At 41.3% G+C, this 287361-nt stretch overlaps 16 protein-coding genes and 1 long non-coding RNA gene across 24 annotated transcripts in view; 8 read left to right on the top strand and 9 right to left on the bottom strand.

The window, feature by feature from the left end:
* Positions 1-26851: 26851 nt before the first annotated feature.
* Positions 26852-36698, top strand: cdh15 (cadherin 15, type 1, M-cadherin (myotubule)). The gene is made up of 15 exons (XM_086196219.1): positions 26852-26990; positions 27202-27245; positions 27976-28125; positions 29644-29799; positions 30204-30348; positions 30839-31020; positions 31192-31320; positions 31956-32138; positions 32856-33100; positions 33184-33320; positions 34127-34357; positions 34441-34680; positions 34949-35097; positions 35176-35367; positions 35859-36698. The coding sequence occupies exons 1-15, from the start codon at positions 26852-26854 to the stop codon at positions 36057-36059; spliced, it is 2523 nt and encodes an 840-aa protein (XP_086052345.1). The 3' UTR covers positions 36060-36698.
* On the bottom strand, positions 35431-44685 carry spg7 (SPG7 matrix AAA peptidase subunit, paraplegin). Of its 3 annotated transcripts, none has more exons than XR_015109662.1 (18): positions 44182-44685; positions 43131-43233; positions 42965-43054; positions 42636-42877; positions 42414-42553; positions 41966-42068; positions 41761-41886; positions 41401-41563; positions 40807-40980; positions 40606-40730; positions 40419-40521; positions 40163-40273; positions 39929-40044; positions 39023-39179; positions 38481-38644; positions 38262-38339; positions 37902-38172; positions 35431-35447 (listed from the first exon to the last, which is right to left on the bottom strand). XR_015109662.1 is itself a non-coding variant. In XM_086181773.1 (17 exons), the coding sequence occupies exons 1-17, from the start codon at positions 44392-44394 to the stop codon at positions 37966-37968; spliced, it is 2415 nt and encodes an 804-aa protein (XP_086037899.1). In that variant the 5' UTR covers positions 44395-44684; the 3' UTR covers positions 37852-37965. The 3 variants fall into 3 exon arrangements, 1 of the variants encoding a protein (XP_086037899.1); XR_015109661.1 differs by lacking the exon at positions 35431-35447 and adding an exon at positions 36584-37244 and having other exon boundaries at positions 44182-44684; XM_086181773.1 differs by lacking the exon at positions 35431-35447 and having other exon boundaries at positions 37852-38172; positions 44182-44684.
* Positions 44686-47104: 2419 nt separating this feature from the next.
* Positions 47105-166788, top strand: ankrd11 (ankyrin repeat domain 11). Of its 2 annotated transcripts, none has more exons than XM_086181762.1 (14): positions 47105-47543; positions 82617-82689; positions 141091-141236; positions 143270-143402; positions 152084-152257; positions 153274-153474; positions 153567-153709; positions 153911-154058; positions 154189-158623; positions 158726-161405; positions 161621-161719; positions 162050-162193; positions 162291-162383; positions 162490-166788. In XM_086181762.1, the coding sequence occupies exons 3-14, from the start codon at positions 141150-141152 to the stop codon at positions 162673-162675; spliced, it is 8523 nt and encodes a 2840-aa protein (XP_086037888.1). In that variant the 5' UTR covers positions 47105-47543; positions 82617-82689; positions 141091-141149; the 3' UTR covers positions 162676-166788. The 2 variants fall into 2 exon arrangements, with proteins under 2 accessions (XP_086037888.1, XP_086037882.1); XM_086181756.1 differs by having other exon boundaries at positions 158723-161405.
* A 1616-nt stretch (positions 166789-168404) lies between these two features.
* slc22a31 (solute carrier family 22 member 31) lies at positions 168405-178876 on the top strand. The gene is made up of 9 exons (XM_086181732.1): positions 168405-168888; positions 171077-171180; positions 171260-171414; positions 173846-174014; positions 174766-174911; positions 175100-175208; positions 175418-175632; positions 176380-176491; positions 177375-178876. Exons 1-9 carry the CDS (start codon positions 168448-168450, stop codon positions 177814-177816), a joined length of 1893 nt encoding a protein of 630 aa, XP_086037858.1. The 5' UTR covers positions 168405-168447; the 3' UTR covers positions 177817-178876.
* Positions 178877-179062: 186 nt separating this feature from the next.
* On the bottom strand, positions 179063-184744 carry dpep1 (dipeptidase 1). Its single transcript, XM_086181745.1, has 10 exons — positions 184490-184744; positions 184149-184275; positions 183462-183594; positions 183237-183387; positions 182397-182466; positions 181943-182119; positions 181373-181457; positions 181219-181294; positions 180760-180895; positions 179063-179643 (listed from the first exon to the last, which is right to left on the bottom strand). The coding sequence occupies exons 1-10, from the start codon at positions 184606-184608 to the stop codon at positions 179458-179460; spliced, it is 1260 nt and encodes a 419-aa protein (XP_086037871.1). The 5' UTR covers positions 184609-184744; the 3' UTR covers positions 179063-179457.
* A 2693-nt stretch (positions 184745-187437) lies between these two features.
* Positions 187438-191217, top strand: sult5a1 (sulfotransferase family 5A, member 1). Of its 2 annotated transcripts, none has more exons than XM_086194403.1 (6): positions 187438-187686; positions 187869-188080; positions 188160-188286; positions 188382-188479; positions 188895-189075; positions 190851-191217. In XM_086194403.1, the coding sequence occupies exons 1-6, from the start codon at positions 187548-187550 to the stop codon at positions 190883-190885; spliced, it is 792 nt and encodes a 263-aa protein (XP_086050529.1). In that variant the 5' UTR covers positions 187438-187547; the 3' UTR covers positions 190886-191217. The 2 variants fall into 2 exon arrangements, with proteins under 2 accessions (XP_086050529.1, XP_086050520.1); XM_086194394.1 differs by having other exon boundaries at positions 190592-191217.
* Positions 191218-201948: 10731 nt separating this feature from the next.
* Positions 201949-205152, bottom strand: hp (haptoglobin). The gene is made up of 4 exons (XM_086181718.1): positions 205081-205152; positions 204718-204803; positions 203075-203340; positions 201949-202620 (listed from the first exon to the last, which is right to left on the bottom strand). Exons 1-4 carry the CDS (start codon positions 205083-205085, stop codon positions 202060-202062), a joined length of 918 nt encoding a protein of 305 aa, XP_086037844.1. The 5' UTR covers positions 205086-205152; the 3' UTR covers positions 201949-202059.
* A 5387-nt stretch (positions 205153-210539) lies between these two features.
* Positions 210540-227475, top strand: LOC147269269 (trace amine-associated receptor 13c). Its single transcript, XM_086181703.1, has 3 exons — positions 210540-210777; positions 220550-220902; positions 221469-227475. Exons 2-3 carry the CDS (start codon positions 220629-220631, stop codon positions 222374-222376), a joined length of 1182 nt encoding a protein of 393 aa, XP_086037829.1. The 5' UTR covers positions 210540-210777; positions 220550-220628; the 3' UTR covers positions 222377-227475.
* A 9012-nt stretch (positions 227476-236487) lies between these two features.
* On the bottom strand, positions 236488-245306 carry dhodh (dihydroorotate dehydrogenase). Of its 2 annotated transcripts, none has more exons than XM_086181682.1 (9): positions 245163-245296; positions 243687-243782; positions 243412-243611; positions 241304-241386; positions 240071-240258; positions 239265-239378; positions 238455-238608; positions 238218-238377; positions 236488-238095 (listed from the first exon to the last, which is right to left on the bottom strand). In XM_086181682.1, exons 1-9 carry the CDS (start codon positions 245178-245180, stop codon positions 238023-238025), a joined length of 1086 nt encoding a protein of 361 aa, XP_086037808.1. In that variant the 5' UTR covers positions 245181-245296; the 3' UTR covers positions 236488-238022. The 2 variants fall into 2 exon arrangements, with proteins under 2 accessions (XP_086037808.1, XP_086037799.1); XM_086181673.1 differs by having other exon boundaries at positions 236489-238095; positions 243687-243899; positions 245163-245306.
* Positions 243791-246636, top strand: LOC147269267 (uncharacterized). The gene is made up of 4 exons (XR_015109650.1): positions 243791-244036; positions 244115-244219; positions 245747-245840; positions 246331-246636. It is a non-coding gene; the product is annotated as an uncharacterized LOC147269267 (long non-coding RNA).
* Positions 246637-249686: 3050 nt separating this feature from the next.
* Positions 249687-259773, top strand: pkd1l3 (polycystic kidney disease 1-like 3). Its single transcript, XM_086194381.1, has 14 exons — positions 249687-249783; positions 250457-250676; positions 250861-251039; positions 251238-251468; positions 251786-251887; positions 252539-252717; positions 253176-253322; positions 253418-253620; positions 254630-254811; positions 254978-255110; positions 256477-256672; positions 256754-256976; positions 257536-257620; positions 258860-259773. The coding sequence occupies exons 1-14, from the start codon at positions 249775-249777 to the stop codon at positions 258904-258906; spliced, it is 2136 nt and encodes a 711-aa protein (XP_086050507.1). The 5' UTR covers positions 249687-249774; the 3' UTR covers positions 258907-259773.
* Positions 259774-262029: 2256 nt separating this feature from the next.
* Positions 262030-266683, bottom strand: ist1 (IST1 factor associated with ESCRT-III). Its single transcript, XM_086181658.1, has 10 exons — positions 266573-266683; positions 265911-266011; positions 265569-265749; positions 265386-265473; positions 265201-265284; positions 264997-265107; positions 264726-264905; positions 264418-264519; positions 263886-263931; positions 262030-262931 (listed from the first exon to the last, which is right to left on the bottom strand). Exons 2-10 carry the CDS (start codon positions 265996-265998, stop codon positions 262765-262767), a joined length of 1047 nt encoding a protein of 348 aa, XP_086037784.1. The 5' UTR covers positions 265999-266011; positions 266573-266683; the 3' UTR covers positions 262030-262764.
* A 1068-nt stretch (positions 266684-267751) lies between these two features.
* On the bottom strand, positions 267752-272835 carry mphosph10 (M-phase phosphoprotein 10 (U3 small nucleolar ribonucleoprotein)). The gene is made up of 11 exons (XM_086181625.1): positions 272525-272835; positions 271337-271967; positions 271072-271253; positions 270816-270975; positions 269757-269898; positions 269580-269647; positions 269319-269456; positions 269103-269213; positions 268728-268835; positions 268393-268623; positions 267752-268012 (listed from the first exon to the last, which is right to left on the bottom strand). Exons 1-11 carry the CDS (start codon positions 272608-272610, stop codon positions 267863-267865), a joined length of 2007 nt encoding a protein of 668 aa, XP_086037751.1. The 5' UTR covers positions 272611-272835; the 3' UTR covers positions 267752-267862.
* On the top strand, positions 272413-274442 carry mcee (methylmalonyl CoA epimerase). Of its 2 annotated transcripts, XM_086181637.1 has the most exons (4): positions 272413-272503; positions 272607-272736; positions 273629-273969; positions 274081-274442. In XM_086181637.1, the coding sequence occupies exons 2-4, from the start codon at positions 272709-272711 to the stop codon at positions 274231-274233; spliced, it is 522 nt and encodes a 173-aa protein (XP_086037763.1). In that variant the 5' UTR covers positions 272413-272503; positions 272607-272708; the 3' UTR covers positions 274234-274442. The 2 variants fall into 2 exon arrangements, with proteins under 2 accessions (XP_086037763.1, XP_086037772.1); XM_086181646.1 differs by lacking the exon at positions 272413-272503 and having other exon boundaries at positions 272519-272736.
* Positions 274443-275597: 1155 nt separating this feature from the next.
* Positions 275598-279307, bottom strand: LOC147269262 (ferritin, heavy subunit). Its single transcript, XM_086181611.1, has 5 exons — positions 279010-279307; positions 278072-278177; positions 277112-277258; positions 276702-276827; positions 275598-276042 (listed from the first exon to the last, which is right to left on the bottom strand). Exons 2-5 carry the CDS (start codon positions 278171-278173, stop codon positions 275884-275886), a joined length of 534 nt encoding a protein of 177 aa, XP_086037737.1. The 5' UTR covers positions 278174-278177; positions 279010-279307; the 3' UTR covers positions 275598-275883.
* Positions 279308-282154: 2847 nt separating this feature from the next.
* Positions 282155-284494, bottom strand: LOC147269261 (large ribosomal subunit protein P2-like). The gene is made up of 5 exons (XM_086194368.1): positions 284351-284494; positions 283324-283447; positions 283188-283236; positions 282523-282618; positions 282155-282282 (listed from the first exon to the last, which is right to left on the bottom strand). Exons 2-5 carry the CDS (start codon positions 283444-283446, stop codon positions 282203-282205), a joined length of 348 nt encoding a protein of 115 aa, XP_086050494.1. The 5' UTR covers position 283447; positions 284351-284494; the 3' UTR covers positions 282155-282202.
* Positions 284495-287310: 2816 nt separating this feature from the next.
* lin7c (lin-7 homolog C (C. elegans)) overlaps positions 287311-287361 on the bottom strand; it is a 7556-nt gene continuing 7505 nt past the window's right edge. For both annotated transcript variants that reach the window (XM_086181579.1, XM_086181588.1), the window contains one exon: positions 287311-287361. This exon is cut by the window's right edge. The gene's annotated coding sequence lies outside the window, so the exon portion shown is untranslated.

Below are 287361 nucleotides of genomic sequence, written 5' to 3'. Positions count from 1 at the left end.
CTCAGTCTGCTGTGCTTTAAGGCATCCTGAGTATTAATGATGTGTTCAGATGTTTTCTTAGTGAAAAATAATTTAACAAGAGATTTCTTGCCGTGGCAGATTATTAAGGATCAAATGAAGTTGATAATGAAAACTGGGGAGCACTTAGACTCCACTGCTAATATCAGCTCTTTAATATTGTAAACACGCAGGTGCTTGTCTGAAAATGACAGTTTTATAAACATTTGGATCAAATATAAAAGTGTTGGTTATTTTGTATGTACCCCAGTGTTGTAACAATTGTTTAAGATGTGTGTAACTGTGTGTGTATATGCAGCTGTGGTTACACAGGTGTGTGATGAGAGCCTGAAGGCACAACACCACAGCTGGATACCCTGCACTTCATCTCACTAACCCTCTCACTCTTCATGCTCTTCTCACCTCTCCTCCTTTCTCATCTCCATCTCTCCAGCACTTCGCCTCCTCTGCCTTCATCACGAGTCAAAACAGATTGCAGCGGCACCGGGACCAACTTGACTGTGAGACTCTGAATGAGAGCTGGCGTGCTGCCAGAATAGACAGAGTGTGCGTTAGGATATGAAAAGGAAAAAAAAGAAAATACACAGCAGGGCAGTCAGACAGATCAGAGCCTTAACAAGACTGGTGAGAGAAAGTTGATAGAGGAGAGGAGGATGAAAGAAATGAGCAGTTTGGAGCAAGTGATATGCAAAGCAACTAAAGATAAAGAGAGACGAGTGCACTGAAATACAGTCCAGATAAAAAGCTGTAATGAAGAGCCACAGAATTTGAGATGGAAAGAAACACAAGTGCAACATCTTCTCTGCTGCTACATCCTCTTTCCTGTCCACACACACATACACACTTGTCTACCCACAGTCACCAGAGACCTGATTAAGAGAGCACAGCTATCGATCTGTGGGCTGGCAGACTAGGATGGATGAGCAGGCAGGGCTGCAGGAGCACTAGAGGACAGCTTCAGTGCTCCCAAATCCCCCCGCCGCCTCACCCAACCACCCACGCCAGAGCTGGGAGTCGGCCTGGGCCACGGGCCGGGGTTGCCACGCAGAGAATCGAATTCCAAACTGGAGAGTGTAGAGCTGCAGTAATAGGAACATTCATCTGGGTGTGTTTGGGAGGTGGGGCAGGGGGGCACTCGGGACAGGTTCCAGAGCTTGCCTGGTGCACACAAGGGGAGGCCGATGTTTATTCCCTTGACTCAAGCTTGATGGAGTACTCGTGACCTTGAACTACCTCCACCTCCTCTCTCTCACACACTCTTAACTCTCCCTGCCTGTGTTTGCTGGAGCATGGTGGAAGAGGTTGTCTGCAGATGGCTGCTTATTGGGCCCCAGGGTCCTGAAGGGTGGGTTATGGGGGACACCGGTAAGATTGTTTATATCTTTTTAGACGCATGGTGAGTTTTGGCTGATTGGCAAAGGTTTAAAATCAGCAGATGATATTACAAAGAGATGAAGATCGCTCATATTGGGATGTTTTGGTGTCTGTACAGAAGCCTGTCTGCAGGCTACGATGGACACGTTAGGCCTTAACAGGAACCAGCTGGCTTCACAAACAAAGAATTGAAACAGCATTACATCTCAAAGAGAGAGATTTTTCAGTGCTTGGAGCACAGTGATTGAATGCCACTTGGTTCAATCATTGATTCATTTTCCACAATCATATCTCTGCAAACCCCTGGACGAAGGGCAAAAGGCAGCACAGCTATGTTACAGAACTAAAAGACTTGCAGGCATTCAATTAAAAGTTCTGACATACAAAGCCGTGAAGGCAACAACACAAGTATAAACAAACAAAATACAAGAAAATAGCAAAGTAGCTAGTCATTAAGAAGTGCTCATTAAAAGCAGTTAACTCCGCAATCCATCCATCCATTTTCTTCGGCTTATCCTCACGGGGGGGCTGGAGCCTATCCCAGCAGCCTTCAGGTGAGAGGCGGGGTTCACCCTGGACAGGTCACCAGTCCATCACTGGACCAACACAGAGACAGACAACCATTCACTCTCACTGTCACACCTATGGTCAATTTAGAGTATCAATCAGCCTCGTCCCCTCTTGATGTCTTTGGACTGTGGGAGGAAGCTGGAGTACCAGAGAGAACCCACACAGGAACAGGGAGAACATGGAGACTCACACAGAAAGATCCCGTGGTGGAGCCGGGGCTCGAACCTGGAACCTTCTTGCTGTGAGGCGACAGTGCTGACCACGTGCCGCCTGGTAAATTGTTAATGCTCTAATCCCTGCAAGCCTGCAACACCTCCATCCCTCCAACTTCCCTGCAAGTGCACTGAAAGGGCAGTCAGATGGCAGCAGGTAGTCGCCTTCACTCACCGTGTGTGTGAAATAAATGTCAATCAGCCTGTGATGTGAACAATGCTGCAAGAATGGGGTGTATTTTACCACAAAAAAAGAATCATTCAACTCAGCTAAGTAGCAGGAGCTGCTCAGGTTTTGGCTACAACCATACACCCAACAGTGATGCAACACATGAAACTGTGGACCTGAGAGGCCTGTGACACAAGGGTTTTCAGTCTGGTGGTTAAATTTCCACAGAGCAGTGCGGGAATGAGCCCTAAAACCTGAAGTATCTTAGTATAGTTTCACGCCTGGTTCACTCATATGAAAGTCAAACGCTTTTCAGTAAATGTATGAAATTAGGTCTGTTGTCTATACTTCAGATATTTTAATATTTTGTACTACAGCACAAAATATGTCAGTGAATACCGCACAATAAGAGTTACGAGTATTAAAAGTATCTTGCTAACAAATGGCCAAATGAGAGGTAGTGTGGATATTACAGGTCACCATGGCAGACAGAGAATCGCTAAAACCAGCTATAACTATCGCTCCTGCAGCTTTACCCTGACATGTAGAGCTGATCCTCTCCCTTCAGTAAAGAAAAAGGAGATAAGAATTGAAATCAGCGAGCTGAGAGTTACACTGATTTGTGAGGCACAGGCAGTGAAAATGTCACATTTCATATGAAGATACTCCGGTAACGTCTAATTCCTTCTGCCTCACTTAGCTGGATGTTGCATGATAAAAGCCTGACCAACCTCGCTGTTATGGACACACTAGGGATGATATTACGTTGCACAAGTTTGCTGACTTTTATACAAACACGGTTCAGAAATAGTTCTGAATTATTCTAATTTGTTATACTTATTACCCTTAAATGAGAGGGTTTGTGTTCTGTTTAGCTTGTACTACTCTGAAACTCCTCTCCATCCGTACACCTCTTAGAACTTGATAGCTGCCCATCACCAGCAGGTCCAGAACAAAGTAGTTCCTCTTCTGCAGACACTAAGTAGTCAACCTCTGAAACCCTCAGTTCACAGTAGAGCCCTTGCGCCTTACTGACCTGTTACACGTAAACAAAAACTAATGCAAACACTTTTTGCAACCCACAAAAGTCCTGCAGTTGCATGATCAAGATGACATGAATGGAGGGAGAAGTGATGGCAGGATGACAGGCGAGGGCCCGCAGCCCGGGGGACGCCCGATATATACAGTACACACACTGGTGCAAACATACAGTTGTGAATCCAGAGGCCCGCCAGGCCTGTGTGGGTGTGTAACCAATGCTTGTAGGTGGCAGGTTGTTGTTTACACGGAGCTCATGTTTATTCTAAAGCTGCTTACACTTCACTGGTTCAGCCTAAGGCTTCGTTCCTGCTGACTGTCTCTCCCTCCCTCCCTCTCTGTCTGTCTTTCTACTCTGCCTTTTTCTCGGTTGACCTTTTTCCTCTCCCTCTCTCACTCTCTTTATCCCTCTCTTTTCCTCTCAGGACTATCTATTAATTATGTTTGTCTCATTTTCTCTGATGTTTGGCTTTTTACAACAGGGAATCATTTAGATAGCTCACTTGCCACACCGCTTCTGTGTTTGTAGTTGAGCACAACCCCAAAACTTTTTGAGGAAAAAAAAAAAAAAAACAGAGAATCAATAGTGAATTATCATGCTCTAGCTCTCATAACTCGGCCCACTCAACAATGGAGAGAGACAAGGTCATGAGAGAATAAATAGCAGGCAGAGCAGCTAATGATCTATCATTCTGGACAAGCGGCTGCACCCAAGAGCGGGCCGGCTGACAAGATCATTAATAAAAGCTGCGGGGAGAGTGATCGATCGGCTTGATGGATGATCAGAGGCACAAATACTATAAAACACCTGGATGTCAAGCCTTGTCTCTTTGAAGCGAGGGAGGGGAAGGGAGGGCACCTGAAAAAAAAATCCAGAACCTAAGAAGGAATCGTGGGGGGGATCGAACCTTTGCGGTCAAAGACTTTCGGTGCTGCATGTGTGCTTTTATGCGTGCGTCTGTACATTTGTGTGTGTGTGTGTTTGATGCAGCCAGTGTGTTGGGAAGCTCAGTGTGAGAGCATCAGGGTAATTTGAGGAAGATCAGGGACTCAGCGGGGGTCGTGCTGTACAGGCTGCTGCAGCCGTCCACCGTGCTGTAACGGGAGGTGTTTATTATTGACGCCCTCCCATCACACCATTACCGAGCTCTGTGGAGGTAATCTGTGCCTCGACTACTTTCTCCCCTGTTCTATCAGTAATATCTCCCCTTTGTCATCTTCACACCCATAAACACACACACACACGCCTTACTCAGCAGTTCATCTAGATTCCTAATCTTTTCACTTAGAGGGAGAGAGTTCAGAAGGACTGTAGTCTCCTTACATGGCTGCGTGTATCAATATCTGTACATTGATCTGGCCTCGCCTCTCCTCCATTCGCTCAGATATAGATTGGTTTTTCCCAGCAGGTATCTGTGCCTAGAATCTGACTGATGGATGGAGCGTGTGAGGGAGGCTGTATTGAACCAGGGTGTAACACATGCTCTAGAATGTGTTAGAGCGCTGAGCAAATAAAAAAAAAAAAGGCTTGGGGGGGTTCTGAAGGAGGAAGAGGGGCCGAGAGGGATCTCTCCACACAGCCTACACTCAGAAGGAATCTGGCACAGATGGCTGTAATGTTTCCTTTCATTATTAATTAAAAACAGTTTTTTAGTCTTGAGAATAGTCAGAAAACAACCCACCATCACACCAAACCCTAAAAATATTAAGTGATATATAACCGAGAGAAATTGTGTTCACCTTGCTATTGTCTTTACGGATGATGAAATATTAGTAATCATAATTTCTACAGGGGGGAATATAATAGCTTTTTAAGAAGTGCTCCACACCAAGGGAACAAGTATACACAACAATGTACACATACACAATGGATTAAACAAATACCAAAGTAGAGAGAAAAACATGCAGATGAACCAAACACTTGACATAGTAAAACAAACAAACAAGCAAAGTGGACAGAAGTAAAGGCAGAAGACAATTCATAAATGAGCTAATTAGTCTTTTATTAAAATTAGTAACAAATTCAGAAGATCTGATTCAATACAGAAGAATATTCCAAAACTTAGGAGCAACAATTGCAAAAGGGCTGTGGTTTAAAACAGGACTAGACCAGATCATAGAGGTTGCCGGGTAGAATAGAGGTTCTCTAGTAATACCAGTGGATTAAACTTTTATTTTATCTAGTTGTTTCATCCATCAGGTTGGGAGCTCCACCCTCAGTAGTACTTCAGTGTCTTAAATAGTTGTACCCTTTTAACTTCCTGCAGCATTGCGCTACAGTAGAGCAGCACAAAACATGATTGTGTACTCTTGTTGTCGTCTTGACGATTGATAAATGTGATATTAAACATGTAAAATAATTGTTCATTGCTCATGCAGTTAGTTCTTCCACCACTCAATCTTTATGGGCAGTATGATTCTTTTAAAGGTATAACACACAAACAGGCAGCTGCAAATTATCATAAAGTTTGTCTGTCATGTAAAAACTAGAAAATGCTAACTTCCTTAGCATTAGCTGAGAATGCAACTCAAAATTTCAATGAAAATTTCAATTGTCCAGTCAATTTTATTCTCCAACACTCGATAATGTTCACATGCTTTGTCAGTTATGTGCTGTAACTCCAGGTTCTGAGTATACATGCAGCCCTTCTGGATCTGCTCACTAGCGCCTCTGGGGGAATACGGTGGACAAGACAAGCTCGCTTGTTCAAGTCCTAACAAATTCCTTTTGTAAGTAAAAAAATCCAATGATGTATTTTTTTGTAGTACCACGACTCTTGACTTTACTGTTCATGGATGAAAGCATAAACATAATGTCTAAACCATATAAAGCAAATAAAAAGGTGTGTGTGTGTGTGTGTGTGTGTGTGTGTGTGTGTGTGTGTGTGTGTGTGTGTGTGTGTGTGTGTGTGTGTGTGTGTATGAGTGAGAGAGAGGGGGGGAAGAGGATGTTTTTTATGTGAATGCATTTTTGTCTGGATGTGTCTGTGCTGTTGCCATCAGTGCCTGACCATAAATCAGAGGGCCTCGGGCCGTGGGATTGCCCAGCTCGTGGCTCCATGTGTAATTACAAAGCTGACATTTAAACAGCAGCAGCCATATTTCACCCTCGCCAGCGCTGGACGCAGAGTGGTCTACGGATGGAGTAAAAGTTTTCTACTTAAAAAAAAGACTAGAAAAAAATCAATAAGAGATAGAATGCATTCTAATGCCTTGTTAATGGACCCGCATATTAATTATTCAACTGTGGCCATTTTGTCTGCTCATTAAAGTGGCAGCTGAGAGGAGAAATGTGCAGCATTACTCTGCTGCTCTGCTCGGCCAGCGTTATTACCACCATCCTCTATCCACCAGACTGGATACACAATAAATGACACAGAGCAGCTTACGATAACACTGATTTGATCAGATCTGTGCCGTATCTGTAAAGTTCTGTTATGATTATACAATCTATATCCCAAATTATACTCACAGATGTATTTCATTGTACAGAAAAGTCAGATTCACCACATAATGTCAATGTGTAGTTGTAGATATTATCTTTTGAGAAAAGAGCTGTTTGTTCCAGTTGATTAATCGAATTCTATCACCCATCATGAAGAAAAAAATTGTTTTCAGTTGCTTTCTGCTCCACATTTCAAGGCATTAATGTATTAAATGAATTTGAATAAGACGGATTTCCCTTTAAAAAAAGTACTTTTTGAAAGGATTTTTGCTCACTGTGTTTGAGGTAGACGGCGCAAAGTGAGAACATCAAAATTGACCAAATAAAAATTGCTTTTTACCAAGTCTAATCCCAGGCTTGATGATCTGAGGTGAAAATATACAGCAACATTTTGAGCAAACGGAGGGCACAGATATGATGTCATCTGATCCACGTACAGTTCCTTATTGATTCCAAAATTGAACAGAATGTTCTTCGACTGTCTATCTATCGTCTTACCTCGATTAATCAAAATCTACTAACAGACAAACCATCACCGGTGATCATGTCACGTCTTTAGTGGAGGTAACTTCCAATCACTAAATCATTAACTGTAAAGCTTAATATTCATAGAGTGGAGAATTATGTTGGAAAAGGGTTTAGCATAAACATAAAATTATACATGTGTAACAATATTTTAGTGGTAATATCAGAGCTTTACCGTGGAGGTGTGCAGCCAGGTTAAGAATTGGGGTTACTACTGGCAGCGTGGGCATGTCATTAGGGAGTGGAGCTGAGGTGGGAGCTGGAGACCTGCAAAGGGAAAAAATTAAAATTCCTCTTTGGCCTGCTGTCAACCCGCGTCTGCTGACTGCTCAGAGGAGCTGCTGCGTGACAGGATTCCTAATGACACTGCAGCAGCCATTGCCACGAACTGCTCCGACTTGATTTATTTCTCCTTTTACAACATCACTACCACCACCAACCACAACTGCCCCCCCATCCCCCACCCCTTATCCCCAACATCACCATTCAAGCACTCAGTTTCTCTCTTTGTCTTCCTTTTTTTGTGCACACAAGATCCCATCTCCTCTCCAGCACCATGCCAGTGGCAGGGAACATCTGTCTCTAGGTCCCCCTGCCACACAGCGTTAAAGTCAGGATATGTCGCTCACTCCACTGGCCGGTCTGGAAAGGCCTGTGGGCAGAGCAGGGCAGCACTGGCTCGAATATGAGGGCGTCCAAGCAGAAACTTGTCCCCAGGTCCATCCTGCTTCTCTGCCTCATGCCATTTGTGTAGCACAGACAGTGATTTTGTAGGTCAGAGGGCACAAAGGCATCAAAAACAACTTAAGGCTGCTTCTGTTTGTCCTCTCTCTCTCTCTCTCTCTCTCTCTCTCTCTCTCTCTCTCTCTCTCTCTCTCTCTCTCTGTCTGTCTCTCTCTCTGTCCGTGTGTCTTTTGGGGAGCGTCTCTGATGCTTGTGTCTTTCTGTTTGACTTTGGAGGAGATGTGTACACAATCCTGCATGATTCCTGCAGCAGTGCATAGCAGTGATGTATCCCTGTGATCAGCAACTGTTTGGCTACTTTTAATCTTCTTACATTTAGACTGTTTAAATTGTCTCAGTTCAGTTATGTTCCTATTTACCTAACCAAAGTGGAATGCTATCAGAGGCAGCAGGCAGTAGTCTGCCAGTCACACAGCAGATAGCTCCTTCATGCAGCGACATCCCAGATAAGGAGGGAATGGGGGGAAAGTAGCGTTTAATCAAACAGTGGGGGATGAGTACACGCAGCCGGGTAAAGGACATTTTACTTCTACTTTCTCTGTCATCTTCTTCCTTGTTCCATCTCCTGCTTTTATCCATCTCCATTTCTATACCTGTAACTCTCCCTCCTTCCACATCATCCATCTCTCTGTCTGCCCTTTTCCTACTCCAGGTGGGGTATTTATCATCTTTATACCCGCAGCTTTGTCGGCCATGCAGTGGTCTGAGAGATGAGCTAGCCACTGACGTGCAGCCACCTCAGGAGACACAAACCAGACAGCTATTTAGTAGCTGAACAAGACACATGGCTTTTCTTTTTATTGTTTCCAAACTGCAAGGATGTGCGGGTGGGTGGGGAGAAAGAGCTTTAGGAGGCAAAGGAAGAGGAGAGAAAAGAAAAACAACAACAGATGCTCTTTTGCTGTCCAGAAAAATGCAGCAACTGTGCACAAGATGGGCCATTATCCATCTACGGTGTATCACTATGTTGTTGACAAATCAATGGCTCTGACAGTGATGACTGTGTGTTACAGCAAAGCACTCAGACTGTCTCCCTGCCTGCTATGGAGACTGCAGCAAGGGAGCACTCGGGGCAAGGGTACTTATAGCCTGAAGGAGTGTGTGTGTGTGTGTGTGTGTGTGTGTGTGTGTGTGTGTGTGTGTGTGTGTGTGTGTGTGTGTGTGTGTGTGTGTGTGTGTGTGTGTGTGTGTCAGTGTGTGTGTCAGTGTGTGACAGTCAGGGAGTATCTATTGAACACATTTGTATTAATGATGCTCGTGTGCAGGTGCGGATGTGAAAATTTAATGTGGACCGTGTTGGTTTCTGAACAAAGACAGTATGATTCCAACTTGCTGAGAGGGCAGCGCAGCAACTCAGAAAAATCAGGTGCACTCAGGAGAAAAACTCATGGAGCATCACAGGGGAAGGCAGTGTGGAGGCATTATATAGCAACTAATGACACAAAAAACAAGTGGGTGCTGATTGGACGAGAAAAAATAGGAACAGGGTGGAAGCTGACCAGGAGTGATGAACTAACAAGAAGGTGAAGACAATGAAGTGGCAGGAAGGAAAATGAGCTATAGGAATAGTCCAAATGGTACTGTGACATTCCGAAGCTACACCCCACCAACACCATCTATAACTGGCGCCGACTAAATGAGTAAAATGGTATAAGTGTATTGGTGACAATACTGTCATGGTGTGAGTGTGAATGTGCTGCAAAAGTCGGTGCATGCGGACTTTCCCTCATTCACTGAGCACGAGGAGATCACCCAGAATGAGTCCTGGTTAAAGCTGCCCTGCGCTACTGTTCTACAACCTGCAGCGCCTCTGATCATGTCATTCAGCCCAGTAATGAAACTCAAATGCAGCCTGTCACTGAATGTGCTGCAGAACAGTCATCAATTCACACACACACAAATGCACACATGCACGCACGCACGCATGCACATGCATGCACATGCATGCACCATCCAGGTCAGTGGATTTTCTGGTTAGCATGCAACATGCATGCTGATCCAGGGAGGCGCTGTGCTCTGCTGGACGTGTCTGGAGATATGATCTTTATGTGGAATGCGGAAAGTTATTGGGGGGATGGGATGTAATGAGTTACCCAAGAAACTGAGTCCAACCACTAGAAGGGAGGATGAGAGGGGATTCATTTGAGTTTGATTGACAGGCAGACTGAGGGCCCCCTGTGGCAGGTGCCAGGGGCAGGTCACTGGGGTGAAAGCACTGTTACCCATATAGATATAAACGCTTGACTGCTGTCTTTGGCAGATTGTTCAGGACACATGAGATCACTGGTTTTTATTTGTTGAACAAGAAAGAAGAGCGAGTCTCTGAGAAGGGAGATGAGTCATTGAAGCTGATGAGTTTATTCAGTTGGGTTGTCAGGCACGCTGATCCACAGAGAAACAAGAAATTCATCTGTTGTTCTTGTTCACATCACAAAGTGCTTCAAATAAAATGTTACAAGAGGTCACAGAGTGGCATAAACCACCACCAGATTCATTCAAGCTGAATGAATCTGAATGAAATTGACTGCATTACCCTCTTGAAGTGATCCTTCACTGAAAAATGTTTGCTTTTCAAGTATTCACAGATGGATGTAAAGAGGGCCCGATGTTGTTTTTCCCTCCTGCATCACTCCTTTGTCACTCCAGAATGCAGAAAGATCCAGCTCTGAGTATTTAGCTTGAAGCTAATGGAGTTCCATGGCCACTGTCCCCCACAAAAAAGGATCCCAGTTGATTCCATTAGCGTTGTCTCTGTTGCCACCATGTCATTTTAACCCTTTGCGGGCCTCCACCATGCAATGTGATCTTGAGCTCGTATTATCTGTGAGAAACCAGCACTCAGCCTTCCTGCAGTCATTTTCCTTAAGCACAGGTCACAGCTTGTATCCTTCATTACAGCGTCACCTTCATGAAAATGAACAACAACCACAAAAGTTCAAGTCATGTGAGAGTAATTCTTAATTCACTGAAGCGCTGCTGTTAATAATGCCGGGCAGGATGAGCAGCAGGCAGAGAGGACAGAGGCAGCTGAAGGGTTAAAAGCGACCACACAAGCAAGGAGACAAGTGTCGACAGCGACAGGAAAAAGACGGAGGCTGTCCATGTGCCCATGTCTCCTCTGACCCCCCGATGCCGACAAGCATATGTGGGCTGACAACATGACATTGCCAGCAAAGAGAGGGAGGGACGGACAAAGACAGAGAGAGAGAGAGAGAGAGAGAGAGAGAGAGAAAGAGAAAGGACCAGGAGCCTCGGTTGCCCACACATCCCTGACTTTGACAGCTAATGGGGGCAAATTAAGCTCACGCACGCACACAACTGTCATCCCCACCCTAAAAACCCACTCCTCCCCTACTGCAACCGCCCCTCCAGGGGTGGAGCCATCATTTCTGAAGTGAAGGGGACAGGTTTTAGGGGGAAGACCTTCTTTATTATTATTTTCTTTGAATAATTGAAAGACTCTCTCCAATTCAGTTTGCACAAATACATAAAATGTTTATAAACAATTGATGGAAATGAAGCAGTCAAACATGTTCCAGTGCTTCTCCTTAGAGACTCAGAACAACCACCCAAAACACCATGTAGGCCACTGAGAAAAGTTGTGCCCAGAAAAGCATCTATATGCTTCACACTTCATCTAGATGGGGCACGGAGGCCAAAACCAGGATCAGTTCAAAATCGGCTAATAATATTAGATATATAATATATATAATGATAATATATAATAATGATTTTATTTGAACAGCAAAATGAGCGTTACAAAGTGCTTCAGCAACAGAAGAAGGGTGAAAGATTAAAAAAAATTACAAGTTACTCTCAAAAGTAACCAATGATTACAACTGGACTGACAAGAATTCATGAAAATGGTAGTACTCCATCCATCCATCGTCATCTTCCGCTTACTAGTAAGGGTCACGGGGGGGCTGGAGCCTATCCCAGCATCTACAGGCAAGAGGCGGGGTTCACCCTGGACAGGTCACCAGTCCATCACAGGACCAACACATAGAGACAGACAACCATTCACACTCACAGTCACACCTACGGTCAATTTAGAGTATCAATCAGCCTCGTCCCCTCTTGATGTCTTTGGACTGTGGGAGGAAGCTGGAGTACCAGAGAGAACCCACACAGGAACAGGGAGAACATGCAGACTCACACAGAAAGATCCCGGGCCCGAGCCGGGACTCCAACCCGGAACCTTCTTGCTGTGAGGCCACAGTGATAACCACTGCACCACCGTGCAGTCCAACGGTAGTACTCAAATAATAAAATCAAATATTTAATCAAAAACAATGCAGTGAATTTAGGTTTTCAAACACAAATTAAAAGTGTTAATTTTCTTGACCTTCGACAGGAAAGCCACAGTTGTCGTGTTCCAGCACATTTTGATGCTCATTTTGAAGTATTGTATTAGAAAAGGTCAATGGAAATTTTTCTTTTAAAACAATGAAGTCAACTTTATTTAAAAAACAAAACAAACAATACAATTTTAGTTGACTCACTTTAGGTTGTTTTGCCCTTTAAAATAGTAAATGGGCAAAATGAACTCTTTTTTGCATAAGAACTGGTTCAGCTATGAGGCTGATTGATACTCTAAATTGACTGTAGGTGTGACTGTGAGTGTGAATGGTTGTCTGTCTCTATGTGTTGGTCCTGTGATGGACTGGTGACCTGTCCAGGGTGAACCCCGCCTCTCACCTGAAGGCCGCTGGGATAGACTCCAGCCCCCGCCCCCCCCCCCCCCCCGCGACCCTTAATAGGAACAAGTAACAAAAAATGGATGGATGGCTCAGCTAATATTTAGCAGATATTCGCAATCAGACTCATTTTTCACTGGTAGATTTTTAGCTTCTGCGTTCTTCTTCTACTCTGTTTGTTACAGACATGCAAACCTTTTTTTGACAAAAATAATTTATACGCTCCAAATCACTTGATGGAGAAGAAATTTGCATTTCTTTTTTTGCAATATTTCAAAAAGTTGTTATTTGTGAGTCCTCTTAACTAGTGTATTCAAATGTTCCTGACAAGACGATGTAGCAGCAGTGTATAGGAGTCCCGACACCTAAGAGCTGCTGCCTGATAGTTCTGTTGCATCACAGATGAAAACTTTGAGCAAAGCAATAAACAATACAACATAGTAGCTCTGCCAATCTGTCTGATACTTTTCGTAAGGCTGCAATATGGTAATGACTGTTAGCTACGTCTGATCAGTCTATTTTATCACAACAGACACAAATTGCACAGTTTAATTTGTCATGTGAAGTATTTTTTACCTTTTATTGAAAGGACTGCTGTACATTGTGTCTGAAAAAAGACAGGAAGCATTCAGCTCATTTGTTCATTAATGATAAGAAGCTGTGACGGTGAACCAGCGTGAGTAACCTGCGTAATGCATTCAAAACAACTCAGATAAACAACACCTGAGGGGGACTCGTGGGTCACCTGCGTGGGATGTGTCCCCTGTGTAGCACTCATCAACCCTCTCCACAATTTCAACCCTAACCAAAAAAAAATAATAAAAAAGGCAAGCAGAGACCTTCATTAACTTTTTCTAACAGTTACGTGCTCCTCCGTCCCTCCTCCCCTGACCCTCAAACTCTCCTCCATACACACACACACACACACACACACACACACACACACACACACACACGCACTGTGATGCAGCTCAGAAGATGTTATGTGGGTTGGTTTGCAGCACGTGGAGCTTTTCATATCCCTGTTCATGCCAAGTTTCTGTGTTTGCTTGAACCCACCAGCTGCACCGACGCTGAGGGTTGAAACAAACATATCGTGATTCAAGTTGATACCTGAATACTGACAAAGGGTTCATCTGCTTATTAATGTGTGTAACCCCACCTGACTGTGGGGCCCTCTCACAGGACAAACAGAAGAGAACAGAAAACTTTATTCATCCCCTGGGGGAAATTCACAAGCATGCTAAGAATGAGCCATACATGATCCTATGCATCATGGGTAAATGGGTCAATTCTTCTCGAGGAAATTGTTTGGAAAAAGTGAAAAAAGAGTGCAATTTTTGGTATTTGTGAGTTCTGCTTTTATATTGTAAGAAACAACGAGCTGACATTTTACTCTCCAACAGGTAAGAAGTAGAAGAGGGAGCGAAAGACTCGTGCGTGTGTGTGTGTGTGTGTTTGTGTGTGTGTATGTGTGTGCGCGCGTGCGTGTGTGTGTGTTTGTGTACAGAAGCAGACATGCACCCTGGGACATTATGTCATCGATTGAGCTGCAGGAAGAGGCCTATTATCTCCAGCCATGGTTCAAGCGGGGGAGTCAAGTGTGTCATATTTGTTGCCTCTAATTGGCAACCCACCCTTGTGGAGGCTGACCGGGGTGAAGGCAGTGCTGCAGTCACCTCCCACTCACACACACTCACCCCTTCACTCCTTCATTTACCAGTGTTGTGCTGCTTGGAAGCCTTTGAGCCTCTGCTGTTTGTCTGCTGCTGCAAGCAAAGAAAATACAGATATTTTGATAAGCTGAAGGCAAAAAAAAAGAAAAAGAAAAAGACTTTATGGGAAACAATGTGACAAGCTGATTTTACAACAGTGGTGGAGGTGCCTGGCTTTTGTGTCTTTTTGTCTCTTTTTAATTTGGAGGTTGCACTTTCCAACTCGACTGTTGTATTGTGAGTCAGTTGCTGCTGCCTGCATGAAATTTCACTTTCATCCATATTTTTAGTCTTGTTTTTGTCTCATATTGGACAAAAAAAATCCCATCCCCTCTCCTCTTGCTTCTCATCCTCCTCTCCGTGTTACGATGGTCTAACACTGCCCTCTGCAGTTCAATATATCACCATTTTTTCCCCCCTAAAAAAACCCTTAAAGATCAGATAAGATGTGATTAGTTGATCCATTCTTCATGAACCGCCATCAATTATTATGATCGTTTTTGGCTCTAAGGAAAGTAATAAACTTGCATCAGAGTGAACCCGAAAGCTTTGATTCCTGTTTTCCAAAACTGTAACACAGTTGTGAGGTTGTTGTTCTTTGCTATTTTTCGCTAAGGTTTCATTTATAGTCTATTCTACGGTAACAGTGCTGTGAATGAATGTTGAGGAGAGTGCAATTTCCCAGGTGGAACGTCCAAAAGGGATTAATAAAGTAGTCTGTCTGTCTGTCTGTCTGTCTGTCTGTTGCTGTCTCGCTCTCTGATACTGTTTTTCCTCTTCTTTTTTCTTCTTTTCTCTGTATTTCTTCTCTTAATGCTGTGTCCTTAATTGTAAAGTGACTCATTTATTTCTAAATTCCTTTCACTCGCCTTCTTACCCTCCACTAGCATGCACTTGCACATGCTACTTACACACCACACAGTCTCTACATGGACAGTTGCTACTGTGAATGAAGATTGAAGGCACCGTTTTGAGAAAAGGGTGGAAGAAGAAATGCGTCTCTATGCTGGTGAAAAAAATGCTTGTAAATCCTGAATATTGGAGATGAAATCACAAACTTCAGTTGGCCTCAGCGTCACGTCTCTCACCATGAACACTCTCCCTCTGGTCTCTGATTATTTCTTTCCATGATGTGAACCAGTGACCTCTGAACTGGTTTCTGTGGGTTTCAAATCCATTTCGAGGTGGGCTTTTGCTTTTGCCTCCTGTGTTCATCATTGCTACAGGTGTTTTAATGAGTGACAATTTCTTTAGAGATAAGTGAGAGCTGAGAATTATGTCTGGCTAGGTGAAAATTGTTTGTGATTCTGCCAAAAGATTCCAGAAATGAACTCACCGGGCATGAATGGGTTCAGTGCTTCAGCAAATCAGGAAAACTGAATTTGTAATATTCTGTCACATGTAGACATCAGCTTTTAGAGTTTGTTTGGTGTGGCTTCGATTTTGCAACACGCATATTCATTGACCTCTTACTGATCTAACTTAGGTGATTTGCTGATTGGAAAAGTGATTGTTTTTCAACTCACTTTTTGATTATATCACAATGTCGTTGCTCTCTTCTACTGCCTTTAGCCTCTTTTAGCTATAAACTTTAATCCCATCGGAGAGATATACATTTATACTGAACTAAAATGTCCATTTATAATTTCCACATTGTGTCGTAGCTCAAGTCTTATTATTACTTACCTTTATTCATGCAGAACCCATCAGTTCACTCCGTGTGATTGCATGGCTTCAGTGAAAACCCAGAGCTTTCCTCTGCCTTGCTGCGGTATTCATAATTAAAAGTGTTAGCTTGCCTGGTGAGTCACACTGTGACCATGTTGGGTTCCTTACTTCCTGAACAGTGGGACTCAGAGCCACCTGAGTGTTCAAAAGCCTCTTGTTCAGTGACCAAACTGCAGCTGCAAGAGCACCAGAAGTCTTGTTCTCTATTATCGCCTCAGCGGGGCTCTGCAGGAACAAGCTTGTGAAACTCTTAATCTCATTTTCCTGTATTTCCTTCAGCTTTTCAGTGCTTCTTCTCAGACATATAATTTTACATTTCTGAAATCCATGTAGGTTGTTTGTAAAAGATATATTCACATTTCCAGGGAGCAGGTACATTGGCTGAGAAAAGCTCTCCTCTGCAGTAAAACTGTCTTCAATCAGACAAAACAACTCTGCAAAGTACCAGAGACCAGGCCCCTAATGTGCTCTTAAAGCTATTTTTATTTTGATTCAGGATCGAATGACTGTATCTGTATGAGGCTTGAGGGTATTAGCACCCACATTTTCATTTCCTCTCAGTTCTACAAAGTCTTTCATCCTCTTTGAGATCATGGTTTGAATGTCTGCCTGCACCTTTACCAGTTGACACCGGCCCCACCACCCCTAAACGTGGGACTAGTATGGGACTTGTTCATTGAGCATCTAATCCCAGTACATAGCATCATCAAGGCTTTTCTGGGTTTCATGGGTTTGCTAAACCTATGCAAAGAGTATATTTTAGAATGAACCTGTCATTTATATCACCTATAATCAGAGATGGCAAGTAACGAAGTACAAATACTCTACTTAAGTCGATTTTTCAGGTACTTTGTACTTTTAGAAGTATTTATTTCTCTGACCACTTTTTACTTTTGCTCACTTACATTTTCAACATAAATATCTGTACTTTCTACTCCTTACATTTTCCAAAAAGGCTTGTTACTTTATACATATATATATATATATATATATATATATATATATATATATATATATATATATATATAGTGTATAGCTTATATACTATACTATATAAATAGATAGATAGAGAGATAGATAGATAGATAGATAGATAGATAGATAGATAGATAGATAGATAGATAGACAGATAGATAGATAGATAGATAGATAGATAGATAGATAGATAGATAGATAGATAGATAGATAAATAGATAGATAGATAGATAGAGAGATAGACAGATAGATAAATAGATAGATAGATAGATAGAGAGATAGACAGATAGATAGACAGATAGATAAATAGATAGACAGATAGATAGATAGATAGATAGATAGATAGATAGATAGATAGATAGATAGATAGATAGATAGATAGATAGATAGATAGATAGATAGATAGATAGATAGATAGATAGATAGATAGATAGATAGATAAATAGATAGATAGATAGATAGATAGATAGATAGATAGATAGATAGATAGATAGATAGATAGATAGATAGATAAATAGATAGATAGATAGATAGATAGATAGATAGATAGATAGATAGATAGATAGATAGATAGATAGATAGACAGATAGACAGATAGATAAATAGATAGATAGATAGAGAGATAGACAGATAGATAAATAGATAGACAGATAGATAGATAGATAGATAGATAAATAGATAGATAGATAGATAGATAGATAGATAGATAGATAGATAGATAGATAGATAGATAGATAGATAGATAGATAGATAGAGAGATAGACAGATAGATAAATAGATAGATAGATAGAGAGATAGACAGATAGATAGATAGATAGATAGATAGATAGACAGATAGACAGATAGACAGATAGATAGATAGATAGATAGATAGATAGATAGATAGATAGATAGATAGATAGATAGATAGATAGATAGATAGATAGATAGGAGTGGTCACTGCCAGAAGTGGGCAGCAGAGCATCATGTCTGACGTCTGACTCTCTGCAGAGTTTGTTTTGTTTTTTATTAATGGATCAACTTCAAGCATCAAGTTTGACTTCAGTTCAAAATAAAACTTCTTTTGAGATCAGTTTACTGAACAGAAACTGAGTCCTTGTCCACAAACACTGATGAAAAGTAGAAAACTACTGTCTGTGATTGGCAGCTGTACTCCTCCAGCACCACATGAAATGTCTGCATGCACTCTTGGTGTGAGTCATGTGTTAATGTGTGTGTGTGTGTGTGTGTGTGTGTGTGTGTGTGTGTGTGTGTGTGTGTGTGTGTGTGTGTGTTCAGGGGGGAACTCTGACCAACTGCCTCTCTTTAACATGACAGAGACAGGTGGTGCAAAATCAACCCTTTATATCTAAACCACACACACGCTCACGCTCTTAAGCACATGCGGACACACACAGTCCGTCAGCTAACACACTCAATGATCTCACTGCTCTACTCTGACCGGACAACTTTCTTCTCTTTATAATAGCAGATTTATAATTCACACTTGAACGACAATGTTACTTTCATGTTTCTGGAACATGAATTCTACCAGTAAACATGTGCGTCTGAAACTGAAGCCTGTGTGCTTCGAGTTGTTGACACTCTAAAGAACCGTATCAACCTTTGACCCCTGAGCCGACCTGCTGAGAGGGTGTTGATGAGTGCTGAGAGCAGAGTTGAGGAGACTCCATCCCATAATGTCAAACACATCTCTCTTCTCCCCCAACAGGGCAAATCATTCTGTTTCTGCCTTCGGAGCTAAGATACGCCAAGATGAGATATTCCTTTATTAGTCCGATGACGGGGAAATTCACAAACTTGGACCAAAGCAGCCGAGGTAACAGCCTGCGTTTCATCAGTCATGGCCGGCGTTTCAGCCGATGCTACGTGTCACAGAGATCACCTGTAGAGAGCCATAGATCTGCTTTGACAGAGTATTCAAAATAGCAGGAGATCAAAGGGTCTGGCTGAATGTTGTGTATGTGGGGGCACGACACGGAGCACGCTGGACCAGGAGGTTACATATGTGACCTCAGGACACAAAGTCCATCCAGACAAGAAGACAAGAATTCAAGAAGAAAGGAAATGACTTTATTTAAGAGTTGATTCAATCCTGGGGTTGACAATGTAGTTTTATCAACAATGACTCCTGTCCGGTTCTATGTCCAGTATGTGTGTGTGTGTGTGTGTGTGTGTGTGTGTGTGTGTGTGTGTGTGTGTGTGTGTGTGTGTGTGTGTATACACACACACACATATCACACACATATAGACATATACGTATATACACACACACATACATACATACATATAGTGTGTATATATATATATATATATATATATATGTATATGTATATATAAAATTAAAGGGGAATTGAATACTCTGACATACAAAACTGCCCGATTTCTTTCCTGTGGGGACTTCAAAGAGACGTGCTCTGACCACAAGGCTACATCCGGTACTATGTTTTCATTTAAAAACTCAATTTTATCACCAAAAAGCACCCACATTTTCATTATCTTCAAAATCAGCACTTTTGCAAAATTTCCAAATTAATATGCATCAAAATGCACATCGCATGGCTCTGTTGATTATTCTGCCAGGTGGTGATTCTGCTCATGGGGTCATAACGCCAGGACGCAGGGGATTGTCTGTTGGAATTATAGCTCGCCAAGGAGGTAACAGTTGCTTTGTAAAACACAGAAATTTATTTGCATAACCGCTTCATAACTTGTCATCCATGATGAATTAAACAAGGTTTGTCAAGGTTGATGTCCTCTGGGTTTTGTTTCTCCTGATCAGGTTGCAGACATGGGTGATCAGATCGTTGTTTTCAGATGTCTGTCCACACACGATGACCCAACCCTGGCATCGTCAGACTGAAACAGGACCAACAGAACAACCACACTGATCCCGTTTACATGTTAAAACACGTGCGCTCTTCTCCAGCGTTCTGAAAGCTCTCAGCTCAGCCTTAAAGACGGGCTAAAAGATAGTTTAGCGCATATTCACTCTGAAAAACCACAAACAGTGATGGTTCCTATGATCTGCTTCTTTATCTGATTAGTTTTTGCAGATTATAAATAAAGAACAGGGCTGCGGGTTATTACTTCCAACATGGAGGTAATGTGATTGCAGCCGCTGGTTTGTCTGTGTGATATCAGGATTGTTCAAGAGTCGTGGATGGATGAAAAGTTGATGAAATTTGGTAGGATGGTAGAGTTTAGTTTAAGGAGCAGAGAGAGTTTAGCTAAATATGACACATATTAATGGGTTATTTTTATCTGACAAGACAGCCGTTCCTCCAAACGCTGACTTATTCCTGTCAGTGTAGCCTGTGCATGTTAAGGTTTTAGGGCACTTGGATTATTATTCGGATGAGTAGTATGGATGCATACTATGTTTGTTTGTTTTTTAATACTTTTTATTGAGAATTGGTCTCTGTTCACCTCAGTTGTTTAGGAGATAATGATTTACCTCCATATATCGCTTTGGATTTCATTCTCTGGTTGTCGTTTTCTCTCTGTTTCATTGAAAAGTAAAATAAAGTAAAGTTTACTTCCTTCTCCTGGCGAGGACATTGTTTCTGTCTTCACCACCAACAGCTGCCCCACTTCTCTCTCTATCTTTCTCTGTCTCTCTCTCTTTCTCTCTCTCTTTTACCAGGGCTGTGAGTGACAGCACATGTGCTGGGGTACATGTGAGGGCCGCTGCTGAAATTCTAACCCTCTGCCCGATGCCGGAGAGACATACCCCAGCTATGGACAGGGAGGAGCTGTGAGAGACAGACGTTGGGAGAGGGAAAGAGGGGGAGACATACAAAGAAACGTTAAGGCTATCAGAGGAAGAGTTTGGCCCTGTGGAGCCTCTCAGGAGCTCAGTTATACTTGAGGATGGCGGGACGGATGTTGCTGCTGTGTGTGTTGGGGACTCTGCTGTTACAGGTAAGAAGAATCAACCACTTTAATCTTGATATAAAAGTAGAATTATTTCCATGTCTGTTTTGTTTCTGTCTGATAGTCCATCACCGCTCCTTGAAGCAAGTTCATTGCTTAGTTTAATGGATAAGTTTAGCTTCAAAGTCTGCAGCAGGACCTGGTGTTTGAGCGGTGGAAATACCCAAGGGGCTACTTTTCCTTTTTTGTTTTGTGACAACAATAAAAGTACCAAAAACAAGTAACTGACCCTCCTGGCAGGCCACTGAGAGGGTCCTCCAGCTCTCACCCTGCAGTCTGGCCCTAGATTGAACCTGGCTCCAAACCTCAGCCTCCTCTCTCCCTCTCTCTCTCTCTCTGTTCTGTCAGAATGAGATCTCAGGTCAAGAGCGACCTTCAGCTGCCCTCCTCCTCAAACTATACAGTTTATGCTCTTACCTGAGTGATGCTTTCAGGCAAACATCAACAGATTTTCATCAACAGAGGCACTAAATTCACTTTGCAATCAGAGTTTGAAGCAGATCTAAACATTTCACCCTGCTTGGAGAGAGGATGATGAAGTGCTGTGAGGAGCTGTGAGGAGGATGAGCCTCCAGATGTGTACAGAGGTCTCTGGGCATCATTAGTAGCCTCAGTCAGCAGGCGCCATTATGAGATCCGAAGTGGATGACAATGTAAACTGACATGTTACAAACAGCATTAGTCTTTCTCTCTGTTTGTAAGTAATGGAGCCCTGGTTGAGTCTTTTATATACTCAACTGTCAAAGGTGCTCTCAAATGGAGCGACTCCTTTGTGTTGTTTGATATTTCCTGGCTCATGTGGAAAATCAGTGAAAAGTCATTTTGTCTTTCTGAACATGATATTGAGATTTCACTGACACGCATACATGGAAACCACTTTGGAGGCGATACACAAAAGGTAGTTCGATCCAAATCTCAGTACCTCAGTATCACTAGTGTCATCATGTGAATGATTTACAATTTTTGTTAAACCAAAAACTTAAGGGCCAAGGCAGCTGGGTTATGCTTCACCCCCCTGTAACCCTTAACAGATAAGTGGTATACAAAATGGATGGATAGATGGTTGGATGGATGGGTGTATGGATGGATAGATGGATGGATGGATGGATGGATGGATGGATGGATGGATGGATGGATGGATAGATGGATGGATGGATGGATGGATAGATGGATGGATGGATGGATGGATGGATAGATGGATAGATGAATGGCTGGATGGATGGATAGATGGATGATGGATGGATGGATGGATGGATGGATGGATGGATGGATGGATGGATGGATGGATGGATAGATGGATGGATGGGTGTATGGATGGATAGATGGATAGATGAATGGCAGGATGGATGGATAGATGGATGGATGGATGGATGGATGGATGGATGGATGGATGGATGGATGGATGGATGGATGGATGGATGGATGGATGGATCACCCAAAAATGAAAATTCATTCATTGTCCAGTGTAGCCTGTAGCTCCCAGCCATGGTGCTGTGTGCATGTTGAGGCTTTAGGACACTTGGAATACTGGGCTGAGTTATATGGAGGCATTCTATGCTTGTATTATTCTTCTTTACTTAAAAACTGGTCTCCATTCACTTCAGTTGTTTGGGAGATTAATGATTCACTATTTCCTGTGAAACTCTAGCGGCATCACCATCAGCATGCAGGTGACTGAATAATGACTCAAAATTCTGTTTGTAATTTGTAATTTGTTTGAAAAGGAAAACAACATAAAGTTTCCTTCCTGCCACTGGTGAGGACATTGTTTCTGTCTTCACCACCAACAGCTGCCCCACTTCTCTCGCTCTCTCTCTCTCTCTCTCTCTCTCTCTTTCTCTTTCTCTTAAAGCAAATTTGCAATTAAAAACATATATTTTCTCACTCTTGTAATAATGACACAGTACACAACATGGGGAATTTGTGTGTGATTAATGCAGGATCCTGTCAGATTGTGACTTCTATTATTTCATTTTTCCACTATAGAAAGGAAATGCTGCTTCATGCTTAAGGTGCCACTTGAGATAAAAATGTATTTCTTAAAACAGAGAGCGTGCGGCACATGATGCCTCCTAAGTGTTTCACCAGCTTCATTACAACACAGCAGTGTGACATTTTCCTGGTACGATAACTCCTAATAATTACAGATCGCCGTGTGGAACAAACATATTTTTGACAAGGCCTCTCTCTTTTTTTCCATTCTGAATTATACAAACTAATCAGGATGTAATGAATTCAACAATCAACAGTTCAATCTAAAGCTTTTATCATGGTCACCTGATAATGTTATTTTCAGACGGCTGATGTTTTAGACCAGCCGGTGTGATGGTGGGGAGTGGGCAGCACTCACAGCTGTTCCCAGATGCATACGTGATGCCATTTGTCCCGCTTTGTAATCCCCCTTGCGGAAAGAGGAGTGGGACGCTTCTGAACCATGAAATCGGGTACAAATCAAGAGTGTGTAGCAGCAGCCAGCTGGCGCTGAGGTCTCACTCATCGGAAACAGTCGGAGGATTAAGGGTCTGAGTCCCAGGTCCTGCTGGGTGGGTACCTGCAGGCTCTTTCACTATGACAACACTTTCAGGGGGAGCAAAGGTTAAAACATGTAGATCATTAAAACAACTGATTTTACTGCAATGGTAATTTCCTCCTTTTTCTCTCTCCTTCCTTTTCTTCCTCATTATTTTTACAGAATGAGATGATTATGTGGTCTTTAATTGTGTTTAATAGGTTTTGCTGCTGCGTTGTATTCCAAATGAATTAATGAATTATATCACGTTTGGGTGTGAAATAACAGCTCTTAATGATGGGGGGGCGGGGGGGTGCCTCAAAGCATTTTTTTATACATCAGTAAACTTGATGATTTTTCACAATTTTGGAAAATATCTTGCTTCAATTCATGTGACATTAAATAAATTACTTTAATTAGGTTCGTTGAAATTACAAGTCTGATTAAATCATTTGCTTGGATGCTATAATAGTTGGAATATTCTTCGGGTCGTTGAATCACTACGTAGATGTCTTTGTCAATAGATCAAGACGATTCATCCGCATGTCCTATAAAGTAAAGACACCATGTTAACTCACTTCTCTGTAGTTTTCTATTTATGCTCCTTCAATGGGTTTAATGGTACATCCTTGCTCAGCATTCTTGAAGCAGAGACATCTGCTCCAAGTGGAACACACACACTTGTAATGGCCCCAGAAATAGGTGGTCCATGCCCATGCCAGGCAGCCATGACTTAGCAAAGAATAGGGGTGTGGGAGTGACTCTGACAGGCTTGGTTTCTGTATCTGAGGACCAGTGACAGAAGGACGGGGTGTGACACCTGTGTGACCTCTCACCCTGTGGTCAGAGAGACTGTTGGTATGTTGCAGCCACACATAGCTGGAAAGGAAACACTCCAGACATTTAGCACAGATTTGATAGACTATGGCAGACTCTTTTAACACAAGATGACGTTTTTAGTTAAATACAGGTATTGTAAATGTACCATAGATTTCTTTCTTTCTTTTGTTGGTTCTATCACTTACGCCATGGATCATTGTTCTGGGTTCATAGTAACAACCCTAATATACATTGATGGCAATTTTTGGTAAAACTTGACTGGCTCGTGGATGTGTGTCCAAGATGAAGTACTTTAGTACCAATGGCCGTACTGAGCTTGGCTCTTTGAATGTCTAAGATATCATCGGTAGTTGAAGCAAAGACTTTATGCTTTTCAGCAGTTGTAAATGTTAGTGTGTCTACTTCGTTATGAGACTCTGTCATAGATCCTTTTTTCTGAATTCCAGACTCATAATGACTGAAGCACAACGCTACTAAACAGAACGTGACAACACACTTTCAGTGTCTCGCACCAACATCTGAGGTCAAATCAAACTTTCCTGCGCCTAGTCAACACTCCTTCTTACCGGTACTTGCTGTGAGGCCATATCATCCCCAAACAAGCTGTCCATACGTGTGTGAGGGTCCAAGGTGAAAGGCCAAGCTGTAAAAGTATCTGGGAAAAACTTCTAAAACAGTTCATCTGTGTGTGGTGTCATCGCTCAGGCGGCCTGAACAGCCAGTCATCGGTCTAATTGGTAATGTGACACTTTGGTGTTACTGTGTCCTGGTCTGGTAAAAACATTATAAAGGTACCAGATACTGGGAGGGGAAACAGTCCAGGAGACGGTGTGAACTAAAGGTCGGCTGTAGGGAGAGGACAAGGCAATGATGCAGGACGTGTAAAAAGAAACATGACATAAGACTTGTTGTCTGATAGGCTTTTTTTATTTTATTTTGGAACAGCTTGAGGTGTTGGATTGGTTTGGGGGTTAGTAGAATACTTCCTCATGTATGACTCCAGCTGTTAAAGTTATTATCCTCGTCAAATATAAAAACAGGATTCTTGTCCAGCGCATCATGTTTTACCCGCTTGCTTTACACATCCTTTGATCAGGGTGATTCTTTACCGCCACGTGACGTAAACTAACAATAATAATGAAAACGAGCAAACATCATAGAGTTCCTCCGGGCTCAAGCCCTAATAATAATGGACTAACAGGACATTAAAACTTCAAGACATTTCATCAACCACAATGAGACAAGAATGAACAATAATCAATTTAGTCCTAGTCAAACGACTAAAAAACATCAATTCTGCTGTGTAAAAGCCTGAGGAGACGCGATAAGCTCACTACAAAGAAATCATCCTCAGTTTTCATTGACTAAAACTTTAAAGCTAGACTAAACTAAAACCAGGACTAAAATGCTTTGACCATAACAAGACTAAAAGCTGACAAAAAAAACACTAAACACTTGCAAGGATATATCAGCATTGGACAAAGACATAATTAAAAAAATTAACACAACTCCCTATCAATACTAAACATATTAAAAAAACAGAGCCATTTTTTGATTTTTTTTTTTACAACATATTACATTTACTCCTGTAAAGATTTCTTTTAAGTTACTTTTTTTTTTAAATATAAAACCTGAATTATTTCAAGGCTTTTACATTTCTTTTTCTTTTAATTTATTTACCCATGTAAAATCTCATCAGCCACAGAGGCAGCAGAAAAGGTTAAATGGTAATTTCACATAAGTTCATGTGGTGTAATGTAAATATAAAATCACCAAAAGTAACAACATATCAAAGCAAGTGACCTATGAGGACAAGTAATTTGTAACAGCTTTTGCAGTTTTATTTTGTCCACATATACGTGTATGCCAGTTCTCTCAGAGTGATTTTGTACTTTATTATTAATTACTTGCTGCAAAATACCATAAAAACATAATAAGCACAGAAAAGTCAGGAGCTAAAATGCAAATAATGGCACATGTTGAAAGTCATGACTGTTCTGGAGCGCTGGTTTTAACAGATTTTTGAACATGTTAATCGAGTTCCATTTGACGTCTTTCACCGTGTTTCACTGTGATGAAATCTCCCCCTGGCCTGCTTCTCTGCACATCACTGTTGGTAGAAGGTGCTGCTGTTATTCCAAGTGTCCATATATGTTACTTAGCTGGAGCTTTGTTGAGTACAATGGTGATGCAGCTACTCTGGGTCAAACAATAATAATCTGCTCTTTCAGTGGACACCAGTGGGCTCATTTCAAGTTTGATGGTGGAGTTGGTGTGGATGGTACACACTCCTGGAATGTGAGTGTAAACATCTCCTAGTGTGTAAAGGATGGCTTGAAAAGTTCAATAGGTAGAGATGGAGAATATAGACACATCTAAGATTAGCCTGCCTTCTCCACTCGGCCTGCACATGCCAGCCATGGTTACCATTCCTGCCTGTGCTGTCCAGCAGCATGCCAGAGGATCGGATCACCGGCCCTGGAGACCAGGCCAGGGTCACAGGCCATTCACAAAATGATATTTATCTCTATCTATCAGTAAAAACCTGTTCATCTATATTGTGTTGAAGTTGATTACATTACTATCTGGTCACACATAGTGAAAAGATAATTATAGTTCTCTCCATATTTCTTTCTGGCTCTGAGGATTTAGTCTTGAGCGGTTAAACATATGGGAACTAATGTTGAATCCAGTGAATTCCCACAGAAAAGAAGGAAGCATCTTGCGGAAATGTGTGCCTAGATGACGATGTGAGTGGGTGTTTTGTATAAGTCCATTAATGTGCATGTGTGTATATGTGTGTCTGTGAGTGTGTCTGTGTGTCTGTATATACACGAGTGTGCCTGAGGAATTCCTATAGCAGAGCAGATTCGTAAGGTGACCCCAAACTCCCAGTCAGGTGCAGAGCTGAGCATAAAGGGGATTTTGTGAGTGTGAGAGGGAATGCGGGTGGGAAAGCACAGGATCTAAATCCATAGTCGACAGCTGTTGTGTGAGTGTATCTCAAACACACTGTGTGTTTATGTGTGTGTGTGTGTGTGTGTGTGTATTTGTGGGGGTGTAATTTTTGTGAATGCCTTCACGTCAGCAATGCGATGAATGGAGGCTTGTGAAATGAGTATGGCTGCTTGCATTTCCTCATCTTGAGAAGAATTTGCACTGAGATCAAAGAGACCTGACAAAGACTCATATTAGCGAGTGAAACCTGAAGCTGCGGTGCCACCTCACCTCTGCCCCATGCAATCCTATGAATTTCACATCAGAGATAGAACCTCAGCACCACAGCTAACATAGACCCATTCCAACAGCCCACAGAGAACGCCACAGCGCTGATTGTAAACAGCTGCAAATATCTTTAATGACATGGTTTGTGTCTCCCATGACTTTCTTGCTATGTCTGTGGCTACTTAGTGGAATTCAAATGTACTGGTGTGTCACCGCTGCATGTTGGATTCATGCTGTATTTATTGTTTGGTTCAGGTGTGGAGCTCTGAAGGAAGGAAGCATGTTCAGGTCGTTCGTCTGTGGAGGCATCAAGGTGAAGGCGTGGTCAGGGTGAAGCGGGACTGGATCATCCCTCCAATCAGAGTGCTGGAAAATAGCAAGCAGGTCCCAGAAGACCTTGTCCAGGTATGATTATATGTTTTCATGTCAGGATATGTAAAACAGGAGATTAATGCTACCTTCAAGGACAATTTCAACAATCTGAGTCTGCTAGTGGCTAAAACAAGCACTTTCAGTGACTTTGACTCTGACAGTTGCCCTGTGCGCTTGCTGCAATCACCTTACATTTGTATGTTAAAGAGTTCTGACACAATACTGGAAACATTCCAAACAATTTTTTCCCAATCAATACTTGGTTTTCGAAAGAATAATATGAACTCCACGTGAACAATAGCACCAACACATGCCTGCAGCTGGAGAGGTTAAAGGGCAGCAGCCCTCTGAAAAAGTTGATCATTTCTAAAAAAAACAAAACTAAACAAAAAAAACAGGAGGGATGAAGACAGTAATCACACATTTTCAATGATAATACATGAACATTAGACTAAATAATTGGACTTTGAGGAAAGGTGATTCGTTTTACTTCCGAATGCTGTAGTTTTAAACTGAATTCTAACCTTCCCTACATCCCAAACCACTGTTTACAAGTGAGCTCGCAGCCAAAAACGCCCATCATAACAGGTGTTACTCCACCGAGAAGTTGATTCTATTGTGTTTTGTGTTGCTTTGTCAGCATATCTAGTTTCTTTTTGCAGTGATCAGAGTTTTGAGTTAATCCTCCTCCTTTAGTGTTTGAGGATTGGATTTAGCCGATTTGTGGACGAAACAAACAGATTGTTCACTGAGCGGATTAATGCTGAGATGACAGGCGAGTTATACACACACACACACACACACAGGCACAAACTTATCTATATTGTATTTTTATCCGCAATCGCAAGTACAAGTCTTAATCGTTTTCTCTTTGTCTAAGAGTTTGAGGATGGGTCTCTAAATCAGCAGATACAACATGGCTGAGCTAGTCAGCAGTTCATAGCTTCTATTTATTCAGTTTGGGTTGAGTGACTCAGCAGCGACTAGACAGCATCCATGATGCTAAGTGGTTCCGAAGGGTTGGCCTCCTTGCTGGAATGGTAAATTAGGTTTATTCTTTATTGTGTTGACATGACGGATTGTTTTCCAGGTATTTGTCAGACCACATGTATTTCCAAGGAAGTTTTATTTTGAGAACGTAATCCCCCATAATACATGAATACATTTGTTTATATCGTTTATTTTGTTGGAGACCGTTGTATATAGGCACGTATTAGACTCGAGGGTGTGCTTTACCATAACTACGTCATTGTTCAGTGACGGAGCTGGAGTTTAATATTACCTAAATGAGCAGCTGTTACATAGTGATGTACATGCATGTCGAAGACAGTACATAAAAAATGTACATCAACTTGTTCTCATTAGTTCAGTTTCTACTTCCTGCCTGGAGTCAAAGGCCTCTGTGAATTTAAACACTCTTGTCTCAAGGTCCCAAACTGTCATCACATTCACATCTGGCGTTACGACATATGATTTACAATCCTCCACCCACCGTCCCAGGAGGTTATTGTGATGATCACGCATTTATTGTGGTTTCTCTCTGCTGTCCAGATCAAATCGGACAAAATCTTCACAGGTGAGGTGATCTACAAGTTAGAGGGACCGGGGGTGGACCAGCAGCCCAAGAACTTGTTTGAGATTGATGATAAAACAGGAGTGATCAGGAGCAAGAGGCCACTGGACAGAGAGAAATACAGCAGCTTCACGGTAAGAGAGTATTTACTGGACTAAACTACACATCACTTGAAATGGGTTTTACAACACAATCAAACAGGAGTACTTAACACCAACCACAAAGCACAATGTTTTTTCAAAGTACTGGTTCTTGTTTTTCTCTCAGAGCATATGTGTCTGAGTACAAACAGCCAGAGGTCAGTTTCCAGGGTGCTTTATGAGCGTCTTGGGACACATTTCACAGCCTTTCACGCCATATGAGTTGTGATGTAAACCGTGATGTTGTACCAAACATCCTGCACATTTCTTTCTGCCATGTCCAACACATGTCGATGACACAAATATCCACAATCACCTTGAAGGGCCCACTTGATATTTTATACAGTTTTACTTATGCTGTTGTGTGTTTGTTTGTGTGTGTGTTTGTGTGTGTGTAGCTGAAAGCATTTGCACTGTCACCCAGTGGAGAGAGACTGGAGAACCCGACCACCATTGAAATAGTGGTGCTGGACCAGAATGACAACAGACCTGCTTTCACCCAGAAACAGTTCGCTGGCACTGTCCCTGAGTTCTCCATCCCAGGTACACCCACCTGCAACACTGGTTTCAGCACAAGGATCTGGTGACACTGCTCTTCATTCACAAACGTTCTTATGCTCAAACTTGTTCTTAAATATTTTTTGAAAGCCTGACTTCAGTCTTACAAACAGGAAGCAGAGCTATAGTGTTACTCTTGACATTAAAGTCTTCGCAAGCCTGGGTGGTTGAGTGTTGACCTACACAGGAGATGTCATGAGCAAAGACTTACAAATAGCCACCAGGCTTTACTTCTAAGACTAAACTGAGGGTGGAAAAAACTATAGTGTTTAATAAAGTTCAGGTTCAAAACCCTCTGTGAAGCACCTGTTAATCCCTAAACGGCTTGCAGAAAAAGTTAGGGACACAGTGGAGAGAAGTAAAAGAGCCAGATATGATATTACACAGCTTTATAAACTGAAGATATGTTGTCCAATGTTTTCTTCCATATCAGTCGTTCACACGGCCTGTCCATGAATATCTTGATTATTCACAGGCACATCAGTGATGTCAGTGTCAGCCACAGATGCAGACGACCCATTTACAGAAAATGCTTTTCTGAGCTACTCCATCATTGGCCAGGAGAGCATCCCTGCCAACGCTGTCACCAAGACTATGTTTGGTATCAACAATGAGACCGGAGCTATCTACACCAGAGATGTAGGCCTGGACCGAGAGGTAGGGGGCGCCACTCATGATATATAGCTATGATAACATAAGCTCTAAAACAGGATACATATGGTCAATTTAAAAAATAATGATTTTCTCTGATTGGCTTGATATAAGAGAGGTTAACACACACTGTAATGTTCAGTATCATGTGGTTAATGTCGGCATGTTCCTTCCTAGGTGGTGAAAGCCTTCAAATTAAAACTACTGGTTGCTGATATGGGAGGACTGGGGCTAACAAGCGAAGGTGTGGCTATCATACAAGTGTCTGACATCAACAATCACGCCCCACAGTTCAACCCTGCCTCGGTGAGTCTCCGACAACAATATATAAAAAAAGATCATCCTTCAGAAAATACAGTCTAATGTACTTAAAGAGGCAGTGGACATTTGCCTCCCTAGTACTTCCAAATGGTATCCAAAGAATCATCAACAACACCAGATATGAAAACATAACCAGGACTTCTCAGTATGAAATGAAATATAAATATATGAAATGATCATTTTTTATTTGGACTGATTGTGAGTATTGCTACAGTAGGCACCATTTGGTATTTTTGACCATGCAGAAATAATGGCTCCATAGCTCTCTCTGTTGCTCCCTTTGCTGTGTTACCTGGGGAAAACAACAGCGTCCTCTTCCTGTTTGAGATAAGCAATGACATAATATTCAGTGTTGCTAAACCTTTTTTTTTTTCAGGAAAAAAAAATAGTTCCTAGTGTCAGACAGAACTATATATATGACTGCCGGTGTTCAAGTTGTCAAATGCCTCATCGAACACTTATTTGCGAATTAATAATTTGTTTAACATAAATAAACAGTGCCTCAGTAGTATTACCCTGTGGACCCTTGTGTGTGTGTGTGTGTGTGTGTGTGTGTGTGTGTGTGTGTGTGTGTGTGTGTGTGTGTGTGTGTGTGTGTGTGTGTGTGTGTGTGTGTACAGTACAGTGTAACAGCAGAGGAGAACAGGAAGGACTATGAGATCGGCCGGGTGAATGTGACGGACAGAGATGATCGTGGAACAGGAAACTGGGAGGTCAAATATTCAGTAACTAATGACCCTCAGAGGAACTTTGCCATCACTACGGATGCTGCCACCAACCAAGGTGTTCTGACAGTGGTGAAGGTAAAGTTGGAGGCTCTCAGATCTCTGTCATTTTTTTTTAATTAGTTTTTATGTTATATATCTGTTTTACAATCCTAAATGTGATACATTTCACAAGTGAAAACTTTACATGTCTAAACATAACTTTTCAATGTTGGAGAACCCCAGCTCTTGGTTGTTTGTTAAGTAGTTGAGAATATTTAATATCATCTGTCATTTCCAAATAATTTATTTAAGGTTTCATAAACAAAAAGTTTGTTGAGCTGTACTGATTCAAAAGCAGTTCATGAGCTGTTCTATTCAAATATTTCCAATTGTAATTATTGGAATTTTTATCCTCCCTGTGTGCTGGCCTGCATGTTTGTCGGTAACCCTGTTTTTATTTCTTATTTCTTCTGGCCTTTTGTACACTGACTGAAAGATTACATGGAATAGGTCAAGGAGAATAACAACACACACATTTCTTAACTAGTACAGAAATAATTAATTTCATAATTGGCATTTTATTGCCTTTTACATTAAACTAGGACTCTGAGGAACAACTCAACAACACTCCCAGTGGTTCATTTTTAAACTACAAGCAGCAAAGACACTTGCTTCCCTTCATTTCAGGGAAAGAATTTTCAAGCTACTTAAATTTGAGCTTTCTTAATCTCAGATCTATACATTCTTTACCACAGTGTGCTATTAAATTTCTCCTTCCTCAAACAGTCAACACGTCCCTAATTTCTCTTGCAGCCGCTGGATTATGAAGCCCAGAATGTGTACACCTTGATTCTTACAGTAGAGAATCTCAATCCTCTGAGCAGTAAGGCTCCTAACCTGCCAGTGAGCAGCGCAACAGTGGTGGTTGCTGTGGTGAACGAGAATGAAGCTCCATATTTCAGGGAGGACCCAATACAGATAGTGGTCCCTGAGTCTGTGCTTCCCGGGACAGTCTTGAAAAGCAATATTGCTTTTGACCCTGATCTTTCTGACGTGAGGTATGGAGTGACACAAGAGGAGTATTTCTGTGTTTTTGCTTGTGTGGATGATACTGCTACAGTTCGTCTGCTGTGTGCTGTAGGTACGAGATCAGCAGGGATCCTGAGAGGTGGCTGGACATCAACAGAGAGACGGGAGAAATCACTGCCAGGAGAACCTTTAACATGCGATCTCCATTTGTGAAGAAAAATATCTACACTGCTGCAGTAAAGGTCACAGGTCAGATCACCTCGTCTAACAGTTCCACGTCAGCTAAAAATGAAATATCTCTAAATTGATGGTATATTTCAGCGTATATGTCACTGCAAGGGTAGTGCGAGTGAAGGAATTGTTTTTTTATGTTGTGGAGAATTATTTTGAATTATGTATTGTGATTTTGCAAGCTACTACAAGGGATCAATCACTGTGACTAGGATCTAGATGAGGTTTGGAGCCTGTTTCAGTTCATTTTCGATAAATAATACTTAGATAAGGGTTCACACGCTTCCTTCCTCCACTTTCTCTCCCCTTGTCGTTATACAATCAGACTAATGACTGAATTGTAACCAAAACCTTTAACAACCTATCTGGTTTCCAATGTAGCTTCTTTCTGCACTTAAGTGTCAATATTAAAGTAATAGATGTTTATTCAACATAACATAATTCACAGTAATTCATATTAAAATGGTGCATTTATATTAGCTCAACTGAGAACAAAAAAAAAAAATCTAATTTTCACTGTAAAGAACATTACATAGGGGACTCAGCTGTAGTTGTCTGTGGCAGCTTTGGATAAATTATTCTGAGTGTCACACTGTTAAATGACTCGTTTCACTTCAGAATTTGATCCTTTTGGTCTGACAAGAGTTGGAAAGTCTTGGACAGCCACACAGTTCCATTTTCTATCCACATTTATGCTTAATATTCTGAGAACTAGTTTGGCGAGGGCATGAATGCAAGGGATGTATAGGTATAAATATGATGCACTGCAGCTTTAAGAACCAATAGTAAACTTAAGTGGCATTGCTGTTTATGTATCTGTGTAGATGCTGATGGCGTGTCAGCCACAGCCACAGTGGTCATCACGCTGAAGGAGACCAACGACTTCCCCCCACAGCTCTTCCCTCTGAGTGGTATTTCATGCAGGGAAGCAGGTCGGGTGAGCTCTGGTCTGATTCTGACTGCTGTGGATGAAGACCTCCCGCCCCACGCTGCACCCTTTATCTTTGAAAAGCCTGATGATGCACCCATCAACTGGACTGTCATTCAAGTCAACGGTGAGGAAAGAGCATCAGGGCAAGCACTCGGCATTTTATCCATAACCATCTTGACCATTTTTTTTAACTCTCTGCGACCTCAGACAGTCACGCGGTGCTCCAGCCCCTGGTAGATCTGCCGGCAGGAGAGTATGCTGTCACAGTGATGGTGTCTGACTCTGGCAGCCCAACTCTCAGCGCTTACGCGCAGGTCAATGTCACAGTATGTCTCTGTGACTCCTTTGGAGACTGTAAGTCTGAAGCTGGAGCAGTCTTTGCCTCCAGCGTGGGAATCAGCTTCATTGCTCTCATCATCATCATGGCTAGTATCGCACTCCTGTTGGGTGAGTTCCGACCTGATTACACCATTTTAATTCAACGTAAATGACAAAAGCTTGAGATGCCGTCAGTTTTTTGTTCTGAAAATTTAAAACATCGATCTCAAATAGTGTTTGCTCTAGCTTACAGACAACTCAACATCAAATTCATATCCACGTTCAACCTTGGATAGCTGCTGCTCATCAGGAGCAGTTAGGGGTTCAGTGTCTTGGCTCGGGAGGTCAAATGTGTCAAGTCTTAATCACGGATCATCACTCACTCATTTATTTGCAGTGCTGCTCCTCTTAGCTGTGGCGCTGACCTCCTGTGGGAGACGTCACCATATCAAGAAAGGAACAGGTCTCCTTGTCGGGGATTCAGAAGATGACATCCGGGACAACGTCCTCAACTATGATGAGCAGGGAGGGGGTGAGGAAGATGAGGTAAGGCTGAATGAGAGGCTGGATGGTCATCAGTATGGTCTTGCAGGGTCTTACAAATCTGTTCCATGCCGCTCACAGAACGCCTTCAACATTGACCTGCTGTGGAATCCCCTTGACGCACATTCACCCCCCGGGTCCTACTGTCCAGTGCCTAGCGTCCCTCGAGGAAAGCAGCCCCTCAGGAAAGATACTCCGCATAACCTGCCTTCTCCCACCTACCCACGGAGGCCTCCTGCAGATCCCACTGACATCGAAGACTACATCAATGATGTGAGGGGCTGACACATCCAGGCCAAGCCCAGAATCTGAGACTTAAAGCCTTAGTGCTGCTCTCAAAGTCATGAACACACCTCAAAGTAGAATAAAAGGTTTGACTCAAACCATGAAGTTAGGCCTACATTAGTAATTGATCATTAGAAGAATTCTCCTCATGATAAATGATGGTAAACTAAGATGTAGTTTGTTGTGTAGCAACAGTTTTTTAAATATGTGTCTTCAGATCTGTTGGTCCACAACTTTGGTTCGGACAGACGATTTAGATTTAGCGGAAAAAAAAGTGTTGTTTTGCAGTTGTGGTTTCAAATATTTTGTATTGTTTCACACCAAGGTAATGCTATTTTATTAAAACTTTCAAGTGTATTCCCATTTTTGACCTGGTTTTGGATTTTATCAATTTAATGCTAAATCTACTAAAAATAAGGTGTCCAGATGAAAATGAAATCTTTATTGAAAGTTGTATTGTGGTATTTTTGTTCCCTCAGGGCCTGGAGGTTGCAGATAATGACCCTAACGTGCCTCCATATGACACAGCGCTGATCTACGACTATGAAGGAGAGGGCTCACTGGCAGGAAGCCTCAGCTCTATTGCGTCCAGCAGCTCGGACGGAGACCAGGACTACGACTACCTCAATGACTGGGGACCACGCTTTCAGAAACTGGCCAACATGTACGACCCACGTTAAGATGGAGAGCCACCCACGAGAGGAAGTGATTCAACAGTTTATGCCTTGGAGTGTTTCTCTGGACACATTTGACAAGATTTTAGACATGTGCCAAGGAAAAATAAAATCAGGATCACCAGTCTTTAGCCTGAAGTGCCTGGAATTATATTGGGGATGAATTGGACACAACTAAAGGGACACCTGTAGCAAAAGGCTCAGGACAGGTGAACAAGAAGGCAACATGAGTCGTTTATATGATCAGCCATGACGATGGGATGTGTGCATGTGTCAAGGAAATCCTTGCTCACTCAATACTGATGCAAGCCTGAGATTTAAAATCGTTTAAATGCATCTTTTTTATATTCTTGATTATTTTGTAAGACTTTTTTTTTTGCTTTGATATTAACTTTTTGTTTTTTCTCTTTTTGTGATCACAAATCCTCCATTCCAGTATCAGTTATACCTTTTTGGAAATAATCAACACATACAAAACATACAATACTGCACAATATTTCTGAAACCAGTTTATTCAGACGCGAGGACTTTGAATTATGTTTTTCACGTTAGCTGAATTTAAATGTTACTGGTGTCTACAGAATAAAAGTAAATCTTTTATTTAGTGTATGGTTTATTTTCAGATTGCACTTGCTGTATTCTTAGAATGAGTGAAGTCAGAGTTGTTCATAAATCTGTATTTTTCACAGGACTGAATGGCATCAACACTTGAACTAATACCAGAACAAAATAGCACTTTGATCTCTCTATAATAAATCTCTAATTTCAGGGTGTGTTGCTAATGCTAGCTGCAGCTGTTGACTCTCAGGCTGTCAAATACAATTCACTCTTCAGCTCTAGAGATAATTTTGTGTTAATTGAGGAGTTTCCTCTCATTGCAGTGAGTATTAGCTGTGTACAACTCTGGAAAGTGCTGGCCATTGCCCTGACATTTCACACCAGCTGATCTTATATGAATTGGTAGTTAGTACACCAACATAATTCACTCAGTACCCTTAAACGTTCAGTGCTAAAAAGTTCCATCGATTAATTTTACCATGCAGCCTGAGGGATTTAAATAAAACTTTATTTAAATAAGGGGATATCATATCAGACGATCCAAAGCACACTCCCCAGTTCAAAGATATTTTCCAGCAGCTCCATCTGCATGCCTCACCATTAGAGGAGAGCCGAGGGATCGGAGGTCATGTCCTGATAAGCAGATACTTTTATGTCAGTCTTAAATAGCTTTTAAGTTTGCAAAGTACATTCAGACTTTTAAGGAAGAGGACTAGAGCACATACAGATTATTTTTCTAGGAGGGGTGAGATTGAAAAAAAATACCTGGTCAAAATTATGATTCAGTGTAATATCACGAAAAGCCCAGAATTAAAAAAAATTATTTTAGATTTTCCCAAAATAAATTTAAAAAGTGTCCCTAATCCTCTTATATAGACTTGAGTGAGCAGAAAACAAATGAAAACAATCCTGAGAAGTGAATGCACCCATCAGAACGCATCTATCAGAATAGTTTGTTATTGCCATGGTTTGTTAAATCTGGAACTATGGATATAGAGAAGCAGCCAGGCTGAGGTACTTTACAGCAGTACAGTCAAAGTGACAAACTGGAGCCGCAGTGAAAATTATTTTAATTTGCCAGCTACTGTTGCCACATTGTCAAAAATGATTCGAGAGCACAATATTACTGTTTATATCAATACTGTTATCCTACCACATGAAGAACAGATCTAAATGTGTTTGCATAAATGCAAGTCTCCAAACTTCTACTGCAAATGTATATTTGCAGAAACTGATGATGAAAAGAGTCAGAAATGCAAATTTATTTCTAGGTTTCATGAACGCACTCACCCCTTGGGGCCCCCCCCACAAACTGCAAAAGATGAGAAAGAAGTGTGACTGATACATTTTAGGATCAGACTAGTTGTGGATCCATGTTGTCCTCCCTGGGTTTGTGGGGAGGAGGCTGAGGTTCATCCTCTCCTGTGTCTTGTCTGTCTCTCTCGGCCTCCACCCAGCTCTGAGGGATGATCATCTTCTTGGGTCCATAGGGTGGAGGACCCAGCAAAGCTTCAATGTCATCGTAGTTCACCACCTCCTGCTCCAACAGGGCACTGGCCAACTGGAAAAAAAACCCAGAACTTACTGAAACCTCACACTGAATTGTACTTGTCCTCAGTGATTGTTGGAGGACAGACGGGACCAACATACCATCACCAGCTTGTCTCTGTTGTCCAATAGCAGCTCCTCTGTTCGGCGGTAGGCCTGTGCTATCAGCATCTTAGCTTCCTGGAAGAATAAATGTCATGATCGTGACTGGCATCATTCACAAAGATATAATAAGATGTTTTAGACCACTTATTGATATTATGGCCGACTGAAATTACAGACAAAGTTCAGGATCAATATGATTGAACATTTAGAACACACATGGTCCATCTGCTGCTGCAGACCCTGGCTGAAAGGCCGACGACCAACAGCACCCTGCTCCTCAGTTTCTGGGAAGGAGACCTGGCCGACACTGTCACACATGCCGTACTGCTTCACCATAGAGTAGGCCACACGTGTCACCTTCCTCAGGTCATCCTGAGCTCCTGGGGACACACAGGTGGAATGATGTGTTTAGGATGAACTGACATTTAACCAGACGGGAGACATAATTTCATTAAATATGGATAAATAAATATACTAATTTTCATTAATTTATATTTGCAACTGGACCAAATTAATTGCCACCGGCTAGGAAGTTCTGTTTTCATCATCTGTGCAACAGCATGGTTTTCATTTCGCATTTTCATCAATTTAAGAAAACAGGAACAGGAGATATCTTGTTGGAGGTTCATTAAAAAAGAACTTGTCAAAAAAATTGATTTCAGGACTTAACCAACTTTACTTGGGGTGACAATCAGGAGAAGTGACGAGGCTCATGGGTGCGCATGTGAGAGGGATGTTTGGGTACAGATGGCATGTACCTGTTGTAACCTTGTTAAAGGTAATAGCCTCAGCGGCTCTTCCTCCCAGAGCCATGCACATCCTCTCAAACAGCTGCTCCTTGGTGAACAGGTACTGGTCACGAGGCAGGATCTGAGCAAATCCCAGGGCTGCGTTAGTCCGCGGAGCAATGGACACCTGAAACACCCACAACACCTTCTATAAGGACCGCAACCATAGAGCTGCTACTGTTCAGCTGAAGTGAAGAACACTTTTGTTCATCTAACTCATGAGAAGAACAGATAGGGGATGAATCAATTCAAAATGTCTTCTTATGGTCACAAACCATTCTGTCCAATGGAAGTCTGGCAGAGAAATGTCAAAAATAAATGTATTATTGCAAGTTAAGCAGGATTTAATTTGAAACCACAGAGCTATTAAACAGTGGACCGAGCAGAACAGGAGCTCTTGTTTCATGACAGACACACAACAATTGAGCCAAGGTCACCTAATATTGCTGTTTTTCATCATAGCACACTGCACCAAATACTTAAAAACTAGTGTCATACGGCTTTTATGTCTCTGAATGTGACACACAATGTTGCTGCTGTAGAATTTAACCAAAACCCAAACATGTAAACCAGGGGTGGGCAATCATGTGCCATGGAGGGCCGTGTGTATGCAGGTTTTTCCTTCCAACCACTGATTAACACACCTTCAGCCACAGAAGAGTGTTAAAGTGTTTGGTTGGAAGGAAAACCTGCATACACACGGCCCTCCATGGCACATGATTGCCCACCCCTGACCCCTGATTAACAATGGGACACACAAAGTATATTAGAACAGAACAAGAGTGCTGCAGCCACACGGTTCTTGGTATAACAATAATAATAGTTTCCACCTGAATTATTTACAGCTTTTCCTGCACTATTTTGGACTAGTGTTACCTTCATGACTGCCTCTGTGTGCTCCAGCAGCCATCCCACTAAAGCATGTCCAGATTCATGGAAGGCAACCACCCTCTGCTCCTCTTTGGAGAGGATCTTACTCTTCTTCACACTTCCTAAACACACACACACACACACACACACACACACACACACACACACACTTGCATTTAAAAGCAACTCTCAGATATAACTGAGGATTTTCTATTATAGAAGCTGATTGAGCTTTTGTACCAGCTATCACTCTCTCCACTGCATACTCAAAGTTGAACGTATCAATGGACTTGTGTCCTTCTCTGGCAGCATGCAGGGCAGCTTCGTTACAAATGTTGGCGATGTCGGCACCTGGAGAGGAAATGTGGGTGGGCAACAGAGGTTTCAAAAGCATGAGAACCACATTTCTGTCAAAGGTTTCATTGTGATGACAGGACGTTGTGCTGTCAGATGTGTATGATTCTAAAATGAGACAAGAGTGAAATCTCATGTATACCACTGAAGCCTGGCGTGAGCTCTGCCAAACGCAGGGAGTAGAAATCTGCTGGTTGGGTGAGCTTCAAGATCTTCAGATGATGCTCAAAGATCTCCCTCCTCTCCTGGTGAACCACAAACAATAAACTGGTTTAAACTCATAACCACATCAGAGTAGTTGGATACCAGTTGAGCCTCGAAGTGGCTACCTGCAGGGTGGGGTGATCTATGAAGATGTGTCTGTCCAGTCTGCCTGGTCTCATCAGAGCACTGTCCAAGACGTCTGCTCTGTTAGTGGAGGCCAGGGCAATCACATGATCTGTCGACCCCATTCCTGCAGTGCAGAGAGCAAGACAAAGGTTTAGCCTGTGATGACATCAACCTGCTCGGACAGTCCTCGTGGGACTCACCATCCATCTCCACCAGCAGCTGATTCAGGGTTTGCTCCTCCTCAGTGTTGGAGAAACTCGTTATGTTGGTGGAGCGCTTCTTCCCCACAGCATCAATCTCATCAATGTAGACGATGCAGGGCGCCAGAGCACGAGCCTCTTTGAACAGACTCCTGACCCGAGCAGCACCCAGACCTGCATACAAATAACATACAGGTATTAACAGTGACAGTTCCAATCTGTCTCCAATATGGAACCTACTGATCTGGCTGCCATTTCGAGGCTGAAATATATTTACCACACAGCATTTTTGACAGGTGTGTGAAAAGCTATTGTGTGTAATATTGCTGGAGATGACACTTATGCTCTATTATTTGAGCAAAGGATACTGCCCAACAAGTGACCCTTATCAGGAATTAAACAGAAGACGCTGAACTGTCCAATGCCTAGCGGTTTAATAAGTAATACTGCTGAAAATATGACGAGGAGGTTGTGCATCACTTCACTGGAATGCAGAAACAGACATTTTACACACAATATTCTCATGACCAATTACATCTATTATATATTCATTCATAAATATATTTCATTAGTATGTTGACAATCACCACATACCTCCAATGACCTCAACAAACTCAGAGCCAGCAATGGCCAGGAAGGGAACCTGAGCCTCAGAGGCAACAGCCTTTGCTAGCAGAGTCTTCCCACAGCCCGGAGGCCCAAGCAGCAGCGCACCCTTGGGAACCTTGGCTCCCAGCTGAAGGTATCGCTCAGGATTCTGAAGAGGAAAAAAAGGACCACATAAAGATGATTTTATAAACCCTCATCAGATGTTTGATCCACAGCAGTCAATTTTAACAGGCAGGTCCAGTTAACAAAGCTGAACCATCAGTTATTTTCACTGATCTGTATGTTATATTACTTAATGAGGAACTCATTTTAAGTTTTGACACCCTCTTAAGTCTGCTTTCTTACCTTGAGGTAGTCAACAAATTCCTTCACCTCCATCTTCGCCTCGTGCATGCCTGCTACATCTTTGAAGCTCACGCCTTTCCCTGACTTGCCATCCACGATGGTGAACCTGGCCATCTTCAGCTGATTCTGTGGAGCACATATTCATCTGTGATTATTACTCAGAGAGATCAATGGTGAGAAAATCGTACACGAATGTGTTGCTCACAAAAGCACTGAAGCCGCCTTCTCTAGCTCCCATGCCTGCCAGACGAAAGATGTACCAGAGAACAGCCACGCCAATGGCGGTCATTCCCAGAGAATAGACAGCACTGTAGGTAAAGCATAGAAAAACACGACACTACTGGATTTTTTTTTTGCTTTTAAGAAAGGAAAACAGGAGAAAAGGGTTAAAAACATTTTTTAAAAACACAGTTTGAGTTGCTTGCTAATTTGACTATTAGAGATACATAAAACATGATAGATCACTAGGATTTCAAAATGTAATAGTGCGACCTTTTAGCTCTTAAGAAAACTACTAATGAGAAGAAAAGTCTTGCACAACTACAAGTCACTACAGACAGATCTTTGTGTGTGGATGCTAGTCTCTTAATTTGCTTAGAAACCTCTGCCGGTGCCTCATAAATGGATTTCTTAATGAAAAGTTGAGCTCTTACTTCCCAAAGAAGCTGGTACGTTTGTAGGAGACTGGTATTCTGTCCTTTGGGTCAATGTTCAGCTCTTCTTCAGCAGCCCTCAGCTTCTCCTCAAATTTGTCAATGTTGGCAACCTGCATTCTGTACATGAGTGCCAGCCTCTATAAGAACAGGAAATGACAGGTTGATGAGAATTCAGCGGGTTTATTTTAGTTTGTTTATGTTCAGTCCTAGACAGCGTACCGGCCTTCCAAAGATAACTGCCCCAGGGTGAAGGTAGATTTCTACAATGTCACTCTCAGGAACAACCTGCACACGTGACACTTCTCCCTTAGCTAACATCTCATTGATGAAGTCATTCCAGGAGATGTTGCCTCCACTGTTATTTATGACGTTCAGCACTTTCATGATGACGGCCATGATGATGAGGGTTCGCAGGCGCTCCCGGTAGAGCTGCTGCTTCTGCTCCCGGCGTTTCTTATCATCTGAAGCAGATTAAAGCAGAGGAGAATCAGGGTGAAAGCAGAGACAGAGATCACAGCCACATTAGGAGAAAGCAGTGGAACTGTTACCTTCTTCTTCTTCTGGTGTTTTCCCTTTTGGTCCATCACCTTTATTTTTCTCTTGTTTCGACTGAGATGTACTGAAGAAGTTAGTTGCCCCTGTAATCAAAGTATTTTCCATCATCTGTTGTTCTATAAGAAAATACATTATCATATAATTTTACTTAAAAAATACCTAATAAATTCACCAAACCAACAGGATTTCTAAGCAGGTGGCTCCTGATTAGCTCACTGCTGATTCCCATCATGCTGGGGCTCAACGGTCTGTACAGAAGACTCTGAAAGAGGAAAGTTGCGATGACAGCGACGAGAGAAAACAACAACGTGACACAGGCAAAGTAGATATAGTTACCAGAATAAGAGGAGCATATCAATTTGTGTGAAAACTCCATTGCTTTGAGATTCATTTAGAGGTAAAGCAAAATATTTTCACTGAATTCTAGACCAGTGCTGCATTATTTAGTGGAAAAGTCATAATGTGGTTCCAGAGTAAAATATTGCTATTCATGATTTGGGTCTAAAAATAAATGGTATCATGAGTCTACTTGTATGGTTACTAAATTAAAAAAAATGAAACAGAAAAAGTGTATTTCTCCCCTCAAACATGCAAGCTTAAACTCACATTAAAAATACAAAAATAAAATTAGTGCTGGTTTGTCTTCAAAATAACAATGATTTAATCAGATAAATGAGCAATTGTGTATTAATAAATTGGATAAATAACAATTTTATACTAGAATAAAAAATAATGTTAGATTAAGTTTAAGACATAACAATTTTTCCTAAGTGAAATAAACATCAATGTTATATTAAAATAAATAAATAACATTCTCGTAAATACAGCAAGAGAACTATTCCATAAGACTGCAGGGACTTGGGGAATGCCTTCTGATTGTAGTTTTAATCAATGGGGATTTTAATTCAAAGATCCGACCCAATCACAGCACTCGTAAGCACATAGTGTTGACTTATCACTGTGACTGCAATGTCAAATTCTACTGAGGGGTGAAGCACATTGTTCATCCTCCATAGTTTATTTACCAGGGAGAGGCAATAAATATTTATGCTTATGATATTGACTTCATGGTGACAGATGGTGATGCATGTCTCAATATTAAAATAGCTTCCATATTTTTCTTCACAACTGCCGGCTAACCCCCACGCCAGGGACTGTGCTAACAAGCACTCACGCAACCACCACAGTAGTTACATCTCTCGTTTCTTACCTGAATCAGTTTCTGAGGCTGACTTGTAGGAGTCCGCTTCGAAAGGAGAAGCTTTCTGAAAGGGGCGCGTCTGCAAAGCGCATTTGTAAAACTGTCGCTGTCTACCAGCTTGTTCGCCAACAGGCGACAATTTTGCCTCGACAATGTCCATATTAAAGTTCTACTGTATTTCCTACAAAGACCAGCCCGGTGCCGCAACAACGACGCTGCCATTCCGTTGGTTATCACTTTGTTACATGAAATGTCATAGTAAAAGGTTTCTATGAAGCTAAAGGGTGTTTCACACGTCTGTTTACCTCTGTCTTTAGCTAACCAGCTTGCTAACGTTATCCAACAGTGCTGCGCATGTCCAGTAGCTACTGGATCTGCCCGTGACTTCTTCCTCAAGAAAAAAAAATAGACAAGCAAAAATAAATTTTAAAAAACAATAGATGTCCTGAACATACTTTCTCGGCTCATAGAATAGTTGTAATTACTGTCACCGTGTCGTTTTTACGCATCTCGTAGATTCTAAAACTATATCTTTACATCGAACTCTGAACTTCAACCTCTCCTTGTGTTCAAGGGTCCGCCAACTGCGCAACGATTTGCGCAGGAATTATAAAACAGGGTGTGTAGTGTCTCAGTCGGTTATGCGGTGAACTGTCAATAAGTTACTGCTGTTGAGTTTCAGAACTCTCGAAAAGCTACTAATACTGCAAAACTACTTCAGTGATGTAAAAACCACATATTTATGTACGGTTCATGTAATTTGCTATTGATAAAATTGTCCACCAGGGTGCGCTATTAGTCTTGTTTTGTTTTGCATTTGTTTTGCTTGTCGCTTATAGAAGAAAAGGTACACAAGGACAGGACAGGACAAACCTCGTACATTTACAAATGATGAATTTTGTGTTTTACTATTATTGATTTTTTTCATACAATTAGCTTTAATGATCACCAGACAGGCCAATATCAGTGTTTAAGTCTGACAGAGAACCACAGTAACTGAAACACAATTTACTTGAGAAAGTAACTCCATCCATCCATTTTATTCTGCTTATCCTGTTAAGGGTCATGGGGGGGGGGGTGGGGGGTGGGGGGGTGGAGCCTATCACAGCGGCTATGGGCGAGAGGCTGGGTTCACCCTGGACAGGTCACCAGTCCATCACAGGAACAACACATAGAGACAAACAACCATTCACACTCACAGTCACACCTACAGTCAATTTAGAGTATCAATCAGCCTCGTCCTCTCTTGATGTCCTTGGACTGTGGGAGGAAGCTGGAGTACCAGAGAGAACCCACACAGGGAGAACATGGAGACTCACACAGAAAGATACTGTGCAGGAGCCGGGGCTTCAATCGCAACCTTCTTGCTGGGAGGCCAGCAAGCGAACCACTGTATCACCTTGCCGCCCCGAGAATAATATCAGTACTGCAATTTGAAAAATGACTGCATTGCTGATGTCTTCTGCATTAATGGGATTTTTTTTATCAGAAATGTGCAATTAAATTATAAAAAGTAAAATAATACCGAAAAGTACATAATTACAAAAAATAAACATTTTAATTTATCAAAACAATAAAAAATAATTACAGTAATATAAAACAATGCTTCTAATCTACAAATCAGCATGTTTTTCATCAAAGATTGTCATTTGTCAAGTAGGCCTTACTATTCTGATTTTTTTTAAATTAAAAGGAAATTTGTAAGTGCAGACAAAAAATACAATAAATATTTCCTGTTCCGTTATCGTGAAGAATAAATACAAAGTGACATAAAAAATAAACATGCCAGGAGCAGTAAAAGCCTGGAGGTCCTTAGCGTCCATGACAAATGAGTAGTGGTGTGGAACGGATTCAGTAGCCCCTTGTTCATTAGTTACACAATTAATATGGACTCGACTGATATTGTTGTCAGGTGCAAGAACCTAAAGTTCGTCTGATCTGAGATGGAGAATCAAGGTCATCAAAGTGAATTTTTCTTTAAAGAGCGAGTGAAATGAGCTGGTGGAGCCTATCATCCGTTAAATATAAGCATAAGCAATAATGTCAATTTCGACGTGTTCTGGTGTTTGAGTGGCGTACGAATTACCCAATGATATCAGCGGGCTTTTCTTTCAGCCAATGGTAGCCGTTTTTATATCCTGTGACGTTTGTTTTTGGCCATGGGTGCGTCTGGTTTGAGCACCAGGTCTCCTCTGACAGACATGAAGCTCACGATTCCATCGACTCCAAAATGAGAGTGAAAATATTTAGCAACATTGATAATTTACAGCCTATTGTAGTTTCTAGATCAGTCATAACCTGCTTTTGCTGTTTTAATAAAGTTTTTAGTATACTGTTCCTACTTTCCACAAATATTTAGTTAATAAAATCAGCGACGGAATGTAACAGAATTGTTACTCCACTTAGGTATCATTTATAGAAATACAGAGTATGGAAATTATACGCCGCCTATATTTTTCCTACGACTTGTAAGTGAATCGTAACACAAATGATAGACTGGGCTTAAGCGTTTTTATTCTTAAATACATTGTGGTGATGAACAATTAATATTTAATTCCCATGTTTAGCATTAATAATGATTTTTCTGGAAAAAACTAAGAAAAACGCTATCATCATCAACAACAACAACAACAACAACAACAACAACAACATGAATAAGTCCAAGGAAAAGCAATTTGTGGAAATGTGGAAAACGAGTGCACCCAACGCCGGCACTCCATTTCACTTGATTGGGCCTCCCGTTGTATAATAATGTGGTATCGTATTCTGGAAACTGTGACACGTCGTCGGCCATGTTGGAGCCTCCCTTGTGCTTAATTCAAACTAGAACCGGAAGGTTTTTCAGATCCACTATGGCGTCAGTTTCATTATCGGTGGTCCACCAATCACAGCGCTCGTTTCATCCCCCCAGCGTTTCCGTTCCGAGCGTCAACACACTGGAGTCAAAGGCCGCTCGAAAACCGCTCGAATGGGTCGACGGAGAGGACTAGACCGAAATAAAAATATGATCTTTTGATGGTTTGCCTTCACTCGAGCAAGTCTGCCGTTGTACAAATGGACTGCTACAGGTTTACTCTTGGTGGTGAAGGTGAAATAGCTACGCTGTAACCGAGCTTTCGTGGATATTCGAGTCTTTTTTTCCCCGGTCGTCTGTTGGTCTGCACGGGTGTAGCAAGCTAACGCTAGCCTCCATTCTAGTGAGCTGCTCCTGAGCTGCGATGGTCTGTGCGAGTATTTGCGGATGTCTCCGGGCCAGTCTGTACTGAACCGGCGGCAGCAAATGGGAACATCCAGCATCGGGCGGAAACATCGGGGCATAGAATAAACAATAAAGATTCAACCAAGTGTTTTTTGTGGAAATTCAAACAGAGGTAAGTTTTTTTTGTGTGTGTTTGTGTCTTGCTTAGCTAACGCGGGGATAACAACAAACTGACTATTACTGCCCCCATGCTTAACTCTGGGTTGTTGTGTTTTTCCACAAAAAGGTCAGTTTACGTCTGCTTATACCTATGCTCAGAGGCATAAAAATGCTCTGTTTGTTCCAATTATGGCACTGCATATTCCTGATTGTTTTTTTTCCGTTAAACGTCATTTTAAAGCTGCTCCTGTTTGGTTTAGGGCTGTGTTTTTGGGTTGCAGATTAGAGTTATTTTGATTGTTTAATCAGAAAATGAGGTTGACTGGCTTACATTGATTTGGCACTTTGTATTGAACGTGTGATGGTTCTGACTGGGGGAGGGGGGGGGGCTTTATAATATTATCGGTGTTAAGATGTTTTGAGCAAGTAACCACACCTGTGCACGTTGATTAAAGCCAAAATCACTCGTCTGACGTATACACATACACCATTTAATGACAGAATGAGCCTCCTGCTTGTGTTTTTGTGTGGTTGTCGTGCAGGTAAATAATGAATGAACTCACAAGGCTCATCAACAGTAAGTTTTATGGTTATGTTAAGCTTATATTTGTTGCACACACTCAGTATTCGCTGTTAGTGCCACTAACAATATCTCAGGCCATCACTGATTTTCAATCTTCTTTCAAGGAAAGGCAGTAATACCATCAACAAATACATCATCACAGAGACCTTGTTTAAATTTTCACAATGACATAAGTTATTTTGCATAAAGCAGCATCAGTCTATCTGCTTAAGTGGGCTGAGGGACATAAATTGTATTCATGAAGTACCGTGTCATATCCATTTGCTGGTTTGTTCCAGCAGCTAAACGAAATGGATGTGCTTATACAATGTCTGTCTTTAAGGAAGGCAATGAATTTTGCTGCCAGACCTCCCAAAAAAAGCACGATATAAATTTAAGTCAACTCCATAGGCATTTTTAGAGTGAGCCCAGATGGAAGGAGTGTCTGTTAATATTAAAAAGGTGATCAGTGGTCTGCATAGATGATTTATCAAATTAGTTTAATTAGTTAAGTGGCATGGCTGTGTTATGTGTCTTGAATAGAGAGGGGTACATCATGTCAGGTTTGGAGATGGGCTGTCGAGAAAACGTGTATGGAGAAGCTCACCACTTTGGTGCAGTACCAATGCTGAGGAAAACACTGCAGTGCTGCTGGTGGTGTTTTCCACCAAGATACTGAGTGTTGTAGCTTGTTGGGCGTTCATGTTGACTACACTGCAGATGTAGTGATGCGTATCTCACTCTTTTCTAGGTTTGTGAAGGTCCATATTTTTTTCTACATGCAGAAAGAAAGATCAATTTGTTGGTGCTGTTTTGGTTGTGTTTATATTTAAAAAAAAAAAAACCTCTCTAAATCAGAATCTTGAAATGTTTTGCCAAATATTATGAAGTTACTGTGATCAGAGTTGTAAACAAGTCTGATTGTTCCACATTATTTTGAGAGATCACATTTAAAATCAACATTTATCTTGTGATAAGTAGCAATTGGCAAGATCTCACTTCTGTTTGTGCTTCTTATAGGCAAGAATGTTATGGTACGACACATGATACAGGAAGCAATCAAGCAATTTATTTTAAATATATTGCATTGTTTAAGAGTAGTTCAAAGAAAACATTGTGTGAATAACACTGAATTCCCATATTCATGAAATCTGGGTTACATCATGTTTTTGTGAAGTCTGTGACATTTTGATTTACATTTTTGTCAGTCCCTGTAATGTCCAGTATTCTAGCTGTAGTTTTTGTGCAGTCGGACAAAAAGAAGCATCGCTAGAACTACGGTAATAAAAGTGAATGTAGAAGACTGTAGATGAATAAATAAAGATCATCATTAGCTGAGTTTTATTTTCACCTTCTTGTGCAACTTGGGCAATGGTGATGACTGTGGGGTATGGTGTTACAACACTGCATTATGTTCATCTTATGGTGTAAGCCTGAGAGGTTTCACCTCCTTTGCAATTGAAATAAAGGATTTACTTAATTATTTTCTTTATCAATTTGAGGTCTTGCGTAGCTTTAATACTTGTGTGTGCAGTTGATGTTCCAGAGTAAGCTTTGAGGGATCCACTTTGTTTTTCTTGTAGCTGTACTTTGGAATAGTGTTGTGCTAAGTCTGTTTTTAGACTCATTGTGATCTCAGAGTTTTTGATTTGAGACCACGCTTCATCTGTAAATGGCACATGAGCAAATGTAAGAGCGAAGACACACCAAACTGTTGGGAACAGTTGTTGCCTTGTCTAAAGCCCCTTTCACACTGTACCAAAAACGTGGGTGAACGCGGGTGTTTGGGCACTCTGAAAGGGTCGACTAAACATTTCGACCTGCGTCCACCGACTCGCCAAGTGACCCAGGCGTTTAGCGGCTCGGCTCTGCTCCGCTCGCCTGCAGTGTGAAAAAGGCAACCCGCATTGTCTCAGGTTTCCCGCAACCTTCCTGTTGCAATCTGATTTTGTCACTGTGCAGTCTGTCAGGCTTTCATTGTTGAAGCTCCGGGGGAAAAAATAACTAAATAAAAAAATGGGCTATGCTGTGAGAGCGGCTCACTCATCTCTCAATAAAGTTTTGGCCTCTGCCGTAAGATCAGTCTTCCTGTTGATGTCCCTGAGACTCTATAGCCCTTTTCACTCTGCATCAAAAATGCGGGTCAACACGGGTTTTTCGGCACTCTGAAAGGGTCGACTCGGCATTTCGACCCGCTTTGACCGACTCGCCAAGCAACCTGGGTGTTTAGCGGCTCGGCTCGGCTCTGCTCAGCTCTCCTGCAGTGTGAAAAAGGCAACCCGCGTTGTCTCTGGTTTCCAGCGACCTTCCTGTCTCATCCTGATTTTGTCACTGTGCTGCCTGTCAGGCTTCGCCTGTTAGGCTTTTTCGGCTCCCTTCCAGACGAGCCAAAAACTCCATCCTCCTTCGCTGCATTAGCACTCGGACATTTTCCAATCTGCACCGAGTTTGTATGCTTTGCAAAAGAGACAACATTGCAACGCACGCAACAACAACGGTAATGTTTGACTCGGTGATGTCCACATTGTCGTTTGTTTACCTCTCAGTGTTTCACATTTACGCGAAATGATGACGTGGTCAGCGCGATGACGTACGAGAGAGAAAAACACGGATGCGCAACCCTCACAGCGGGAGTTAAGACTCGGGTCTTCTGGAAGCTTGAATGCTCACTAATGCAGAGCAAACACGGGTCCAAAAACCCGCATTGACACGCGTTTTTCAGTGTGAAAAGAGTATATTTCCTCCTTGTTAATCTATGCTTGGGAACGCACACCAATCTGGGAACCTTAACGTGAACTGCGCAACCGTGTTTATAAACAACTTGTATCGCGATCTTCACATCTTTTTTATTGATCATAGCAGCGCACTGGCAAGATCATGAAGTCTGTGAGCTGCTCATCATCCGCGGTGAAGGGGAGATCCGGCAGCAGATATCTGGAACCGTACTTGACATGGTGATTTATGGGAACATCACCAGCATTTTGAGACACGGCACACTTTTACATGTAATGATGACTTTAAGTACGAGAGAGAAAAACACAGGCGTGCAACCCTCACAGCAGGAACTCAGACCCGCATCTGTTGGAGGCTTGAATGCACCCTATTGCCGTGCAAACGCGGGCACAAAAACCCACGTTGACGAACGTGTTTTAGTTTGAAAGTGGTATAAGTATGGGCCTAAAAGTTGCACTACAGTACACTGCAAAAACTTACAGTCATGGTGATCAAGCGCATATATTTTGTGCCTGTGTGAAAGGAAGTAATTCTTCATACCAGCAGGTCATGGTAGTATGTATTCTTCACTTGGACGGAGAAACTGGAAGACTTATGACTTGGATATAAACAAAGCAAAGTTTCCCTATATTCACACCACTCTTGCTTGGTTTGGTAATGTAGCTACTTATAATTAGGGCCTGAGCCTGAAGGTACTTCAGGCGAAGACCCTATTATGTTTGCTCATTGAGACTGTATCTGGTGTTCTCAGGAATGAGCCGAGGTGAAAAATTAGAAGAATGTTTATGTGAACCCCCTTGAAGAAACTTGTCATTGGTAACATGATTGCCTCTGCTGTAGATTAACGCAAAAATTCAGGACACACTACAGACTTGGGGTTGTTTATGGATGGCCAACCTTTGCCCTTGCGTGTCAGGGCTCTCCTTTGAATTTAGATAGTGGTGGTAGCATTTCTCGTAAGCTAGGTTTGCTAATGCCATTGCTAGCAGCATTTCATACTTCCTAAGTTAATTGGCTGAAGCTAGACTACAAGATAAAGCAGTCTTGGGGTTTGAAAACAACACTAAACAAACCCTCTGGTAGGGCTGTGCGATATGACCAAACGTATGCGCAGTCGTATTGTACATTGTGGATTTCTTCTATGTTCCCTGGCAGCCTGTGAAGTGTTGTAGGCATAGCCGTAAACCTGGCTCCTCAGATGTGTAAATTGGGACCATGTCTTCACTTATATACATTTCAATTGCAGGCCTTATCTTTCGCTGTCTTTACGATTCTTTGTCGTAACTTGTTTGCATGAGCAAATTCAGCTGGGATTTCTGTTGATAACTTAAGTCTGTTTTTGTCGTTGTCATTTGAAAACACCCCTATCTGTTTGATGCGATTTTTGATGCGGAGTTAAGAAATTGGTTGTGTTTGAGTTAGTTGTGGGGACTGACCTGTGACATATTTGCAGAGTACAGTTTTCCATACAAGAGCAGAGGTCCCTCATCTTGTCATTATGCCCTTGCTGGTTGGAATCCCTCCTCTGGGTCAATGTTTACTTTGCAGGGCCCTCAGCCTGGCCCTGTGGAGGCATCATCTAATCATGAAAAATACTGCAGGAAAGCACTGACTTAAAACATGATGAGAAATCGGTTGGGCCTACTAGTAAATGATGGGCAATTTTCTATTGTCAATCATGTGTCCTTGTTTTGGCACTACCCTGCTGTCCTCCATCGCATATTTTCACATCAGCTATTAATGCTATGTAATGTTAATATTATTGCTACGAGTGTTTTTTTTGTGTGAATTCATACGGTATCACAATACTCAAGTATGGTTTCAACAGTGCCATAAATGTCTCAGAATAATACAATAGGTGATATTACATAGTTATTGGTTACAATGATTTGTGGGAGAACAAACTCCACAAGGGCTTTTGGTGGAAAAAAGTTTTATTATCATTCAAACTTGAAAGTCTAAGAAATAAGGGTCAAAACTTCAGGAGGTAGACATGCATGCGTACAACAAAAGAGCAGAATTGCTGTAGAGCCTCACATTAAAGGCATTTTAACTTTGGTGTAGAAAATTGGAGGCAAAATAGTTAGAACCTCTAAGTTTCTTGCACATCAACCCATTGTGATGATACTGTAGACAAACTTCACATGCCTGGTTGCTCTCTTTATTCTGTTCAGTTTCAAGGCTCTTAAAGATTATGGTGCTTTTCTGACTATTCTGCACCACATATTTTTTCACATTGACTAAACGACTGGGTTATAAACACATATAAAGGAATACCTGCATAATGGTAACAAGAATGAGTTGAGGATTGAGAGGAACATTTTCTTTATTTTTGTTTTTGGAGACGTTGACCATAATAGTAGCATAGGACTTCCAGATAATGAATTTGACCGAATCCAGTGATAACCCTGCAGAATTGTTGAAGAAATCACTGATCAAGAACAGATATTGGAAGAGTTCAGCCAAAGTGAAATGGTGAGAAATGTGAGTGAATCTAAGATTAAAAAAAACAAGTCCAGTACAGAGAGAGCACTTATACAGTGGCAAGGTATAGAAAATGTTACAAAATATTCATCCTTAAACTTATTTTCCTGTTGGGTGGTTGTTCCTTTGTATTCTGTTTATCAAAGTAACAAAATGATGGATAGTCTCGTAGGTTTAGATCCTAGTATGTTCTTTGTATAGGTTCTCTTTCGGTTTTGCTATGAAATATGGCTTATGTTCTACACAGAGCCATTATCACTCTAGTTATGAGTTTACTGATGAAATATCCTTGCTCCTCTGTCATCCTGAACAACCAAAAGCCACTGGTAGTCCAGAATTCATGGATTTATCCCATCACGTCCTTTTTTAGGACCTATGCCAGCTACTTTACCCAAACCTTAAGCAATTATTCATCTGTAATCCAAAAAAGGGACCCAGTGTCAGCTTTGTGCTTCATGCACCAGGCTACATGAGCCAAGTGGTCTCCTCTCAAAGTTGGAAAGACTGGAAATATGATTAGGAAACACAATGGTAACGTGATTGTAATGTTTCTACTTCTAATAATCAATGTGATGACAATATGGTATGATTATTTCAACCATTTCTTGTTGGAATTTTACCGAAGAATTACAGTATTGTTGTTTCAAAATTCAATGTAAATTCTGTCAATGTAATAGAACAATACTATATCACCCATCCTTGGTCCGTGGCTGCCCAAGCCAATTTTACACAGAGATTCCGCAGTAGTGCCGCAGCATTACCGATGCTTTGCTTGTTTACACAGAACCAAACAGCTGGTGAGATACTGATAAAGCCTATAAGTTTATTCGGCATCCTGCTGTTCAGCAACAAATGGGCAACATGTGAACTCCCCTGCCAGCAGATAAGACATGAAACAATCTTTTGCTCCATTTAGTCCCTGTATGCCTTATACAGCAGTGTAATATTCCAGTCTTGACATTCCTGTGAACATGTAGGGTCTATTTTTGCATAGAATCTAAAAAAAACAAGATTAGCAAAATGTTTGTTCGGTCAAGGATGATTAAAATATTAGTTTTTAGAGTGGTTAGCTGAAGTTTTTTTTTCACAGATTAAAAAAGAAATCATTCCCGACTTTTGCTAGTTTTACGTTATTCTTGCTTATTTTTATGATGGATAAATGGGAATTTGAAAACATAATTTTAAACTTTGGCATAGGACCACATCATAATCAGTCATTGTTGTAATAAATGCTTACCTAATAGCTCAGTCTATCTGATGTAAGACAGCATTGGTGAGTATTGCATATCTCACAGAGACAACAGTGCAGGGGGACAGAAAGCAAAATTAAGTAACCACAGGAGTTGTTAGTATGCGTGTCGTATCAAGAGTAATCTATGCTAAGTGCTTTTTACAGATACAGGCTTTTTTGAGTCAATATAGTTGTATCTTACTCATTAAACTGAAGTATTTTGAAGTATAGATGAGCCTCTACGTTGACATTATATGATAATTTGCTGTTTAGGTAAGCAGCAATGCTTTGTGTAGTCTCCTCATTGAAACCCTAAGGGTAGAAATGGATTGATAATCTATCTGGTCTTTTTTAGTTATAAGAGGCAAAGGACGCCTTTAGCTACAACTCTCGCACCCATTCTCTCTGCCTTCTGTCTTTGCAGGCTCTCCCCTCCCCCTCTCTTGCTGGGAGTGTGGTCCTTTTAGGTAAACAAGCATGGCTACTCCTGTTTCCAGCCTCCCTGTCTGTCTCTGCCATTCTTTTTCTTTCTATGTCTCAGTTTCTCTCTCACTCCCCTCCCTTCCTCCCTGTTAGTTTTGTAAATCTTTTATAGCTGCTGTTCTACCAGCACAATCTCAGCGCATACTCAAATGGCATCTGAAGCCCTTTGAAATTCAGCCTAGTCCTTTCCCCCTCCGCTATCCTCAAAGTGAAATGGAACAAAATGGCGGGCCACAATCCTGCTGTTTCCCTTAGGAGATGTAGAGCCTCATTTTGGGGTTTAGAAAGGCATAATGGTTGAGGGTGTTCTTAACCTGTGTTTGGCTGTACTTACTTGTCAGCCCTCCTCTGCACCACTCTTGAAAGTAGTTCCTCTTCCCCAAGTGTCTTGCACATCAAAGGGAAAGGTTTGCTATTCTGGCATGCTGCTGCTTCTCCAGAAACATTCAGACTGCTCTTCTGATCTTTCTGATCAAAGCTTGGAAAAGGAATATTTTGTGTTGTTTCTAATATGCTTAATCATAAGTTTGGATATGCAGAAAAATTCAAAATGTGTATCACAGAGGAGTTGTTTTCTTTGGCTTTATCTGTAAATTTGACCTTATTGCCATAGTATACATTAACCAGCAAGCTCACTGGTTTACTATATAGATATATAGATTGACAGAACAAACGGGATTAAGTATATTCATCTTGATTGGAGAAACATTTGTTTTTTTGAAATTGCAGAACTGCAAAGATTAAATATTTCTATTCCATTGGTTATCATCCAGTGTACCTTTGCTTCTCTGTGATATTGGAGGGAAAAAAAACAAATGATGCTGCCAACCGAATAACCAAGTGACATCCGCAGTACAACAGAGCTCTAAGTAGCTATGTAAACAACCATCTGTGTTGAAGTTCGGTAGTTTGAAGTTTTGAAATGCATTTGTTGTATCACTGTAGCCAATCAGATCTGACTTTTTTATCCTTGCAAGAAAGTGTGGAATATGTGGGTGAATATTTGCAATCATCCATGTCATGGTAACCTTTAAGTGTTGTGTCTTAGGCAACCTTTATTGAAAAAAACTGAAACAAGAGCATTGAAGAATTGTGGAAAATATTTTGCAAAATGCATTGGTGTTCTCTTCTTCTGATACTGTGAAACAAGTCCATTCAGGTGACAACGTATTTGGCTACTTACCAATGTGCACTAGTTTGAATACTTCATTTTGGTTCTGTGGCATTACCATCACATATAGTGTTTATTTATGTGGTATGATGGTATTATTAAATTGAGGAATGCAGGATGTATCAACATTCATATAGATATTGGTCATGTTTTAGTTTATCTGTATTGTCAGTACTGTTGCAGTTAGTGGAGGATTTATGGCCTTTCAAAATGTTTTGGAAGTGAAGAAAATGTTGCTTTTTTGAATTCACATTATTTACATGTGTATTTCTGTATGGACATGATGTGAATATCACATAAGGTTTTTTCATTTAATACCTTAAGTATCATCATCTGTAAGTATCAGCTAACAAACCAGTTGTAATATATTTGCATGTTGGATATTGAGTAAAAATCCAGTTTCATGCATCTTTAAATATTGGTCCTTGGTGTTGTCCAAAATGTCCATATCAGGACATATTTAATATCATTATGGGAATAACACATAATTTAATAAGAGTCCTCTTATCTGCTGATAACCTGTTGGGATTGCTATACATCCCATAATTCACATTTTATATAATTAACAGAAATACATTTTACATGGAAACAATGGTAAACAAAAACAACTTTGTAGGTAGGCTGCAAGAGTCCCATTCACACAGTACTTTAAAGACTGGAATTTTGCACCACTATTCCACCTCGCCATCTGTACAAAAGGGAGATTGAATGGAGGAACGGGTCATTGGTCCTCTGCTCCAGCAGGAGGTGACCATTATTTTGGATGCTGGCCTCAGGTTGATGTTGCAGTCCCATACAGGAACATGTTTGGCTTTAGCTGGGATACTCATACGTACAATTTCAAACTCTCTGGTTATTGATTAAAAATGGTTCATGATCTATGTGGAGGCTAGCACCTTCTCCTCTTTTCAGATCAAGAAGGGTGATTATGTGTGTGTTGATTAATCATGACTGTTCACACAAAAGTAACATGAGGTAGAAATTTGCTTCACATTTGTTGTAACGCACTGTACAATCAGTAATTGCTGTTTTATGTGTTTTCAACAACGAGAGTCAGAGTGTCCCTTACACAGGCATGAATCAGGGCTGTTGCAAATCTGGAGATGACAGTTGGTGTTTTGATTTGATGTCCTGGTGACCAGGAGGCTGCATGGGATGTGTATTATCGTATGTGTCATTGGAAATGTCCTGAGGTTAGTTGTCCAGGTCTGGGAGCTGATTACAGTGACTGTCTGTTTTGTTACATGTCCCTCTGGGCTCTGCTGTTCTGGTCTGTTAAGCCTGTCATAGAAATACAGAGACTGGATGCACCCATAATGCATCTTTCAGACTGCTATATCACAAAAGATACCTCTGTGAAACTTGCATGTTATTTGCTTAGCTCTATCCACGGTAAAATGTGTAAAAATTGTGTCGTCTGTGTCAAAGAACTGGTCGGCTAGTTCAATTGGTTAAGCAGTTAATTCAAACAGAGTTGGAGTTTACATTTATACTGTTTTTTGCAGAACACACTGAATCAGGATCACTTTCTTTGTAATCAAGGAAAACGTTAACGACAGTCAATCTGTGCTCTGTGCTAAAGTTTCTTTTGGCTATTCAAATGCTCACTCCCTTAGCCACCCCTACCTGACAATTGGGTGCACTGCTAAATCAATGGCGTTATTGCCAGAGAAAGTGCTTCGTGCAGACCTTTGTGTTGTGGCGTTATGTAAGCTCTCATGTACCAATGCGTCCCGTTCATGTATGTCATAAGTTATAAACTGAGACTGGTGGAAGGGTGTCAGAACAAAGTGCTGTGTGGGGGATGGTAGAGGTGGTGTGGCCCGGCTGAATCTCAATCATTAAGGCCCTTCAGTAGGGCTGGCCTTTTGATGGGCCAGCTGCAGCCATTCATCTTCCCATTTACATTGAAATGCAACAACAGGAAAGGGGGAGGAGAGGACTGTGGGGAGATGGGCCTCTGCGCTTGTGCTGGTTGGATGTAAATGAAAAGCAAAGGCATACCTAAATACCAAAGAGAGGAGATCCACCAGTAGGGGCCCATGCCCTTGCTCACCAATATGCCCAGCCATACTTTTGTTTCATCCCAGCCTGTTGTGGTCCGGTAGACTTAGCACAAAGGATCTAAGCACCCTTTTTGACCAGTAGATGCTTTTGCAGCACTCAGCTCTTTTCTCCCTTTACAGCAAGGCTGGTGGCTATAAAGGGTTTGTGATTCATGCCACTGTCCATTTTACAGCACTCTACTGTTACCCTTATTGTCTGTGTTGCTTTTTGTGAGTTGGTTTCCTATTTTTTAGTGTGCAATTGCTCACAGATAAAAGTTTGCTTGCATTTTTTTAATCAAGATATATTAATGAAGCCTCATTGCCATTAAGTCCAACCTGGCGGACTGAAATGGAAGTCATACTGCAGTAATGGCCTGTAGATTAAGTCTGTTCTGTAACACATTTGGGGCTTCAGACACAAACTGACAATTGAGGCCAGTGTGTCATTTCTCTGAGTTCATCAGGCTTTCTAGGATAACTTGGATGTCCCCACAGGTGATGCTTTGACCAGATGTGAGAGACAGTTTGGAGGAGTTGACACCCCAGCTGTGCCAGAACTGAAAATATGGAAAAAGACATTAAATCTCTATGAACTTAAGCCACAACACAATTCAGCATCCACCTGCACTTTGTTGTCTGTTCTTGGAATTTCTTTATTTTCAGAAGCTCATGGTTACTTAACCAGTTAATATTCATATTTGGATCCTCCATTTAGAGGTGTCCTGGTCACATCCACCTGGTAAGATTCCAGAACATTGTGGTGGGATTATATATCATCTGACCTGAGCATACCTTTGGGTCCCCCAGAAGGAGTTTGAAGGGGTTGCTGGAGGGAAGGATGTTGGGGTTACCTAAAGATTGATTTGTAGTTGTGCATTGGGTGTAAGTTGACTAGACACATGTGAAGGCGATGGTGTTGAGCAATTGTATCTCTGGCCTGGGGTGGCTCTGCTGTGCTTAAGGCTGCAACTAACGATTTATTGAATTATCAATTAATCTGTGATTATTTTATCGATTAATCGGATTGTCACACTTTTTTGCAATTACTTTTACAATCTAGCATGAAGGTTTAGGCATGTTCAAACTAACAATAAAGACAATAAAAAAAACCCATTTATTTTTTATCAGAAAAAATACATTCTAGTCATTTCATGTTCTTAATTCTATAATCTGGCACGCAGCAGGTATAGATGGCGTAGATGTCTCGGCTTTAAGGTGCAGGGCTGCATGCTAAAGCCTGGTTTATATTGCTGCTCAAAGCTCAGATCCGATCTAGACCCACCAACTGTATCTGGTAATTACACGTACACGCACATAGTGATTCTGCCCCAGACCTGATCAGCAACCTGCTAAGTAAATTGATTACGTCTTTGCGTTCATGTTTCTTGTAGCACAAATAGAGCTATAAATAGACTGATGGGACCTGAGTCCTGACCAGTACAGAACGGTAAAAAGAAACCAGGCTTTCCGCTATGGAAAGTTAAATTTAAATGTTAATAGCCAAGACAACTCAGTCTGCTACAGGCAAGCCCACAAGCTAATTTACTGAGGCGAGTCTTCATCCAGCTCTGCTAAAACTCCTACTTGCTTTCTGTTCAGAGGTTCATTAATGACGGTCGTGCTCCCATGCTAAGGGAAGTCCTCTTTGCAAAGTTTACAAGTAATTTTTTTCTTTTCTTTAATGAGAGCGAAATACTCCCAGACTTTAGCTCTTATCACTCTATCACCACATGCTGCTGCATTGGACGCCGTCGTTGTTGTGATCTGCAGTTGCTAGTGCGCATTGCGCACGCGCAACTCTTACGGAAGAGAGATGGCTCGTCCCCCCCTTATATTCGTGGCGTTACATGTCGAAAAACACTTGGGTTTCTTTGCCGATGAATTATCAATCATCAAATTTGTTTGGCAACGGATTTATTAATTGACATTTAATCGATTTATCGATTCGTTGTTGGAGCCTTAGTTGTGCTGCAGTTGCTAGTTTATCGTGGGGCGTCTATGGAGAAACTGAAACTGAGCTAATAAATCTGGAATTTGACCTTCCAAGTCTTAAACAACAGTTTCATTTACCAAAATAAATGTATCACCAATAATGTGTTAGAAGAATTGCGATGTTTGAAAAAAGGGCTTGGGAGAGCTGGAATTACATGTCAGGCTACATTGTAGGCTATAGTGTAGGTAATGCGTCGAATGAACATGGAATCATAAATCAAGCAATGGGCTGCTAGTCTTTTATTAGTAGGGGTGCTCTGATCGATAGGCGCCCCTTGACTGATTTGCATGGTATTGGAATTGATCGGACTTGTTATCAAGGCCAATCAAAAGAGCTGATCGTATGACATAAAACGCGTGACACAATTAGCATAACAAAATTAGGGCCACAGAATTACAAATGTCCCGCTAAGATGCCATTCCCAGTCTGGAAGTTTTTCCAGGTGTCAGGCAAGTAGGGCTGTAATGTCCCAGTCGACTGGTCGATTTATTAGTCAATACGTTCTGGTTTGACCAAAATTCTGATTTTGCCACGTTAATTTCATCAGGAGGAAAGTACCAAGTGCTAATGGGGGTGTTTTCAAAGCACCCCTGTTTCACAGATGAGTCTATCTTGAACACCCTCTTGTTTTTGCTATTTTGGACTCGCCCGACCCGCAAGAGACAGACAGACGGAAGAGTACTAGAAGGCCAAGGTCTGGTGGTTTGATGAATGTATATTTAATTTTGACGGTTTCATTTAAAGTCAGAGACATCTGCAGTGTGGCAGCATTTCATGAAAATAGACAATGGGAAAAAAAGTCGAATGCAAAGTTTGCAAACAACAGTTTGTGTATCACAGCTCCACTACAAACACGACGTATATCCTAGAAACGGAAAGCTAACTTGTCCACCTTAGGTTGCCCTGTCAGTTTTGAGTATATGAACATATCAGAATTGACAGTTTAAGGTTTTAGTCTAATAATTGTTTTGTTTTAATTGTAAAAATTCTTACTGTGGACTTGCCCTTTTGTGTTTAAGAGTAAAGTTTTAAGTTAAAAGTCTTTTTGTGTCTCAGCCGTGATGCTGAGGTCCTCTGTTCAGTCTCGCTCTGTGCGCAGGACAAATGATAGCGTCGGTCAATTATTATAACGTGACAAAAACAATTGTCTAAATATTCCTCAACAGGTTTTGTGCTGATAGTTGACACAGTATAGTTTTCATATATAACATTAGTCCATTTTTAGTCGAAATTTGAGGGCTTCAGTCGACCAAGAATTTCTTTGGGTGATTGCAGCCCTACAGGCAAGGACATTAAAATTTGCAATTTGCATGGTCTGTTCAAAGGGAATCAGTCTTGGAGGAGAGAGAACAACAAACCTTTTAAGACAAGTTAAAGTTAGCCATGTGAGGGAATATGATGAGTATACCACGTTAGCTTGTCAAAAGGAAGAGAGGAACCGTCTGCACCCTCGTAAACAAGCCCAAGTTGGCTTTCGCTCAGCTGTCAGTGAAAGACTTTGCAGTGAGGAGCGCGAGAGAGTTACAGATAGAACAACAAGAATTGTTGTACCTCTTTATTTAATTGTTGTGTTTTGTTCTTCTTTTGCAGTTTTTTGGTCAGTTGTCTCATCATTACAGGGAAATTTACGAGGGCTGTCTGACTTTATATTTATTTGGCTATTGCCTTTTTATGTTTCCATTATAAGGACTAAGGTGATACATGCCCTGTTCCAACTTTGGAGGGCTAGTTGTTTTTTTTTCCCACAGGAAGCTATTTTGTTGAAGTTGTGACCAATGTTGTAATTTTTCTACAGGAAGGTACATGTATTGATAACTTAAGTTATGTCTCTTAACAGTCTCTAGAGAGACTATGATGTTGCACATGGTGGTGCACGTAGAGCTTTTTATAAAATTTTGTTTGTTTTCCCACAGGAAGATAAAATTTAAAGCTGAGTTTTGAGCTGAGCCTCAACCATGTGGAATGTTGCATATTCCTGCAAATATAAGAGTTGTCAATTAATGATACTCTCTAATATCTTTCATTTAATAATGCTTAATATACAATATCAAGAATAACTTAAATAAATAAATAAATGAATATTTAATGCTACATTATAAAAAGCAATCTTCAAATTCAAATAGAGGCTGTGTGATTGGTATTGGTATCGTTGATTCTAATTTCAGTGATTTGCCCCCAAAATTTAGATCGGCGCACCCCTAATTATCAGACATGCTGAACACACAGCTGTGGTAATGTTGTACGTATGTCGATACTTTTCAGATTACGTTTCCCATCAGTGTTTAATGGAGATGGATGTACTAATTGTTGTTTTAAATTTGCTTGCAATAGTAGCCAGTAACCTATAGTTCAGTAAGCCAATGGTTGGTTCAGGGTTTTGTTCAGTTTGTTATATTTTATACATAGAAGGAAAAACATACCTTAACAAATGACAACAAAATACAGACAAACAGAGCTGAAATGTATAAATAATATTCGTGAACATATTCATCATTAGGGCCTGAGCCTGAAGGTACTTCAGGCGAAGATCCTATTATGTTTGCTCGTTCCTTTTCTGTTGAATGAAAAAAAAAAAAGTGTTTTTCATATGCAACTTGAACTTTGGGCCATATATTTTTTGTTAATGGTTTGGTTTTGCATCCCTAGTTTGCAGTTTCCTCAGCATCAACTATCAAACTATTGACAGTGACTTAAGATAGTATGATTCACTAAGCAGAACATCCAGAAACAAAAAACACTGGCCTGATCCATTGTGATCAAATCTAGTGGCAGAAATCCACCTCAGACAACTTCTCTCATGAATTATATACTTGTGGCTTTAGATCACATTCAGCAGATACAGTTTATATTTTGTCACTTTAATAAATAGTTTTCATAGGCTTGTGCAGTTGGTGCCCTTTGCACTGACAAGTCAGCCCAGTCACAACAAGTTGTCTGGTATGCGGACATCCCCACAAACCTGCTTATGATATCAACATCATGTAGACTGTCAAAGATCCCTGCATACTTACAGACATGTCAAGTATAACTCTAGTTTCACTCTGTTGCCACTGCAACATTTTTCTGGATAAGCCTTAGAAATGGATCGATCAACTCCTAGTAGTTGTTTGAATCATTGCTCTGCTCTAAATGGTTAGTCCAATAGTTGTGTACAAGAAGAGCCTGTGACAACACGGGTCTGGAACGTTCATAAGCAACCAAATGTCTGGGACTGAGTGATGAGTGTAGTGTTTAATTTGTGCGCAGCTTGCAACATGACTGTGTGTATGTGTTTGAGGAGGAGGAGGAGTTGAGCCCTGCCCTCAGTGAAACATACAGGGACCAGCTCATGCTGCAGCAACATGTCTGCAAAGACACCAAAACATAGTATTTTATCTCTTTATTCGGTGTAGGCACTGTCAACAAGTTTTAAAGCACTGAAGGAAACCCTGATTTTCCAGCTATATTTGCATCCACATTGGGGCAAAGTTACAGATATTCCATGTTACTCATATTTTATTATTCATGCCATCGATGTTTTCCTCATAGTGAAGATGATAGGGCCTCCAGATATGATTTCTTCAAACAGGAAATTTATAAAAAGAAAAAGAAAAGGTGAAAAAATACATTAACTCCTCATTGGTGTGGTTCAGTATTTTAACCAGAGTAGTCAGCAGCAAGTGTGAAGGGACTTTCCCTCTTGAATATGTGGCAGCTCAGTGAGCTGCTCTTAAAGCTACAGGCCAGTACATGTTTTGCTCTGGTATCAAGGCTTGTGCATCCACACTGTATCCTGGATCTAACATTATCAGGACACTTCATTGAGATATTTCTTTTCGTCAGAAAAGAAAAGATAAGAATTGCAAAAATGTGACAACTGGAAATACAGACAATTGTAATTTCTCCTGGCACAACCAGCAATTGTCCTAACCTTTTACTGTTTGTTTGCCAAGGATTGAATACACAGATTTGTGATTGGGTTATGAGCTTTCCAGACCTTGTTCTCAAAGTTCTTTGATGCAATAATTTTCCTGTGTGTGTGTGTGTGTAGTTGCGTGTGAGCCTGTGTCACTCATATTCCCTGCAGTGAATCTTTTTATAGAAACAGCAGCCAACAGTGTAATCTCTGGCATGGATGTAGGACAGGCTTTTATTCCTCCTCATTTCATATGCAAAGCCATTTCTCACCCACAATCACTGCATAGCCTGTTGGATTGTACTGTGTGTGTGTGTGTGTTTGTGTGTGTGTGTGTGTGTGTGTGTGTGGTGTTTTTTTTTTTAACCAAAAGCTGAACACTTAAAGAATCATAGCATTGTTTTTGTAAAGGTTAAACACATTGACTACAAGCTGATATTTATTTAGCTACAAGGTCTATACCTGTCTAAACTGTTTTTCTTTACCAATTTCAGTCATTCTGTTGGACTTAAATATATGATCTGGACAGTTTTCCATGAATTCCAGAAAAGCACACAATTCGTTCAATTCAATTAGTTTATTCTGAATGGCATGAAAATGAATATCACTGGAAATGAATTTGCATGATATTTGCAGATTAGAGCATGGATTTTTTTTTTGTTTTTACTAGTAGGAAATTTTAATGTCTAGATTTGGCGACTAAATTGTGCTCTTTTTATTATATGTAGTGTTTGGCAATAACACATGGAAAATGAATGTTGTGAAAATAACTGTACTGAATGATTTGTGACATTAAAATGGCCTCCTGTAATATACTACTAGCCAGCTCTGTAGCTCAGGAAATTGAAGCCTCACAATCAAATGGTCTGAGTCATGGAAAATAACTTGGCTTTGCATCTGCACATTGCTTAAGATTTGTATTTCCCACCATATTAGTCAGGGGCTATGTTTGGTTAATGCCTGTAATCTTAAGGTTCTGATCAGCCAAGTTGTGTGTTTTTGTTGGTTATGTGGTATCTGTTGAACTTTTTGTAGAGAAACTTTCCCTTAAAGAAGAGTAGAGGATTGAAATCTATTTGAAGCTACAGCTGTTCGATCACAAATGCTTTACTTATTTAACAATTAAGTAATAAGATTCTAAATTTGGATTTGTTGCTGGTCAGAGTAAAGTGAGTTGGGCCTTCATTAAAGGAAGATGGCTTTGTGTGTCCTTGTCTGCCAGCCCTTCACAATTTTCCTACATGCTTACTTGAGTTATGTAAGTGCAGTAATGACAGGATACTCACATAGTCCACTTGGCTGCTTTGCATAAACACACATGCTCTATACATTCATGTGAAATGTATCTTTGAAATGTCATCATACCACTCCTGAATTCTTGAATAGATGAGATTTTGTTTTACTGATCCGTCTCACACTTGGCTGGATCCCCCCGCCCTTCGCCTTCCTCATTCTAGTTTACTGATCCTCATGTGCTCTTCTGTCCTCTCCCCTTATACCTCAATAATCTCCTCCCCCATCTCCACCTTGATGCAATAGCAGGACTGCTTGCAGGAAGCTCAGGGCGTGGGACCTAATTGTTTGACTTGTTTCTTCCTTTGACACAACTCATTTTGAATTATGTGAGCCTCTGACAGCCAAGGTGTTTTTCTGCTTTTGGCCTACAGCATTTTGTTAAAGCAATTGCAGGACTGTAGATTCTAGACTGTTGCTGTAGTCCTATAATATGCAAGTGGGAAAATATATACAGTTTTTCAAACTGAAAAATAGTAATAAATTGTAATAAAACTAATAAAGCTAATTGCCTTTTTTTCTCCCCACAATACAGTATCAATATTCCATTCTCTGGTTTCCATATTGTATCCCAATATATCGCAATAATATTGCACTGTGACCTGTATATGTTATAGCAGTTTAATTTCAGATTATTTTACAGTAGCTGCATTTAGTGTGTACAGATGTTGAAGTAGCAAATATTGTGATATAAGATTGGAAGGAAATTTTGAATGGAATAGTTTGACCCAATTTGCCAATTAAGTTATCACTGTAATTTGATGTGCATATTTGTAGACTACCCTGGTGTTCCAGAGCAAGTTTTAATTTGATCTCTATTTAGAAATTTCCAGTAAGTCTCGTCATCCTCCGCTTAATTTCCAGTAAGTCATGTCTTTAAATTACATCGTATTGTATTTATAACATTGTACTGTGACCCATGTATTGTGAAAGGTATTGTATAGCAAATTCCTTGCCAGTACCCTTCCTGATTGCCCATTACCAGAACAAAGTCAGTGTTGCACATTCTCCCCCTTAAAATGTTTCTTCGAGGATGGTCAGAAAGACGAAAACAAACATACAAAACACAAGACTGTGAGAAACAGTCACATAAATTTTTTTTGGAGTGACTCCTGTGTAATTGGTTACAAGTATGATTCCAGTCTTGGTGTGCTCATGGCCCCAGTCATACTTCTGCAGACAAGAGTGGGTCGAGTCATCGCTTGCTTTTTCATCTGAGATCAAAACTCTCTGAAGCTAGCCTTTGTGTGATTTGCCTTTCCTCTGAGGAGAGGGAGAGAGAAAACCTACATGTCATGCATTCAAAGTATACAAAGGCAATCTGTGCTTATTGTAATAGCTCAAGAATAGCCACAGAAAGTGTCATGATGTGTGATTATTCCCGGTGACACATTTATGGAAGGTTGTTGTCTCTTTACATGTACACGTGTCACAGCCTTCTGTAGCACTTTCCCACTGTGTGTGTGCAGCCCTCTCACACTGCTTTAATTCATGCACACGCTGCTCTGGCATACAGACAGCCTTCGAGTGAGGATAAAATGAAAAAAAATCTTACAGAGGACCTCAGGGGTAAATGCAGCCACAGCTTTCTAATGCCCCCTCTTTGTGATATTACACAAACAGTGTCACAATATTGTCTCGTTTACACTCACCAATCTGTGCCCATCTCCTGAGATCAGGAGCAGTTGGGAGTTCAGTGTCTTGCTCATGGCCACTTTGATGCAGTCTCTGGAGTAGCCAGGGATCAAGCCAGTAACCTTCCCATTACTAAACAGACACTCTACATCCTGTGTGTGTGATAGTCTTAGTCTGTCTGTTGAGGGAAGATGGGCACTGGCAGTCAAACCCAGTAGAAAGCACAAGCTGAATCAGTTGTGTCGAACAGCTCGAGTTCATGAAATGTTAGCCCACCCATGTGCTTCGAATCCACCAGAATGAAAGAACAATTAATCAAGCATCATTCAGTATCACAACTACACAGAGGCCTAGGATACTGATTAGCTTTCTGAATATTAAAGTCTCATATAGGCATTTTTGGCTTTAAAAAAACACAGAGAGAATGCGGTGATAGAAACGTAATGTGTGTCGACTTGACAGTTTTATTAAAAGCCTTTCTTTTAAGTGAGCTGAGCTGAGAATTGTGTGGGTGAACAGATAGCCACAGGCATTCAGAAAACCGACCCAATCTACTTGTTCTTCAGTGTTTTAGCATGTGCGGGTGTTTATGTTGATAATGCACCATGTGCCGCTGCTCTTCCATCTCTAGTGTTCACAGATCTGTCTTTCACTGCAACCATGGCAACAGAAAAATGACAAATGGCAGAACAGTGAAAACGCTCGGTTATGTGTGAAGCTGAATGGCAGAGCAAGCTTTCTTGGAGAAATCTAATTACGGTGTCAGTCAGTAGACTGGCTGGCCTTGATTTATGCATCATGCATTTGTTAAAAACATTGAATATTTAAATGTTAGATAATTGAATGAAGCTTTGTTCATATATATATTCTACCATATCAGGTGTAGTTTGTTTTTTTTCTACATGGACCCAGTTCATCAATTGAGAAGCTACATCCCAGTTTTTAGCTTAATATGCAACATTGTGGTCATGAAAGAAATAGTGATTCATTTCATAGACATGCTTGCTTATTTAACATAATCAGAATTTTGGGTTTTAGTTAGTAAACAGGACTAATTTTTGAAATATTAATTTTGATACGTGCTTCGCCAAAAAACAAACTATACATGCTATGCTGCTATCCCATGTTCTGCCACATTTCTCTCATCTACGGGTTTCATCTTTCAGTTTCACAGACGCTTTGGCCTGTAAAAGTGTGTATTAAAGTGTATTTTAGGTCTGGGCTCACAGCTTGAGTGCTCGACAGCAAGAACCTAATTGACATGCATTGTTAACATAATGGGACCTTGCCTATGGATTAAAAAAGGGTGTTCTTCTGTTGTATTTGGTTCAACTTAAGTGTGTTTACTGTGAGCAGAACAACAAAACTGAATTTTATGAAAATAAAATATGGTTATGAACAATAAAGTCATAATGTATATGTTAAAATACTATTTTAATCTAAAGTTGGTGGTAATGTGAAAGGTAGTGATATACCACTTTAATTAAAGTTAAAATTAAATTGTGCTGGTGTTGTTTTCAGCTTGTAAGATTTTACCCCCTTTTACACAGCCTGCTCAAAGCATCAATATTCCACTGGTGCTACAGTTTATTCTATAGCTGGAGCTATCAATGTGAAAGGGATGGAACAGCTCACTGTAAATGCTGACGCTTTTAGGATTTCATGTCAGAATGCTTGTGTTGAGGAACATTGGAATGTTAAATAAATTCAAACAATGGAGTGGCATTGTGCTGGTGTTTGGTTTTGTATAAATGAAGAAAGAGTCACAATGTTGGGGGTATTAAAAAAATCTTTGTGGTAAAGCGGTGCCAAAATCTGCCAATCATTTTCACAGTTTATCAATGAATCATTCAATCTATCCAATTTAAAGAAAATTTTAAAAAAATGCTCATCACATTTTTTCCAGAGCCCAGTGTGACAGTTAAGTGTTGATTCCTTGGTCCTTCCAACAGTCAACAACACCAAAAATTAAAGAAATTCCATTTATTTACATTAGGGCTGGGCGATATCAGGAAAACATGCGATGTGCGATTACACTGTTCAATATTGCGATGACGATATGACCTGCGATAAGTGTGTCTGTGTGTATATTTTTTTTAATGAAATATCAAAGGGTACATATTAGCTACAGTACATTGAAGCATATCTTTCTATTTTAATATTTACAGCTAACATAGACCACAAATATTTAATAGCCTATGCCCATTGAATAAAAATATTGAACAGTTATTTGTATCCAACACTTGCTTTTATTTTTAACATTGTGCATATTGCAATTGCACAAGGCTCAAACCTGACAGTTTGCAAATTCAAACAATTTCCAAGACTCTAACTAAAATATATCTGGGAGAAAACATCAATAAAATAAACATTGCAGGATCACTGACATGTAACCACATTCCCTGACGTGCTGAAGAGCCTCTCGGAGGGCGAACGAGTGGCTGTGGAGTTGCGTTCGCTCAACTGACAGAAATGGACGGTTGCTCAGTCCTTTGACGTCATGCGGACTCGGTGTTGTCGGCTGTGTTTGCGCCTTGGCTGTCTTTGAATTGTTTGAGCAGTTCTTTGTGGTGGTGTTTCAGGTGTTGATGAAGACTGGTCGTGTTTCCCCCCGTAGTTGCTACGACCGCCCCACATGTTTTACACAGTACCTGGACTTGTACAACGTCGTCTCGTTGGAACCCAAATAGCTCCAAATGAGTGAGGAGCTATTTCTTTTTTTACCACCCGGTCCACCTCATTTTACTCGCGCTCACTAGTTGTCTCTGCGTCATCATCAACTTAATTCGCCTGCCCTCGGCTCCACTAGCTTGCTAGTGTTGGCTATCACCAAACCACCAATTAATGTCATGGGCCGAACATGCAGCTAATCTAACAACGTCGCATGTGATTGGTTTATCTTTGCAGCATGTGAAAATGAACTTCTCATGTGGACACGTCTTTTGCGATGTGTTAGATATCACGATGACGATTAGAATTAGATTAATCGCCCAGCCCTAATTTACATATATTATTATATTCAAGGATTCAAGGTTTTTATTTGCCATTTGTGCATCAACAGACAGTCCAGGCACATTGGAAATCTTGTGCGGTATTTCTCCTAGTCGACAGTCATAAGTAGAAGTAGAAAAAAAACAAACGTCAATGTACAGAATAAAAAATTATAAAAGATATAATATAAAAAAATTGTAAAAATATAATATAAAAAACTCTGAAATATACAAATATACAGAAACCTGTACACACATAAACCTTTATTTATGTATATATATATATATATATATATATATATATATAGATATAGATATATATATATATATATATATATATATATATATATATATATATATATATATATATATACACATATATAAATATATATATATATAGATATATATACATATATAAATAAAGGGAAAGGGAGAGAGAGATTGGGGTGTTGTAGTATTGCATTGGAAAGTGTTTGCTTTTGTATTGCAAGGGGGGTAAATTTGTACATTTATCCCAGAATATTGCACATTGTCAGTGAGGTAGTGTCTGGTTGTTTTTAAAGTGTTGAGTGTTTTCTTTGTTTGCCATCAGTCTGACTGTGGCCAGGTATTTAGGTATATTATTGATACCTTATATTTAGATATAGTATTGATTCCTCACTCCATTTTCTATATACAGTTTGTCCTCTAGAGTAACAAACATGCATTTTAATGAAAAAATGAGTTGTTTTGGTTTTGAGGCAATAGATCTCACTAACTACACATGGCAGAAGAATTGGGTCACTTGGAAACTTTATTTGAGATTGGGATCGTACTTTGATGAATTCTGCAGCCAAAGTGTGTGTATACAAGGGAGAGGGCTGCAGAGACTAAAAGCCCGAGTTTGTGTGTGCTTACCTGAAAATACTAAATGGTCATGTAACAAAGCCAGGGAGATTTGACCACCATAAGAATGTCATCTGTTGCTCTTCATATCACTTGTCTGCAAAGGAAATCTTTGTATTGTTGTCTTCAATTGATGTTACAGTCCTAGTGGGGTGTCTGTTATGAAACAGAATATAACACAGATGCATGCATATATAAAAAAGTAGCAGCACAGTGTATGGATGTGCATTGAAGAGATGAGGGTGTTTTGGCACATATATTTTAAGCCAGAAGTAAGCCAGAAGACGTTCACTGTGGTGAAACATGAATTCAACAGCACCATCTCAGAGAAACTTTGTAGTAGCATTGCTTCATAACTGGAGTACAATTACAGTGATGCAGTAAGTTGTTTTTAGGGCTGTAAAATTAATCAACTTTTTATCCAAGTCATAACATGCCCAGCTTTTATCTCCTTCCATCTTCATGATTCTTTATCATGCTGTGTTCAACATTCAAAAGCAGCTCAAAATGCTTGAGGTGTTTTGTCCACTAAACTTTAATTTTTGTGGCTGTCATTTGTAGATTTTTTAACACCTGCTTTTTGCTGTGACTTATGCAGAGGTGGCAAAATAGGTTAGCAGTGTTAAAATTAAGGTGTGGACACACTACATAACTTTCACAGTCTTAAAAGATTTTGAAAAGACCAGGAGTATACACTCACAGATTGTTGACAGCAGATTTCTATATGGCAACTGAAAGACTGGGGATCACACACTTGCACCTGATGAGGCATCACAGACGACATGATTTGCCAAACCAACGTCAACGTTGATATTCTTGCTAATTTCTGTTGCCTTCAAACACTATTTCCTGTGTCTCACCCTCTCATTTTTCATTGGCTCTTGGCAACACCTGTTTGCAGTTGGGTCAGTAATCAGTTCGCACTCTCTGACGGCATCCAGATTCAGCCCAAACATTTTGAAACACTTTTGATTGACTGTGACTGGGATCAGGTCGGGTCTGTTCCTCTCACACACTTGCAGATTTGCATTGTCACACACAAACAGATTTTTTGTGCCAACTAGCCATTCCAACACTCTCCAATCAGTGCAGACTTTGATCAACTGGGGATTGTGGGTAAACTATGGCAAAAAAATATATCGTAGTGTGTCCTTAGCTTTAGGTGTGGACTTGACAAAGTTAACAGCATAAGACCCTCTTTTGGAACAAGCTTGTTGTTTTGTTGCAGTGGGTCAGTCTCTGGCTTCTGTTTTTTAACACTGTAGTCCATTCCGGTGGGCTGTGAGAACGTAAAGCCTCATCCCAAGGCGTAAAATACTAACATAAAGCACTGCTGTGCAACATAAAGAAGAGGTCATAATGATAAATTACTGATGTTTTTTTTCTATTTTCAAACATTGTGTATCATCTCATCACACACTTCATGCAGCTTCATCTGTTTATAGTGGTATATTTCGCCTTTGCTGTGCTGCTTCTATGAATGATAAACAGCATGCAACAGGAATGGTCAACATCATAAAGAAGCCAGTGGTTTTATTTATTAAAGATAGTAGCATGCTTATTATCGTAGGGCTTTTTTTTAAGCTGAAGGGCAGCTGCTAATATTTGGACATCACTTCCGTCATATTATGTCAAAGGCATCTCTGAATAACATTGCTATAAATATTCTACCCACTAGTTTCTCATTGCTATGATTCATTTTCAGCCCAGCAACATCAGAGACAGTGAAAATGTGAAAAATCCATTAGAAAACATTCTTCCATTTTGGACAACAAAGCCAAAGATGCCTTCCACTTCACAGTCTCAGTATGAGGAGCACATCCAAATTTCAGGTTTTTCAAGTTTAGGCCATCATTGAGAAAGATTTTTTTTTTTTGAAGGTGAAGATTCTTCTCCCAGTCAATAGAGCTTGTTACCTTGACAACAGCAGAAGATTCTTTGTGAGAGGGGCTGAGTGAGTGAGCTGAGCTAACCATGGCATCGCTGTGCCGAACAAAAAAAGCGCTGTCGTTAACGTTGTCACGAGTGCTGCTGCTGCTGCTGCTGCTGCCTTCTCATTGCAGCTCTCATCCTCCCCTTCTCCTCCATATCACCTCACTTCTCTGCCCTCAGTTAATATCAGACTTGGATTTATTTGGCTCGTTGTTCAACTGCTATCTACCCTTTACAGCCATCTGATAGAATGACTTTTTCATCTTTGTCAAGACAGTTTTCCCCCCTAACTCCTTGATCTTCCTTTCACACATTTTCATCCTATTCCCTTTCTCTGCTTTTTATTTTTTGGCATTAACATTTTATATGCCGATGTTCTGTCCTGTGCTAGAGTTTTTGGTCTTAAGATTAATTGATTTGAGCCACCAATGTGCAGTTTTGTGGCAGTTGCTCATGTTAGAGATATGGAGGATCAGTGCGCTGTGGTCCCTCCCTGCAGAAGCCAGGCCTTATCAATAATGTAGATGTTTTTGAAGGGGAGAGGTATGGTGTGCATCCCTTTTTTTCCTAATGTCTCTCTCCTCCCCCAGCCCACATCCCTCTGTCTCACCACACCCTCCAGTGTCAGGTTTCTCCTGCAGTGTTTGTGCAAAGAAGAGCAGATGATTGAATCTAATTAGTGAAGATATTACAATAAGCTCTGATACCTGATGCGTTGGCATACTGCAAGCCGAACCCAGGCTGTCTTATTGAGCTGCTGTTGCTTCCTACTCTTTATTTGGTGCTCAAACTTAATAAAGAGTTGAGTTCATAATCACAAGCATGGCATCACTGCAATAACATTATGGAACTCTCTGGTGACAGTTAACCTCACAGATACTATAGCCACTGCATCCCCTTATCATTTTGAAACATAATTCCCTACACACAATTTAACTGTTAGCTACAGCAGGAGAGATTTGAAACACATTAACCATGCTCCTCATCCTGTGAGGAAGTAACACTCACATTTTTGTGAGTGATTGCACTATGTTACACAAGACATAATGATGACAGAAATACCATTGGACAACAAGCCTAATAATGAAGGGATATGATTTGCTCATCAAATAACTGAGAGAACATGGTCTTTCTCTTAGGCAGTAATCAAGTTAACTTGATTTGCGTCACACCAAGATATATAGTTGGAGTCTGCATGCAAACTATTCTATTTTAACTTGTGGGTAAGAAGTTGTTATTTGGACTTGCTTAGGTGGTTGAGTGTTTAGAGCGCATGTCACATACGCAGCTGACCCCGCTTCAAATCTCAGCTGGAGGTCCTTTGCTGCATGTCTCATCTTCTCTCTCTCCCTCGTTTCTTGTCTGTCTACTGTCAAATAAAGGCGTCTATGCCCCCCAAAAAGAAGAATTTGCAATTGGCTTAGCACAGGTGCAGTGATTATGCAAAACAACAACAGTATATAAAGCAGATGGAAACATGACTTTGCTTATAAGCTGGAGGAAAAATGGATTTATTGATGGGAGTATGTCCCCATTGAAAAAGCTGGGTGTTGATATGTCCCCCAATGGCTGGTTGAAGTCAAAATCTCTACCAGTTCATCTTTTCCGTCATTTATCCCTCATGTTGGAAATTTGATCATTGTCATAGGCTTGCTTAAGCTACCCATTATAATGCCTTGTCTCCATGACATTATTATTTTCTCATTAAACCTACTCCTCTAGGTTAACTCAAGACGCTTGGTTACATCAAGGTCTGCTGTGTCTTTTCTGCAGATCACTGTTAATGTTTATCTTTAGCTCAAGTTGCTGTTGCTTTTAGCTTGGCTTCCTTCGCACAATACACAATTAACTTATGGACATGTGAGAAAGTGACAAAGAACTTTTTAAACCCGTCACAGGGATGTATATTGGACGTTGAGCTGGCAGGGATGTGAATCCCTTGGCTTTAGAATTTTTTGGCTGAGTGGAGGTTGCTGACAGAGTGAGAGAGAAGAGATGGTAACTACAGCAGTGAGCTGGTGAGCAATTTGGCTTTTTAAACTCTCACCCTTAGCCCAAAGAACAACAAAGCCATCAGCCACCAGCCATGTTTTACTGTGGATATCATTATATGCCAAATAAGTCGACTTCGCCCAACTCCACATTGGAGACTGACTGATTAGACTGACAGATTGTTTTTGCCATGTAACAGTTTTGCAGTTTTCTGTTAAATCAGAAATATTGGCAATAAGTTTGCCCCTCTTTTGCTGTTATTCAGAAAAATAAAACAGTAGTAGCTCATTGACCTTTTGTAAGGACTAATTTGTTAGGTGTTAGTTGTAGTTCTTACCACCTTCGCATTGGTTAGACTGCAAGCTGGCATGACTGTAACCTTATAGAGTCCAGCCTAGGTTTAATTTGCCATTTTTATGATGTTTGGCCCTGCCTCGTGTCCTGTGTAGGAGCTAAAAGCTACAATGCTGCAAAGACTGCAGTTTGAGAGTGAAGGGTTTCTCTGCATGATGTGTATTAGCCCTGTGACACACTTTATGAAATCAGACAGAGGTCAGTGCTGTTCCAGCTTGTCTTTCAGCTGTCTCTGATCTGTTCTCTGATTGGAGAGCCAGACACAGTAGTGACTGGAGAGGTGCTCTGTAGCTGTAAGGTCAACACTGGTGTGTTGGTGGGGTCTGTGTCTGGGTCTCTTGTTCCCATATAGAATGAGCAGTGATGCAGATTTGTGCAAATAAACTTCCTATAAACAGATCCCATATAGAGTAGAGAAATGGGACAAAAGTTACTGAGTCCTGCAGCCAGCATTAAGCTTCCTTAATCCCACTGTACCCTGGGGTGTTCTCTTAGCTTTCGCTCTTGCACATAAGCCTCATGTGTCTTCAATTATTATACTGGTGTGAATCTTCAGCAATCTCAAGGTTAAATTTGCAACTTAAAAGGACTGATGAACTGCAGTCTTAAATGTAAATACAGACAGTTGACAAAGAGTCTCTCTGCTGACATTTTCACTCAATATTTCACCTTTAAAGTAAATTATTACCCTAAATTCTTTAAAGATATCACAAGCACTCACAAAGTGAATAATGTTCAGGTTTTACCATTGCTGTTATATCATCAGCGTGCAACTTTTACAGATTATTTTTTTGTGGGGATTGATTCCAAATTGAATCCTGTTGTGTGTGTCCTTGTAAATAGAGCAATGCTTTCAATTCTCCCTGTCAGCTCCCACCTCCTGTCAGGTTCTGCAGTGAACTCACCCTTCAGTGCTTTCGGGGTTTCACTGTAATCTTTGTGTAGTTACAAGTATGTTTTCATTTTATGATCATAGGCACAAAGCTGAACAATGAAGGATTTATGTCCTGTGACAGTAACTCTATCAGAGTAGCCATGGGAAAAAAATACTGTTTATTTCATCCAGTGGTTGAAATGCACACTTACTGACAAAAGTAAAAATAAAATGAATGACTGCTCAACATGAAGAATCTCAGTCAACTGAGGAGTCTCTGATCATTTGACACAGCAGCTTCTAAGGGGCAGCCCTATCAAAATGGTTGGCTATGTGCTGTGTTGATGCAGCTGTCGTAGTGGTTAGGAGAGTAAAACAGTCCTACTAGCAATAGGTCCTACTTGGCTTCAACCAAATGTTTCTGTCACTCTAGTGCAGTGAAATTCTCAGAGCTCCAGTGGATGGGTTTATCCTTTTGTGCAGTCATAGTCTGTGAGCATCAAAGGCAGCCTCTGATTCTTGTTGAAGGTCATTGTTAAAACCAGGGTGGGTCCTACCAGTTCTCTCACCAGGAGCAGTGTTTTCAGACACACACACCAGCTCCCCACACTGGCTGGACCAGTCTGCTTCTGGACAGTATACGCAAACACCTCTCATCCTGTGTTAGGGATTTCAAGAACACATCCAGTAAACTTACAGATTAAGAATTGAATATGCAGACATGTCATGATGATGCAGAACTAGACTTTTCAACTAGATATTCAATAACCCGGATTATATGCTCATAGGTTAGTTGAAGGAGGTATTTATCCTCACCTGTCATGATGTTTGCGAAGCAGAAGTTAATGTTGCATAAGTGTGACCCCGATTCTTAATCTGTGATGGTCCCCATGACGATCTTCTCCCACCAGTCTAGGGACTGGGATTGTGGGATTGTGTGACACTGAGCATAGCTGAAATCAATGAAGCTGCATGAAACTGTTTTTGCCTCTGCTTTCTTCAGCATTCCAGTTGTGGAAGACAGCTTCTTCAACTTTGAAAAGCAAGCAGAAGTCCAGACAATGTAGCGTAACTTCATGAATGTCGAGGATCTTCTTTTTACTTTTGTTGGTGTTCTACCGGCACGCAAACATAGTGGCAGTTTAGCTTGCCACCTGAAATCTCCTGCAGATATTCATCAGGAGAAGACATGGTGTTTGGTTTAGTAAAGGGGTGGGGAACCATTTGCCATGGAGGGCCTTGTGTATGCAGGTTTTCCTTCTAACCAAACACTTCAACAGGTGATTTCACTGATTAACACTCTTCTGTGGCTGTGTGTTAATCAGTTAAGTCACCTGTTGAAGTGTTTGGTTAGAAGGAAAACCTGCATACACACGGCCTTCCATGGCAGATGGTTCCCCACTCCAGGTTTAGTAGGAAACCCATGATTGAATTGCAATAGGATCTCAATGTGGACACTGAAGGCACATACTAATACCAGGTACAAGCACATGTGGTGAAATACTATCTGATTGCGATCCAATCACAAACAGGCATTCTAAAACCAGGTGTAAAGAAGGCCATGTTTGGGCTCACAGAGTTGTATGTGGATTGGAGGCACATTTTATCCACACTTTTGTTCAATGAGGTCAGTATGGATCCCTGTCCACCTCTGAGGGTGGTTTGGCAGATATGATGCAGTCCCTCCTCAATATGTTTCAGGTGCCTTTACACCTGTACTTTCATGCGACCAAGCACTATCAAGAATATCAGCCACAAAAATCAATCACCAAAAGCACATTTTAATGGCAGGTGTAAATTGGGCCTCAGTTCCACATATGAAGGCCCGTTGACATAGGATTTGGTTGATGGAAGATACCTGACCTGAGCCCAACTTCACCATAGTAACTCTGCTTGCAAACATATAACAGGAATATTGAAATCATTATTACGATATTCTGTACTGTACAGTGACAGTGCAATGCTTGGTAGAGATGGACCTGAGAATGTATATCATGTTTGTTGTGTTAGTATAAATTTGGCTTTCCAGTAGGGTTTTGTGTTGCCCTGTTATCCTGTTGTGGTGTAGCTTAGTCAAGGGCAATTACCTAAAAAGTAACTGTTGCGATCAAGGCTGTCAATGCCACCCATTGCGTAATTGCTCCAACCCCATAAACATACGGTTCATATGGGTTCGTTGGAAATGACCTCCTCAACACTGTTCTCTGTTACACATCCTACTATTTGTGTTGATGGGAAGGACTGAATTGTGTATTTTCATTTCTTAATTAAGAAGTATGCCTATAGTAAGGCTTTTTTTTTTAAACAATCTCACTACCAGGCATCTGTTGAAAAATCCACCAGAAATTTTGAATTGGCATTCGTGGAGGATTTTGTTAGGTTGTGAATGTTGTCAGGGAGAGAGCGGGTCAGTTTAAGCAAGTTGGTGCACAATAAAAGAAATAGAAGTGAGTTAAGCAGCCAGTGAGCTGTGCTAATGTCTGGTTTTAAAATACAATGTTCACATCACCTGGAACGGAAGCCATTATTTCATGGAGCTAACGTAATATTCAGGTTTTCTTTTGTGTATTTCAATGGCATCAACATTTGGCACAGATGTCAGAGAACCAGATTCTTGTCTACATGTTGCACTGGGTTTTGACGAGTGGTTAGGATTGCTGGCAAATCCAACTACCTTCATTTGTTGTACTCCAGATTTTGTCTCAACTCAGATGGACTAAGGGAGCTGTTAGTCTTTTATTTGAATTGAACATATATATATGTTTTTTCATTTGATACACTTTCAATATTGTTGAAGCAATTGTTCTGTGGCACTCTGCTTGTTTTGGGGTTTTTGGGGTGATATTTTCCATTTCGATACAACTATCAATTTGTGCTTACAGATGAACACTTTTAGATTGTTTTGACCTTTAACATTACACCGGTTTTATTACTGATTCCATCAGTGACCATGCCGAAGCGTGGATATGCACTGACTAGATTGGCACCTCACAGGACAGCCCCCGCCATCAGTATTTGTCTGCGAATGAGGCAGCATTGCAAAGGGCTTTGAGTACCAGAAATGTAGAAAAGTGCTATATAGTTCATACCATTTAAAGTATCTGGACTAATTTCACTTCCTGATTGTTGTCATCTCTGTGAAAATATTCATTATGTAGTAGTAGCTGGCTGTTACTATTTTCTAAGCTCTAAGATGTGCCATCCCTTCCTGTCACCCCTATCAAATGTTTTGATATTTACTCTCCACTGTGTTATCATCCTTGTTATAACCGCAATTCATGTAGTTTACTTGTTTCAGTTTTTTAGGTGATAATCAAGGCACATTGCCTTGGCAAAATCTATCCAAAACTCTCCTGGGAGGGCAGTGGTCTGCTTCCTGGGTGGATTATGACAATCCGTCAATCCCTGTGCTTCCCGCTGGGAAAACCCCACAGGTTCCACTTCACTACAAATACAAATACGCATCTATCATCCTCCTTACACATAGGCCATCCCAGCGAGGTCTGGCCTTAATCCTGTCCTGTGGACCAACCTGCCATTCTTCCTGTATTTTCAGCCTTTGTGCTCTATTGTGTAAAGCCTATTTGATGTTATCTTGTAGAAAAGATATAAATCAGCACATTCAAACTATAAGCAAACCCTTGTATATGTAAGAATTGTGTGTTATAACATAGTTCCCTGTCACAGAAATCTGGTTTCCTCTCAAATGTTGTTAAACCTGACAGCAAGTTTCTACTGGCTTGGTCTTTAGTCCCCTTGAGATGCCCTAAAACCAGATTGATGGAACAAATGTGGGCTTAAATGGGGAAGAAGTCCCATAATCACTGGAATGTTACCAGTTTAGCCCAACACTGGGCCTCTGTTAAATATCCCCCCATGTCCAGCCTCCTAAATCCTGATAAACCCTTGTCCTCATAGTTGGGAGGGGACTGGGGGAAGGGTGACTTGCCAGGAAGGTCAGGAACATGAGCAGGGCTGGGGTGCTGGGTGTCCAGTACTCGGTCTCAGTATTTGTGGTTGGCCAGATATGCAAATGTTTTCTGATGACAACCAAGCATAAAACACTCAGAGTTTTGGATGTTCCAAGGAAGAACCCATTAAGCTCAGGGGAAGAGCCATACATTTGCATAAATGTTTCAAGAAATGTAACATAGACCTTGCTGGAAGTCTGCTTTTTCCCAGTATAATTCTAGCTTAGGTCTTGGACCCCTCAAACACAGAAGAATTACCTTATCAGTTTCACACAAAGGGCATAAGAGAACCGGTTAGTAGCTGTTACTACATTGCATACCTACTTTTGAGCTAAATAGCTCAACTGCACTTTTAGTTATGTGAATGTGAGATAGCAGCATATTAACAACACAAATTTTCCTCTCCTTTTTTTGTGTGAATGATTCAAATTTGGCAACACAAACTGGAAATATAGATATCATGGTTCTTGGGCAGTCTTAAAAAGTCTTAAAAGTCTAAAATTCAACAATCTGAAATTTAAGGCCCTTAATAAGTCTTAAATTTTGGTAGTAGCTCTTAAAAATGAGGCCCAAATCTTAAATTGACACTATGTTAGATCTATCGTGTTAAAAAAAATGTTGCCGCAGGAGTGTCCATCAATGAAATCAGTTCGACCACTTGAAAAATTATTCAAGGTGGAACCAATAAAATGAGAAATCCGAACGCTGCGTATCACATTCGTGTGGTCCGAGTTCCGTGTTGCACAGAAAGTCAAGCAGGTTACATGTGGTGGATGCACGCTGTGAGTCTGATCGGGTATCTAAAAAAGGCAAGTGCCAATTCAATGATCTATGGCTGGACAAAAAAGAATTTAAATGTTCAACTGGGAATATTAGGGATAAAGGGTCTGGAGTCGCATGCAAAGTCCGGTAAACATGAGGCACAAGTAAGAGGCTGCATCGAGCCAGAAATATTACATCGTCTCCAGCGGACCCAGCACTAATGTGTGTGTGTGTGTGTGTGTGTGTGTGTGTGTGTGTGTGTGTGTATATATATATATTGTGTGTGTGTGTATATAATGGAATGGATTGATTGATTCTCCCATTTAGCCTTCTTATATTTGACTTGAGGTGACTTTTTGACTACAGTGCACAATAAAGGAAAAAAACTGTTTAGCTGCAATTTTAATCAACAAACTCCATACCACTATTCCAGTGACAATGAAATTAAACATCTGAATTCTTTTCAATTTTATTAATGTAGTGCCATCTTGTAAAAGAAATTTCCTCAAAGTTAGATTGCAGGTCTAGACCTCTCTCTTTATATTTAGACCCAACAATTCCCCCTTGAACAAGCACTTGGCGACAGTGCAGTGGAACTGCTGTTAGCAGCCTGAGGAATGCAAGGGTTTTGTTTTGTTTACAAATGTAGAGGGTCTTGTCACTTGTTCAGCTTGTGGTTGCTTTCCAAATAAATTGAGAGCATATTTTGAATGGTTAATTTCCTACAAAGCACAACTACTTAGAGTTTGCTGTCATGCCAGGAAATTTTGGCATTTACGTCATAAATAGATTGTTGATATCACTAATAAATTTGTGCATACACCCTTCTTCACAAACATGACCACACCCTGAAATACACACCATTTATAAGTAGAGCCCATATTTGGCAGTAAAATTAGTATTGTTGTCTTTCACGTTTGATCATTTTGCCATATATTTTAGCATATTACAGAAATATTTCAGGTGAATATTTGGTGCATTAAGTCTACAGTATTTTTATTTGTATATCTGTCTTTACATGTTAATAAGACCTTGCAAACTATTTTGACAACATGATTTTTACTATAGTAACATTAAAAATCTGTGCCCATGTACATATCTGTACATGAATTGATACGTACACTGTATATGTTGAATACAACACTCAAAATTGCACCATGAGTACTGCTACCTTTAATACTTGAATTACATTTTGATGCTACAATACAGTATCTTGTACATGCAATATGTAAATAATATGGGTTCCATAATCAATCCAAATTTTTTATGCTTAAATATCACTATCAGCATTGACCCAGAAAACAAACTTTAGGTCATGCTCTATTAATTGAGGCTGAACTGATGGATGTGGCATTTCTCATGAGACTTCATGCTGTTTCATAATATTGTTTCTTATATTTAAATCACAGTATTGTTTATAAAGAGGTAAATCAGTGAGTAATACTTGTTAAGCTGTATATACATAATTAGTTTAGGTTGGGCTTGTAAAAGTTTTCATGACAACATAAAGTGAAAATACTGCACAATGGTACATGACCACAGGGCGGCCGGAGTCTTGGGTTGTTTTGAAAAAAGATGTAGAATTCCAAATGTTGGGTCAAGGGTAAGAAAATGGAACAAATGATTCCGAATATGAATTGTGTCCTTCTGCTGGCCTCTCACACTGTGGGAGAACTAATCCGATGAGGAGAAATTATACTTTGAATCCATCCCAATACCTATGTGCTATGAGGAATGTGAAACTGCTTTTGCTGCCTTGGTAATTAATGCTTGGTTTTGTTTTCATCTTGTTTTTCAGGATTCTGCAGACTCTTGGGTGCTTTTCTAGTTGGATTTTAGCTCACTGACATTCTCCCACAGCCATGGAATCGGTATGTTGATGAATAGCTTTTTAAAAATAATAATAATAATAATACAGCTATATGTTTTATAGATATCATGCTGATACCCAGTTCTTTTTAGGCTGTTTTCATTGAAGCTCTTGGATGCAAATGTATTTCTGAAAATGCTGGTTCTCACAGCTTTCATTTTCCCTTTGTTTTGGTATCATCATGCATGGTTTGTGTGGGGTTTGCATCTTGAGAGCACAAGATAACCATGCTATATTCCTTTGTCCTCTCTTGAAAGTTAGTACAGTTTACATTTTGGAGAGTCTGGACTTTAGATGTTTTATCATTCATGGGGCATATAAAGAGAATTTATGTGGTATTGCTTAAGTAAACATCTTGTCTCATTTTTTTCATTTCTTCTGCTTAGTAAATGATGCATTTCAGTGATAGAACACGAGGCATTCTAAGTGTCTCAAGAACCAGTGTAGACAAAAACTGAGTGAAGTTTTAAAACACATGTGTGCACATAATACAAGCTTCAGACGCTCAGTCATTCATGCAGTATGCGGTATTGTCAGTCGAAGTGTGTGCAGGAGTTGCTTGTACCAACAGGCAGGCTGAAAGCACATCAGCATTGAGCTCTATCCACTGGAATGCATGTATTAAGAACAGGGCTTAGTGCATGCCGAACCTCTGCCTTCCTGTCCCTTTGTCAAACGGGGGTGTGTGTGTGTGTGTGTGTGTGTGTGTGTGTGTGTGTCTGTGTGTGTGGTGTGTTGGAGACTGTGAAAAGTAGGTCAGAGACTCCTTAGTGAAGAACTAGCATGTGTCCAAAAAAAAGCTCTCCATTACTCTCTGTTTCACTCACATGCATTGCACGCCGCGGTGTTTTGCCAAGATTAGATTCCTAGCAGCAGAGGTGAAGCACACATTGGTGATTTTGTGTGCATTTGTGGGCTTGGGAAGTTTGCCCTGAAGAGAAGTTTTTGTGTCTCCCTTCACCAGAAGAGCTCTTGAAGCCTAACCTAAGTACATGGAGTACATGATTTTCATCCATGATGTTTTAGATGCGATCATTTTCAAATAACTCATGAAGTTAATTTCTCCATAAGTTTATCTCATAGTTTCTGTGACCGCTTTCGCACATCATGGTGGCCCTTGTGCAAAGAGAGACCCACCCCAAAAATGAAGAAACCAAGCAGTGCACTTACAATGCCAATCAAAATGTTTCTTTTTGTGTTGTATCGTGATTTTTTTTTTTTTTTTGCTGTATCAGTATTTACATACTAAAATAATACCTCTCTCTCATTCTCTCACTCTCTCTCACTCACATACATGCACGACTGCACACCCATTAAAGTTACACACACTGGCTAATACCTTTAAGGAATTTCCTAATTGTATCATAATATTTAGTTTAACAAACTCTTGAAATGCATGATGCTTGTCATGAATATTGAGCTGTTGAAAGCAAAAGGAATATGATGTGATACCCTACCTTCTTGGATTGTGTGCGAGACAGTCTGATGAAGGACATAAGTATTCAAAAGCACAAATAAAGCTTCAAGGTTGCAGTGCATTCACTGCAAAGACATGCCAGTTCCAGTTAGGTAAATAAGTCTTTACTTGTAATTCGTGGAGGGTTTTTGTAGAAGTATGTTCTTGCATTCTGTCAGAAGAGGTAGATCATTGAATATGTTAACAGAAAAAGAATAAAAATCAGCAGCCTTGTGATCAGTGGATGGACTGCCTATGCCACCAGCAGCTGCATTACTAGCTCTTTCTCTCTCTCTCTCTCTCTCTCTCTCTACCTCCCTCTCTCTCTCTCCGACTCCCTCTCTCTCTCTCTGACTCACTTACACTCTTCCCACCATGCTCTCTTGTGTCTCTGTGCCTGTGGCAGTGCACCAGCAAGAGCTGCCTCTGTTTACCTCCCTGAGCTGCCTATATCTGCTTACTGTCAGTGGAAACCAAGGAAACTGATCACAAAGCTTATTATGGTGCCAGGAGTGGAATACACACTGTGCCTTTGGGTGATGGGACACTCACACACACACACACACACACACACACCCTGCCACTCTCCTCATGTGATGCCAGTCACATGGTTTCCAGGCAAGCGGCTCAGTAAATCAGAATCAGTCTTTTATTTTTAACTGCTTTAAATCCTCCACCTGGCCTCCATGGTTAGCAGGACTGATCGAGGTGGCTGGTGATCATCACCCTGTTTCTTGTTCCCTCTATCACTGTTTTGTAGCCAGTTGCTCTGTGCCTTACGATGCCTGTTTTATATGTATATACTTGTTCCAGGGTTTGAAATCAACTATTTATTCCACCAGCCAGATTCCGAAATCAGTCTCATACTTAAAAGCTGGGAGCTGTTGGCAGGATAGTAAAATACCAAGCTAAGCTTAGCTCAAGATGGTTGCCATCTGAGTCTATTGCACAATTACAAATGCAAAGGCAAATTTTCCTTGGGAGTTAATCTATTTACTTTATAAAATTTTTTTTTATAAAAAATATTTTTTATTATCAGTCACTTTTTTGTTTGTCAAAGATATCTAAGCATGATTATTTAGGAATAAAGTTTTTTCCTATGAAGTGAATAGATTAACTCCCAAGGAAAATTTGTCTTTTGCATTCACAATCATGCGATAGACTCAGACGGCAACCATCTTGAGCTAAGCTTAGCTTGGTATTTTACCATCCTGCCAACAGCTCACAGCTTAAATTTTGAGCTTGTACTTGTGAATTTGGTTCAAAATTGCATTCGTCATTCCTCTCACATACACTACCACATATTTTCAATATGACTGCATGTACTTAACCATGTCTGTACTGTTAAAATTTGGGACGAACACACCCTGTGACACCCCTAACACAGATACGCAGAGAAAAGATAAGAGACCAAGTCTTGGCTGTCAAGTTTCCTCCCCCGTCAAATCCCCTGCGCAGAGAGAGAGGACACAGTTACGCTCATTCACCTGAGATCATTCTTGTTAACCATCATTTGCTGGGTAGTGTTGAATACTCAAATGAGGAAACACAAGTTGACATTGAAGCAACGCAAGTGTCAGTGAAACAAAGAGCCTCAGTTCAATATATCTTGTGGAATGTCACAAATTGCCCCAGTTGAATTTGTACATCTTACTTTTCTTCACACGCTACTGTGGCTAGTTGATCAGCAAGTCCCTTTTACATAAATGCAGCCTGGGTGACTTTCACCAATAATGGGTGCAATCTTCCAACCCTGATCTGTTTCCAACCTGGGATTTCTTTGACATGTTCCTCTGTGCTCCTTGACAGAGCTGGTGGAACAAGCTTGTAAAAGAGCCAGTGAATGTGCATCTGCAGTCATATGAACAGATGTAAATAATAAAAACATGTATAACATTATAATTATCAAGTCACACAAGGGGGAGGGTTATAACGGCACTACAGATATCTGATTATACTGCATTAGAATCTATTATACTTATATACTACTCTCTGTGCTATTGTCAAACATCATTGCTAATATAATCCAGCAGCAGAGCGCAGAGGGGAGGTGTCTCCATGTTCTGTTTCGTGTAGATGAAAGACTAAAATTCTTGTAATCACACCTTCTCCACTGGTTTCTTCTTTCTGCTCCCCTTCTATCTCCTCCTTCCTCCAAAGCAGGGCTTGTTCCTTAGTGGGGATTAGTGTGTGCTGCAGCTCTGAACAGGGAAGTGGGCCCTGCCAGTCACATTACATAACTCGCCCCCGCTAGTGCAGCTCGGCCTGGCCTGGCTAGAGAGACGACTATAGAGGCTTTGTTTTCCCAACCTTCCCTTCTTCCTCCCCTCTACTGCTTCTCCTCCTCCCCCTTAGGCAGGCTGCATACTGATACCGTATAGAGGGAGTCTGTTTGCAGGGAACAGGCAAGGCACTGTGGCTAGAGTGCAGAGAAATATGCTAATAGCAACCTGAATGGCAGGGAGCTTACATCTTGGGCAGAGGAATTCAAGGTCTACCATAGGTCACACAGTTTTGGAGAGATGGGAAGTGAGGCAGTGCATTACTCAGTTTTTGCCAGTCCAGGGTTTCCACATCAGCATGCCCAGTGGCCACACAGATGGGCAGCCTTCATTTCAGGGGTGATAGAACTATGTGTTGAGCTCCTCAAGTATGGCAAATTGTGAAATGGTTGCTCTGTATTCCCCAATTTTGTGTTTTATGCCACTGTTCTATGCAGCTCGACCACACATACTCACACACAAACACTCTTCCCCACCTGGCAGTCTGCCACCGTTAGTAGGGTGGGGTTGGGAGGCCAGTGTACTCAGTGTAATGGTGGTTCATACAGTAAGCTTTGTGAGTGGAAGTAACTCGAAGGCACAAGAGTGGAAAGGATAAATAGCAGTGCATGGCGGCTGCTCTGTGTCATGTTGCAGATTTTAGTCTGAAGTATGCTCTTTTTCCTTCAGTTGGGAATCTGTAGCTGTGAGATAAGAAAGAACATGGAGTTAGTGTTAGGATGAACATAACACTTCATCATAATATTAATTTGCAATGAAATAGTTGCAAAACAAAGTTATACTGCAAATATTTTTCATACATTGGACCCCTTTTCCAACAAAATGTAAATATCCTGTGGTTAAACAAGTATAAATGAAAGTGTCTCTACACAGTTACAAACAGAATGCTGGTTTGCGTTTTTCCTGCTCTCACTGGGAGGTCACAGTTACTACCCAGGCACCATTTTCCACAAGCATAAGTACATGTTAATATGCAGCACACACGCACAAACAGGATCTGTACCTGATGGTTAGACTGATTTAGAATCTCTGCAGCTTTATTATGTTGGTGGTCTATAAATCGCCATGTAATCTACTATCTGCTCTTTCAATCATTGGCTGGAACCCTGTATTTGGTGGAAAAAAAAGCAGCCAGTTTATTGTCACAGTCTTCCTATGGGTCCTACCTGCTCCTTTATTGTAATTCATCTCAAATCACTTTCACAGGTTTAAATGAATTGCTGTTTTTCTCTTTCAGTTACACACCTGTATAATAATTTTGTCCTCATAATATTTTTCAATAGAATAATGTCAGGAGTGTATGTTTTGAAGTGGGTTTGTGCATGATGATAATTTTCAATATTCAATTTACTGTTTATAACACTATCAAAACAATAAAAACAGATAATATAAGATAAACCTTTATTCGTCCCTAAGTGGGGAAATTGGCACTGTTACAGCAGCAGAAACAGAGAAGTAGCAGCATAAAAAGGTACAGAGCAATAAATAGCAAAAAGACATGGTAATTTCAGATTATTGTATATGTATTATAATTACCTGGGTTGTTAGTGACAGCTAAGGACAGTTATTCCTCGTGATCAACTGTATTGATATTGTAAGTCCCACCTGCTTCTTGATTTGATTGATCATAGAAACATTCATATGCTTAGCAGTATCCCAAAAAATAAACTGTTTTCAACTGAAATGGACATGGATGCAGGGAGGGGATAAGGAGAATGAGGATGCTGATAACTCTCAAGGATGATTTTTGTAGGATTTGCATAGAAAATGGATGCTACCAGAACATAAAGCCCATTTGGTAAAGATGTCCACCATTGTGGCCTCAACTCTGCATTTGGAGATGGACAGTGTGTGATTTCAGTGTGCCAGCCGGGAGCCAAGCTCCCTTCAAAAAGTGGCCGCTACACCAAAGACTGTGTTTAGATCTGATGGTTAATTTTAGAGCTGCTAGGCCCTTGTCCAAGGTGGGGGTGGATAAGATAACATTGAAATAGTCCTCTCTCCTTGCACAATTCGGTTTTGTTTGACCATCCAATAACCACCATGGTGGATGTTGTAGACAAATGATGTATGTTGTTGATGGTGTGAAGTTTTTTTCATGTTTTCCACGTCTCACTGGGTCGCAGAGATTCACGTTAGCATGGATTTACAATTTTGAGGAAATTATGTATGGCATTGCTTTCACTCATTTCAAATGATGTAGATAACTACAACAGAGATTCTACATATGTATAGTGGCCGAAAGCAAGACAATCTTGCTGTTTTCAGGAAAATTCTCATTTGTCCTTTTTCCTTGCTCATGCTCCATCTACCCATGACCAAAACTGTGGATGGATTTAAAAATGGTACACACATTGCCACATCAGGCCTCATGTCTCCACATCAATGTGTAGCCTATGTGCATCAGTGTGCAACTAGCTTGAATTGCTTAACCAGTGTCAGGTTTCCATGGGGAACTCAGCTCTAATCTCTTGCTTCATCATAGTGCAGTGCTAGTCAATAGGTTTCTTTATCTAGGAAGGCAGTCAAACCATGCAAGGGGCTATTAAAGGTTGAATTAGTGCAAAGAGCAGACACAATCCCTGCTCTACAGTTTCTTACCATAATGGTGGCGATAATGGGCTCTGTTCTGGTTTGTTTATGTCAGAAAAGCATCTGGTTTCAGGAAATTCTACCCTAAAGGGTGTAGATGTTCCCCTGTCATTTCTTTTCTTTTTTTTTTAATAGGTTGCCAGTAATCTGAATTCCATCAATTTAATGCAGCCACAGACACTTAGCCTATACAACACATCAAACTATTATAGACCGCCTGCTCGGGCTGTGTATCTAGTCCTGAGACCACAACTTTGATAACAGTTCCTGAATGATACATTACCAGTTTTAACAAAAAACATTTTGACAAAAGTGTTGTGTTCAAACATAATAGCTGCCGTGAGCCTTTGTTTGTGGAGTTTGCTTGTTCCATGTTCTCCCATGGCTGCTTGGGCTCTCTCAAGGTGCTACAGCTTCCTCTCACAGACCAAACCATTCAAGATTAATTGAAACACCAATTTGCCTTTGTGTGAATGGTCGTCTATCCTTATGTCAGTCCTGCAATTGAATGGCAATGGTTTTTTTTGCGTTTATTACATTGTTCGCTGTCAGCATTGACACTGAAAAGAGTCTGTTGTCTCCTGGATGTAACATCATGTCTGTCCTACATGATCTGCATTATACCACATGGAAAGTTAGATAACCAGTCAGCAGCAGCATTATTAAAACTTGGTAAGTGTGCTGCGTGCTCATTGGCTCGCTGATGCTATAGAGTTCAGTAAACCATCTTATTGGCTATGTGGAAAACCCTTACTTTTCTGGCCCTGTTCTCCGTCCCTCTCGCTGCCACAGAGTAGTGACCTTGGTTTCAAGTAGCTGGTGCTCAGAAAGCCAACACCTCTCCCGGGATAAGCTGACCTTGTTGTCCGACACACTGTAGATGTGCACACTCATCTCTGAGTCTGTCTGCTCACCCTGGTTGGAAATTAACTTTTTCTTTTTTTTTTGTTTACCTGCCACAGTAACTGGTGGATTCCAAAATGTACTAACCATTCTTTTCTTCTAATCTGCAATGTGTAACTGCATGTGGAAAAATAATATAATACAATATTCAAGCATGATTATTCTATAAGAAGGTAATTATTATACTACTCAATATCATTGAATAATAACAGTCTTTGTCTTTCAACAAGCATAGTACACACTTTGGGTGTATAAAGGTACACAGGCTGGCATTCACTCCGAGGTCAAAGGACCCTGCAGTTGACACAGCATACAAGATGTGATGTAGGGGAAGAGAAGTAAAAGAGGTAACACTATTTGACCTGAGATGAATCTTTTTTAACCACTGGTCTGTAGCTTGTACCCCATCCTCAAGTTTTCATATTTGCCTCTGTCTTCTTCTTCAAGTATCCATGTGAAATGAACAGACTCAAGATTCAATCTGTGACAGGTTGTCAAGAATCATTTGTTATTTACCCTCCACTTTCACTGGCTAGTTGTCAACAGCCAATTCAAAAAAGTCATCCACAATTGGTCAGTGGCTGGTTCTCCAAACCTGCTACACATTGACACACAACTCAATGTCCCCAGCCTAAAAAAGTCTTATTTGCCATCTCAAATCACATTTTTCATAGTGTTTTTGAGTAGTTTTCTTTGTTGTATTAAAGCCGACCTCTCCTAAAGGGGGCAGCTTACTTGTTGATCAGTATGTGTGCTACAGTGCGCACAATTGTCTCCTCCACTTATGCACTTTCTTTTGATCCCCATTTCATCAACAGCAAAGAACTGAAATTGGTTTCATGAGCAGCTTTATGTGTCCTCTGTCCTGAAAGTTTATTCCTTTAACTTTGTGCTTCATGCATTATTTTCAAATACTTAAAAGTCACAGATATAAGTCCAGTGAGCAGGGTTCAATATTGATGCAGCTTTAAAGTTGGTTCTTTTCCTCCAGTTATTGTAAATATTATGTTATTGTACATTTGATAGGGCTATTATCACTGTATGAGTATCTGACTTACGTGAGCTGGGATAGTTTTTCAGTGTCCAGTATTTTACCAAAATTCATGCCAAGGGGTGCTTGATTATTTTTCCATCCAGTTAATATCAACCTCTCTAGAAGCCTTTACTGAACGCTTTTGAATGATTACTAAGAGGGAAATATTTCTCGAGATATTTCTGAGGCTCTGGGCTTCTAAATGTACACACAATTTAAAGTAGGCAAATAGAATACTTGTACACACTGGGTCCTCAATTTGACCCAGGACTTGCCACTTCAGTTACTGATTACTGTGTTAGTAAATGATCTGTAAATCCATTCAAGAAAAAGTCAAACTAATCATGCTGTTTTTCATCACATTTGATTTTTCTCTTTTTGGAGTTAGAATATCTAACAAAACCAAAACAAGTCCTTCCCCCTCATCTTGGGTTTGTGGAGATGCATTCTGTGTTTTGTATTTACGATTCCACTCACTTCCTTGAAATCATATTACTTTGGGCAGCTTGAGATTGTGAAATTATGAATTTAGCTTCCATGGTGGGCACTGTAGGAATCTGTATTTGTGCATGTGCATTTCAACTTACTACTTGTGTAAAATCTTGGGAAGTCAAAACCAAGTTTACGTGAATATTCATGGTTCAGGGCTTTGTTTTGTTGAAAGACATCCATCAAACCTTTCAATCTTTGAGTAAAAATCTATGAGCAATGTGATTTTGGTGTGTGCCGTCTTGTTGTGGAAATGTGTATACTTCACATCAGGCTGCAACCTGTGTAAGAGCTGGGCAGGGGCCAGCAGCCAGCCAAGTCTGACAGAAGAGGAAGCAGATGGATCTGTTTGGACTTAACCCTTCCCACGCCACTTCATCCTCCTGCCCCCCCTCCTCCAACCTGCTGGCCTCATTACAGAGTAGAGGGAAAGCAGGGTGGGACTGTGTGTATGTGTATGTTGTTTTTGGGGATGGTTCGTACATTAATGCTGGTAGCATAGAGCACAGAAATAAGGAATGGAGACAGTGTGTTAGAGTGCAGTGTACATTCTCTCAGTCTACCACAAACCCTGCGTATGCTGAGCTGTGCTTACATATGGTTACTTCATCTATGCTGCAAGTCTTTCTCTGCTCTGGTCCTTGCTGTCTCTCTCTGGCTCTTCTCCCACTTTTTACGTGCTGCTGTCTGGTCTCTCATCTAAACCAGCACTTTACATGTTTGCACCACTAGCTTCTTGCCTTTAATGGGATATGGAGTCACCACACCCTGTGAGATCCACTGACTGTCTGGTGACTTTCTTAGCCTCACAACTATCTACTTTGTTTCTTTGGCTTTCTTTCATGCTTAAAATACACAGCAGGCACATACACAGTGCATCACGGTGGCAGATGGGGTTTTGTTTTACTTGTAATTGAGGGCATGGGCATGATGTAATCACATCTATCTTACTCATTGATCTCTCATTCTTTAAAGGTTGTAAACATTTTGGCATGATCGTTGGTAAGAGGCTTCACCATTTTGAATGTGCTGAATCTCTCTCTCTGGATGGGTTTACATTTTACCATTGTACTATATAAGGTGAAATTAAACTTGATGCTTTTGTTTTATGGACAAGCTGTGAAAGGTCGGTAGCTGCATCTGAGAGAATTGAAGAGGAGTGCTGCATAGTCATAGTTTTTTTTTTTTTAGTTTTGAGGCATGGGCTCCATGTTGGTTAGCATGTCTCCCATGGTCAGTGTCGGAGCTTCAGTTAATTATCAGCATTCTGCTACTGTAGTTGTGTCACCACATGTATGTGCCTGGTATATGTTATAGCAGTTAGTTGTGGAGGCTTCATCTGCAAGCATATCATTGCTGTGGTATGCACTGTGAAATCCTGGAGCTATGGACACCTCATATCACCATGTCCCTGTAAGCAGTTAAAATTGTGCTGTTAACTTTGACACATTAATAGTCATGTGACCAGACATGGTTTATATGTGACCATGCTGCATCAGCAATTGTAGTGCCTTGCTAAATTTGGTATACTTGGCATGCTCAGAAGATGGGGTTTTGCCTCGTATTTGTATTTGTGGAGTTTGCCTCAGCCACCACCTTGAGTCAAAACACATGCCAGCATGGCTAAATGTACTAAAATAAAGCAGTATGTTTTAAGGAGCTGTAGAATGCTACACACCCAAGCTTAGGGATTCATAGAGTAATGTCATCAAACGATTTTTTTCCCAGACAAAAATATACTTAACATTCTGATTCGGCAGACAGCCTTTCCTTAAAACAGAACTAACATCCGTACCTTCTCTAGCAGCAATTAAGTTGGAGTTGAGATAAAATGTTTATCAGAACAATTTTTCTGACAATGTCACGAGTCCACATACCAATGGCCGTTAGACTAGTTTTGGAGATCATTTTACATTGTCATTTTGTCAAGCTACTCAGGTTAGTGTGTTATGTGTCCCTCCTTTTAGCAGCCAGCCTCCGCTTTAGTATGTAACTCTGAGAGTGGAATCACATGAAAAATGATGTGCATGCATGTCTTCTGGGCTATTTGAGTCACAGATTTGGTGGAGAATAGCAGGTCCTGGCTTAATTTCAAATCAATGGATGCTGAGCAAATTATCTGGAAGACACCCTGCCCGCTCTCTCTGCTCTTTCTGCTAACCAACGGACTGTAAATAGAAAACCCAGTGGGGAGATCAATACCATTTCTGCCTGTTGAGTAGGTGGGAAGCTCACTGTTAGGACATCTGTAGAAGGGGTGCATAGCATGTTTTTTGAGGAGAATGCTCAAATGGCACCCAGAAATGTGCCACCATTTTATCCCCATGTTGGAGTGGCTGGATTGTTATTCCTATTCTTTTTTTTTCTACTCAGATATGCTTACAGCTTGTTACCTAGGTCTCCAGAATATGGTCACTCTCTTCCATGTCTGGTTGAAAGACAGAGCAGCTGTGAGCCAGTGAAATGTCCTCTATTGCTATTTGGTAACAATAGCTTTAGTTCCCCCTCCTCCTCCTTGCTTTCCACCAACCCAACAGAAGTGATAGCTGAATGTGTGATGGGGGTGGGTGGCAGGACATCTGTGGTCCCCTCAGCCCTCTCTGGGCTCCATTGCCTCTACCTTATTGTTCTCAGAGATGTAGATAACCATAACAGAAGGAGGGCAGGACAGCCACCATCAAGTAGTAAAGGGGCAAAGGAAAGGCGAGCCGAGAAGCAGCTTTTGTTCAGAAAAGTGCCTCTAGTGTTGGTGTTATAAGGCGTAGTGGTTGGGGGATGGAAATGCTGATTTTGGATGGAAACAGCCCCTGATTTAGGATTTTTGTCCATCAGGGAGTTAAGTTCACACACTTGTCTTCTGTCTGTTAGCTTCCAGTCACAGGTGGGTAGAGTAGCCTTAACTGGTACCCAAGTAAAACCACTGTTACTATAGAAAGATATTTACTCAAGTAGAATTTATAGTAGTCGTGTAAAATTTCACTTAAGTGTAAGAAAATATTTAGTGAAAAGACTACTTAAGTACTGGGTTACACCTGACTTGTATAAACATGAATAAAATGTAACAAGAATATACTTTCAACTAAAACAATAATAAATTAAATCTTTAAAATAGAATATACATTGTTGTTGTTGGTGGTGTGTGCACGCGTGCTCTGATAGCTGCTGCACAATTAATGCGTTGTCATGTGACTAAGTGGCTATGTTATATCGGTGCAACATAGTCAAAATTTGGGCAGCATCATGTTTGATTATTCTCTCTGTGTTAAGCCTATAGAGTCTTGGTGCTGAACACAAGGCATCAAAGTAGCTGTCCCTGTTATTTTGTCTGATGGACACTAGCAGTGGTCGGCACATGTTGGTCGCTTCCTTAAAAAATGCGAACAAAGTTGTTGTGCATCACAGTAATGAGTGGCACAAAAGCTTAATGTAACGAAACAAAAGTGACTTTCCTTCTGTGAAAAGTATCGAGCTTTCAAACTACATTAAGTACAATTTATCTAAAAAGTTACAGAAGTAATTGCATTAGAGTGAATGTAATGTGTTACAACCACCTCTTCTTGTCTGACAGACACCAGCTGACCATGTAAAACAAACTTTTTTGCTGTCCTGGTGTAGAGCTCTTCAACATTATGTTCTGCTTTCACCTCATATTTTCCTCTTTTTGCTTTCAGGATGTTTTCTGACCCTTTTTTGACTTTTGGCAGAAATGAATACCCCTTTCCCACTGCCCATACATGTGCACACGTGTTTTTCAGTCACAGGAAAACCTGCTAATAAGATCTGATTGATCCTGTTCCCATTGCAAGGACATGATGAGTTGCTTTTCTGTTTTTTCCATCCTGATATGTCACGTTTGACGTCACAAATACTGTCAGTGCACCAGAAAGAAGTGAAAGGTATTGACAAAACAGTACTGGAGAGTACTCTTGGACTTGTATGCAGTCTTTGTTTGCTGTTGTAGAAGCAGGACAATGACGGCATCGCTGTTGTATTTTTTTTTTTTTTTTAATGCAACACTGACTGAATGTTGATAGAGCACTGCTGCTTGAACAGAAGTTACCGACAGAGGCAACAAGGTGGCATTGCTTCCATTGCAGAAAAAACACGAGCGTAAGCAGGTTTTTTTGGCCAGTGAGAATGGGACTTTAATGACAGTTAATTTAAAAGTATCTTTCACGGCAAGTGTTTCATCATAAGAACCCAATTTTTCTAGTGTCCTCCCTCAATGTGTCCCATGTCCTGTTTGCATTCATCTACTGGAAGAAAGTGGCCACTTGTGACTCTAAATGTGGTCCAAGCGAATGGCATTCAATGCTTTCCAAAATGCAGCCCAAGTGTGTTCACACCTGTACTTGTAGCTGTCTACTTGAGATCAGATGACTTGGGATGCATGTCAGGACCATGTCCGAACAGGGCCTCTGTGTTCTTCTGTCTCCTTTTCCTTTCCCCCTCCCACTTGAAGTGAAATGGAGGCTTTGGGTCTGAACCAGACGAAAGTGTGTGACGAATTGGTTTTAAGTCCAACAGTAAAGACTCCCTGTCATTCAAAGCAATTAGCAATCACTGTATGTGTTTTAATTACTTTGTTTTGCATAACCAATGAAAAACTTGCTCATCAAATTATAATTAGAGCTGACCAGTCAATGCACATGCGATATATTTAAAGCAAATTTATGAAGTCCTAGTCTCACCACTGCAGATTGCTGTTTATTTGTTGTTGTTTTTTTTTTAATGGCCAGAAGGGAGTGTGACTCATTCTCATCAGCCCTCACATTCAGAGGGTGGATGAGAGTGGCTTGTTTGTGTGACAGTGATGTGTTAGATACGACATCAGAGGTGTAGTGGCTGCCTATTTCCTGTCCTGCATCTTTATCTGCTGCTCCTGGCCACATCACAACGCTTGAAACTCACACACTGAACATGCCGGGTTGTGTTGTAGCTTGTCGGGCAGACGCTCTTCGAAACAGCAGTGACATTTGAATTAGATGAGCCAACGAGACATGGATAGAAATAACATTCATGTTGTTAGTTTTCTGTTGTAATAGAGTCTTCTTTTTTTTTTAAATTTTGGTGCATTTTAAACTCCTTAAATTGTTGCAATTTTCAGCCCTTCATTAAACCAGTTACTACTAGAATCATAGTCCTGCAAATCTCAACACGAGTTTTAACATTCAACCTTTAAAATAAACCTGTGAGTGATAGAATTTCATCTGATTTATACGTTTGTGGGGTTGCTTTGGCCTGGTTCCATCTGGTCTTTGAGCTTAAATCAGTTTGATTTTGTGCAGAATGGCCCAACCAGCATGTAATTATGACATGTTCTGAAAAATTAAAGTCACCAAGTCCAACTTGCACTGCTTTTCTAATAAATGTACTCCTCACAATCTGAGGCTCATTGGGTCTCCATACATGTCTACCAATATGATATATCTTTTACATTCAAGATAGTCAACGAATAAATACAATAGGATATTGGCCTGTCACAATACCGTTCGACAAGACATGCTGCAACACAACAGTGTGATTCTCTGTTGATTTTTTTAAAATTGATTTTATAGTATCAAACAACAATGGTGGAGCAGGAGGAGAGAAAAAAGGACAAAGCAGAACACCTTCATTTCTATGAAATAAAACATTATTTTCAGAAATAAAACATGTATGCATCATATTGATTTGTATCAATACACATACTGCCATATTAATTAATCAGCAATTGATGTTCAGCTTTCGAAGCAATTGCTGCCATATCTTTTATATTAAATCTAGCACTAATTGATACATGTGTGAATATTTTCATCCTGGGTCATAAGCATAATAATGTTGATTACCCGGATGATTTGGCAAATTTCAGTCTATTTTGAAGTGCTCAATCACTTCAATGCATATGTTTGGGTTTTTTTTTTTAATTGACTTTCCATCATTCGGTTCATTTGATAAATTATCGTAGTGTTGCCATCACTGCATTGTGACTAAGCAAGTTATTGAGTTGAGGGGTAGTTTTAAGCAACCCTATAACATTTAACCTGAGCATTTTCAGCATCTACCATAGGCTTCAGTGTGATGACGACCCTCTGCTTACAAAACATGTTTCATCATTTTGACTGATTTGCAAATGGGATATGACTGTGGGAGAGGACATTTTTGCATTGCATTTTCACTGTAAAAATGATCCTGATTTTTTTTTTTTTTTTTTGCTTGGATCTGTTCTTGTGCCCCTGGCGAATAGTAGTTTTAGGCCAGGACATGATAGGACAAATGATGAATTACATTGTACCTTCATCCAAAAAAAAAAAAAAAAAAAAAAAAAGAACTTGGTTACATTTCAGTTTGTTCTGCTTTACATGAAGTCTTCTTGAGTTTTATGAAAAATTCACAACATAGTTTGAGAATAGAATTTATTTTTAAGTACTACACTCTGTTCCTTGATAATGGAACATAGTCTTATTGCCTTATGTTGATACCGTTTTTGGAATTTCTGTGGTGTATTTCGTAAACTAATTTTCCTTGTCCCTATTGCAGTGGTATGAGATTGAGCACTGATTCCTGAAGTTGAAATCAACAATAGAAGTGTAATCTCTCCACTGTCTCCCTCCCTTGAGTTTCATAGTCCTGTGAGGAGCCCAGAGCAGAGTTGAATGGGAAAGCTGTTACTTCAAATCAGACTGTGTGTTTTGTCCCACACAAACAGGTCACTGGGTTCAGCCAAGGTGTAGGTATCAGACAGTTGCCCCAGCTCATTGTTTTACTTTTGGACCAGTTGAGCTCAAGTTTCATCAACTCCACATTTTTTTAAATTGATATGGCGATCACAACCTCATGCTCAGTTTACCTATGCCCCATTTGGCATAATGGTCTCTCATCTACCCAGTACTGTGTCTCATGTAGCCAACTGGGATGAGCTCCAGAGAAATTAGACCCTGTATATCAGTAGGGGGGGGGGAAAAAAACACCTGTTCACACTGGATGAAAAACCTACTAACGCCCACTAACATCTGGCTTTTGTCTGCAGCGGGAAGGAGCCCAATTAGTATTCATTCTTGAGTTGAATGACTGCAGTATATGTGTTTGTTGTATGTTCTGTATTGAAGAAAACATGACACACAGATAAACATGCTAATTTTTTCCCCCTCTCTGTGACTACACCAGTCCACAAACTGTAAAAACATACCTGTCATTTGCATGTCTCAATGCTGGCACACCTTGGTAATACTTTAGGTTTATACAGTCTTCAAGCTATATACTGCATGATGCGGTTATGCTAATGATGCCTTGTGAAGTAGAGGTCTGAAATAAGTTTCAAAAAGTCACATTTAAGACAAGCCTGACACACATGGAGAAAATAGAGCTATATATTGGCAAGCAAATGTAAATGGTAAGAAAACTGTTCATTAAATAGTATTTTTTTTAAATTGACAGTAATGTTCATTCATCCACTACCTATACCTCCACAGCCACCTCCTGCTATGGTGAGTAATTAAGGCCAGGTGCTAAAAATTATTTTAAACTTATATACATGTGCATTTCAGGATCCTCTCAACATTTTTTGTTATTGGAATATAGCGGAATATCCATCTTCTGTCTGTCAGGAGAGAAAGCTGCATTGCCCTTCTTGGTCACACATATTTCTCTGCTGTGTCAACCTGAATAATAAAACATTTAAAAGTGCTTCATGGAGTTCAGAGCAGACACTTACATTTGTAAATGTATAAGAAAAGCATTCGACTGCTCTAGCCAGCAGTGTCATCCAAATATTTATTTCACTACCAACTTCGTAATGATCTAATTGGTGTGCTAGCTGGCGGTAATCAAGAAGATTTCGGAATGGTCCTCAGTGCCTGTTCTCATGTACAGTTCTAGTATATTTTCCACAAAGCTTTACATTTTGAGGCACTTGTGTGGTGGCAGACCTGATTCTGTCACTTTGGTTACATTTACAAAGCAGGCAGAAGTGGCCCATTTCTGTTTTTTCCTAGAGCACCAATCACGGTATCTGATCTTTCAACTGTGATTTTGTCCATTTCCATACATGGGTGTGAAACAGAAACCTGTTGTGTTTGTGTGGTGTGAGTGTGGCGATCTGCCTATTACGCAGTGAGGTTGACAGTGTTTTGGACGAGAAACCAAGTTGTCAAGCATTAGTGTTGCTGGATGGCTCTGCCAATACAGTTGAAGAAAGACCTGTAACTCGTTTGACTCTTGTTCTCTTCATCTTTGTCCCTATTACGAACTGCTCACCAATTTTCTGGCTTTCACTGCACATCAACATATAAATGGAACTGTACATGCTGACATCATTGGCTTCTATGTTTCATTATCTACAACACTAACAAAGCAAAGATTTGCCATAGGAATTTTTTATGAAAAATGAATTTTAAAAAAGCAAGACAAATACTGATTTGGGCTTTATTTGCTATGGCAATAAAGGAAGCCTTAATAATTAGCATTCAACACAGCAAATATGCTCTTACGATTGGTGTTTAATACAAAACATTGCAGCAGACTGTCCTTGTTGCCTGGAAACATAAGGTGTATAGTAACTGCTTTGTCTTCGGCCCACTTTTATGGTTTAAGAAGAGGGTTGGTGTGCAAGTGAGTGGGTGGATGGGGGAGCTGGGGGTGGCATCCTAATGGAGCTAGATCTGTACGTGATCAGGAATGAGATGAGGTGGATCTGCTCCTCACCTGTCCCGTAGAGAGGGGTAACACTAACACACACACACACACACACACACACACACACACACACACACACACACACACACACACACACACACACACAGTATCAAAGCAAGCCTGCCCTGAGTGCTGACAAGATAATCTGATGAGTCTGCCTAGCAGCATGCGTGCCCACCTGTTAGTACAGCCCCTAGTTCCCGCTTCAATCACTACCACATTACTTGAGGTAGGTTTTTCATGGTTTGTGGATATACAGCCAGCACTGTTGGGGGCTGCATGCTACAAAAATGTTAATAAAATACAGTTATTGTGCACAGTAATGTGTTGCCTTTCAAAATTGTGGGAGTAGGCATCTTATTAGGTATCACTTTATTTTGCATTGGACTAATGGGTTTGACTGTTTGTGAGACAACGCGCAGTTTGAACAGGTTGATAATAGTTCAAAACTTGGTTTATCTTGTTGACATTTTTGAGTCATTTGTGTTTTCAGAAGGAATTTGGGGTTCCTGTTTATCTCTTTTATATATCTGAAAATAGTTTAGAAGTTGAGTAGTCATAAAAAAAAATCCATGTTTTGGGGAATAAAATAGTCATAATTGAGGCTGTGAATTCCATGCTTCCCTTTATTAATGCCTAGTCGTCCTTATGCACTTATTTCTACTTAATACTTTAAATGAAATATATTCTACATTACATTTTGGAAGTAATATACCCAACACTGACAACCAGCCAATTTCCCCAGAGGCCGCCATTTCAATTCCTGTAAGGACTGGAAATAAAGGGGGACGTGTGGACTTAGGAATCTTCCAGAGCTGTGCTGAAGCCCCATGTTTGATGTTAGCTAAGTTGACCGGCCAAACCTCTGGGCGTCACCCCACTTACAGCCACTTCTTTGGAATGCTCTTTCACCAGGCACTGTTTTGAATCAAGACTAGTCTTTTCCAAACACCAGCAAGCAGGCTGTGCTCCTGTTGACATTCATACAGCTGAGCTGTATAAATTAATCAACATGGTAGCTGGTAAGAATGGCTGACAGCTGTTGAGTCAAGAACAATGCTGCTGACCAGCTGCTTTCCTTCCATGTCTCTGTGAATGCTGTTATGTTCTCCTTAGGAGAATCTTATTCATGTAGACTGTTGACATAATGCAGATCAACAAAGGATGATTAGATGTGAAATTGGAGAATTTTATTTTTTACCCTAAATAGCACAATAACTGCAGAAGTAGTAACACCAACAGTCATCCAGGACTACGTAGCCGCAAGGGGTAGTTTCTTATTTGTTGTCTGTCATGCATGGCAGGTATACAAAAGGAATGAATGAAACCAGCTTAACAGCAGCTAATCAGATCAGGTGAGAGGAGATGATGTTAATTCAAACGGCCCTGATGACTCTTCCATTTTAGTGCTCGACTGATAGGGGCAAGCATTAAGGGATATTTAGAGAGCAGACAAGCAGATGGCCGATACACAGATATGTTGTTGACACCCAAAATTTCTAAACCCAAATGAACATTACTTTAACAGTTTTAGTGTCTCCATCGTATTTTTTGCTTTATGTGGTCTCTGCCTGTTAGAATTTATCAAATATATAAATGTCCTCATGTAATCAGAATCAAAACTGCAGATGGCAGCGTCCTCTTGTTTCTTTGGGAAAAATATGATGTTTAAAAGATATTTTACTAGTTTTCATTAGCTTTGTGAGATCAGGCAGTGTGCAACTATCTCAAAAAATGCCATTAATTGGCTGACTGATAAATTGGTCTATTACTATTCCATCCTACTTCCATTATAGGAAACAGAATAAACCTGTAGCCATGTGTCTGTCAAATTATATCCCTTCTAACTCATCCACAACACCATGAATCCCTTCAATCTACATTGTCTCTCATTCTACAACTTAGACAGCTTTTTAGTAAGCACAGCACCCTGAGGCCTGGGTAGATTGTGGAGTCCAAGGTGGTATTAAGGGTAAACATGGTTAGCAGATAGAAAAATTAAATGAAGATATGATAAATGTATTTATTGTGTTGATAAATAATCACAAATGCAATGACGCCGTGTGTTTTCTTTCTGTGTGATTGGTGAAGCTGGGTGTCTCATGGCGGAAATAACTAGCACTCACTCGTTGGTCTCCTACACTTCCCTTCTATCGTTCAGTGGCTTTCACACTCTGCAGAAACGTGAGCCTGAATAAATGGTCACATGCTCACAGATTATCTTCCCAGGATGTTATTTTGTGCAGGGAGGATGTTTGAAATGCCAGTCACAGACGCACTGCACCCTCCCCATCCCCTCTCCCACACAGTCTTTTATAATGTGCTGTTGAGCAGCACTGGAAGAGTGCAGTGTAGTATTGCAGAGCTCTGCAGGCCTTATTTTTTATTTTTGAAGTGTTTGTGCATGCCTTCACACATTGTGACAGTGTGGAGTAACATGGCAACACGTGAGCTGATCTCACAGAGACTTCATGGAGAGGCTGATTTACAGCACAGCTTTTCACACCATCCTGCTTGTTCTTCCATCCAAACCCTCCCCTCTGTCTTTCTCAATCATCTTCCTCTTTATCTTCTTTCAGTTCTTTTCTTCCGAGCTATGTCCCTTTCTCTCATTGTCTGTTTTTTTTTTTTAAAACATCAAATCTTCCAAGCTAACAGGGAGAAATGAGCCATCTGAGGCAGGGAGGGAGGAAGATTGTGCTCGACTGAGGCATTGACAGAGTAGTGAGACCCAGCAGGGGAGTGAGCAGCTAAATATAGAGCATTGCTTTGGAGCAGTGATGATGTCACAGGCCAGGGTAGAGAAAGGCAAATGGGGGATGGGGGGGGGGGGGGGGGAGAACTGCAAGGCTGAGAGGCAGCAGTCACTTTTGCCAGTCGATAGTCAGTCATGTTCTGGCTCTCATACTTTTTCACAGAAAATCTTGCACAAAAAGCTGATATTGTTGCAGCAGTGGTATTCTATCAATTTTCCTTCTGAGGTCATTATACTGTTATGGAATATTGAAAAAGTTTTTTTCAATTTAAAGGATTTTCCATGACGACATACATATCTCAGTGTAATATCTGCTATTTTTGTAGAAGTGCTACGGATGGGTGACGTAACGGCTCCATAGTGTCACTGTTTTGGATAAGCTTTAGAGCCAATCCAGCTGTCCCTTTCACACAAACATCAATTTGATGATGTTACTGCCTCCACTGGTGGATCAGAGTCGCAAGCGTTGTAAATTCCTGTGTACTTACATGGAAATGGAGAGGTGAAGCAGCAGTGCAATATTCCTGTCTTGAAAACGCTATTGGCTTTCATGGGCGATCATGTGTGTGAAACAACTGAGGTGCCATTGTCAACGTGAAAATAAGGTTCTTAATTTTTTTTCTGACTGGTCATCATATGGAGACAAACAAGACGGAAAAGTTATTTATTATTTTGATATTGATATAAGAACACAGTCTGCTTTTCATTATAAATCAGTCCATCATTAGACATAGACAATTTTTTTGCATTGAGTGGATTTTCAGAAAAAGGAAAAACTTATTCAGAAGTTAAAAAACATGGTAATTAGGTTAATTGGAGACTCTAAATTGTCTGTAGGTGTAAATCTGAGCGTGATTTATTGTATATATTTGGTCCTCTAATGGACTGATCAGGGTGTACCCCACATCTGCAATGTTGAAAACTGCAATTGTACTCCAGCGATGTCTGACAGTCTGTGCAGAATGACCCGGCGTTTCCAGCAGCATGTTTGTGATGCTTCGTTCTGTAGAGGAGAGAAGTCAGTGTAAAGTGGGAGGCAGCGTAGCACTGAGGCAGAGCTCTCCTTTTGACCTGCAGATGAAACACTGGTCCTGGTAGCAGTGACCTCAGCCTGCTCGAGCGTCTACTGTTGGCTGAAAACTGTAGTGGAGGGAGATTTGGTCTTGTTTATGGCTTAGGGGTGTATGATAGAATGATAATAGAATGTGTCTATGATCCGCTGTTACATAGAAATCATTTATGTTGTGTGTCAGTGGACATTCTATCAGTTGCAGTTCTAGGCTCAGACACAACGCATTTTTCCTAGACAGGCTAAAAAACTTAACGACGTCAAGTAAACGTCAATAAAATCATCCACTGGTCTGTAACATTACACAGAGTCATAGTTAAGACGTTGGCGTTAGCTCCACATGTTATTCTTAGAATTTAGCAGTTCATAAATCAAAATAAAAACATTTTGATGAACAAGGAACCAAATATAAGCCTCCAATATGTTTGTAAGCAAAAAATTCACCCTGAATTTGCCATAACTTCTAAAATATTCTTTACCAAAATGAAAAACTGAAGAATTGTGATTAAAATCAAGATCGTGTACTGCCATGAAAAAAATGTGGTTTTTTTTCCTGCTTTACCATCCAGCCATATTATGGCTGTTAGCTACAATAGGGATGGCATTTTTTTGCATGTAGCCATTGAATACCCAAATATCCAAATTCATAAAATGGCAATGAAATCAGTTGCAGGCATTAAAGGAGTTTCTTTACCAATCAGTAGTCTGCAGCATTTTCACATAAATTTTTTGCATTGCCTCTGCCGATTTTGAACATGGACTGACACAAGATAAAAAAGTACCAGGTCTTATCCACAGATTTTCCTTAGTTAAAAAAAACAAAAAAATCAAGTACAGTTGATATAATAAAGTGGAAAATAGCTAATGACTGTTCTGCTGCTTCATTCATATTAGGACTGCCACAAAGGCATAACTGTGAGTTGAACATTGGGGGGGGGGGGGGGGTTTGAGATTTCCAGCGTTTAAGCAGGTCTGAGGACATCCCCGCTTGAGCAAATCTTTAAATATTTATATTACATAGATATAATAATAATAATAAGAAGAAGAGTCCACTGGGGTTTTATTTATTTTTAATCAAAAACTCAAAGCAACATATATCTACAACACACTTTTCAATCAAACAGGATTGTTTCCTGGACTTAGTTATGGTGCTCTGTGATCGCCCCTGCAACCCCCCCCCCCATCCCCCCCTATAAATTTCGCCTGTGGACTGCCACCTCTCTTGCACACCACTAATGTAATCTTCTCAGGCCTCTCGTAAGACGTGACTATGGATATGTAAGAGCATCTGTAATGGGTTGCAGTAAGAGGAAATGCGCAGGACGTCTCTGTACTGCCACAAGATCTTCATGCAAGCACACACATACATGCATCTTCCCTTGTTCTCTTCCTCTGCTGTCTCTGTGGCATAACACAGTGCAGATGCAAGACTATAGAGAGTTGTGTAATGTATTAAGCAGCATGTGGCTGAAATTTACTCTTTACAGTTTGTCAGTTCTCAGAGTGGGGCATGGTTTTCTCTTGTAATCTAACACAGCTTTTTTTTTTTTTTATCAGTGTTAGCTTTTGCCAGGTCAGGCCCAGCACGGCTTTTATTGCAATGCGGCAGCTGCAGCACAAAGCCGGAGCCTATTCCTATTGATCGCTAAGCCTGATGTATTCTTAAGTACAGAAGGTTGGCTAGGCTGGTTGGAACTGTCTTACATCATGTGCATTGACTCAGCCTATGAACCTTATAGCAAGTCTACCAGTAGCATGTGACTAGTGTAAAAGAGGTTTTTAATTTTTAGATGAGCTCGACATTTGTGGCCCATTCTTAGAAAAAAAAAGGGGGGGGGTGGGTGGCATCTGGTTTAGCCAAGCAATACTGAACTGGACTATGCACTGACCCTTTTGTGTTGTAAAGCATGCTAGCTGTAAAAGTATAAAGCTAGCCTTTTTATGACAAAGGCATAGGAGAGCATCTACCTCATACAAACTTTCTTTCTGTTGTTTGCAACATCTCTCTCTTGTTTGTCTTGGTTCTCTGGTTTTTATTGTCATGTCGCAATTGTTTTCCAAGCTTGGCCTTGAAAACTGCAGTTGGATGGATACTGTTTTGAACTAGGGATGTTACTTGTTCGCAATGAATATTTTCTTGCCCATGACATTGTTATAATGAATTTGCTATTTTTCTTCTCTTTTTAAAACAGATTTTTTTTTTCAGTCACTTTGGATTTGGCTTTGGGTAATCATAAACCCTGTGTTTAGTGTGTGCTGCCATGCGTGCGTATATCCTCATGTGATATGATGTAGTGTGGCTTTCTTTTGTTGGTTGCTAGGCAACATGCTGTAGAATTCTCAGTCATAATCTTTGATTTTAGCTCAGAGAGAAAGAGAGAGAGAGAGGAGGAAGCAGAGGAAGAGGACACAAGAATGAGAGAGTGTTTCACAGTGCATGACTTAGTCCACCAAAAACCCACTACTGCCTCCAAATTCATGCTTGGAAAAACAGTTTGTAACACAATGTCACTGGAACATGAAAATAAAGATTAAATGTGCAACATATAACCTAAAAAGGATAAATTTATCTCTTCATACTGCTACCTAGGAAACAGAATTTTTTTTGTTGTCATGAACCAAGGAAAGGATTACTTAATCCAAGCAAGGGAATTGCTTTCACATAATTTTTTTGTAAAGGCCATCTCTGTTGTTTATGGACACGTGGTAGTTCAACAGGAAACATATATCTTTTCATCACTTTGATCTAGCATTAGGTTGAAATATTGTTATATTGACATTTTTCATTGCACAGGTGGAGCTGTCTGTTTTGGCTGTGCATTGCTTTGCATATTTTTGTGCTTGTATTTTTTTTCCTAGTTTCATGTGCAGCTAGGGCTGGGCGATATGACCAAAATTTTATATCCCGATATAGCTCATTTTATATCCTGATACGATATACATCACGATATAGCACCATCCATCGTCGTCTTCCGCTTATTCCTTACTAATAAGGGGGGGCTGGAGCCTATCCCAGCATCTACGGGCAAGAGGCGGGGTTCACCCTGGACAGGTCGCCAGTCCATCACAGGGCCAACATACAGAGACGAACAACCAGTCACACTCACATTCATACCTACGGTCAATCCAATCAGCCTCGTCCCCAAATTGCATGTCTTTGGACGGTGGGAGGAAGCCGGAGTACCAGAGAGAACCCACGCAGGCATGGGGAGAACATACAAACTCCACACAGAAAGATCCCGCGCCCGAGCCGGGACTCGAACCCGGAACCTTCTTGCTGTGAGGCCACAGTGCTGACCACTGCACCACCGTGCAGCCCACGATATAGCACATTTTTGGTAAATTCAATGAATGAACAGTTTATTTTATTTTTATTTCTTCCTCCACTTTTGCCCAGCACTCATCATATAAAGTAGGTAACACAACGCTACTGATGTGTTTTCGGCTGGGCATTTCATATCTATTATCGAGTGTTTGCACTAACTCAAGAAACCCCCATTTCTTGACCGTGTAGATTGGAATCATGTCTTTACAGCTGTGCTAACCCTAGCCATGGTTATTTCCTTCCATCTGCGGGAGGTATGGCTATATGGTGTGCCGTGGGTAAAAGCCTGTTGCAATGTCTGCGTCTGGAGTTTCTTCTTAACGTCAACGTCACTCGGCCCAGCTTTTGCTGCTTTTTCTCGTTGACTCTCTGTATTCTTTTTCATGATTCTATTTCAGGTGATAAAACAAGTTACTCGTGTTTGAGTCTGTTGTTCGGATCGGGCAGCGGCATACTTTACAAAGTGCAGTCGTCTGATCCTTGTCGGTCTTTTTGTATCCAAACCACCGCCATATGACAGAAGTTTCCCCTCTTTTAGGTACAAGCTCGTCGGTTTGCGCTGGTTCTTCGTCATCTTGTTGTTGTTTAGATTGAGAATTGGTAACATGTTCTTCTGTGTGGCATCCACCGTCATCTTCCATGGCTGTGTATGTTTTAGCCGCGTGCCTGGGCTTGCCGTAAGGCGCGTTGGTGACGCAAAATACTGCCGTAAAGCCTGTTTTGCAACACCTCGATATAAATGATAGAGTTAAACATTAAACAATAGACATTTTCTATCATCCAGACAATATATATCGTGATATCGCCCAGCCCTATGTGCAGCTACAGTGATTGTGCATTTGGTTTTGCTTTCCATACATGGATGACTTACCATCACTTTAACAAAGAGAATTTGCACTCACGCCATGAAAATAACAACCAGCCTGATGCTTTGCTTGTTTATAGTGAAACACATAACAACATTATCATGCTGACATAGCGTAGGAATTTATACAGCATCCTGGTTTTCCGCAGCAAACGGGCAATGTATGAACTCAACAGCATCTGTCCTTTGAATGAGCTCTTTCGCACAGACCCTGATTTTGCATAGTTACTGCCTCTGCTGGTGGATAAGAGAAGCAGCAGTCTGTTTCTCATTTCATTTGTAGTAACATTTTGTAGTAACAGTGAGGAGCAATATTACCGTCTTGAAAGCACTGTGATAACAGGGCTGCAGATTGTTTTGCACCCTTTGTAGACAACAGTGGAGGCCACTGTGCTGCGTTTGCTGTGCATCTTGTGTAGACAGTGTGTCAGGTCATGCAGTAAAGGTTCTTATTCTATATGCAGAGAGAATATCAGTCATGTATCTAAGCAGAGAAGGATGGGAATAGAAATTTGACTTATTGTGAACTATTACATATTAAGAATACAAGTACTCATGCAGAACAGTAACAATCTAGTCTACTATATCTTATCAAGTTGGTCTCAGTCACACATTTTGACCACCAATCTACTCACACTCATGTGAGTTGCAGTATTGGGCAAGTTTTTGTGTACATAGCTATCATTTGTAGTTTTGACCGTCCATTAGCTGAAGCATAATGGTCTCCCACCATTCACTACTTAAATGCTATTCAGATCCACTTTTTATACATTTAAATTTGTATTATCTGACATAGTTACCATAACGCTGCTGTGGTAATAATGTCACAATCTCAAGTGTGTACAGCCAGAAGTTTTTCTTCACTGCTATTAAAATTTAGTAAAAAGAAAATAATCTGAGAGAGTCTGCCTCAGTATGTTTGGCAGTAGGCTGAGCAGACATTAAAGGGACAGTAGAATTGGAGACAAGCTTTTTGTTAAAATTGAACATTTCGAAGTAAAGAGCAAGTTGGAGAGCTGAAACTAAGGATCGAGAAAAGCAGCCGTGCTATGGCACAGAGGTAGTGTGTGTAGGCTGATGAGCTAGCTCGCACCCTAGCTGTAATGAAAAGCCTTTGTGTTCTTAATAAGAGTGCTGGCAGGAGTCCAGCAGATCTGGCTAGTGTAGGATTAGGCTTGGACAATCAGGACTCCAGGATCAAAACAAGGGGCAGGAACACCAGGGTCATTCTGCTTGCTAGGATACCATCTGCCCTGCTTGCCTGCCTGCCGCAGTCAGGGGGAGGGGAGAAAGATGGGGGAAGGGCAGACTGGAGCTTTACCGGCAACAACAATGTTGTGGCCGAGCTAGGCATCTCTGTATGCAGCTCAGCTTTGCTCTGCTCAGTTCAGCTTGCAGTGCTCTGCTTACATTCACACATAGGAAAAACCCCAAATATTGACCTAACATCTAAAAATGCTGACTCATAGTAAAGACAGAAATATTATAACATGATATAACAAGTTTAGTTAACCATAAAAAATGCATGCTGTTTGTTAAAATAATATACTTACAATTCCTGCTTCATATTCATTATCACACTTTAATTCCATACAAAATAGTTTCACCCACATGCACTTCTATTTGGTAAGTCATGTCCGGAGAAAGGTAGTATAACAAGAAATAAATAGTATACGGATATAAATGAATAGATACGGACAAATGTGCTTGCCGGTGGCTGGGGTGGAGTGGTCTCATGGACAACCTGAGTGCTAAGGCTCATATGAGATCTAATTTTGGATTCCAACATCATGCCATCAAAAATCTGCTGCCTTCTTTTTGTAATTAATCCCTTGCAACAGCAGACAGCTTCCCTCTTACTCTGTCATTTCCGCTAACTTCTTCATCCTACTTTAGTCCGATTCTTCCCCATTCTCCTCAGTTGAAGACAAATGTCCTGCAGCCCCTGTGTCACACTATTTCTCCCCTCACACATGCACACACACAAAGCCTCACATAGAGCCCAGTGATTGGGTGGCAGTGGGATTGGTTCAGTCCCCCCTTTGTGTTTGTGTGGAATGGAAGTGTCCACCAGCATTGTGCTGTGCTTGGCCTGCACATAGTGTTGTTAGAGGGGGTGTGTGTTGGGGGGCCCTGCATGGCTCCTAGCCTCTAAGTGAACTCAGTGCTTGAAGTTAGAACACGCCAACGTGTACTTCACATTGCAAAACAATTGGCCTGTTTGTTTTTACAAACTATTTTCTGACATTTACTTAGTGTGTGTGCATCTTGTGTGCATCTTAGGACAGAATTTAGAATAGACAAGAGATAGTAGTCATATTGGCATCTATGCTTCAGTAGTAGCTGAATGTGCTTGACTGGTTGGAGGGGAATGCAGAAGAATATGATGGAGGTGGCATGACAGGACAGGAGATAGGTTATGGTAAAGGGACATCAGTAGAGATGGTCTAAATTGAGGTTGTGGGTGGTGGCTGAAAAAACAAGAGGAAAAGAGAGGAGGCATGGCTGATGTAATGTGTAACAATATCCATGCTTTGTGTAAATGCCTGCATACACTTATGTGCACCTTTATTGTCTATGTGTGTGCATTAGCACTGAGGGCCAGCCTGCTGGCTCTCATCAATAATTCACCAGTCCTTTTTGTGCGTCTCCCTACATACCCTCCCCCAGCTGCCTCCTCTGTCCTCCCCATTTCCCCTGAACTCATCTCCCACTTTCCATCTCCTAAACACCACACCCTTTGTTACTGTCATACACGTCATTACATACTCTTTTTGTTCCATAGTATGGAGTAAGTCCCTAACCAATACCCACCAGGTCAATACAATCAATGTCCATCACCATTCGCTTTCCGCTTTACTTACAGACAATTGGTGGAAAAGGCTTTTGGACAGTATGCCACACAAGGCATGCAACCCTCCCTAATTTGTAAGATCAAGATTGTGGAACATTCACAACAAGCACATATCCCAGACGTGTGTGTGTGTGTGTGTGTGTGTGTGTGTGTGTGTGTGTGTGTGTGTGTGTGTGTGTGTGTGCGTGCGCCTGTGTGTGCGCCTGTGCGTGTGCCTGTGCGTGCATTTGACACAGAGCTGTTTGACTGTGAAATTTTTCAAAAAGCTGACGTAGTTGGTTGTTTTGGTTGCAGCCATCCTCTTGTGGATGGCATTCTTACAGCTCTTTGGCAGAGCTCCATGGCCGCATTAAACAGTGATGCAGCACTAAACAAAGAGAAAGGAAATAGTGGAGAAGTTCGGACTCTCTTTTCATTTTAATGTTTAGTTTTTAGTAAATTCGAAAATATTTCGTATGAGTTGCCTTTCATGCAATTTCTGAAAACTATTTGTTTTAGTGGCAGAAGCAATGCACTTCGGTGCATTTTATCTGATAGATACACACTTATAAAGCCTTTTATTCTTAAAATCCACGTAAAAAAAAATGTAAGCTCTTTGTTGTCTTCCCAAAAAAAGTCACTTGCTTGTGATCTCTATTATTTTAGTTTATTTTCTGTTTTTATTTACTATTTATCTCAATCTTGTAATGTGAATTTTTTTACGATACACGATATCGACGACGAATTGTAATCTTCTTCTGCTTATTTGTGACAGTACTGAGAATTCCATACCCTGTTGTATCTGGCAAGTCATTTCATTTATACATTAGGCACAGGAAAATCTCCTCACTTATAACTTATTTGTACGTCAGTAAACACCAGGCCTACACTTTACAAAGTAAGATGACAGTCTGTGCCTCCTAATTAATATTGTAGTTAAGGAAATATATATAAAACAAAATCATTTTAATTAAGCCATTAGAAGTCCTACGTGAAACCATGCTAACCATCCTAAATTTGTCACAGGTATAGTAGCTTTGACCATTGACGAGATAAGAGGACAAGCTCCGCTTCATACAATGGTGGCAGGTCAATTAAATGTTAACTCCAGTCTAGGTGCTCGTAAGGATCAACTCCATCAATTTAAAAAAAAAAAAAAAAATCTAAGTACCGAGTCTGTGAACCAGAGTCCATCTTGTTTAGATACGGTCCAACACTTCTGCTTAGCACGCTCCTTTTTTCTTAGGTTTTCTTCTTCTCTCTCTATCTGGCTATCTCTCCCGCTCTCCCACCAATGTAAACAAACAAACATTGCCTGCAAAAATGGCGCTTGCATCCCTCAATGCATTGCGCAATCTCATGGCCTTTCAAGCCCCATAGTGTGAAAAATGCTCCATTGTATTGGGAAATCTGTGGGAGGGACAAAGGGGAGGAGGAGCAGGGTGAAGTGGTGGAGGTGAATAGGAAACCAGATCCAGTACCTGAATGTTGATAGTCTCCCTGATATTGGATTGAAAACTAGCTGACAAATGGTTTTGGGAAGATAATGCACTGCCTTCATATTTAAAATATAGAACTGGAACAGGTTCCTCTCTATAAAACTGGGCTGTTGATGTTGTAGAAAGTGGTTATATGTTGGGTGATAAGTGAGGAAAAAAGGCTGTTGGTGTTTTCTCAAAAGTTATAAAAACTAAAAGCTGCTGTGTTGGTAACAAAACACTGATGAATTGTTCAGATATCTGTTTTACCCTGCTGGCCTTTGTGACATGGCAGACTGTTGTGACTTTGGAGCAGTGAGGAACTGTTCTGACAGTTCATTGCAGCGGACATACAATATGCAGGAGCTCTGGATAAAGGTAACATGGCGGGAAGTCAAACTGTTTCCCCTCTAAATCAGTGCTTTGTCTATTTATTGTAAATCCAGGCTTATAGTTTAACATGTGTTTGCTGTGTGCCTGTTCAGACAGCTACTTTGAGAATATGATCAGCAGTTGTATAGTCAGGCTGCATAGATGCTTAACTGCCCCCCAGCTTCATCCATATATGGACTCATGTACTCCAGGTACCACTGCATTTTTTGTTAAGAGTAGATTTAGAGCATGATTTGGCTGAGGTTTTTGTATGTCATGAAGTGCAGGATCAAGGGATGCGGCCATAGTGACAGCCATTGTATTATTTAACTCCCTCTTTCCTGTCCTCTCATCTTCTTTTCCATCCTAATGTTATCTACCCCCCCCCCCGCTTTCCTTTTTTCCTTTCCCTGCCTCCCAGAGAGAAGGCACACACAGAGCCAAGTAAACACTTTGATATGCGGAAGGACTCTCTCCCATCCCCACCCCCGTCTCTCTCGCTCCCGCTCACTCTCTCTCTCTCACTCTCTCCTTACAGCCTATGTAGGTCATCATGACTCACTCCTTTATGCTTCAAAAGCCGGATCCCTGCTCAGTTTCTCTATCTTGAGCCCTCTCACGTTCAGCGTTGTGTAAGAGAAGTGTGTTTGACAGAGTGTGCAGGCAAGGGAGCTTCAGATGACCATGTGTTCTAAATCGGGTTTTCTGCATAAGTTATTTTTTATTTCAGAATATTAAGAGTTAAAAGTCTAATTTTATACTCTATTAAAACAATAATGTACAGCAAACAACCCTTCCTGCCTCTCTTCTTGTCTGCGCACTGCATTCACTGTGACCTAGATGCTGAATCCATCAGCTGCAGCAAGCAGATTTAGTATTGCGTCAGAAATAAAATGCTTAGGCCTATTTACAGATTTGTGGCAGAGATTTAAGTTGCTATCAAAGTGACAGATTGACATTGTTTTGCTATGTAACTTTCTTCTTCTGATTTATGTTTTCTCTTTAATCCAGTGTTATTCAGGTTACTTAATCCACTGGGCTATTTTAGATAAATATTGCACATGCACATCGCGTGATCATGTGTGCAGTCCAATAGGTTCAAATCCAGGCCAGTGCACACAGCACATCTGTTGGTGGTGCTCAAGCCTACCTGTTGGCTGGCTAGCTCACAATGCTTACTTGCTTATATGTCTAGTTCTTGTGATGGAATTTTGTAGCCGTGTTTCAGTGTGCAGGGAAGCCCTTTCTCTCATGCTCTCTGCAAACATAGCTGAGGATCTGCATATGAATGCTGCATTCTGCTTCTCAGTCTTACACTAAAGACCCCCACACCCCATTCTACCCTTTTTAAACATGGGTGCCTTTTACATGCATGTACAAAGAGAATACATTTTCAGAGAATTCAGTGTTTCCTGTAGATCAAAGGTTTGGAGGATCTTACTGCTATTGTATTATTTGCTCAATTAAAATGTTGTCAGTCACAACTTATTGCTATTTCTTCAAAAGGCTAAAGTATCCCGTAATATTCAAACGTTAATTTTAGGATTAAGGCAGAAACAGCACTAATAAAAGCATATGTAATAAAAGCCCATAGACTAGACCACTGGACAAGATACCTGCTTACACCCACTACTACCTGGCTTTTATGTGCAGTGAGGACATCAGCCTTGCTTCCAGGTCAAATGATGCTGCAGTAGACACAGATATTTATCAGTACTGGCTCCAATTGGCATTGATGGGAACATAAAAACCAGTAATTTGTTGGGGCTACCAATCTCAGACACATATACCGTTTTCACACATTGGAAAATGTCCGAGCACTAATGCAGCGACAGAGGATGGAGTTTTGGACTAGTCTGGAAGGGAGTCAAAGAAGCTACAGGCAAAGCCTGACAGGCGGCACATTGACAAAATCAGGATGTGACAGAAGGTCGCGTGAAACCTGAGACGATGTAGGTTGCCCTTTTCACACTGCAGGCGAGCCGCACCAAGCCGCACTGAGCTGCTAAACCCCCAAGTCGCTTGGCGAGATGGTCGACGCATGTCGAAATGCTGAGTCGACCCTTTCAGAGTGCCGAAAAACCCGTGTTGACCCGCGTTTTTGGTGCAGTGTAAAAGGGGCTATAGGTTGAGCAACTGGGGCTCTATCAACGGAGGCAATGAAAGCTCAATGCTAACACTGGTACCTTGCACAACTTTTTGTCCTTGCAGCCAAATTACTGGTTAAAATTGGTTATTATGTTTGTTTAAATAGGTTGTTTGTAAAAGATAAACCAGTGTAGATTGAACTTTTTGATTTTGGTTCTTTATTAATCCACATGGCGCCATGGTGGTGCGGTGGTTAGCACTGCCACCTCACAGCAAGAAGGTTCTGGGTTTGAGTCCCAGCTCCAGCATGGGATCTTTCTGTGTGGAGTCTCCATGTTCTCCCTGTTCCTGTGTGGGTTCTCTCTGGTACTCCAGCTTCCTCCCACAGTCCAGTCAGACGAGGCTGATTGATACTCTAAATTGACTGTAGGTGTGACTTTGAGTGTGAATGGTTGTCTGTCTATATGTGTTGGTCTTGTGATGGACTGGTGACCTGTCCACCAGGGTGAACCCCGCCTCTCACTTGAAGGCAGCTGGGATAGGCTCCAGCCCCCCCCCCCCCCGTGACACTTAACAGGAATAAGCAGCAGAAAATGGATGGATGGATGGATTAATCCACACATTAAAGTACATGCTCTCCTAAGCAAAGGAGAGCATGTACTGACTCTTCTTGTGCTGTTGCTATTTACTACAGTCTGCAATTTGCCATAAGTCCAAACTTCCAATAAAGTATCCTAATATTTGTTGCTTTAGCTGTTTAATATTTTAAGGTTACTATAGACCAAGCAGTCGAAAATGATTCCTTTAATACATTTTTATGCTTGTTGAACAGGTGGTTGGATAAACTTTTATTGCACACACAGTCAGTAGCGTTGAGTGTTTGTTGCCTTGAGTAAAACTTGATCATTCACTTCACCTGGTTGGTTTTCTGTGTCATGTCTGCTGCAGCTTTTCTGATAGCAGCTCTGTGAGTAAATAAAGTGCATGAGAACACAGACATAAGAGCACCATAAAAAGACATAGTATTAATTTATTGATTCTGTCAGCATTCTTCAGTTAGTGGAAATCATTGGGCTCTGAATGATCAACTGGTTGGTGTTGGTTTTGTTTACAGTTTATTTTCACCATGGAGACAAATATTTTGGCATGGCAGGCCTTCTTGGATAGAAGCTACCAGCTGAAATATTTGCATTTTGAAAATCACATTTTTAGCTTCAAATTAGATGCTGAGACTGGTGTGTGTGTCTTCTTTTTCAACTTGTGTATATGCACTGGTCTTTAAATGACATAGTGAATTTGCCAGGGGCTGCTGTATGTCAGAGGTGTTTGCTATTGAAACCCAGGCCTTGAGTACCAGCTCACTATCCTGACCCACATCCCAAGTGTGTCACACGTGTCCTTTTGTCCTCCTCTCTCAAGCACTGCTTTCATATTGGACAGACCTTGGAGGTGGAGATACAGTCTAAAGGGACTTTATTTTGATGAGTCACTCAACCGAACAAAAGATGGAAGGGTGAGGAAAATAATACAATGCCCTGTAATTCTCCCCCCCATGCCCCTGAAAGTCCTCCATTATTACATCACATACATAGAGAGCTGACAGTTAAGAGTGTATCTATTAGGCTTCATAGTAGTCAACTGTTCATGCAACATTACGCCATAACATAAGAGGACATGCTGAGCCAATTTAAAATGCCAGGCAAGAACAATAGAGTAAGAAGCTGAGGAGGGACATGCATCTGTGTGCAAGATGAGGAGGGGGTGGGGGGCGCTATGGTAAAATGGAAGCTTTGTAGAGGAAACCTGAGTAGGCTGGGTTTTGGGGGCTGTACATTCACGTGCATGTATCATCTATCCCTTTTCCCGAGCCTCAATGCACCCCTTGTCCTCTGAGCTCCCCCACCACAGTGGACCCCTTTACTGCTACTCCTCTCCTAGAAAGAACAGAAACCAGGCCTTCACTTTGTTAACAAGTGGTTCTCCTTCAATAATCTCTCTTCATACAATTCTCCAGGCAATGACTGAAACAGTCTTGTTTTGAGCTGTGCTCTAACATATCCTCTTTTGTTAGGGTGATATACAACTTTGCCCTCCTGCCCTTCAGTCTGATTGATTCTCATCAGTTATTATTATGTTATCATTGCCATGTCCAATCCAGTGGTATTTGTGTGTTTCCCAGCTGTGCATGTGCGTTATTTTAGTAGATGGAGGTCTCCCTGACAAGGGAAGATTGACATGTTTACTAGTACCAGATTTGCTAAAAAGTACTATTATACCAGGCTTTACTGTCCTTCATCTATCTTTTTTCTCTTCTGTCTGCCTGCTCATCTATGTTTTTTCTTAAGCGAGTGGGCATTTGCTCTGGGAGATCAACAGGAAATTCCAGCCTCGGAGTGTGGGGGTAGGAGATGGCTGAGAGAGAAATGAAGAAGATGAGGAGTTTGTTTGTCAGCTACACAAAAGCTATAAAGGTTTCCACTGATTGGTCTGCATGAGAGCCCCTCTGAAAAGTTGAGAGAACCATCTAGTGTTCTTTTACAATATTCAACAACATTTCTGTTGATACTTAAAGGAATTTGATCTTCAAAATACAAAGTCAAAAAACTATGGAAAAAAAACCTCAAATACTTTTTTTTTATTATTATTATTAAATTTGGACGTGCAAGAGGATTTTGTTTGGCATCAACTGTGTGTTTACATTCTGTGCTTGCCAGTAAGGTCTGACAGTAGATGTAGGAGCCTTCCACTTGGGCAGAATAGGAGCTCACTTACAAAGAAAGTGTAATGAACTTAGAGCAGTGTGACTTTATATGTAAATCTGGTTGCATTTAAATGAGTTAACACCAGCAACCTCATGACATACAAATTAGAGCTCTGCACAAGCCTAAAACTCCAGCTCTAACCAGCCCAGGCTTATATGTTCAAGCTCTAGCCCAACCGCTGTCAGGCAAAGGCTGCAATTTTTCAGCCAGAGCTTTCTTCTGCATGCAAACATGAAGATTTTTTTGAGCCACGCATATTTTGTCTGTGTTGCCATAGCACCCATTGGATTTAATCTGTCCTAACACCCCACCCCACACCCCACTTAAGTTGATAATCAACTGCTTTTTTGTGTGTTTTTTCATGCAGTTTGAAATTGGCCTCATCAAAAATGTTTTTGAGATCCAGAATGATGTGATGATGATGGGTAGAATGATCTATGTGTAGACTTTATTCATGGTAGACCATTTTCACATTCTTTGGTGTAAATTGTGCATTGTCTCTGTGCTCAGCTAACGTCTGATTTTAAGAGGTGGTCCTATGAGTATAATTTGTGACATCACAAATATTTTGGAAGCTGATCTTGGTTGAAAATGCTTGGTTGAAAAGGCATAGTCAAAACATGTCACTTGATTGCCTAGCCTGCTTGCTCATAGTGGTTTTAAATTGAAATTTTCTCTATTGTCCTTCAATGTAATGGCCTACAGACAGAAGGGAAGCATCAGGCAGGTACAGAGATAGTGAAGGAAAGTGACAGAAGAGAAATCAAGAGCAGTGATTATATTTACAATATATTTACAACTATTGTGGTGACAATCACATCCACCTCTGAAGGCCTTGAAAGAAGAAGGGTTATTAGTTAAAGCTGAGTCCAACCTGAGCCTGTTTACTGAAGAAAAACTGGCACTGTGTTGAATCGGGCCAGGCTCAGATATGACTTAAATACAACTCTCAATAAATGTGAGTTTTGCTGCATGTTTGATATTTACTGATGAAATATTTATAAAATCTTTAAGGCGCCATTTACTGTGACATCATAATCTACACAAACATGAACATTATTGGCTGAAGGATAAATCTGTGGGTCGGAAATTCTAGTTTAATCATAATTCAAGGAAAAAAAAGATTAATCTATGAACTGGTTTCTGGAAAATGATGCTGCCACTCAAAACTGCTCTTATTTGCCCACAACAAATGTTGAAACACAGCTTAAACTTCAAATGTAGTTGAGTATTTCTCTGCCTTTACAAGGGTTAACTCAAGGAAATACAGTAGATGTCATTGATCATTTAAGACAGGTGTACCATTGAAAGCATAACATATTTAATTTTACTGTACAATATGTTTATGAACGCCTCAGCCACTGGGCAGGGTTGGGCGTGGAAAACATTGGTAACAATCAACCTAACAATACATGACTGCAGACATATTCATGCAGGTAGGTGTGTATAGACTGGAAAGTTCTCACTTACTTCTCACACCCCATGAACTATATGCTGTAACTCCGGGGTCCCCAAACTTTTTTCTGTGAGGGCCACATAACTTTCCCCTTCTTTGATGGGGGGCCGGTTCAGTTTGTAACAGAAAAAGTGTGGCAATCATGGGGTTGCCTAAACGTAAAAATGTATTGTTTTCCAGAAAGCCACACAACCAAATAACCCTCTCTGGGTTCTTCACAGAAAAAAAGTCAGGAAATAATAATGACACTACCAAATAACCCTCTCTGGGTTCGGGTCTTGGAATTTTTTCTGGGGGTTGTCAGATAGGGGCACAGACTGCAGAAGAGTGGAATAGAATGTCACGCTCTCTGCGTGTATGAAGTAGTTACTAACTGACTGTGTGTTCACCCCAAACGGCAATGTGAATTTTCACGTCGCTTTATTCGCGAATATAAACATATTGATCCAGCGATCAAATTCACGAGAATAAAGCGACGTGAAAATTCGCGTTGCGTTTGGTGTGAACATTAGGGCTGCAACTAACGACTATTTTAATAGTTGACTAGTCACAGACTATTGAAACGATTAGTCGACTAATCGGATAATTATTTTTTCTTAAATTCAGCATGAAGTTGATTTAATTATGTGGCAAATGATAATAAACAAGAGAGATGGGCACAATGCAAAATACATCTTTTATTGACCATTCATTAATTTAAAATACGTTTGTCAAGCACAGTCTGGCATAACGCTAGAGCTCTCTTTTATAGCGAAAATACGCTTCTAAAATGTACAATGTGTGTCATAAAAACCGTATTGGCATGAATGTTACTTGAATCTCACCGAGGTGAATCAGACTCCGTTTCGTTCACCTGCCCGACGTGCTTGCTCTTTAAATGTTCGTGCATCCCCGCCATGACACGCACTGTCTGCTTTGCAACCTCTACAAGTAGTCTTTTTATCTGCCATATCCAGGCTAAAATGCCACCAAATTTGAGAAGTTTTGTTTCGCGTACCTGATGTTGACACCGCGTTCCTGTATGCTACCGCTCAGAGACAGAGACGCTATTGCGCATGAGCGACTCTCGGCAGAGATTATCATCAAGAGAGATGCCTCACTCTGTTGGAAAAACGCGTGTGGCGACAATAGTCGACAATGGAATTCATTGTCGACTATTTCTATTATCGATTTTTGTCAACAACGTCGACTAATCACTGCAGCCCTAGTGAACACACCTCAATAGTTAATAATGAAAATAGTTCATAACGAGTTATCAATTTTATTATCAAATACAAATACACATATGGAGAAAAAAATCCAAATGCATCTCTGGTATTGTTCAGGGGGCCGGGCCAAATGTGGAGGCGGGCCGTATCCGGCCCACGGGCCGTAGTTTGGGGACCACTGCTGTAACTTGTAACTCGACAGTTGGTAGAACCAGCTGCTTAGGTGGAGCCATGGTCCCTGAGATAAACAGATAACGTGGTGCAAACTTTACCATCCAGGGAATTTGTGACATTGCCATTCAACCAGTAGACCTGATGTACATCGATTGAAAACAAGGATGTTGTTTAGGTTTTCAACTTCATTCTTTGACAGCGTTTGAAGCTTTTGTAAAGCACTGCTCGTCCCTAAGTGTACAGTTGTTATCATAGCTGCAGCAGTGCAGCTACAATACCTGTTATGATGTCACTTGTGCAGCTTGCCTGGCTGCAGTAGCAGTTGCTGTTAGATTTTGGAACTACAAGAACAGCATTAGCATGAGCCTTACAATAGCTAGCTAACATGCAGAGCCAACAGACTGCATCTCCGTGGGGATTTCTGTAGTATTATTTTTATTGTGCTGTAGTCATCGACCACTGAGTACTAGGCCTCAAGGGCACTACACTATCTGTTCAAACACAAGATTTAAAATAAGGATATCACACAGAGCATGGCAGCACTCATCTTTAACCCCATCCCACCCCCTACTTCAAAAACCTGGCTCAACCTCTATGCCTCTTCTCCCCTGCAATGTTGCATAACATTCTTGTGATTGATCAAAATATCAAGGTTAATCATGGATTAGAAATGAATCATCCCAAATCTTTTGGCAAAGATATGGTGTCAGTCCTCTGAGTATTTTATTTCTCATCATATAATTGGCTAGAATCTGTTGGGGGGGGAAAGCACTCCACCTTTACTCTGACATTTAGAATATTTTCTTTTAGTACACAACAAAGCTTGATGCTTAGCATATTGGATAACAATATCCTATGGACTATGTCGGTAATATTCGTTATATGTTAGGTTGTAGCCTTGTGATATAGTAAGGTTATTTAGGAGTTGGAACCTCTTTTTTAAAGATTTTATTGTTTGTCAAATCAGTGAAACAATTACTACTGACCCCTTGTCCATCCTCTGGTTGTTACGTATATGTTTTCTCATCCCTTGCCTCTCTCCTCTCACATGAAAACAGTTTGTTACCTCTGCGGTAGGGCTGCTCTGGGTTATGACTTTAATTGTCTAAATTGCATGCATATGTTGATAGCTGTCTGGAAGGAGACGTGTATGTGTCTGCGCACATCTGTGTGCAGGCTCAGATGCTAAGAAGTGATACCTTGTGAACACCGGAAGACTAATTCCCTCAGGCTTGTGCCTCTTTCAATTATTGCAATTTCCATTCTGGATGGAGATGGAGAGCCAGTGTGCACACACACATGTACATGTTGACACATACACATTATGAGACAAACAAATGCTAATTCAGAACTGGTTGTCCTGTGCTGCTTGCCAAAATTGATTGGACATCGGAGGTGTCGCTTGTTTCTTAATCACGTTGCTGGTTTGTGGTCCATTAGTAGTCTTGTAGTCCAGGGTATGGATTAAATTGTTGTCCCATGTTTCTATGAGTGTGATCAAAGGATAGTTTCAAAATGTTGAATTCAGTTTTTAATCTAGAACGACCATGAAAACGCAAAGAAGTATGATGTTGTTTCTGTGAAGTCATTTTATGTACATTTCCACCATGGCCATCTGGGAATGATGAGGAATGATGATCGAATTAGAGTGATCGTCCAATGCAGACTCAATACTAGAGGATTATATATAGTTTTCACTGCAGTTTTTTTTTTTTTTTGGTTTACCATTGGGACTGTGTAATAAAATCATTAGAGAAGTATGATGTTATATCATTTTTCGTGATACTGCATCAATATTCCAGGCCCTACTATTGATGCATTAAAAAAAGTAGTTGCCTCCGACTAAAATAGTGCCTCCCGTCTCCTCTTGGCACTATTTTAGTCGGAACACAGAATGTCATTGGGATAACATTAGACTGATGCCTGTAGCTTCAAAAGCTGATGTTTGGGTGCACCTTGTTTTCAAACAAACCATGAGTTAGACAAAAGCAATGTGACAGACATATTATTATACCCCTTTCACACTGAAAAACGCGTGTCAACGTGGGTTTTTGTGCCCGCGTTTGCTCAGCATTAGGGCGCATTCAAGCTTCCAGCAGATGCAGGTCTGAACTCCCGCTGTGAGGGTTGCGTGCCTGTGTTTTTCTCTCTCTTACGCACTCGTACTTAACGTCATCATTACACGTAAAAGTGCGCCGTGTCTAAAAATGCCGGTGATATTCCCACAAATCACCATGTCCCTTACGGTTCCAGAAATCTGCTGCCGGATCTCCTCTTTACCGCGGATGATGAGCAGCTCACGGACTTCATGATCTTGCCAGTGTGCTGCCATGATCGATAAAGATGCGAAGATCACGAGACAAGTTGTTTATAAACATGGTCGTGCCTACACAGTTGACATTAGGGTTCCCCAAGTGGTGGGAGTTCCCAAGCATAGATTAATTCACGTAAGATCATACACATGTAAATTGTTAGAAAAAAGGAGTGAAGTAGAGTCTCAGAGACCTCAACAGGAAGACTGATCTTATGGCAGAGGCCAAACTTTATTGAGAGATGAGTGAGCAGCTCTCACAGCGCAGCCAAGTCCAATTTCTTTTATTTATCTATTTGTTTCCGGAGCTTCCACAATGACAGCCTGACAGGCGACACAGTGACGAAATCAGATTGTGACAGGAAGATCGTGTGAAACCTGAGACAACGCGGGTTGCCTTTTTCACACTGCAGGCGAGCTGAGCAGAGCCGAGGTGAGCCGCTAAACACCCAGGACACTTGGAAGGTCGGTCGACGCGGGTCGAAATGCCGAGTCGACCCTTTCAGAGTGCCCAAACACCCGTGTTCACCCGTGTTTTTTGTGCAGTGTGAAAGGGGCTTTAGACTACCCAGGTTGGTATGCAGCACATTCTGTATTCCGTCTCTCTTGTGAAATTTTAGTATTGTAATGTGAATCTTATCCTATCAAAATATATCAAGATTAAATCGTATCATGACCTATGTATCCTATTCCCTACATAGCATCGACACAAGCACATTTTGCTCCATTCCAACAGTAATGCTCTGATGAAGAAACGATATGCTTGTCAAGGTATTCTGTTGCTTCATTAATGGCTATTTTAGGTGTTCTGAGTAACACTTGTTCACACCACTAATTAGAATCTTTCTGTCCAATCTGCTGCTTTATTGATCGCTCCATTATGACTGCATGTGGCCTGCCACAGACACGTGGTCAGTTGTTTGCTTGCCTACTTCTTAGATTTATTTCCTCCAGTAACACTGTTCACTCCAGGGAGGTTTTAAGTTTTTTTCTTCAGAAAATGTTGAAGGTTCAAAAACAGACTGATAAGCATTTGATGAATAACATGCCCTTGTGTTAAATTTATTATGGGCTTTCTTGGTGGTTTGCTTTTAATTTAAGTAAAACTATTGATGTACTGTTGAATAGTTTTTTTATTGCTTTTGTTGACATGTCTGTTGCTGATATATACTGAAATTGTTTGATTGCTCAGGTCTAGATCAGCATATCAATGTATATACCGTAAAGTTACTGTATATAAACTATTGAGGCTGCCATATTTTTAAAAGTTAGGGTTACTGAAAATAAATCAAACCCATGTAAAATAGCTAACGGTAGTGTGTGCTGTTGGCCAGGTTAACATTTATGATAAATGTTCAACACTTAAATGATGCTGAAGCGGCAGCCAACCAGGGGTCTGTCCCAAAAATGCCTTGCCAGGTGTGATGCAGTAATGAACTTTGCTGCCACCACTGTGTAGCATTGTTTGCATGTAGGCTTATCGACTTCCCCTGTTCATTGTCCTTGTATGCAAAATAGTTTTGGAGATCCATTTTCCTCATCAACTAAAATGGCTAACAACACCTCTGTTTTAGTAGCAGCACTTTCCATGTTAAGTTTGTATTTTACGCTGGCAACGTTTAAAACAGGTTTTTACAGTCAGTAGGAAAACTTTGCACCCCACCTTTGAAAGAGCATTCAAACTTTGCATAAAAAGTGACAGTCCTATCCTGGCCTTATCCTTGAAATGATTTCTCAGGGTTTGACTTTGACTCTCAAGGTTTTTGCTGAGAAAGTGCTTTGGAGTGTTTTTATGACTAAACAGAGTGTTATTTATGAAATTTAATCTGCATGTATTTGTCTTATTTGTGTTACACATTGTTCAGGCAGCATGTTATATTGAGCCATAGTTACACAGCTATTACATCAGTCCGTCTGCACGGACAACCCAAGCCTGAAAGTGTTCTCGAGGTTTAAAAAAACACAGGGACAGGTAACAACACAGATTCCTGCCAACCTTGACTGTGGATGTAATGGAATCAATCCATCTATGAGTCTATGCAGATTTGTCAGCTCCATCTCTGGACAATGATACTGATTTCTATACAAAAGATTAAGCACTCTTAATTTAACATTTAGCTCTAAAATATCTTATATCAAGGATCATTTCTGATCCTGCACGAGTTTTTTAAGTAACATTGACATGTTTTTTTTTGTTTTTTTGGTTTCTTTGGACCTGTGAGCAAGTGTACACACATAATACACACTGAAAAAGAGGTAAGCCCCTCTTATTAAAAGATACGCGCATGCCCTCACCACTGCCTTGGTCTGGCATCACTTCTCAGCCCCCTCTTTAAGCAGGCACCGCCCCAGCCCTCAGCAGGCTGTGTTCTACAGTAGCAGGCCTTTCATCCCTCCATCCCTCCATCCGGCCCTGCCCAGTGATTTATAATTCATCTGGGATCCTGCCTCCCTCCACTCCTCTGCACCAGGACAGCATTAACATTCTGTTTGGTCCCCAGCTACACTGCACCGTGTGTGTGTGTGTGTGTGTGTGTGTGTGTGTGTGTGTGTGTGTGTGTGTGTGTGTGTGTGTGTGTATATATGAGGAATCATTCCCAAGTCAGCCCAGCCAGTTAGGCTCCTTTTTGAATGGTTGTTATTCTAGCTGTATGTGTTCTTTCTATTCAGTCACTGAGGGGATCAGGTTGCTTGTCTGGCTCTCTGTCTGCTGGTTATTTTTCTCTGTCTTCACATGTGCCAAGTCAGCTCCCTGTCCCACCTTCTGGTCCCTGTGTAATAATAGAAAAGAGTGCAGCAGGATTTTCAAGTTGTGTAGTATTGGCCGTTTTGTCTCAGAATGGTCATCAAGTGCTAGTGCAGGGGTGTCCAAACTACGGCCCACGGGCCAACTGCGGCCCGTGGTCCAATTTTAATTGGCCCGCAGCATATTCTAAAAGTATAATGGGATATGGCCCACACATGGAACTTGACTTTAACCTCTTAAGCAGCACTGTACCGGTGGCGGTACAGCGCGTAAACAAAGTCAGAATACGATGGATTTTAGCAGCAACAATGTATCCGATCATGTTATACCTCATTCGAAACCTGGTGGTGTAACGATTAATAAACACCCAATCATGATGAATAAAGTTACTTGTAGCCGGGGCTGAGTTAAAATGTTGCTAGGCAACCGGCAAGCAATAGCCACCTACTAACTTCGTGCTCCCAACATCATCACCTTTAAACTATCGGCATTTAATTTAATCCGTAAGACTCCAAAGAAGTAGAATTTACAATATTCCCTGCTGAACTCTTTATCTTCAGTGTGTTACTGGAGTGCTGGCACCACTCCACGGTCACAGTCGCCATGCTAACTTCCCCCTCTCTCTCCCCGTAGCTAGCAGCCAGTATTGCTTTGATCGCCGCGACACTCCTTCTCAGTCACGGTGATGGTGTGCCGAACACATCAATAGCAGGCTGAGCCAATCAGTGCCTGGGTTGTTGAGCCGCAGGGCTGAAACCCCAACCAGACCCCAGTTTACAAAGCGGACCATGCATCACTTGATTGACACTTGACACCAGCCTATGAGATTATTTCAGAATATAAAGTAGACATTCTTTTAGCCAATAAACAGACGAAAAAAACAGTACTGAGCATGAGGGTATCAGGTTTCATGGGCAAAAACAGGAGGGTTGCGCACCGGCGGTGCATAAAGTTAGCTTGGCTGCGTAAAGCAGCGCTGTAGTCGTTGAACCTGGTGAACACGGCAGAGCGAGAGAAAATATGGCCAGGAAGTGATTTTTTGGCAGAGGAAGAGGCTGAAATGGCGCTTCAGCTGTCCGCTTCGGACATTCAGACACCTGCGGTTGACCGGGCAGACATCGAGCAGTGTTTGCAGGAGTGGACCCAGACTTTCAAGCTATGAGTGACTGATCCAGTTGTTCCAGATGCGTGTTCATGGACAAACAATAAATAGTAGGCTGTGCTATGTTTTAAATGGTGTTGTTTACTTGTCTTTACTTCGGCCGGCCAGTTAGCAGCCTGATTTGCATGAGGAATGTGTGAATTAGCTGCGTCAGAGGGGGAGGGGTCAATTAATTAATAATTCATATGGAAATAAGCTTTATTATATAATAAATTCTTACTCATTAATTAAAGTCAATAACATTTTCTAACAAATGTTAGTTGGTGTGCTAATAAGCCCAATAACCTATTTGCATAACAAGTCTGAAATATCCTCATCCCCTTACCCCCCTATTCTTCTGTGGTCTGAAGGGGATCACCATAGTCAGTATGGTTGAATCTGAGCCTGTTGTTTTGAGAATGAGCTGCCAACCCTTTTCGAAAGAAAATAAATGAAAAAAACTTTGTGGAAAGCTGTGTTTTTTCTTTTCTTCAAGTATATTCAATTATCAAGCATAATTAACCTACAATTGATTGATTTTGCTAACTTTAATACACTATCACCTCTAGTGTGTGGCCCGTCTGTTTGTATATTTTCTTGTATGTGGCCCACAGTGAAAAAAGTTTGGACACCCCTGTGCTAGTGTCTTCATAAATTATGACACATTTCTAACTATCATTACACATTTCTGATACTGCACATCTCCAGAACTCAGATGAGTAGCACTGTTGCACTGGTGCAGATTAGAGAATACCAGTCAATACATGAACTACAACAATTTTTGGGGGTATTTTGTTTTTTAATATTGCTTCAGAATACAAAGTAGGTAATAGCTTTAAGAAATATGTTCTTTTTTAACCTTGTAAAGTGACTGTTAATTTATCCTGGCCACCTATTCCTGTGTGTCGTTGTGCTGTACTTAACCATATATTTTTGCACACATTTTAAACTCTTATAACTCCCAGAAACTCACACGATAAATACAAAGGTTCAAAATAACCAATACATAAATTTCCACAAGTATGGAAAAGGATTTTTCTCATTAGCTGATTTATTTATTTAAGGTTTTAGTGCTCTCATTCCCAGTATGAATGATCTTCAGTGTGCTGGTCGTGTATTGTCTAGCTCATAGAAAGTGGCTGGAAATGAGCACTGATGTCCTTGCTGAGCTTGCACACTGTAACAGGACATCTTACCAAGCTAGCATTATCATTTAGTAATGGTAGGTACAAGTCAGGTACTGGATCTTTCTGTGTGGAGTCTGCATGTTCTCCTGTTCCTGTGTGGGTTCTCTCTGGTACTCCAGCTTCCTCCTACAGTCCAAAGACATCAAGAGGGGACGAGGCTGATTGATACTCTAAATTGACTGTAGGTGTGACTGTGAGTGTGAATGGTTGTCTGTCTCTATGTGTTGGTCCTGTGATGGACTGGTGACCTGTCCAGGGTGAACCCTGCCTCTCACCTGAAGGCTGCTGGGATAGGCTCCAGCCCCCCCGAGACACGTAACAGGAATAAGCTTAAGAAGATGGATGGATGGATGGATGAAATTATTATCCCATGCTTTTTGGCAAGAAAATGAGAATTGTTGAAATTCCAGAATGAGCAGAGATTGATTGCCTGTTCATTATCCTCATTATCTGTTTTAACCATAAGTTGAAATTTGGTAAGAAAGATACACCATGAGGGATGTTTACCAAAAATATATGTAATAAAATCAGAAGTAGGGCCTTATCAAATTCACAGACCCTTCTTTTATGAGGCATTCATTAGGCATTCGTGTTACTTTATATGCCATGCCATTATATGTTGTCTGTAACTGTCCTGAGCAGCCATAGACAACACATAATGCAGCAGCCACAGCTTGTTTTTTTGTTTTGAAATTGACTTTTTTGAATAATATTTTGTGTGTGTGTGTGTGTGTGTGTGTGTGTGTGTGTGTGTGGTACATTATGATGATTACTTGTGGAAAGGTCATATCCACCCTCCATGCCTCTCCTCCCTTGCCTCTTACTTGCTCTGTTCATTATTCATTCACATTTTCTCCCTCTGCTATGCCTTTATTTTTACTTCCTCATGTAATACTTAATTAATGTAGATCCAGTCACCATGCCTCACATTCTCCTGCTATACACACATACATATACACATCAGTACTCATTCAAGATCTCTGAAGTAGTTGCACACACTTTCAGTCACTTATCTTTTTTCTCTGTCTCCTGCAGGAGCATAATGAACAAGCTCTCTCTCTCTCTCTCTCTTTCTCTCTCTCTCTCTGTCTCTCTTTCTCTCTCTCTCTCTCTCTCTCTCACACACATACACAATCACTTTGTGTTGTGCACTTTAAGTAAAAGCAGACGGGTGGCACTATCACTCAATAAGAGAAAACCAATATGCCTAACCATCATCTCAAGATCAACTAAGGTTTCAAATCAGGATCAGTCACATGTCATCGCCTTCACTCTCCTGTTGTTCTGCATGATCTGAAATAAGCTGAATCAACAGCTGAGATTTCTGTATGTAGTTAATTGTGATCATGTTGAGAAAAAAAAATGTATGTCCCTCCCTCCATATTTCTGCCACGCATTGTCTACAGTGTTGTCTCGGTTAACATTCCTACAATCCTGAAGCAAAATCTTTCACTGTGTTTCAGATACATATCTGTTCCATTAAGTTATGTTGTGGTTCTGCATGACAATAAAGTATTGTCATGCAAAAAGTTGATTTTGTTCAGAGACGCATAGGGCTGCAATGCTCTTCTTGGTCTTGTTTAAACTGATGAATATTTTCCAATAATTTTATGGTAAATTTACACACTGATCATCAGTGATGCGTTTTTGTTAATTCTGTTTTTATTGAGGTTTACCCGGACTTCACGCCCAGCCACTCAGCTCAAATTGTTGAGTAAGTTTGAACTCTTAGGTCAGAAGTAGATTGCTACAATTCTGACAGCAATGTTTACTTGATCTGAGCTGCTGAGATTTGTAGCCTCAAAAACACGCTGTCCAATTGAGAAATGCTTTGTACGAGTATGAGGTGTTCCTGGTTCGTGTAGAGCAGCAGAGGTTTCTTTACAGTATTCAGCGTGTGTTTATGTTGTTCATTAGTTTTGATACACCAGAATGTCTGGGTACTCTTTGCAATTTTTTTCAATAGGTTCTAAAATATTTGGCCACAGAGGGAACCTCTGGTTGATTTATTAGTTATACAGTGTTATCTGCTCAGAAGGGCTAAATGTGTATTTTTCTTGCCACTCCTATGTGTGTGACAGAGTGTGAGTCCTCCAGTTCTGTTGGTTGTTTTGTTTGTGATGGTGTTTGTACATGTAAAATTGAAGCCCTTCATTGCTGTATTGGTACTATTAGCAAATTACCGAGACATGAGAGATGTGATATTTTTAGGATACTTTCTGACATCGTGTAAAATGAAACCAAGTTATATTTTTACACTGAACACATGAAAGTGACAGTACAAAACAAAAGAGCAGAAAAAATGTCATCCTTGAGCAGTTTCTCATCTCTGCATTGATTGCAAATTGTCATGTATAGTGGATGCTGTCAGAAAGTTACTCACAAAGTATGTTGGTAGGTTGCATAAGCCTGGAAGTGGCTAGCCATGTAACTTGTCACACACAGATAGGAGACAGTAGGAAAATAGTGTCGTAAAAGTCAAAATCAAGTTCCTTCAAATGACTCTGTGAAGAATGTTGTATGGTATCTAGGACACCTTCAAGATAAATGCTTGTTGTATTGGTGTTTTTGCTCAGCTCTGTGATTGTGATTCCAATCAGCCTGGGTACATTCTCTGCATGGGAAGATGGGTCTACCAACCACACTGTTATTCATTCCATCAGTCCTGCTTGACAGCAGCTCAGTCAGGGGGGTTGGGCATGGGAGAATGCAGACAAGCTATTCAGTGAATTGGAGCAGATGATCTGGCCTCAGCAGTGTTTGTTGTTATTGTTTTTGTGGAATGGGTGCTGTAGATATATACTGTTATATTGCTGAATGCGATCAAAATAAACTTTTCATTTATTCCCAAACAGAATTGCACAACAAGTTTCATTGTCCTGACTATTTTATAGTGTACAACCAGTATTGCAAAATGACTGTAGCCATCTGTTATGTGTACCTATATAATATTTATTATAAAAAATAATGTTGTCAGCACAAAGGAGCCTGTGAATTAATGAAACATCTCTGTTTGGTCAGACAGTGATCAAAGGTCAGAAAGTGATTGAATCCTCATTACTTCAGGTTGGTATGCAGAGGCACTCTTCTGTCAATAGGTTCCCTCTTTTCGTCCATGGCTCTTTCCCGAGCTGCTTATAGTCCCGCATCTGTCTCATCCCTGAGTTGCTAGGCAACAGGCTTTCCATGTGTGTGCGCTCACACGTTGCTGTGGCAATGTCAGGCTTTGCCTGTGAGAGGAGAGAGGTTGAGAATAGTGAAAAAGGCAGATGAGAGAGAAGTACTCAGAGAGGAGAGGGAGAAGAAATGAGAATGAGTCAGAGCTCTGATGGAGCTGAGGGATTGGAGAGGAGAAAGCCCAAAAGCACTAGATTGGCTCTGGCCTTTCCTGCAGCCTAGCTGTATATATATATATATATATATATATATATATATATATATATATATATATATATATATATATATATATATATATATATATATATATATATATATATATACACATACATACATACATACAGAGGCCTGCCACTATCTTAGCGAGGTCACTGGCAAAGACAGCATGATTTACCAGAATAGCAGGCAGGCAGCAAGCACTGAGCTGTTATTGGATGGAAAAGAGAGGTGTAAGGGAGAGTGAACGTGCTCAGAATAGAAAATTAGACCAAGTGATTGGATTCCTCCCCACATCTCACTCTTGTCTTGCTCTGTGGCTCTCTACTTCTAGAGATGCATGGACAATAGTGCCACTCCCACTCTCGCATTTCCAATACACTTAGTCATATCCAGTTGTCCATATCACCCTCATAACGTATAGATGTTAGGATGCGCAGATCATAATTGGGAAAATAAATCACAGATTGAGATCTAGTATTTTTCTTTCTAGTTCTAGAAACATCGTGTGTTGAGTATGTGGGCTAAGATATTAAACCATCCATCTATTATTTCATAAATCTAATAAAAACTCATGTAGAAGTCTTGTCTCCATACTCAGAAAGTCATGGTTATTTGATTAATTCTGCTTATAGTTATTATGCGAATTCCTTAGTTTTTTGGGAGCACACAATTCTATTAAAACACCCCTCTACCCAGTGCTTCTGTATATGTTAGTCCATGTTTGTGTGTGTGTGTGTGTGTGTGTGTGTGTGTGTGTGTGTGTGTGTGTGTGTGTTCTTGTATCAGCCTGTTGTTTTTTTTTTCCCACTGGCTCTCTACGCAGGTTTATAATGAAATGAATGGGCCCAGGTCAGGGACTGAGCAGCGAAGCTTGGCTCTAGTTGCCAGGATACAGCAGCTGAGCCCGGCTGGCTTTATTTGCACACCAAACAGGCTAGCTTGCTGCTTCTGTCCTCCTATAGTTCATCATCCAGCATGGCATGTCACTGGACAGCCCCAGTGTTACAGACCATGCACATGTCAAACTATTCATGGGTGTTCTTAATTTGTACAACAAGGTGCCACTACACAGTTGAGTATAATTTTTCAAGCGTACATACATATGGTTTCACTTGGTCTTGAAACAGGTGGACAATACCATCTTATGTCTTGGTCCTCTGATATGTTGCTGATTGCTCAGGATTTTGTGTATTGTTCAGAAATCTGTTTTGAGTGAGTGGTGGGCTAAAAAGCTGTTTTCACATCTGCATTTCACTGCAGTGTTTCCCATACATTGACTTGTGGTGGCCAGCCAGAATTTCAACACTGCTACATATCAATTTTCTATTATATTGTTTCTACTCTTTAATATGGGTAAAATCTTGTTTTGTTGGGAGGTCAGCTCATTATATAGATCATTTCAGCGCGTGATTGTCCACTCTTTCTAACAAATGACCACTCTGTATATAGCCTTGCATCATGTGTAGGAGTGTGATAATTCTGGCTCTAAATTTAAATACCAAGCAGAATCACAAATCTCCCTTTTCCCCCATCATCATGCCTCATACACGTCCGGGGGGGGGGGGGACTCAAAAAAGACAGCTCCTAGTTAACACAATTTCTGGCAGCCTATATTTACAAGACGCCATGATCAAGGCTTGTGTCATCGATGGATCAGTTGAACTTGAGCCTCTTGCTTTTCTCAGGTCATTGCAGTTGTGACTTCCTTTGAAATAATGGAAACAACAATCGTGCTGTGCATTCTTACAACTTATGTGCAAATGGGGTCCTGCAAGCACAGGGCTAGGATGTCCATGAGTTTTACACTACCTCCCCACTCACAATTGCTCAGGTCTTGCCACTTCTTCTTCAAAATTAAGATTCAGGGCTTGATTTTGAATTTAGACACCAAGGATCAGAATTGCATCTAACTGTGGGAATCTGTGGGGAAGGGAGAGTTCAGCAAACTAAACTATCTATATCCAGATATTTATTGGTATTATCAGCATTAAAAAGTACAGCTCATGAATAATTTATTTCCCACATTGTGTCCTGATCCTGAACAGATGATGAGCAAATAAAAGATTTGAGTAAAACCGGCCCAGTATAATTATGGTCAATCAGATCGATACATTAAAAAACATGTACTACCTCTTTCTTACAGCAATGACATGCCAATATTATCGCATAGCCCTGATGAGAGAGTGTGTGTATGAATGTTATTTAACTGATTGTGTGAAGCTGCTTGATTTATGCAAAAAAAAGTGTGGGAGTGAGCCACAGCTGAAATACCGTAAAAAGCAGCAAGATCATCGAGATGTGCTCACTGCACCTTCTCCAGTATGAGCCAAATGCTGATACTTGCCCAGTTGAGTAGTTTACTAAATAAACCATTCAGAAGAATCTTAAACAGTTGTTAATGGCTGTGGACAGTGGACACTGTTGATGCCTGTGATGATGGTAAGAGACATCTGTGTTGTAAGCGAGGTAGAGCTCTGTGTGTAGCTGGTATATCATGAATGATGTGGACACAGCTACACAATTAGGATTTTCCTCTTTCATGAATATCAAAAGATTTTAGTCCTGATTTTAAAAAGTACATAATCCATAATGGATACTGATGATGAAATAACACGCAACAAGCGATGTCTACATTATTGACCAAAGTATTCAAAACATGTTTGTAACCTTTCACATTTGGTTTAAGGGACTTCAGAGATGTAATTCTTTTTTTTTCTTTTCTTTTCTTTTCTTTTTTTTTTTTGGAAGATTTTTCTTGGCATAGACACCTTTATTTCCGAGTTGACAGACAGAGAGGGGGGGTGTGACATGCCGCAAAGAACCTCTGGCCGGGATTCAAACCGGGGTCGGCTGTGTATATGCTCTAACCACTCAACCACCTGAGCGAGTCAGAGATGTAATTCTAATTGAAGTGCTACACATAATATAGAAAGACTTCATTAAAACTGCATTAGCCTTTTAAAATTGCCGATGGAAAGTATATGAATTTACCTCATTGTGCCTCTCCAGTATTGCATTTGTTGGATGGTCATTGACTCCAATCCAAATAATGTTTTTGCCTAAATTACAATTTTGCCAATCCTGAAATCTGTGGCAACACAGCACAGCAGCAGCAGGTTCCCTCTGACTGCAACATATCTGAGATGAGTGCAGTTGGATCAGAAGCTGTCTCCTACTCATTGTTAGCTGAGAAAACATATTTGAATTTTGACTGCTTAAGAGGAATGTTGGTGGATGAATATCTCAATGACATCTGGTATCTTGGCTGCAAATTAATTTCCATTGTGTGGCAGCAGCAGCTGTGATGACTTTCCAGGGAAGTAAAATCCTGCCTCATAAAAGGAAAAACTTAACTTGCACTTTGTGACTCATAAACATCACTTAAACGAGGACATTGTGACCTGTGTAACAATTGTTTCATCATTCATGTTGCTATGTGTCAGGCATAGAAGCATGTAGATTTCTAACCAATTTGGGCATACTAGTTGACTGACTTCTGGGGAGTTTGCAGATAATTTGTATCTGATTGTGCAATATGCAATGGAGTTTGTTCACCCTGCACACAGCATACAAGAAGAACCAGAGCGCAGAAAGAGAGCAACAAGCCCATCCCTGTATGCAGCTGCTTTGTTGTTCAACTGTCAGTGTGGAGCAACTGGCTGCTTTTCATCTCTGTACCTGCACCCTCACTTCTTCTCAGCTGTGTGTCTGTGTTTACATCTTTGTGTTTTCCCATTGCTTCATTTCAGTTATTTACACATGATCACAAGTACATGTGGCAGCAGAATTGATCACAAAGCTAAATAGATTTAAAGACACTAAGTGCATTTGAGCTTTGGTTCTAAATTAGTATGTCTATTTTTTAACCTTGAAGTTGGTTTGGGAAAAACTTGATAAATTCAAACATCCATTATTAGTCCAGCAACCAATGTTTGCCGATACTTACACATCTGGTTGGTACAGTGCTTTTAAGCAACATATTTGTGTGTGAGAGAGGTAGAGAGTGGAGCTCAGTGAGTCAGTTTGCTTTTTGGAAGCTTTACCATGGAAAGGGTTTTTGGGAAAAAAATGTAATCAGTGTGTCAATATTTGGAATTTTTCTTGGTCAGGGTTAGCAGCGAAGCAACTAGTAAGCCAAAGGACATAAACATAAAGAGCTGGCTGAACATCAATATAAAACTGTTCAGTACCAATCAATCAGACAACATGCACTAAACAGGTTTCAGTTAACAGAGTGCCACTGCAGTGGATCACTGGGGCTTTGTGGTCACAAAAATGACTTTGAGTCAGTGGATTTTGAATAAAGGTCACCACAAATTTGACAGCAAGACTGTTGTCATTAACCTGGATGTATGTGTGTTGATTTTGTCTGATAATATTCCAAACATAAATACGAGATTTGCCAGGAGCCTGCCTGTCCTCCTTACTAGCTGTCTACTCTATGCAGCAATATCTATCTTAAGCACTAACTAACCAGCTGGTGGTTTTATGTTGTGATCCTAACACTGTGGTCCTTGCAAAATAACAATACAATTTGTTTCCATGGAAAACTTTTTTAATAGGACCCAAACTGTTGTTCTGCAGACTTACCAATTTGTGAATTACATTGCAATTCATCACATTCTGTGAGATTGCGATCAGTTTTATGAATTTTTTTGGCCCAGAGAAGTGGCGTAATTGTTTTTTACTGGTCAGTTTTGCAGCCAGCCATAATATTATGCATTTGCAGTCAAGTTAGGTGGCATTGTAACATCCGGATGCAGGTGTATTTTCGTACATCTGTGAGTGTGCACACAGCGTGCTGCATTATGCTGAAGTGTTGGCCTCTGTCTGACCGCAGAGGGGAGTGGCTCCAGAAAGATGAGAGAAAAGAACAAGAGACATTGGGAGAAAGGGATGTGTGTGTGTGTGTGTGTGTGTGTGTGTGTGTGTGTGTGTGTGTGTGTGTGTGTGTGTGTGTGTGTGTGTGTGTGTGTGTTAGGGCTGTGCAATATGGCAAATCCGATTCAGGATTTAAATCAATCTTTCCCCCCCACTTAAAATCAGTTTGCAGATGACAATGAAATTGTTCAGTTGCACTGAAGACTGGGTCTCCCATTGTCTTTCCGAGCTTTGATCATGTTGGTGCCACTGTCTGTAATCATACAGGTGATTTGGTCCTCAGCAAGATTTCACCAGCTCAGAGCGTCTTTTAGCCCCTGGGCAATTATTTCCTCTTTGTGTCATCTGGAAAGTAAGCGGTTTGGAGGCAGATGCTTTGCAGAGTCCAGCTAACGAAATGTATCATTAAACTTAGGTAGGGCTGTTTCACTCTGCTGGACCACAGACTGGTTGTTGCGGAGTAGAATGACACCCCTTATTGCTCCGTCGTCATCCTTTGGCGTGTACTGTTATACAGCTGAGGCAAGGCAAACAGAAAAATGTTTGTGGCCTGGAAGCACATACCTGGGGGTCCAAAATTTTCTTCATAGTATTCACAATATCTTTTGCAATTCACATCCCGACTGCATCTGTGACCGCTTTCCACCGGGCCCCCTCTTATTATACGGGATACAGGAGATGCTAGGCTGGTTGCAGCAGTCTTGTTCTTTCTGTAGGGAGCAACACCTCTCCCACTCGGCAGCCTGCCTCTCTTTGAGGCGCTGCAGTAAATTGGTAGTACTGCTACCTTTGGTAGCAGCAGCCTTTAAACACCCTTTTGCAGCGAGGCATTGTTTGTTCTGTGTCTATCTCCACAAACCCAGACCAATTCCAAATAACTAAAGATACTTTCCTTTCTTGGGAATGAAATCTTTGCCACTCACTGCCATGTTGTTTGTATATCAAGCACACGGGGGGCGCGCCCTTTGAACTACAGGGAGCCCAACAGGGAGCGTCAGTGGAGGATGTTGAAGAGAAAATTGATTTTCATTAAAACAAATTGAAGTACAAATTCAAATTAATCTATAAAGTCGATTATTGCACCTCTGTGTGTGTGTGTGTGTGTGTGTGTGTGTGTGTGTGTGTGTGTGTGTGTGTGTGTGTGTGTGTGTGTGTGTGTGTGTGTGTGTGGCAGCATTGTAATGCACTTTTGCATTTATCTGCAAGGTAGAAATCGTTCCATAAATTTAGTTCATTTACCATTTCCTTTGGTTCTGTTGGGCCCAGAGTGAGCATGTCTGGGGCAAACTGACTGACAGACTGAAGGTGGAGGTGCCATCAGCAAGCTGGATGCTGACGTCACAGACATCTTGTTGAACCAGACAGTGATGGATGAGCTGATGACTGCTTGTTCCACACACTCCAGTGTTTGTGCATCAGAGTTGATATGTTTAACTACCACAGAGACATTTGAGCAACTGCTAAATTTTGGGATGGTTTGGAGACGTGGGCACAAGCTTGGGCCGTGTCCATTGTTGATGGCCATCGTGAGAGGCCTGAACCGGATTCTAGCATGCAGCTATCTCTGTTGGTAGTGTAGCCAGACTGATGTTGCTCCAGTGAGGAATAGTCTTCTTGCAGTCATTATCATCATTTCACCACTACCCTCCATCATATATCCCTCTGGCTCACTCACTTGTAATGAATTGTACTATGTTTTTGTAGTCATTCAAATTAAAGTAGTGTATTCTATGGTGATCAGTGGTGTGAAGTCAAACTGCATACTGACGGTACTCATAATACACAGATATTGCTCTACATGACTCATCAGCACTGGGGTCTGGCCATAGCTACACTTGCCTGGTCTTGTTGAGATGTCTTGCCACTCTGCTCCTATTCAAGTAATCTTGGAGATTTTTTTTTAGCCACAATTCACTGTGTAACTACACTGATAAAACTGTTTTACATAAAAGCCAGCAAGGTGATGTTAACATTAAGGGGGTTATTTTTCTATTTTGCTGAAGGACTTAACAAATTTTGAAAAAAATAAAGTCTAAATCTAATTATTTTGACTGATTATATTTGGTAATTAATTTCTTTGAAAACCCCAGTAAAATAACTGTAGTTTGATTTTTGTGATGGTCTGTATCAAACAAAGAGGTTTTCTTAGGTCTGTAGAATATGATATGCACTGCCACTGTATTGGATTTTATATGTCAATTGGCCTTTAATAAATGTTGTGCCCTCCTGTGTTTTGAGAATTGTAGTTGTCGATATTGTGATTTCAATAAAATGTTCAATAAATTGTCTAGCTCTATTTTGCAGCAACTAAGCTTTCTTGTACTGGATGTTGTTTTCAAAGACAAATCCACACACATTCACACTAAGACACAAATACACATGTGTAATTAATCCACTGATCGGTGGCAGCAGAACTTGACTGAGTGAAACCATCGCTCAGATGCACAACGTTAGCAGATGTTGTGCATCTTTGATTGGGATAAAATTGCAAAGGAAAGGAGGCCTGTGGTTTTCACCCATTTCCTCTCCTTATGTGTGCCTTTGTGTGACTAAAGTGAGCTTGCAAACAAAATTTTCTGGTATTTCACATGTCAGCTAAATGCTATGTTGCTATTAATGCCCATCATAGTAATCCCAAAATAAAGCAGAGATTATTGTTCTTCAAACCCGGTTGACCCAGTTTGAGGCATGTATGTGTGCTGCTGCATGGTTTGTTTATTTCTGATAGTAGTCAAGCTTCCTGCCACTTTTGTTGGTGTGGCAAGAGGTGGGAGTTAAGGGATGGTTGAAACAAGTATCTAGCAGAGGGGGGAGTACCAAAGACCCCAGAGGAGAGAGGAAGGGCTTGTGGTTTGCTCTGTCTCATTCCATACACCAGCAAAAGGGGAGCAGTACAACCTCTGTAGTTGTGTGTCTCTCTGGTTGGCTGGCTCTCTGTTTTGACTTGAGTGGAGGGATATAAATAGCAGTCTTTGAATAGGATAACTGCAGAGGGAAGGGAAGGAGGATGGGGGTAGGGGAGATGGAAGTGGCGCCAGGGAAGATAGGAGTGCCAATGTCTCCAAGTAGAGAAAAAAATGATGCAGCCATAGCCTCATCTGTTCACTCACTCAGTCACAAGGATGATTATACTTGGACGCACTCGGAAGAGAGTGCATTATGAAGGAGAGAACTGGGGGATGGAATGTATGATTAATTCATAGCCCTGAGAAGCAGAAGGCCTCTCTTCATGAAACAAGACAGTGGATAGTAAAGCACATATTGTTTTTGAGCACGTGGGACCGAGTAGACAATGAGAACGTAAAGCTCTCTGTTCTGTAAGTCCATCATAAAAAAATAAAAAAAAACACTTGCTCATACCAGGTAGGTTTCTTGTTTTTGAAAGAGAACCATTTGTGGATGCCATGAATAAGGACGGGGTTAAGCCCACAATAACACAGGGCGGATAGCCAAGACGGGAAGTAGCTGTTAGGGTTTATGTTGAGACGTGCCAGTCACTTTCCTGAAGATATTCCTCAGCTGCTGTTTGTGCTCCCATAATGCCACATCACTGAGGATACAAACTATATCTGAAGCTAGTCCTGTCAGCATATCCAGATTTCTGTGTATCGGCTTTATTTGCTGTATAGGTGAAATGAATGGTGTGCCTTTGTTCTTCTATTATGAGCAGCCACTGCCAAGCATGCTTTACAGAACAATTTATAGACAGACTTTGCTTGGTTTTGATTTGTTAGGATGAAGCAGCTAGTATGCCACATCAGAAATGCCTCTTATATGCTTTTCACACTGAAAAACGTGTGTCAACACGGGTTTTTGGACCAGCGTTTGCTCGGCATTAGGGCGCATTAAAGCTTCCAGAAGACCCAGGTCTTAACACCCGCTGTGAGGACTGCGTGCCTGTGTTTTTCTCTCTCATACGTCATCACGCTGACAATGTCATCATTTCACATAAACGTGCGCCGGAACACTGAGGGGTAAACAAACGACAACATGGGCTTTGTCGAGTCGAACGTTAGCATTGTCGTTGCATGCATTGCAATGTTGTCTCCTTTGCAAAGCAAACAAACTCAGCACAGATTGGATAATGTCCGAGCGCTAATGCAGCAAAGGAGGATGGAGTTTATGGCGAGTCTGGAAGGGAGCCGAAGAAACTACAGGCGAAGCCTGACAGGCGACACAGTGACAAAACCAGGATGCGACAGGAAGGTCGCGTGGAACCTGAGAGGACACGGGTTGCCTCCTTCACACTGCAGCCATGCTGCAAAACACCCGGGTCGCTTGCCGAGTCGGTCGACACAGGTTGAAATGCAGAGTCGACCCTTTCAGAGTGCTGAAAAACCCGTGTTGACCTGTGTTGTTGGTGCAGTGTGAAACGGGCTTTAGATGGTTGAGCTCCAGACAACACACAGTCACATGTTAGAATGTTTGACCATGTCTGTGACTCTCTGAAACTGATGATCAAACATCCAGTTCTCACCTCTTGCCTCAGTTGGCCAACTGTGCAGAAATATTTCTGTCTCATTTCATGCATACAACAGAGCACTACATTATAGATGCTTTTCAGGATAGACTGAGTGAAATTGTGTGCCATTATCAGCATACAGTGATCATATCTACCACTCCTCAGTGCCAGTTTTTCTGTCCTCCCTTGTATGTCACCATTCGAAACCACTTCACATCTGATGAACCAATGTGGTGTGACAACGCTTGATATAAACCTGTTTTCTCTCACAACAAAGCCATAGTGCTGTCCTTCCTCTCCAATACTATCCTCCAGATCAGGAGTATAATGGTTTAAAATAGAGTGCTTGATGTACCGCTAATGGCTGCATTGTCTGGCAGTGTGTAAATGTGTTTTCAAAGAAACACAGTGACCAGGTGCTAACCTCCCCCACCATCCTTTTTTTTCCCCTAATCTTTGTTCCAGACGGTTGATGACGATGCAATGGCAGCGTGAATGAAGCTTGGCGTGGGGAGAGCTGAACGATGCCCAAAGGTGGGGGTTCTAAAACCCCCCAGCTGGACCACTTCCCACTCAACACCGACATGGTGGAAAAGCAGGGTGGGAAGAAGGTAAGACTGCTAAACCCTCATGCACACAATTCCGAAAAAACACACTACCTCAATACACAACTTCAAGGTGATTGTACTGTTTTACTGAAATATGACCACTACATGTTTTCAACTGTCAGACTCCCACCATCTAGAAATGCAAACCTTGCCTTATACATTCCATTAATTTCACACACATGCAGTTCGCTTATTTACAGTAGAGGAAAGTGTCTGTCGCATCACTGTCGCACTTTGATGATGTCACCGAGTGTGAAAACTGTTAAGCTATAAACTGCAGCACTGAGGTGAAGAAACGAGAGGCACCGCGTACGCAGACATAGATTTACAGCCCTCTGCAAAGGATTGCATCAGACTCTGGCATGGAGGAAGGGAGGGAGGGAGGGATAGAGGGAATGAAGTGCTCAGGGGTGGGTGGAAAACAGAGTGAAACGAAAAAGAGCAAGCATTGCTAGGAGACCACCAAACAGGGTGTCTCGTAAAGGCAGATCTAAAGTATCCAGTTAAAAAAAACAACAGTTCAGCATAAAAACAACCGACTGTAACTGTAAGGATAAGCCTTGCCTTTTCAACCATTCTCTGCCAGTGCTATGTAGTTCTGCATTGGCTCTTGTCCTTTTTTCCTTTGAAAGAAATCCCTTCTATGCTTCTCAGATTCCTCATTTATATGTGCTCTAGCTTTAGCACACACCCAGTATGCATCATGGTTTTTCATTAATCGTCTCCAGTAAATGCTTTTGTGTAGCTGAGAAAAGGGAAAGGAGCGCAAGATCAGCTAACTGTAGCTGACACTGTTTGTCTCCACTGTACCATGACATCATAGTCTTATGACTGGGGCAGGGCAGGAGGAGATCAAAGAGTCAATACATAATGGAAAACCTGCCCCTGAGGTTAGAGAGAGACGGCTAGGGGACAGACGACAGGACATAGAAACTGGAGTGGATATGTGAAAAAGGGAGCCTTTTCATAAGACATCTTGGCTACATCTCTAGTATGAGACCTTAAACGGGCTGTACTTGATGCATCCTATAGTCACAGTTTACTTATTCTATTATATTTTCTGTCACTTTCCTTTGCAATTTAGGATGCATTGAATATATACAATAGACCAACCTATCCCTGATAGAAATTGTGTTTATTTCCTTTAGATTGTTGACAAGTATAGTCATCACAAGAAATATTCTATTGTTATTTTACTGTGTTTATGGAGGATGGTTTAAAAAATCTGTTCAAGTAACGTACTTTTCCACACACCTTGATAAAGAACAAATGCAATGTAAACTAACAGCTTCATAGATTCGTGAGAAATGTGTTGATCTATCCTAATTGCCATTTTTTGCTGATGTATACTGGGTGATACTAAGTGTTCCCACTACTTTTAGATCCCGTTTCTGTCACATGATAATGACAGTAGAACTGTAAAAAAAAATTGCTACTTCAAGCGAAATGACGACCTGCGCTCTTTTTTTTATTATTATTATTATTATGTTGTTTATTTGCCATCATACTTTTGCACAATTCACCATGTAAACTGATACATGATACAGTTTGAGACATTTTTCTGGTTTTAGTTTTGACTGTTGAAAAGCTGCTAGTCAGGATAGGCAAGTCACTATCAACAACAGACTCCGAAACAACAAAGAGTCAAGTTTGACAAACACCTAAGTATTTACATCTGTCGATAGCAGATACTTGGGCTTGTGATTGTTTCCAGCAGCTGTAGACCACAGAGCCGAGCCGGCGTCAGCTTAGCCTACTCTCTCTGTGCCTGGCTCCTCGCGCTGTGGAATCTAGGAGAGAACTCCGTGGAAAAGTTGTTTTTTTCCTCCAAAGACCATAATGGCTAAAAGAGTTTGAGCAGAGAGCAGCGCTACAGTAGGAGGCTAGAGGAGCTACAGCTATCTTATACCTGTCTGTCAAATTTCTACTTTTGCGTACTTTGTGTTCATAGAAATAAATGATATGCAATTTCTTATTTCTTATCAGATTTCTGTTACCTCTCGTGTGTTTTCCATGCTCTGATTTCTCTCTTACAGGAAAAAGTGTTGTCAAACAAAACTCCCAAATTGGATCGCAGTGATGGGGTCAAAGAGATGAAAGAAAAGGCCCCTAAAAGGAAACTGCCCTTCACTGCTGGAGCTAATGGAGACCAGAAAGATTCTGACTCAGGTACACCTCCATAATGTAGTAACAGGAAAGGGAGCTATGACATCACATCCTCTGAGGCTGGCAGGAAGGCGTGTACTCTGAGAAGGGGTTGGGCATTGTGAAGCTGCTCTACTTTCAACTTAGCTCTGTATCTGTGGTAGAACTTAGGAGTTTTTTCCTACTATTACAATCTGAAAGGAGGGAAAGACCACACAAAATCATGATCCAATTAAGTAAGGATTTGTATACCGTACAGGCCTGACCAGGTCTGGCTTTGGTAAGACTCCGGCTTTGTGTTTTCTTTAATTAGGGAGAGAAGGACTACTGCTCATGCTTGTTTGACTTTGGGCTTTAAGGGGTTCAGGATTTAGTTTGTTGATAATGGTCCAGCTCAGAGGCTTTGGTAACAGCCTTCATCATCAGCTCTGGCTGAGTAGCTACATTGGTTTATGTTCTGTGATTACCCTTGAAAAAAAGGCTCTCCACTCAGACAGGAGTGGAAAGTAGAATGTATGCATGTGTTGCAACTAGTGACTATTAAGGTTTGGGGTCAAGTTTTGTAAGATTGAGCACATATTTTGTAGACATGGGGTTGAGTGTAATTGTTGTATAGCTCAAGGGGATTATGAATAAGTGCAGCATTTGACTGAGAAGCTCCAACTCTTTACTCCTTTGATTGGCACTTTTGATTCCCTTTTGTTTGTGTTTGCGGCTTGTGGAGTCTCGTGCCTGCATGCATGTTTTTTGGTTGTTGATTTTTTTTTTGTCAAAGATTATTGTGTACTGTTGGGTTGAGATTGACCTATGTGCTTATTTGTTTATTACATTATTTTCATCCTCTGGTTTTATATTATTTTCTTGTTGGCTTCTCTTTGCTGCAAGAGAGAGAGGTCAGACCTTCCCATCTGTAGGAGGGTGTGAACTCTCATGCCAGGAACAATAGCTGGATGCTCCATTACTATGCTAATACCTAGTGGATTGGGTTATCGTCAGCCAATGCCTATCAATTTAACCACTCTGCAATACTGCAGCACATTCTGAGCCCAGCTGGCTTTTAGTTGCTTCGTGTGGAGACGCTTGGAAGATTCCAGTGTTGATAATACTGCACAATGCCCAAAGTTTTGAAAAACAAAGCTGGCATCTGTCTGCCATTTTAATAATACCGATTTAGCCAGATATCGCATCACACTAGCATCTTTGGGGTATATTATAGTTTATTCTGAGTCAGCTTTAGGAAGTGCTGTGCTGCTTCTTGGTCAGCATATTTGTGTCTGCATGCCCTTCTTAACTGTATATCGAAGTTTCTTCATGTCTCTGTCTGACAGTCTTGACTTGGTTGCTTGGCCTTTTAAGTCCTGACCCTGCAGGTTCAGTGTCTAGCCACTCTGAAAGATCTGACACCTGATACATTACAGGCATTACCACAGACTCCTCCCTATCACACTACCCATTCCTCTTTTCCCTGTGGTTTGGTCTGGTAGAGATTAACTATGCAGGAGGGTATGGTAAATCCCATAGAGAATGGGATAGTGATGTCAGCAGAGGTGAGCAACGCTGGGCATTGTGTTAACCTAAGGATGCAGAAAATGACCCGGTTGTATTAGTGTTTATCTGATCTTATATAAAAAAGCAGAGTGGTGAACAGTTATGATCTGGTGCCATAATTGTTGTCACAACCAGGTGGGTAACAGCTGACATGGTGTAATTTTTCAGCTTCCTACCTTGGAAGAAAAGCAAGTGAATTTTACCCTGGATAAAGCAGATTGATCCTGTTACCGGATGAGGAGTTTCTTTCCAGGGATGTTTTCCTGTGTGTCACATTTGGATGTCACAAGCACAGTCAACGCACTGGGAAGAAGTGTTGTTACCATTTTAATTTTTTTTCTTCCTTTTTTCAAAATGATCAGTTGGAGTACTGGTTGAATGCAAAGTGTTTAATTTCCAAGCCAAGTGACATGAAGTTGCCAAAGTTTCTGCTTGAGGAAGTTTAATTTCTGTATAGTTTTTTTTTGTTGCAAGTAGGGCCCCCACCACTCATCATATGTTTGTCTGAGATTGGAAGCATCAGAAACGAGAAGCAGCTCACTGTGTTCACTCAGTTTTTGTGTGACCATCTATGCTGATCAGAGCTGGAGCTGATGAATACTGCAGGGTCATTTGACCTGGGGGTGAATGCTGATTAAACCCTTCCCATTGCAGACAAAAGCCAGGTTTTAGCTGATGTTGGTGGGGGGACAGTGGGAACTGGGCTTTAAGGTTAAGAAAATATTGTTGCACCCTGTTTGAAACATTTGAAATGGCAGCTGCACTATAATTCTCCTGACCGAGTCTTCAGTAGTGTAGGAGTTATGTTCTATCACTGCGAACAATCACATCATAACTGATGGAGGTCATTTTGTAATTGTAAACAGACCTATTTTGGTCCGTAAACATTTTGGACGAACAACCAACCAACCCACAGAGCCACAGTCCAAATGTATAATTAATTTTAACCAAATTTTCAGGAAGTTGACAAAATTAAATATAAGTTTGTGCATGTTTCCAAATTTCATCAACTCCTTAAGGTCCATTGGGGAAACTGCAGTCTCTGCTTTCTCTTACTGCCAGAAACAACTTTCATGTCCTCATTCACTGAGTTAATTTCAACACCCATATGGAAAAGCATTGATTAGTGGAGGTTTCATGTCCTGTTTGACTATTAGTTTGATATTAATCTCCAGTGTTACTTTTTCATTTACATCATGTGTTTGTTTGAACAGTGGATTGACATTCAAATTTTTCAAAAGTGATCCTGAGAAGAAAATCTATTCATGTTCCTCTCGTCAGTTATTTTTTTATGATGTTAAACGTGCAGTAAATCCAAATTAATTTGCAAAAAAAATGCTTCCATCAACCTTCCCTGAAATTATACTTCAAAATTGTATTAAAATACATATGGATTGTGTTTTCATTCTGAGCTGAAGTTGATGTAATGCTGTGTAATATATGAAAATGTAGTGGTCACTCTTCAAAGAGATTACTGATGTGTATTAACACTGTTACTATAGTCCTCGAGTGAAAAAAATTATCTCCAATCAAGATTTAGATTCTGACAATAAACCGTGGCTAATTAATGTGCTTCGATAGAGCTTTGATATGAACTGAGCTATTGCAGGAATACAGCAGTGACTGGTTCTGTAAGAGAGAGAGCAGCAGCAGAGAAATTGAGGATACTCGGGGAAAAAAGGACAGTTTTCACTAAACTGATTCCTGAAACAGGGCCGCTGAGATCACCCAACCGCTCTGTGTTCATACGGATCAAGCCTGCTTATTTCCTTTATTTAACAGTGTTCCTTTGCTTCCTCGTGCAGCTCAAAATCTTGTTCTTGATCTCTGTGCAAAAAGTCTGTGTTTTTTTTTTCTCTCTGATTTGATGTGTTTGTTGTTGCTGTGTGCTTGTATTGGCTCCATGCACAACAGTTTTAAACAGTATTAAATATATTTACCATATAACGGCAACCACTACGTAGAATGCAATGTGCTATGGTGTTATTGCCCCTTCTCTACACCAAAATACTCTGGAGTCTTGTCCTGTATTGTTTGTATATGCTTTGACAGGAAGCTTTGGTAATAATAAAATGGGAATGTATATTAAAATTATCAGGTGTCTTGTACTTTAAACCATTAGATTGGTGCGCAGTAGTAACTAGGAAAAACAGAAGGTATTTATTTATATGATTAGAATAATGAAGACCACTGCTTGCAAGCTGGCGTGTTATTTTCAAGAAAGCACACTGGTTTTGTTGCAGTGTAGCGCTTAAATCATTATCCAGTTGTTTTTCAATAAATAAGATCTGTGTTTAGTGGAGGTGTGTTAAAGTCTAGTGTTGAAAATTGTCTTCTTGTGACTAAGAAGTAAATTTGAATGATCCACTGTGACTAAAGTGCTCCATAAATGAATTTCAGAGTATTATCCATTAAGGTAATGGAAGCAGAGGCCTCTGCAGCAACACTGATGTTTGTAGGCATTGCTGTCATCTCTACCTCTAATTAGGATGACCATGCAAGTTGCCCGCTTGGTGTTTACAAATATTACAAGTGTCTATAAGTGAGGAAGAAGGAGGATAGTGGAGCACACAGGCTGTTTACTGGATGATAACATGCCCCAGATTATTCAAGGAGTTAATTAAAGTCCTCCAAACCAAAATTCTCATCCCTTTTTCCCACCGAATCGCCAACCCTCCCTTGACCTCCTCCTGAGGCGCGCTAGACAGCAGCATTCCTGCTTCCTGAGGTCATCGTCCTTCTGCTCCTCTCACCCTTTTCCTCCTCGCACTGCTATCCACAGACTGCAGACGTGCGTCGTTGAATCATATTGTCAGATTGAGGCTATGCTTTGTGGGCGCGCGCGTGCACACACTAGGAAGGATACATTTGCATCCGGTGCTGACTTTTGCCTACACCTGAGTTTTCAGGCCATTTTTGTAGTTCTTCATAAACTGTAGGAAAACTGCTAGATCTCTTCTTACTCATTCTCCTGTACGTGGCAAAATTCTGCATCCTTGTAGGCTTCATTTTTAAAAGACTGATAGACACAGCCTGGTTACTTATACCTGTCTCCTCTTGCTCACGTCTCTACTGTGGCTGGCTTTAGCTGAGCATACAGCTTTGTTTTTCTTGTTGACACACAACATTACACAAACATTATTGTTTGAGTTATCAGTCAACTCGTTCTAATTATAAATTCATGTTACAAGCATTACAGTCTTAATTGCCTAGTTTCATTATTATTGTATTTGAAATATATAAGTGTATTCATAACATTTTAAGAAGAAATATTCTTCTTAATCTAAAGTATGGAAGTAGTTAGTGCTTTACTGTATATATGTGTTTTCAGGTAGTCCTTCATGTATGCTATCAATGATCGCAAGATCTTACAAGTGCATGGTTACTGTGGTTGACTCTATTTTAAACAATCAAGAGTTCGGGGTGTTGTTCACAGCTGTTTTATTAAAATTATTACCACACTGCCTTACCATGAATCTGAAAGTATCCCATTCTTGCCAGAAATAATTCTTCCTTTTCAGTGGTAAAAGAAAATATGCTTTGGATGTTTTTTTTATTGGCCGCTTTTTCTTTCTTTTTTTAGCACTATGCATTTTTTTTTTTTAAATTGGTTGTGTTCTCTTGGTCACTGCAATTTTTTTTAGCCATCTCCCATGATATTAGTTTTAATAGCAGCCTTGCCTTTGCTGTTGGGTTAGTTATGGAGCGTGGCAATAATAGCCAGGTTTGTGAACATTGAAGGAAGGTGTGAGGTAAACCATCAGTGGCTTCCAAAAGTAGACAGTGGTTTGCACAGATCTGCAGCCCACACATCTTTTTTCTCCTGGCAGATTATAACACAGAGAGATTTGTCTTTCTTTCTTTCTGTCTCCCAGACACTGGCTCTGCATAAAACCAGTACAGTGAAGTAGTACTCTCACTGCTTAACTGATTAAAGTAATGTGTAAAAAAACATGCCAGCTGGACAGAGACAAAGTATAGAGCATTTTACACCCCACTTTGTTCACACTGCATATACATGAGTCTCTCTTGTGCTACACAAAGCATCCTGTTGGCCACTTCCTGTCTCTTCTGCTTTAACTTCCTGTTTTTGTCATTTTCATGAGTTCCTAAACAAAACATTGTTTTCATGCTGACGTTTTTTGGTCAAACAAACCTGGTCTAGCTGGTTAGAGTGGTTTAGCTTGTTAGAATGTTGGCTAACTGAACTGCTTTCTTTGTTTTGTCATTTGCTAACACTGCACTATTGTCTGCCTATCAAACGCTACATCTTTAAACTGACATTTATGTTTGTTGTTGTCTCCTCCCCAGGCTCAGGTAGGCAGCCTATTCATAGGATGACTATTGCAAGCTCGTTTGCCTTCCTTTTTTAGTACTCCTTCTTCTTACCTTGTTAGTCCAGTTCCATGCAGGAGTAAGAGAGGAGTTCAATTTCAACCCTGTCTATAAGCATAGTAATATCATTTTACTAAGAAACAAAAAGGCCTTGCTCTCTTCCCTAAATAGACATCCAACTGAAAGATGTGCTATCTGAGCAGGGCATTGTCATGTTTCCGTCTATTTGTGTAACTCAATAGTCGACATGTGACATGCATTTGAGACTACAGAAAAAATGAAAACATCTGAAGGATCAGTATCAAGCCACCTTAGGAATATGGTATTGGATCCCCATAGGTTAAAACAAACCATATCAAATACAAATCTGTTTTAGGAGCGTGTGTGGTGTAGCACTGCTCTCCTGTTTACAGCAGCATGCACGTGAAAAATATCCCAGTTTTGCGAAAGTGTTTCAGGATTCAGGAGTCTTTCTTTGAGAGAGTAAATGTATTGAAGGGGGGATGAAAACACCCTATTTGAATACGCACTGACGCAGTGAATCCTAAAGTCACGTGGCTGACCAGCTGTTTCCACTGATGGTTTCTTCACAGAAATTTTGTCTTTATCTTCCGACAATATGACAAATCCAATACTAGCTGGTACTGAAGAATAATTATAATTCATCAAGACCTTTCCATTCTTCTCTGATAGTTGACTCTTCTTTTAGTGTTCATTACAGCCACAGGGTTACGTAGCCTGCTTTATTTGTTCCAAAACAGTTAGTGGAAACACATCTGATGTAAATGTAAAAAAAAAAAAAAAAAATTGCGACTTATCCACAGTTCACCTAAAAAGTACTTGTACATATCAGTGGAAACACAAGTAATGTATAGTATCCTACATCTGTCATTCAGCTTAAATCACTTTGGTTAACTTAAGTATTGAAGTCTTCATAGACAGAAGATCCAGACGGATCAAATCAGGATGATTTACAAAACAAATTTACATCCCTCCCATTAAAACATGTTGAGTGAATGAATGTATGTATGTGGCTGCCTCTATTTCCCTACAGGAGAGTTGTGATTCTTTTCTTAGCAGGTTGACTTTTTTTGCTCAGAGACATTGATGATGTCATGGTGATTATTTCACTATATATTTCCTCCAGTTGTCTATTTAATGATAAACATCAGCTGTCCCAGCTCTGCTCAGTGTAGGGTCCTATTTGTTCAGCAATTGTTAAAACAGGGACAAAATCATGAATTTTATAATGGAAGTAGAGTCAGTAGTAAAATGCAGAATGTTGCACCATTTCCCGAAATGTGGACACAAAAAAATGAGTTTTGACAAATTCGAACAGATCTCTACTTTTATGTTTGTGTTACCTGGAGTCTTACTGTGTAAGACATGAGCAGACCACAGATGATCAATCTTCTAGTACTAGGCTTTGCATGTTGTTTAGTAGCAGACCTCTGTGTCTGTGCATCAGGGTAATAACTGCCTTTCTGGTTCCCAATCTTGTAAACATACCCTGGAAAAGCTAGCGTAGCACTTTCTCTGTTCTGCCTCTCCAAAAACATGTTTGGACTGCTTCTGTGGTTCCCTCTGTTAAAGTCTTAGCAGAAGGAATGTGTCTAAATAGCAAATGCTGAAGAGAACGTGAGAGTCTATCAAAGAGGGGTGGGGGGCACATTAGCCATAAGTGTTCACAGATGTTAGTGAAAGTTCATCAGCTCTGTACTTGTGACTGGAAAATGTTTTCCCTAAAAAACCTTTAGCCTCCGGAAGTGCGATACACCCTGGCTCCTTTTTACCTTAATTACTTACTTGTTTGTGGCCTTGAGCAATGCAGCCACTCTTGGAACAAGAAGAGTCCCAGAAAAATCAGGCTTAGACACATCCACGGCTCTCTGGTGTCTCTGTTTCTGTTTTGCTCTTTGTGGTAGGCTTGTGTATTCTAAACTTTTGTTTTTAGTTTTGTTGTATATTGCCATTGATTAGACGTTACAGCCATCATGTGTAGCTGTACCCTCTCGAAGGGTCATCAGATGGTATGTTGCCACTGAAAATAATTGCTGGGTGTGTCTCTGCGGAGCAGCTGCTTTTGTCCAGTAGCACTATGTCTCCAGTCAGCCTGGCAGGCAAGCAGGCAGGCATGTGGTGACCTTGGCAAGGCCATGTTGAATTGAAATGCACACCAACTATTTCGTAATAACTGTGGTCCTGCCAAGTCACACCCTCTTCCCTGTTCGGACTGATTGGCGTGGAAACAGTCAGACATAAACATGCTGCCTGCTGGCCCCTCCCTTCCTCAGAGGCAACTGGGAAATAACAAAATTTGTGCCTCATAGATTGATTTCTTTGCGTAAATAAATACTTGTAGTTATAAAACAGAATTCATACTGTCATTGTACCTTGACTATATTTTGCTTTTGTGACAGTTATTTTTACTTGCTACGTACTCACTTCACTTTACTTTTATTTTACTTTGTAAGACAAAATATCCACGTTCAAAAATTAATTATAAAGTGCATCTGTCCTGAATTTATCATTTGTATATCAAATTATTCATCGTGAACTGAATATTTCAAGTATGAGAATAAATAGTCACAGTATTAATATATTACCCTCGATGTTTAATACTTTAATTGTCAAATATTGGTGGAACGTTATTCTATGTAAGAATTATAAAGGGGTAAGTTAAAGTGTTTGTAATATAATATTGATTAACACCCATTACCTTTCTTGAGCTTCCCTTATTTATTATGTTGTTTGTATATTTTCCTGTGTGTCCTTGCAGCACATTAAAATAAACTTTGCTTCTGCTCTCAATTTCATGACAGAGAAACCAGGTCCAGAGCGGAAGCGCATTAAAAAGGAGCCCACAAACACCCGGAAGGCGGGCTTGCCGTTTGGAATGGGGATGCCAGGGATCCGGGCCGGGTACCCCCTCTCTGAACGGCAGCAGGTGGCCCTGCTCATGCAAATGACAGCCGAGGAGTCCGTCAACAGTCCAGGTGCGTACTTATCATGGAGAACACGTCTTCTGTGGTGGACAAGGAAAGAGCGATGGGAGGGAAATTTTTATGTTGACTGTGAATGTGTGTGGAACAGCAATGAAGATGATTTTAAAGAGACAGTCGGAGTGCAGAATGGGTTTGCTTTTTGTTTATTCCTGGAGGATGAAGGTTCCTGCTTGATTGATTAATGAGAAAGCTAGATATACCAGACAATTCAGTTATTATTAGTAGTAGTATTGCTGCAATGTGAAACTATGCTGCCAGTGAAGGCTGTAGTTGTCTCTGAAGTCACATAGATGCTCATCGAGAGTAGTGGAATTACTTTTCTGAAATGCAGAATGAGACTGTCACAGAAATTAAACTAACCCCCCTGTTGGTATTGCTTTAGTCTGGGCTCTGAAACAGTGGTGCAACGTAGAGAAATTGAAGTTTATCCTTGATTTGTTGGATATCTTTTTTACTTTTCTCATTTGGTGATTATTCATTTAATTTCATTATCTCCTTTTCCTCCCAAAATGAACATTCATTGTCTGTTGACAGAGGTATTTGACCCTATATGTATTAGAGGCATAAAATGACACTGTTGCAGGATTGGGCTGTTTCTCAGTGTTGAGATTTGAGATAGAATTAGGTTGGTGAGACCAAGTATATAGTCACTCTTATTTATATGTTAATTCCTTTGTTGCATGCCTGACAGCATGAACATAGATTAAGTGAGTGAGTTTCAAATATCATTTGGGACAATAGCTGTGCAAACCCAATAATGTAAATGTGATTAAGGCTTCAGTTTAATCTTGTAAATGTGATGAAATGAGCTCAAGTGAAGCGGTCTTTCATGTTGCCTCCAATTCTTTGAGTGAGGTTGCCCCCTTCTGGCAGTCCAAACTAACTGTTACCATTACCAATCTTAAAATATAAAGTATGATTAAACTAGAGGTTTAAAAAAAGGTATCTTTCATAAATGAAACAATCTGTTTTCATGACACTATGAACTCTTAATCTCCTACCTTCAGACACAACACCAAAGCACCAGTCACAGTCCAGTCTAGGTCAGAAGGGAACGCCAAACTCTGCATCTAAAACCAAAGACAAAGTGAATAAACGAAATGAGAGAGGAGAGACTCGGCTGCACAGAGCAGCAATCCGTGGAGAGGTACGCCGCATCAAGGAGCTCATCAGTGAGGGAGCTGATGTGAATGTAAAAGACTTTGCAGGTGAGGGATTTTGTGTGTAGACCGTTGTGTGTTACTGGATGTAGTAACATTCTACACATCTTTGACACTTTGGCTTTTTTCCTCCTCACAAGGCTGGACTGCATTGCATGAGGCGTGTAACAGAGGGTACTATGATGTGGCCAAGCAGCTGCTGGCAGCCGGAGCAGAGGTCAACACCAAGGGTCTGGATGATGACACCCCTCTTCATGATGCATCCAACAATGGACATTTCAAGGTAAAGAACAAAAGCATTGAAAGTCAAAACAGCTTTATACCGAAACATCGTCAGATCACTCTCATAAGTGCTGCCACCAATTTTATTCATGATGTGAACTTGTAATATTTATGAACCTCAGGACACCTTGATCAATGTTTTCTCAAATATATATTTTAATCATAGTATTAATTAAATATATGTGTATCTTATTTGTTTCAGGTGGTTAAGCTACTTTTACGGTATGGGGGAGACCCACGTCAAAGCAACAGAAGAGGTGAAACACCTTTGAAGGTTGCCAACTCTCCAACTATGCTGAATTTATTGCTGGGGAAAGACACTTACACCTCAAGTGAAGAAAGTTCATCAGGTTTGTTATCAATTCCTGTGGGAGTAACAAACCCAAATACTTTTGAATTGCTGTACAAGTAGTTTGCGACAATGTACCACCTAAAATATTACAATTGTTTGCTGATTGTGTCTTTTTTTCCTCTGCACAGAATCTTCAGAGGAGGAGGATGCCCCCTCATTTGCCCCATCCAGCTCTGTTGATGGCAATAACACAGACTCAGAGTTTGAGAAAGGCCTGAAGTTGAAAGGGAAAACAGTAGACCCTCCTAAATCTGCTGTCACTCCTATCAAAGATGAATATGAATTTGATGAGGATGATGAGGAGGAACGCGTACCCCCTGTGGATGATAAGCACCTCTTGAAGAAAGACTTCCGTAAGGACTCAATCAGCAAGGCCAACAGCTTCATCTCCATACCCAAGATGGAGGTCAAAACCTATTCCAAAAACACCAACTCGCTCGCACCAAAGAAAACTGTCAGGCGGATCATCTCGGACAGTAACAGTTCAGATGAGGATGATAGGACGTTGTGTTTCACTCCAGCGCCTACACCACGGCAACAGGCCCAGCAAACGAATACCAAGACAAGAGACTCAGCCAGCCTGAGCTCTAAACAACAAAAAGAGAAGAACAAAGTAAAGAAGAAACGGAAGAAGGAGAGTAAAAACAATGTTAGTAAAGAGGTCAGGTTTGGCAAAGTTAATGACAAATTCTGTACCTCTGATTCTGACTGTGGAGATATGGAGAGTGAAGATGATAAGGGCTCAAATAGTATAAAGGACTCCTCTGCAATGAGCCTGAAAGAATCCCCTGGCTTTAACGCATCCTCTTCCTCACATGGAAACTTGAACTCTCAGAAACAAGCACCGTCATTAGCAGAACAACACCCAAAGCAGTGGAGGACAGATGGTTGGAAGACTGTGTCATCTCCGACATGGTCCGACGTCAGTTCTCTCTCAGATTCAGTTAGAACAAGACTGTCCAGTGAGTCTGACTACTCTTCTGCTGATTCCAGCATAGAGTCAATAAAGCAAGTTAAAAGGAAAGCGCAAGAGAACAAAAAGAAGAATAACAATGTGCACAGTAACACGGTAGATAAGAAAAATCCAGAGCTCTACAAAAACTCCAATGCAGATAGTACAGCCTCTAAAACAGATGTAGATGGCAAAGTGCTAAAAAAGCATAAAGTGAAGCACAAGCACAAAAACAAGGAAAAGGACAAAGCTCCTAGTCTCGTACTCAATCAAGATATGAATGAGAAATTTGTCAAAAGCTATTCTTTTGATTTTGACGATTCAAGACAAAAGTCCTTAATTGTTGAGTCAGAATCCCCAACTGAGAGCAAAGTCAAGCTATCCAAACATGAAAAAGAACATTCGAAAAAGGAGGAAAGGCTATCAAAAAGCAAATCTGAGGATAAGGATTGGTCATCTGGGAAAGACCTGCATAGAACAGTGAAAGAGGAGAAAAATAAGAAAACAAAGGACTCGACCAAGGACAAGACCAATAAGGAGGAGAGGGAAAAGCCTGTAAAATCTGACAAGGAAAGAAATATTAAGGAGAAACCCAAGGAGGATAAACAGAAGGCTCACAAAGAGGAGAAAAAGAAAAAGTCCAAGGAGAAGTCCTCCTCAAAAGCAGATAGGAAGAGTGAGCAGAAAGAGGAAAAGCATCTTAAGGTTGACAAGGAGAAAAACTCCAAGGAGGAGAAGGAGAAATGTAAAAAGGACAAAGCTCAGAAAGATGAGTCTGAATATGAAAGCTATGATGTTCCCAACCGTTTCCTCAACCTGGAAGACACAAAGCTCAGTGCCTCAGATGACCATCATGACCGATGGGGCTCTGAGATGTCCTCGGACTCCTCCCTCTATGGAGATGACAGCTGGGATGCTCCTGTCAAAGACTACAAGGAATACAAAGCCAATAATTCTGTTAAACTAATTGTCGAGACTGTTAAGGAGGAGACAAGGAGGAAAGAAAACAAAGTCAAGGACAAGAAATCAGATCATAATGAGAAAAGAGCAGAGAAAGATGTTACATCTAAGAAGAAAGACAAAGACACTTCAGAAAAGACAAATGATAAGAAAAAAGACTGGTCAGAAAAACAAAAATTGAACTCAAGTCACTCAGTTGAGAAAGAAAAGAAACGAAAGGAGTCAATGGACCTTTTAAAAGACAAAAAAGACAAGGATTCTCTGGATAGCAGTCGAGACCGCAAAGACTCATATGACTTTGTAAAGGAAAGAAAAGACCTTAAAATCAAGCAAGAGTCAGTAAGAGAAGAGTATGGCAGTGACCCCTTCTTCAAAGACATGGATAGTAAAACATGCGATATAAGAGAAAGAAACCATTCTGGAAAGGAGAAAGAAAAGAAGGGTGAGGGGATGGAAAAGCGAGAGAAAAAAGCAGAAAGGCACAAGGAGAAAGCAAAAGACCGGGGTACTGATCAGGAGAAGGAGAAGAGCGAGAAAAACTCCACTGAAAAATCTGTCAAGGAGAAGGACACAGATCGCAGCACCAAAGACAAGAAGGAAGGAGCCAAAGACAAACACAAAGAGTCTCATGGCAAAGACAAAGATCGAAAGATGTCATCAGAACAGACCAAGGACAAGAAAGAAAAGGCCTCTCAAGACAAACACGCTGATCGGGAGAAGGATTTCTTGGAGGTGAAGAAAGAGGAAAGAAAACCTGAGAAAATCAGAGAAAAAACATGGTATAAAATAGCTGACATTTTCACTGATGAAAGTGATGACGAGGACAGTTACAGTGGTGGTGCACTTGTGTGTGACTCCATCAGAAAAGATTCGACACCTGATCAAGATGACCTGGATCACTTCCCCTCAGAAAAAGCCAGGAAATCTTCTGCAGAGGCTAAACACAATGTAGAAAAGGCAAAAGACAAAGACCACAAAGAAAAGAAGAAAGAAAAGGCCACATTTGACACAGGAAAAGAGAGGAAGGGCTCTTTAGAGAAACACAATAAAGACAAGAAAGACTCAGTGGACATAAAACACAAGGAAAGGAAAGACAGAATGTCAGTGGACTCAAACCAAGAGAAGAAAAATAAGCAAAAGCTGCTGGACAAACGGGACACCAGTGAGGAAAAGACAAAGAGCAAATATAAAGATAAGTTAGATCATTCTAAGGACAGGAAACCCTCAAAAGGTAGTGGAGAGAATGAGAAGTCCCTCCTTGAGAAACTGGAGGAGGAAGCAATGAACGATTACAAAGATGACTCTAATGACAAGAATAGTGATATTTCTTCAGACAGCTTCACTGACAGAGGTCATGAACCTGTCCTCACAAGTTACTACGACTCCATCAGCCTGGCAGACGTGTCTGAGGACAGGAGAGACCCCCTATCTATATCTACACCCCAGGATAAGTTCAGAGAGAAAGAGCGACATCGACATTCTTCCTCATCTTCGTCCAAGAAAAGCCATGACAAGGAGAAAGAAAAGGTCAAGAAGGACAAAGGAGACAAACGTGACAAGACAGAGGAGATCAGAGACTCTTACAGCCGGAGAGAGAGCTTACCTTTTGAGAAAGAGCCCATGCCTCTGGAGGCAGATCCTTACACATTCCCATATGGTGGCAAGGGAGATGGTGAGGACGACTTTGATAAAACTTTGGAATTTGAAAAAGAGATGTCCAAAAAAGATAAACCAACTGGTGTCATCAGTGACAGGGTGAAGGACAAAAAGAAAAAAGAGAAACATAAGGAAAAAATGAAGGAGGAGAAAAATAAGCACATTGATGGCTTTGGGTCATTTAAACACACCAAAGAGGATGTGAAGTCGGGGTTGAAAGAAAGTCCTCAGGTCACAGTTTTGAAAGAAAGATCAAAAGAAGAAAGTCCTAAATTTGACATGAAAAAAGACAGAAATCGGGATGCATTGGACAAAGACAACAGATTGGACCACAATAAATCAAAGGCGAAAGATGAAAATGAAAAGCTCAATCAGTCCAAAGACACAGGACGCAAAGATATACGTCCACGTGAAAAACTATTGGTGGATGGTGATTATCAAATTACAAGTTTTGGTCAGATGTTGAGTCTTAAAGACCAAGAAATAGAGGAGCGCCACAAGAGACACAAGGAAAGGATGAAGCAGATGGACAAGCTGAGACCCAAGTCAGGGGACCCTAAACTCAAGGATAAAACCAAGTCCACTGAAGAAGTACGGAAAAACCGCAGCGAGCTATCTTCAAAGAAATCCAATAGTCTGGAGTCTGGTCTTAAAGAGAAGAAGCTGAAGGATGTGAGCCTCCCAGCCCAAATGATGTCCCCTGGCAGGAAGTTCCAGCCCACTGACAGTCAAAATTCCAAGGACTGGCTATCTGGCCACCAAATGAAAGAGAACCTCCCTGCTTCTCCCAGACCAGATCAGAATAGGCCAACTGGTGTCCCCACACCAACATCCGTCATCTCCTGCCCCAGTTATGAGGAAGTGATGCAGACTCCACGGACCCCATCTTGCAGTGCAGAAGATTACCCTGACATCATGCTAGATGGGCTGGACTGCCAAAACTCATCGGCTATGACTATGTCTATGAATGCGTGCTCACCATCCTTCTTTGAAAGGTATTAACATTTTATTTCACCTTGGCAGACTGTTTGTTGATGTAAAGTAGTTTTTACACTGCCATTTTCTAATATCTTTCCTTCCTGTTTTCCACCCAGCAGGTACTCTAACTCACAGGGTTTTCAGGAAGGTACCTGCCCTACCCCTGCAAAGAACCTCCAGCTGCCCCTTGTGAGCCGATCTGCATCATCTGATGTCCGCAGGCCTCTGGAGGAAGAGTTCAAAGCTGAAGCTGACAAGTTTCTCCGACAGCAGAGTGACCCAGCAGCTGAATTTGAGCCAATAGCTTCCTCACAGACTCTGGAAGAGAAATCGGCATCTGTGGATAGGCTTGAGTGCTTGTCATCCCCCTACTTCTCCCCAATTAGAATGCTGTCACCGAGGCGGGAGCCTACTCATCCAACACCAGATGTGACAGCGCCAACCCTGGCTTGCTCAGAGAGTAATGAGCACCTTCCTGACAGTGTCTACAACAACTTCTTGCCTAAACCTTCTACACCTGTTCACAGGCCAGACCCCCAAGAGCCCTGCTTTGACATTGCTGCACCACCAACACCAGCTCCTGCAGCTTTGCCTCCACTGGACATTGATGACATCTCTGAGCCTCACCACAGTGAGCCTAACCTGGTCCTCTCAGATCTTCCGTCTGTCACAGAGGAACAGGAAGAGGAGGAGGAGGAAGATGAGGAGGAAGAGGAAGAGGAAGAGGAGGATGCCGATTTGGATGAAAGAACCAATGGAGATCAGTGTGCTGTAGAGGAGACAGAGCAGAAAGGGGATTCCTGTTCTTTCTCTCCTCAGGTTGAGGACCCTATGGGGAAAAGTTGGCCTACAGAGTCTCCAGATCATCAAGATCCAGATGTCCACCACTTGTCTCCAGCACATTCTGCACCCAACCATGGGGAAAACTGTTTTGATCACAGCATGGGTTGGAACCCTGACGTAGACATCAAGTCTCCCCACAGGACGTTTGGGGAGATAGAAACGGCTGTCTCCAAAATAACCAGCCCTTATTCTCATTCAGACAGTGAAGTGCAACACATGTCTGGGCACCCATCTGTCACGCCTCCTTATGCCACCTGGAATAGATGGCATAAGGAGGACCCTGAGGACTTTGATGAGCAGGCTGATATTCCCTCTCCAGAGAGGCCTGACACTGTTCTTGATGGGGAACCCAACTATTTAAATACCTCTTCCTCCTCCACAAGGCTGGAGTCTTTCTTCCAGGATTGCAACAAGCCAAACATAGAGGATGGTCACCAGATGGAGGCAGAGACAGCATGTGTAGAACCAGAAAGCAGACAGAGCACACACAACTTCAGTACTACTCCCGATGGTCACATGACTCCAGCAGTTGGCCCTGAGCCAGTAGTACCCTGGGCAGACCCATTCTCTGCTGATGCAGATGAATTGGATGACTTGGGGCCGTTCTCTTTGCCTGACCTACCACTCCCAGACAAGTCTGAAGAGACTGAGCCCCGAGAGCCAGAGCTAGCTGACCACAACAAGACTGTACCATCCCACATTAGACACACCATCACAGAAGTAGAGGACCAAGACATAATCGAGGTGAACCTCCCAAGTCTGGTGAAGACTTCGTGCCCTGCTGAAGACCTAGGTGTTGGGGAATCTCCTGGGCAAGATTTAGTTGTACCATCATCTCATGCCAACTTCCAGCAAGAGTTGGACCCTGAACCTCAGAGTGTCCCAGTCAACAGCTCTCTGGCTTTTACTCACCAGAGCAGCATGTTGGAAAGCAAGGGACCTTATGGAGCCCCTGATGAGTCAGAACCCGATGTGACATATTCATCTGTGAAATCAGATGCCAGTCAGCCACATCACTTACAGATCCACTCCTTGTCCGAGTCTTTGCAGTTACCACTGGACTCAGTGTCTACTATCAAGTCAGAGGTGAGACCAGAGGAGATGTCTGAGCCCGTAGCAGAATCCGTTTCATGCAGTCCTCTTCCTCAGCTTCCAGTGGCAGTTACCATCCCTAGCACAGTAGATCTGTCAGACACTCAGGAGACTACATCCAAGCTGCCCACAGTAATACTGACCACTGTGTCCACCACTGCAGAAGTCCCTAAAAAGGTAGATGAAGTCCCTCAAAGGATGACCCGCAATCGCGCCAAGAACAATCCCTCTGCTGCTGCTGTCCCTCCTACCTCCAGCATAATAACCTCTTCAGCATCTGCATCCCCTGTAACAAGTTGTCCAACAGTGAGCATTAACCCTATTCCCACCAGAACTCCGACTCCCACCTCAGCATCTGCCTTCTCAGCTTTGAAGAAAGACAAAGAATCTGTCCTCAGTTTATCGTCTACGGCATCAAATTCAAACCCAGCAGTGGCTGTATCTTCATCTGTGACCACTCCAGCATCAGTGGTTCTCAGTAAGACGACCAAAGGTCGACCTCCTCCTGTGGATGAAGAGGAGTCTCAGACTCAGCACCCGCGGAAGAGGAAATTTCCACGTTCGGCTGGACAGCAGGTCCAGGTCCAACTGGTCAACACAGCCATGCAGCAGACCAGGGAAATGATTCAACAGACCCTGGCTGTGGTAGTCAATGCCATCAAGCTGGATGATATTGAGCCTTACCACAGTGACCGCTCCAACCCCTACTTTGAGTACCTGCAGATCAGGAAGAAGATTGAGGAAAAGAGAAAGATTTTGTGCTACATCACCCCACAGGCCCCACAGTGTTATGCTGAGTATGTGACTTACACTGGCTCGTACCTGCTGGACGGCAAGCCCCTCAGCAAGCTTCACATCCCTGTGGTAAGTAAAGATGGTTTGACCTTTTTTCTAAAGATGCAGCCACAGATGTACTTAAGGCAGTTCTTCTAAACACCAAGAAGTCTGATTCTGAATAACTTTTCTTTGGCAGCAATTTCATGTAACCAGGGGCTCATTGATTTGCTGTCTTTTCTCTAGTTTACTACCAATAGAATGGTTAAGGAGGATATAAATGGTCTTTTTTAATTCCTCATCAGATTGCCCCACCCCCATCACTGTCAGAACCTCTGAAGGAGCTCTTCAGACAACAAGAGGCAGTGAGAGGGAAGCTCAGGCTGCAGCACAGCATAGAACGGGTAAGAAATATACTGTTTTGACATGTCCATGTTTTTACACAAGGCTTATTCTCCTTCCCAGAATCCACTAGTTGTCACTCCCTGCTCTTACACACAGCCTGTCACACAGACTGCTTGAAGGGATTCTTTGACAGATCACAGCTTGTATTTCTACAGCTAGATTTGTCAGAGAGAACTACAGACACAAATCTGAGTCATCTCTATAATGACCATTTCAACAAATCATACAGAGCAGCTTGGAAGATCAAGACCCACTTCTGTTGATGCAGTTGTTGGTAAGCTTATTTAACGTTGTATCTAATTGTTTCCTCTTTTGCTCACGGTCCACAGGAGAAGCTCATCGTCTCATGTGAGCAGGAAGTGTTAAGAGTCCACTGCAGAGCTGCCAGGACAATAGCCAATCAGGCTGTGCCATTCAGTGCCTGCACCATGCTTTTGGACTCTGAAGTATACAATATGCCATCAGAAAGCCAGGTGGGAAATATGTAAATACAGACTCAGTGCCATGGAACATGTCAGCCATCATTACCTGTTCCTGTCAATAATCTGGGTCATAACTTACTCTTCTCAGGGTGATGAGAACAAATCTGTGAGAGATCGCTTCAACGCTCGTCAGTTCATTTCCTGGATCCAGGATGTGGATGATAAATATGACCGCATGAAGGTATGAAAGTGCACCCTGCAGTCATTTGATATGTGCAGTCAAAGGTTTTGATGCTTTACCCCGAGAACCTGTCAGGTGTACTGATGCTTACGTCTCCTCTCACCAGACATGTTTGTTGATGCGGCAACAGCACGAGGCAGCGGCCCTCAATGCAGTGCAAAGGATGGAGTGGCAGTTGAAGGTCCAGGAGCTGGATCCAGCAGGCCACAAATCCCTCTGTGTCAACGAAGTGCCGTCCTTCTACGTGCCAATGGTCGACGTCAACGACGACTTCGTTCTGCTGCCTGCGTGACCCCCTTGTGCTCTCAGATGAAGAGCAAACTTCGTCTGCATCACTTCTTCTCAAAGAGACTTTGTTGAACAGAGCGACTGGAAAGGGCTAGCAAGTTTGAGAGAGGACTTTCGACAAGAAAAAATATCATATAGCAAAAGAGTATAGGTGAAAAACTTGCTCTTCATTCCCTTCCATGAAGAAGGAATCATGTTTTTACTGGGGAAACAGAAAATACTCAACTTGCACTTTCATCCTCAAGTTTTTACTCCTTTTATGATTGGAGCATGACAAGCAAGAACCGTTTTTGCTTTGTGGCTCCAATATTGGGACAAAACTCCCCAGTGCTCAGTTACAGTGAGACAAGGGACAGAGATATATTTTCTGCATTCATTTTTGGTCCCTGCTTCAAAGACCCACCACTGGGAGGAGGTATCAGAGCGGAGCTCTCCCAGCAGTGTGGTGCCTGCCCTGAGGGAGGACTGAGGAGAAGCCTCCCCTATTGACCCTGGGCTCCAGGTGGGCCAGGAGAACTTGACAGCATCCAGTGCTGACCCAGAGGATGTGGACAGAGCTGTGGTGCGTCATGCGGATCTTCAGCATGTATCTACAGCAAGTCGGCTGGAATTGAGAGACCAAGAAGATAGAACCAGCCTCAGATGGATTTGGGTTACAAGACCGTATACCCAGAGGACACCCTCTCCGTTCAAACTGCACCGGGCCAAGGTAAACAACTGTGCAACAGAGCCTGCAGCAGATTGGAATAGAGCTGAGGGTTATTGACGTGTGTGCATGTCTGAGAGGAGGAGACTGATCCTGCAGCCTCTCAGCTTCGCAAAACAGAAGAGGAGGAGCGTGGATTCCTGAGGACAGACCGGAGTGTTCCTCAGCCACCCCGCTTGCTCCAACACAAACATGTCAGACCGCCATGGACTGCAAAAGCACCACAGGACAACCAGAAGAAACAAACATAACGAATGTTGAGATTCAAAGAGACTATTGAGAAATAGTGGTTTGGCAGGAGGAGAAAATATTGTTTTTGTCTATTTCTTTACTTGGGCATTTCATTGTTTCTGAGGAAGTGACTTGAAACACTACAGAGCCAATATTAGTTTAATGGAAAAAAAAACAAAAGAAAACTGAAAAAAAGTTGTATTCCGTAAATTATGTACAGTTTTTATATTCGTTAACCAATGTATTCTTGCTGCCTTCTAGATAATTTATTTTGCCACACATTACTGCACAGTTGTAAATAACCTATGTACTGTAATATCACTCAGTTAAGTGTAAAGAAAAAAAACATAAAAGAAATAAAAAGTATCTTTTTATGTACAGTTCACTTTTGGGCAGCACTTTTCCCCCTCATATCCATGGGCCAAAATGTGTCTGTCAGTATTTGAAAGACTCCAGCACACAGTTGTCTGAACTAAACTCTGGATTCAGTCCAGGGTGGGATACAGCAACTCACCTGGATGTGGATCACCACAATACACAAACAGCTGACAGAGACCACTTCTGGATTTAACCCCCAAACCCCCACCCCACCCCCACCCCCCCACAGGCCAGCCACCGTATAGTCCCACAGATGTAGCAGAATAGATGTTGATGATTTATTTAAAGAATAGACAGAGGATTATTATTCATTGCTTTACTACACAAGTATATCTGAAAAATCTCGAACCAAGAAAATGCCTTTTTCAGTGGAAAAATGTACTCATTGTTGGGCAAAGTCACATAAATATATATGGGTTGGATGAAAGCAGGAGAGATGTCATTCATGAGCAAAACCATCCTGTTAATGTATAATGGTTTCAAATTAATTTTCCTTACTTTTCGTTTTCAGAAATTGGACTAAAATCCTTCCTAATCATCACAAAACATCAGTCACTGTCTAAGAGGACGCAGGCTTTTCAGCACGTCATCACATGTGCTGCAGCTTGGCCACTTATACAGGGAAGCGGCTTTATTTTATAGGTGCTATTCCAAGTTTACTCACTAGATGGTGCTAGTGAGGCAGAACATTAATTGGCTTTGAATGCAGGCTTTGCAATTGGAATTGAATGAGTGGTTTTAAATAAATTAGCATTTTATTACATTCATGAATGGTCAAATCCCAATGCAGCATATTAACCTATAAGGATAAGAAATATTTATCTCAAACCAGGTCACGTTTTATTAATATTTAATCTACAAGGGCTTTACAGCTTGTGGATTTTAAACACTCAGAAATACATAGCCTGTGCCGAAGAGATTGACTTTTATTGTTAAAGAATTTCATCGGAATGGTGATTTGTGGTGACTAGTAAGTGATTCTCTATTTTTTAGTGGTTTTGAAAAGCTTTTGTGACCTATTTAACATGCAGGCTGCACCTCTGTGAGAGCTGCTCAAGTATCCTGTCGGCAATATTATCTGAAGGGTTGAAGTGATTTACACACTGGCAGTCAGCATAGCTGTGTATGGTATGTCTAGCCAAGTGCAATGGTTGTTGCTATTACACTGTGCAGACAAAGTGGCTAGATGTATAGTTACACACATCCTGGTTGGTACACACACAAACACACATATTTGGATACAAAAAGCCAGGATTTTTTAACCCCTCCCCCCTCCCCGTTTGTCCCGTTTTTGTTGGTTTCTCACAGTTTTTGGGAAGAGTTTGAGGGTGTCTTTTGTCACAGAATCCTTGCGTGTTTTTAAGTCAGTGTGTGTAGTTTTGAATGTTATTGTGTTTATCTTGGGGTTTTTTTTGTCCTGTATAAAGCATAAACACCAGTGGCATGTCAATCACATTGATATCAAGCAGAATGTAAACCGTTACTATGCCCTGACCGACCACACCCTCACTATTGTTTACAAGACATCAGATGTGTTTCCGTTTCATATGTCACTTTTTTTTTTATAAAGTTTAAGCCCTGCCTTTGTTTTTACTTTTGTAATCATGCGTTTATTTGAACCACAAAGGCTTGAAATGGTGATGGTCGACACAGTCGCACACTGAGCAACTGACAGGCGATTTCTCCCCCAGTCTGCAGTCCATCGCTGCACAGAGCAATAGACTAAATACATCCATCCATGTTGATTCTCCAGTGTGAATATTCAACTATCAGAGTGATTTCTGGATCAACCGAGCGTATACACACACACACACACACACACACACACACACACACACACACACACACACCAGCCCTCAGATGCACAGTAGAGCACTTGGCCGTGGTGATACAGATGCTAGCCTGATACCACCTCAGTCAGCAACAGATTACCTCTACTCTCCTCACATTCACTCATAGTGTTTATTTTATTTAGGTTTGTTTTCTTACTGGACATAATTATACATAATAGCTATTTTTTCATTCTGTAGAATCACGATTTCAAGCCTTTTTTTCTAGTTTTCTTTTGTTGGTTTGTCTATTTTTTAATGAAAAACCCAGACTGTAGCTGTTTCTTTGTTCCTTTTTTTTTTTTTTTTTTTTTAGAATGGAAAATGACTAATACAAAGCATGGAGAACTACTCTTTAAATGGTGAGAAATAACCTATTTATTATCTTTTTGTTTTTTTCTGACACCTGTGGTATGTTTTGAGTTGAAGTTGGTCTCCGCTGTGTAAATTTTCCTCCTTGTAATGTGTGAAAGAGACATACTGTAAATAGCTGTGTAAATAAAACCTCCCAGGACGTTTTGCACCCTCCTCTTTGTACTAGTCTGAAAAATTGCGTAGAATGTGGGGTTCTAACAGCATCGAGCTGCGTGCGCTCGCTGCAGGTGATTATGATGTAACAATGTAACATTTTTTTATTTGTACAATGTAGTTTATTTGTGTACATATTGTTGGAGCAGCTAAGGGAGTGGGGGGGTGGGATATATGAGGGGTTGTTGATGCTATCGTCAGTGCTGTAACAGAAATCCAGTACTTTCACCTTTAGCTGTTGTTGATTTCCTGCAAAAAAATAAAAAAAAAAATTTAAAAAAAAAGATAAAAATGCGAGAAACTGAAAATGAGGATGGGGGGGAAAAAAGACAAACTGAAAAGTAAAAATTCTAAATTGTTATTTTCTACAGTTGCATGTACAGAGAGCGCGAGAACTGCTGTTGTTCCTCAGAGATTATGTTCGTTAATAAAATTTTGAAATATTACCAGTCCTGGTATGATTCCTCTCTGTGTTTGTCTGTGTCACGATGGAAAAGCTGGAGGACTTGCGACTGCTTCACAAAAGCAAAAATATCCCAAACCTGCAAAGAAGAGCAGGACCTCCGTTTCACTTCAAGTGTAATTATTAGCGGTGGTTTGGCGCTGGGGTCTCATCAAGAGAGCAGTTTTGGGGTGGGTTTTTTTTTCTTATCATTTACAGTTTATTTCAAAACTATTTGAAAATTCACCTCCAAGTAACGAGCTACAAATTCAGACTTCCATCGAAGCCAAAAATCCCTCTCATTATCATGAATATACAGCCTTTATTTCATCAGAAGTCAGGTAATTTTTTCGGAGAATTAAATGAAAATGAATCTCCAACTGAAACCCCTGATGAGTCCAGTATTTTCCCGAATATAATAAATATACCAGATTTGTTTTCTTCTTTGCATGCCAATGTATTATTTTCTGAGAACAAAGTGAAAAGTTCAATCAAGTTTCAATCAAATTATGCTGGTAATATTGTTTTATCCTGACTCCCCCCCCCCCCCCCCCAAAAAAAAAAAACCCTTCCTAAGTGAAGTTTTCAGAAATACTTTGAGTCTTTACAGGCCAATAGATACTTAAATATTCCTGTGATACTGCAGAGGCAAGAGACGCTTCACAGCCGACGTGCGAGATACTTGCTGCCAGTTCTGGTACACGTGGTACCTCATACCTGGGAGGAGCACTGTCACCGGTGTCACTCGTCACGTCGTGAGAAATTATCGGAAAGAATCAGACGCTTTAAGTTCTTGGTCCAACTTCCGCCACGTCACCACTCACAACTACCAAATCTATTTCCAGTTTCCCTGCAACATAGCGAGGCAGAAATCCTGCTTGCTGCGTGAGTCAGGGCCTCCTGTATGTTTGACATCGGCTCAATTCCGTCTCAGCTTTGAGTGTTGATGACTCAGTGTCAGCTTTGAATGTTTCACCTGTGGCTGGAGCACTCGAAGCATTTCTAGACCTTCGGTCCTTCAGACCAAACAGGAACAGCTACGGTCACTCCGTCTGCAGTGTTCAACTCAGTATCAGACTGTTAATGACAACATTGATTTGTGGACATAAATCACTGTAAAATCAAGCAGTTGAATATGAGGTTTAGTTTGCTGAGTAAAGTCTCCTGTCGCCATACTGAAAATATATTCTGAAAAAAATACAACCTGAGTGATGTCATGTGTTAGTTCTCCACTAACGGTTGTTGTGTGTTGTGATTGGACAACTGAGGTCTGAGGGGACAGACTCAGACACACTACCTCTGAGTCTGGGATTTAGGGGGGTCCTGGGACTGGGGATCTGTGGTGAGAGAGTGGCTAAACTCAGACCAAATGCAGAGTTTGGCCCCTGAAAACCCCCTGAACCTGTAATGAAGTGCCGTCAGCCTGTCACAGGTCATAGGACCCTATGGTGTCATTAGGGGCTTTCAAACAACTTGACACCGATGTGTCAGAACTGACGTGACTAACAGTAGCAGCCGGGCAGGTGCATCATAGGATAGGATTTCCCCCTAAAACACACGCACGCACGCACACACGCACACACACGCCCCGCCCACCTCATCATGCTGTTTACCTGCTACAGACTCGTAGCTCGCCTGCTGGGCGTGCGCACCCACTGCGCCATGGAGAGCCACGTCGAGGACCCTCCAGTCTTCGGAGACGCTCATCCTGCTATGGATTACGAGGCGACTATTTTCCCTCACACGGGCGGATATGGACGCTTTAACCGCTTGGTGGTCGTGTTCAGCTGGTTCCCAAACTTCGCCGTCATGCTGAACCTCTACTGCGAGGTGTTCTACACTCTTATCCCCAGCTCGTACCACTGCAAGCCGGACCCGCAGCTGCTGCCCTCCACCTTCCTCCTCAGCAACCTCTCCAGGGAGGCTTACTTCAACCTCACCATCCCCTGGGTCAACGGTACCGGCCTGAGCCACTGTGAACTCTACAAGTACCCGCCAAACTCCTCTAACTTTTCCCAAAATTTGCCGAGGGAGAGGGTGAGTTGCACCCAGGGGTGGGAGTACGCCAATGCCGCGGGGCTCCAGAGCAACTTTGTTATGGAGGTGAGTGTTGAACCTTGCTGTTATCACTCGGTTTGTGGAGCTGGAGTGAAGCTGCTGAACAAATAAACCCCAGTAGAAACACTGCGATATATAATGAGGGAAATTTAAAAAAACACACACACACACAGATGTCGAAATTTTGCAACTTGAATCGATCAGGTCGTTTACTTTCACAGTTGTGTAATCTGTAAATAAGCACCGGTAACTTGTTTATCTTCTCAAGAACAAACCCACACTGCAAATACCGATAAGACCTCTGAAAGAAATAAGTAGCGAGGCGACCTCAGGAAACCTGCCTCAACGTTTCATCAGGCCTTCAGCTGAACTGTTTTTGTGTTGTTTGGTTTTGTTTTTTGTTGCTGTTTTGTTATGGTTTTTTTTTGGGGGGGGGGGGTAATGTTGGCATGGTGATTGTCTCCCTCTTGTGCAAGTAAGTGACGTGAGGAAGTCTGACCTCCATGTTCCTTCCTGAGACCTCGGAAGTCTCTTTGACCAGCAGCAGCGTCCTCTGACCATGACGTCATTCACTGGGAGAAAGGAAATGATAATAAGAGGCGAATGGAAAAGAGGAAACGTGAGCTCATCGTTTGTAAATACACCGAGATGGGCTCCGAGTAAACCATGGCACTTAGTGGACGAAAATATGTTTTACCAGTCATAAAACTGCATCGTGCATTATTTGATTCAATCGAGTCCAGACCCCAGACCCTCAGATCCCTGATCCTGTAGGTGTGAATGGGAGTGGTTGTCTGTCTCTGTGTCCACTCCAGGTTGTACCCCACCTCTCACCCAGTGACAGCTGGGCAGACTCAAGCCCCCTGAAAGAAGAGAAGTGGTTGACAATGGATGGATGGAAATAATGTAATTTAAAATGAAAATAAATTGATCATTTAAGATAGAATGTTTAAAAAATATGACCTTCTTTTGGATAGAGATACAAGTGTCTTGAGTTCCCAGCAGACTTTCACTGAAATGAATGAAAAATAAAATTCTTCAATCCAACTATACAGATTTAACCCAGAGTAATATTTAAGTGTTTGCCCTGGTACATTACTGAGTAAAAAAATCTGTCAGGCAATAAAACCATAAAGTTAAAATGAGAAAATATCTAAGTCAGCATTCCGGTTCCGAGTTAGGTTGGCTGTGCTTGATGCAATGCTGCGATGTATTCCTGAGTCCTGAAACACCAACGAGAGAGCAGAGAAGATGAGCGGCGAGGGAATTCCTTCCAGGCAGCGACGGGTGCTACTAAGCAGACGTGGAGGTCCTGGCAGCCTCTACTTTGAACGCCACTTTGTTCTAGTGTAGTGACTCAGTCAGCAGACGTCTTAACTCAGTTAGGAAGGACATGATCAACATTCCTGCTGGCTCACACACGTCTCTGTGTTTGGGGCAGGACGCCTGCTGCTGCCAGCAGGTTGAACATTTGGATTCCAATGAATCCCGACCAGTTTGTTCCTTTCCACCTTGGAGTCTTTAAACTTTCACTTACTCTCTACCACAGACCTTTTCCTGATGCCCGTCAATAATTAGTTGGTGTGATGAATTCCGAGGGAGTTTAAGATTCTTGAAAATTGATTATGATGACATGTTGAAATCCTGTGCATGCCTGACATAGTCTTCTGTCTGGAACAGAGCGGTGCTTCATCCAGTGGGAAGCACTGTGACACACGCAGGATCATGGTTAATAAATAAAGTGGAAATATTCTGGGGGGGGGGGGTTCATATCGTCTACAAAATCCCAAACAGCAATGAATCCATCTCACTCAGGTATTGTCTTTCTCTTGCGCAACATCGATTGTTGTCCCCGCGGTGTTTATCAACCCTGGTCAGCAAATCCTGAGAAAGTTTTTGAATCATCTCTGAAGTGCAGTGTGCCTGGGAGCGTGATTGACATTCTCCTGAGGACGCCTTCATGTTGTGTTACACTTCAGCAGTTGGAATACTTCTGCTTGAGTTGCAGTCCCTAATTACCTGATTTTGGTTTAAATCTGAATCTTAACACAAAACCACCTGAATGATGATTCAAAGAAAATAAGTCATTTTGTTGAACATTTCAACTCATGGATATTGAAATGCAGTGACCTCTGTCTTTTTGAAGCTAATCAAGTGGTGATACTCCTTGCTTTTCCTCCTACCCCCCCCCCCCCCAGCATCTTCCTTCATTTCTTCTCTCTCTTCTCCTCAGTGGGACCTGGTTTGTAGTGAATACTGGAAAATCCCATTGCAGCACATCTGCTTCATGACAGGATGGATTCTGGGATACGTAATGCTTGGCACATTGTGCGACAGGTGAGCGATAGTGACATCTCTCTCCTGGATGGTTTGTTTAACCGCGAGCCAACAGCAGCGTGCGTTTGTGTGTCCTCAGGGTCGGTCGGCGGCAATGTTTCCTTCTCTCCGTCGGTCTGTCCACTCTTTTGGGAGCAGCTGTGTGTTTGTCCAACAGCGCCCTGGCGTTCATGCTGCTGCGTCTCTCTCAAGGCTTCATGCTTGCTGGAGTGTTTTTGTCTACATTCATTGCCAGTGAGTAGAAGAAGACGTGGCTCCAGCACAATTCTTCATGGTACCACAGACTCAAGCACCTGCAGATACAAAGCCAACACTGTGTTTTCCCCTCAGTAAGACAACTTAGCAGTTGATAACATATTTATATTGTTGCACTTTTACTTTACCTTAAATCTAAAAAAAACAACAAACAAATATTCCGTACTTGCATCCTCAAAGTTGACTTGAGCATTTATGTAGCGGTTTAGGCTCATGGATTGGAGTCTATTATGTGTATTTCGTATACATGATCCAGTGATTTGGATCAGTATTTGATCAGGACATCCACTCTGAAGTGTTTGTACCAGTTATTATCCTGTTGTTGAAGGCAGAGTCAGAGCGAGAGGGAGGTGGAACTTAAGTAAAACAAAATCAGATGTCGTATCTGTATTTCTTGCCTCTGATATTCAATAACTGAGCGTATCTTTGACCTAAGTATTTAAGTGCAGACATGGGACGACACTGCGTGCTCTACAATATCTGCTTCTGCACATGTACAACAATTTATGATCTAAAGAGAGGCTTTAGAGAAATCATGTTAACCGTACTCACTTCCTATCATCCCATGTGATGTGTGTTTGTCCTGTGACTTTTTGAGAAAAATATATTCAGCCTTCATCATTCAGTCCTAATAACGTAGAGGATAATCAGATTAGAGTAGATCATATCCACCCACCGGTTGCTTTATTTAGACGTTACAAACATGGCAGCAGATGCACAGACAGCATTTTGTTGTCATTATAAATGAGGCGGAGGAGGTTTTATTTAATCCAATAGAAAATGTGAATTGTTGAGTTATAAAATTATGCAAAACTTTTTTATCTGGACAGTTAGAAAAACTCTCAGTAGTTCTACTCTGAAGATGAGCTTGCTTTTGTTGGAAAATTACTGTATGTGATGCAGTACTGGCTGAGTACTGCTGCGGGTCGTTTCTCTGCCTCTGTGCCCGTTGTCAGTGAAGGACTGGTCAGGGCTGCTTTGTGTGGCTGGAAGTCCGAGTAATTCGATCAGGGTTTGTGGAAACACTACACACTACTGCATGGGAGGAGGCGGCAATGGGATTGAAGAGTTTTCCCAGTCCCATCTGAAACACGCACGCTATTTTAACATACGCCCACATTCCTACAAGGTCAGGGTCTGATGAGTCCAGATTTTGTAGGTTTGATAAGGGTCCGAAACACACAGCTTGTCGTTGATGTCCTGCCAGTGCAGCCGCTCCTGCGAGATGAGAAACAATAGCAGCAGCAGCAGCAGCAGCTGACTGAAGGGCAGGAAGTGAGCAGGAAGCCAGCTCTTCATGTTCCTTCTCCCCTCACCCATCCTGACAGGGAGGAAGTGGAAAGAGAACAGGACCTCTGAGCCAAAGCACACAAATAAGTTCACATCAATATCTGCTTTTTATCTCCTCGCTGCTTTATCGAGGTCCCTGGACCTTGTTTTTACTCTTTTCCTGAAGGTATGTAGGATGGTCCTCTGCTGTAAATCTGCAGACGGTGAAGGAAAGCAGATGTAGAGCAACAGCTGAGAACAAGGGATTTAGTTGCTTCTGTGCTGTTTTGATAGCTTCATTTTCTAAATAAGTTTGATCCCGTGTCAAATGTCTCTGTTAGTTTTCTTCATAATTTGTCATCCCCCTCATCTGTTTTGTATTTTTCAGTTTCATATAACTGAAAGTCTGAGCATCTTATCTTCGTCAAAGTGAACAGACTGTTTTAGTCTAGCAGTTTTAGTCAATGACAATTTATTTCAGTTTCTTTACAGGGAACCTTAGCGTGTCTCGAATGTTTTCGGGAAGGCAATTTTTTTTTTTTCGTTTAGTTTTATTTGTTTGACTAAATTATATTTGTTTTTGTCAGATTTTAGCCAATTTGGTTCAGATATGGTCTTTTAATAAGCACTGTTGTTTGGTTCATGACAGCTTCATAAGAACCATGATGAGGCCCATAACAATAATGTTAACAACAGAAATCATGACAATTGACGAGAACTGAAAAATGGGGATCAGCGCATCTTTAATTTGATGCAAATGACCAATGCGGGATCATAACACAGGAATGTAGTTTTGATGAAGTTCCGCTGTAAGTGGCGCAACCATTGAGTTATTGATAAGGTTTTACGTTTGTAGGACAAAGGCTGTGTTGTTTCTGGTTTCAGTGTGCCACATGGAAGTTAACGATTGCAACAATAGTGATTGTAGTTTTAGTGTAACTGAATCCTGACAAGTTGTTTGTGCCTGTCAGTGTCAAACGGCATGTGACCCGTGTCGGCGTCAAGTTTGAATGATGCCATTACTGTTACGCAATAAGACATCAGCGGTCCAGAGGTTCACAGACAGACAGGAAATGGATTGGCTCTGGAATAATGTATTGGATTTCCTGCTGCTGTGTTCTGATGTTATCTACTCTCTCAGGGTTGGAGCTGTGTGACCCTCCCCACCGCGTCATGGTCACCATGGTCGGTGGCTTCTTCGGCATCATCGCAGAGCTGCTATTGCCAGGTTTGGCTGTTCTGTGCCGGGCCTGGCAGGTTCTCCAGGCTGTGTCCACGTTGCCCATTCTCCTGCTGATTCCCTATTTTTTGTGAGTCAGGATCCAAGTTTTTGAGCATGAGTGCAGGTGCCGTGTGCGTCTGTAGAAGCATCATAGGGTCTCACACTCTGTGGCCTCATTCACATTTGAACTTATAAAAACAAACGGGGCTTTTTGGACAGTGTTGCTGTTGGCTGTTGGTTGCCATGGTTTTGAGCTAAATGTATGTGGCTGGCTCTTTCTACATTCTGGAGTCATAAAGGAGTGACGCTGTAGGAAAAAAGGTACTGGAGAGCTCAAGACATCTATTGGTGAGAATTTGAAAGTCAAAGTAGACTTTTTGGATGAAGTGTTGCTTGAAGCTTTGTCCTGGGAGACTTATTGAGACCAGTATGTCTTTTACCTGTCAACAGATTGCACTTATTTACAATTATTTTGAATAAATGATTACTTATATGGGTAAGTATGATCTTGAAATCTCTTAAGGAAACTATAATATCTATCATTTGAATAAAATCGGTGTATTTTTTTGCAATTAATCCCAGTATGATGATGAAAACAGACTGGCCTTTGCGAGTGTTGCTCTCACCTACCGATGCTGCTGTGGTAGTGAGGAGGATGAATGAGAACACAGGAAGGAGAGCTGAGAGACTTGTAGACGTCAGTGCAGACTTACCAACATTTTCTATATCTTTGCAAATAAGTCATGATGATGTAATGGGTTATTTTTAAGTCTAGGATCTGTTGACCCTTTGACCCTCTGTATCTATGTAAGATATGATAACACAGATGTTTTCCACAGCTGCCGGTCTGTGTTTCCAGAGTCTCCTCGCTGGCTGCTGGCCACAGGTCAGATCTCTCAGGCGATGAGGAGCCTCAAAGAATTTTCCACCAAGAACGGTGTGTGTCTGTCTGGTGAGATCTACCCTGGTGAAACACTGCTGTCAGGTACACACAACACACACATACACTCGTGAACAAAGGTGAAGTAAAAAAAAACAAGCGTTTTTGGCCTTTTAATGATTTAGATGTGGTCTTTGTAGTTCTACTTCTGCAGAGACAGTGTGAGACACACAGTAGTTGATAAGATTCTTCTGTGTGGAGGGGATTTCTCACTCTTTCCATTGTGTGTACAGTGATGCATTCAGCATATGGAGAGGACTACCGTTCCAGATATTATTCAGTTTTGCAGCTGCGTCAGACTCATGTTATCTGGAAGAACTGCTTCATCCTCAGCTTCACCCTGTGAGTGTTTACGCCGCAGGATGAAAACGAGTTGTGAGAACCAGGTTGTGAGTGCCTAAACAGAATCCAGAGAAAATGGAGATTAATGACAGCTGATAATTCTTCGTCTGATTGCGTGCCCACGGAAACTAAAATGAGTTTTAAAGTGTCATAACTTGTTTTTTGTGATTTTGCGTTATGTAACTAAACTTGGCTCCTCTCCCCTCAAGGTTTATCGGAACAGGCATCCAGTACTGTTTCACCAGAAACATGCACATTTACTCCGAGGACTTCTACTTCAACTACTTCCTCCGAGTGATAACAGGAACATTGGCCTGCATCTTCATCTGCTTGTCTGTCAATCATTTTGGTCGGCGTGGTATGCTCCTGCTCTCCGCCATCATCACTGGCATCTCATCGCTGCTGCTGCTGGCGCTCACGCCGTGTACGTTACATCCCCCGTAACAACGGAGATTTTGTGAATCTCTGTCGACGTTTGATCATTTCTGTTGCGGCGTTTAGATCCCTGTTATTAATAAGATAAAAAACTCCGATATGCACTGATCTCCATATCACCAGTACCTCTTTAATGAAATACTGTCATTAATTAATCATATACTTAAAATAAGTTTTTCTTTAATCCATTTCAACAGGTGAAGCACACTGTCAATCAAAAGTCCCTCTTAAAAACAGGGAGTTAGTTACACCATAAGCTTCATGAATAAATGGATCTGTTTTTTTCTCTCATGAGACAGATTGCTTGTTCTTGAAGCCCCATCAAGAGCATTTCTAGCATTTTGTTCCATACAAAAGAAGTTGAATGCCAATCCATCACAATTTCCTCTCTTTAGAAGGATGTGAACTGATCACTTCAGTTTGATTGTGAGAAATACCAGTTTTCATTACAAAAATGAGATGTTTGTCAACTTTTTGAGTTTTTAAAAATGAAGGCAATGCAGAGAAGTAGCGTAGCTCGGTGTCACAGCCTTGAGGTCTAGACCAAGCATCTGATGTGCTTCTAATCCATTTGGAGCGTCCTCCCAGCTCTCACACTGATAGTCACATGACAGTTGTAAGTGATGTGATTCGGAGTCACATGCCAGGAAAATGTAGATTATATCCAATGTTGCTTGCCAGTATATAAATGTTTTCCTCATCATAAAGCAGCTGTTGTGCTGTCCTCCCGCTGTAGACCTGTTCACAGCCCTGGTCTTTGTGCTGTCTGTGGTGGGTCTGCTCTTCTCTCAGAGCCTCGCCATGCTCAGCGCCTTCTTTGCCAGTGAGGTCATGCCTACTGTGTTACGGTATGTATTTAACTTTAATGACAACACATCAGTGAAGGTAGTGGTTTGTAGCCATACTTTAACTGAAAGTGAATTTTCAGTTATTCACAGATGAACTCACAAAGATGTTTTTTCCCTCCTGCATCAATTCTTTGTGACTCTAGAATGCAGAAGGAGCCAGGCATGTAGATTTAGCTTGTGGCTAATGGCGACCGACTGCTAACATCAGGAAAACTGTTCAACTTTTTGGTTCAGATCAAAAATTTGTGGATTACTGAGCATATGGCTGGATAAAGAAGACATGGATTATACTGGACAATGTATTTGAGTTAATAAAAACTCATGTTTAGTCAGTTTGTCTGTTTGGCCATCAGTCATCAGCTTCAACCCAGATATACACGTTTGGCTCTTCCTGCTTTCAGGAGTCACAAAAAATAAAGTAAATAAGGAATATCTCTCATTATGACACACTTCAGTTGAACCGCACCAGTAAGAGTCAGCAAAATCCCTCTAATAACTCACGACTCTCACACAGATTTAAAAAAATGATTCCTAGTTAGTTATAAGGGTTCTTGGGATTGTGCAAAATATTTTAGCTCAAGGTGCATACTGCTTGCTTACTAGCTACATACATCTAGGTCACCATGTTTATTTTGATTTGAATTTTGAATGGTTCAAGTTAGGAGCTTGGGATACATAAAGGTTCAGTGTCAGGAAGCAATACTGAAACCAAAAGAAAATGAGGTAGAAGTTTAAGACTGGGTCCTTAATATATGTGTGCCCAGGACTTTTTACACCAGAATAAGCACATCTTGTAATAGTTTCTACCAAAGGTATTAGTTACTGCATGATCATGAATTTGTAATTTTTTTTGTCCTTTGTCTTGGTCCTCCATCTCTCCCAGTGGTGGCTGCCTCGGCATGGTGCTGGCAGCAGGCTGTGCCGGCATGGCCGCCTCCTCTCTGATGGAGCTCCAGAATAACCGTGGGTTCTTCCTCTTCCAAGTCATATTTGCATCTTTATCCATCCTCTCCATCCCCTGCATCATGGTCCTGCCCGAGAGCAAGCGTAAGCCTCTCCCAGACTCACTGAAGGAGGGTGAGAGCCAGCAGCGCCCCCCCCTCTTCCTGCCTAAGACTGACAGGATCAACCTGCCGTTACTACACAGACGTTATCAGCTGTCCGAGTACAACAGTGACAGCTACTCCAGCCTGGTCAGTGTCACCAGGAGGATGTTCACCACTGGTCATCCGACCTATACAAACACTACGCCAGTCAATCCGCCTCTGGCAGAAACTGAAACACAGACACAAGAGAATGAGACTCTGCAAAAATTAGTGTCCTAACTCATCCTCTGCTGTACTGACTTGGATTAGCATTCATCAAATATACCTCTGATGGAGTATCACTCCTCAGTTAGTTCATGTTTGAGCCTTGGGCTGGTCAGAACTGATCCAGCATGCTGACCTCGGTTAGGGTGAAGAGCTACAGCGTCCGCCAAGATTCATCAGTCTGTCAGTCTCTGCTGCACAGTAGAAGTCCATACTTTTCTGTTGCATACTTTAGCTTACCTTTCACTTAAAAACTGCATTTTTCTCCTTTTACTTCCACAACAACCATTTTTGAACTGTAATACTGTGTGTGATGCAGACGTTACCCTCGATAGAGTTTCAGTTTATCAGTGCAGAGTTTGCATTTACAAACTCAAAACCTCAATAGCGTTTCAACAGAGAACTGGAGAACCAGAGAACCATGCAAGTGCTGTCCAGCATGTGAGCTGCAGCGTCTTGTCAGTTTATTTGTAACTCATGCTGTTCTCATTAGCTCTGTCAATCTGATTCATCATAGTCTCTGAGCTGAAAGGAGCCCAGGAAATCACCGGGTCTTCAGACATGGACTTGAACATGTCTGTCATTTTAATAACGAGTAGATGCTTTCAGAAACCAGTTCCAGTTCTCATGGATGATTTCTAATTCCTCCATTAGTCGCTACTGAGCCTGATGCTGGTGAATTCTGTCTCCTTGTACGTTACATACATTATAGCTAATCTGCATATGAATTCATAGGTGATGGATATTTGGCTCCAGTGGTTATGAAACGGTGATCAAGTTTCTAGTTGCAGCAGTAGCTCATACAGCTCTATGAAGCCACCTCTGTCTGAGACGGACGTGGTCTCACAGGAGTCGCGTGAATAAATGACCAAGCTTTGGATTTCTGTGCCTCTGAATTTGGTAGGAGCAGCTGAACTGGAGGAGACTGGATGTTTTCACTGAAACCTTCGACTATATGGACCTGCTTGAATATGTAATGCTTCAATGTTGCCCTTGTGTGTGTGTGTGTGTGTGTGTGTGTGTGTGTGTGTGTGTGTGTGTGTGTGTGTGTGTGTGTGAGTGAGAGAGAAAACACTACTTGACAGCCCTCAGGGGATGTTTTGTAAGACTGGACAGTTTTTTCTTCAGCGCACAAGCAAAGATGCTTTGTGACTCAACTTCTATATGTCTGAAGCATCATGTTTGCTCAACGGTCACTGTAACTAAGAAATATGTTTGTTGTTGGCCTAAGCATAGTTCAAAAAAACAGGTCAAGTTATGATGTGTTGGGTTTTTTTATACGTTTAATTTCACATAAAAAAAAAAGTATTGCATAAAATTGGAGATTTGAAGCCACACAATGATGTTGTATTTGCCCTGTCAGAACTCTAGGTGGAGCTCTTTTCTCAGTAGTGGTTCTGCTTGACTGTCTTGATCTCATGTGTTCCCCCTCAGTATTTTCCCCCCACAGTAGCAAGTTTCTGAAACTTTTATTGGAATAAAACAGAGGGATTGTGGAACACAGCTGCGTGTCACGACTTTGAAAATTTACAGTGAAATTAAGCAACAGAGTTCATAAAAATGATCCAACAACAACTGTTCTGAACCAAATATCTGCATTTGAGTATGGCAGTTAAAGCCAGTGGAGAATAAGCTCCATCTAAACAGACTCAAAGCCTATAGAGCTGCAAATGTAATGAGTGTGTGGAGAGCAAGGGCGAGGGTGAGCAGGACGGCCGGCGTGCTGCCTGATCGTGTAGATCCGGCGCTGGGGAAAAAGTCCTCCATCCTGCAGGGGTTCTTCACCTCATCATCCGGAATTGGAACGTCGTCTGGCCTCTTGCTTTTCAGATTGTCCCGGACCTGACACATAAAATGTAAAACTGTTAATGTGTTGACCTGTTTAGTGCCACTTTATATGCAAACAATCATGATTTGACACTCAACATATTTTAGATGCGTTGCTAAAAGTTCAGCTCTTTCATGGGAGTTCATGTTTTTGGCCTGTATGTCTGTGCATAAATGAACAGAGGGGAGTAGCATAGTTTGGTTTTGAGCATTTTTGTGTTTATGATTATTTCTCTTTGACTAAACGAGCCATGACTCCTGAATAAGGTCAACCACGGAACTAGGCTGCAAGCTCGGTCACATACACCCAGTTGGATCATTCTGAGTTGTGACTACTGGCCCAGATAAACTTGATCTTATCAGAACAACTGTTAATACACTTCCAAAACATCTCTGCAGACAGATGCTGTCTTGTAACATTCCCAGAACATTCCAGGAGTTCTTTCAAGGTTCGGGGGAGTTGACAAACTTTGAGGAAACATTCTGGCAAAGTTGAGGGAATATTTGAAATGGAAAGTTTCAATGTCCTCACTAGATTTCCTTTGTAAAGTTTCTGTAAGTTCTGAAAATGTTCTGGGAAAGTGACTGACTTACACAGAACCAAAAAAAAGAACATTATAGGTTTCCTAAAGTTCCTATTACATCACTGTAGGTTCTGCAAATATTCTGGGAGCAAAATGTAGAGACCACACAGGAACATTGTTCATACATTCCCTGGATTATCTGCTAAAACCTCCCAGAACATCCAGAGTCTTAATAACATCTGGTAGAACGTGACATATCTTTACTTCTCTGACATTCCCAGACATATTCTCAGAATGGGAACATTTTATTTAAACCAGAGAACCTTTTTCAACCTAAAAAGTCCAGAAAATCTTTGTATCAAATAAATCCAATATAAATGGATATATTTCAAATTTCATACTTTTACTTCATATTTACATTCCAGAAATTAATCTTTGTAATCTTCCAATGTGACATAAAAACCAAAATGTAACATAATACAGAGAACCTTCAACAGCAGGGCTTTCATAAATTTCAAATGTTCTCCTTTAGTGAACCCCAGCGGTGCTGAGCGCAAACCGTTGAATGAAAGGTGCCTCAAGTGAAACGATGTGTTCATCAACTCACCGCCTCAACCTTTTCAAAAACACGGATCAAATTGTTTCCCAGAGCATCTTTGATCTCTTTATCACTCCATCCTCTTCTTAGTAGTTCAGCCACCAGTTTCGGCACCTTGGACACATCCTCCAGACCCTCCGGTAGTCTGAGGGGATGCCAAACAGGAAGCACAATGAATTAATCATCCTGCTGAGTTCTGCTCTTTCACCCCAGCTCTTTGGAAAAAAAATGTTTTTACCAAACAGAAAAACGATAGAGTTTCGAGGACATCGTCTTGGGGTCTTTCGACTTTGACATGGTTCAATAATTCAGGATGTTTCACAAGTAATCGTGAAAATATTTGTCACATTAATCAGTCATGAAAGAATTGGTGAGTTGAAACGTAACACTGCCATCACATTTTATTCTGACTTTTTTTTTCAAGTCATAATTTTGCAGAAATTACGAGACAAAAACAAAAATAATCACCTCAGAACACCGTCATAGTCTCCACCAAAACCAAGGATGTCGGCCCCCGCCACCTTTCTGACGTGGTCAAAGTGGTCTAATCAGCACATTTATGGGTTAGAAGGATGGAAAACAGCATTTGAGAAAAAAGATAAGAACTCAAACACTCATTTACCAGCAACATCGGAGAGGCTTGCTTTCTTGCTGCAGGTCACATAGTTGTTGTAGAAGTTGATCATGACAATACCACCAGTTTCCTTCTGAAGACGCAGACAGGATGTTACATGACAGTGACATACTTACTGCCCTGGAAACACTGAGATAGTGCATGTGAGAAGAGCTGTGTGTTTTCTGCTTTGATAAACAGAAGATGCTCTCTGATGGGACCTGTGCTACACCAGGGTACTGACCTCTTATCTGCTGAGAGGCCTTGTCACCTGACTAGCATCCTTGTTTTATGGTGTCACATTAAAAACTGGGTTTGTAGGTTTTTTTTAATTGCCTTTACCTGGGTAACTGCATGTAGAGCTGAACATACGGTACTGATATTCAATCCCTTTACTGTAGGAAAGCCCATTTATGGGTGCTGTCTGAGATAAGAAGCAGCAGCTCCTGAGGTCAATTCCCTGTTGATAATCCTTCTGTTGATCCTTTTTACACTCAATATGCAGCTTTTATCTTATAGCACAAGCATCTCTGATGATTCTGGTGAAGGCCCTGAACCAGCACACCCAGATACACTCACCACTCGCTTGAGAACATCATCAGGGACATTCCTCTTGTGTGGACAGACACTGTAGGCAGAGGAGTGGCTGAAGATGACTGGAGCTTTGGATATGTCTAACGCCTGGTTCATCACCTTCAAACTCACATGGGCCAGGTCAACCAGCATCCCCAGACGGTTCATCTCCCATATCACTTGCTGTAGGTGCCCATTAATTAATTGTTAACATCATCAAGTTAGATTTTTATCCTCCAAATTCATTAAAAATCCCTTATTTCATTACTTTCTACTATTATCATAAACAGTTGATTTCCTCTCTATTGTTGTTTTTGGTGAAATAAATCCAGAGCTCCATCATATGAATCATTGGACATTGTTGGAATTGAAAAAAAATCCTTGGATCTTGGAAGAAAGCAATCCAAAAAAAAAACCATCCATCACACATCTATAAGCTTTGAGTCTGTGTATGACTGACCTTCCCAAACGGAGATAGGCCATTGTGTTCCGATGGTTGTGATCCGGTGTCCACCAGCCAATTATCCGCCCTGACAAGGCAAACCAGTGCTGACATGAAAAGTCAAACAAACCAGCAGAGGAGAATAACTTAAATTTCTTGTATCTGCTGAAAAAAAAAAAAAAATCCAATCAGGTTGCAATAATTCAGTGGCATTTCAAAAAGCTAACCATAACATATAAATAAAGGTAAATATATCTTAAGTTTACATTCTTTTTTAGAGAATTGATGACTAAGAAAGAAACAGGAAAACACAATCTGACACATTGTTGTTGTTGTTGTTTTTTTTGTTAATTCATTATAGGACACGATGTTTCTGTAACTGTATAACTGAGCAATCAGCACCAACCGGCTCCTTGGGAAACCTGGTACTTCTGCCTGAAGACCTGAGCTGGTTTGCAGGAAACCCCCTTGCTCTCCACAACTCAACGTACTCTGATGATGATACCCAGAAGGCATCAATCTGACGGACGCGTATGTTTTTGTACCCTTATAAGGTGGTTGTAGCTTTCAGGTAGCAAACTCACAGCAGGTGTGTGTGTGTGTGTGTGTGTGTGTGTGTGTGTGTGTGTGTGTGTGTGTGTGTGTGTGTGTGTGTGTGTGTGTGTGTGTGTTACAGCAACGTGGAGGAGAAATAAACAACTGGTGCCATTATCAATGATTCATCTGAAGCTGCACCTCTTTGATACGGTGCGCATGTGTGCAAGAACACAAATGCAAACACATTTGTGTGTGTGTGTGTGTGTGTGTGTGTGTGTGTGTGTGTGTGTGTGTGTGTGTGTGTGTGTGAGCTGTTCTCACCAGGGTGTGTTGCAGGAGTGTGTGAGAGTGAGGTATCGAACCCCCAGCTGGTACATGGTGCGCAGGGTGCCCAGGCTGCTGTCGATGGAGTGACCCCCCTCCACCCCGATCAGACTGGCTGTCCTGTTCTGCCTGAAGGCCTTCATGATGTCTAACAGAGAACACAGGTGATCCATGAGGCTCTGAATCAGGTTGAAAATACTAACAAAGAAGAAATAAGCCCACCAGAGCTGCTGGTAACAAACGAGAATGTCTCTGGGTAGTTCTCACACATCCTGTGGATCACGTCTATCTGGTCCAGTGTTTGTCTGACAGCATCTTTGTACTGAGATTGGCAGGGGACATATGCCGACCAGAACTGGCAGAGGAACAAAGGTGATGTTACAAAGGACCCGCAACACCCAGGAGATAAAGTTCAAAATCTATTTAGGAGACAGGCAGCGTAAGAAGACACAGAACTGACACACAGCAGTGACCTTTAAATTCAACCTGAAAATATAAAGAAAATGTTGATAATTTCTTCTTCCTGAATGCTTCAGTGCCTGATATTAAGTTGTCACACATGGATGCTACAACCCCCGTGCAGGTCAGGACCCCTCTGAGTAGGCCAGCGGTGGGATGAGTGACGAGGAGACTGAGTTGATGACGGCAAGTCAAATGTGAGAGAGGCAGAGTACGCACGGGCCTCTGTAAGGCCTACAACCTGCAGGGCGCTGGCGCTACCTGGACACATCTGGGCTTTGGTCTATGGGTTTGATTGTTGAAAGACCTTAAAATAACATCCGAATCCAGGTTACATCATGTTGCAGAAATGGACATTACAAGTTACAACTGGTCAGACTTGTTCGTTTTGGTGAAATTATCTTTCGAAAATCTGTTCCTCTCTGAGGTTGTCTTGTGTTCTGTATGTACCTGTGCTCCCAGCCGCCCCTCTCTTATCTTAGGGATGTTGGTGTGAGTGGTATTGAGTTTGTTGAGATCCACTTTGTTCAGCTGGTTTTTGAATTGCACTCGTAGTTGCCATGGTAAGTCGTTATGGCTGAAAGATCAGGAAATAAAAAGGTCCCAGACTTACAAACACTCCCAAAGTGCTCTTCACATTGTGCAATTTCACAGCTGGATGGAAAACTGCCTTTTTGGGAGGATCAACCCTTGAAATGGCTTACAGAAGTTTTACTTTTATTTACATAAAGTAAGATGCATATTTCTGTGTCTGAAAATCCTTTAGTCCAAAACCACCAAACAACACTTACCCATCGATGAGCGGTGTCTCAGACATCAGATTCAGAGCTTTGGTCATGTACGGGTCCTCTGCCAAGGTGAGGGACCAAGATTGGACCCACAGTGCCACATACACAACCCTGGACAACATTTCCCAGAAAACAAGGATTATTCTCCTGGATCCGACAGTCTGTATCTCTCTAATGTTGCTGATATCCCAAATTATGCCGTTTGAGGTTTCGACTCTGACTCCAGTTTTCTGTGTGTCTGTCAGAGGATGCCTTCAAATATCTGGTCATTGCTCCTCCTCTGTTCAGGGTCTGTTCCTTATTAGAGTTTCAGGGACCATAAACTCAGTCAGTTTAAAGAGTGGCTGAAGCATTCACATATTGTGTAGAGCTGATAGATCATCCTTTATGGTTAATGTATAATGTTCACACCGTCTGACTGGCTTTATGGGGTCATTCCTGTGGTTAGAAACTTGGGAAATGATCAACATTTCCAGAAGTTAAAAGCAAATACAGCTGCTTCAGATTTAGCTTTATTAGAGAGGGGGAGAGAGGCTGTCACTTACGTTGTTTATCTCCAGTCCTAAATTCCGATCTCTTTGCAGAGAGAAATGTAGTGCTGCACCCATGACAAGGACTGTTGTGATACTTTTTGTCTCTTAATTTGCTTGATAGCACTTGAGATCCAAACACAGACAACAGGAGAGTGATGCTCCAAGTAACGAGGACTCCAAAAATAATCAGTGGCGTTTGCATGTCATACAATGTCAACATCCCTTCCAACCCACCAACTGACTGACCAAAGAAACAAACAATCGAAACTATGAATCAATTGAGAGAGATAATTGCAGAAGCACCAAAACTTAGGCAAAGTTTCTGCCTGAGGGAATGTCTTCAAATTTGGCACAAATGTGTGAAAAGAACTGAAGTTATTTTGGTTAATCAAAGGTCAAGGTCACGATGACCTCAGCTCCATTAAATTCTTGTGACATTAAGGGACACATCATAGAAGCATGCATCTGCCATATCTAATTCATCTCTTATCATTGTTTTTGTTCTGCACTGGAGGTAAAGACATTTTGAAAACAATAACAACATGGCATCATCATGCTATTATGTTATTGCTCCTTTATTTCCCATGAAAATTGATGACAATGCAATATATGTTATCTCCAGGTCATGTGCGATATCATCAGTGTGGGATGACAGGATGTGGGATGGACTTGATAAGGGACAATTCCCGGTGTGTCAAAGAGCACCGTTGTTTCTGGAAACAATGAATGAAGATATTGACACATGCAACAGTTGATAACAATTCAGGGACATGGAGGGGGTCATGAGGACAACTGGACCGCCTTCCTATCCACCCATCCTGACTATAACAAAAAAAATCACTGGATGCTGCTCCTTGATGTGTCTTTGGTGATGGCTCATCCATCAGGTGGACCTCCTCTTATCTTCAAGGCTGCTTTTGAAATAGAATTGGAGGTCTTCTCTCTTATAAGGGAAACAGTTAAATAAGAACCATATTAAAGTCTAAGAGTTCCACCCTTTCCGCCACATCTGGCGCAAGCGCGTCATATTACTCAACTCTTTCCAGTGGTGTATCTGAGCCAAAAGTTCAACTGTGCCTGTCATCTGGGGGAGGGAGGGAAGATAAATAGAGGAAAGGCCTCATACTTGACAGCAAATCACAACATATTTTCAATGGTTACCTCCCAATTTCATGTCCTGGTTAAAAAGAGCTGACCTTCAAAAGCACTTGACCAGTCAGCTGTGAAGCACTCAGACACTCAAACTCAGTCCTTATTTAGAATCAAATACAATGGAATTGAAATACAGTCTTTATTATTCATTGTCAGTATTATTTTTGTTAGAGTACAATCCATCCATCCATTTTCTGTACCACCTATCCGTTGGGGGTTGCGGGGGGGGTGGGGGGGGGGGACTGGAGTCTATCCCTGACATTGGGTGAGAGGTTCACCCTGGACGTGTCGGCAGTCTGTCGCAGGGCATCAGGAGCAATTAGGGGGTCAGTATCTTGCTCAAGGATACTTGGACATGGTCACCAGGGGAAGTGCGGATCGAACCAACGACCCTTCAGTTGCTAGATGGCCACTCTACATCTGAGCCATGCCACCCCCTAAACCATCCACCCATCCATCCATTGTCTTCTGCTTATTCCTATTAAGGGTCGCGGGGGGGTGGAGCCCCTCCCAGCGGCTACGGGCGAGAGGCGGGGTTCACCCTGGACAGGTCACCAGTCCATCACAGGACCAACACATAGAGACAGACAACCATTCACACTCACAGTCACACCTACGGTCAATTTAGAGTATCAATCAGCCTCGTCCCCTCTTGATGTCTTTGGACTCTGGGAGGAAGCTGGAGTACCAGAGAGAACCCACACAGGAACAGGGAGAACATGGAGACTCCACACAGGAAGATCCTGTGATGGAGCCGGGACTCGAACCTGGAACCTTCTTGCTGTGAGGTGACAGTGCTGACCACTGCACCACCGTGCCGCCCCCCTAAATCATGTTAGGAAAAAGTAACTGGGTAAACACTATGCTCTTTCTGTTATTAGTCATTATTAAATTTCTGAGGGTTATGTCTCTTAGCTGATAAACACTCATAAGCAAGTATCATCATTCCAGTTCTGACTTGGTTACAAAAAATTGTGAGCAACAACTGGAGGAGAGTTTTTTGTTTAGTTTTGCACAAATAGACAGGAACATACTTTACTGCTGCAATTACTGTGGTCATCTGAAGGCTGTACCACAACATATTTCACAAAGTTCCTCATCGCACCCTCTCAGGACAAACATCACACTTACTTCTCACACAAGTGTCTCTGTGTTATCAGAGTCTCTCCATCTGACACCCATTTCTGGGGTTTCATTTGCATTTCCTGCGTGAACATTTTTGTGTGTGCGTGTGAGTGTGTGTGTGTGGGGGGGGGGGGTCTTCAGTCGGTGTCTTTATCTCAGACTCCAAATTGCAGCAGGACGCGGGACACCTTAAAAGGGAAAAGCAGACAAGTAAGACAGCTGTGACGTAAAGAAGTGAAACCAGGGCAGATATGGCCAAGTTGGATGTTGTGGAGATGTTTCAAGGTATTCGTTTTCCCGGACACCTGCACACCCAGGACTCTCTTCAACTTGCTCTCAATTTCCCATTTCAGGAAACAGATATTGTCATTGTCTCCTATCCAAAGTCAGGTAAGGATAAAATGGACAGATAGTACATTAAGTGTCTTGAAATGTGATCACAGTTACAACACACGCTAGTTGAGAAACTCACTGTGGACGCGGTGAGGAATCATCCATCTCTCTGGCGTGGGTTTATATGGTGACTTTGTTGGGCTTTATCTTACCATCTTAAGCATCTTGTCTCTCAACAGGCACCACATGGATTCAGCAAATAGTAACTCTGATTTGTAGCAAAGGGGACCCTCAAGTGTCCAAAATCATCCCGAACTGGACTCGGGCTCCCTGGTTGGAACATTATTACTGTACTGCCCTTCTGGAAACTTCATCCTTCGAACCTCGAGTCCTCACGACACACCTGCCACACCATCTGCTTGGCCCGGCCCTCCAGGGCTCCAAAGCCAAAGTGAGGTTTCACCCTTACTGGAGTGCAGCACTGCTCTGAGTGAAGTACAAACACTGATATGGTCTGTGTCATCTCACAGGTTATATATGTGAGCAGAAACCCCAAAGATGTGGCTGTGTCTTTTTATCATTTCCACAAAATGGCCAACTTCCTCCCAGAGGCTGGCACCTTTTCAGACTTTTTAAACCAATTCCTGGAGGGCACGCGTGAGTCAGGACGACCTGTCCTATTCATCTGCAGAGACACCGTCTGTACAGCTAAAAATGTAACTTTATTCATATTTGACATTTATTTGTTGCAGTGCACTTTGGCTCTTGGTTTGACCATGTTAAAGGCTGGACGAGTCAGTTAGCACCCATGAACAACCTGCTTCACATCACCTATGAGGAGATGTCATTGGTAAGAAACTGATCCATCTCTCTTCTTATGATATAAAAGCATACCGAACATCAGCTAGTTTAGATTAGCTGCAGTGAACGCCATCAGCAGGGTAGAAGAGAAAACTGGCTTAAAAGCCATCAAATACACTTTTCTACAAAAATGCAATGTCATAGTGAATGTTAAGTACAACCCTAGTTCTACTGAAGCAGTTAAAGACCACTTTTTGAAAAAGTGCATTTGATGATTGATTTTATGATTTCTCTGCTGCCCCATTACTAATATTCATTGCAGCTAAGCTAACTAGGGTCTGAAGTTTAGAAATGCAGAGAGAGGAAAAAAAAGAATCCATCTGCTGGTCCGACACTACAAATGATGGACAGTAAGCATATCTACTAAAAAGTTTGTGTGTTCTTTTTATTATTTTCCTTTTCAGGATCTACGTGGCTCCATAAAGAAAGTGAGCTCTTTCCTGCAGTGCCACCTGCTGGAGGATGAGCTGAACGACTGCGTGGGACACTGCAGATTCAGCAGCATGAAAGACAACAAGATGATCAACTACACCCTCGTCCCTGAGGAGATCATGGACCACAGCAGGGGCTCCTTTATGAGGAGAGGTGAGCCTTGTTCCTGCATACGTCCACATTCGCTTCCTTGATTGTTCTGTCGACTCATAGATGCACAGAAGAGTCTGCTTGTACATGAGCCACATCTGAAGAAAGTACCAGCCACACTCAGCATCTGGTGTCCAACATGAGGAATCAAGCAAATCCAGGATCAAATAAATCTATTTTCTTCTCTACTTTTTGTCTTCTCTTGCAAAGTGCTGGTTATCTTGACATTTCCAGGTGAGAGGGAAATATTTGATTGATCTGCCCATGGTGAAACATAACTCTGAATGTTAGAATGCTTTCCAGTGCTGAATGAAATGAAAAATTATAAAAAAAAAGATTGAATGTTATTTTTAGAAATGCTAAAGTAAACCAAGCATACACTTTAAATTATGTAGAAGCACATACTGATTATTTTTCTGCTTCTAGCGTTCATTGATAGAGACCCATCTGATGAAGGAGATGACAACGGAGTCAAAATAGGAGAATTATTTTGTAGAAACTGTAAATAAGACATCAACATTTCAGCCGTCACTCTTAACATCACAGTGACAGTTTCAGACTTTCAGAAGCTTTTAGGCTGCGGTTACAGACATGTTTGTTTGTTTGTTTGTTTTTGTTGAACGTGTCACAATATTAACATGATGCTGATTTAGAGGATGCTACAAGCACTCAGCCACAAATTTTGTTGACGTTATATCTGAGTGTGCTCCAAAACCTGATTTCAAAGGCTCTAGTTTGCCGTAGCTGGATCTATTTTCCTCTCAGGTCTATATTATAATCAGTCAAACAATCCACGATGGGACATATGAGTGAGAGCTAAAGATATTTGGATTTAACTGTTGTAACTTCAAGGTGGCACGTGGTGCAGTGGTCAGCACTGTCACCTCACAGCAAGAAGGTTCTGGGTTTGAGTCCCGGCTCCATCACAGGATCTTTCTGTGGGGAGTCTCCATGTTCTCCCTGTCCCTGTGTGGGTTCTCACTGGTACTCCAGCTTCCTCCCACAGTCCAAAGACATCAAGAGGGGACGAGGCTGATTGATACTCTAAATTGACTGTAGGTGTGACTGTGAGTGTGAATGGTTGTCTGTCTATATGTGTTGGTCCTGTGATGGACTGGTGACCTGTCCAGGGTGAACCCTGCCTCTCGCCTGAAGGCAGCTGGGATAGGCTCCACCCCCCCACGACCCTTAATAGTTAACAGGATAAGTGGAAGAAAATGGATGGATGGACATTGTGCATTCATTTTACAATACAATATCTGTTCAATTTGTTTTAATTTGAAATGATTGTCTGATAAGGTGCATTCAAATCAGTCATTGCTGAATGAAGTCAAAAGTGAGATGAATCAGCTGCCTAGTATTTGTACTATGAAAGCTGTTTTTTTCCCCTGACAACCTCCCAGCTATCAATCATGGTTTCAGGGTAAAACTGGATGCTAGGAAGCTTTAAAAAGAACAGCTGATTGAATATCAACTATTCTTTACTTTTTCTCCCTATTTCCTTCCTCCTTCCTTACAGGGAAGATTGGTGACTGGAAAAATATGTTCACCGAGGAACAAAATCAATGTTTTGAAAGTGTCCTGAAGTCCAAGATGCACGATTGCACTTTGGAGTTTGTGTGGGAGGAGCCAGATGACGAGAAGCTCCAAAATCAGTGATGCGTCATGGATCACAAGAGGGCGATATTTAATTGTAGTAGTACAACTTTTAAGCGTATAACCAGTTATCAGGGTCCCATATGGACTGTTGATTTTCGTTTTTTGGCTTTGTGTTGCAGGACCTCTTGGATTGATCGGGTGGTTTTGTTTCTGAATTCTTGTTTTGCGATAAATGTCCCATCAACTGTGAAAGTCGATGTAGTCAATTCATTACTGGGTTTCAATTTCACGATTCATTGTGAGTTCTATTGCCCTTTTTAGAACTGAACTGATGGAGAACTTCAGTATCGGATTTTTATGTAGATGAAAAGAAAGGAATTTAAAAGCTTTTTCATTAAAAAAATCAACTCATGATAAAATGAACCACCAAACATAAGTGAATCAGTCTTTTTTAATATTTCCAGTTCAGAGTTCTTTGTAAAACACATCTGTCAGTACTTTTGCTGCCTTGCCTCAATGTATGTCAGTAATTCTTTTGTATTCTGCTTTTTTTTTATATGATAAAGGTTAATAAAATAAACTCTGATACACTGAACTCTCTCATGGTTGAAGACTAAATTGCTGTCATATGTCCATGTCACTCAACAAATGGCTGCTAATGTGCAGTACAAGCAAAGAAATTAAGAGTTACGTAACCTGAGTGGCAGAGTGACAAGACGGGTTGAAGGTTTAAGCTCTTTGTCCAGCGGACTGCCCTGTCCTTGTTCATGGGGCTACTTCCGAGCTAACAAAGCTGTTGTTCCCTGCTAGTTCCTGTGTAATCCTACAGAGTGTTGAAGAGGGAACAAACAGTGCAGTGAGCACAGAACGCAGGGTGACTGCAAAGATCAATAGAACAGATGATTGAGTGTATGGATGAATACGGTTTGTTGCTTTCAAGGGTTCAAGGAGTGTTCTAGATAGTCGTGTATAATCACTTGTGCAGATTTAGCTGGGTGATGAGAGGCGACGCAGGAAATTCATTGTGCTATTCTTGTCACACTGTAAGTTTTCACTACTTAAACATTTATGTCAAAAAGATTAAGAATAGCATTGCTCTTACACAAACTTTTATCTTTCAATATGTTTATGGTGTGTTTTGCCTCTTTCATCGACCAATAAATTACATTCAAAGTGCTGTGAGGTGGAAAGACTGCAACCCACTCACCTGGAGAATGAACCAGGTGATAACTACATCATGGATGTAGGCCCCAAAAAAAACGTTGCAGGCCTGAGTCGTTGCTTGGGAGCGTGGAGACCTAAAACAAATGGCCGCTTCACTTGTATAAAACAAGCAAAAAAACAAAACAAAACAGTGCACTGGTTAGTAGTTAGTTACTCACAAGTTTTGGCAGGGGGTAAAGGGGAAAAGGGGCTGAAACCATGGTTGGAAACCTGGCTAGAAGATGAGAGGAGGGAGAAGCGCGGATACTGGCGGTACTGGCACACACAGTTCATGAAGGCAACCTTGGCGCGAAGCACATCTAATCATCCAAGAAGGGTCCAAGGATGGCGTCCTGGTTCACAGTCTGATAGATGTGTACAGCACCAGTTTTTCGTCACTTAGACTTAACACAAAATTATTAGCTTAGCATGTCATGTTGAGCTTTACACACGTCATCATGCTAACACATATTAACCACACAATGCAACAGTATGGGCTACCAAGTGAATAACATGTGCTGCTGTAGTACTAGAGTGCTAATATGCTAACCGCATTTAGAGTTACCGCTAATGACAGCATGGATCAAAACTTAACATTACACAAGATACACAGAGGTTAGTTTTACCTTCTGCAAGTGATATGATGTCTCACACAGCTTGATGAGACTCTGCATCTGCATCCCTCCACGTATACACACCATACACTGCGACCACATTTCCATTGTCTTCATAGTTTGTCTGTTTACCTCTGACTGAACCCTGTTCTACACAATAGGGGGTCTCCTCTACATCCCGCCTCGTTACACCTCCTACTGAATGTCCGGGTTGATCATAGGTCAAATGAATAGCAGCCTTCTTCTCTCGCTGTGACTTTCTGATCTTTGTCATATCTCTCATTGTATGGTTACGACTTGTGTAAGCCTCTGGCTCTACATCAGTGTCATTAGCAATGTCACTGGATTGCACTTCCTCATTTTCTGACTGATGAGAGGCAACATCATTTGCTGGTTCCTCCAATAGTGGTTCTGGTTCTGGCTCATTTTCAGACAGCTCAGAACTTTCACCTTCAGATTGTGATGGATTACCAGGCTGATGACGAGGAGCTGAAATGACTCTCCTGATTTCATCCACATCAGAGGATTGACATCCATGTACATTCGCAAACTCTGATTCAGGACAGTCAGGCGAATGAGCTTCCAGATAACTTGACAGACAACTACTCAGTTTTGTCTCTTGAGTTGAATTGGGGTTTCACTGACATTACACTTATTTGCTGTTGCAGGGTTTTTACCTCTTTTCTGAATAACTGTATTTCACTGTTTGTCTCCTTGTTAGCTTTCTGTTTCTCCTTGGACCCTTTTGCAACATGGTCATCACTGGATGACTGAGACGGCTTCTTAAGCTACTCGTTCAACTTTGCTTTCAGTTCTTGAACCTCGGCTTTGAGATCAGCACACATATCTGACTCAGTTTCTTTTCCTACCTGCACTGTATGCACAGTCTGGCGGTGTGTAGGCTTTTTGTGACTCTGTCTAATCACTTCAAGTTGTTCTTCTTTACGAATCTCCTTTAATAAGCTCAAGAAGCTTGGGGGTTTGTCCCGCCGATCTCTTAAGTTCAACTGCAGAAACATGAGGTCAGACTCAGTGGCGCCTTTAATTAGCTGTTCAAGTCTCGCTTTATCGATAGCATCCACTGGAAGACCTCCTCTCTACACTACGTTACTGAGCAATCTCTCTAGTCGGCGCAGGAACTCTGACAAGCATTCACCAGGCTTCTGATAAAGGGATCTGAAAGAAAGGTACAGGTCTTCTGCTGACTCGGAGGTTCCAAAAGTGCTCTCTATTGCTGTGATGTACTCCATATGGCTGGTTTCAGGATTGAGCATGCGGACTGCTTGGATAATCTCTAAAGCTGGGCCTTTGAGACTCTCAAGTATTCTTCTCCTTTTTTCCCTGTCTGAGCATTCACACTCTACGATCATGAGTTTGGCCTGTTCTAGCCAGCTATCTAGACTCTCCTCTCCTTGTGGAGTGGGGCTAACCCCAGAGAAGGTCCTTAGTCGCTGGTAGGTGTTACTTTCTGTCGGTTTAGGGGTTCTGTGTATTACATCACCAACTGCACGGATAATGGACCCTGGACTGTTGGTCCATGATGGGCTGGGAGCACTCAACCTCTGGATATCATCAATTGTTTTACCTTCATCCTGGAGAAATTTGGCCAATTTCTCTGTGAAACCATCTGAATGATCCTCTGAGTGAGCTATCACTGTCCTCCAGTTATCGCCTCCTCTGGGGGCGGGTATTTGCAGTGGAAGTTTTGAGGGGTCAATTACCTCTGCCTCTACCAATCACCTCTGCACCAGTTCATCAACTCTAGCTGTGCAGAACCGCTACTTTCCATGTTTTGTGAGCTTTCAACAACAATATCCCAGCGGTGCCTCCAATTTATTCCGACCCTTCCCCACCACTAGGGTGAGTTGGGTTCTTTCCTGTGCTGTCTCTTTGTTTGCTTACAGGACTGGACTGGGTTCTCATCAGGGGATGTGCTGCACCTGGGCCCGGTGAAGCACACAGCCTTTAAACCCGCCCCTTACGAGGCTCTCTCCCCCTCACTCGCACCTCAGACCTACGCTGACACTTCATCGTGTGGCTGCATCTCTGCTCTGGCAGCTATGACATTGTCTTCAGAGTTTTTCATCTTTCTATTTTTTGTAAAATAAATGAAGCGCTTCCCGATAACTCCTGCGTAACTCTGTGTTTGTGGTTAGGAGCCGGGTTGTAACAGGGGTCTCCTCTACATCCCGCCTCGTTACACCTCCTACTGGCCATTAAATGAACCAACAACCAGCTTGATTGAATAAAACCCAATATATTCAACCTTATACCCTGTAAGGCTATACATTCTTTCTGTGTGCATATCAACTAAACTTTTCCAATGACGTGAATTACACAAAACAATATGACAAAGATGAATCAATCAACTCATAATGATTTTTATCATTTAAGTGTATTTGACTCTTTTAAGGAACCTGTTTTTTAATCATCGTAACCTTTTAACATTTATTTATTTACACATTTATTGGTCTTGAATGAAATATTTTTAGACCCTGCTACACTGTTGTACAGTATTTTGAAAAACACTCAACCTTCATATTACAACTCATGCAGCCCTGAGAATTCCTGTCGCTCCTCTCTGTGTCCTCACTCATTATTCCAGTCAGAGTGAGCCGCTGCCTGCAGAAGGAGCTCTGAAAAGTGAGTTCAATTCACTGAGGCAGATAAAAGTAACAACATTGAGGCATCTGCCATTGTGTTAGGAATAAATTCATTCTGAAATATAAAATAAAATTCCATCCATTCATTTTCTTCTACTTATTCCTGTTAAGGGTCGTGGGGGGGGGGGGGGGGGGGCTGGAGCCTATCCCAGCAGCCTTCAGGTGAGAGGCAGGGTTCACCCTGGACAGGTCACCAGTCCATCACAGGACCAACACATAGAGACAGACAACCATTCACACTCACAGTCACACCTACAGTCAATTTAGAGTATCAATCAGCCTCGTCCTCTCTTGATGTCTTTGGACTGTGGGAGGAAGCTGGAGTACCAGAGAGAACCCACACAGGAACAGGGAGAACATGCAGACACAGAAAGATCCTGTGGATCTGGGACTCGAACCCGGAACCTTCTTGCTGTGAGGTGACAGTGATGACCACTGCACCACCGTGCAGCCAAAAAAATGAAAATTCAAGAAGTAATTTTATGTTTTGTGGCTCATAGCCCCTCTTGCTCTTCATGCATTTTGGTCACTTTTCTAGCTGATAACCAAATAGAACAAGTGTGTATCAAGTTCAAGGGCACACACACACACGTGCGCGCGCACACACACCCAGTGTGGGAAACTGGGCAATGTGAGAAGCCTCTTCACACCTCATATATATCAGGCGTCTGACTCTGCTGAGGGGAAGGAGGCTGAAGGGTGAAGCTGCCGTCACTATTAATTGGTTGGATTAAAAGAGGCAGACCCTGTTAAAAATGGTGAATCTTCACAGTGTATTAAAGCTGGTGTGTATTCAGTCTGGTTTGTGTCCCTGTAAGTGTGTTAATTCACGTCATGCTCTCACTCAGTGTTTTTGGCTAATTAGCCTTCAGCTCAGGTCAGGGTTGAGCTCTGTCTCTTCAGGAACTGTTCGAAAAGATCTTTTCAACAGGCATCATGGAATGTCAGTGCTGGATTATTCTAAAGAGAGCCCTCGTGAGAAGATTTCCTCAGGTATGTGTTAAAAGCTTGCCTGAAGATAAACTGCTGTGTTACAAACATGGGACCCACAGCAGTACTCTGCTCTAGCACCGAGCAACACATGTTCTCTTCAGTGTTTCCTGTATCTCTCATCAATGTTAACGGTATTAATGGCACCTCTGGCCACCGGGTGGCCTTGTTTACCCAGCATGCCTCTGAAAGGGTGAAGGGCAGACCCACCAAAGATATTCATGTGCGGTACACTCCTCTTCATCATTGGTTGGGCTTGTCCTGGTAACCTGATGTCTTTGACTTGACATTCTGAGGCCAGACATGTTGCTTCAACAGATATCTTCCAAAATAATTAAAAACAGTTGTTGGGCCACATTCTGGATTTCTCGCATTTATCAGCAATTATCTTCTCTCAGCTAGAACAAAACATCTACTTCCCCTAAGAGAGTGAATCCACTCTCCTGTGGGGAATGAAATGACTTCTAAATCAATGGACTATCCAGTCAGGACTATTTCAAACTTATCGACCGGACTGGGATAACCCATAAAAGATGTGCCAGGGAAACAATGGAAAAGGCAAAAAAAATCATCTTTTGGTTTTGTTGCCTCCAAATCCTTCATCTCAGAGGTAACCTCCTGTACAGCAGAGGGGATGAGTCTGTCAAAAACTGAAAAGTCTCCTAGAAAATTGTATGTGTGAAAAAGCCTCAGCTCTGAAGACCTGCATCAGTCTTAGGGAACTGTTGTTGTTGAGGTGGAAGGAGTGGACCTCTAGTGACCTTTTCTGCTTTGCTGCTGCATGGAAACATGACAACTCATGAGAGGATGCTGTTAGAAATGCTGTACGCACTGTAAGCTTCCTGTTATTACATCCATTATGACACCAGCAAGACCACCACAGTCCAGATATGCCGTCTCCTCACAAAATTCCTCTTCAAAACACAAAGGTCACGTAGCATCACTGCAGAATCACTTGTCATTGGTCAGACAGGTGAAGGCGCTGCTCGTGTCACTTCTGCAAGTTAAACATGGATTATGAAATGTGCTTTTATCTTTTCCACTTTAATTTTATTCAAGCTGAAGATGTTGCTGGCTTTCAGAGTTTTTAAGTCCTACTCATTAAACTTGGAGTAATATCTCCCTGATAAGTCTATAATACACTTAGGGCAAATTCTAGGATCCCTCCCCCGTTTACTCCCAGAGGAAAATAACCATTTCTGTCTCGCCTTTCCCTGTTTCAAAACTGGCATACTTACAGGGTCAAAATTCAGAAAATGTGTGAATATTTGGAACTTCTGGCAGATTCTGTAAGTGTATCATTTTGTTAAAAGCTGAAGAAGACCTAAAGAACCCCCCACACACACGCACGCACGCACGCACGTATGCGATGCAAGAGAACACGTGTCATTTAGGTCCCGTCAACTCCATCATCCTTGGAGATTGTTCCATGATAGGCGCCAAACCCGTGCAGAGGAGAAACAGCAGCAGTTTGGTCCGTCCACACATGACACAAGAGGACTTGATACAGGAGTATTTAACAAACCCATGTAAAAAAATTAAATGCTCATGTGAATCTTTTAGTAAGACAAAATGAAAATTCAGAACTCGGTGCATAAGCGGTGTGACACATTTCACTATTGTCATATTAGTTACTGATTATGGTTAGGACGTTGCTATGGACACTGCAAATTATACATTGTGTTCATCCCCTCTGGCCAGCTGGCTCTATCTCTACAGCATGGCACAGATGGTGACACACATGGGAAATGTAGTCTTCCTTCTGGTTAATGGTGACCATTTTAGTGACAGGAACTGTGAAAGTTGACAAAAACTGAAAAATCATGGCATCCCCTGAAATTGTTACATTTCATTTTAAGGATAAGTTTATGGTCTGATGAGCTTGTGGATCAGCATGGCTAGGGATTGAGAAAAATCATGGTTGGGGTTTAAATGCAAATTCTTTTCATTTAGAACAGGACTGTTGAACGTTATTGTTCTCTTGTCTATTTTCTCTGAATATGACATGTCATTGTTGTGTTCAATTATGGTTTTTTTGCTTTGCACCTGTACTGCCTGTTTTCTCTAAGGTATTATTGTCCACACTTCTGTGTGTTTTACATTTCCCAGCTGTTCCTTTACTTGGTTATTGATGTAACTAAGGGATTGTATTGTTACTTAAAAACAATTAACATTAGACTCTTCTGCTTTTTGGTGTGACCTTCTGATGTTATTTTTGTGTGTGTGTGTGTGTGTGTGTGTGTGTGTGTGTGTGTGTGTGTGTGTGTGTGTGTGTGTGTGTGTGTGTGTGTGTGTGTTATTTCATGGAGCAACTTTTCGGTTAACTTTGTTGTTTTCAAATGTGCTTTATAAATAAACTTGAACCGATTTCTCAGCCTGGTCTTTCTTTCTTTTGGGCAACTGTAACAAATATTAAGAGTCAATATCATGTTAATTGAGAGGAAATTTAATCATTCCTCCGCAGAAACAGTGAGTGTGAAGCTAATACCTGCAAACCTGAGCTGCAGAGGCGTTTCCGTCAGGCTAAACATTCTGGACTTTTCACGATAAGGTTGCTAGGCAACTGAAAAAATGGATTCCTTTCTTTTCCTTTTACCAAAAGTGGACGACTGTCTTTCTTGGTGCACTTAATGACTGAAGAGCAAGAACACAACAGACAAAAAGTCTGTGTGTTCTTCTACATTGTATTTCACAACACTGCCTGGAAATCTCAACTTGGCTAACGTGAGCACTGATAATGAAGGTGATTCAAAGAGTCTGATGAATACTTTACACATGGAGGACACACACACAGACCAAATCAGACAATTTTACTGTTTTCTAATCATTTGTTAGAAGCTATTAAAATATCTGGAGGGAAGTAAAATCCTATTCATGTCCAAGCAAGCATATCATCTACAAATAAAGCCTATTTACCTCTAACAAAACACTGTGTCAATTTTACTTTTGCATGCAGTGGAAAATGTTTAATACAGGTGATATAGGTCAATTTGACTTTGGTATTATTGCTTTGCAAAGTAAATACAAGTGTGGCTGGTGTAGCTCTGAAGCTTCAGTTTCACAGTGACACTTAAGGACAGAATATATAACCTGGCAGCTGAGTACACAATGTTCTTCCTTTATCAGTTCAGCTTAGAATATCTCATTGATTGTGTTATTTCCACCTCCAGTTCTCATAGCTGTGTGTCCGAGTGAATGAATCAAAATACCTTAGAATACATTTGTCACACGGTCCATGTCTTGATTTCTTGTTTTATGTTGTGGTTAGTGTCTTGTCTTCCTGTGTGCTCCCTGCTGTGATTACCTCATGTGTCTCACCTGTTTATGTTGTGTATGTATGCGACATCTGTATCTCATTTCCTTGTGTATTTAACATCTGTGTTCCCATTTTCTCTTGTTGGTTCATTGTCAGGGCTGCACGGTGGTGCAGTGGTTAGCACTGTCGCCTCACAGCAAGAAGGTTCCAGGTTCGAATCCCAGCTCCAGCACAGGATCTTTCTGTGTGAGTCTCCATGTTCTCCCTGTTCCTGTGTGGGTTCTCTCTGGTACTCCAGCTTCCTCCCACAGTCCAAAGACATCAAGAGGGGACGAGGCTGATTGATACTCTAAATTGACTGTAGGTGTGACTGTGAGTGTGAATGGTTGTCTGTCTCTATGTGTTGGTCCTGTGATGGACTGGTGACCTGTCCAGGGTGAACCCCGCCCTCTCACCTGAAGGCTGCTGGGATAGGCTCCAGCCTCTTAATAGGACAAGAGGTAGAAAATGGATGGTTTGTTGTCATTGTCTCTGTTTCAGGCCTGTTGACCCTTATAGTTGCTGCTTTGTGTTTTTCCTTCCTTTGGGCTTTGGACCCTTGTGTTGTGTTTGCCTTTTTTTGTCCAAATACCTCTGTTACACTCCCTTTGGCTGCAGTCTGCATTTTGGGTCCTTGGGGACAACATTCAGTATCATCTTTACTCAGTAATGGTGACAATGATATTCACTAACATGCATAATCTAAATATGTCTGATATTGTCACAGTTACAGAATACATCAAAAATGGTATACTGAAATATTGTGTATTAGGATACTTAAGCTAATAACTGGTATGTTCACTTTGAAATAGAGCAGAATTATTCCAGTTATTTGATAGATTACAATCACGCAACATTCATATTTGAGGGTGCAATGACGAAGCAGAGTACCCAAAGGGTTGCTGGTTCAATTGTTGCTTCCCCCAGACAATCCCTTATTTCTCATTGTAAGTTCACAGCCTCCATCATCTGTGTGTGTGTGTGTGTGTGTGTGTGTGTGTGTGTGTGTGTGTGTGTGTGTGTGTGTGTGTGTGTGAGAGAGAGAGAGAGAGCGCGAGTGAATGAATTATTGTGAGTCCTGCTAATATAGAGGCACTATGGATACACTCACTTACTGTTTACCATTCAAAAGGAGTTAGTTCCAGGCAGATTATAGAGTGAACACCTGGAAGTTGTAGTCAAGTTCCTTCTGTCAGAGTCCCGTGTGAACACAACAACTGAACCGTCGTGTCAAGTGTCCCAGACCCAAATGTGCCTGCTATGGAGGAAGAAGTGAGGAGATCATGCTAACACTAATGTATCATCTATGCTAATGGCTGGTTTTAACTGCAATATGAGACTGTATTTCAGTGTAGACCCCAGCCAGGGCACAGCAGGAGTGATGGAGCCAGAGAGAGTGTGCTCTGAGACTGGTAGAGAGTAATGGCCCTTGACAGGGATATTAATATTTCAAAAGCCATAGAGGAGAACCTCCTGCAGCCTGGTGCAGAGCTGCTAAAAGAGTTCTTCTGACCGCCTTCAACAGCTCCATTTTTATTCCAGCTAAAAATGGCCAAAAATACATTAAATAACTGACACAGTAAGCAAGTAAAGAGACTGATTCTTTTAAAAACTTCCACGTCACAAGCAAAGCCCAGTCTGGCTGTTGCTTTCTTTAGGATGCCGCTGTTCATGACCTCAAATGCCAAAACAGCTGCAATAAATTGTTCACCAGCAAAGCACCAGCTTGTTGAGTTTTTCCCAAGTCTCTTTCATCAACTGCTTTTTTTTCTGAGTAGTTACTTGAATGCATCCTGATTATGGTGGTAGAGACCCACCATTGTTCAGTAGGGTTGAGATCTGGAGAGATTAACAGCAGGTAAATGTGGAATGTTATATGTTCTCTTTTGAGATGTTATCATCATCTTGTAGTCTGTATTTCTAGGTGCACGTATGCTACTTGGCAATTATTGTGACTTCAATTGTTCTCTCTAGAAACTCAGTTGTGGTTAATGGCAGGTTTGAGTTATTTGTATTTAATAGTCAGCTGGAATGTGAAGTCAATAACAGCTTGTCAGAAAAGAGCAATGCACTTTGATTTGATGTCAGCAGCAGATTTCTGTCATGTGAACCTGCAGAGCTGTATTTCACAAATTCGATGAAATTAAACTTGTGCTTGTGTGTCCTTACTTTACCCCAAAAAAGAACCTGTGGTGTACAACAAGTGATCATGGCCTTGCACTTTGATTCTACCTCTATTTCAACCTCACACTCTATTGGCTGTTCCGGCAGCAGTGATCGTTCCACTTCTCCGGAGTGGAGTGAAACATTTGTCACATGAGACTTTTTTCTTTTTCTTTTTTTTGGTGGAGCGAACAAACTTGTCAGATAGAAATAAGTTTGAACTTTTGCTAAAATAGGTGGGAAAACCCATCTGCAGGCAACACTTGAGAACCTTAAAAACTGTGTTTTTTTCATTCATTTGCAAGTATCTTGGCTTTTGAGTTGTCTTTTAAAAAAATACTTATACAGATTTATTTCATTCTGAAGGTTTACTTTATTATGTCAATCAAGTGGTTACATTACAAGCATTTCAGGTTTCTCTACAAAATCAAAAGCACAGCACAGAACTGAAGCTGAAGTTTTATGGCTTCCGAGTTTGCAAATTCAACATGGCTGCTTTGCGCACAGCAATTGATTTTTCTGTGTCTCCCCTCATGACGCTGTTTATCCAGGGCACATATGAGGAGAGCTTCATGTACACTGCAAACCTCTCAGTTCGACAGGCCTTATCGTAAGATAAAATCCCTGCTGCGTACACGTCCGCATGGTCATCTATGACAGCTAGAGCGCCCCCTGCATCACCAAAACAAACGTTTTCCTCATAGTGTGTTTGCTCAGTGCAGAACATTTTGTCATCCACAGTCGGGGTGAAAAGGTTACTCTTATACTGCGTTTTACAGGTGGTGTGATTGGCCAGGGGGAGCTTTAGATATTTGAGCGACTCAGCAAGGGTGAGGAGGCTGCCCCAGCCCCAGCCAGCAATGATTCCTAACCCGATCCCAGTTTCAACCAGGTCCTGACCTCTCTCTGGCAGAGGGATGGGGGACACCTTGCTGCTCAGAACCACAGGCTTCTTCAGCTGGATCAAAGCTAAGTCGTTGTCCCAGTCGGATTCATTCTGGAAATGTGGGTGAAGAACCACCTGCAGGAGGGGCGCAAACAAGAGAGGACATTTGATTTAGAGTTGGGAATCCGGATCTCTTCATTGACGTGCTGGCTTTGTGACAGCAAATAGAAAACCTTCATGAATATGTTCTTCATCAAGCTTTTTCTGCATCATTATGTTACATTTTCAGATGCACATTAAGCAAATCAACATCTATGAGTTGTGAGCGGTCAAATGATAGGATTCTTCCTTTCATAAAGTACAGCACAACTTAAGAGGCAAGTAACATTAGGAGTATGAAGTCAATATGTAGATGCAATGTTCTGCACTTCCTATATCATACTTTTAGAAGGTGAAATAGTGCATTGTGTGCCATCATGTCAAATGAACAATTTGTGTAAAACTAACTGAAGAAAACAAATGTAAGATCTCCAGTAAAACCTCTGTTCCAACATGTGGAATTGCATATACAAATGTTTTTCTTGCTCACCTTCTCTACTGCAACCTCTGTGGTGCTGTTAGCCTCAGGTCGTCCCACGATTCCTATGTAAACCTTTGGAATGATGGGATTTTTTCCTCGGGTGTCTTGTCTACTCTTCCTTATAAAAAGATTCCTGCCAGCTGTCAAAACCCAGCTGTCAGATATGAGAGCGCCGCCTGCGTAGCCCCCGTCCATTACATTGTCACTCAGGTAGATCATGACCTGCCAGGGGACGTGTGGAGCCAGGGGACCAACCAAACGCCTGGAACGGAGGCCTAGAAAACAAACACACTTATTAGTTGGTATGTTGCAAGTCACTAACTGGTACAGATGATCAATATAAAGACGCACTGTCCTAGAAGGGTAAAAATTAGGCCACATCCCTCATTTCCTCTTCTGTGAGAAGAGTTTAAACATATTAAAATCACATTTCATGTGCACACTTTTGTCATTTACAGAGATAAAAGAGCTTTTTGTCCTAAATATAATGCCTTCATGTTTCTTTCAAGCACCGTGACTCCCGATTGGCTCATTGAGGAGCAGAGGCAGAACTCCATGTACAGTACATCAAGGGATCTTCTCTCCAACAGTATATTCATATTTTTTTCTGGCGATTCGCCCCATTGTATTCCAAGCTCCCGCCAAGATTAGTCAATGAATTTATTCGAAACACATTAAAATAATGACGGACTCATTTATGTAAACCCAATATTTGAAAATGGAAGTCGCTGTGATTCCTTTTTTTCCTGATAACCCTCGTTCCCTCAGCAGCAAATGATTGTTCAACATGCACCCGGTCAGGTTTGGATGAAATGAAAAAAAAGATTTTTATCTATAAAGCTTTTGGTACAATGTTCATTATATAGTAATCAAAAAACATAAATAATATAAAGCAATAAATAAAAGCAGGAAAGAGATTAAAATGAAAGCCATTGACTCTGGCCGTATTTCCTCAGGCAAACTGTTCCAGAGAGTTGGGTCAGGTCTCACCCTGATTGTTCGGTTTATATTTTTTTTGTTTTTTTGTTTTGTTTGTTTGTAGGGTCAAATTCTGTAGCTCTAAAGTCAGAATAAGAAGAATATCTGATATGACGAGTAATCGTGAGATCCTTCAGGGAAACACGTTCATTTCATGCAGGATTTTTTTTTTCTTTTTGCCTCAAAAGCATGTATGGAGGAGAACTCAATGTAACCCTTCAGGCAACAGGAGAGTGTGACAACATGTTTAACAATGTTCTGATTCTTGTCTTCAGTGGCACAATGAATGTTGAACCCTTCAGTAAAACATATCCACGATTACTCAATTGATTTCCATGAAATTTGCTGCACACATCCATGTATCCTCTCAGCCCAGTCAGCTTTTCAACCCCCCCACAGTTTAATTTAATTTCTTGATTAACAAACGTTGCCATGTTACCACTTTAAAATGCCCTTAAAAAATTCAAACTGTTAAATATCTGCATATCATTGTTTTTTCAGAGCACTTTAGCCTGCAGAGCTGCAAATGTAGTTGTAGACACGCTATCAATATCATAATTTGCAATTTTAACATTTTTTAATCAACTGTGTGTGTGTGTGTGTGTGTGTGTGTGTGTGTGTGTGTGTGTGTGTGTGTGTGTGTGTGTGTGTGTGCGCGTGTGTGTGTGTATTACTTGGTTTTATCGATATCTTTGATTGAGAGTGTGTCACATCTGTCAGACAGACCAAAGCAGCCAGGAGGAGCACAGCTGAAGAGAACCTTCAAATAAAAATAGTCACATAAATGTTTCAGTTTCTCTGCATCAATGGATGGAAAACAATAACAACAATAGAAAACTGAATTGACTGAATAAAAGTGGCCAATGAAACAGGTTAAGTATTTACTTCCAGAGATTTACCAGTTCACAAGATATAAGGCATTTTAAAAAATACCAACCCTTATTAGCAAATAAATCATCAGGTTTTTGTCCAACAACACAGGCTTTCTGATGTATTCAGGGACATTGTAGATGGAAGAAAAGAATATTTTAACTTACTGCATTTTGTTGAGATCATCAACCTTCAGGAGAAATCTCTTGTCTTGAATGTGTTGTTCATGTTGTAGCGGGGCCTTATATCTGCTGGGGGTGTGCAACATGTGAATGTCCAGTTGGCACAGACTGGTTGATTTCTGAAAATAAACAATTGCGAAATCTCACTTTTCCTCACTTTGGAAAGAGACTCAAACTCAAACTTTAGGAACCAAAAGCTTAAGCACATGGTTAAAATATGAAACATCTTGATTGCAGTTATCTTATACAGCCTAATGAAGAATATTAACGATGTGTTTCTCTATTCAGCTAAATGTAGTTTTATGTAGTAGATCTCATGTTAACTGTAATAGTGACATGCTGGCAAAGTAAAAGTATTTCACAAGTCAGTATTGTCATTTTTTGGTAAACAAGATAGTCACTGACAGTTTGTTCTGTTTGATTGATTGTTTTACATCATAGTTTACTTTTCTTTTCAGGATAAAAAAGAAATGAAGTAGGAACAACCTGTCCTATTTAAATACTTTTGATATAAAATACGATCTACATTGCCTCACAAACCTAATCAAATCCCTGGCAGCAGTGAGTCAGATCCGTGCTGCTGCTGCTGCAGGGAGGAAAGTCCAGCACTGGTGCTGCAGATTAACAAAGCCGAGAGTGCAAAGTGATTTTGAAAAGAGATTTAATTTCCCATTGCAACGTTTGAATCATTCTGCGCACACATGATCTGAATTATTCAAGAAAATATACATTATACGCATAAGATGTAATGGAAATAAGCTGTGGAATTATAAAATCCTATTTTGCCGTTTAAAATGGTTTAATGCGCACTCATATCTTGAAGCAGACTGATTTTATATGACTGGCCACAGATAGAGAAAAATGACCACCAGATGTTCTGTACATTGTTCTCCTGCAAGTTCCTACACCTAAATTGATTTGTTTGAACATTGATTTCCATCCCATCGTCATCTTCCGCTTATTCCTACACATTAAGGGGGGGGGCTGGATCCTATCCCAGCGTCAACGGGCGAGAGGCAGGGTTCACCCTGGACAGGTCGCCAGTCCATCGCAGGGCCAACACATAGAGACAGACAACCATTCACACTCACAGTCACACCTACAGTCAATTTAGAGTATCAATCAGCCTCGTCCCCTCTTGATGTCTTTGGACTGTGGGAGGAAGCTGGAGTACCAGAGAGAACCCACACAGGAACAGGGAGAACATGCAGACTCCACACAGAAAGATCCTGTGCTGGAGCCGGGACTCGAACCCAGAACCTTCTTGGTGTGAGGAGACAGTGCTGACCACTGCACCACCGTGCAGCCCCGAACATTTATTTAAAAGATTTAAAAATAATATTGTTCATTGATGACACTTTCTGGTTAGAAAGTTCATAGACAGAAAGAAAAAAATCCGGTTTGTTCCATGACACTTATTGCCATAAGATAACTGCAGTATGGACAGTTCTGCCTTTTGTGTATTGTTTTCGACCCTTAGGAATATAGAGGCTTTCATTCATCTAATGACTAACCTAACCTGCTGAGAACACATCAAATCAGACTTGGCTTTATTTGTTCTTTTATCTTTTCCAGATATTGCAACGCAGTTCAGGTAGAAAGAGAACATGAACCAACTCGTGTTGTAAGAGAAAAGATCACAGTCTAACTGAACCGTTTCCAGCAAACAAATAAAAGTAATGTGCTTGCATCGGAACATCCACAGAGGATGAGTTATTTACAGTGTGCAGAGGAATATTAATGACTGGAATGTACCAAAGCTTCCCTTTTCTCATAATGTAGTCATTAAAACACACACATTCCCACATCACGCCTGATTCAACTGATGTCAGATTGATATCTTAGACTTTAATGTTGGTTTAACTGTGCAGGAGGATTGAACTTTTAATGCTTTTAAGGGCGGGGGGGGAGGTAATTATTTCCTGATGGTTATCAGGTAACGCGTGTAATAGGATATGAAATATCAAACACAGATTTCAACGAGAGTCTTTTCTTGGGAGCAGTGGTGGAGCTTCACATAATCAAGTGACCCCCGGCAAGAACACTCTGAGGATCAAAGCCAGTGGTTCAATTTTACTGAGACTTTTTAGAACACAGCAAGATAATATAAGAATGTAATATACATTTACATACAATGAGATTATTTCTGTTCCTGAAGAATGCTGCTCTGACTTGTCAGCTCGAACTTTTGATGCTTCCTCTCAACATCTTCTAAGTGGATTCTTTCATGCATATTCTCACCCGATCTGTACAAATTATTGAAGAGAACCGTAGGGGGGAAAAAACCGACTGCGCTGGGGACTCTTCACCCGTTCATCCATTCAATTATCATGCAGATTTACAGTAAAGCGAACTTGGTCTTGTTGCAATAAAGGAAATGTGACTCAGATGCATTTCCATCAGCTGAAATAGATCTGATTAACTGGGCTCGTTTGTAGTAGAAAATGGTGCTATTGGCAACATTAATTGTGTCGGTTTTCGAATTAAAATACAGCAAAATTACACAGGACCTTGAGACATTGAACGCACGATAAAGATGCGCAGGTCTGATGGAATGTGGATGAAAACTGATGTGCCTTCAAGCAGCGTTTTCTCCTCTACATCACGGAACCTGGCACCACGATTAACTCTGGAGCGCATAAGGTAGCTTTGCTGCTGACGGTGGCTGGCCCTCAAACTCTTGGTGTGTAATATATTCACCCCTGATGATGAAAAACATGACATCAAAATAAACTGATCATAGTGTTTAGATTTTTAGATTAATACTGCACAATGTGAAAAGTTGAACCATATGAGATATTTGTGATTCGTTCCTGTGCACACAAAAAAAAAACAGGGAGAGCTCTTTGATGCTTTCCTGAATGATTCATGAACAATCTAATCAGATTCAGTCAGAGCTTTCTGTGGTGGATGGACCTCTGCTAAAGTCCCTCTGCTTACATCTGTGCCATGAAAAATGCTCACCAGGACACATGAAGGGCATGTGGGTGCAGAGCTGTCAAAAAGAAGAGCAAGTGAGGCTCTCTACTGGCCAAACAGGAACCCCAGCAGCAATCAGCTGATCAGTGAGGGTGCATCGTGCCAGGAGTATCACTGAAGGCAGAAAGACACGACTGTTGAAGAAGGCACCACTGACCCGTATCCCTGATGTCATACAGGGAAGACCCACTGGAAAACTGGAGGTCTCCAGCCGAGCTATGACTGGGTTGCAAGACTGGTACTGGATTGGCCAGTCTTGGTGTCCACACGTTGAAACACAAAGACAGGGCACAGACAGACAAGGCCAGGCGACTGCTACGTTAATGAAACAGTCGCTGCTCTCGAGCCTCTACAGGGGAAGGAAGGACTGAGCTCATGGACTAACAGAACCATTGTTCTGCAACAGGTTGTTCCAGAGTCTTACAGCGTTACACCAGAGGATGGTGATGTCTTTCACAGAAACAGGAAGTATCTGAACACAGAGACATTATTACCAAAGACTGGTGAAACAAGAGCTAGTCAAAAGTACTGTGTAGGCTTGGAGCAGACCTGAATGAAGATATAGATATCTCTCCCCAAAAATAAAAAGAAATACAGTTATTTTAATCTTGCAATTAACCATGTTTAACGATAATTCATGTTTTCATGTCTTCAAATAGCTTTATTCTCATTTCTTGACTTCAAAAGCCTGTCGTAATGTCACTCAGTTCTGCTTGTATTTGGCTCCCTCTTTCCACAGGCAATACCACAGAAACCTATTGTATGCACCTAGAAATGCTGTATTGTGTGTGTTTATTAGAATTGTGAAAAAAGGTTGTGGACAATCTACATTTGCTATATTCGCCTGTATAAATACGCCAGGTAGTAATGTGAAATCATTACATTGAAATGACTGTGGGCAAAACAACATGTGACTAACATTATAGCTATAGACTCGATGTTCACTTTCTCACCTTATTCTCTCTCGCTCTCTCTCTCTCTCTCTCTCTCTCTCGCACTCTTATCCCCTCTTTCTGATTGTGCTGCTAACCAGAAGGCAAATTAATAACCAAACAGAATATTAATTAAGGTCAAGAAGGTAACATTATCAAGATATCCAAATTAATTTATGACATTATTCTAATTGAATATTTTATTGCAATGGACAATCGAGCGATGATTTTGACCTCCCTCACTCACCTGAACCTGGCTTTTCCTTTATTCTCTATGTCCATCCATCAGTAAACTACAGAAGAGTATCAGGGCCACCCATGAGAGAAAAAATGAGAGGAGGCAGTTTTTTGTTTTTTTTATTTTTATCCTGCACTTCGAGGAAAAAAAATTGAAATGTCAAGAAAAAGTCGACATACAACGTCGAGAATAAAGTCAAAACCATCCATCCATTTTCTTCAGCTTATCCTGTAGAGGGTCGTGGTAGGGCCGGAGCCTATCCCAGCGGCTTTGTCAAAAAATGTAGCTGTTAATTTAGTGAAATTCAGCCTGAGTGTTTTCATGTAATTGTGATGCAGCACTGAAAAAACAACTCCTTGGCAGATGTAATGAATGACAAACCTGTGAATATGAAGCATCTCTTAACACCTTTGAGAGAGTTCATGCTGGCTGTTTACTCCAGTTTTGAGCAGCAGGTTGAAGTTTTGATTGCGCCGCAGCATTACAATTGTCTCTGATGCTTCTGGGACCTCGTATATGTAATCAACCAGAAGATTTATCTTGGTGGAAGTGGAATGAGACGACATGACCCTTACCTAACCATGTCCTATAGGTATTTACTTTGCAGGTGCTCTGAAACCTTGAGGATTAAGTTACATAATTCAGCTCAGCATGTCCTTTACTGTTTATCAGATCATACGCTTCTATTTCAATATTATTTCTTGAGCTTGATCTCTGATTGTCTTAGCAAGATTTTGCAGTGGAGGTTTCAAATGATGTTTTCCCTGGTTTCATAAGGTATCTGAGGTCTGTTTCAATCTTTGGTCCATGCCTGACATCAAAGGTGCATGAACAGGCCAGCGAGTGAAAAACGCTGGACAAAAGACGAAGAGCTGAATGAATATGCCTGTGGGATCAACTCTCATTTACAATATAAAATAATTAACTCTCTATTGTGTCTCTTTTTCAAGGATTGTAGACAAATGAATATTACCCTCAAGGACAAACTGCATGAGAGTGATTTACAAAGTTAATATTATTATGCAGCATTGAAGCCATAAGATAAAAGGCTTTGAGAGATGTTTGAAGGGGTGAGGAACCAAGGGGAGAGGATGAAAGGGCTGGAGGAACCACATCAGAAGGCGATTGTGGGAGGAAAGAAGGAAAGGAAAATGCTCCTGTTTTACCTTGAGGCTCCGGGGGAAAGAACGTGTGCGTGTCATCAGGACTGCAAGCCATGCAACGGCTGAGAGGAGGGGGGAAGCTGTGGAGTGGGGACTGGAGGTTGAATGCTCCACAGAGCGAGAGAGGCGGAGGAAGGAGGAGAGGAGAGAGGCTGAATCACAAGGACAGAGAGCCCAAGTGAGCGAATTTGTGCTTCATGTGTGTTTCTCAGTAGGTGAATGATGTTCCGACTACAGCTGCAGTTCCCTCTACACTGGAGTATTATAAACTGGATTTTACTTCCACAAAGTCGAGGCTTTTATACTGGATTGTTGAACCTTTTTCAACCTCTGCTCAACTGCTCCATGGTTCCTAACTGGGAGAATGCCGGTGAGACTATGCAATCCCCATTTCATTTTTTTAATTTTTATTAGACGTGGTGTACGTCAGCCTTTTAAGTATTTCTACATTTGTTTTGATTCTCTTTTTTTGTTAAAGTTGATTGGTTGTATTTGTATATGAATGTTTGTTTCTTTCTGATTCTGATCTGTTGTTGTTCTTAATCTTTTTCTTTCATAAAAGATTCTAAAAAAAAAACAAAAAACCTTAAATTGTAGCTTTCCAAATCTAATTCTAGTATCCTAGAATTATAGCCTTAAATTGACAAATAGGCTTTCGGTGTGTGAAATGATTTAGTGAGGCTATGAATTTATTCCTGAGCTGCAACGTGGAACATTTGAAAAAAATCAAAATTAAATCTTTGGGGACTTGGAATCCCGCCAGTGTGCTGGAGCTTCAGATGTCTTCCAGAAAATCAGTTCTATAAGATGATGACATCAATTAAATAATTTCTAAACATTACTTAGCCTAGTTGAAAATGTATGCTGCTCTAGTGACATAATATTTTAGTTATAGTACCACAAAGCTAAAAGGGATGGAATCGCTGATATTTCATTCATTTCCCTCAATAAACAGGAAAAATCATAGATCTGTGATAGAGATGTTGATCAAATGAAGGAATTTGCTGTCATCAAAGTCCACAAGTGTGAAGACATGACGTTTTCCTTAGAGAAAAAGTTGAAAATAATGCTGTAATAAAAACATGGAGGGTTAAACAATTTAAAGCTTTACTGTAAGACTATCTATGAATTTTAAGATGTGCTTTCTCTTCATCCACTAAAACGAAGTCCATGTTCAATCGGAAGGGAGCGTGTTAATCCCTGTTTGATATCATTTTTTAAAAATAAAATAACTGTCAGAAAATCTTCTCATAAGGTAGAAATAGATCTATAATTATATCAGAACACGCATTCATACAGATGTTTCCATCATCTCACTAAACCTTCACCTAACTGTAATCATTGTAGGAGCCGAATCTTTCCTCAAACACTGAAACACACAAAGGTTGGTCTGATGTATGATGTGCTTTTTCACTGAGAGCCTCTACGTTTGAGCTGGTCAGGTATGTTGTGACTCCTCAACCAGTCTGGTCCTGCAGAAATAAAGGAACCCAAAACCCTAGAAACTGCATTTGCCATATTAGGACCAGTCTTTGGTCGCGATGAGGACTACAGTTCCTGATATGGTTAGTGTTAATACCAGAAAAGGTCTCCAGTAGATAACAAAATCAGTATACACACACACACACATGCACGCATGCACTTAAGTGGCACCGATAGCAATGCCATAAAATTTATTAATTCAATTTTCTCCAGTACATGGAAACAAAATCAATCATAACATAAACTTATTTCATTAAAGCTACTGGTTCAAAGAAGTACCATTGACAGCGAGACATACAAGCGAAATTACTTCATGTACACCTCAGCTCAGGGGAAGCAAACAGACAGAACGACAGACCAAGATGTGAAGAGAAAGTTCTCTTTCTGCTCATGTGTTGCGGCGCTCAGCCTCAGGCGCCTCTGAGTCAGCCTGTCCATTGTTGCTGCACATGACCCTTGTGTGCATCCACTGACCTGGCCTGAGAGACACGGCGACCAAGCCCCCACTCTTGTCCTGCATATGCCGGATCTGTCACTCAGGGACAAAGCCCTGTCAAAGAAAATTCACTGCATGAAAGAACGACTAACCCAACCTGAGAGCAGTTATCTACAGCAGAGAACAAGAAACTCTCAGCACCATGGTTGATCTCACTGCAAATGATCCAAAATTGCAAATGAAGACTGACCTCAAACGCCTCATTTTTAATTTGTAATTTGCAGCAGATGTCAGCAGCCAAGTGCTCCATATGACAGACTCAGCGTGATACCACAAAGTTACATATTGTTAAAGATAAAGAAATGCTAAAAATATTTAGCATGAAAAGCAGGCAAATCTCTAAATTTGCTGGTTAATTTACATCCCAGCACTTCCACAAAACTTGGTTATCGTTCTCGCCCCAAATTTCCTCACAGCTGTGATGTGAAGATCTTCAGAAATGGTGACACGCTGAGCTGAATATTCTTAGAAGAATATTTCTGATGTTTTGAAGTGGCGTTGTACGATGTGGTCGTTCATAGGAAGGGGTTTCATGTGGGTCGGCATGTCTTCCATGCTGAGATGCAGACAGCAGCGTCAGGGTCCTGGTAAAACAATGATTTTATCAACAACAACAAAAATACGTCTCTGTTTACATGAAAACCATATTGGTAACATTTTCACATCAAACAGCTTCTCTGCGGCGCTGTCTGATGGTAAAAGCTGTGACAGTGTTACAAAGATGTCGTACATTTAAATAGATCCTGATTTTTTTTGTAGGAGGTTGTTTACCTCTGTGTTTACACACTGACTGATATCTACTGAGGGTAAAACTTTTATTATGGACCAACACCTTTTACAACCCTATTTGAAACCGTCAGATCCATCAGTGTCGCTTCATAAAACTAAGTGGTATTCCGAGACAAAAAGTACAGACTGTTCCAAGCTTAATGAGGCCCTTGCAAATTGTACCTTGAAAAACTCAATAACTGGACACGTTTTCAGTTCAATTCTCCCACAATTGCAATTTCTCAATCAGAAAAATTTCTTTGGCCAAGCAGGTCATCAGGATTTCCATATCTGCATCAGTTCAAGTTGGTGTGGTCAGCCGGAGATAATAGACTACTAAAAAAAAATCTTCAAAGAACCGTATTTTGTGATGTTCATGTTGGCGTCTCATTTCGTTAAGTGAAGTAGGCGTGTGTGACAGATCCCCTCCAAGTGACACTCGAAAAGCAAGAACATGCAAGTGAATTAAAACGTAAATGTTCTCTTAGTTGCCTTGGAAATGAGCTGTCACCACTGGGACTGTCTGCAAATGAATGTACATCAATCTCATGAGATGATTGCGCAATGGAGGAATTGCTCCTTTCCTTGACTTTTATAAACTAATCAACCTCCTCGAGGGCTCGGTATTACCAAAACTCCTCTCAAGTGGGAGGAGGTCATGTGCGTCAGAAGAAACCATGTATGTTTTTTTGTTTTTTAAATATAGCTATTAATATCTTTGATCATATGCATTCCATAGCCCTTTAACTTTATTAGCACAACTGAATGTCTAACTCAACCCAACACTTAAACTATCCCCAAACCAAGTCTTAAGCTTTTGGCCCCACATAAAACCGTATTTTCAGGTTCTAAAAAACACTGTCAAACACACGCCATGCCATGCACACGCACACACACATACACACACACACACACACACACACACACACACACACACACACACACAACAGTTCTCAAGGGTCATACATGTAATTGTCAATAAAATGCCCTTGAGGTCAATTTTCATGGCCATATTCTTGAAAACACCATCTCCTAATGAAAATGCTGAATAAAACTCCATCCTTCAATCATCAATATTTACCACAGGACTGTAAAATAACATTCATTTCAATGACTAAATCTAATTGGGGTTGTCCTACATCTATTTGCTTTCCTCATGGAACAGCCAGTCCAGGCTAGAGAGTCCGTGTTCAGCTTCCCATCCGGTTGATTCACATCCATCTCTGAATGCATTGTCATGTCAAGTCATATCAAGTCAGGTTGTCAAGTCATTTTTATTTACATAGCGCCAAATCACAACAAAAGCTATCTCATGACACATCCATATAGAACAGATGTAGAACTATCCATCCATCCATCCATCCATCCATCCATCCATCCATTGTCTTCGCTTATTCCTGTTAAGGGTCACGGGTTGGAGCCTATCCCAGCGGCTTCGGGTGAGAGGCGGGGTTCACCCTGGACAGGTCGCCAGTCCATCACAGGACCAACACACAGAGACGAACAACCATTCACACTCACAGTCACACCTACGGTCAATTTAGAGTATCAATCAGCCTCGTCCCCTCTTGATGTCTTTGGACTGTGAGAGGAAGCTGGAGTACCAGAGAGAACCCACACAGGGAGAACATGGAGACTCACACAGAAAGATCCCGTGCTGGAGCCGGGACTCGAACCTGGAACCTTCTTGCTATGAGTCATTAATCAGATGGGATGAGGGTGGGAATCAAGAGCTGACATTGTTAAGAATTGTTACCATTAAATTCAAAGATAAATATTTTATGCTACTTAGTTTACAATTTCTTTTATCAGTGCTGTCATGTTTTTTTCCTGACAGTTGCTCCTTTCTACATCATTGAAAAGGAAAAGGTAACAAGCAAGTAATATAGAACATAATATCTACAAAGATAGTAAAAACATTTGAATACCCATGTACACTTAATCTTTCTTCTATAACAAAAAAATGATCACGAAGCAATATGAGAGTGGATAAAGAATAGTAGAATAGAAGACAGGTATAACTGCTGTGTCTGTATTAATACATTCTTATCAATCTGACTCCCTTGAGTATCTCATCATATTCTCATAACTACGTTGTCTTATTAACGCACAAATGTCTCTGCTGTAAATATCAGTTCCAGTGATTAAATGTCATCTTTGCTGCTGCAGCAGCTGAGATAGTCACCAGTGTGAAGTGCCTGTCTGTGAGGCAGACGGATATATGTGTATGTGTATATATGTGTGTGTGTGTGTGTGTGTGTGTGTGTGTGTGTGTGTGTGTGTGTGTGTGTGTGTGTGATGATATATATGATGGTCATTATGCAATACAGTATGCTGATGATGCAATTTACTGTGTACTACCTGAGTACTCCAACGATTTTTGCATCACATCATACTGATAGTGGACACAATTAATTAAAAAAACATTTTAATTAAATTTTCATCACACGTTCTTATAATTGCAAAGTTGCACAGTTGTGTTGACAAATAAAGTACTTATAGTTTCTTTAGTCACTCACTGAATATTAATTACTTGAAGTAAAGCTGTCATATCATGAACGGATCAGGAAACAATGGGAGCACGATTTGTTGTGATTTGATATTGATTCTCAGGGCTGCAATATTCATCACCATGCCGCCTGTCGAAATATATATTTTTATTTATTTTAATTTAATTAAAACGTAATTTATCCATCCATCCACTCCATGGGCAGGAGCCTATCCCAGCTGACTTCAGGCAAGAGGGTTCATCCTGGACAGGATAATATAATTTATTCTAATTTGTATTCTAATTTAATTTCGAAATCGAACCACCATGAGCAAGACCTTGGTGACAGCAGCAGTGAAAAACTGCCTTTAAATGTCAGAAACCTCAGAGTAGAATCTGAAGGGGTGGCCATCTGCCTCGACCGGTTAGGACGCAGTTGGTTCAACCTGCAAGAACCGATGTTCATTAGTGACTCCAGGGTTAGTCTCCAGGAAATTAATATAAGTCTTTGTAAAACTCCAAAAATGACTTGAGCAAAATGTGTGTGTATGTGTATTTATGCTGTCAGCTGCTTGCACCCGGGGTCTTGCCAGAGGGAAGACTTCCGCCTGTCATCTTCACTCCAGTTGAGGGCATGAAGCCCCTTAATGAGGTTCATCCACAAACCTACTAAAAATACATTTTCTTTTGTTAAACCCCCAGAACCTTCAGACAAATTAAAGGAAAGGTAATTGTGTTGTTTTGACATGAAAACAATTGCCTAAAGCAGTTGTGAATAACATCAAATTTACAAGTCAATGATGTTAAAAGCACAATTTAAAGGTTGTTTCTTAGAGGTAACTTTTCTTCCTTGTAGTTGAACGACTCGTTTTAGTCATTAAACAGATGGGATGAGGGTGGGAATCAAGAGCTGACATTGTTAAGAATTGTTACCATTAAATTCAAAGATAAATATTTTATGCTACTTAGTTTACAATTTCTTTTATCAGTGCTGTCATGTTTTTTTCCTGACAGTTGCTCCTTTCTACATCACTGAAAAGGAAAAGGTAACAAGCAAGTAATATAGAACATAATATCTACAAAGATAGTAAAAACATTTGAATACCCATGTACACTTAATCTTTCTTCTATAACAAAAAAATGATCACGAAGCAATATGAGAGTGGATAAAGAATAGTAGAATAGAAGACAGGTATAACTGCTGTGTCTGTATTAATACATTCTTATCAATCTGACTCCCTTGAGTATCTCATCATATTCTCATAACTACGTTGTCTTATTAACGCACAAATGTCTCTGCTGTAAATATCAGTTCCAGTGATTAAATGTCATCTTTGCTGCTGCAGCAGCTGAGATAGTCACCAGTGTGAAGGGCCTGTCTGTGAGGCAGACGGATATATGTGTATGTGTATATATGTGTGTGTGTGTGTGTGTGTGTGTGTGTGTGTGTGTGTGTGTGTGTGTGTGTGTGTGTGTGTGTGTGTGATGATATATATGATGGTCATTATGCAATACAGTATGCTGATGATGCAATTTACTGTGTACTCAGGTAGTACACAGTAAATTGTATCATCAGCATACTTTCATCACAGGTTCTTATAACTGCAAAGTTGCACAGTTGTGTTGACAAATAAAGTACTTATAGTTTCTTTAGTCACTCACTGAATATTAATTACTTGAAGTAAAGCTGTCATATCATGAACGGATCAGGAAACAATGGGAGCACGATTTGTTGTGATTTGATATTGATTCTCAGGGCTGCAATGTTGATACAGTATTGTATACTGCTCTTTTTGATTTTATTGCGCAGCTAAAACGCTACTAATTTAAATGAAAGAACTTTGAAAGAAAAAGCAGAATATTAATAGGAGAGAGACAAACAACCCCCACATTCAGACTCTTCTTCCTGTGTTGTACAGCAGACCTGATATCAGCATCAGGCTTCACAATAAAAGTTATTCCTCCCTACTGAGGCATGGAGGCTTGCAGAAATCCATTTTCATGCTCTTCTCTTTGATGACAAAGTAAATAGCATGACAAGTGTATGTATAAACCAGCATAGAGACCACAGATAATCACTCCAACCAGACGACTGTGGAACATTACTGGGATTCATGCAGTTCACTTACTTCAAGCTCATTGACATATGACATTAAAAGCAAAGAGACAGGTTCCTTTGGGAAAGAGTCTGGTTCTAATGCACGGGAAGTGAAAGAGCTGAGCCAAGAAGGAAGGGAATCGGGACTAAAGAGGGCTCAAGTGTAGGGGAAATGAGAGCTGGAGTCAAGAGGGACAGAGTTGAGGAGAAATCGCAATTGACGTTACACAACACTACAGTTACATGCCTTCTTGTTTATAATGGTTTTGGTTGAAGCAGACTAATGGATAAGTAGATGAAGGAAACATTTGTGTTATATAAAAGATAATAGTTACCACAGAACACACAAAAATACTCTATTCCTAAATTATAAGGTAATTCAAAATTGCATGAATGTCTATGATTCAATCACACTGGCTGCCTTCAACAGTTGTTCTTTAAAACACTGAACCAGCTGATGAGACGACTAAACTGCTCAAAAATGCAAAAAAGAAAAAATAATTAACGAAACAAAATAAACGTGCGTTTACGGCTGGAAGTGGGGTGCGCACACACGCATCTGTACTATTCATTTCCTTGTCATTGTCTGCACATTTTCTCCATTCTTTCTCACTCTTCCTGTCATCCTTTAGATTTCCTGTATGTTTTCACGAATACTTCTCACGAAAATGTTTTTTTTTTCTCCATTACTTCTCTGTGACTCCAGAATTCAGAAAGAACCAGCCACTTGCCTTCAAGCTCATCGTGAAACTGTCAAAAATCATCCACTTGGAAAATCAAGGATATCGTCTGAAGTAATCCACATTTTCTTCATTCAGACATTTGCTCTGCAGTCCACAAGCTAAATTTATGTGGCTCTTACTGCATTCAAGAGTGATGCAGCGTTGAGCTCAAGATAGCCTCTTCTGAGTACTTTTACTTGAGTACAATTTCCGGGGGGGGGGTATTGCTTTAACATGTATTCATTCAGGGGTGATTTGCTGGCTCACCCTGATGACATTTACACACATTCACACATGGAAGCCACTCTGTGCAACTGTTCTGCTCACCGCTGCAACAGATGCAGTCGAAGGCACAGTAACCCCTGCGTCTGTCACGTCAGCCCATTCTCTTGTAACCTTCAGGTCCCCTCTTCAGTGTGGGTTTTTGCTGGCAACAGAGATATTAGAATTCTTTGATTGTACCTTCCACATAATAGCAACAGTAAGTTATGGGGCGCAATCTTGGGTTACATAATGAGAAAAAGAAGCCACAGAGGTTAAGGCTGGACAACAGGCAACTGCGTCTGGTGTAATGTTTCCAAGAGAGCGTTAACTTTACAGAAGTTTTACATGCACAGGTTTATTTGTAACACACTAAAGGAAAGGGGGAAAAATATACTATATGGTCCCTTTAATATGCCGTTCCTCTGGGTCCTAATTATATGGTTATATGCTGAACAATATTCATACAAACATGCTCTCAGCTCCTGACACATTCACTGCAGATAATACTGTCCATACAAGTCTCTGCTGCATTACGTAGACTCCCTGAGTGCCTGAAGCCAGAGTAAGAACACAGTTTTTGGTTGTGCTCTGGTCTGAATGTGTCCTTCCTTGTTACTCTGTGTTTTGTTGGACATGTGTACCTTCCTCCTCTCCAGTCCAGTGAACATCATAAATGATTGAAGGATCCGTGTATGAAGTTGTCAGCTCAGAGAGACATTTGGGACTGAATTAGATTTTGTGCATCGGTACTGACAGCATCAAGGTGCTCCAAACAGTGTTACAGCACAGGAGCAGCATGTAAGAAGATCAGTCAGTACTCTGGTTGGATATGCTAAATGACTACATGTTTAGATTTTACGGTAAAAACATTTTATGAATCAATGTGAATCCAGTATTTCATCTAAATATTAATACAAAAAGTGAAGATGAAAAGTGTTTTTTTTTTCATAAATTACAATTCATTTTACCACCTATCGCACTTCCTTCACTTCATTCGTCACCTTGATTACTCCGTCTGAAAAATGCACATCTTTCATTCACTCTTTTACCTTGGTAGTTTTGAATGTAATTTTTATGAATGAAATGTTATATGATGTACTACATTATTAATTCAGAGATGTTATTGCATTATTGGTAGACCTCACAGCAAGAAGGTTCTGGGTTTGAGCCCCGGCTCCACCACGGGATCTTTCTGTGTGAGTCTCCATGTTCTCCCTGTTCCTGTGTGGGTTCTCTCTGGTACTCCAGCTTCCTCCCACAGTCCAAAGACATCAAGAGGGGACGAGGCTGATTGATACTCTAAATTGACCGTAGGTGTGACTGTGGGTGTGACTGTGACCCCGTGACCCTTAGCAGGATAAGTGGAAGAAAATGGATGGATGGTTCATTAATTTTGTTCAGATTTTACACAAAATTTTGAAAAACTTTGTGTTGTCTTTGATGATGCGCTTGTTGTCCTCCCGGGTCACACATGACATCTTCAGATTGTTTATAAGCTGGTATAATAGCAAGTATAAAGTATATGTCATCACCAATTTTTTGTGTTGCAGCCGTTCATTCTAACCCATTACTTCAAGTTTTACATTACTTTTTGGAATACAGGGTCAAAAGACCTACTTTACATGGCCTTGGAACAACATGGTTGTTTATTTGCTATTAAGGGAGGTAAGATACTATCATATTACTCCAGCTGAATTGGCTGATGGGTCTGAACATGACTGAGATCTGCTGTCCTGATGATCAGTGTCTAATATTTGATTCGATATGATATATGAATGATGATTCATAAATTTACATCATGAAAGTTTTTACTCTTTCCAACAGGATAGCCTCTCAGCCCAGGAAATGGTTTCCTGAGTGGCCCCAACACAAATCACGAAGGTGAACCCGTCTACGCTGGGTCATGACTGCCCTGCTTCCCAACACCAGTGCTCCTGGGAGTACGGCAGGTCTGCCAGTAACCACAGACTTTCCACTTAACCTGACTGCAGCTTCTCAGGCAGAACTCGGGTCACTGGCCCCTCTCTGTACCCTCTGTTGCTGTGGCTTTCTCAATCGTACTCTGACAGTGCTGTTCATGGTCAGCCTGGCTTTCGCCATCGTGGTTGGAAATGTGGTCACTCTCACTGTCTTTGTGCAGACGAGGCAGTCCAGAACACCACAGGGATACCTGAAAGGTAACTCTCAGCACCCAGTGATTGTCAGAATAAAGCAGACAATGTAAGTCAAAGCTGAATTCCACTATGAAGCAGCTACATTTTCCTCTAAAGGGAATTTTGACATTGAGAATAAATAATTTCACTGAATTGATCATAGTTAAAGAAGGACAATGGACTCTTAATCAACATGCCTGTATTGAAGACTTTGCAAAATATGATTACAATGATCCAACAAGGTCTGTGGATAAATGACAATGTTTGTCTGTTTCTGTCTTCGCCTTCATCCCTCTCCATCTATTTTGAGCCGTCTTTTTCTGTCTCTTTCACCTCAACTGGTCAAGGAAGATGACTGCCAGCATAGAGCCTGGGTCTGCTTGATGTTTCTGACTGCTCAAAGATTCTTTCCATTGTTGCTGTCTCAGAAGTGCTCATGGGGAAACTATAAACTATACAGCCTCTTCTGTGGTTTTAAAACCTGTTTTCTTTATAAGGAGTCATAAGATAACCTTTGTTGTGTTTGGTGATATGTGATTAAAATGGACTTTTTTTAATCATGAGCATGAAATTATCTCTCTGCTTCACAGTGTCTCTAGCGATAGCAGACATGATGGTGGGTGTCCTGGTGGTCCCTTTCTCTGTCTACACTGAGATCTCTCTGATGGTAACCAGTGTGCCTCCCATTTGGTACCAGGGTAGCTCTGCTTCCCCAGCGTCCTCCTCCTCCCTTGGTGGACTGGTGAGCCCTTGGCAGCCCTGCATGCTGATTGGCCCAGTGTTCGCTGGATGCACATTTGTCTCTATCAGCACCATTTTCCTCATGACAGTGGAGCGAAGCGTGGCCATCCTACGGCCGCTCCACAAGGACGCCTTGGTAACACGGCGGAGAACTCTGCTCCTCATCCTGCTTTCCTGGGCAGCCAGCTTCCTGCTGGCTCTTGCTCCCCTCATCTTCAGCAGCAATTTTACTTTGGAGTACAATGAGTGCAGTCGTATGTGTAACTACACGCCGCTGTTGCTGGGAGGCCAGCCTCCCTCTGATGCCAACATTTTACTCTTATTCCCAGCATTTGACTTCACACTTCTTGGTGGTACGTTAGCAGTTAACATTGTGTCTTTCACGAGCATCAGACAGTACTCAAGGAAAAGGAAACTCCTCTCTGAGGGCAGTCTGAGTGATGGAGGAGGAGGAGGAGGAGGAGGAGGAGGAGGAGGTTGCTCCCACAGACCCTCCTTTTCTGACATCAAAGCTGCGAAGACAATTGGCATATTAACATTTGCCTTCACAGCATCTTTCTCTCCCATTGCAGTATTTGTGCTGGGGAACGTGGTGGGATACACCTGGTGTAACTTCTCCTTTATTGCCTTCTGGATCCTCACAGGGAACAGCTGCTGTAACGTGATCATTTACAGCGTCAGGGACCACCGCTTCAGGAAGGGAGTGACCTTGCTCTTTCAGCGAGAGCATTCGCCTCCACATGGTGAGAAGACCTAAAGGAAACTGAATTAAGAATCTCTGAGTGTACGTCTTGTGGTTTGGTTTAATACGTACATCTAATAGGTTAAAAAGTTACTGTAGATGAGAAGATTGATGCCACTCTCACACTATTTCCAGCTAACCTGGCTCTGTCCAAAGATCAAAATCCTTCAACCTGTACTAATTCTCATTAAGTAAAATGTCATGTCATATTTATTTTTTTAATGCAAAGACCAAAATAGGAAAATGAGACAAGCTGTTATGTTTGAGGGTAAGGGACACAGTAGTTGCCAGACAACCAGTGAATGATCCCTGCCAAGACACAAACCCCCCTTGTAAAACTGCAAAAAGTTGTTTTTACACGCCGGTTTTAGTCTCTCAACTAGAAAGTTTCAAGGAGAAATCAAAGAATATTATGCATGCAAAGGACATTGTGAAGAAATCTATGTGATTTATTCAAAGGTAGGGTCAAGAGATACAGCAGTTTTGAGGAATATTCACCAGTTTTCTATTTTTCTAGAGTTGGAAACTCATAAATGACTCAGGAAAGACTATTTTGACATATTTCATAACTAAGTTATGTAAAAGAGTAATATGGCCTTGCTATATTGTTAAATATCTATTGAATTAACATAATAATTATACAATGGCGCAGCTGCACGGTGGTGCAGTGGTCAGCACTGTGGCCTCACAGCAAGAAGGTTCCAGGTTTGAGTCCTGGCTCCAGCACCGGATCTTTCTGTGTGGAGTCTGCATGTTCTCCCTGTTCCTGTGTGGGTTCTCTCTGGTACTCCAGCTTCCTCCCACAGTCCAAAGACATCAAGAGGGGACGAGGCTGATTGATACTCTAAATTGACCGTAGGTGTGACTGTGAGTGTGAATGGTTGTCTGTCTCTATGTGTTGGCCCTGTGATGGACTGGTGACCTGTCCAGGGTGAACCCCGCCTCTCACCTGAAAGCTGCTGGGATAGGCTCCCCCCCCCCCCCCACGACCCTTAAAAGAAAGGAATAAGTGGAAGACGATGAATGATTACACAATAGCATCCAGAAACACAACTGTAAGCAGTAAAAGGAAGGGTAAGGAGGGTGTCTTACTCTACAAGGGGAGGCCCAGTAACTCCCAAGAGACTGAATCTAAATAATTTAATTTGTGGCTTTGGTAGGTAACTTTTGTTACCTTTTGAAAGACCAAGGCCTGTTTTTACTGCCTGTAATAACAGCCATTTCCTGGCTCCAGCTCTCTACCGAACCAAACCCATCCACAGTTGACTTTGGACAAGCATACATATCTATGCATGGCACAATGACATCTGAGAACACACATAAGTCCTGTAGCTGCTCTACTGCCAAGAGAAGATCATCCCTGCTGGTCTTCTCGTCTCGCCTTTCTCTATTGTTATACCTCTTTGCTGATGATTTACATCTGAAGTCTTTATGGGCCTTTCAATGAATTCAGGAACATCTGCAGGAGCTGCACCCCCCCCCCCCCTCCCCCCCAAAAAAGAAAAAAAGTTTATGCTTTTTTAGGTTGGTATTATGTACCGATTTAGAAGGGCTGTGGTAAGAAATCACTCTAACACCTCCTTTGAGATAAAGTTGATCACAAATGTTTGGGGTTACAGCTAATTTATTTTTTACCTGAAAATGCCTGCTTCATTTTGAAAGTTTGCAGATATGTAACAAGAAGTAAAGAGATTCTTTCATACTCACTCCACATCCCGAACCTCTGATTGCGCACTATTTAAATTTGATTAAACAGGTAAAATGACTGGTAAGAAGTCACGTGCATGCATATTCACGCAATCCAAATCTTAAACCTATCCTGACATTAACCATTACATTGACACATCATTTTTCAGCAGCAAGTGGTAACGATTTGGTCGGCATTGTTGCTGCCTGATATCTTTATGCTCGTGCATTCGTGACTCACTCATAAGTCTGACTGATCGGTCAATGACACTAGTAATAGCTAAACTTTGTGCTGTATGACAGCATTGCTAGCCATGTCACAACATGAAAAACAAAATGTAACCCACATTGTTCCTTTCTTGCTTCCCTCTTTTATTTATGTTCCACTGGAGTAGTGCAGTTAAATTAACATTATTACGCACCAGCCTATCTGTGCGGAGGGGAGGTCGCAAGTTCTACCATAGAGCCTAAAGTTTAATTTTGTTGAGCAGTTCCAGCCATGGATCTGTGGCATTCATCTCAGCATCTTTTATCAATCTATTGTGATCATAATCTGCCTCAGTATCATGCACTTTATCAATTATCTGATGAGCCACTTATTAAGCCATGTGTCCGACAATATTCATTTGGCACAATTTTTATTTTGAACATTTTATAATAATGGCTTCAATGTAAATGAAAGAATGATGTGAAATGACAAAATCGGTGTTGACTAACTGAATGAGAAGCCAACCACTGAGATTTAGTACAAACGGCATTATGATACAATCAGACCCTCAACTGTGCCAGTCCAGCTTTTCAGGTTGTAATGAAATTGTAATATGAAACGATCTCATGTGTGTGTGTGTTGGATTTTAGTCTTGTGTATTGTTTCGACTTCTGTCTTGTAAAATTTGAAAACATGTATATTAACTATATGGATGAGATTTAAGAGAATTAAGCATGCAATATTGTGGTAATTACATCATGATTATGGTTATTATAATCATCATTATACATTTTTTTTATTTCATGTAATGAGTGACAGTTGAAAGGTACTTGATATCTACAAAAGAATAAACAAAAGAAGGGAAAACTATAAAAACCAATCATACATGATCTCTCCATTGCTGCTCTCCAAATGAATGGCTTGAATTGCCATGGTTTCATTCATGTGATATGAAAACATAAATATGTCCATCAGTTGAATAGAGTTAGATGATAAGACCGATTCCAATCTCATGCCTGTCCAATATGTCTGTAGTTTCAGCCACTCTATGTTAGCATAGAGACTGGTGAGGGAAACAGCAAGCCCAGCTCTCGCTTGAGAGGGAATATCTGCCCACCAATATCTCTTAGCCTCACTAAATAACATATCTATTATGTCTCATTTCTTCAATCTGTCAATTAAAAAGGTTTAATCTCGACATTTCCTGGAGTGCTAAGCCAACATTTGCTGGAAGACTAAATCTTTTCCAACACTTCCTTTTGGAACACAATTCTCAACACCTTTTCCCCAACATTATTTGTTCAGTGTCAAGAAATATTAGATAAACCTGAAACAGAATTTAAATTCCATGTTTGTGTTACTGGTCAGGTTGAATCCAAACACTGTCCTGCTTGTGCAAGGCTCCCTATGAAAGCTTTTCTCTGAATGTCAGAATTGATTTCATCATAGCAGCGCAACATTTAACACAAACCACCAGAAACGTCACGAGATCAAATGACTAAAAACGAACACCAACATCTTTTGCTTTCTGATGAGCAATGAGTCTACAAGCAAATCCCATCATGCTGACGCCCTCTAAGAGCAGCTCATGTTGAGAAATGGTGTGTCTTGATCCTCACTGGACCAATACTGCACCAAGGGTGCCCCTTTTCTCATCTAACTCTGGATAAGAAAACAAAGGAGGGAACTGTTGCTATAATACCGACAAATGGACTAGACTAGACTATGGACTCATACACATGAAGGCACTTGGTGAAATCAAAGGGGCTGTGACGTCTTTCTCAGTTGTACGCCAAATGAACCCTGTACAATTTCACAGAAAATTCTTTTCTATTTCATGTCAAAAAGACACATTCATTGAAAAGGTTGCAATCTACAACATGCTTGTTGGTTGTGTGACAAAATGGGTGATTATTATTGTCCTGATATTCAGTCACTGTTGTATCAGTCGTGCATAATTCGTCAGTGGTGATTGCATCAGATTTGGAAAAAAATAAATGTGTTTTGGAACATTTCATTTGTGATGTTAATGTGGTTCAGTGTGATGCGTTCAGCTGTAATGTTCACAGGCTCAGCAGTTACACTAACAGCTGCAGAAGGTCCTCAGTGTTTTCCTTTGGGTGGCCTGATTCCACTGAAATCAGATCACATTATGTAATGTAGAGCACGTAGATCTTCAGTACGTCTTCAGCGTGTATGATACTGCACAGGTGCAAATTCAAAGTGAGCTCTGGTGTGCTGTCTGAAGCACTGTAAAATGTGTTTCAGTGTTAAAAAAATACTAACTACCAAGTCAGGAGAGAAGCTGTTGTCCATGTCGAAGAAACCTATGTAGTCTCTGATTAGACGATGATGATGGAAGCCAGCAGGATTGTCTTCATCATCACATGCCTGCTGCAACCTGTTCAATATGACACTGATTTTTTTTGGCATTCCCTGTCTCTTACTGTGAATGAAAGTTGGCTGTTTAGATTTGGCTGTTGGGTTTGGAAAGCATAAAATGTAACTGCTCCCGAGCAACTTTTCCAAAGAAATTTTATTGTGAATTTTTTTTTTTTTTAACCTTTGTCAAGGAGAAAGCATAATCACCAGTGTTGGTTTGTGTGTTAGCAAAACAGTAAATTTAATTTTCTATCACTGATAAGCTTTTAAATGAAGGATGGCAACTTTTTCCAATCCTCAAGGCCCATGCTACCGTATTTGGCTGTTTCCCACTGATTCTGGCTTCTTTTTATGCTAAGCTAAAGGTTTGCTGGCCATTATTTCATACTCTGTCAGAACAAAAACTAGATGGCAAGACTAAACTCTTCTACAGCACTTCGTCTTGGGGAAAAAATGTTAAAAGATTCAAAAGACTTGTTTTTTTTGCTCTGGAAAAGAACATTGGGTGTTTGCATAATTTACATACATTCAGCTCTTAATGACTGTATTTGCCTTTTTGTTGATCAATCAGTTTTCTGGCAACCCTGACAAGCCCAGCACCTCCCTGTATTAGTCTTGGCCACCAACTCATGTTGTAGAAACATGCTTACGAATTTTGAAAGTCCAGGGGTTTGCCAACACTGAAAAATAGTTCAGCCTGGAGAGCGACGAGCACAAATCCTGCCAGTAATTTCAATCTTAGACTTTTTGTGCAATTTCAAAAATAGTAGACACACACAAGGCTATTTTTGAATGTAACAACCCAAATTACAATTTCCAGTGTGTTTTCAAAATCATTGAAGGAGATTTCTATTCACTCAATTTAATAGTGATGCTGCAATATAAGAGGATATGAGAGAGAGCGAGGTGCAAGGAGGGTGAGAGGCTAATGTCAGCAGCAATGTGATAAAAGCGTGCACCACCTCCAGAGCACCACTGAAAAAACGATCTGACACTTGACTGCTCATGTGACCAAGAGTGAGAAATATGATGGTCAGAAGGAGAGGAGGACAAAGAGATACAGAGAATAAGAGAGAGAGAAGTCAAGTATCACAGATGAACATCTTGTCACAAAATGCCTGTTTGGAATTTGCCGTGCAGATTCATACCATACCTTCACTTTGCCACGATGCTCAACTGACTCACCTAACCTTGAAAAGCAGAAATCAGATCTACCATGTTACACAATTCCCTGCATGCCAACGGAGCATCAAAGTCTGCTGTCATTATATTAGCTTATTTTTCATGGACACTTTGAAGAGCTAAGTGGTGTTTTGTTGCATTCCAAAATGACTTGACCCACTGTTGAGTATGTGATGTTTTATTCAGTGATGAAGACTGAAGGCAAATCTTTATGACTGCTGACTCCATTTCATGATCATGTAAAACCTTGAAGTGAGAGTCTACATCAAATTTAAAATACCACTCCCCAGACTCCCCTGGGCTCTGATCAATTTTCCCCCAACAAGAAACACTTTATATTCCCTTTTTCAGGCCCAAATGTAAGCTGATTGGCTACTACTGGCATTCTGTCTTATATTAACATCCAGGTGGATGGACTGTGAGGAGTCTACATGTTCCCCTGGTGCCTGCATGCATTCTCATCTTTTTTACTTCCACTTATTCCTGTTCGGGGTCGCAGGGGGCTGGAGCCTATTCCAGCAGCTTTCAAGTGAGAGGTGGGGTTCACCCTGGACAGGTCACCAGTCCATCTCAGGGCCAACACATAGAGACAGACAACCATTCACACTCACAGTCACACCTACGGTCAATTTAGAGTATCAATCAGCCTCGTCCTCTCTTGATGTCTTTGGACTGTGGGAGGAAGCTGGAGTACCAGAGAGAACCCTCACAGGGAGAACATGGAGACTCCACACAGAAAGATCCCTGCCCGAGCTGGGACTGGAACCTGGAACCTTCTTGCTGTGGGGTGACAGTGCTGACCACTGCACCACCGTGCCACCTCTGCATTCTCACTGGGTGCTCTAAATTCGTCATAGGTGTGAATGGTTCACTGTCACCACGTGTCATCTGTGTAAGGACCAGTGACTATTTCATGGTCGACAAATATCAGCTGGGATTATGTCCAGCTCCTCATCAACCTGCACAGGTAGTACTGATAATAAATGTACGTGCAATTAGTTTGCAAAAGCAAATAAGGTCATACAGCGAATTTTTTCTCCCTATTTATGTTCTTTGTAAATATAATGAGAATTCCTCTATGAATAATATCTGCATGTAGGCATTAGATTATCTGGATAACACACTTTGGAGAACAAGCTGGAAGTCCATCCATCCATTTTCTATACTGCTTGTCTGTTGAGGTTCACGGGCCTGGAGCCTATCCCAGCTGACATTGGATGAGAGGTGGGGTTCACCCTGGACAGGTCACCAGTCCATCGCAGGGCCATCAGGAGCAATTAGGGGTTCAGTATCTTGCTCAAGGATACTTGGACATGGTCACTGGGGGTAGTGAGGATCAAACCAGCAACCCTTCAGTTGTTAGATGGCCACTCTACCTCTGAGCCAGACACAGACATGCAAAATTAAATGCTCTTTCCATGGGCATTAGGTAGCACTTGACTGAATGCACCAGATGAATATTGCGTAGAGGAGAGTGATGTGTCCTGTCAGCAACTCTAGAGCTGTAGTTCATGAATCTCAGCCTGTGAGTGAAAACAGTGTTGAGGATGTGATTTGGTGAAGATTCAAAAAGGAGAAGAAAAATCTTTTATAAATGTGCCATTGACCATCAGGTGAAACTGATTTGCAAGTAAACAAATCCAAGGCCAACAGAAATTTGTTTGTCGGACTCATTTGAATGAGCTCAAATGTGTTAGGATGTGCTCCACCTTTACAGCACATTTACAACTGAATATGCTCTTAACATCACACGTTGTGCACAATTTTCATGGTAACAGCAGAACAGCCTTGCTTTTCAAATTAGACTCTGTATGGTTAGGGTTGCACTGCAACACATCTACACAGTCACACACATGCACTAGAACGCCGCTAGCAGAAGGCATAGCAGATGATACTGTAGGTCAGAGCACTTTGGAGCCTCAGCAAGGTTATGCATTGTTGTCCGTCCCACTTCTTTTTTATCCTCTCTCATTTCATTGTCCTAATGAATTTTTAATTGTCTCTCGAAGCTCTTAAGGGAAGAGATGTGTGTCAGAACCAATAAAGCACAGAGACCACCTGTGGCTGGTGTCTGTTTTTGGCGCGACAGAGGAAAGGGCAAAGGCAGAGATGGCTAAGGGGGGCATGAGGAGGGTAGGGCTTGGGAGCGATGCTGGGGTTGCTTCCACAGGAGGCACAACCAGCCATTTCTGTCTACACCGGGATCTGCAGGAGCCCAGATAATCTCTGAGGCGAATTTGGGCAACTGTCTGCTGCTAGATAGCTGATACAGCTGGAGACATACTTTATGCTTTTGAGTTTTGCTTAACAAGTTTAATTATGTGAGGTGTTTTTTTTAAAACATTATCTTAAATGTGAAAAGATTAAATCCTCTGTTTGGTTTTAAATAAGCAAGAAATATCTGACATTTTTCACAAAGGCAGACAGTAGGTTGACTGAGCTCAGTACTTTTAAGCACTTAGGGATATTTCACCATCAGGTAATGCTGTGGGCTCAATGCTACGAGCTCTGTCTTTACATACAAGCAGTCATGACCTATTTTAATAAAGAAATATTGATAACGGCCCACTCATTAGCCAGTGACTTTGAGAGGGATGAGAAACAAAGCTTCATTTATCAAGACTGGAAGGCTGTCGGAGAGAAAATACCTCCACCAAGGAGGCTACACACAGACACAGACAGTGTATCTTTATTTAAATGTTATCTATAACTGACACCAATGAAAGAAACTACCTGGATTACTATCTTCATTGTGAACAACTACTGTTGTATAATATCATCACCATCATCATCATCATCATCATCATCACCATCATCCTCCCTTTTCCACTGAGAAGACAGGTCATAGTTCAGACATCCACTCCACCACTAGAGGGTTGATTAGTCCTTGACATGAGTCTTTGACATTCCCTGCAAAGGATAGTACTTTTTTGTTTCCTGTATTTCCTTTTCTACAATTACGCAGACATGAATACTGTCTAAGTCATTTCAGCGTTCAAGAGCTGCACTCTGAGTCCGCTGAAAGTTAGAATGGTTAGATGGCGATCTCATGGTGCTAAGGACTAGCCATGCTGGTTAGCTTTCCTTACTTGCTGTGTTGGTTAGTGCTTCTTACTTGAGTATTTTTACAGAAGAAGCTCCATCACCATCCATCCACCTTGATCTTCCCCGCACCACACATATATGTCAACTAGATTATTCAGCCATAATCACAGTCTGGATGCTACTTCTGGATGCCCTGCAGACCCATCGTCAGACGAGCACAGACTGTTAGTCTTGTGTCAAGTCTACCTGGAGTCCCCGCTGACGTCATCCTCTATAAATACACACACCTGCACAGTTCATCCAGTCTGCTCATTCAACTTACTATTGCACTTAACTTGAGTGGTGCAGCCACTGCAGCCTGTCTTCAGGGAGGGCAGTTCTGTAATATTTATCGCAAAGGTTTTACTGCATTTGAAGAGGGTGCTATAATGACACACCAGTCATTGCTCTGGAAAGCCTCATTACCATTGATTCCAGGGAGGAACTTTTAAAGTTTTAAAACTGTCTCTTGAAGCCTGAAATGATTTTTTAAAATGCTTTTACTCATTTTATATATTGCATGAATTTGATTTCCATAAACAACAATTAATACATAGAAAAAACTCAATAAATGTTGATTCCAGCGGTGAAATTATTTCACTGAACCTGAAATGCCTTCACAGACCAGTAGGGGGCTATGGACCAGTGGTTGAGAGCCCCTGCTCTAAATCCCCCACACTGCTCCTTTAAATGTATACGTAGAAGTGAACATGTACAGGCGTCAGTGCTGCCAGGGCTGTCTGATGAAGCAGTTCAGTGTACTGGCTTCACGCTGTCTTGAGCTAATGAGAGCTGAAGTCCCATATGGCTTTACTGCGTGGCAGAGAGTGAGTGGGTGTTTGCTTACTTTATTGGAAGTGGAAGTTATGTAAAACCTGACACAACTGTAGGACAACGCTAAAAATAGAAGTGATGATGAGCGTGATGAAAACATAATATTGGGCCAGCATTCGTAATGGAACTTTTGCCTTTTTAAATAATGGGAACAGATAATAATTTAATTGGGTTTTTGGTTTTCTTGTTATTTCATCTTACCAGTGTGAACTATAATGGTTCTTTGTTTATGAGTCTTTGTCAAGGATAATTCAAGAGACCTAACATGGACAAAAAAAATGCTAATGACCTTATTCTGAACAAGAAAATGTTTCCACCGAGGTGTTTTTATGAGTCTCATACAGAATATTCCATCAATAAGGATGTCCATCCACAGTTCATACCTGCATAACATGTTGCAGCCTTATTTTCATCTTATCCCATCTCTGTCATATGGTATATTTTTTTGTTTATTGATTGTACTTTTGTATCAAAGTGCAGCATTGAGTTTGTAAAAAAGAGCAGTTTCTCAAGCTGGTTTTTCTCCTCAACATGTTGCAAAATGCTGCAAAAACTCCAGTAGGACTGTATAATGTAGTTCAGGTATTTATATGTCTACAAAACACTTAAATAATGCAAATAAAACTGTTTTACTGCATGTTTGAATTCTAGAAAAGGCTGTTAAAAACATGGTGTGTATTCAGAATGCTGTCCTTTAACAGGTTAACAATGAAATGTTGCAGTTGATGAAAATGTAGTCATTTAAATGAATTTGTGGTACATAAAAACACCTTTTGTAGAAAAATGTGATGTTTATCGATATTTCCATCCATGTATCATTCCTCTGCCTCAAGTGTGTTTGGTACGCATACACAGTCCCATCAGTAGTTGTTTTGGGCAGCGTGGTACTTAATTTGTGGCTCTGTCTGTCTCCATCACACCTGTGACTTCCTGTAGCTGGAGGCTTCTTCAGCTTTCATAGCTGCCATCTGAAGAAGGACACTATACTTCAGTCACACTGCACTCAAGCAAGTTGAAATCTGAAGATGCATTCAGGCTCGATAAGATTATCGAGAATAATAAGATTTTATTATTTTATTCGGAGCAGGTCAGATGTATTTTACTCCAAGTGATACAGATTCATTTTGTTAGGGACTTTTATCTTCTTTGTGAATCATGACATGCAGGGAACATTTTCTATTTCCTGTGTTTGCTGGTTTGTTCTACAAGATTAAATAGAAGAACAAAAAACATTTTTTTAACAGAAAACGCCACCGTGTCAAAGGTGACAACACTGCAGCCCAAGTTGACATTCTGCCTCTTCGTGTTCATCGGCTCTTATTTGCATGAATTGCTGTGACAAACAAAAGGATGTGGGGATGCTGTGGCTCACGGTTGAGTTATGTTTGCAGAAATTTTCAACCTCAGCAGGAGCTGAGAAACCATCACCAACACCAGTCCATCCATCCATTTTCTACCTCTTGTCCTGTTAAGGGTCTTGGGGCGGCTGGAGCCTATCCCAGCTGCCTTCCAGCAAGAGGCGGGGTTCACCCTGGACAGGTCACCAGTCCATCACATTCACAGACAGACAACCATTCACACTCACAGTCACACCTACAGTCAATTTAGAGTATCAATCAGCCTCGTCCCCTCTTGATGTCTTTGGACTGTGGGAGGAAGCTGGAGTACCAGAGAGAACCCACACAGGGAGAACATGCAGACTCCACACAGAATATACCAGGTAAAAATAGAGCTTGTGACCTTAAATTGATGAGATGGAAAATGCGAAAATAGAACTAAAAAAAAGAAAACCAGAGTCATGGGCGTAGATGGGGTTTTGAAGTCTTTTCCAATGCAGCACACGTCTGGATTACCGCTGATGCTGAATTTGTTCGGCCTCTGCTATTATATATTAGATATTTCAAATAACATTCACGCATATCTTAACATTTGCCATCTAGGGTGTCAGTTATCAGTGAAATTTATGTACATCTGCTCTGACCTTCTATGTTGATTGACATCTGAGAAGTAAACTAACTTCATAAACCATTACATCCCTATCAGGATTCAGGAGGAACATTTAAGCCCTGTCTTGTCTAAAGTCTTTGACCTGACCTGACCTGACATGACAGGCTCACAGCTGTTCCTCCTCCTCCTCCCCCTGACAGCAAACAAACACCTCAGACATCACCTGCAGCACTCTCTGAGTTGCATAATCATATCTACTTGGTATCCACCTTACTGTCCAGTGACGTCTCACATGTTCATAGCAGCCCACAAGACTGTGGGATTTGAGAGAAAGTTGAGGATACATGCTTGAATGTTGATTCACTGAATGAGCCGATAACTGGGCCTCGAAGTGATCTGCTGAAATTTCTCCAGATTTTCAAGGACACATTCTCCATGTCTGCCATCACAAGTTATGATTTATAATAATGTTTCTCAAGTATGTTTTGATGCTACAGTTAACAAACGCAGGCAAGCCGCTGCCTCGACTGAATACTCCACCTAGTCACACTCGGCACTACCATGACAAACCAGAAATATTGGAGTTTGTATTAAGTGCTTGTGGTTTATTCAGCATATGACTGAATAAGATAGGGATTATACCTAAAGATGCACTTGAGAGTTCGTAAACAGACATTTTCAGACAGTTTTACTGTTTCATTGCTGTTGTTGTTAGTCAGACTCCATTAGCTTTCAGCTATATATACAAGGCTGAATTCTGGAGTTCAAGAAGTTACGCAAAGGAAAAATATGGGTTTTTTTTCGGCTCAAGAATCCTATTTGTATTTGAAAGGAAAAGAACACGCTGTCAGGCTGGCTAGTTATATGGGAACAGGTATTTCTCTGAGATTTTGGGCTGTGCCTCAGCATGCACTTCTGTAGGTCTCTCATGCTTTCACTGGGTTGATATTTGTGCAGCGTTTGTTGTTGTAATACTGCACGATGTTTGTCAATGAGCCTTCAGTATTTGCAGTTCTGACACAGGTTTCCCTGTAGTATTTGGGGAAATATTGAGTATTGATGTGAAATACACTCATTAAAACCATTTACCTTGAAAAATAAAGCAGACAATGTCGCATAGTTCATGTTTGAAAATGAAATGGTATTAATTTTTTTAAGATTTTGAAGCTTTTCAGATAAAACATGTCAAACTGAGATTGAATGTATTAAGCAAAAATTGTATTCTTGACAACTGACCCAGAAATCATCTTTGCTTTACCTTAGAACATTCAGGGTGGAGTAGACACGAGACCAGCGACCCAGAGGACATTAGATCTTTTACCCGCTCTGTGTATCCTCCTCAAGCCTATAAAATCTTCCGCTTAGACTCACAAACATCAAGTCAGAAAATACACAAGCCTCACATTTGTAAATGTCATCTCTAAAGTATTAAAGAAGTGCATCAGAGTCTGACGATCAAAATAAATACTTGGGTTCACCAAGGCAGCAGTTGGCTGTGCTTATGACGCTCAGTATTAAACCACAAGGTCACAGGTGCAACTCAATGTTCAGTTCTACATGCCTTTATTTATTGAGCTTCAGTAATGGAACATTTTACTCAACACATTGAGGAATAATTGTTGCCTTCATATATCTGAAAAACTCAGAGCCTATACATTGTGATGCAGGATTTACACAACCTAATTAAAGACGTGATTAAACACAAGCTACAATCTTACCTTCAGTGAATTAATCACCAAATGGTCAATTCTCAAAGACTTCAATTTATATTGAAAATGTTCTTTTAGTTTCATGTTCTTCTGACTATCTGATCCTTCCTGTTCCTCATCTGTTGCTCTGAATTAGCATTGTTTTGGTTATGTTTTGCATACAAATCTTACAAAAACTGAATGTGATTCATGTTCATTCCCTCTGCAGCTGCGGGAGGTTAAAACCCCTCCTCCTCCTCCTCAGCGACTGTACCAAGACATCTGCTCTCCACAGACAAGAATTTTATCAGTGTGACGGCTAGACACAGAGGACGAAGAAGCCCAAGCTCTTCAGAATTACTAACAAGCATTCTAAATATGTAAAAAGGGGATTCAATAGTAAACATTTTCAAAATATGACCTTGCATCAGATGCATCTTGCAATTCATCTAATGTGAGGAAACTTCATCTCTTAGAGACCATTGGTTTTTTTAAAGATAAGTCAATGAGCCATCTCGCCCTCTCCTCCCCCTGACACCACATATGGGAGTCTGGACTTGGCCTGAGGAGAGGGAGGTGCTCAGCAGTTCACAGCTGATCCTGTCTAATGACTGGCCGCAGCCTATTCTGGGACATTGTGAAGGGCTGGGAAGACGTGTCAGTGTGAAAGCCCAAAATTAGAAATAAAAGAAAAAGAGATATGTAGCAATACCAGGACTGAACAAGAGGGAGTTCGTGTGGGGGCAGGAAGACTGGGAGGGGTTTTGTCTACTGCTGACAGTTACAGGGCAGTCATGTTAGTTCTTTTAAGCCTGAAAACGTCTAAAATCATTGGATGTTTGCTGCTGCTGCAGATGTCTGGATCAGTTGAATACACGCTGTTGAAGCAGAAGTTGTTTCCCTCCAGAAGACTTTTTTCTTCACGAGTATGTAGGACCACCTCAGCCTGTATGAATCATTCCACCTCGCCATTACACACATGTACGAAAAGACGAGAGCGTTGGTTGAACTCCAGAGAGTTTATTCCCAACAGGAGGAAGGTCAGCAGTCAATTTATATTAAATTGACACTTACTCACCTTTACCTACTGTATCATTGAAAATAAAATTGGTTTTATTTTGTATGGACTGTGGTTGTTTTGTTATATCAAAACACAATATTGAAGTCTTAAATCAACAGTTTTATTTTGATGACAACAAATGGAATGCAGTTCTTGCACAGGAAACCATCAAAGGCGACAAATATTTTCTGACAGACATTTACTGAAAAAAGCTCCCTGAATGCTTATTTACTGAGATGTCATCATTTTGTGCTTAAGTTTCTCTGAGCAGGCAACACTGGAAACCTTTATCTGTATAAACTCTGAGTTCTTGATGCTTCAAAAAAGTGACGATGGCAATACAAGTTTTCTTTGTTATTTATTTTGCTATTTCCTCTCTCTTTTGTGCCACTGAATTGATAAAATCTTCAGTATTGTGATGGCATAATTGTTTTTCAGTCCTTCATCACACCATCTTTAAATAAGCATAAATTCAGTCATACAGAAAGGAATGCACCCACTTTTTGAGAAATGCAATTATTTCCCATCCTCCCCAACGAGACTGTTGGCCTGTGGGTGAGCATTAAGCAGCTGACACCCACAGAGACCAGCTGACCACGAGTTAGCTTAGCATAATGAATGGTAGTGAATGAGTTTTAACTGCAGTGGCTCTTCTAGTAACAATTTGTCTGCAGAAGTTTCACAGTGCTCCGTCAAATCTCTATGCCCAGGCACAACAATAATCTAGTGTCATTTTAATATTATTAAAAGGCAAAGAATATTTTGGAGAGAAGCATGTTTGATGACTTTTGACTTGGTGTGCTAACACAGCCCCTCCACTGCCATTCATGATGCTGAGCTAACTAGAAGTCATCGTGCTTCTGTTGGTTCTGCTTGCACATGCAGAGAGAAGCGTAATGATCTTCTCGTCTGGCTCTGGGGAGGACGGCAAATAAGTGTAACTCCCCCAAGAGCTAGCATCTTCCTTTAACTCAACAGATAAATATTGGATACTGAGAGAATATCAGCCAATTACATAACAAACATTAGATACCCAGCAGCAGTCGCTCTGTTCAGCTCCACGGCTCGTTCTTATAAAAAGAGCAAATGTTAACGTTCAACTTCTGTTCTATGTTTCCACTTCTGTATCAAACAGTTCCTAAAATACTAACATTACATTCATCCATACGAATCAGGATAGCATGTCAGATTATTTTCTTTATATACACAACACAGCACTTTGTATATGAATACACAAACAATGTGAGGCAAGTGTTTGCAGTTTTAAAGCACTTTACACCCAAAGGCTGTCAGTATGTTACAAGCAGCAACTGCTGTTACACTGTAACAAATGATGAACATCTAAAACAACGGACCTTTGCAAATCCTGCAACACACTGTCATGATTCAGTGACGGCACACTGTGTACTTCATGCTTTGAATTCACACTCCTAAACACAAACACTCCGGGTTTGTCCTAACAGGTGATCGTGAACACACATCTTTTTTTCACCTTTTGAGTTTAGGATGGAGTTGCCTTAGCTGGAGGAGAAGACTGCTACATGCGCTGCTCAGCCCTGAGTGTCTGTGTTTACGCGCCCTATCAGCGGACTAGTGAGCCCCCCCTTCTGCTGCCCTGTGATCTGCTCCGACGGCTTCAGAGACGCAGCTGAAACCTTGTTCTCTGTGAAGACACAGATCATATTAGAGGACTATCAGTTCCTCTCCAGATGAATAATTCAGGTACAAGAGGAAAACTGACGCTCAGAGAATAGAGATGATGACTTCGTTCTCAGAAATACTCACTTCAGCAGCTGCTCCAACTCCCTCTTTATCTTGGTGACTACAGGTGGACCCTGGTAGGTCAAGGCTGTATAAAGCTGAACCAGTGACGCACCAGCACGTATTTTGTCCATAGCGTCCTGTCCACTGGCCACACCACCGATCCCGACAATCGTTACTTTACCTGTGATAAAATAAACAGTCATACTCTTGTATTGATGCCCAGCTGAAGACCAATGGACGGAGGATACTAGCCAGTACCTCTGGTGAGCTTGTACATGTCGCTGACAACGCTAGTGGACAGGTCTTTCATTGGCTGCCCACTTAGTCCACCGACCTCAGACTTTTGTGGATCTCTTAGCATCTCTGGCCGGGACACAGTGGTGTTGGACACCATTAATCCGTCCACTCCCAGCTGAAATCACAGAATATGCCGAGTGAGTGACATTCTGTGTGTGTCCACCTCTGACGTACGTGACCAACGTAAGGTCATCTCACCTTCACGGGCTTCTAATGTGAAGTGTACTGTGACTAAGACAGAGTGCTGCTAAATATTTTCCCTTTTTCCTCCTTAATGTCTCCTCCATTAAGGTTCTCCTGGCACTCACTCTGGCCAGCACAAAACACTGCTGTGTTTCCTGTGAGGTGAAGAGGCTACCAGAGAAGTGCGGCGGAAGACAAATGTGTCTAAATGGTGTTGTTGAGCAACAGAGCATCTTGGTGATCTGACTGAAGTGGAAACTAGCCACTAATAATAAAAAGCACCATAGTCGAAGTTGAGATATCAGTCCAACCACACTTGAGGCTCAATTATTGCATGATGTCATTAAAAAAACTCTTTATGTTTGATCACTCAACAAATGCTGGTTTCACTCGAGCAAGGAAGTAACATTTTCTTTTGTGCAAACTAAAGCCAATGTAGACACCGGCTGAGGCACACTGGAGCTCAAAGATAGCACTGAAACAAACATTTCAAAGAATGCAGTAGAATTTATATTTTTGGTTATCGTAACGTACAGTACAGGGGAAGAACATGAAATCAATCGGGGGGGGGGGGGGGTAACTTCAAACCTCTGTGACAATGTCAGCAATGTCTTGTCTGTCCTGAGTGGTGAGGTCAGGAGCGATCTTCACCAGGACCGGAGGTTTGCGCTCTCGCGGCAGGGCGTCACGCTCCTTCAATACCTGAGCAGATCAATCAAGAAGACGAGGACATCAGGTGAGGTGGCACAGAGAAATAACCATTAAAATCCTGAATCAGACAGAATGCGTCTATTCTTCTAGAGGTGAAACTGTCTGAATGGGAGGGTTACATTTTGATGGCTGATGAACTTGACATTTTCTCCCCTTCCTTGGGAGTTCTGTCTTGTTTTCATGAAGTGTTGCTGCTTTCACTCTTAAACACCGTTTAAATGTATTGACTGGTTCTATAATCGTAGTGCTAATTGTACTAAAAAAAAACCAAAAACATGACATGGCCTTCTCTGTGTGGCAAGATGGGAACAAAGAGCTCTATGAACAGGTGTGAGTGCAACACTTGCTGGTTTATGCAACAACGAATTTGGTCTTAAGACAAACAGAAATATTCGATCTTCCGTGGTCACTGGAGACCAAACCACGTGTGAACTGATGAACTTAAGAGCTGCCCACTTGTGATCACCGCAGGTTGGAAAGCATCAAAGTGGAAGCCACAGAGACATTAAATATTTATAACAAAGATATACAATTTATGAAGATGATTTCTTTTTGTACTTGTCTGATAATTGATAAATGTTTGATAAGTTGAGTGCATGTGATGTATTTTCAACATGATTCCGTTCACGCCATTGCTGGAAATATCATTCACATGTTAATGTTGCACATCTGGATGGTCGTACCGCAAGTAGAAGCTGGCGAAGCTCAGCCTTCCCCTGTAGATCCCGGAGACCCGGCGTATTAGGACTGCTGACATTGACCACCAGGTAGTCGGCCAGCGGGCCCAGTACTCTCATCCCCTCCGAGTAATCTACACTTGCATCCTGGGACAGCTTGTTCTTCCCCAGGTTGATGCCAAGGGGAAGGCCAGCTACAGACACACACACACACACACACGAACGTTTGACAAACACAAACACAGGCTGCATCATCAGACACATGAGTCAACCAGGGCAGAGGCTGCTGATAAGGCAACTGCGCTGTAAGCTGGTATGATCAGACACAATAAAACTACATATGAGAACAAGTCAAAATCATTAAAGCAAGATCAAATTAAATTAAATACAGCACTTAACCACATGCACGATTTAATATTTGGCTTCTCCTGCACAAACTAATTGAACAGTACATAATAAATGCAGATTCATACATCAGATTTTGTAATGAAATTTTAATTGAATTGTACTAATTTTCAAGGCTGCACGGTGGTGCAGTGGTCAGCACTGTGGCCTCACAGCAAGAAGGTGGTGGGTTCGAGTCCCGGCTCCATCACAGGATCTTTCTGTGTGAGTCTGCATGTTCTCCCTGTGTGGGTTCTCTCTGGTACTCCAGCTTCCTCCCACAGTCCAAAGACATCAAGAGGGGACGAGGCTGATTGATACTCTAAATTGACCGTAGGTGTGACTGTGAGTGTGAATGGTTGTCTGTCTCTATGTGTTGGTCCTGTGATGGACTGGTGACCTGTCCAGGGTGAGCCCCACCTCTCACTTGAAGGCTGCTGGGATAGGCTCCACCCCCCCATGACCCTTAACAGGACAAGCAGAAGAAAATGGATGGATGGATAATTTTCTAACATGGAAGCCCTTCCTATCACATTAGTGAGAGGGCGTTCCGCCAGGTGATGTGACCTCATCAGAACCAGATCAGTTTTAAACTGTGATGGATCGTCCCTCTAATGTTCTGTCCTAACAAATTTAATCAACCTTTGGAGTTAACCCTCTAAGAGACAACCTCAGGTCAGGTTGTGATGTGTCATTTGATAAACTCAATGTCACTGCGAGAAATGCTTCCAGGACAAGTTAAGTCTTAGTCTGACAAACCTCAGCTGAGGAACCATCACCGCCAAGTTTGCTGCAAATCAGCTTCATAGTTTTGACCCAGTCCCACTAACAGTCAGACAAATGGCCCCTGCTGACCTTTGCTTTTCTCTTGCTGTGCCAGCTCTCTGGCCTTCAGCCTCTGCTGAGCTTCCACCAGGCCGCAGCTGTTGAACCCATACCTGGAAAAGATCACACAAGCGCGCGCACGCACGCACACACACACACACACACACACACACTAATTAATAAATGATAGTGTGTGTGCAAATTTCAGTAAGGTCCTCAGTGTTGCGCTGCAGAGAACTCTGTCCTATTCAACTGCTTTGGGAAACAAACTGACTGTTGCAGGAGGCCTTCTAATGACTTCTTCCAATCAACTTGTTCTTTTTCCACAGTTTCATAATAACAACATATCATGATAAATAACAACATGCTTTTATGTTTTAATGAAATAGTTTTTGTGTGCCTTTCTCAACAACAAACCCTTTGATTAAAGCAAAAATGTCCAGGCTCACACTGAGATACTGTGCATTTTAAGAGTTAATTATCCACCCAGCCATTTTCTACCTCTTATCCCGTTACGGGTCGTGGGGGCTTGCTGTGAGGCGACAGTGCTGACCACTGCACCACTGTGCCGCCCTAGAGTTAATTATATTAAACCCAATTATTTTTATACATCTAAGAGCAGATATAGTGCATATGTATGCAGAACAATGTGCATATGGAAATGATAGTGTGTTATGTCATTTGTCGACATACTGTTTTGCTACAAGCATGTAAATAATGCAGATACGCTCCGTCCCAGGAGTATGCTGAGACACTCTTGCTGGACAAGGAAATTTACAATTCATTGGAATAAGTATGAGTGCAATGAATATTAAAAAAAATAAATAAAAAAAATCACAGAACATTATGGAATAATTCTTTCAAATACACCTGCAAATCCTCTCTTTCAAAGAATATTTGTGCATTTGCTTTAATTTGACTTTATCAGTGGAAATTAATCAGGGAAGAAAAGAGAAAATCAACATGTTAGGTTTTTTTTAAATGTGAAACCTAATGTAGGCAGCATCATGTCTTTGCTCCTGTTGAGCCATGTGATGAAGAACATTCCAGTGACTGTACTAAGGATCAAATGTGGCTCCTTCACCTTTATAGAATCTGAATAAGCTCTCGGTACTAAAAGTTGGGCCATTTGAAACAAAGGATGCTCAGTGATTAGAACATAAAAACATGGAAGTAACTGCTGCATTAAAGGAAGCGGCTCACTCTTTTTTCTAGATCAACATGAACTAACAAGATCTATTTTGATTAAACTTCATTTTCCTTACGGTGAATTTCTGAATGATCATCTTGTCAACTTAGATGCAACATTAGATGGAGAGGACGTAAATAATCATGGAGAAAAGAAACTTTAACTATGGGATTTTAATAGAAAATGTCATGTAAAATGCTTAAAGATGCCATTGCATACAAGCCTTCTCCACATAAATGCAATTGGGGGTCAGAGGCTAAAACAGCCTGTTTCTGACATAGTGACTAAAGTGGCATTTGTTATTGCTTTTAACCATAAATGTATGCTAATATTGCTAAATACATAAACAAAATTAAATGATTAAAGTTGGAAATTAAACTAGGAAATGAGCATACTATTGCTTTCTATTGTTTGTGGAGAGGATCAATAAGTACTTCAGCATTCAAGACGGATAACAGTCCAAAAAGAAAGAGATCGATGAAAAGCATAAACTGACTTTAACTGCTGAGGCCCTTCGTTCATTAGGAAGTGCCAGGAGAACTTAGAATATTGGGATAAAGTTACTTCAGAAGGCTGCCTTACCTATGTAGATAAATCCCCTTGCCATCTGACGTTCAGCTGCCATCCTTACCAGCTCACCACTCACGAGGACGCAATTACGCTCAATAAAAGTCTTATTCCCTCCTTCTTTTAACTATGTGATTTGACTGATGTGAGGCCAAAAGGTTCTGACTAACCCAGCATCAATAGCCTCCTCAGAGGATGCAAACCCTGCCGTGGCATCCTCTGAGACACACGTGCAATACAGTGTTTCTCCTCACTGCATTTAGGGGGGCGCTGTTTCACTCATGACAAAACACTCCATTAAAATTAGGGAAGAGATTGGAAGAAATAAACAAATTTAAACAAAGAGAGAAAGCCTGGCTTCACATGATTTCTAAACACGTACCTGTTAATAACCGCATGATCTGCAGAAAGTCGAAACACACGTGGTTTAGGATTCCCCTCCTGCGGTTTTGGAGTGATCGTCCCAACTTCAACAAAGCCAAAACCCATTTTGTACAAGCCATCTACAGCCTCTCCGTGCTTATCAAAGCCCGCTGCCATCCCAACAGGGTTTCTGAACTTTAAACCCAAGACGTTCACTTCCTGCGGATACATAAAGAACTCTGTGTTACAGCGTCTTCATCCTTCTGATGGCGGACGCTGAGGCAACGTACTTACCAGCGACGCAGGGTCCTGGTAGCGATTCAGAGGAACCAAACCCCAGCCGATCATTTTAACAGCCAACAGGTGCGCCGTCTCTGCCCCCGCAATCCTCTGCAGCAGGGGCATCAGCTGGTTAGCATAGAAACGCTCATCTCCAACCACAGTGAGGTAGGAGGCAAAGAGAAGGCTACCGGAGCCAATGACCTTTACTGCATCCTTTAACTGCTTCTGTTGACAGATGAGGAAAAATTCCAAAAATCCATTTGCATCTTTGAGGGACTGGCGCTTTCATGACTGTGAACAACCCTGGATCTCAATTGCCATGTTAAATTTGAGTTTGTACACGGCATTTTCTCAGCAAAGAGGTTAACAAAACTTCATGGTTGTCACAAATGCAGCCTGTAAATATTTATGTTAAGTGAATGTTTTTTTCCTCTTACTAGGGGTCAAACACAAATTTGCTTGCGCACAATCGACACCATGCATGCTCAGTGGTTCAGGTGAGGAGGAGGCAGGTTGGCTCAGTTCCTGTGACACCAGAGGCGCAGGTGTGACGTTGTTCATTCTTCCAGTGTTTTTTCCTACTATGACAAGCCAGATCATTGGGCTGTGTTTAGACTTGTCCTGTTACTTGAAAAGGTTAACTGAGGACTTCAGGAACATTGCTATTTTTAAACAAAAAAAAGCATCAATTTGTCTTTGGAGTTATCAATATGATGTGATGTAAATGTATTCGAATGCCCAGGCGGTACACAGCAACCTGTACTTTCAGATCCATCTTAACCTTATCTCTAAATTTCCAGTGAATCATTTCTCTAAATTACATCTTTTGTTTTATACTGTGATAAAACCATATCATGGGCAACATTGTCAATACAGCACTACAATACTAGCCGCAAAATTATAATAAGATGATGCTTAAAGAAAGAAAGCAAAAACCTATAGGAGCAATTCTTAAAACAACTAAACAATGAGCAGCCAAATTAATATACGTTAGTCATAAATAATATTCAGCATCTCATCACGCATCATTTTTTATTGGGCGTCTATTTCAAGAATAGTTTTCTTTTTGTTGGGTCTATCAAATACATTTATTTGAGAGCAAAAAAAAATGAACTAATTTGAACCTTTTTGAGTTACTGGTTTCTAATTGGGTTTTTAGCCAATAAAGAAGACGTCAATGAGAACATCGAGTGTCGCTTAGAGGATGAAAGTGGGGCAGTTTGCTTGTTCTCAATGAAAAGTGTCTCAGTTCCGTGTGGGACTTGTTGAGAACACACGAGCTGGCACCTCGATGTCTTCTGTATGAACGTCTCATCTGGACCACCGCTGATTCTCCTTCAACACCGCGCCGTGGAAATGTGCTCACGCGCCCTCCTTTACTCACGCCACGACGTAGCCAGCGTGACACATCTCTCCCACAAACTTCGCCGAGACATTTCATGTTAAGCGTACAAACAAGCGAGGAGAAAGAGTTGAGTGTGTATTTACCTTCAGTTGTCCCGCCATGGAGAAATCTCTGTGTATTGAAGGACACAATCAGGGTTACACGAACACATGTTAGCTAAACATACTAGCTTCCTCCACGTCCTCTCGCGATATTACCATCCTGTATGCGGCGAGAGGAGGAGGGATGTTGAACAATCAGGCCTATTTCAGCGAGTCGAGACTGAATTGATATATCCAGGATGATCTAATGCGTAAATACATGCGAGTTTTTAAAGTATTAAGCATGGAATTTAATTATATGACTATTGAGGCAGGCTGTCCTTTTACACTCTACTTGCAGTAAATTTTGTTTATCATCTTGTGTATTCTCTGATTCTGCTGCTCTAATACTTAAGACAGAGGGTTGAGCAAAGGTCAAGGGGATGTTGTACTCTGTGCTGACAATAAAGCTCCTTGAGGAAAATTCAGATTTTTTTTAATAAATTGATTTTAGTAATTTTTCTGTTTTTATAATCTGGACTTTGATTAATGTTCTTTTATGTGTCCTGGTAAGTTTTTCCTCTGATACTAATTTTGATATTTCATTTCTTTTCTTTGCTACTCATCTTCACCCGTGTCGTCATCAGCTCTGCCTTGTTCCTGTAGTTTCCTCTCCAATCAGCTCTTTGCCTGCACTCAAGCTCTGTTTGGTTTCCTGTTTCATCTGAGGCTCGCGATAGGGTAAATACCAAGTTCTTCAGTTGCAGCCTGCCCCTGCTGATTCACACACACACACACACACACACACACACACACACACACACACACACACACACACACACACACACACACACACACACACACACGAGTCCACCTGCCTTCACCAACAGCAGGATCTGCTCAAACATGGAAAAGGAGGACAAACTTTATAGCAACAACAGATCTTCAGAACTGTAAAGGCCCTGACTAGAAGCATCTTTGTCTCCTACTGCCTAGCCATTTGTTAGCTAGCCACCACCGAGCTCACAAGTAGAATTCAGATTCAGTTCCTGTTTACAGAGAGCTCCACCAGCAAGGTCATCATAGTTTCCAATGCCATAGTCTGCACAGTGTCACTGAGGAGCTTCAGTCTCTTCCTGTTTCTGAATAATCAATCTCTCTGGATGACTAGGGTCCAGCCTTCAGAGCTGGAGCTGAACTTATCTAAGTCAACAGTGTGGTTGTCCCCCAGAATTCTACAGCTCCTGTGGCATATCAAGTCAGAGCCGGTGTTGCAGATGCCAGCTGAGCCTTCAGAACCATGCCATATTTGTGTGTGTCCAAATCATCACTTCTGCGGCTGCAACTGCATCAGGGTCCCCCACCAGTGCCCTTCCCTCTCCACCTCTGGCCTCCAGGAAGCTTCTACCACCAGCCTCCACAGGTTACATCCATTACTACCATGCCAGGCTGTACTACACTAGATGGGGTCCACCCATTAGTCCTGCTTCCTGGATGTCATTCAAAGCAACTTTTCATAATAAAAGCAGCTCCAGGGTCTTGCCCAGCTTCCCTGTGAGTACTCTTGCTTCACCCTTGTCCTAGTCTGTTCAGATGTCGGATGCATTCTCATGTTCTGAAGTCTTTGGCAGCTTCTGCTGATTTCTGCACCTGGATCTTCTTACCTTCAAAGGTTCCCTTATTTGCCTTTTTATTTTTTTTGGCTGCCCTGTCATTAAATCTACTTTGAGATTATTTTCTTACAAATATAGATTCATCTGTTACACATAGAACCCTTTTGAAGCACTGTGACCCAAAAAGGATACGGATACGAAAATTGTGAGCAGGCCCAATGAGGTCTGGTCGGCCTGTTCCCATCTAATCTAGAGTGATCTCATGTACTCCTTCAGTTTGCATCTTGTTTGAGTGTCTGCAGTGATTTTCCTAATGTAGTAAGAACGTATGCAGGGTTTGTCAGGAGGAAGCTCTCTAATTTCCATGTGACAGACAAAAGGAAACTTTTCTCAGTTGCTCTTACAGCCAGTTTCTGCAGCATTATGAGCTTTTGTTCAGTACACTGCAATAAATATGAACCCATCACTCCGAACCACTATATTTTTCTGGATTGTTGGAGGATTTGTGCTACAGAAGTCTGAAACACATCAAGGTGCTTTGCTGTGTGAATTTCTTTTTAGAAATATCTGTTATGAGATAGTCGGTGAGCCTAAAACCTGGTTTCAAGCCAGGAGCAGCTGTGAAGGTCAAGGGGGAGAGCTGCTGACGGTGATTGATAACCCGATCAGAAACTTCCTGGGGAGCATCACCACAGAGAGAAATACTGGCAATTTCACCTGGTGGCTGGGGGAAGGGGCTCAAGAGGAGAACCTGCAACCCACTTTGGGTGAGTAAAACATGTCAGCAATTGATCACTGGTTTCAGATTTCTGATTTTTCATCTGAGTTTCATTATCATATGCGGGCATCACAAAGTCTCCCAAAAAGCATGGATGTAACTCACTTCTGATTCAAAACCAGTTGGCCTTACTTTGCTCAGTGTAACAACTTTAACTCCATTTTTGTTATTGAATTGTATGACACACTTTTCCAAAAACACTATTTGCTTTAACAACAACAACAACTGAACTTTTTTCCCTTACTAAGCATTATGGCCAACATTTTGAAATCTCTAGCGTTCACTCTCATTTCGAATCCGACCCTTAATCGACACAGCGATGATAAAATCTTCCTAATTACAGAAATACAATGCAGGTGCAAACAAAAGTTTGATTTAACTAGTGTTGTTTCCCCTTTGACTATTTAGAGGCACTTTGGTTTATAGTCCTCCAGGTCTCAGACACACAGTTTCATTTATATCCATATGTTCTAGAAGTACAAATGAGGGAAAAGCTTTTTATTTTGAAGATTTTCATGTTGTCATAATATTTCATTTTCTACCAAAAAAACCCTGCAAACACTCTCTACTTTGACTCATTTTGCATGCCTTACGTGTTGAAATACAGGTCTTTAAATATCTCAGATCTGGAATTGTGATGTGATTTCCCAGTTATTATCTAATTGAGTGATTACATGCAATTGGAAGGGGAAAAAAATCATAATTGCGCAAATGTATCCAAAACAGAAAATGGTGATGATTCTAGTGATGGCATCAGGTGCACATACATGAAGCCGAATCCTCTTCAGCTCATCACTGCATCTGACTGCAACCAGACACGTGGCTTCCTCTGCACCCACAGTAGGCTTCACCTCCCTCCTGCACTCTTTTAATCTTTCCATTCTCCTCTTGCATTTTTTAATAAGTTAACATGAGATGTTTATTATGATTTTAATTTTCTATGCTTGTTTTGAAGACATGCAGTCACCAACAAACACAAAGGTAATAAAAACATTCAGCCAGTAATGGATAATACTCATAATTATTTTTCAAAAGTTATATGTCATGTAATTTTTCTTCATGTTTTCCTTACAGAGAACAAATGTGTCCACCCGGGCAACCAGATCTCGTGAGTGGTATTGCTTATCGCGAGTTTGTGCATCTCCATTCTCCTCTTATATCTCTGTTTTTCACACACACTTTTAGTTTTAGGACTAAAAGGCGGTCATCATGTCATGGCTCCACATGTGTCAAACATTAATGACCTTCTTCTGGTGAGATGCATCTTATACACAAACTTTTGATAAATAACCAAATCACAAAAACTGATGCTGTACCTTTCATTTATTATCCATGTGTGTTTCTCAAACAGGAAGCAGATAAAGAGCTTCTGCGAATGGAACTTGAAGAAGGGGAACCAACAGATGATAGTAGGGTGGGTACTTTTATTTTGAAAAGTCTACTGAGGGAACTCCCTTTTTTTATGTTTGACACGTATTCATCTCTCACACAGGACCAATTCATTAAGTATTTATTGGAAGGTACTGAAAAACTGTCAAAATCTGCTTTGGAAACCAATGATACTGTCAGTTACATCATCAACTGCACCACCGGAATCTTCCTCCTCTCCATGAAAAAATGTGATATCGAAACGAATCCAAACCCAACAGTAAGAATGTCTGTCAACAAGTCATACTGTCATTGATAAAATTTCACTCTAATAGCTGCTCAAATTTTCTTCCCTTCAGTCTTTATTTGAGAGGGTATTTGAGATTTTTCGGACAGTTTCAGTGCTGTTGGGTTTGGAAAACTCACAGAAGATTGTCATCAAGCACCCGACCGGCACCATCTACCAGAGCAGGTTTTTCTTTCACCTTTACAACTCTTCTTTTTGTTTATAACCTAATGGTAATAGCAGGAAGTATATGTTTGAATACTGAATGTTGCAATTCTAAACATGTCTCCTCTCAGTCACACACCTGATGACCTCAGTAACGCTGTACTGGGTTCAGTGGAAGATGGTGAGTTCATCAAACTGCCCCCATTTTCAGCACTTGAAAGCCAGCTGGGAGGCTACGACAGAATCATGACTCAGGTCTGTGACATGTGATCGCGTGCAGGTTTTTTTTTTTTTCTTTTCATATCTTTGCTTTCATCTGCACCCCTGTCAACTCTCCCTTCTTTTTCTTAGTTGTCTACATTCACAGGAAATCCCCATCCATCCGATGACAACATCTCAGGAAGTGTCGCTAGCCTGTTACTCACCAATGGGGTGTCAGACATCAAGCTGGCACACCTAACAGAGATGATAGAGGTACAGCAGCCACGACATACCTCTCATCAGCATCAGCAGCCCTGGCTGTTGTTGCATTTTGCAGCATCATAGTTTGGAGTGTTGGTGGCCTGCAATGAGAAAACGCAGCTGACTTTGATTTGTGTACACATGTTGAAAACATGCTGGGTGAGATTGTTATGCAGACTTTATTAAAAAAAATTGTACAAGTTTGCACTGAAAGACGCTCCTCTGAGACGTGTGAAAACATCACATGAGTTCTCTGCGACACTGGAGCCAGCAGTGACGTGGACCGTAAAATAAGGGAATTCGTAATTTCAAATTTGGGGGAAAAGGGGATAAATATGCTGCTAGAAAAAGGAGAAAAACACTGAAATTAAGAAAGCTCTCCTTGTTACTGATCAGAGAATGATCCATACCAAGGCTCTGAATGAGAAAAATACATGGCCTCAATTCCTTTCATGAGGACATGCTGAGGTTTTTGGGTGGTATCGACCATTGTGATAAAAACAAGTATTCAATCAAGATGAATTCCTGAACCTCACATCCTCCCCTTCCCCTTTTCTCATATTCCTTGTAGCACTGTGATATATTTACAGACTACATATGATTGTAGCTTAAAGGATAAACTGTTCCAACCTGTCCTCAAGTTTGACTTTAACATTGATAATCACGCGCTCTCTGGTTTCCCCAGATCTTCCTGCCTCGTCGGGAGGCCTCAACAAGGACAAATACAACTGTCATACTGAGAGAAAACACAAAAGCGCTGACCAACATCAGTGTCTCAGACCCCAGTATGACCATCTTCTTCAGTGTGGAGCCCAGTGAAAATGTGTCATTACTTCTTACGTTGTCACAAGGCTCACCTCCTACCTCCAGCTATTTTAACGACTCGATCATCCTGAGCTCAACAGGTAACAGAGATGTTACTGCGCTGCGGGGCATCAGTTAATAAAAGCCAGCATTACCCAAGCCTGACCCAGCTGCTGGGTCTGATTTACTACCCACTGTGTGTTCCCAGTTCTCTCATGATTGTAAGTGTAAATGGTTTATCTGAATTAGTTATTGGATGTTATATTAGCTGCTCTTTCCACAAAGGAGGCTATCGTTGGATGATAACACCAGAGATGTTACAGCAGACTCCTGGGACCTGGTATGTTGAAACTACACTCAACACCACGTGGGAGCAGGACCTGACACTGATTATCACTTCTTTTACGAGCAAGTGTTTGTACTGGGATGAAGACAATGAAAGGTGGAGCCCCGAAGGCTGTCTGGTGAGTTTTCTACGTACTTGGAGGGGAAGAACATTCAAAATAAAATCTCTTTTTTGCACAGCCTGTTGACTGTCTGTATCTCAGCTAAAGGAGAACTTGGCGGGCTGCGACTGTACTGCTGTCACATTCGCGTGTTTTATCTGAGCAGCCCACGATAACACCAAAACACACTAGACTGATGCTGTTGTTTTTTCTCAGGTGGGTGAGAAAAGCACATTTGAGCAGTCGCACTGTCTCTGTAACCACCTCACTCTCTTTGGGAGCTCCTTCTTTGTGATGCCCAACTATGTGGATATTTCTCTCACATCTGAGTTGTTTGCGACCGTGTCTGAAAACTACGTGGTGCTGGCACTGCTGTGTGCTTTCTTTGGCCTCTACCTGATCACTGTCCTGTGGGCCTGCTATGCTGACCGAAGGTCACATTCAAAGGTGAGCCAGTGGAGACACCTGAAATAAAACATCAAGATGTGATCGGTGGAACTGTTTGAGATTCACCACTTAAATTAAACATCATTCTTTATCATACCAAAAGCTAGCTAGAGAGAAAAACTGAGAAATAACAGACAAAGTAAAGACTGAATTTAATTTGTGAAATGCTCAGTTAACAATTTTTAAAAGACTTTTTCTTTTACCAATAAGGGTCTGAATTAGGGAGTCAATAAGAATCAGAATCATGGAGCAGAATTGATACAGTAGGAGTGATCCCAACACTAACTATGCCACTGTGCTTTATGATGGAGTATCAGAGGAAGATGACTCTGCTGGAGGACAATCATCCCGGTGCTCAGTACAACTACCTGATCAGCGTCCAAACTGGCCATCGCAAGAATGCCGGGACATCTGCCAACGTAGGACTTCTTTCACCGACACACTGACAACTGTTCATTACCAGGGGGAATTAAAAGAGCACACAGCTCAGCTTGTGCTGCAAACTTGGACACCTGTGAAACAATGAGTAACATTTTCCAAACAGGGTTACAGCTCTTAAGCAGCCTTTGATCATAATAAAAAAAAAATCATATATTTGCTAAACCTGGAACATGTTGATGTCAGTGTAACTAAAGATCTTCCCATTATTGTTTCCTTTCATCCAGTTGAAGGACATTTATCTGGATTGTCAGAAATCACACTTTGAGATACAAAATTTGAGATTGAAAAGTTTTCATCCACAAAACTAATAGAGGACACACAACAGTTTAACACGGACGTTGTGAAAAACATTGGATGTTAGCAGTTCATTCAACACTTGAATGTATTAAACTTGAAGAAAATGAATTTCATCTGAATTTTATTCAGATCCTGCATCATCTATGCTTTATCTATTTATGTTTATTTGATGTTAAATTGACAACAACAGAAAAGAACAATGATCTTTGAGATCATTTTAAGGCTCTGAAATGTACTCCCACAAAATACACAGCTCCATCTCAAACACTAGAGTACTTGCGCTGAATGAAGAACCCAGTGCTGCTTCATCAGTCTACCTCCTCCTCCTGTAGGTTACTATGAAGCTGATTGGCTCTGAGGGAGAGAGCAACACACACAACCTTACAGACCCTGACAAACCTGTGCTGGAGAGAGGAGCTGTGGATATGTTCCTGTTGGCCACACCGTTCTCACTGGGTGAAATGCGACACATCCGGTTGCAGCATGACAACTCTGGAGGTCATCCATCATGGTACTACTACTATTGCTGTTAACGTCGGTCGTAAACATCCATAGAGTCATCAGTAAAGTATGTACTAAACAACAGAGAAAATTAGTTGAAATCGACTTGTAATAAAAGCTGGTGCAGTGAATGACTTGAGTGGTGTGAGCGGACAGGTGCTTGAGTTTCTGGAACTGGTGACAGGAGAATTCAGTCAGAGCCAACACCTGGTGTTGTCAGCTCTGCAATGAACAACCCATTCAACCCATTAACTGGGTTCAACAGTTGCATCTATTATATTTGCAATATAATATATTTACAGTGAAGCTTCGGGTGGCACAACTGTTACTTAGCACTAACTTACAACATTGAGAAGAAAACCTACCTACACACCTAAGGTTCAGAGTTCAGAGTAATTGCTGCGTAGATATTCTACTTTTATAATAAAACTGGCAGTGTTTGCAAGTTGTGCTGTTTCTCATTTGAAGGTATATAAACAAAGTGACCATACAGGACCTCCAGACACGACATGTGTGGCATTTCCTCTGTGACTGCTGGCTAAGTGCTGATCATGGTGATGGCATGACCAAGAAAACCTTCAATGCTGCCAAGAGCAACGAGATCGCCAGCTTCCGGTCAGAGATGACAGCATTGAACTGTTAAGACTGTGTTATTACCCTAAGTGATTGACGCTCTTCTGTTTTGTTTTGTTTGTTTTTTCTTTTGTCAGGAATATTTTCCAGAGCAGAACGTCAACTGGTTTTAGGGACGAACACATCTGGGTTTCCATAGTGGATCCCCCCTCCAGGAGTCCATTCACGCGAGTCCAGAGGGTCTCCTGCTGCATGAGCCTGCTCCTTTGCACCATGGCCATCAACATTGCATTCTGGAACATTCCCATTGATGAGGACTCGCCAATAATCTTCTCCTTTGGTGATGAATTATTTCAACTTTGTCTTTATTTAGGGAGGGGAAAATGACTGGCAAACACCCGAATTTTGGAAAAATAAGGTCTCTTGCAGAACAACATAATTACCACATGGATCAGAAAAAAATTAACAAACATGTATAATAGGATATAATGGGAGATTTTCCATTGTTCTAAAAGTTGAAGGAGCTGAAGTCAAAGGTGAAATTTCAGCATGCTGTATGCTCATGCTTATCTCCACACCCCCACTCCCACGTGTACAACTTTATGAACGATGGAGGCGTTAAAATGGTGCTGCAGCAATAAACTAATTGAACTAATGTGTGAGATGAAGAGGAGAGTCCCACTAGAAAGCTCCATGTGATTCTGGCTTTGTTTATTGATTGTGAGGTTTTGAAAAGCTCTAATAGGTGTGTAGTAAATGTGCAGATGTCAGCAGCAGCTCTGACATAGCAGCAAGGCTTTAGTTATTCACAATAACTTTATCCGACTAAATCCCCCTTTTTACATTCATCCTATTGGAGCTGGTTGTCAGTACAGCTCTGTAGGAAAGACATGATGTGTATCGGTAGCGCCACCTATAGGCAAGGAGGAAGCAGCGGCATTCTTCATAGGTGTTTGAGAAGCAGCTAAGTGCCTGGCCACTACTGTGCCATATTACTATAGCAACTTTAACTTGATATATTTCCTCATAAATGGTTGATGGTCATTTTAAGCTCATGTACAGATGGGAACTTTTCATTCATTGATTTATTATCATTGCCAACCTTCACACCCAGACTTTTGACATCCCTCCAATGACCAACATCCCTAGCTCACTTGTGAAAAAAGTGACATCGACTGGTGACGCAAACAATAATAAATCTGCTTCCTTAAATGTTAATGATAAATGCACTCGCTCTATAAACACATGCAAACATACAGAAAATCCTCTCTTTTTCTATCCCTTGTAAGATGACATGTCTACGTCTGTTGCGTTCGTACTGCCAACGCCGTCTCCGTGTCTTTGTCCAGGTTCATTTCAGTTCACCTGGCAGGACATCATGGTGGGGGTGCAGAGTGGCCTCCTCATGTTCCCAATCAACATCCTCATCATCACCATCTTCCGAAGCATCAGACCTCGCATCACTTCCAAGTCTCAAAAATGCTTCCCCGAGGAGAAACCACTGTCAGTGACGATACCAACCATTCTAAAGGTGGAGTGTTGCATGATAGCAAATTACTAAGCTACACTCTCTTCTCTTCCATGTTCTGAGGAATGGGAGACTTCTTGTTTTATAAGTAGCAGAATATGTATTTTTTGAGTCCTTCTGACCCTAAGATGTTTTGTACTGTTTCGTGTTTGTTGTTGTTCCTGCTCAGGAAACCGAGGAGGCGATTTCACTTGTGAGCAGGAGTCGGCGTAACAGGATGGCAGTGACATACAGTCTAGAGTCTGTCTCCGATCTCTTTCCAGCCTTGGATGGGGTGCATGAACTAATCCACCTAATGCAAGGTTACTTCATTTCAATATAAGATCAAATATCATTGATCATAACACCTTGTAACCCACGTCACACAAGAAGAAGTTGAATTGTCTTGAAGATCTTTCATCGAGAGAGATGAGAGATTTTTCAACTTCCATTCTTACTATAACATAAATCTGTGAAGATAAATTCTGAGAATATGCATTTGAATGGTGCCGCTGATGGAGGTGTTTGCGGTGCAACTGTGGACATCAATACATGGAGGGTTATACAACCCAAGGCTTTTATAGCAGTCAGTTCATTTTTGTTTGGATGCAACGAAAGATGATTCTTTTTATTGTCGGTAATCAGCTGGGGGTTTTTTTCTCAGTGAATTATTTGGTTTGTAAAACATCCAGGGTTCATATGGTGGAGAAAAAAGGGTTATTACATTTGAAAATGGTAAATTCCACACCTGGAATGTTTTTGAAAACGAATAAGAGGCTGTAGGCGAAGTTTACAGACATTTGCTTCATAAATACCTGAATATTGGAGTATGATGTGGTTCAGTTAAGACTGATTTCGAAAAATCTCATTTGGTTGATAGTGATTCATTTTAATGCATGTTTACACTGTATCAAAAAACTTAACTTTTGAGTAATTGAATTTACATTGGTCCTTTTTTCTAAACATGATTTGCTAGTTTATTTTTCAAGTGTAAATAAGCGTTTCAGAGAATGTGTGGCCATGAAAATTCTCATCAAAGGCATAAAAGAGTCATGGAAATATGTTGGTATAAATGTGTATGAACAATAAACATTCGAAAATTCTGTTTCCAAGAATCTAGTACATAGTTTTGTCCAAGCAACAATCCAAAACCCAAAAATATTCTATTTGATATAACATGAGATTAAGAAGATGTGGTAAACTGGTACATTTGAGAGTCAGTGTGTGAAGATTAATTATGGATTGATTATAAAACAGAAGCAGATTCAGTGACTAAACATCCTCACTGATCCTCTGCACTCGTCCTGTACCACAGGAAAACTTATTTCAAAGTATGAGGGCGCATGCATGGCTCAGAGGTAGAGTGGCCATCTAGCAACCAAAGGGTCGCTGGTTCGATCCTCATTTCCCCCGGTGACCATGTCCAAGTGTTCCTGAGCAAAATACTGAACCCCTAATTGCTCCTGATGGTCCTGCGATGGACTGGTGACCCGTCCAGGGTGAACCCCGCATCTCACCCAATGTCAGCTGGGACAGGCTCCAGCCCCGTGACCCTTAATGGATAAACAGTGTAGAAAATGGATGAATGGATGGATGCTCTAACATTCTGCTGTGTGTGTGTGTGTGTGTGTGTCTGTCTGTCTGTGTGTCTGTGTGTGTGTGTGTGTGTGTGTGTGTGTGTGTGTAAAGGGGAGACTGAGAGTGACCTCCACTGGGTTTTCTGTAGCAAGTTCCTCCTGGCTGCACTGTGTCACCTCCTGATGTGTCTGGAGAAACTGGATGTAAAGAATTTTCCCAGTCCACAGGATTACCAGCAGGCCCTGAACATCACCAACCTGATGGTTCGAAAAGCAGAGATGGTCTTCAGCTGTCACCTCTCCTCCTGGTCAGCTCACTTACAAAATAAAATATTGGTACAGGGTACAAATGTCATTATCCTCTTATTTCCTTTTCCCCTTCATTGCAGCCCACCTCCTGCGTTGAAGAAGAAGAAGAGGAGATCAGCGAGCTGCTGGTTGCCCTGGTGGTTTGTGTTCCTCGGCTGGTTTCTCTTGTTGTCCATCAGTGGAGTCTCCACGTTCTTCACCTTGCTCTATGGCTTCCAGTATGGCAGAGCCAAGTCCATCAAGTGGGTCATGTCCCTGGGCCTGTCTCTGTTCCAGAGCATCTTCATTTTACAGCCTCTCAAGGTGTGTTGAGTTGAACTGAGTTGAGCTTTTTTTGTTTAGGGGAAGATGGAGAATCGATGCTCAGAGGCTTATACTGACTTACTCTCCCTCAGAACAAAAACCTAAATATGAGATGATAATAATATAAGTTTTCAAGCTTGACCTTAAATTCAAGGATTTCCAAACTTCTCAGCTCAGGACTCCCTAATGGGTGCCAGTTGAAAGACTCGTGACTCCCAATAGCCCGGAGCTGATTAGGGCAAACACAACCAGCTTTAAAGGGATTGTAAATTCAGCCACTTTTTTTGGGATAGTTTTAGTTCCAAACATTTAAGGTATTTTCAATATTTTCATTTTTTTTATCTCTGGAAATCATCTTGCAACTAAATTTGGTATTCTGACTCCTGCTTTTGGAACCCCTGCTTAAATTTAGCAGTTTAGCAGAATAATGGTGTTATTTTCAGAATGACTACAAAATCTTGTCTTGCTCATTAAGGTTTAAAAGAAAACATGAAAATATTGATATTCTTGTGCATCATTCAAAGCATTTATAACAATATTCCATTGATTTTGTTCACAGGTGATTGGGGTTGCTGTCTTCTTTGCGCTGCTGCTGAAACCTGTAGCCGTGGAGGAGTCTGAAGAAATAGAACAAGTGCTGTTAGGTAAGAGAATACGAACAATGAAGCTCATCAACTGAGCGTACACTCCAATCTGGGATCACACTTTCATGTCTGCTCTTCATAAATAATGTGTCATGGATTACGTATGAAACCTGCAGTCCGTGTTTTGTTGGTTTTTTCCAGCCCTTGGCTCTGCTGGTATGGTTCATCATAGTTATTTCAGGTGTAGCTGACAGCTGCGTTCACAGTTGGTTTCCCCTCTTCCTGTGAATTATAAGAACATTAGTGATCTTTCCATTTTACTGGTTTCAATTCGAATTTTAATGCATCAATGCAAAAAAACATGACCAGAGGCATTATAGTTTCCCGTCTATCTGTTCCATTCTCCCGAACACCAAGCCACAACTGGGGAATTACCGCAGTTTTTGGATGAACGTTCAAGTCTGACTCAAGCATGAACTGATTAGATTCTGGTGGTCAAAGGTTGAAGTCACTGTGACCTCATATAAAAAAAAAAAAAGTATTTTGGTCTGCGAGCATGAAATCCTCAAGAGATTCTTTCAAATTTGGCACAAACATGGATACTTTAAAAGGAGAGTTTATTTTTCCCTAAAAAAATATTCAGTGTAAACATCCATGAAAAAATACAACTTCCTATTCACTCAAGGTCTTTTTTAAAATTCCTTCCAGTCTGTGCTGTTTTCCATTGATTATGGCCAGATGAAAACCTTTTGTCTGGTTGGGGAAGGCTGTAATTCTATTATTATTATTATTATTATTATTATTATTATTATAGATTACAGTTTAATTGATTTTTTTTCATGGCACACACACACAGACATAGTAAATCTACTCAAACAGATGAAAAAAGAAACAAAACAGCAGTAATTTTAGCTCAAAATCAGCTGAAATCAGTCTTTTAAAAGTTTCCCAAAAAAAGTTGAACTGCAGTGAAAACATGAGTGTTGGGAATTTTTTTTTTTTTTTAGGATAAACCTGAGGTGTCTGATTGCATTTATCACATAAATTCTTCAGTCCAAACTAGTCATTCATAATTCATGGAGTAGACAGACGTATCCATTCCATTTTGTTTGAGGATGACTGCAAAGAGCTCTTATGTAATCAGGCCTTCCAGACAGTAAAAATATGCGCTGTGACAACTGAATGCTTGTGATCCTTTTAGTTTTCGCTTCCTCCCAAGTGGCTTCCCGCGTATATCGGCTCATCTTTTTCCACCGTTACGGAGGAGTAAAGAACTGTTCTGTCTTATCTATTTAACAGAGCAACAAGACAAGTGCCGACACTACACGGGCAGGAACATGCTGTGAGGACGCTGCATTTAGCGGGATCAACTGTCTCATTCAATTGGACGTAGTTGCAATCCACAACACCATCGTTTCCAAGACACACTTTTGCACTCATGGAAAGTTTTACGTTGTCAAGATGTAATTGCATAACACATTCCGGTGTGTTGTATGTCTACAGACTTTGTTTCTGATGCCTAAGAAAGTTTTCTTCTGTGGTGATTCGGGGTAAAAAGAAAAACAAACTCAATAATGTCAAAGTGTTGCTCCTTAAAGTCATTTATTGTCCATGTTGATGGTAGCATATACAGCATAAATCTAAGGTTGTTTATCTTAAATAGCTTGTTTCCTTTTTGGTGGAATGCAGTTTGAATAGGCGCTGAAATGAGTTCAGCTGTTTTTACTTTCTTCTCTCAATGTAACAAATTAGACGTAATTCATGCAGTGATGGCATTAACAGCTCTCCTTGCCTTTCACCAAATGTCCTTGGGGACATTGATATTATCTAGACTTCTATTCCTTCAATTGACTTGTCCAGAAATGTGTTTAAGTGGCTGTGTCTAACACCTGGCTCTAACACCTCAACAGAGGATGACGATTAAATACATTAAAGACTTATTCTACATCTTGTTAGTACACATCATTCACTATGAGAACCTTTGGTGTAAGAACATTGGTATGGCTGTTCCACAAAGACATTGATAGAACCTGAACACAAGCTTCCACTTTTCTAGAGGTGCTTTTACTTAGCTGCAACTGAGAAAGCTAATTATGAATTGATCACTTTTATTGTTTCACCTTTGTTACTGAGTGTTCCACATGCCGAAGGTGCACGTCATGACTCTTCATCACAGGTGCTTCTCACTAAGTGGTTCAGTCTCCATTTGTTTCCCGTTCAAACCTAAATATATTCACATTTGTGCCTCTGGTTTGAGAGCAGGCCCGCGCACGCTCATGACATTCTGTGCTTTATTTAGTTGTAAAACATCAATGTATTTAATGTTTTTATTAACGGTTTACTATGTGTTGCACGCGTGAACTTGAATAAACCGATTAACCACATAAATCTTGATTCATTATTGAATTCAGGTTTGCTCAAGTTTTTGACCCATTTTGATGAGTTTGTTTCCATGCGGAAGTGTACAACTGGTGATATATTTTATTTAACAGCATGTTTCACATTTGTCTTTGTACAGGACGGTCTTTAAAAAAAACACATGCTTTTAATGTTACAAATCATGGCAAACGTGAAAAACACCAGCAAAAATGTACGAGGTTATATCATTTTAGGTGCATCCCATAAACTGATGAGACGGTTTTTGACATCGGACAGTTCAAACAGAAGTCCCACAGCCTTGAAAAGAGGCATCACATCAGAGCTTATAGCTGATCTATTTCTGGCACCTTCCTGCACAGCTCGACCCACATTGATGCACCAGTAAAAGGCGGATTGCTGAAATAATAATGTCAGTGCTGTTTTGCAATGTCAGCTCATGTTTATGGAACCTGGAGAAGCTGCATGGTGATACCATGACCAGTGGAAAAGCAAGGAGCTCTTTTTGCTTTGTGCTGTAAAGGGACATAGATCTTAGTTGTTGAGGTCACTGGACCCTCAAAGTCAGCTGATAAACACCATTTTGTGTCACGCAGACTTCAGCTACAACTAAGAAGAGTTGTCTAAAATTCTTAATTCGGTGCACCTGTGTATAATGAAGACATACAATTAGCTCCCTCGCCAAAGCAAGACTGGCTCATCGGCTCAGTATATAAAATAAAATGGTAAATGTCTTCTTTTTTTTTTTTTACATCTGATTTCAGGACACAGCAGACATCTGCAACTCACCCATGGCAAAGCCTTTTATTATTTAAGATTCTCATAATACAAACCTCTTTCTATTATAATCTATCTCTGATTGCTCCTGCTCTTTAAATTCCTCCTGACCTTCCTTCTACCCATGCACGTTGAGCCCAGTTGCATGCAGGTCAAATGTTGCTCAAAATGATGCACAACTATTAATACACTGCTGTATATGAAGAGGGTGAGGTGACTCTTCTTACTCTGAAACAAGGAATATTGCATTTCCTTGACACTTCATCCAGTTAAATCCTCCGATGCAGTCGAGAAAGTTTGTGCTTTTTGTTGGCACTGAGGACCCCTAGTGGTTAGCATTCCGCACGCCAGCGTCCCCGTAACAGAAACATTATGGAGAACTTTGCAGTTCCAAATAAACTTTTATTAAATTGTTATTATAGAATACAGTGGAAAAAAGTCTTCTTTTTTTTTTTGCAACATGACACAATCTTTGTCCCATGATTCAGGATCCACCAGTCCACCATAGAAAACCCAGCAAGCAAATCACAGTTGTAGTGTTAATAATCTCTTGAACCTATTCATGAACGATCACCTGGCTGGAAAGGTTTGCGCTTTTCTGAAATTTGCTGAATCATGTCATTCAATGCCACTGTCCATGAGCCATGCAAGCAGAGCGAGCTGGGTGTGGCTAGGTAGCAGATAAGTGTCACATCTGCACGACGGCCAAAATCCTTTCACGCCCATTTCTCAGAAGGAAGTAAAAAACATGAATCTGTAGTTCCAGTAAAGACATTCAGATAAACTCAGAAGGGTTTTTAGAGGATTGTTTATGGGTCCAGCAAATAAAGCAACACCTACGCTACTCTAGTGTCCAGTCTTGATGGATAACAAATGCATAATGCACTATCCTAGGACAGACTGGCAAGGCCTCTGACGAGATGGGAACTAAGGCAAATGCAGATGTGCACGTTTAGATAAAGACACGTGAGACACAGAGGACACACACTAACCTTTTAGATTTGTCCAGATTCCATATCTACACCACATCAATTCAATCAGGATGCTGTGTGGTTACAATAGGACTACTGTCTGTTATGCTTGTTAATTTAGTACTTCAATACTACAGAAAGTGCATGTATTTGGTAAAACTGACACCCAAAAGGGCAACAACCCCCCCCCCCCAAAAAAAACAACTTTTATTTGAAGACACTGTATATAAAACAGATATGCCAAATACTGAACAGTTCCCAACCACCTAAATAATATCCTATACAGTTTTAGCATTTGTGCAAACTGCCTGATCACTGTGAATGTATCTTGGAGCTCCCCCCCCCCCCCCCCCCCAGCCATGTAACAGATGAACAGTTTGGGCCGTTTCTGCTCTTCATAAAGTTTGACAATTTCAGTGTATTAAGAAGTGTTTTAAAAAAAAAAAAACACACACTTCATATGACATTGACAATATGGCTTCTATCTGTCCTGAAACCGTTCTTGAATTGCTGGGTACTAGAAACTGGACCAGCATACCAGCTTTGACAATGCCAGTTTCCAGGAGACCTGGGGCGGGCGGTCAGACCAGTTCGACTGGTCTGAGACAGAACTGTGGCAGAGATCCCAGCAACACCATCTAGGTATGTTCTGTCAATACTAGTCATACGGCAAACTCCAGAGAAAGCAACAACTATAGTGATTAAACAGTACACGCACGCACGCACGCACGCACGCACGCACGCACGCACACACACACACACACACACACACACAAATCTATCAGTTAAAAATCTGTGGAACCTTAAAAGAGGAGGGTTTGGGACCCATGTGATTGTATGTAATAATGTACATGATGTATTGATAAAGAAATTAAAACGTGGCAGCCGCATCTGATCACACCCTCAGTAATATGGTCATATTTATCTACATGAGGTAAGAATAAATATAGTTTTAATATCCATGTAAAATAACTTCATGTTAGAAAGAGGGATAAGAGTATAAATCTGATTCAGGGCCTTGAACATTTTCGACACAGTGGGTGTATGTGTGCGCACGTGTGTAGACCAGGGATGTAACAATTAGGTCTTCTTCTTCAGCTCCTCAAAGCGCCGTGTTAAATCATCGAAGTCGATGTCATCCGTTGTAGTGGTGTTTCCGCCGAAAGAGGTTGTGGGGAATGTGTCGGGAACAGAGGGGAGTTCTGGGAGAGTGTTGTTGTTGTACATTTTCGGTGGGGCGTTTGGACCTGGAATAAAATTTATAACTGCCGTTAACTTTTAACAGGACATGAAAGATATGGGCATTAAATTCAATATTTGCTAAAACTTGAGATATTCTTTAGTGCTGTGGACAGCTGTAGACCACAGGCGTTATGTTATCACCTTCTTGTTATTGCCATACCTGAAACGCCTTGATGACATAGCTTCAAATTTGGCTCAAATGTCAACTGGAACTCAAGGACGGACCGAAAAGATTTTGGGGTCAAAGGAGAAGGTCATGTCACCTCACCTCATGCGTGCACGATTCTGATCAAAGTGTTGTTCACGCAGGATTTCAGTAATGTCTCCAGGACATTTCTTACAAGTGGGGCTCCGCGTTATGATACACATCATTTCACAACAGAAAAGGTTTCTCAATATATTTCTATCATTTATATTTCATCAGATGCAGATCCACACTTTACAGCATTTTACATCCTTAGATGACATTTTATGTTCGGACAATACTATGGATAGATTTATGAATATATTTGACAAGCAATTACATCTTTGAAATTAGCCCTTGAGACTCAGTGGACATTTGAGCCAAATGTGTATCATTAGATCTTTCAAGGCGTTCCTGATATCATTTTAAAAGAAGAACGGACAACCTGAAGATGTCATGTCTAAAGTCTAGTGCTGGTTCATATTCATGTCACCAAATAATGAACATGAATGACTCTTTTCACTGACATTTTGATTTGTCAACGAAGGAGAAGCACAGTTCCAAACAGCAACATTGAAGATGACCGCATTCAGTTTAGGTGAGCTGGACCTGGGGCCCTGGTACTGAGCATGCTCACTCTCTAATATGGCGTACTGGGACAATTCATGGAATGCAGCAATCATTCGTGTCAGTGTTCACGCCTGTGTGACGAAGCCAAACGTCACAGTGAAAAGAGCCTTTCCTTTGACGGCTGGAGATGGTTGACAACACTCACCTACAGCCTGAGATGGAACAGAGGGTTTGTCAGTGAGATCGTCAATCTGAAACATCAATGGTGCATGTGTTAGGGACCATATAATAATATAACAAAATTAAATATTGTGTTAGTATTGATGGAAGAGTTACGACTGCATTTGACGATGCAGATGTTTAAACAAAAGGAATAAGAGGGAAAACCAGCAGCAATCATTGATAAACCATCACCTTTAGTGCGAGTGTCAGATTTTAAGGCTCGGCGAATCTGAGGTTTCCCTAAAATGCATTCCGCGCTCTTTCCTGTTCAGTTTAATCCCACTCATAGCCATCAGTCAAACCAAAGTTAGCAGCTAGAATATTAGCAATTAGTGCTGCCTACATTTATGAACATAAAGCAGAGACTGAGGAATAGCGCAGAAGTGTAGAAGACAGACAAAACTGCAGGTAAACTGAATGAACTGTTCTTCCCTTAGTGGTGCCCTGCCCTGTCCGTCTGTCCATCTGCATGGGAACAGGAAGGGGGCATGGATGGGAGGGGTTTGGTCACTTACAGTCTCGTATGTTGGGGGAGAAGTGGGCAACTGAGGGGGCTGCCCTCCTCCCATGGGGTGCTGGAAGTTGTTGTAGGTTCCAATAGAAGGATTAAACGGTTCCTGATGGAAAACAACAATGGGCTTGACAGAAGTCTCAGTGGGCGCTATCTCAGCGATTAGAGCTTAGGATATATACACATCTGTTTATTATCATTCATCTTGATTTGTCAGGTTATTCTGTTCAAATCTGGTCATTCTATCTGTGTTATATATGCATTTTCCAGAAAACGTATGTATATGAAGATAAAGTAAAAAAGATATCTTACAGCTCCTTTGGGAGGTGGATAGTTGAAAGCTGTTGGCATAGGCATAGGCATGGGCATGGGCATGGGCATGGGCATAGCAGCAGCAGGAGCAGTGAACCCTCCTCCACCACCTCCACCTCCAAACTTCTTGTCATTGTCCACATCAATTAGGTCTGCCTCCTCACCAGGACACACCTCAGGCTGTTAAGAAATGGGATAACAAGTGGATAAATCATCGTAATTAACCACAAATGCCTTTATATTGATTATAGTTTGACTTTTCAGTTCTCACCCGGACCATAGCGTCTGGTTCATATGGCACATTGTAGTTCTTTGCGATCTCTATCAGGTAGCGCTCCACCAAGATCTTGGGTGGGGCTTCCACACTTAGCTTGTGCATCAGCTTCAAGAGTATCAGATGTTAGATTAGGTGTGCTTCAACAGCTACAAACAAAGTTGTGCATTTTTGAATAGTGACTGTGGAAAAAATGCCTACCCTATCATTGACTGTGCCAATCTGGTTTGTCCTGCACAGCTTGCCGTACTCCTTGCTATATTTTGCACATAGCTGGTCAGACACCTTAAAACAGCATTTAGAGATAAAATTGGCCGGTTTGATAGAAACTTAAATGTATTGTTGGCAATCTGAGCAGAAGTATGAATTATTTTAACAGTACATACAATTTTTAGCTCTGACACCTCTGACTGGAGACGAGGGGCAGCCCAGACGAGAGTGGATACTGCCTCCTGAAGGCCTGGGTCCAGCTCCCTAATTAATAAACAAACAGAAAAAGAGACAAGGATGAAATGACCACAGAGAAGGTTCAAGTGTTATTAATGAACCTCACTGACTTTGTCACTCACTTCATGGACTGGATGAGGCCAAAGCGAGCCAGCAACAGGTCACAGTACAGCTCCAGGATCTCCATGGCTTCCACCAGATAGTCCTCTCTGATAATGTGCTCCACACGGATCCGTGCACGCTCATCTTTGCCCGATGACAGGTAATCTGCAATCTCTTTCCGGGCTTTTTGAGCAAGCTCAGCTTCATTTCAAATTAGGACACGGAAGTGGGAAAAAGTCGTTATGAGAACATAGAGAGATGTGTTTTGGGGGTTTTTTGTTTTACATTTGTGGGGGGGAATCAACTTATTTCACTGGAGAGCTACAATATTGTCAGTGGAAGGTTGATAGGGAAAGACTTACTTTTCTTTTTCTCAAGGAGTTTAAGTCGGTTGATGACCAGTCGGAGGTTGACTCTTAGTCTCTCTGCTTTGAAGCCTCCCCCCAACATGATGATATGCTCTCTATAAGCAGAAGATCATCAGGAGGAGCAACCTCCATTAGGACGCCTGAACTGAAACCTACACCCCACCTCCGATCCAGTGAGTCACTACATCATGTGAGCTTTGCCAACCCATCAGTGACTCCACAGAATGGCAACACCAGAACAAACTCACAAAGAGGAAAACATGAAGCTAACCGAGGGGAATTACCTAACGCCACACATATCAAAACAGTTCTAGCTTTAGCTTTAGCCTGGCACGACGCCGCCTGAGGCGTGCTGCTATAGCCGCTAGCTATCCTTACGTCTACATTTGTTTCGCAAATACACTACGCAACCATAATGTTACAGGGACGTTATGACTCCAAAACATCCGCGCTATTAATCGTGGCTGTTAGCTGGTCCTGACTTTGTTGGCAGTGTTCCTTCCTGTCATAGCTAGCTAAGCTACCTAGCTCTAGCCTATAGCTCGCGAAATAACAACAAACCGATTCAATATACTCGATTGGTTTGACAAAAGGGATACATCAAACGCTATAAAGATTTCAGGTAATAGACTAACGTGCGAATTCCAGTAATTTACCTGTGTGAAGTAGTTCCGTGTACACACCAACTTGTTTGTGTTCTTGTCTGTTTCGCTGCCTGCTTTACTTCCGCAATTATCTGTAGTGACGTCAGGAATTTGTCAGTCGAGGCGGTGTTCAAGTGTGATAAAATCGCAGTCGAAACTGGAATTGGGAACAAATGGTATTAATATTTCTTATGATAGATTTCTATGTATTTTTACATTTTGGATATGTTATAGTCAGAAAATAAACGAATATTATGTAATTCCAGTGCATAAAAAGAGATTTACGTTCATTCACTGGTTGGATACACACCCAACAAGCCAGTAGACTAAGTTAGGAAAATGGGCAGTAATTAAATAGTAATATAAACTAAAATTACGTAATTTTTTTTTTTTAGAAAATCTTTTCTTTGTTTGCCCAGCTGCAGGTGTAGGCCACCTTTTTATAATTTAAAGTCCTGAATTCAGAAACTCTTATTCCTGGAGTGAAATGGCCTCCCATTGGGTTAAAAAATATATAAATATACAAAGAAAAAAACTGTTCACTAACAATCTGAAAGGGACCATTTTGTATCATATCCTGTCGCTTCCAATGCTGTTACAAGCAATGGAGTATTTTTACATTGTAGAAAGTAAAAGTACCAAAGTACAGTAAATGGGTTGTGGCTTTTTGTTAGCAGCCATTTTAAGTAGTTCAGTGGATGATATGTTGTCTGAGACCATCATCTTGGGCTGTGTGGCTTCGGGAAACGGGCAGAGACAATTGGAGCATGACCATCTTGTTTCATTACAAGGGTGGGGGGGGGGGGGGGGGAGTCTGGCAGGGTCTCCAGGGTTACACACAGGTCATTAGCTCCATCAGAATCCACTGCCTCTATGCTCCTGGTTACAGAGATGGCCTCATTCCAGATGATCAGCTCAGCCCAGCCACCGTGGCTCTTGATGCTTCACACCTCAAAAATGCAATTTTGGACCTGGAGAGTGCTTCTTCAACCCTCTTGGTTCTATGGCGCTAGACTGGTTCTTGTCTTACGCAGCATAATTCCTCAGACCTGATTTATGTAGAGAGGAAAGTCCTCCCCCACCGGCTTCTGTGTCTGGTGCTGAATGTTGATCTGTTCATTCATATTTCACCTATTTTAAGTTCAGTGTGAACATCAGTTGAATATCACTTCACAAATACATGTTTGGGTTTTGAATTGTTTTAATTGACAAAAAAGAATCTTACAGATTTATTATATTGCAGCTTTGTCATAAAAAATAATCTGTACAATAAAATGATCGAACACAACAGAACATCAAACGTTATAACTTGAGTTTGCTGGCAGAAACCTCTTTGTGTTTCTTCTTCTTTGAAGACTGCTCCTTTGCACTTTTGATCTGACTTTTAACCTGATCCTGCAGCTGAGAGAAGAAAGCCTGAGAGGAGCGCAGAGCCTTGTCCTTCCCCTCATCCTGAAACAGACACAAAAGTTGTTCAAAACTCAAAACTCAGAAACCCACAGATCAAAGAATTAGGGGTTCATTTTTTGCATTCAGGGTTGTGTGAGCGGTGAGATTTCCCAGTTTGAGATGTCAGCATGAAGCCAACATGTTAGGTGATCCCAGAGACAGCAGCCTCTCAGATGACTTGTCTAAATCCAGCGTGCTGGTTTTTCTGCAGTACTGTGTAAATAAATTTAAAAATGAAGGCTTTGGTCCACTTTAAGTTTTATGAGGTACAGTTGGTTTACACAGCCATGACAGTTGTCTTGACCCTATGAAACAGGACAGAGGCGAGACAAATACAGGCCCCTGAATGCAACATGAGGAGGAACATGCAACCAACCACTCACCTTGAGTATCGTCGCTTTGCCTCCTTTTGTGAGTTTCTTTAGGTTTTCCGTGACTTCAGCCTTCGAGGGTTTTTTGTTCTCTCCGGCCTTACTGGCCTCTTTGAGTTTCTGTCTCTTTTCTTTCTCCTTGATCTTGAAATGTTTCACCTTCTTCTTGAGTCGTCTCTCGCGCTTCCTGTCTGTTGACGTCTTCTCAGTATCGCCTAGCTTATCACCTGCTTTGTTCTTCTCCTTTGGGTAGAAAAGGGTATTATTAGACATGCGATATAGCTAAATATACACTCCTCAAAAAAAAAAACCCCAACAACAACCTCTGAATATGACAGATGACAAACCTTGATTTCTTCTGGGGCGAGCAGTGTAGCATCACTGGCGCTGACAGGAGCCACCTCCTCCATTGTGATAGAAGGCAGGTTAGACACCACTTTGACCTCTGGAACAGGCTGCAGATGAGAAGGGAACATTATTCCATATGTTTTTATATCTATTTATGTATTAAAGATTTTAAATACACCCTAAACTTAATCATAAGCTCTGATGAATAACCCTATGATCATTCTAATCTTGTCCAATGTAGTATTCGTTTATCTTTTGACTCGCTATTTTAACTTTGCTGATTAAAGAACGCCACTGACACAACAATTTGCTGTAAACCAATGTATCCTTGCTGGATTCTGATCTTTTTATAACTGCTGTCAAGCTAAACTTACTGGTTTAGGCGTGAAGTGGAAGTTAGACAGAGTATCCAGCTTCAAGAAGAGTGTGTCCATCAGCTTCTGAATTTCTACATGGGAGGGGTTCTCCTCCTCCTCCGTCTTTTGCTGGAATCATAGTTTTTAAAAAAAATTAAATTAAAACACCCGAAACTGGATACAACTCCTCTTTGTTTATGTTTAAGTAACTGTGAAACAAGACAAAGTTCAAACCTGGGTCTGCTTGAGGTACTCTTGCTCATAGATTTCTGCCAGACTCTGCTTGCTCTTCTCGTGGTCCAAAGTGAGCCTCTTCTTGTACTCAAACACCTCCTCCTTGGGTTTCTCCTTTCGGACGACATCATCAAACGCCTTGCAGAAAGACAAGTAAAAGGTACCGTTTGAATGATATTCAGGTAAACACACACGCATATATATATATATATGTATATACAAAATTACAGAGAAAGTGAAACAACATAATCGTAGAACAACCTGATCTTTAATCCTCTGCTTGATGATGTCTTCAAGCTGTAGTGTGATTTCCTCTGTGATCGCAGGAGCTACAACACAACAGATCAAATGTCACCGTTTATAATCCGAACTTTGAATCATCAGCAGAGACATCAACATAAAAAAAATGCAATTTATAAGCCCAGAAGTGCTACCCACCCATCCTGGACGTCTGCTCAAACTCCACATCCTCCTCCAGCATGCTGTTCTCTGGACGAGTCTGAGCCGTCACTTCTCCAGACAGCTGCCAGGATTTCCCCGCCAGTGCAGCTTTCTCCAGCTCCTCGATCTTCTCTGACATCTGCAGCAGGGAATATGACAGTTTTACATTATCCGTGCAGCTTGGGTTGGATCAGTGAAAACTGCGGAGCGATAGAAGCGGGCATCTCAGGCCTGCTGCTGTCAAAATGCCATTTAATTAAATAATGTGCCGCTGCAGAGATGTCCTGCTTATTCTACAAACTTCGAAAAAAAAAAAATCTTTGTTTGATACAGATTCCCACAACTACATTTATTGAGTTTTTCAATGAAAGTGAGAATAATCATTTAGAAATTAACATTCCTTTCATATCGCACACCATATCAAAATTGCAAAATCAGTCAAAATACATGTAAAAAAATATTTATTTTCTCAAAGTAGCGCAGCCTAAGTCTCTGCAGAGCGGGCGCTAACAAACCCTCTTATATCTTATTTTATCGACACACGCCAGTGGAAACATGCTCAACCCCAATCATCCTACAAAGTGACAAAAAGGGAGACACGTCAAATAACTTTCTGCAATGACCAGAACTTTTTAAAACATTAGGAATTGAGAAAGCAAGCAAAGGCAGTGGTTACTTGCTGTAAACGTGACAAACTTCGAGGGAGTTTTCTCCCTTCATCGTGGTTGGACAACGTTTACTGGGACACAACTGCTGCACGTCCCTCAGGTGTCGCCCTAAAGACTTTGGACTGGTTTTTCAATGAAGGATGTTCTGCCTTGTAATTGTTTCAACACACTTCAAGCAACAACAACAGGGTGAATATCGTCGGTCTGTACGAGTGAAGCGTTTGCAGACTTGTCAGTCACCTTACTCTCTGACCTTTCTCGCTTGTTTCAGTCCTTTTATCCTGTTCACATCCACATGCTGACAAACTCTTTTTGCTATTCAAAGCTTTTATAAAACTCACCAATTAATCATGGCCTAAAGAACAGGTTACACTTTCAGTCTGCTTACCTTTTCTTGCCTTTTCTCAAATGACGACTTTGATTCAGACTTTGCTGAGCTTGAGCCTCCAAATATGTCCTCCAAGTCCTCCCCTTCACTGTCCTCATCCCCAGAAAGGTCAAAAGTCACTTTTTTCAGAGAGGCTTTGGCCTGGTTCACGTGTTCATCCCTGGAAAAAAAAAAGGAAGACACCAAAAATGCTGGTAAAAACACACACAAATGTCAAATATTTCCTGACACACACCCCAGTTTTAATAACACTCACTCATTATCTTCCTCCTCTTCACCAGCTGAATCATCTTCTTCATCATCATGTTCTTCATCACCATCTTCCATTTCGTCACCCACGCTGTCGTCGTCACTGTCTGATTGGTTATCATCTTCAGCTGCCGTCCCCTCCACTGCATCAAAGTAGTCTTTGTACTTCAGATTTCTGGAGCTTTTACCCTTTTAATAAACGACACATATAACTCGTCAGCTCCATCACAAAGACAGTTCAATTGAATCTTGTGAAGTAACACGATACATACAGCGATTTTCTTTTTTGTAGAAATCATTTCAAGGTCAAGATCATCGTCGTCATCAGAGGGCAGGTCCTGAAAGTAATTTATCTCATTTTCATCCTCGTTCTCCTTCCCTTCTTGCTTGTCCATGTCATCAAGAAATGACTCCATCTCTGACAGCTTGAAGAACTTATCATCGACCTCGGAGGGAAGCCCCTTCATTTTGGAGCTTTTCCCTGGGAGCTCTTTCCTCTGTTTCTCTCGCATCTCCAGGGCATCAACATCAAAATCTATATCAGAGTCCTCGTCTGTGTGGTCTTCTAATTCACCTTCAGACATTTTTTCAGACTGTTGGTGTAATTCTTCTTCTTCATCCTCAGCTGCTCCTTCATCTTCATCACAATTCTCTTCCTCCATCTTCTCCTCCAGGACCGCTAACGTCTCATCTGTCAAGGCTTCATCGACTTTATTTTTAAAGTGTTTCAGCACAGCAGTGTTCTGCAGCTCCAGTTCCTGCCAGATCTGCTCTTCATCAAAACTGTCCACCACCAGCTGAACCAACGGGCTGCCCTTATAATCTGCAGGCTCTTTGGCTTTGAGAAGGTCGTACAGGGTCTTAGTGAGAGACGTAAAGTCTGCTGCAGCTCCATCTTGGAGACTGCGAAAACAGAAATACAAACACTGAGAATTTTATAAAACAAATTAGAGAGGATTTATGTATTTCACTCACATTCATGAAATTGATTTCAGGTTAATGAAGTGCTTTCTTTAAACTGCTGTCAAATAATACATGTGCGCCTGTGACAGATGGCGAGTACACTGGTGAATTAGGCGTGAAAGTGGCTCATTTGAAATCTTCCACATCGGTTTGAGAGCTGATCATCTCTCTGAAAAAAAAAATCTATGCACTTCTTACGATACATGACAGCTTACATAAATATAAGCTGTTTCACCGAGTTGACGTAAAGTAACAGCTGTACGTTCATAAAAAATAAAACATTATTAGACAACCTTTTCTAGACTATATTTAATCGCGTTTTCCACCCACAATCCCTTCGCTATAAAAGCCCAGGCGATCGTTGTGGCATCCTTAACACGGTGTGCTGGATGCTACATCCAGTTAGCCGAAGCTAGCACTCAGCTAGCTGAGCCTCAGACCAGCGACGCTGCGACACATTTCCCAGCTCCACAAGGGTATGAACAGATAACACTTGCCTCAGGAAATTCTCTGGGTGTGTTGTGATGACATTTATCTTCTTCACACACTCCTCTAAAACGCTCCACACGTCTCCACTAGCCATCGTTGCCTTCCTCACACGTGAGACGCCCGTGCTGCAGGTAAACAGGGTCTACAAGAAACGTCTACTTCTGTTCTTCTGTTCCGGAGAGTGTTGTCAACATGGCGTCCGCTCTTCTGAAGGTTGCAGGTTGGTTCATCTCGAAATTGATTAAACTTGAGTACGCGTGCTTTTGTGTCTTTCATTTAATTCGTGCAAATTTCTGTAGTCCGGAATAGATCCACAGACGGGTTTGCAGCGTGAAATCCCAGTGCGACAGCTCCCGGGCTGCTGGCTAACTTGGAGTGTTTGTTTTTGTACGCGGGCACATTTGTCGCGCTCCAGTTAGAAGTTTGCGGTTCCACTTCATTGTTGTATGAATATACTAATTGACTGAACGTGTGTTACAAATAAATTTACGTTTACAGTTGTTGTTTTTTTCCATTCGCCAGAGCTTGATGGTTCCATTGGCACTGAATTGAGTTGACTCATAAATAACGTTTACAACCCATAAAATAAAATAATTTATAATGTTATCGTGGTAATTACAGCATTTCCAGAAATGGTAAACGAGTCATGATGTGTCTACAGTGGTGTCACTTAAGTAATATTTCTATTTGACTGAGTGGAGCCATGAAAACATGTGTAAACAGCAAGATAATGCCGGTTAGATGATTCTGCTATCAGTAAGTGTGGGGCAAGTTCTGTTTTTACAGTTTTCAGGTTGTGTAGTTGACGTTATTGCGTAGAAACACTTTGTTAACATCAGTTTTATTCATTTGATCATTGAACTGTGAGTGAGTCACGTCTTTTGCTTCGGTGAGTTTGTGATCTCTGAAAATGTTGCTCAACTGAAATCACCTTTCATTCAAGAGATTTTCATGTTCTTGATTGTTATGTGATATATAACAAGTTTTTCAACTGTATACTATAGCATCACACACAGCACCACCTCCCTAATCTCACAAATGTACTTAGGCTGGATTTCAAGGGGATGGGATCAAACCCAATACCTAAAAATCATCTCATTCTATTCTTCCAGTTTCAGGTCTTTCCAGATGTTCTCATCTCACATTCCTGAGAGCACACGCCACCACAGCGGCCCTCCGTCAGGGCATCCCCGGTTCTCTGTGGAAGCTGGGGAGGCTGAACCACATCGCCATCGCTGTTCCCGACATGGAGAAGGCCACAGCTCTGTATAGAGACATCCTGGGGGCTGCAGTGAGCGACAAAGTACCTCTGCCAGAGCATGGCGTCTACACCGTGTTTGTGGAGCTTGGCAACACAAAACTGGAGCTACTCCATCCTCTCGGAGAGAAGAGCCCGATTGCTGGCTTCCTACAGAAGAACAAGGCTGGAGGGATGCACCACATTTGTATTGAGGTGCGAATTAAATGCTCACGCACAGCCAGACAAGTAAAATACAATGAGGACTGTGTTTTTAGTTTCTAATGTCAAGATGATTAATCCTCTGAATGTGCGGCTGGGTTGCAGGTAGACGACATCAACGCTGCGATTGTAGACCTGAAAGCAAAGAACATCCGAATGCTGTCAGCTGAGCCTCGGATAGGAGCTCACGGCAAACCAGTGATGTTTCTTCATCCTAAAGACTGTGACGGAGTTCTGGTGGAGCTGGAACAGGCATGAACTCCTGAAGCTCCTCATTCACATTTATACACAGTTTATTTAACCAAAAAAATGTAGTTTTGGTTATATTGCTCCCTGTTACACTTGGATATTTTCATCTCAAAAGGGTGCCTCAGTGTGTTCTTGCCTTTCGTGTCTTGTTACCAAATCGCAATCTGGGGGGCTTCAACGGCTTCCTTAAATATTTAGAATAAAAGTGCTGACAGGTATGAATTTGTTCTGGAGTGAGAATGCTTAAGTTTGCTCTGCTACTGCTGTTCAACAGGACGACTGACTCGTATGAAGCATGTGATGAGGTGAAAATATTCAATTTGAATGAACAAGCAATAAAGCTAATGAAGGATCAATAGAGTCCTTACTTGAAGCATTAAAAACTCTGCTAAAAGTTTCTGGAGTTCAGTCGCTCTGTACATGGCAACCACGACACAAAGACATGACCCGATGGTGACGCTGTGACAGTTACTTGTATGTTTTGGCCAATAATTTTTTTTAGTCATAATCCATAGAGTGATTTACTTTTTGTATTGTTGTGCCTTAAATAAAATCAGTCCACGTAAACACGGACTTGGCAGCCATTTTAAATTATAACTCTTTATGATCAAAGGTGTTTTTTTTTCTGCTTTTTTACTGGGGGGAGGGGTGCAAAGATTTGGCCTGCAGGTGGCACTGTTTGAAACATATTGTAGCATAGATCGTAAAACTTGTGGGTTATTTTACAATTTATGTAACAGGATATGATCTCCAAACAAAGGTTTCACCACCAGCGCCAGAATTCTGGTACATTCTCAAAATTATATTCTATCCATGTCAGCAAATTATCCAACAATGCTGAAAATTCTGAGCGGCATCAACCAACCTCCAGTAGCCATTTTGCGATTGCTGCTGCCTCCAAGGTGACAGGGCCATTTAATGTTTTGAAAAATGACATCAATAGAAGAACATTTCTGAAGTGGAAGGGACAGTTAGGTGAAATGCAAGTGAGTAATTTTTGTCCAGTTTTGTTTCCTCAATTAAAAAGGAAGTGAAAAACATGTTGAATTACTACAATGACTCATTTCCCTGTTTCATGACTCACAGGTGAACCACTGGAGAGTTTACAAAGTTAGGAAACAAATGAGCAGAATCTCTGCACTTACTCGTTCAGTAAAACTCCCCACAGCTTGTTTGCCACCGCCCCCCCCGCTCTCACTTCTAAAAGTACTTAATTTGTGAAATATCAACTGTGTCTGGTTGGTTGTGGTCAAAAATGTCACATGTAAATTTCATTTGATGAGTTCGTGGCACACATGGAAAACCACTGAAATGGCCTCCACAGATTCTGAAGACAAGACAAAAGCACAAAAAAAACAAACAAGACAGGACTGTTTCCAGAGGATCTGATTTATTTGGTTTTATCAAGAACTCCAAGCATAAAACACAGCCACTATTTGGCAATGACAAAGCTGACAGCAGAGAATAACTCGCAGCTTTGAGAGCACGTTTATAGATGGAAATGTCGTTTTTGGGTAACGCGGTAACCACATGAGAAGTAGGAGAGCTACAAATCCCCAGCTGGTAGCATGCGAGCAAATTCATATTCCGAAAAAGCAAGATAACAAAAAAGGTACATACAGGTATATAGAATGCATTTGTACTGTTATCTGGAGGGATTTAGCTGCTTTCTTTAGCCATAGTGTGTTTGTCAAACAGGTACTCGGCCATGCCGTTCTCAGGTGCACCCATGCGCCGCATCGTGTTCACCCAGTCTGCCAAAATTTTAATGGACTTCACCTGCTCGTCCAGGAAGTGCGTCTCGATGAAATCACACAACTGCAAGACAGAGACAACAAATCAGCCCAGAACTGAAATATAGGTATTTCAACCCAAGGGATCAAAGAGCCGAGTCTGCTCCTTCGACGAAAAAAGAAAAAAAAGCCATGTGTCACACACCGCATCCAAGTTTCTCTATCTTGTACACAAAAAAAACCCTCCAGCTGTTAACAATGAGTGTGTTCATCTTTAAAAAAAAAAAAAAAATGTACAACAGTTAAGGTGTCAGGGTTTTATTATGAATGGTAAATAAACATGAACTAGATAATCAGTATTTTTTTTCTTTTTTTAGAGAATAAAGATAAAAATGCTCTTCAAATATGTAGATATGTATAAACCCCTAATTGTTGCTTATTTTCTGCAATTTCACTCTGTGGTCTGGTCAAAGTATGAGGATACAATCAAACAGGGATTTCAACATGTCTACATGTTCATTTTGACCGAGCAGGAGAGTGATAATGCACGACGGAGTTCTGCAGTACATTCACATTCTCCTCATCTTCCAGAAATATGTCGTTGAAGTTGTCATTCAATTTTGTAGATGCTAAAAAGAAATGTTACTGTTTCAAGACACAAATAGTTTTTGGCCTGTAGCCCACCATATTATTTCAGTTTGGGCACTTGAAGGGAAAAGGTTGGATGTGTGACTTTATACTCACATGGGGGTCATTGTGATCTGAGCACAGTTTGTGCAAGTCCAAAAGCGATATGTTGACATTCTTCTCAAGCTGCAGTGCGCAGTCGAGGGCCTCGACGCCACTGCCCCACTCGTCCCTCTCTGGTTTCTGAAAAACAGGGCAGAGACACGTCTTAATGACAGACAGGAGGCCGGTGACCTCTCCCAGATGGCCAGTACACTGATGATTGCAAAGTAGAATACAGGTTTAACGTTTTACTTGAGCTTTGGTGCTCATTTTTGCGTCTGGCTGCTATAGATAAGCGGCACATTGCGCTCACGCCCGCTCTATCTTTCTTGCCTCATGGTTCCCACCCAATAAAAGAAATCTCCCACCCACTCTTAACGCTGAAACAACAAAGAGCACACATCAGATTATTTTTGAGTTCATACCCTGACATCTTGAAGGAAGATCCTACCGCCCCTCATGTTCTGGAGTTTCATCAGCTTCTCAGCATGCTCACGCTCCTCGAGTGACTGATCACGGAAGAACTTGGCAAAATTGGGTAACGCCTTATCATCCCGGTCAAAGTAGTATGACTGTGAATAAGTAAACACCAGGAATGTTAAAGTCCTAACCTACAGATTAACCTCCAGGCAAACAATAGGCTGAATGAGGCAAAACCAACACAACCAATACTTAAAAGAAGCTATGATGATGAAACAGAAAACATACCTGCCTTAAATATTACTGAGATGTTAGTGGACAATAGAGTAATTTACTCAATAATGCAAAGAATGTCTCTCTCACACACACGGATTATATATGTGTTTGTGAAAATAAAACACACACACGTCTTCACATATTTCTGTTCATATAATTCTTCTATAAAACATGACAAAAAGAGTATGTCAGCATACGTATGTGGACACATTCTCTCAGATAAATTCAGCCTTTAGAGTACAACGCTCTTTGTGCCAGCTATGAATTACCTTCTCTGACCTTCCTCGGTCTATACTCTAATGTATAACACACTTCAACCTTTGTTTTATTACTTGGCTACAGAACATTTGCTGTACCTCTGCTCACACACACACACACACACACTGATAAGAAGCAGACACTTTAAGACCTTAAAAAGAATGCCTGTTTTTCACATCCATCTGAGGGATGTTTTTGCAAACCATCCACACTTCATAGGTGCATGAAGATAAAACACTTACACAACGCCATTATACAACCACAATAACCACAATTAAAATTAATTAGAAATACTTCCTCATAGTCGTAGAAAGAGTTTCTCTCCAACCACTTCTGCTTCAGTTTAACCGCCCCAACTCCTCTTCTCCATCCCACTCAGGCGCCTGTGTAGCCCCTGACCTCTAAATATAAAAACCCAGGTAGACTCTCACCATAGACAAGTAGACGTAGGAGGCGTACAGCTCCAGGTTGATCTGCCTGTTGACTGCAGCCTCACAGTCCTGGTGGAAGTTCTGTCTCACCTGAGCAGTCATTGTTCTGAATCACAAAAAAAGTCAAGGGACACACAGTTCAACTTGAGAAGGGACTGATTGATACTTGGCCATAAATAGAAGCGACGCATTCATCATCAATCAAAAGAGACTGCATCAGTTCTCTGTTAAAGTACTTTGTTATACAAGCTTTTACAATATTAGGTCTTTTCTCGTGTGACGTTCGATCAAAACACCTTCGATGATGGTTTCTTTAAACGTCTGACAAGGAAAGAAAGCGCCTTGAGCCCTGGGAAACTGTTACGAGCTATTTATAATGTGTTGTTGATCATTCAAATTGTGAAAAAGACCGATGAAAATAAGTTTGGCAATAATCAGAACTTTGTTTTGGCAGTGATTTCCCCTACAAATTAATATGGCAACATCACTTTATTTATACAGCACATTTCATACTCAGAGGTGCAATTCAAAGCGCATTAAGGTAAACGCTAATTATAATGGAAAGCAAAAAAAAAAAAATTGTTGAAAACACAAAACGAAGACAATAAAAAAATATAACGCCGAGTCGCAAGTTACCAACTACATAAAAATTATTTAAGTTAAACTGTAATTACACTGGGTTCCTGATTATGCAAGACACGTGAACCAGCAATTACCAGTTGCTATCGTTAGCTTGTAGCAGTAGCAGCCTTATTGATTAAGGGCTCAAGTACGTTTGTGGCGAGCGGCCGACAGTGGAGCCGAGCCAGGGTCCGCCACTGAGACTGCGCGGAGGTTGGCTAACTGCGCCACACTGACTGTATATACAACAACACCGACCGTCGATGGAAGCCAGTCGGAGAAAACACATGCTCACCGGAGATAACAAGTTTCCTTACCAGAGCCAGCGGCGGGTCTTGTTAAGAGAAGGTGGAGGTCTTGCCCGGGCAGTTGGTGTCGTCAGCAAAACAAACAGCTAGCTTACGAGCTTAACGACGGTCGTGATAGCTTAGCTTACGTCTTTAAGAAAATTAAAATTGATGAGTCAGTTTCGACGATGGTCTGGTTGATCTTTTAATTTGGTCTTCTCTTCTTGAGCGGTTTGGAAGACAGCTGAGAGGTTGCCGTTCAAGCACTGTTGAAGCAGGTAACCTTCACCGTCCGCTAACGAGACGTAACTGAGCTCGTGCAAGCCAGCGCGTACTTGTGCTGGGGCGGACCGTGACGTCACTGTCCGGCAAAGGGTGGGACCTGAAGGCAGCGGCTCTTTTTTTTTTTTCCCTCTTCATGGAACAAAATCATTTCACAACCTTGTATAAAAAAATTCCACGCTGTGTTCCAGCATAAATATCTGCAAAAAAATATTCGTGAGTAACACACAATTTGTTGCAAAAGCAACGCTAAGAGAAGATCCCTCACTGTGTTTACCAAGACAAAAACATCTTTCAGTCTAAAAAGAAATCCCAAAATGTGTACCAATCCATGAAAAATTTATACAGAAAGGCCCAAGGGTGAAAAATTCAAGATTATATATGAAATTGTGCTTAATTATAAATGATTTTTTAAAAGTGCTCTGTTATTTGATCATGACCCTTTTTCAGTTTTAACAGCTTGCACGGTAACAACTTTATTAAGGTGTACCTGGACTCATCAGCAACCTTCACTCATCACCTGCCTGGTTTGGTAGGTCGAGATTCAATTATTTTATCTTTGAAAAAAAATCAAAAGAATAAGAGGGAACTATGAGTTGTTCCTCCGCTCAGCAGTTCATGGTGAGTGTCCATGTTCTACTCCAGTACTGTGCAACTGATACAAACTATGAAGCCATGTGAAGTTTTGAACGAAAGTCTGTGCTTGATATTCCCAAGTTAAAGTGCTTTTTTCCTTACAATTTCTGCAAATGAAAGTATCGGTAGTTTCCTCAGCTTTTCTTTCTGCCTGATTTCAATGTGTCTCCTGACTCTCACAGTGTAAAATGAGAGGTGATAATCTTTTAATAATAAACCAGAAAGTCCTCCTATGAGACAGTCAGCCGTAGAGTACTGGAACCCAGCTTTAGAAACACATAGTTTATGTATAATCACCTAGTTGCTAAAATGCCCTTTCAGTGTGAGAGCCCTCAAGAAAAACAACACAACTGAGCAAAACTGAGATCAACATACGAAGAATCTTTTTTTTTTTCATTTCAGTATCTTTGGAGGATCATTAACTAATATAATACAGAAGAAATGATAATACTAAACTACTGAATCCACCTCATAACAACATTTCTGCAGTAAATCAAGCATTAGAAGAGGTCCGTTAGGGACGATGTTGATTTCTGTAGCCTACAATCAGGAGGTTGCTCCATGCCATTTTAAAAGTCTGCTGACTCAGCTTTAAAACAAGACACGCAAGACGTGACTCAGCAATGTGGGCTTGTTAAGTGACTACAGAAAATGTTTGGGATTAAGAAACAGTCCTGGTCACACATCAGAACATGACTCTTAGTCATGTCTTATTGAAACACTGGGTGTCAGCTGTCTTGGGTTCATGTTTAGGTTCAAAGTTCTTGTTTGCTCTGTCCTTGGCAGCGATGGCAGAGGTATGTTTTCCACTGCAATGTGCATGGAAGTCGTAGTCCTAGTAATATTCCAGTATCTTTAACAGCGTCCACCTGCTTCAACTGAGTGAGAAGCTGTTCAGGACGGATGGCGGCGTGTCTCTTAGACTGCTGACTGTGCTGTTAACCTTGCAATAGTGTGTCTGGGGAGCTCCGCCCCTCTCTGATGTTGTGGTCAGTGACGCAGGAGAGCAACAGCTGATCATGTCTCTATACATGTTCCCTCCTGAAATTTCTAGAGCTGATGACTGATGACCAGCTGATGACTCTGCAGTGGGGGAGGGGTGTGATAGGTTGGTAGAGGAGTCAGGGAGCTGAATTGAGGAGTGGTAAATGTTAATAAAACCAAGGAGAAGGTGCTTGATTTTAAGAAGAGAAAGGCAAAGGCAAACATGCTCAGTGAGGAGGTTGGAGTCGTGGAGCGCTACAAGTGCTTATGTGTCCATATAAACATCAGACTGGCATGGAGGACCAACAGCGACGCTGTGTGCAAGAGGGAGGATGAGCTGACATTCTGAGGATGCTCAGATTCTTCAGTGTATTCAACAAGATGCTGGAGATCTTCCAGTTCGCAGCTATGGTCTGCTGAGGGCAAGCAGCCATCCAGACTTGCCAGCAGGATCTACTAACTCATCTCTGGATTGATCATCAGCCAAAATCTGGAGACAACGGACTCTGGGTCACTCAGGTCACTCTACAAATTGCTCTCCATCTGGGACGATGCATCCAACATGTCCACATCACACTCCAGAGACAACAGAGCTTCATTCCTGCACAAATTTGTTCATACGGACATGTTTAGCCCTCAATTTCGTCCTGCAGACAGTAAGCTTAGCCTGGCAACTACATGCAACTGCTCCAAATGGCCACTCCTGTCAAACACCCATGCAATATCATTTTACTTACGTTTGGGACATCTACATATGATTTGAAGGTTATTTCCCCCATTTCACTTCATCAGATAAATTCAGATAATTGAAAAGGACAACTGGGACACAAGTCACATAATGAGGTTTATCAGTAAATTGGTGGACGATTTCATCTAATAACACTGTCTTTTGATTGTTACTAGATCATGAGAGCAAATAAAAAAATCCCAATAATTAGGTGTCGAGTGTCACCAGTAGCCCTTTTGTTAACAAACAGCACCATCTATTGACCACTGGGCTCAATTATATAACTGGACCAACTGGACCCATTGAACCAAATGTGAGGACTCCAAACCAGGAGGGTTTGGTTAAAGATTTGCAGATGTTGCATAACTCAAGAGTCAAGCAGTGACACCAGCCCTCATACCGACTGGAAACATTTTTGAATCGGTTCAATACTGTCAACTCTGATTATGACACACAAGGGAGCCATAAGAACACAAGCCATGTTTGAATGCTTCTGAGTTATAGTTGTAGTATGATTTGATGTGCTGGATGTATGAATTTTATAGTGACCACCATTACAAGCATTTTTTTAAACAAATTTTTATTTGAAAATATTTAGTCAAACAGGCCGAATCCCATGTCGTCATCAGACTCCTCAGACTCCTCCTTCTTCTCTTCCTTCTTCTCCTCAGCAGCTGGAAGAAAAACAAATCACACACAATATCTTTAATATCAAGAGTAAATCAGACGATTGTCTGTGCACTTTGTATCAATATGAGCTCATCTGAACAGAAAGACTCCACAGCACTTCCCCCACTTAGAACAAAATTAAACTGCAACACTCCAACACATTCAACCAAGGTGAAGCCAAAAAAGATCACCGGTGTCAAGTGTCACTGATGCAGACAAACAAGGTGCTAATCTGTGACGCTCACCTGCAGCAGGGGCCGCAGCTCCGCCTGAGCCGGCAGCTGCAGAGCTGGCAACAGCGACAGCACCACCTGCTGGCACACTGGCCAGCTTACCGTAACCTGAGGAGACGCAAATTGGCAGACATGAAGCTCAAGCGCAAACATCAACACCTGGCAGCCACAAATAGGAGAGAGGTCAGGCCAGCACCAGGATTTCATTAGTTACGGTAACTTTCCTGGCATCAAACAGGCGAAACATCCTTAAAACCATTTGATCTGGTATTTAATACTGCTCTTTCAGCTGTTTGGCATCATGTTCCAAATGCCACTCATTGTTCATTACAGTCTAAGATTCTCGGAGAGAAAACCATGTTGGTCTTAGAGTGAGAAACATCAAACTGCCAGGAAACAGCATGTTTTGGTCACAATTTATTCTTTGACAATGAAACCACTGGTGAATTCAGTTTTGACTGCTCAGCTGGTCACATTTCAGAACAATTCACACATTTTTTAACTTAATTCTGTGTTGCTCAAGAATTTAAAAATGGGAGCATCCAACTTCAAAGAGAAGGTGACCTAGAGCTTCTTGTACTGATACAAGTCAAGCCAGATCACACCTGGTGGGGTTAAATGAAAAGAGGCAAGCCTACATTGGCACAAACATGCCCATTGATGGCTGACACACTCACCTGTGGCGATCACCTCGTTCACATTCTTGCCTTTGAGCTCAGAGATGACCTGATGAGCAAGAGGTGAGATTTGTGAATTTTGCTCAAATTAAAGCTGTTGGCAAGGAAGTACCGCTAACAACCCCAGACACTGTACCTTCTCAAGGCGAGTGTCATCGGCCTCAATGCCAACGCTATCCAGGATCTTCTTGATGTCCTTGGCCTCTGGGTTCTCATTGCCACCCAGGGAAGCGAGCAGGTAAGCAGCGACGTAACGCATCCTGTAAAAAAAAACAAACAAACACAGTACCTATATTAAAAGGTTTGAACTGATTTACACATGGTAGCATGGTCACCTTGGGCCAATTTTACATTACCAGAAAAAAACAACAAAGAACACCTCACTTAAACTTGTATCTTACTACTGACACCACACACTTAACTCTCAGGCTTCCAAGTATTTAACTATTGTAGCTTCCACCATGCAGCATAATTCAATTTTCCTAGGTTGTCTTACAAACATCAGATCAAATCAAAGACGTGTTTAAGTAGGAGAGGACAATATCCAACACCTTCATTGTTGGTGGTTTACAGCTGACTTTGATACATGTGAGGTTTGCCTTAAGAACCTCTTGAGACGCTGGAAACATTAACATAGATGTCACTGATCTGCTTACATTTTTCCATTATACCAAAACATTACTCCATTTAAATTTCCAGCCAAGATGTGCAGCCACAGGATAAAGGCAAGGATCCTTAACTTTAGTTGTGCATTTCTCGAATATTCCAACAATGGCGACTGATATTTTTTCCTCCGGTGAACGACAGTTTTCAGTTGACTTTGGACCGTATTTAAAAGACGCAACAGTAAATGATTGGTTTAAACGGGATGTCTGCATTTCAGCTGGCTAGGCTACGTCTCCCGTCACGTTCCTTCATACACATCAAAAACGCGAAATGTCCAGTTAACGGACACTCACGTTACCATGTGCTGGTTTTCTACGGCACCGTGAGCTAATTTAGCCGCTAGCAACATTACCATTCCAACTACCACTTGATTTTGATTAAAACATTCTCACTTATCTTAAAAACTGCGATAAGTGGACGGTAGCGGTGTATCTCCCTGAACACTGTCTTTATTTACCCATGGATTTGCCCAAAAATAGATTAGAAAAGCGACTCACTTGAGCTAGACAGGCGAACGCGTGTTGACTTCAAGATTAGCACGGTCAGAAAGGAAGTTACGTCAGAGAGTGAAACCGGAAAATACTTCGCTTCTTCTTCGGATGGAGAAAAATCGGACAGCTAGTCTACTGCTGTTTAGTGGTCTAAAATGAGTATTGTCTTTTTTAATGTGACAGGCAAGAAGAAGGCAGGAGTGTCACTTTGTCATTGATGTTCGTCCAAATTTTTCCAGGTCTGTTCATTTTTTAAAATATTTTGTGGCCTTTTGTTTTTAATTATGACATTCTTTCTGTGCACTCTGATTTTTTTATCCCTTTTTTGAAGCACACATTTGCTCTTGACAGCACAAAAAACAAAACAAAAAAAAGTCACGTCCTCATTACTGTCCCAACAGATTGTAGAACCCATCCCATGCAGGCTGCTCATGTGTCCTCATACATGTTTAATCTCTCCCAGACTGCCATCAGTCATTTAGGTCATTACCAGTTCTGCTGCTCTAGTAGATACCAGCATGTGAGACGGCTTTGGGACAGTCCGTGAAGCAACCTCACTGGGATGATCTGCTTTGTGTTAATGTGAACCCGTAATTCAGAGACATCTCAAATTAAGATTTTTAATAGCCTGCAAAATCTCTTCCAGCTGCTAATATCTTCTGATCTTGCCAGGTACTGACTGCTTCCTCAGACTATAAATGTTCTGTGGCCATTCAAGTGCGTGTGTGTGTGTGTGTGTGTGTGTGTGTGTGTATGTGTGTGTGTGTGTGTGTTATTAACATGACTGGTTCCTTCCTCGTCTGCTGCCGATTTGGCGTCTAATCCAGTCTGGCTTCCTGCTCCATCCTCAGCTCCTGCTGCTGCGTGTGATTGATTTCTGGTTGCCAGAGACGACGAAGCGAGCCGTCCTCCTAAATCCACAGTGTGAGCAGATGTAGTGTGAACGACCTGCTCTAATGGATCGCTGTTGGTTCCAGGCAACCAGCCCTGATCCGTGGAGCTCCTCATCCATGCTGTAATGATACATCAGTCCATATGGATATATGAATTCACTGACCAATGACACAATAGAACCGATGCAAAATCCTAACATCTATCAATACAATTACAATTTTCCATCTTCTGTGCACTTTAATTTGAATTTTATATGAATTAAAACTATAAGCCCACGTTTCAATATTCTTCTCTGTCAGTCTCCTTAATCTAATATGAAGTATAACCATATATAAATATATGCTATAAACTACTTAATTTGCATCCCAATTTTGTAAACATCCGCCTCAATACATTTTTTTAGTAACTATAGACACATCCCACTTCAAACTCATATTTTTTGTTCCTCTTTTTAAACTGCCTTGTTTTACTCTTTCAGCTCCCTGCTCGGCACCGTCGTCATGACAGAGCTGTTCATGTTCATTAAGGAACAACATCCATTTCAAAATATGAACCAGATGATTAACACAAGTGTAAAGATGTGAAAGGGTGACGTACAGTTCATGTGTCTATCCATTTTTTGACAAATTAGTCTCACCAATCTTATTATGTTGCGGTTGGAGGCAGGGGAGTTAAATCATGAAACTCTTAGTTTCAGAGAAGTACTGGAATCTGACCTAATTTCAGAAAATCATTCGAAGTCCAACTGTGTAACTTACAGTAGAGCTGCCGAGATTCTGGTTTCCATCTCTGATGCAGCTTTGTTCTTTACACTGACGTGGAAGGAACACACGTACACATCATCATGAGAGGGTGTCAGATTAGTCAGAGAAGAACAAACTGTTCCAGTAGGCCATTCCCGGGTCAATCCAACTCCGGTGTCTGACAGCCAAACGTTTTCCGCTACATCAAACTGAGCTCTAATGTTGCTCCTGATGTCGACTGAACATGAGATATCTGACGTTTCTGACAGGCGGGGCAGTTATCAGGAAGAGTGAAGACAGAAAATCACGTTTAAAATACAATTTGAAATAAATGATGAGACGTTGAGAAACATAAGTTCCACTGAGGGGTCATGTTTTTGCTATGGTTTGTTTGTTTGTTTGTTTGTTTGTCAGAAAGATTACACAAAAACTGTCCTGCAGATTTTTACCAAACTTAATTAAGGAGTGTAGTCAGGGCCAAGGAGGAATCCATTTAATTTTAGGTCAGAGTAGTCATAGAGCCAGTGGCACGGTGGTGCAGTGGTCAGCACTGTGGCCTCACTGCGAGAAGGTTCAGGATTCGAGTCCCGGCTCGGGACCGAGATCTTTCTGTGTGGAGTCTCCATGTTCTCCCTGTGTGGGTTCTCTCTGGTACTCCAGCTTCCTCCCACAGTCCAAAGACATCAAGAGGGGACGAGGCTGATTGATACTCTAAATTGACTGTAGGTGTGACTGTGAGTGTGAATGGTTGTCTGTCTCTATGTGTTGGTCCTGTGATGGACTGGTGACCTGTCCAGGGTGAACCCCGCCTCTCGCCTGAAGGCTGCTGGGATAGGCTCCAGCCCCCCTGTGACCCTTAACAGGGTAAGGGTAAGAAAATGGATCGTGGGCAGTATGGCTCAGGGGTAGAGTGGCCGTCTAGCAACCAAAGGGTCGCTGGTTTGATCCTTGACCCCGGTGACCATGTCAAAGTGTACTTGAGCAAGATACTGAACCCATAATTGCTCCTGAAGAGCAGGTTGGCGCCTTGCATGGCAGCCTCCACCATCAGTGTGTGAATGGGTGAATGAGATGACACTGTAAAGCGCTTTGAGTACCGCTAAGGTAGAAAAGCGCTTTACAAAATTGAGTCCATTTACCACCGTGCAGCCTAGTGTAATTTTTCATTATGTTCAAATGTTTTTTTAATTGATATCAAAGAAAAATTATTATTCACAAAGGAGTATTGCTGTCAGGGTTGTGGTGTTGAAAATGTACAATTACATCTGTTTCGTTTCCCCACCATGGAATGATTATTTTGATCTAAAAGAAGAGGATAAGACATTCAAGCACAAGTCGAAGCACTGTTTATTTTGCCTCCACTCCAATTAAGTTTCTACA

This window comes from Aulostomus chinensis, chromosome 2 (assembly GCF_037954235.1).
Source record: "Aulostomus chinensis isolate RoL2024-O1b breed Wild chromosome 2, RoL_Achi_v1.0, whole genome shotgun sequence".
In the NCBI taxonomy this organism is placed as follows: Eukaryota; Metazoa; Chordata; class Actinopteri; order Syngnathiformes; family Aulostomidae; genus Aulostomus; species Aulostomus chinensis.
Note: the sequence above shows the minus strand (reverse complement) of the source record. Positions and strands in the feature narration are given on the sequence as shown.

Coding starts and splice junctions, on each gene's coding strand:
- cdh15 (XM_086196219.1), top strand. CDS start 26,852: ATGGAGAATATAGACACATCTAAGATTAGCCTGCCTTCTCCACTCGGC. Junction 26,991..27,201: donor GCCCTGGAGACCAGGCCAGG/GTCACAGGCCAT, acceptor GAATTCCCACAG/AAAAGAAGGAAGCATCTTGC. Junction 30,349..30,838: donor CCCTGAGTTCTCCATCCCAG/GTACACCCACCT, acceptor GATTATTCACAG/GCACATCAGTGATGTCAGTG.
- spg7 (XM_086181773.1), bottom strand. CDS start 44,394: ATGGCAGCGTCGTTGTTGCGGCACCGGGCTGGTCTTTGTAGGAAATAC. Junction 41,887..41,965: donor AAGGCGGCTTCAGTGCTTTT/GTGAGCAACACA, acceptor TGTGCTCCACAG/AATCAGCTGAAGATGGCCAG. Junction 38,340..38,480: donor TGCAGCAGCAGATGGACCAT/GTGTGTTCTAAA, acceptor TTATTCTTCCAG/GAAGCTAAGATGCTGATAGC.
- ankrd11 (XM_086181756.1), top strand. CDS start 141,150: ATGCCCAAAGGTGGGGGTTCTAAAACCCCCCAGCTGGACCACTTCCCA. Junction 153,475..153,566: donor GAATGTAAAAGACTTTGCAG/GTGAGGGATTTT, acceptor CCTCCTCACAAG/GCTGGACTGCATTGCATGAG. Junction 162,384..162,489: donor ATAAATATGACCGCATGAAG/GTATGAAAGTGC, acceptor TCCTCTCACCAG/ACATGTTTGTTGATGCGGCA.
- slc22a31 (XM_086181732.1), top strand. CDS start 168,448: ATGGAGAGCCACGTCGAGGACCCTCCAGTCTTCGGAGACGCTCATCCT. Junction 168,889..171,076: donor AGAGCAACTTTGTTATGGAG/GTGAGTGTTGAA, acceptor TCTTCTCCTCAG/TGGGACCTGGTTTGTAGTGA. Junction 175,209..175,417: donor TTCATCCTCAGCTTCACCCT/GTGAGTGTTTAC, acceptor TCTCCCCTCAAG/GTTTATCGGAACAGGCATCC.
- dpep1 (XM_086181745.1), bottom strand. CDS start 184,608: ATGTTGTCCAGGGTTGTGTATGTGGCACTGTGGGTCCAATCTTGGTCC. Junction 183,595..184,148: donor AGGGGCGGCTGGGAGCACAG/GTACATACAGAA, acceptor TTCCTCTGCCAG/TTCTGGTCGGCATATGTCCC. Junction 183,388..183,461: donor GTTTGTTACCAGCAGCTCTG/GTGGGCTTATTT, acceptor GTTCTCTGTTAG/ACATCATGAAGGCCTTCAGG.
- sult5a1 (XM_086194394.1), top strand. CDS start 187,548: ATGGCCAAGTTGGATGTTGTGGAGATGTTTCAAGGTATTCGTTTTCCC. Junction 188,287..188,381: donor CCAATTCCTGGAGGGCACGC/GTGAGTCAGGAC, acceptor TATTTGTTGCAG/TGCACTTTGGCTCTTGGTTT. Junction 188,480..188,894: donor CCTATGAGGAGATGTCATTG/GTAAGAAACTGA, acceptor TTTCCTTTTCAG/GATCTACGTGGCTCCATAAA.
- hp (XM_086181718.1), bottom strand. Junction 203,341..204,717: donor AAAGATATCGATAAAACCAA/GTAATACACACA, acceptor TTTGTTTTCTAG/GCCTCCGTTCCAGGCGTTTG. Junction 202,621..203,074: donor CAGAGGTTGCAGTAGAGAAG/GTGAGCAAGAAA, acceptor CCCCTCCTGCAG/GTGGTTCTTCACCCACATTT.
- LOC147269269 (XM_086181703.1), top strand. CDS start 220,629: ATGACTGCCCTGCTTCCCAACACCAGTGCTCCTGGGAGTACGGCAGGT. Junction 220,903..221,468: donor ACCACAGGGATACCTGAAAG/GTAACTCTCAGC, acceptor TCTGCTTCACAG/TGTCTCTAGCGATAGCAGAC.
- dhodh (XM_086181673.1), bottom strand. Junction 240,259..241,303: donor ACAGCAAGAGAAAAGCAAAG/GTCAGCAGGGGC, acceptor GTGTGTCTGTAG/CTGGCCTTCCCCTTGGCATC. Junction 239,379..240,070: donor TTCGCCAGCTTCTACTTGCG/GTACGACCATCC, acceptor TGATCTGCTCAG/GTATTGAAGGAGCGTGACGC.
- pkd1l3 (XM_086194381.1), top strand. Junction 251,040..251,237: donor GGAGCCCCGAAGGCTGTCTG/GTGAGTTTTCTA, acceptor GTTTTTTCTCAG/GTGGGTGAGAAAAGCACATT. Junction 251,888..252,538: donor ATGCCGGGACATCTGCCAAC/GTAGGACTTCTT, acceptor CTCCTCCTGTAG/GTTACTATGAAGCTGATTGG.
- ist1 (XM_086181658.1), bottom strand. CDS start 265,998: ATGTTGGGGGGAGGCTTCAAAGCAGAGAGACTAAGAGTCAACCTCCGA. Junction 264,906..264,996: donor AACCAGACGCTATGGTCCGG/GTGAGAACTGAA, acceptor ATTTCTTAACAG/CCTGAGGTGTGTCCTGGTGA. Junction 264,520..264,725: donor ATCCACCTCCCAAAGGAGCT/GTAAGATATCTT, acceptor GTTTTCCATCAG/GAACCGTTTAATCCTTCTAT.
- mphosph10 (XM_086181625.1), bottom strand. CDS start 272,610: ATGGCTAGTGGAGACGTGTGGAGCGTTTTAGAGGAGTGTGTGAAGAAG. Junction 269,648..269,756: donor TGAGCAGACGTCCAGGATGG/GTGGGTAGCACT, acceptor GTTGTGTTGTAG/CTCCTGCGATCACAGAGGAA. Junction 268,013..268,392: donor GCAAAGCGACGATACTCAAG/GTGAGTGGTTGG, acceptor TGTCTGTTTCAG/GATGAGGGGAAGGACAAGGC.
- mcee (XM_086181637.1), top strand. CDS start 272,709: ATGGCGTCCGCTCTTCTGAAGGTTGCAG. Junction 272,737..273,628: donor CGCTCTTCTGAAGGTTGCAG/GTTGGTTCATCT, acceptor CTATTCTTCCAG/TTTCAGGTCTTTCCAGATGT. Junction 273,970..274,080: donor TGCACCACATTTGTATTGAG/GTGCGAATTAAA, acceptor GCTGGGTTGCAG/GTAGACGACATCAACGCTGC.
- LOC147269262 (XM_086181611.1), bottom strand. CDS start 278,173: ATGACTGCTCAGGTGAGACAGAACTTCCACCAGGACTGTGAGGCTGCA. Junction 277,259..278,071: donor CCTACGTCTACTTGTCTATG/GTGAGAGTCTAC, acceptor ACTTATTCACAG/TCATACTACTTTGACCGGGA. Junction 276,828..277,111: donor TCTTCCTTCAAGATGTCAGG/GTATGAACTCAA, acceptor CCTGTTTTTCAG/AAACCAGAGAGGGACGAGTG.
- LOC147269261 (XM_086194368.1), bottom strand. CDS start 283,446: ATGCGTTACGTCGCTGCTTACCTGCTCGCTTCCCTGGGTGGCAATGAG. Junction 283,237..283,323: donor ATGACACTCGCCTTGAGAAG/GTACAGTGTCTG, acceptor CTTGCTCATCAG/GTCATCTCTGAGCTCAAAGG. Junction 282,619..283,187: donor GAACGAGGTGATCGCCACAG/GTGAGTGTGTCA, acceptor GCGTCTCCTCAG/GTTACGGTAAGCTGGCCAGT.